Source organism: Brassica rapa, chromosome A01 (genome assembly GCF_000309985.2).
Source record: "Brassica rapa cultivar Chiifu-401-42 chromosome A01, CAAS_Brap_v3.01, whole genome shotgun sequence".
In the NCBI taxonomy this organism is placed as follows: domain Eukaryota; kingdom Viridiplantae; phylum Streptophyta; class Magnoliopsida; order Brassicales; family Brassicaceae; genus Brassica; species Brassica rapa.
In genome coordinates this window covers 24,297,629-24,544,109 of record NC_024795.2, presented here as the reverse complement: position 1 = coordinate 24,544,109, position 246,481 = coordinate 24,297,629, and the positions used below count along the sequence as shown (strand labels likewise).

The 246,481-nt window shown below is 34.0% G+C and overlaps 37 protein-coding genes, 2 long non-coding RNA genes, 2 other non-coding genes and 1 pseudogene across 55 annotated transcripts; 21 read left to right on the top strand and 21 right to left on the bottom strand.

Annotated features, from left to right (window-relative positions):
• Positions 1-6,123: 6,123 nt before the first annotated feature.
• Positions 6,124-8,784, bottom strand: LOC103839967 (auxin-responsive protein IAA26). Its single transcript, XM_009116446.3, has 5 exons — positions 7,537-8,784; positions 7,016-7,296; positions 6,789-6,921; positions 6,552-6,619; positions 6,124-6,463 (listed from the first exon to the last, which is right to left on the bottom strand). Exons 1-5 carry the CDS (start codon positions 7,827-7,829, stop codon positions 6,429-6,431), a joined length of 810 nt encoding a protein of 269 aa, XP_009114694.1. The 5' UTR covers positions 7,830-8,784; the 3' UTR covers positions 6,124-6,428.
• Positions 8,785-19,079: 10,295 nt separating this feature from the next.
• LOC103839947 (pentatricopeptide repeat-containing protein At3g16010) lies at positions 19,080-25,106 on the bottom strand. Of its 3 annotated transcripts, none has more exons than XM_009116437.3 (4): positions 24,942-25,106; positions 23,481-24,841; positions 23,357-23,390; positions 19,080-23,216 (listed from the first exon to the last, which is right to left on the bottom strand). In XM_009116437.3, the coding sequence occupies exons 1-4, from the start codon at positions 25,033-25,035 to the stop codon at positions 23,203-23,205; spliced, it is 1,503 nt and encodes a 500-aa protein (XP_009114685.1). In that variant the 5' UTR covers positions 25,036-25,106; the 3' UTR covers positions 19,080-23,202. The 3 variants fall into 3 exon arrangements, with proteins under 3 accessions (XP_009114685.1, XP_033144939.1, XP_033144934.1); XM_033289048.1 differs by having other exon boundaries at positions 19,080-23,213; XM_033289043.1 differs by having other exon boundaries at positions 19,080-23,224; positions 23,359-23,390.
• A 288-nt stretch (positions 25,107-25,394) lies between these two features.
• Positions 25,395-31,094, bottom strand: LOC103839938 (pentatricopeptide repeat-containing protein At3g16610). The gene has a single exon (XM_009116426.3). It carries the CDS (start codon positions 27,415-27,417, stop codon positions 25,450-25,452), a length of 1,968 nt encoding a protein of 655 aa, XP_009114674.1. The 5' UTR covers positions 27,418-31,094; the 3' UTR covers positions 25,395-25,449.
• A 258-nt stretch (positions 31,095-31,352) lies between these two features.
• On the bottom strand, positions 31,353-36,615 carry LOC103839923 (kinesin-like protein KIN-13A). 2 transcript variants are annotated; one of them, XM_009116412.3, is made up of 14 exons: positions 36,417-36,615; positions 36,277-36,329; positions 35,952-36,199; positions 35,049-35,270; positions 34,481-34,660; positions 34,266-34,367; positions 34,083-34,160; positions 33,840-33,921; positions 33,581-33,743; positions 32,988-33,317; positions 32,648-32,866; positions 32,024-32,570; positions 31,881-31,946; positions 31,353-31,786 (listed from the first exon to the last, which is right to left on the bottom strand). In XM_009116412.3, exons 3-14 carry the CDS (start codon positions 36,141-36,143, stop codon positions 31,601-31,603), a joined length of 2,367 nt encoding a protein of 788 aa, XP_009114660.1. In that variant the 5' UTR covers positions 36,144-36,199; positions 36,277-36,329; positions 36,417-36,615; the 3' UTR covers positions 31,353-31,600. The 2 variants fall into 2 exon arrangements, with proteins under 2 accessions (XP_009114660.1, XP_009114666.1); XM_009116418.3 differs by having other exon boundaries at positions 31,370-31,786; positions 35,952-36,183; positions 36,417-36,608.
• A 2,617-nt stretch (positions 36,616-39,232) lies between these two features.
• On the bottom strand, positions 39,233-40,695 carry LOC103839914 (translationally-controlled tumor protein homolog). Its single transcript, XM_009116405.3, has 4 exons — positions 40,440-40,695; positions 40,018-40,091; positions 39,647-39,933; positions 39,233-39,564 (listed from the first exon to the last, which is right to left on the bottom strand). Exons 1-4 carry the CDS (start codon positions 40,465-40,467, stop codon positions 39,447-39,449), a joined length of 507 nt encoding a protein of 168 aa, XP_009114653.1. The 5' UTR covers positions 40,468-40,695; the 3' UTR covers positions 39,233-39,446.
• Positions 40,696-50,748: 10,053 nt separating this feature from the next.
• On the top strand, positions 50,749-55,842 carry LOC103839906 (protein pleiotropic regulatory locus 1). The gene is given in 18 exon segments (XM_009116394.3): positions 50,749-52,382; positions 52,467-52,491; positions 52,580-52,679; positions 52,756-52,782; positions 52,785-52,824; positions 52,940-53,008; positions 53,185-53,269; positions 53,412-53,507; positions 53,751-53,814; positions 53,925-54,010; positions 54,112-54,213; positions 54,301-54,384; positions 54,501-54,561; positions 54,661-54,727; positions 54,808-54,885; positions 55,019-55,083; positions 55,195-55,272; positions 55,397-55,842. Coding segments are annotated over 18 exon segments (1,416 nt in total). The 5' UTR covers positions 50,749-52,266; the 3' UTR covers positions 55,570-55,842.
• Positions 55,843-57,838: 1,996 nt separating this feature from the next.
• LOC103839896 (phylloplanin) lies at positions 57,839-59,457 on the top strand. Its single transcript, XM_009116383.3, has 2 exons — positions 57,839-58,592; positions 58,953-59,457. Exons 1-2 carry the CDS (start codon positions 58,145-58,147, stop codon positions 59,231-59,233), a joined length of 729 nt encoding a protein of 242 aa, XP_009114631.2. The 5' UTR covers positions 57,839-58,144; the 3' UTR covers positions 59,234-59,457.
• Positions 59,458-59,814: 357 nt separating this feature from the next.
• Positions 59,815-62,959, bottom strand: LOC103839885 (bidirectional sugar transporter SWEET16). Its single transcript, XM_009116372.3, has 6 exons — positions 61,588-62,959; positions 61,429-61,465; positions 61,111-61,321; positions 60,613-60,777; positions 60,186-60,305; positions 59,815-60,095 (listed from the first exon to the last, which is right to left on the bottom strand). Exons 1-6 carry the CDS (start codon positions 61,619-61,621, stop codon positions 59,967-59,969), a joined length of 696 nt encoding a protein of 231 aa, XP_009114620.1. The 5' UTR covers positions 61,622-62,959; the 3' UTR covers positions 59,815-59,966.
• A 430-nt stretch (positions 62,960-63,389) lies between these two features.
• On the top strand, positions 63,390-65,781 carry LOC103839873 (probable acylpyruvase FAHD2, mitochondrial). The gene is made up of 7 exons (XM_009116364.3): positions 63,390-64,428; positions 64,511-64,676; positions 64,820-64,872; positions 64,970-65,032; positions 65,161-65,211; positions 65,289-65,406; positions 65,524-65,781. The coding sequence occupies exons 1-7, from the start codon at positions 64,321-64,323 to the stop codon at positions 65,640-65,642; spliced, it is 678 nt and encodes a 225-aa protein (XP_009114612.1). The 5' UTR covers positions 63,390-64,320; the 3' UTR covers positions 65,643-65,781.
• A 236-nt stretch (positions 65,782-66,017) lies between these two features.
• LOC103839829 (putative pentatricopeptide repeat-containing protein At3g16710, mitochondrial) lies at positions 66,018-73,306 on the top strand. 4 transcript variants are annotated; one of them, XM_009116339.3, is made up of 3 exons: positions 66,018-67,826; positions 67,931-68,127; positions 68,206-68,537. In XM_009116339.3, the coding sequence occupies exons 1-2, from the start codon at positions 66,498-66,500 to the stop codon at positions 67,946-67,948; spliced, it is 1,347 nt and encodes a 448-aa protein (XP_009114587.1). In that variant the 5' UTR covers positions 66,018-66,497; the 3' UTR covers positions 67,949-68,127; positions 68,206-68,537. The 4 variants fall into 4 exon arrangements, with proteins under 4 accessions (XP_009114587.1, XP_009114595.1, XP_033136471.1 ...); XM_009116347.3 differs by lacking the exons at positions 67,931-68,127; positions 68,206-68,537 and adding an exon at positions 72,509-73,306; XM_033280580.1 differs by having other exon boundaries at positions 67,931-68,537.
• On the top strand, positions 71,090-72,543 carry LOC117128432 (RING-H2 finger protein ATL2-like). The gene has a single exon (XM_033280798.1). It carries the CDS (start codon positions 71,152-71,154, stop codon positions 71,602-71,604), a length of 453 nt encoding a protein of 150 aa, XP_033136689.1. The 5' UTR covers positions 71,090-71,151; the 3' UTR covers positions 71,605-72,543.
• An 83-nt stretch (positions 73,307-73,389) lies between the features above and the next one.
• LOC103839819 (RING-H2 finger protein ATL2-like) lies at positions 73,390-74,779 on the top strand. Its single transcript, XM_009116308.3, has one exon. It carries the CDS (start codon positions 73,438-73,440, stop codon positions 74,254-74,256), a length of 819 nt encoding a protein of 272 aa, XP_009114556.2. The 5' UTR covers positions 73,390-73,437; the 3' UTR covers positions 74,257-74,779.
• Positions 74,780-77,663: 2,884 nt separating this feature from the next.
• Positions 77,664-80,875, top strand: LOC103839810 (RING-H2 finger protein ATL2-like). The gene has a single exon (XM_033280653.1). The coding sequence runs from the start codon at positions 78,815-78,817 to the stop codon at positions 79,688-79,690; it is 876 nt and encodes a 291-aa protein (XP_033136544.1). The 5' UTR covers positions 77,664-78,814; the 3' UTR covers positions 79,691-80,875.
• A 560-nt stretch (positions 80,876-81,435) lies between these two features.
• LOC103839800 (condensin-2 complex subunit H2) lies at positions 81,436-84,969 on the bottom strand. 2 transcript variants are annotated; one of them, XM_009116287.3, is made up of 11 exons: positions 84,462-84,964; positions 84,278-84,377; positions 83,861-83,967; positions 83,645-83,787; positions 83,134-83,554; positions 82,875-83,047; positions 82,654-82,803; positions 82,491-82,595; positions 82,328-82,429; positions 82,092-82,247; positions 81,436-82,015 (listed from the first exon to the last, which is right to left on the bottom strand). In XM_009116287.3, exons 1-11 carry the CDS (start codon positions 84,628-84,630, stop codon positions 81,644-81,646), a joined length of 1,998 nt encoding a protein of 665 aa, XP_009114535.1. In that variant the 5' UTR covers positions 84,631-84,964; the 3' UTR covers positions 81,436-81,643. The 2 variants fall into 2 exon arrangements, with proteins under 2 accessions (XP_009114535.1, XP_033136361.1); XM_033280470.1 differs by having other exon boundaries at positions 84,278-84,969.
• A 3,036-nt stretch (positions 84,970-88,005) lies between these two features.
• LOC103839790 (beta-galactosidase 15-like) lies at positions 88,006-95,906 on the top strand. The gene is made up of 23 exons (XM_033276418.1): positions 88,006-88,155; positions 88,332-88,508; positions 88,724-88,761; positions 88,852-88,976; positions 89,053-89,134; positions 89,233-89,350; positions 89,430-89,485; positions 92,006-92,111; positions 92,201-92,409; positions 92,729-92,795; positions 92,887-92,979; positions 93,075-93,218; positions 93,302-93,390; positions 93,479-93,584; positions 93,680-93,767; positions 93,843-93,961; positions 94,041-94,202; positions 94,313-94,497; positions 94,549-94,613; positions 94,690-94,799; positions 94,900-95,121; positions 95,208-95,419; positions 95,519-95,906. Exons 1-23 carry the CDS (start codon positions 88,006-88,008, stop codon positions 95,904-95,906), a joined length of 3,111 nt encoding a protein of 1,036 aa, XP_033132309.1.
• Positions 95,907-98,028: 2,122 nt separating this feature from the next.
• LOC103839778 (uncharacterized transmembrane protein DDB_G0289901) lies at positions 98,029-100,432 on the top strand. The gene is made up of 2 exons (XM_009116269.3): positions 98,029-99,507; positions 99,952-100,432. Exons 1-2 carry the CDS (start codon positions 98,287-98,289, stop codon positions 100,123-100,125), a joined length of 1,395 nt encoding a protein of 464 aa, XP_009114517.2. The 5' UTR covers positions 98,029-98,286; the 3' UTR covers positions 100,126-100,432.
• A 563-nt stretch (positions 100,433-100,995) lies between these two features.
• Positions 100,996-102,327, top strand: LOC103839768 (ethylene-responsive transcription factor RAP2-3). Its single transcript, XM_009116259.3, has 2 exons — positions 100,996-101,276; positions 101,511-102,327. Exons 1-2 carry the CDS (start codon positions 101,114-101,116, stop codon positions 102,077-102,079), a joined length of 732 nt encoding a protein of 243 aa, XP_009114507.1. The 5' UTR covers positions 100,996-101,113; the 3' UTR covers positions 102,080-102,327.
• Positions 102,328-107,650: 5,323 nt separating this feature from the next.
• Positions 107,651-114,392, top strand: LOC103839759. Its single transcript, XR_004451704.1, has 2 exons — positions 107,651-109,248; positions 109,369-114,392. It is a non-coding gene; the product is annotated as an uncharacterized LOC103839759 (long non-coding RNA).
• A 1,257-nt stretch (positions 114,393-115,649) lies between these two features.
• Positions 115,650-126,846, top strand: LOC103839411 (probable protein phosphatase 2C 41). Of its 2 annotated transcripts, XM_009115916.3 has the most exons (6): positions 124,473-124,719; positions 124,849-125,126; positions 125,322-125,609; positions 125,893-126,013; positions 126,121-126,344; positions 126,439-126,846. In XM_009115916.3, the coding sequence occupies exons 2-6, from the start codon at positions 124,878-124,880 to the stop codon at positions 126,610-126,612; spliced, it is 1,056 nt and encodes a 351-aa protein (XP_009114164.1). In that variant the 5' UTR covers positions 124,473-124,719; positions 124,849-124,877; the 3' UTR covers positions 126,613-126,846. The 2 variants fall into 2 exon arrangements, with proteins under 2 accessions (XP_033145473.1, XP_009114164.1); XM_033289582.1 differs by lacking the exons at positions 125,893-126,013; positions 126,121-126,344; positions 126,439-126,846 and having other exon boundaries at positions 115,650-124,719; positions 124,858-125,126; positions 125,322-125,404.
• A 2,899-nt stretch (positions 126,847-129,745) lies between these two features.
• Positions 129,746-135,139, top strand: LOC103839420 (topless-related protein 2). Its single transcript, XM_009115927.3, has 22 exons — positions 129,746-129,825; positions 129,904-130,197; positions 130,287-130,626; positions 130,722-130,857; positions 131,006-131,257; positions 131,346-131,455; positions 131,529-131,598; positions 131,679-131,749; positions 131,826-131,921; positions 131,988-132,080; positions 132,167-132,294; positions 132,375-132,609; positions 132,692-132,850; positions 132,927-133,025; positions 133,115-133,261; positions 133,342-133,452; positions 133,534-133,710; positions 133,805-133,933; positions 134,020-134,115; positions 134,196-134,378; positions 134,463-134,638; positions 134,712-135,139. The coding sequence occupies exons 1-22, from the start codon at positions 129,746-129,748 to the stop codon at positions 134,935-134,937; spliced, it is 3,408 nt and encodes a 1,135-aa protein (XP_009114175.2). The 3' UTR covers positions 134,938-135,139.
• Positions 135,140-137,249: 2,110 nt separating this feature from the next.
• LOC103839429 lies at positions 137,250-138,962 on the top strand. 6 transcript variants are annotated; one of them, XR_001957367.2, is made up of 7 exons: positions 137,250-137,264; positions 137,454-137,509; positions 137,612-137,834; positions 137,920-138,014; positions 138,095-138,240; positions 138,436-138,610; positions 138,685-138,962. It is a non-coding gene; the product is annotated as an uncharacterized LOC103839429 (long non-coding RNA). The 6 variants fall into 6 exon arrangements; XR_004458472.1 differs by having other exon boundaries at positions 137,592-137,834; XR_004458471.1 differs by having other exon boundaries at positions 137,454-137,834.
• A 9,375-nt stretch (positions 138,963-148,337) lies between these two features.
• Positions 148,338-153,067, bottom strand: LOC103839437 (DEAD-box ATP-dependent RNA helicase 13). Its single transcript, XM_009115945.3, has 15 exons — positions 152,758-153,067; positions 152,381-152,680; positions 151,787-151,977; positions 151,513-151,707; positions 151,212-151,388; positions 150,653-151,032; positions 150,387-150,567; positions 150,170-150,292; positions 149,966-150,082; positions 149,766-149,870; positions 149,388-149,528; positions 149,233-149,298; positions 148,949-149,110; positions 148,696-148,777; positions 148,338-148,584 (listed from the first exon to the last, which is right to left on the bottom strand). The coding sequence occupies exons 1-15, from the start codon at positions 152,978-152,980 to the stop codon at positions 148,529-148,531; spliced, it is 2,499 nt and encodes an 832-aa protein (XP_009114193.1). The 5' UTR covers positions 152,981-153,067; the 3' UTR covers positions 148,338-148,528.
• A 3,981-nt stretch (positions 153,068-157,048) lies between these two features.
• Positions 157,049-160,116, bottom strand: LOC103839446 (COBRA-like protein 8). Its single transcript, XM_009115957.2, has 2 exons — positions 159,078-160,116; positions 157,049-158,672 (listed from the first exon to the last, which is right to left on the bottom strand). Exons 1-2 carry the CDS (start codon positions 159,661-159,663, stop codon positions 157,255-157,257), a joined length of 2,004 nt encoding a protein of 667 aa, XP_009114205.1. The 5' UTR covers positions 159,664-160,116; the 3' UTR covers positions 157,049-157,254.
• Positions 160,117-162,271: 2,155 nt separating this feature from the next.
• LOC103839456 (GATA transcription factor 17) lies at positions 162,272-163,421 on the bottom strand. Its single transcript, XM_009115967.3, has 2 exons — positions 162,933-163,421; positions 162,272-162,842 (listed from the first exon to the last, which is right to left on the bottom strand). Exons 1-2 carry the CDS (start codon positions 163,107-163,109, stop codon positions 162,504-162,506), a joined length of 516 nt encoding a protein of 171 aa, XP_009114215.1. The 5' UTR covers positions 163,110-163,421; the 3' UTR covers positions 162,272-162,503.
• A 575-nt stretch (positions 163,422-163,996) lies between these two features.
• LOC103839464 (putative pentatricopeptide repeat-containing protein At3g16890, mitochondrial) lies at positions 163,997-166,649 on the bottom strand. The gene has a single exon (XM_009115975.3). It carries the CDS (start codon positions 166,383-166,385, stop codon positions 164,427-164,429), a length of 1,959 nt encoding a protein of 652 aa, XP_009114223.1. The 5' UTR covers positions 166,386-166,649; the 3' UTR covers positions 163,997-164,426.
• A 232-nt stretch (positions 166,650-166,881) lies between these two features.
• On the top strand, positions 166,882-168,047 carry LOC103839475 (protein LURP-one-related 13). The gene is made up of 3 exons (XM_009115981.3): positions 166,882-167,355; positions 167,456-167,680; positions 167,769-168,047. The coding sequence occupies exons 1-3, from the start codon at positions 167,137-167,139 to the stop codon at positions 167,883-167,885; spliced, it is 561 nt and encodes a 186-aa protein (XP_009114229.1). The 5' UTR covers positions 166,882-167,136; the 3' UTR covers positions 167,886-168,047.
• A 2,018-nt stretch (positions 168,048-170,065) lies between these two features.
• On the bottom strand, positions 170,066-171,058 carry LOC103839487 (S-protein homolog 2). The gene has a single exon (XM_009115990.2). The coding sequence runs from the start codon at positions 170,621-170,623 to the stop codon at positions 170,183-170,185; it is 441 nt and encodes a 146-aa protein (XP_009114238.1). The 5' UTR covers positions 170,624-171,058; the 3' UTR covers positions 170,066-170,182.
• A 233-nt stretch (positions 171,059-171,291) lies between these two features.
• LOC103839497 lies at positions 171,292-181,051 on the bottom strand (annotated as a pseudogene).
• LOC117127113 lies at positions 172,210-172,853 on the bottom strand. The gene is made up of 2 exons (XM_033276415.1): positions 172,770-172,853; positions 172,210-172,569 (listed from the first exon to the last, which is right to left on the bottom strand). Exons 1-2 carry the CDS (start codon positions 172,851-172,853, stop codon positions 172,210-172,212), a joined length of 444 nt encoding a protein of 147 aa, XP_033132306.1.
• LOC108871382 (glutathione S-transferase T3-like) lies at positions 173,704-174,483 on the bottom strand. Its single transcript, XM_018658004.2, has one exon. The coding sequence runs from the start codon at positions 174,481-174,483 to the stop codon at positions 173,704-173,706; it is 780 nt and encodes a 259-aa protein (XP_018513520.1).
• A 287-nt stretch (positions 181,052-181,338) lies between the features above and the next one.
• Positions 181,339-183,459, top strand: LOC103839514 (ubiquitin-conjugating enzyme E2 32). Its single transcript, XM_009116016.3, has 5 exons — positions 181,339-181,610; positions 181,810-181,941; positions 182,018-182,102; positions 182,178-182,341; positions 182,745-183,459. Exons 1-5 carry the CDS (start codon positions 181,500-181,502, stop codon positions 183,177-183,179), a joined length of 927 nt encoding a protein of 308 aa, XP_009114264.1. The 5' UTR covers positions 181,339-181,499; the 3' UTR covers positions 183,180-183,459.
• A 451-nt stretch (positions 183,460-183,910) lies between these two features.
• On the bottom strand, positions 183,911-184,899 carry LOC103839523 (universal stress protein A-like protein). Its single transcript, NM_001301917.1, is given in 4 exon segments — positions 183,911-183,989; positions 184,086-184,204; positions 184,329-184,438; positions 184,716-184,899. Coding segments are annotated over 4 exon segments (492 nt in total).
• Positions 184,900-185,421: 522 nt separating this feature from the next.
• Positions 185,422-190,175, bottom strand: LOC103839532. Of its 2 annotated transcripts, XM_009116037.3 has the most exons (13): positions 188,777-190,175; positions 188,491-188,677; positions 188,334-188,406; positions 187,954-188,101; positions 187,753-187,862; positions 187,320-187,460; positions 187,105-187,246; positions 186,883-187,008; positions 186,595-186,755; positions 186,430-186,504; positions 186,206-186,347; positions 185,836-186,132; positions 185,422-185,738 (listed from the first exon to the last, which is right to left on the bottom strand). In XM_009116037.3, exons 1-13 carry the CDS (start codon positions 189,053-189,055, stop codon positions 185,604-185,606), a joined length of 2,016 nt encoding a protein of 671 aa, XP_009114285.1. In that variant the 5' UTR covers positions 189,056-190,175; the 3' UTR covers positions 185,422-185,603. The 2 variants fall into 2 exon arrangements, with proteins under 2 accessions (XP_009114285.1, XP_033134172.1); XM_033278281.1 differs by having other exon boundaries at positions 188,334-188,677.
• A 1,736-nt stretch (positions 190,176-191,911) lies between these two features.
• On the top strand, positions 191,912-192,940 carry LOC103839542 (glycine-rich cell wall structural protein). The gene has a single exon (XM_033276412.1). It carries the CDS (start codon positions 191,912-191,914, stop codon positions 192,938-192,940), a length of 1,029 nt encoding a protein of 342 aa, XP_033132303.1.
• Positions 192,941-202,764: 9,824 nt separating this feature from the next.
• On the top strand, positions 202,765-207,694 carry LOC103839551 (S-protein homolog 2-like). The gene has a single exon (XM_033278888.1). It carries the CDS (start codon positions 204,168-204,170, stop codon positions 204,573-204,575), a length of 408 nt encoding a protein of 135 aa, XP_033134779.1. The 5' UTR covers positions 202,765-204,167; the 3' UTR covers positions 204,576-207,694.
• Positions 207,695-208,100: 406 nt separating this feature from the next.
• Positions 208,101-212,147, top strand: LOC103839562 (S-protein homolog 2-like). The gene has a single exon (XM_009116066.2). The coding sequence runs from the start codon at positions 211,655-211,657 to the stop codon at positions 212,063-212,065; it is 411 nt and encodes a 136-aa protein (XP_009114314.1). The 5' UTR covers positions 208,101-211,654; the 3' UTR covers positions 212,066-212,147.
• A 2,182-nt stretch (positions 212,148-214,329) lies between these two features.
• LOC103839570 (probable protein phosphatase 2C 42) lies at positions 214,330-216,563 on the top strand. Its single transcript, XM_009116074.3, has 4 exons — positions 214,330-214,825; positions 214,985-215,352; positions 215,421-215,657; positions 216,096-216,563. The coding sequence occupies exons 1-4, from the start codon at positions 214,516-214,518 to the stop codon at positions 216,315-216,317; spliced, it is 1,137 nt and encodes a 378-aa protein (XP_009114322.1). The 5' UTR covers positions 214,330-214,515; the 3' UTR covers positions 216,318-216,563.
• Positions 216,564-216,937: 374 nt separating this feature from the next.
• LOC103839579 (transcription factor bHLH147-like) lies at positions 216,938-220,012 on the top strand. The gene has a single exon (XM_009116083.3). The coding sequence runs from the start codon at positions 219,120-219,122 to the stop codon at positions 219,762-219,764; it is 645 nt and encodes a 214-aa protein (XP_009114331.1). The 5' UTR covers positions 216,938-219,119; the 3' UTR covers positions 219,765-220,012.
• On the bottom strand, positions 217,411-217,504 carry LOC117129189. The gene has a single exon (XR_004452814.1). It is a non-coding gene; the product is annotated as a small nucleolar RNA snoR118 (small nucleolar RNA).
• LOC117129131 lies at positions 217,572-217,645 on the bottom strand. The gene has a single exon (XR_004452726.1). It is a non-coding gene; the product is annotated as a small nucleolar RNA R66 (small nucleolar RNA).
• A 4,766-nt stretch (positions 220,013-224,778) lies between the features above and the next one.
• On the bottom strand, positions 224,779-226,128 carry LOC103839588 (phylloplanin-like). The gene is made up of 2 exons (XM_009116094.3): positions 225,792-226,128; positions 224,779-225,317 (listed from the first exon to the last, which is right to left on the bottom strand). Exons 1-2 carry the CDS (start codon positions 226,018-226,020, stop codon positions 225,037-225,039), a joined length of 510 nt encoding a protein of 169 aa, XP_009114342.1. The 5' UTR covers positions 226,021-226,128; the 3' UTR covers positions 224,779-225,036.
• Positions 226,129-244,416: 18,288 nt separating this feature from the next.
• LOC103839597 (phylloplanin) lies at positions 244,417-245,767 on the bottom strand. Its single transcript, XM_009116104.3, has 2 exons — positions 245,431-245,767; positions 244,417-244,957 (listed from the first exon to the last, which is right to left on the bottom strand). Exons 1-2 carry the CDS (start codon positions 245,657-245,659, stop codon positions 244,677-244,679), a joined length of 510 nt encoding a protein of 169 aa, XP_009114352.1. The 5' UTR covers positions 245,660-245,767; the 3' UTR covers positions 244,417-244,676.
• Positions 245,768-246,481: the final 714 nt, after the last annotated feature.

Here is a 246,481-nt window from a genome sequence, read left to right as displayed (position 1 = left end):
AAAATAAAATTGTTAACATATGTTAAATTTTAATATTTAGAACTATATATCATCTATTTAGTTATTTTTAAAATGACACCAATATATTATCATAAATTATTATATACAAAATAATATAAAATTTTATATTTATAAATGAAATGTTACCCGCACACCCGTGTGGATTAAAATCTAGTCTATATTATTAAAAGAGAAGTACTCATTAAAAAATACCCTTAAGTTTTCTAACTTATTTACACTTCTATGCCACTGAAAATTAAATTAAATTACCTATTTTAATACTTGTTTTTTTAAGTTAAATTAATGAGTTTTCCTTAATCAAATTTAAACTTAATGTCATTAAATGAACTTACATATTTTAATGCTTGTCTTTTTCAGTTAAATTAATGAGTTTTACTTAATCAAATTTAAACTTAATGTCATTAAATGAACTTAAAAATACATCATATTTAACGTAGCTTATTACGGACGAGTACAACCCAATAATGAACTTGAATTTTATTTTTACAAAAACGTGAATCACTTGACGTATGTAATATTTAAACTGTATTAACTACAATATAACAAATGCATATAACATTCCTATACTTTAGTTTGAAATGATCATGCTCAAGTTTTATATAGTCAACTTACATCATGCATCGACCGATGTACAATATTCAAACCACCTATAGTTTTCGTTTTTCTTATAGGATGTATCAACTAACCAATCATCGTATTGATTTTCTAAGTTTTATAAAAAAAACAAATCAATAAATACAAACTCAAAATGTAATATCTTCTATTAATCAAAACATAATATCTTCAATGTCGTATCTTTAATATACCTATTAAATATAGAAACTGTAACCATAATTACACTAATTATAAGAATAGATTTGATTACAACCAATTGATCTATTACTTCGGTAATTGATTTGCTTGCAGAAGAGGAAACAATAAATTTAAGATTTGTAAGAATATAAAGATATAGAGATTCCAACCAATTGCCTATATATATTTGCGTATGATTTTCGTATAATAAGCTTCAAATTGAACATTGAAAAATATACAGAGATTTTTTTAATCTTTTACCGACACAGAACTTAAACAAAATGAAGAGTTAAATGTAATTTTTTTGTTACACTTCCCCGAAAAAAACGGTTACAATATAGGCTTTCATAATATGACCTTTTAACATATTAATGTTATGGATATTTAATAATTATCTTGACGAAAAACAAAGACTATAAATAATTTATTATTAGTAAAATTATGAAATTATTTACAATTTGATGACTAATTCATGGCCCTTTTTTATATGTTAAATTTTTCATAGAAGTTTAAAAATTTATTTTCTTTAAACATGTATAACTAATTTATAATCTTTTATGCCATACTAAGTCATAATATAATATTTCTTCATATTTTACATTAATAACCATTGTTTTTTTATATCGTCTACAATTCTCTAGTTACGTATGTTTGTTCTATTTTTATATGATATCGAATATTCATCATAAATAGATGGTTTAAGATGCCAAAAAATTATTTACTAGGTAAATATAATACATCAAATATTACAAATACATCATTTAGTTAAATAAATAACAAAAAAACAAAAATTCATATCCGCGAGTCTAGTTCTATGTTATTTCAACTAACTAGCAAATATAATTGGGGAAGAATTTCAAAACACGCATGATGATTGGTGAAGATTATAAATGTATACGGATAAACGACGAACCCTATATTTAACAATTAATCGTAATCAATGATGTGTAGTAAAAAGATTGTTGCGCCTACAATTTGAGTGCTGGTACAGGAATATCTAACCTCCTTATCACTACAATATACATATATACATAATGTACATGTTTATATTTATTTCCTTCATATTGTAGATAAGGTGATAATGACTCTAGTGTATGTGAAACATATCGAATAATCTTTCCTGCTTTTCTTGAGGTGGGCCAAAAAAAATCTACTGTTTTTCAAGATATATTCGATAGAAAACACCAAAGTTATGTCGGAGAAATAATTTTCATTTGTTTTAGTTTAAAATAATAATTTCCAACCAATATATAGTGGCACTAATATTTTGTAAACAATTTAAAATAATAAATTTCTAAATGCGACCAAATTATAGTGGTTCAAGTCTCCCCTTATAGATTTAAATGTAGAGTGAGAATTATTGGCAAAGTACTATTCGTTGCATAATGGGTTCAGATAATTTAGTTTTAATTTTATAAAATTTGGTTTGAAAACTTAAAATGCATGTGGTTGGTTTTTAAGACTTTAGAGAGTGCGTCGACACAGCATGGACCGAAATGTTTATAAACTTGTAACTGTCCAATTAAGAATAAAACGGCACCCAGTCTAACGAAGACGCTCTAAAAAGGTACTCAATGTATTCGGCCTCCCCCCCCACTGCCCGTCCGGATTCGTCAGGTGTCTAAAGCGAATAAAAAATATGATGCATCTTAACTAGAATTAAAATTTACTAGATTTTAAGCATATAATCAAAATAATATAATATTTTATATACTATTAAAATTTAAGTTTTTTAAAAAGTACAAAATATCAAAGCTCATCTTATATGTTGTTTTCTTTTATATTTGAACTTCTTGATTAATTTTGAATACTATTATAATAATATTTTCTACGAATACAAAGAAACAAAAAAAATTGTATAATCTATTGATAGAGCAAAACATATAATAAAATACGCTAACATCAACTTTACAAATTTTATCTTTTTCATAGATTTTTAAAAATATTAAAACCCTATGATATTTTTTGAATTTCATAAGTCTTTAACAAAATTACAAAAACTTACAAAAAAGAAATAAAGAAAAAGCAAATGTACATGAAACTTCCATGGAGCTATTTTGGCAAAACACCAATTACGATACAGTGGAACATGAGCCTAACAACTGATAATTCTAATTAATTGTTATGATATTTTTAATTCAAACTGCTATTGTGGCAAAAAAGAAATAAATGAAAAGAAAGATGGAGAAGATAAATCATTATTTTAATAAAACAAAAGAAATAAAAAAAATAGGAAAGTTGGAACAAGTAACCGATTCTTCCGTGATGACTAAAAAATCAGGAGAAGAAAAGTGCTCTTGGGAACTCGAGCCTAAGCATCAGGGTATACATCCACGATAAGGTTAAAATCAACCACTAGGCTAAAGACAGTTTTATTTAACCTGGTGCCTCTCAAGTCCAAGCTTTATGGGCTTTAACCCATGGTCGGCACTGGCCTCTCCACACGATGGATTAAACCAGTGGAAAGCTAAACCGGTACTACTGATTATCATTTATTTAGTTTATTAAACCTCTTGTATAAAATTTCTTGGGAAATTTTTTTTAAAGCAAAAAAATGATAACTATGTCTTTTTAGACTAATATCTATTTTGTGCTATTTTTGTCTATAATACCCCTTAATATTTTTGAAAATAATATTAATAAATAGTTTTACAAACAAAAAAAATTTGGAAAAATAGTAATTTTCAGATTTTGTTCTAAAAATGTTTAAATCGTAATTTTCAGATTCTATTCTAAAAATGTTTAAATAGTTTTACAAACAATAAAATACTTATATGAATTTAATGGTATTTTTTCAGTTCTAAAAATGTTTAAATCATAATTTTCAGATTCTGTTCTAAATAAAGTAGAAATGACATTCTACGAAGTAGAAAACGAAATCCACTTTTTTCATTGAATCTACAATGTTTAGAATACATAATCTACGTAAATAAGAGTATTCTATTTTTAGAATACACATTCCGCGCTTAACCTACTAATCTAAAATCTTTAGAAATCAAAATCTACACATTAATATAAATCTAAAACACGTAGAAATCGACTTTTACATATTTACTGTAAATCTAAAACATGTAGAAATCAAAATCTACACATTAGTATAATTCTAAAAACCTGTAGAAACCAATTTCTACATATTAGTTGTATTCTACGGATAAGAAATCAGTTCCTAAAAATATGGAAACAAAATAGTTGGGAATATTTACTTTCATATTTTGAAAAAATCGTTTTAAAAAAATAACAAAAAAAAACAAAAAAAAGTGATAACCTTCTTCTCACGCCGTCTTATATATTTTATTGATTGTTCACAAAATTTTCACAAAAATTTCACATTATTTCTATCATGATTCATATCTATGCTTCCATGGATCGATCGGTCTATAATTCGAGATTGGTCGATCTGTATGAAATCGACCTTTGCCGATCGAGTGAAATGGACCAGGTCGATCAGTATATGCTTCGAATTTTATTTGTTCTGCATAATGATCAGGATCGATCGATCCGTTCGACCTTGTAATTTCGGATCGATTGATCCCGCTTGATCGAACCCATTATTTATTATATTTAAAAATTATAATTTTAAGGGTATTATTGCCATTTGAAAAATAATTAATCTAATGAAACATAAAATATATGAGATTAGTTTAAATGGACATAGTTATCAAGTTTTGCTCTAAAAAAACAATTTTCCCTTTCTTGCTGTTTGTTCGGCACATATTGTCTTATATCTTTTTGTTTAAGTAATTGTGTGTTTGTTAAGGACTAGGGGTGGTGGTCCTTTGTGAATGAAATGGAAATAGAAATATTTTCTTATTTGTATAATTTATTATCTATATCGAAAACTTAGGTAAATATGTCAATATTATCGTTCGTTTCTATTTTGTTTAACGTTCTAAAAATTCATTCCGTTTTCTTATATTTTCTTAACGTTCTAAACATTTTACTGCTTATAAGTCAAAAAAATGTTTTTTTTGGTGAAAGTAAAAAAATTTTTTATGCTATATAAGTTTTCCTATAAGCTATAACGTTGGTTCAAAGTTCAGTTTCTTCGCTTATAGAATAGAGCACTCCATCACAATCACGGACAATATTACTACATGACCAATCCCTTTATATATGAAAAAGAGTAATAAGTCCAAATTTGCTTTGAGTTAGGCATGTCTCAACGAAAATGACTATTCTAATTCAATGTTTCTATCGTATTTATTTTTCATGTCTCATTCAGTATTTCCCCCAAAATCCCCCAGCCACAAATCTAACTAATCCAATCATATATACTGCTTTATGAGAAGAAAACCATCAATTGACATGTTGCTCTTCAGTTTTTGTTCATTTTAAATCAGAAAATGAAATTATATATAGGCTCCAAACAATGAAAATATAGTATATTGTGCGAAATTAAATTAATTAAAGAGAAATTCTCTAGAATAACCATTTTTAAGATTTTGTCACAAAATAGCATTTAATGAAAAAAATGATCAAAATTTTTTTTATTAAAGAGTAAAAAAATATTTATATCCTAGGGTTAACTAATCTAGATTTAGAGTTTAGAGTTAATGAATGATGTTTCGAGGATATGATTTTAAAATTTTAAAATAAAAAAGTTATTTTAGTCATTTTCCTTATTGAATATTATTTTTGTGATAAAAAAATTAAAATGGCTATTTGAGATAATTACCCTTCATTAAACTACATACACTACATCTACATGTAATAACGTTATTTAACTGATAGGAATATTTGAAAACTATCCAAATATCTAGTGATCAGGTTTGCATAAAACGGTAACATCCACATCTAACCAGAAAACCCCGTGGAATTACGCTTTTAGTGGTTTTCAAGGGTTGCATGCAGCTGTATATATGGTTAAACACCATAGCCACGAGATACTTTTGGATAGCTTTAGTAATTCAGTTCTGCTCAAAGTTTTACCTCCTAGTCGAAGTTCTACTTAGTTTGAGATGATTCTAAGTCGGCCAATTGTTTGCTTAAACATGAAAACAATGTGCTAAATTAAATTTCTTTGTGATGATGTTTCAGTCGGTGACGGTCGACCAAGAGAGACGGTCCAATAGGTGATAGATAATGCAAGATGTGTTACATGCTGTGAATATATAGCGAGAACAAACAAAGCTGCTAAATTCTGTACCATGACAAAATAGATGATAGCCCACCAAACTATCGATATGGACTGATCATTCTGAAAGAACTTTTTGTATTTTCAACTTTTAATCTTAATTTACAGGCTCAGATTTGTTTTTAAAAAATCAATTGCGGCTTTTCATTCTCAACTTTTTACATGATTAAACCATCTTTACATAGAATACAATTTTCATTTATTTTTCTGAAAGTTTTATAGACATGAGATGATTATTATCATGTTCTAAGTATCTTCCTTAAAGCATTTTGCGAATAAAATGTTTTTAGATACCGATCGCTTCTGTAGTCTCATTCTCATAGTTGAGTGTCTTAGCTAGAGACATGGAAGATATATATCAGATCATATGAAATGTCTTTGTGGACTCATCCAATGATTGTCTCTTATATAACAAACGCCAGATTTACAAACTAAAATCTGCGAGACCTTCTGACTCGTATAGAAGTTGCTAACCCACTCTTTAGTTCCTCATCTTCTCCTGCTTACTGCATCCAACTGCAAACACAGATGACACCTTTTCTAGTTATGACTCTATAAATCATCTTAACATAAAACTAAACACAAACGAAACATAAAAGCTTACATCTCAAAGCAGATGAAATCTCAGAGCTTTTAATCACACGCAGCCTCTTGACAGATGAAACGAACATTCTGTTTTTAAAACACATATCAAGATTACTTAGTAACCATTCTTTACTTAAAAGGACAATCAATTTGAAAAAGCATTAACAAAAGGCGATACTTTATGCTTTTTGTAGTTATATGATTCTGCAAAACACTGAATCAGATTCAGAAGAGAAAAGGTAGAAAAGATTCTTACTGCCAAGGAACATCCCCAACAAGCATCTTGTCCCCTTCATTGTCTTCATAAGTTAAAGTAAATTCTCCTTTACCATCCAGTAAACCAATGATGGGTTTCTCTTCTCCTTCACCACCAGAGGTATCTCTTTGAGCTAAAACAAACAACATAAACAAAACACACCTCAGTATACAACAAGAATCTTTCTATAATAACAAAAAAAAATATTTGAAAAATCAAGATTTAACCTGCGAGTAGACCTCTGAAGAGTTTGTCTACACCAAAAGAGAGCTGTTCGTAGCTATTGTAAGCATTGAGATCGATTTTTCTACCAATTGGAACACTGTCCATGTTGATCTTTACAAACATGCCTTCCCTCTTAGGTTCGACTTGCTTCACACCATCACCATTCTTGTTGATTTGACCTACGTGGGAGGATTCGTTTACCAGCTTTGAAGAGCTTGTAGTCGCTAGATTTTTTCTGAATGAACGAACCGGAGGCCAACCCACCACTGGACCAGGAGCAGTTCTTTAAACAAGACAGTAAAAAAAAAGAAATATGTTAACACCAAACGCAAAAAACAGAGCAAAACAGAGAAAAACAGAGCAAAACAGAGAAAAACAGAGCAAAACAGAGCAAAACAGAGCAGAACAGAGCAAAACAGAGCAGAACAGAGGTGAAAATAAGGCTAGTAAAGATTGAAAATTTAATAGGATGTGTCAGATGGGTCCCTAATGTCTAGAGAATACGCTCTGTGAAAGGAGATACCTTTTATGAGAGATGTGAGGAAGATTAGTTCTGTTGGATGGAGAGAAATGGTTTTTGCTGGGACTGAAGATAGATTTGTCTTCTGCTTCTTTCTTGATGTTGTTGTTTCTTGTCTCTGTGTTCTTCTTCGTTGCTGGACGATCTTCGTCATAACCACCGGGTGGTCCAAGCCTTAGCTCAAGTTTCTTTTCTTGATCTGTGTTGTTGTTTTCTTCATGGTACCATTGTCTTGCTTGAGGAATCAAATCAAGGAGTTTAGGACAGAGTTCTCTGTTTCTTGGACAACCTTCCATTGATTTTTTTTTTTTTTTTGGTTACAAAGAGATTAAAATTCGACAAACCCTAAACTTGAAAAACTGATGACTTGCTTCAAAAAGTTCAAAGATTATTTGTCATCAAAACGTAGTAAAGCTTCCTTACAAGGGGAGACGTACGACAGAGATTCACCTAACCCTAAGAGAGCTTTAAAGGGGAGAAAGCCTAAAAAGGAAATAATCTCACAAAATTGAGAGGGCGGGGGGGGAGAGAGAGAGATGTGATGAAGGTATGGTAAGACAAGTGGTGGGATTTTATAAAAACCAAAGCTTTGCTTTGGCTCCTTTTACTTTTCTCGTGCACGCTTTGGTGCGTTCTCTCTCACGCACAGGCTTCCCCTTTTTCAGTTTGTTCTCTCTCTCTCTTAAGATTCTGAAAGAGACGACAAGAAAAAAAAAGGGGTACGTAAGAATCCAGAGAATAGAGAAGTTGGATTTTGTATGAACAGGAGAGTAATTCTTACCCCAAAAGAGGAAGTAACAAACCATGAAACCTTTTTACATATTCCACGTAGAGAAAACAGTAACTTTTCTTGACATGTAAAAACAGAAAAATGATCTTAGGAGTTTTGTGGAGTGAAACACAAGCAACATTATCTTATTTTCTGCCTCACATATCGCTAATTAAGGGTTTTTCTAAGCAAAGGCTGCTTTTCAGCTGCTAACAAGCTGTAGTATATTACAAACTAAAGAATAGTTGACAAAAATACAAATTAAAATATAATTAAATGTATAAATCCAATAAACAACTTGAGCATAATATAAGAACATTTTAAAATATGATTAAAGGAACTAGGGAAGATCCCATAAATTAAGGTCTGTTAAGGACCACTCTCTTATCCACTGTCCGTAAGACACATATCTCTATGCCTTAGACACATTTTAAATGGGTCCACATGGTGTATGAAACTTTAATATCAATACTATTAAAACAGAATCAATTTTTATCTACTTACAAATAGTCTAGGTTAGACCATTATATTTAATTATATTTTCTATTATTTCTATTCATATTTAATTTAATTGTTAAATATACATCATACCTAAAATTAAGAAACTAACTAACTAATCTATTATTTTTTTAACTAATGAATTTAATTTATATTAATTCGAAATTCAACTAACTAATCAATTATATTTTAGTTATTAATGTAATAAATAATTATATATATATATATATATATATATATCTATTCATTCATATATATACAACTATATATTAATCCAAATGCAAAAAAAAAAAAACAAATTGTTCAAAACCCTCACCAAATACATAAAAATATAATTCTTATAGTTAGAGTATTAAAATATATATAAATATATATTATAAAATAAATATTAATAGTAATTATATGATGAAACATGTTACTATTGATAGTTTAATGAATATATTTTTACGGGTTACTCAAACAGACATGTAATATATATATCAAATATAAACCAATTGAACAAATATATTAACACAAATATATCATAAAACATTACAATTAACATAAATCGAAGCTAGAGAGTAAGAGTCAATATTTTAATTGCTTAAAAATATAATTATATATATAAATTATAAAAATTAAGAACTAAATATAATAAAAATATATATCAAAATTAAAATAATAAATATTTACATTTCTAATGCGAATAATGAAATTAACTTTTAAATTTAAAATAAGCCATAGACAAAACATCAAAAGTATCTAATAATATGTGAATAACAAAAGTAAACTAACTAAATAAACAATTATATTTTTTTTTGCAAACTTAAATCATTAATTTGTAATAGACGTATACATATTATTGATGCTCAAATCTATTTTATTTTTAGTATGCATCCACTCAAATATTAATCCATTAACAAGATGGAATTTTAGTTGGACTAAAATTGTATTAAAATTGGAATATCAATTTCATAATATTTACTATTCATCTGAACGTTCATAAATATATATTACAATACTCTAAATATAATAATAAATCAAACCGGATTACATATTGGGTCATCTATCAGTTCAACCGATAACCAGATCTCGGGTTTTAACAGTTGTTACGGGTTTTATAGAATTTTTAAATAACAGTTTTTTTTTGAAAACAAAAATAGATTACAATTTGGCAATTTAACTGCGGGTCAGGTCGGATTTCAAAACATTGAATATAATTTTTCATTTGTAATATCTAAGTGTAGATACAATTAAAATACAAATTTATATCAAATAAATTTGGAATGTTTCGAAAATAATAGCGCGGATCAAAATCTGTTAGTATTAAACTATCTACAAATATACATAATTCACCAAAATAAATAAATGAACTGCATGGGAAGATTAACTGAGAGAATTCACGAAATGGGAGTACATACGAATTGCATGACGTCTCAGTGATATATAGATGATGGTTTATTTAAACACACAAGAAGGCAAATAAAATGTCAGCTAGTTAGGTAGCTATTCAACGATTTTATCAAAAGTTACAACCAATGCGTACGTGTGGATTGCGATGGCATGTTTAATCTGTTTCCCCAAAGAAGCAAATGGTCAACTGTTTGTTTCCTAGTCTTTAGTTATTTTCTCACGACATATAAATAACATCACAACTCACAATAGGCATGTACGTACATATATACAATCGAGTTTGGTTCGGGTTCAATGGGGTTTGGTTCTTCAGAATCATGACATTTATCCACATTAAAATATTTTTAAAGTTTGATTCGGTTCAACCTTTTTCTGGGTTCGGTTTAAATATAGTAACACATAAAAACATGATTGCATCCGTTTTAAATTCGGATTCAGTTCTAATCCATTTTTGGTTTATTCAAATGTTTTCGACTCTAAATTACACAATTTAGTTCATAAACTTGGAAAGTTTAAACAATTTGCACTAACAAAAGCTTGACATGACATGATTAACAAGTGGTTGTTAAAAGTAGAGAAACATAAATAAGTTAAATTAACAATTAACAACTCTATAAACGTACGAAATATTATCTATACTTCAAAAATAAAATAATTGTTGAAACGTCATAAAAAACTTGTTTATAATAAAACTTTAAATACAATTTCCAAAACATAAAAATCCTAATAAATAAGATAACAAAAATATACATTACATTGAGTATTTAAGTTAATTATTTATATTATAGATATTTATTGTAATCTTTAAATGTTTTGAGTATTTATTCAGGATTGGGTTTGGATTTGATATGAATTTTTTTTCTGGGTTTCTGATTTTTTGGGTTTCCTAGGATATTCACTTGATTCTGAGTTCAGTTCGGATAAAACACAAAATCTAAAAGACCGTAAAATGAGATTTATTCGGATATTATGTCGGATTCAATTTGGATTTATTTTTTTGGGTTAAATCGGTTAAAATTTTTGGATTTTTTCCCACCTCTCTCACAAATTGGCATATATATTTTATTTATAACAAGATAACATAAAGAAGACTTAAAAATAATATTGGTGCATAAGCATACTTGATACTTCAAGGCTAAATATTATAATTTATTTGGTGAGGGAAAACGGATCGTTCATGTCTCCCCCCACGTGTGACAGCAATATTACAGAGAAGCCAAACGAAGAAAAGTTGAGACTGAAAGAGTTCCAGTCAAGCAAGGTTGGGCAAGTTTGGTAAACACAGTGAAGGAATGTGTGTGTGTGTATGTCGCTAGTCACGGTGCATGGTAAACTTAGTGAAGGAGTACATACCAATCTCCATGACGTCTCAGTAATATATATGTGAAATATGTTTATTTAACATGACACACAATAAGGTAAACAAATTTTCAATTTGTTAGGTAGCTAATCAATAATTCTGTCAAAAGTTAAAAACCAATGCGTACGTGTGGATTGCGATGGTGTGTTTAATATGTTTCCCAAACAAGTAAATAGTCAATTGTTTGTTTCCTAATCCTTAGTTAATTTCTCAAAAAATATAAATAACATCATAACTCACAAAATTGACATATCCTTTAAAAAAGTAACACAAAGACTTTAAAAGAATATTGGTGAGTAAATTATGAGCATTCTTCAACGCTTAAAGCGTATTATTTGGTGAGGGAAAACGGAAAGTACATGTCTCTCCCACATGTAACAAAGATATTACGAAGAAGCCAAACGAAGAAAAATCAAGAGTGAAGAGTTCCGGTCAAGTAAGAAAATGTAAATTAGTGAAGGAGTGTGTGTGTCTGTCGCTAGTCATGGTCCATGGTTAACCCCTCCGTCAGGAATGCCCTCCGGTTTAACTTCACCGCACTTCTTTTACTCACCGTCAATGGTTCAAAGTGAAAATCCAGCAAATCCCTTATATATTAATTGAGGAACATTTGAAAAGATGTAACCTCAATTTTGTATTAATTAAAAGAGGCCCCAATGCATAGGTGGCACTCAATTAGGTAGTCAATTACATTCAATTGAAAAATAAGTAGGTCCACATTCGATTTTTATATGTTGTTAGATACATAAGTTGGTCAAACTATATGATATAATGATATGATATGCTATTTTCTTTCCTTAAATAAAACCTACGGAATTACCATAAATGACTAATAAATATATGACAATTAATGATTTTAATAATAAAGATTTGATAACAATTTATATCTCCTCCATCATTTTTTGTTTAATTTTATATTATTAAAATAAATTAAACAATCAAATTAGCTATAAAATTAAAATTTAGATTTTTTCGTATATGTTATATTTTGAATTTTTAAAAACGACAATAAATGACTAAAACTATTAAAATTATTATGTTAAAAATTAATGATCAATGGTTTAACATTTTTATTATAAGAAGATACACATGATTTTAAAACCATATGAGTAAAAAATATCATTTAATAATAAAAAATATATATATATATAGATTAAACACTATATACCATAAGATTACATAAATATTTTAATATTAAAACTTTCAATGAATTTTCAAGAACATTTATAAATTATAAACTTATTAAAGATTTCAGATTGAAAATTTTGTTATCGATGATTTAAATATTTTGTTATAAAACGATATGAATGATCATAGAACCGTATGATTATAAATTCTTATATAATAAATAACTATACAAAATATACTATTCTTAGAAAAATAGGTTGTTTCATCTTAATTTATATTATATTTTTTATTAAACTAACTATCGAATTGATAAATAACGTACCAAAAAATGTTTTGCTCTTTCCTTAAATAAAAGCTACGCAAAAAATTCAAAAAATTTATATGAACCCCCCTACGAAAATAGTGAGTTTTCATTATATGTGAAAATTAATTATTATAAATAATAAATATTTGATAACAATTTTTGTATCTTAGTTCTTTTTTTTAATTTTATATTATTAAAAGATATTAAAAAATCACATTAAATATATAATAAAACCATTTATATTTTTCCTTATATGTTATATTTTGAATTTTTCAAAACGTCTATAAATTATTAGAAATTTGAAGATCCCACTCTGAAAATTTTGTGATCAATAGATTTTTTTTTGTCATAATAAGTTACAAATGGTCATAAAATTGTATTAATATGAACTTTTATTTAATATTATAAGAAGATACACATGATTTTAAAACCATATGAGTAAAAAATATCATTTAATAATAAAACATATATATATATATTAAAATATATACCATAAGATTACATAAATATTTTAATATTAAAACTTTCAATGAATTTTCAAAAACATTTATAAATTATAAACTTATTAAAGATTTCACATTGAAAATTTTGTTATAGATGATTTAAATATTCAGTTATAAAATGATATGAATGATCATAGAACTGTATGATTATAAATTCTCATTTAATAAATTACTATATAAAATATACTATTTTTAAAAAAATAGGTTGGTCCATCTTAACTTACATTATATTTCTTATAAACTAACTATTGAATTGATAAATAATCTACCAAATTTTTTTTTTGCATTTTTCTTAATTAGAAGCTACGAAATTACCTAATATGATTAACGTATATATAAAAATTAATTATTATGAATAAGAAATATTTGATTACAATTTTGGTATCTTAGTTCTTTTTTTTTTAATTTTATATTATTGAAAGATATTAAAAAATCATATTAAATATATAATAAAAACATTTATATTTTTTCTTATATGTTATATTTTGAATTTTTCAAGACGTCTATATATTATTAGAAATTTGAAGATTCTCACTCTGAAAATTTTGTGATCAATAGATTATTTTTTGTTATAATAAGTTACAAATGATCATAAAATATAACGCATATGAATTTTTATTTAATAAATATTCAAACTAAACAATATATATATATATAAATACTAATGATTTAAAGCAACAAGATTGGCTGATCAATTTAGTCGTCCAGTTGAAATCTTTGAAAAGTATGTGAAAGACTAAAGTCAAAGTAAATATGGATTTAGAATAGTAGTTATATTTTACTAACCGAAATACCGAAATACCGAAAAAACCGAACCGAACCGAAACCAATCCGATATCCGGATTGAACACCCCTAATCCAAATGATGCCAAACTATTGTTTCATTCTCCAAAATATAATAAAAATAATAACTTAATCCCGCGCAAGGCGCGGGTCTTATCCTAGTAATATAATAATTCAGAAGAGGAAACTAGATCCGCGCAGACACATGTTGCACTTGCACAAATTGTAAGTTCGTACTATAAGGTTTGAGTTTTGGCCTTTTGTCACAACCATATAAGTGAATAAAGACGAGATAAAGTGACGGCTGGGATCTAAGATTACAAAGCAACCGACTCAGGAGTAAAGGAACAAAAACAACTCGTGAAATGAATGTCATATCAGGAAAGGAGAAAGTGAAAAAAGAGAAGAAAATAGTGGTATAAATGATGCTCTTCTCTTCGACCAAATGTTTTTTTGAAAATGATGCTCTTCTCATAATTTCACCAAGAAAAATAATTTAAATTTAAAAACAATACATATAATTGTCTAAATCATCGAATTATTTTATGCAATAACTATTATTCTATTAATTTGCAGGTTTTTAAGCCTTTTAAAGTATTATTATTAATTGTACACTAAATTTTCATTGTCTGTATTATATAAGAAAATAAAAAGATTAAAAACATATCCACTAAATTATGATTTCGAAAACCAAACACAAACTTTAACAAAGCTCCCATTTCAAGACTGTGTGTTTACTTTAAGAAAAAAAAAATCATTTAGTAAATGTACTTTATAATAAATTTCTTAAACCTTTGTTAGTCTCAAGTTTTTGAACTTAACAACTAAATACGATCACAATATACTAATATCAAATAGGATTGGTAAAATATATGTATCAGCTGAGAACGATCATTGTATTTTTAAAATATATTATTAGTTAGTAATATTTTTTTTTAAAATCAAAATTAAACGAAAATTTCAGATATCAATAAGATATACATTAGGCCTAATCTAAATGGTCTATGAAACCACGAAGAAAATGGACTCAATGGTTTATTTCATGGATGAAATGCTTGAAGTTTCTCTATTAAGTTGGTGAGTTTAGCTGAACTCTATAGCACCACGTCAGCTTTGCTTTTCAAACTTTAATAAAAGAAGGTCAGGAATTAGAGTCTGTGGTGTAGGTTGCCTAGGCAATTCAATATCTTTGGGAAGAACTTTGTGCTGCATTACCTTTCTTTAAATTTCAACCACTCTTGTTGGTATTCCATCTGGTGCTTCACTTTTGATAGAAAGAGATTTGATACATTATGTCTCTTACCGTGTAAACATTATCAATGAATATTAGTCCTTGCAGTTTTCAAGAGAGATCGACTTTCATTATTAGAGCAATGTCAGACAACTTACTAACCAAATCATGGCGGATACACATTGGCATGATGCGATTTTCATTACTACGTCACTGTTGAAATGTCTGCGACAAATTGAGAAGCTCAGAACTGGGACTTGGACATCTCCAAGATCTTTCCCGCCGAAGATCCCATCACAGACCAATTTCACGACGAGGGTTAAACGGCCTTCACGGGATAACCTTTGTTTGAGGGAAAATTTGACGGCGTGATTCCATGTAGGCTCAGATCCTCCGGTTCTATGGACGGCGTGATTCCGCGTAGTATTATATAAATATAACTTACACGTAAAATGTTAATTATGTAGCGGAAGATATATAATCGAAATAATTATATCACAATAAATGTGTATCTAATGGATAGGAAAACACCAATATAAGCCTTTGATTTTCATTTCACATAAGCAAAGAAATCACAAGCAGATTCTTGATATATACGAAACACAACATTTATTGCGAAAGCGAAAGGAATTTTTCATACGAATCACTAACCAAGATAGTTGTAATTGAATTGACAATATTTGCTTGGTTGGATTCAGTGAAAAACGAAACCAAGATAAACCAAATGAAATAAGATGTTACTCCCTAGCCTCTCTTTGTTTTCTTCTAGATGACGTTTTATCATTTTCACACAAATTAAGGCATCAAATACAATATATTCCTATCTTTTTTCATCAATTGACTATTGTCGTAAGACACATGGAATATAATTATTCTACTTTGAAACTTGAGTTTGTTGACTAGAAAGAATAATATAAGGGTACAAAGAGTATATGTCATTATATTTTGCATAGTTTTCTAAAAACATCAAGTATATGGAAACATAAAAAAGATGCTAAAATGTCATTTAAGAGAAAATGAAGAGGATATCTAGCAAAACAGATAATTTAAGTCAATAAAAAATACACTAAACTTCCCTTTTATGTTATTTTAAAATCATACTCATAACTTTAGAAACTTACAAATCTAGAATAGAAACCAAAACTAGTCACTGTCTTTCTGAGATTCTTAGACTTGGAGAAGAAAATGTTATAACATTCCAAGATTTCAACTGTTGTTTTATAGCGGATTCATAGTCGAGGACCGCTTGTAAATTGAACCTCAAATATTCAATACAACATCTCTCTACGAGCTCAATGAGATGATTAAGACTGTTCATTTCCAATTCATTTACCTTATGTACATGTTTCTCAAATAACTAAATGTTTTGGTTAAGAACTAAGAAAACATATTAGATAGGATAGTTACCAGTAAATCTTCCAAGCGTGTAAAATTTTAATTGATGTCATGATTGTTATCTCTCAACATCTATATCAAAAAAAAAATTATCTCACATGATGAACTTTTGGAATATCAAAATTTGAATCAATAGAGGATAACATAACAAGTCTTAAATAAATAAAAATCATTTAGAGCTCTAACAAACAGAATAACATACCAAAGAAAGCATGACCAACTATTCTCCAATCTCTAATTCTTTTGTTATTGATTTTGTTTTATATAGGACATAATCGCAACCGACAAAAATCACATCATCTTTAATGTATGCATGGGTGAAAGATGCATATACAAACCCTCCAAATATGTTGTATCTTGGAGAGTTTAGTGTTTTACACATTGATATGTGGTTTACGTGCATACAATTAATAACAATTAAAAAAATGAGATGACAAAATAAATGAACAACGTTAAAAAAAATAACAAGCAATGATATACATGTTTCAAGGTGAAATTTCACTCATGCACTTTTCATAATAATTTAAACAAAAGTTTTTTCTTAATAGAGGTGGAATGTCTGCAAAACACAATGAAAATAACAAAGTAAATCAACAATTTTAAAGATAACAAGTGATGACAAACCAGTTTTAAGGTGATGTTGCACTCATGCACTTCTCCGTCTCTAAATAATGTAAAAGAGTTTCATATGCTCTCTATTAAGAAACCAAGTATCTGAAATCGATTCGCTTTTTGTTGCATTAAAAACTGCACAAAAAGATCGGTTTCACAAGTTAACATATAAGAAGAATGATTAAACAAGGTGTTCTAGTACATGTGTCGTCATTTCCTATCGGAATGTTGTTTATTGCAAGAGAGATGTCAGAAGTTTCCATAATCTTGTGAGCTCGAGATAACAATTTGATGCTCTCAACAAGGATTCTCGAATGACTTACACTACATTATAACATGTACCTACATGTTAATCTCAACCAGCCAAATCTAGAGTGTCGATCACTCTCTTCAACGCTAGACGACAGAACATGCATGATAACATAGATTGGAATGACCGAACTGCATTGTGAAGACCAGAAAGTAAAAGTCAAGAGAAATGCAATAGTAAGGTAAAACGTAAGAACAAAATAATTATATAAGATATTCAGTTTTGACTCACCTAATATGAACTCCACACTTTTTTTAAAATCAACACTTTGGAATGTCACACCAACCACTTTGCATTGCATGATTATTAGACTTCCACTATGCCCACTAATAATTTCTGCATCTACAACTATTGTCAATCGCTCGATGTCACTCACACAGTACTATTGGAATTTAAAGCTAATGACAAGGCCTCTTGTAACTTGAATATTATAACCTACATTTTAGTAACCAAAGCATTAAACACACATTTATCTCTAATTAGTCTCACACATATATAAGTATGTATAACAGCCTATCATATGGAAACCAATAATTGACACAACTTCTTCTAGAGGTGAAATGTCTCCAAGAGATAATGGGGACATATCTTTCTAGAACTTGTCTCTATCAACTTATAATATGGCCAAATCGCACTCGTATAAATTTTTTTAAACTCTAGTATTGTATTTAATAGTTGAATTGTGCATCACCACATTGATAATTCAAACATTTAACAACATGTGTATTCGTGAGAGTCATTTTCTAGATATGACAAACCCTGCTAAGTAACAAATAAACATGACAAACAAGATAGGTTTTATACTTTCATCCATTATGTGAAAATAATCTTTCGTGATGATATATATAATTATCAACCACAAAATTTACCACGCCAAATATGTAAATATCAAGATTCTTTTTTGTGTATGTTATCAAAGATGCGTCTAATGTATAATGTAGCTAAATATATATTAAAGTTCATACCAAAATCATTGTATTTTTTCCTCAATATACTATCAAGGTTGATATGAGTATGTCTTGTAGTGGTAGAGAAAATCATCAACACCTATTCAAACAACTTTTCATCAAAAGAGATGAGATGTGCTTCTATTTTCCCCTGCCATTCTTCCATCTTCTTAACTCTAGTCTTGTATTTAATTATGTTTTCTTCTTTATTGAGGTAAGGGAATAATATTATTTTGCCCAATTTTTGTTTTTTTAGATCTAAACTATTATCTTGATGCATTTAGATTGGTTTTAAATATTTTATTCTACTCTAGTGATTGTGTCTTCATCATCTCTCTCTCTTTTTATTTATTTATTTATGTATCTATTTTTATTATGTTTATGACTATTTCTCCGCAAGTCATGGTGTTTAGGATCTAATATTTAGTTTGATCATGATTAGGTTATAGTAGGATGATTTGATGTTTGATGATAATCCTTTATGTTACATTTTCTTAGATCTTTCATTTATACTATTTTATGCTAGTTTTTAATTTGATCATTCAAATTCTAGATCATAGATACTTTAAGATCTCAACTGTGTTTGAGGAAACGCTATTGAATTAAATTTTTATGAGTTTTTTAACCAATAAAATGATATAACAGTGAATAGTGAACTTAATGAAATTATTTATTAATGCATATTGATTATGTAACTAGCATATGAAAAAATTTAAGTGCGGATTTCTTGTTCTTCGTATTAAAATGATATAAAGGTAAATAGTGAATCTAATGAAATTATTTATTAATGCATATTGATTATGTTCTTTCATAGTGTCGTAAAACCCTTACTAATATAACAGGTTGGTGTTTATATCATATAGCTCAAGATCTTCATACCAAACTGGTAAAACCTAAGAAACCAACATTTCAATTTATCAGAGACATTGATACATTAGTAATCCTTTTACGTTGTTCATTAGCATTGTCTATACTATTACGTTGTTCATGTCGTCAATTAAGTGTATCGGCTCACTTTCCCAATCGAAATGAAGGGCTCACTTTCGCAATCGAAATGAAGGGCTGGCAATCACTCATTGAGAGCTTCTTAGAAGTCAAGGGGGATCCCCAAATACTGGACTGTGTAGATCAGTTGGTAGAGCACAAGGCTCGTAACATTGTGGTCTTGGTTCAAGAGCCCCTCAGGTGGAGACATTCTTTTTCTCAGATATTGAAGTTTAAATACTCCCACCTTACATTATGTAATATGAATATTCATAAACACGCGAGAAGTAAAGCTCTAAGTTCAAAATTTATTCCAATAGTACTTAAATCAATTAACAGAAACCAATTATGTCTAGTTACGAACCAAGTAATAAGCCAAGGCTAAAAAAAAACAACCAGAGGCTTAGACAAACTAAAAAGCAGCAGTTTTATCGAACAAACCATGAAGGTATCTAGAAATGAAGCTAGCTAGGAGGGTAGATAGAAATGAAGCCATGCCCATGCACAAGCTCGATCCCTTCCTTGTTGCTGAAGAAATCGAACAAACCATCGCTTGCAACTTTAACAAAGTGATCTGACTTCGTTATCTTGCGTGAACTCTCATTGATGGTTTCACTGAAACGTTAAGTGGGCTCAAAAGGTTACGAACCCGGAGAATTCCAACATCCTTCAGTTTCTCCTTCAACGTATTAGCCCTTTGAAAAATCAATCATGAGACAAAAGCTATGATGATGATACTCTCAAATCACCATGATAATGATACGTATGAGGCTTACTATCCACCGATGCTCTATCAATACAAGAGGAGGAAGGCCCAAGCTGAATAGGAAGCCTCGCACCGCTCGTTTTGGCCAAGGGAAGGTTGGTTCTTCAAAGGGCAGTCTCTAGAAGAATAAGGGATCATGCTGACTCAGCGACAATTGCACATGGGGTGTTGGCTCATGAAGAATGTGTGTGTGTGATGTGGGAGGTGCACATGGGGTGCTCTGCTTGCAGCTCACATAGTATGTGCGTGGAAAGAACGAGTAGCTTGAGAGTATAAATACTGTGTAGGGTTGTAAGGCTTTAGTATCAAGTTGTTTGATCATCATGTTCATGGAGAGATTGAGAGATTCCGGTTAAACCTCTCTAAACTTGTATTTTCTTTATCATTTCAGTAATCAAAACATAATCAGTTTATCATCCTTGTTATCTATTTCTCTGTTTTACCGGATCTAATACGTAAACTGTATCAGATAACAATACATTCTTTTTCAAGTAATTAACCAACTCCTAGAGTACAAGTAACTTTTAAGTTTTCCTTACCAATAACGATCTTGGGATCATCAAGATGTTCACTCAAGAGCCTAGCTTCTTCGATTTCGTTATGAACAGTGTGATTCCCTGTGAGCTGAACAGCTTGCAGCTTCCTATTACCGTTGTAGGTCACTTAGCACAGCTCTGCTATTACCTAGATTCATGATGTAAGGATCCTTCCCGAGAAGAAGACTGGCCAGAACACAAGATCCCACGGATACTAAAACCCGGTCACCATCACATGTTATCGTTTGCATATACAATCCGAGGTTTCCAGCTTTAAGTGATATCAGCATCACCTGCACCTGCTACGATATAAGAACCTTGCATTAGTTAGTTCACTTAGAGCGGATAAAACATGCAACATCGAATTCACCACTTATGTCTGGATCATTGTTGAATTCTTTTACAGCTGTGTCTCTTGTTACTACAGACACTGAACCATCTAATCTTCTGTCTAATAATATTTCAGAATCATGGCCAGAGATGATTACTGTTAATTAAAGCATATGCAAATCCAATACCTGAAACAATGTCTCCTTCAACAATGCCTGACTTCCAAGATTACTCTGTCAATTAAACATCAACCCAGCTACAGCCCGGGATCTTGTGAAGCTGAATTGGTGTTCGACAGAAGGGCAAATATTAAATTAGGTCCATATCACCAAACACAAATGTTTCAGCTTTTTATGCAGAACCAGCAAGCTTTAAAACGCACACATCAAATCGGATGATCAAATAAATGTGTAACTTAATACGAGGAACCCAAAACCATCGTATGTGAATGTTCCAAAATCGATGTTGAATAAAAAAGAGCTTCGAAATGGATAGCTTCTGACATCTTTTTTACCAAAAAAATAAATATAATATATTCAACATTTTTGCATTTGAAGCAATTCAGCATCTAATGGTGTACAATTATGTTGTTCGACTTAGACCAAAAAATTATGTTATTCAACAAGCTAACTTTTATTGATTTGTATACAAGAGAAACCAGAGACAGAACAAAGAGCACAATTTTTAGTCATAAAACAAGAAACAAAGAGCACAATTTCTTAATTTTAAATATTAACACAAAACAAGATTCTAACATTTTAAGGGTGAGCGTTCGGGTACCCATTCAGGTTCGGTTTAGATCTATTGGCATTTTGAATTTTCGGGGTTAAAGATTTTAGGCACATTCAGGTATTTCTAAATTTCGATTTGGATTCAGTTCGGATCTTTGAGGGTTCGGTTCGGGATCGGATAACCCATTTAAATTATTTTTAAAATTTTAAAATTTATTATATACTCTAAATTTTTCAAAATCTATAAACAAAATAATATATTACATATAAATTTGAATAACATATATCAAAATACATAAACTTAACATATAAATTGAGTTGGTTTGAATATTTGGATAAAAGATCAATAGATATTTAAAATATTTTTGGTGTTTTGAGTATACTTTAGCTATTTTAGATATTTACTTTTGACTATTTGTATATATTTTCAAATAGTTTGGACAACTTAAAAGTATCTTATATATTTTGGATAATTTTAATATACATTAAATCTAAAAATAGTTAATATATTTAGTTATATAAATCTATTTCGGATACATTCGGGTACCCAAAATATTTCGGTTCGGATCGGGTTCGGTTTTGATTTTCTAAGTGCCAAAATTTTGAATCCGTTCAGATATTTAGTCAATTTCAGTTCAAGTTTGATACTACTTTTCTGGATCGGATCCGGATCGGTTCTTCGGATTCGGATTTTTTTTTGCCCAGCCCTAATCTCTATGCTACTTACTTTCAGGATGTTGTGTGTTTGGTCATCTGAACAAATCATTATTTTACGAGTGAACGTACTGATGTCAGATCATCTATTATAACCGAACAATGAGCATCAAAAAGGCTAGTTTTTTACAAAATAAAATTTTCTTTTTAAGCATGATTAAAACTAAAACTAAAACTTAAACAAAATAGACTTTATTACACAGAAAAATCATCATCATAACTAAAACTAAAAAATATTATACAGCATAATTTGCCAAGTTTGATGATAACTTGAGCATGAACCACCATTTTAGGGGGAACCAGCGGGTGTCTCAGGTTCATCGTCTGTGCCTTGTACACCAATCTCAGCATTTAGCTCATGCTCATCGATCCTGCTTCACATGTCATCTAGTGAAGCCATTACCAAAGTCAAGGACATTACAGGTTATGTAAATGAACAGCAAAAAAGCTATTCACTTTCTCAGATATGATCAAAATTTCAAAAAGGTATAATCTTAATAAGAACTCTAAGACCAATAGAGAGAGGATATTGTTTGTGATGATGGAGTCCTGAAACCTGGATTGCTGTAAACACACACGTTAGCACCCATTCAGTATATACTTTTCACTATAAAAGCTAGCTAACTCAAGAAGATGAAAAATCAACAAACCCACCAGCAGATTTTGATCCACATTGCCATCAGCTTCAAGTATTGATGAGTCAGTGATGGCAAAACCTTCATCTTTCATCTCTCTCGTCACTCTTGCAGCCTCCTTAAACATTCCAGAATGTAGGAAACATCCAAGAAGAGTATTATAATTGATACCATCAGGCTTAATCCCAGATTGCTTCATAGCTTCAAACATATCAATAGCCAGCTTTGGCACACCTTCTCTAGCAAAGCCGTTGAGGATGATATTATGTGAATTTACATCCAGGATGAAGCCATTTTCTTCCATCTTTCTAAGCAACAAATTAGCTTCACTTATCATACCAGCCTTCACCATTCCTGACACAAGCGCATTGACATCAAAACCACTTCCTTGGTCCTTGAGAAGATCCACAACAACAGCTTCCCTGAGCTTTCCATGTTTTCCGAAATGTTTGATCATCACATTTCTGAGATTCTCTTTATCTTCCTTAGATAGCTCACTTGCCTTTCCAAGAGTGTTTATGAAGCTGCAATACACTGGAGGAAAAGGTGGGAGACCTCCCTCGTCCATCTCCTCGAGAAGCAACAGAGCCTTGTCCACTCTATTTCTTTGACAATAGCCATCTATAAGGACTGAGTAAGTGTATTTAGTAGGGGAAACACCGTCCGCCTTCATCCGATCAAACAAATACATCACCTCTGAATCAGGTGCATTGGACTCAAATAGAGTCTTAATCAGAGCATCGTACGCATCAATGTACTGCCACACTCGGAAGACCTTTGATAACACCTCAACTCTACCTATTTTGCTCAAAATGTTAATCAACTTGTGTAAGAAGACGAGATGAGGACACCTCAACCAATCTCTACGAATGTTCTCATACAAACCATATGCTTCTTCTACGTTCCCCACTTTGAGAAATTCATGTATCAGTTCCGCAAAAGTAGAAAAAGTACCGGTCTGTTTCATCTTAATCTCCTCGAGAAGATCAAAAGTTTTCTCAACCGTACAAAACTTAAAGTGTAATCCCAAGAGAGCGATGTATACACTCTCTGTCGCATCAGAATCATGATCAAGCTTCCTAGCCTCTTCTTCAAGGCAATGTAGAAAGACCATGTAGGTGGAGCGGTTAGGTTGAAAGTTTCCACATCTACCAGCCCACTTGAAAAACGTAATCTTGGCAATTATGTCAGCGTCCATGTCAAGAACCGAACAAACAAAGCGATCGTTCACTCTATGTTCAAAATCATGCAAGCCTTTCAAGTTTCTCCTCCTATGGAAGTTTTCCATTATCCTAACAACGGGCTCACCCAGAATCCGCGCTGACCTCTCCCTTCTAGCCTGTCTCGAAATACCAAACCTCTCAACACCAGCCTCATACTCTGGAAAACATAAATGTTACAGTGTCAAAACCCGTTAAAAAGGTTAAACCTTCTTTTAAAGTCCTTTAAAATGAGGAACAAAGTGTGCAGATTTTTTTACCTGTCGGAGAAAGGTAACATCTTGGTGGTATAGTAGTTGAAAATCTTGAGACGAATCTCTTCGCTAAAGTGTATGGAACCGACATGTACATCATCGAAATTATACTCCTCCGGTGACCACAAGTCCCCAGCAGCTTCCAGTTCCAGCGCTATATATCCACTCCCTCTCGCTGAATCAGACAGAACGGCGGCTGATAACGCTAGACTTAACTACGTTTGGTCGGGATGTTCAAATGGGCCGTTTTGGGCCTGGTCTGTTAAACACGTAACAATACCTTCTTCTTCAAGTAATCAACTCGTAGAGACCAGAACGCAAGATCCCACGGATACTAAATCCGGACTTTCTTGCTCAACCATCCTTAAGACTTGTTTATATCAAAGCCTTGGATTCAGAAAACAATCCTAGTATGTTTCACTGTGTCTGTGTTTGTTAACATCACTTGAAACAATGTCTCCAGCTAAATTGCGACAGTGCCTGACTTCCACGAATTCTCAAACCAATCTATCAGTTAAACATCAACCCAGCTATAACCCGGGGTCTTGTGCAGCCCTGTTTTCTTCTGAGTCGTTCTAATAATCTCTGCCTCTTCCCATCTTTCAACAGCTGAATAGGTGTTGGATAAAAGAACAAAGCTTCCTGTTGTTCCTCCAAGACTGTGCATCTTTTTCGACACTTTATCCCCAAGCTCCACACTCTTGTACGTCATACAAGCAGAGAGAAGTGTACCCAACACATTAACGTCTGGCTCAAACGGCATCTTGTTGACAAGATCATACGCTTCATCCAAGTATCCGGCACGAGCTAGGAGATCAGCCATGCAATTATAATGGTCTATCCTTGGGGTGAAGCTAAAATCTCCGCGAGTCAGAGAGTTGAACACTTGTCTCCCTTCATCCACAAGTCCTGAATGGCTACAAGCAGACAGAAGAGCAAGAAAAGTCACATCGTCTGGGCTCACACCTGCGTCCCGCATACTATCGAACAGAGAAAGAGCTTCTTTGCCAAGGCCGTGGTTTCCAAATCCAAACATCATAGTATTCCACGAAACTGTATCCCGCTTATGCATCGTGTCGAAAACTCTCTTGGCGACATCGAGTTTCCCGCACTTTGTGTACATATCAATCAACGCGTTACAAATGGTTGTATTAACAGCATAGCCGTGAACACCACAGTACCCGTGGCAACTGAAACCGTGTCTCAAAGCAGCCAAGTGAGAGCAAGCGGTCAAAACACCAAGCAACGTTGTTATATCTGGACGAACTCCAGAACATTTCATATCACGAAACAGACACAGACTCTCTTCGGCGCGACAGTTCTCCACACAGCCAGAGATAAGAGAGTTATAAGAAACTATATCTTTCAAGCCAATCTCACTAAACTGCCTAAAAGCATCACACAAGCTTCCATACTTGGCGTAAAAAGAAATCACAGTGTTTCCAACGGTTAAGTCTGAGATAAAGCCTGCTTTAACCGCGTAGCAATGCACACATCTCCCTCCATTCACATCTCCAAACCTCGCACAACCCATCAGAATAAGCCCAATGGCAACCGGCGTCACAACTGCCATATCTCTATCACCCAACATCTGTAAAAACAATCCCCCAGCTTCCATCATCATCTCATTTTCTATGTAGCCTCCAATCATAGCACTCCACGTCACCTCATTCTTTAAACAGCCCGAATCAAAAACTCTCCTCGCGTAGACAATGCACTTGCTTTTCGAATATACATCCAAGATTCCCGTCTTAAAAAAAACATCATCACTAAACCCCATTCTTATGCAGTACCCATGAAGTGACTTTCCTTCTTTCAAAGCACAATTAGACCTTCCTAACGCAGGAAACATCCCAACGATGGTGGATAAATTAGGGCTCAGCCCATCTCTTCTACGCATATCCTTAAACAATGCAATAACATCAGCTAAACCGGAACACAAAGAAAACCCAGAAATCAAAGCGTTCCAAGCAACAACATCTCTCTCTGGCATTTCGTCGAGCACCTGGATTGCTATATCTAGTGCTCCACATTTAGCATAGAAATCGACCAGGGCAGTACACACATACAAATCATCACTAAATCCACTACCTTTCGCATGGGTATGTATCAGCTTACCATCTTCAATCGCTCGCAGAGCAGCACACGCCTTCAGGGCAAAAGGGTACGTGTACTTCGTGGGTCTAACGCCAGAGCTCAGCATATTGTAATACAAATCCAAAGCCTTTTCCGGGTAATCGTTCGATGCGTAGGATCTGATCATCACGTCCCAGGGGATGGGATTGGTTCTTGGGTGAGGAATTTCGTCGAACGCGTGGCGTGCAAGTTTCACTTCGTTGCATGATGCGTAGAGGCGGGTTAGTTTGACGAGCACGGTGGAGGAAGTCAGTGTGAGGGAGCGTTTGAGAAGGTGCTGGTGAATGATTTGGCCTAGGATTAGGTTCTGTGATCGGATACATGAGTCGAGAAGGCTTAGAAACATCGGAGGATTGGATTTTAAGTTTCAGTTCAGGTGCATCGGCGACTTGCCATTGAACCGTTGCGAAATCAACTACCAATTGTTTGGTTTCCTCCGGTTATATCCGGTTTGTAGAATTTAATCACATTTCACTACTTTTGGGTTTACACTTGGGCTTTACGTATGTGCTCACTAATGTTTCATCCCAAGAATCTAAAGTTATCAAATAAAAACAATACACTACTATTGTTGTGCCACTTTTTGAAAGGATAGTTAGAGAAAAATAAGAAATACAAAAGGTATAATTTTATAATAGATTTTAAAAAATAAAAAATAAATAAATTCACAATACATGATTCAAGAAGAGATCACCATTTTGTTTGCTGAAACTGAAACTAAAATTTCACTCTCTTCTTCATTCATTGCGTCCCTAGCAACTTTCACACTTGACAACACCACATAAAAGTCATTCTTTAGCTTATTTTCTTCAACCAACTACTGGGGGGGGAACTCTCTTACGGCTCAGCATCTCTTGTTCCTTGAGACGGTGTTGGAACCGAGCAAGTCTCGCTTCCCCGCTGCTTTCCGGGACAAGACAAAGCTCAGTTGCGTTACGTAGTTTTCTATCATGCTTCCTGGTTGGTCCACCTCCGCTAGAAGCTTCAATATTTCCTAATCAAGATATGTAAAAGAAATTAACAAAGCCATGATAATCTAGAATCTAATAGTCACTTAGTTATGTTTATTACCTCGCGAACAATCTCCATTGTATCCTCGATTTCTTTTCGGTGTGCTGCTATTAAAACTTCTTCTTCCTGAACCGGAATTATCATAACTATCAGTATTAAGTTTTCTACCATTGTTTGTTAAGTAAGTATAATTTCACAGTTAAAAGATGCCGAATTGAGAAGCTTAAGAACTGGGACTTGGACTTCTCCAAATTTCACGATGAGAATTAAACGTCCTTCATGGGCTAACGTTTGATCGAGGGAAAACTTGACGGAGTGATTCCATGTAGGCTCAGATCCTCCGGTTCGATTGACAGTGGTTTTCTCCTTATGAGTTTTCCTGAAAGTATCCCCGTTGATCCAAACGACATCGCATATGTGTATCTTGGTGATAAGGTTGACATTTTCAATATCCTTTGCAGAGGATGTGTTGAGTTCTAAGGCAGATTCTCCATGGTAGAGAAGGAGATAAAATTGTTGTTTCCATCGTAAATGAAATTTAATGTTGTATAAATATAACTTACACGTAAAATATTAATTATGCAACGGATGTTATATATTAATGTACATACCGAGTCTGTATATTGAGGAGTCCTTGTATTCTGGTATTGTGTAAACCAAATGTAAATAGAGTCATAGATTTCAGTTTATAGGATTGGTTTAGTCTTGAGTCAAGTATATATGTATATAAACACACACTTGTACATTTTTACTAATTAATGAGAATGATATTATTTACTCATATGGTATCAGAGCTATACATTCGCTAACAAACTTTTCACACATTGCCATCTTCATCGATTCTCACCAGAATCTCGCTGGAATTCATTCATCAATCCTCATCAAAGCTTCGATTCAAACTCCTCCTCACTTTCCAATGTTGTTGTAATCGAATTGACATCATTTCTTTGTTGGATTCAGTGAAAAACAAAACTGAGATGCACCAAATGAAATAAAATGTTACTACCTTCGTTTTTTTAAGATGAGGTTTATAACTTTCACACAAAATAAGGCATCTAGTACAATATTTTTTTCTATTTTTTTCATCAATCGACTATCATCTTTCGCAAAACACCTTAGAGTAGAGTAGAGTTGTTCCATTTTGAAACTTAAGTTTGTTGACTAAGAGAATAATACAAAGGCACATAGAGAATATGTCATTATATTTTTCATAGTTTTCTGAAAACGTCAAGTATTTTGAAACATAAAAAAGATTATGAAGTGTCATTTACAAAGAAGCAGAGGGATTTTTGGTTGGGTTTTCAGAGACATAAATTGGAATTAGCAAAACAAATAATTTTAAGTCAACAAAAATACACCAAACATTCATTTTATGTTATTTTAAAATCATACTCATAACTTTAGAAACTTACAAATCTAGAATAAAACCCAAAATTAGTCACTGCCTTTTTGAGATTCTTAGAGTTGGAGAAGAAAATGCTTTAACATTCCAAAATCTCAATTGTTGTTTTTTGGTGGATTCATAGTGGAGGATCACACTTCTCCCTCTTGTAAATCATTCTTAAATATTCAATACAACATCTCTCTACGAGCTCAATGAGATTAAGACTTTTCACTTTCAATCCATTCCTTATGTATATGTTTCCAGTATATAGTTTTTCAAAGAACTAAATGGTTCAGTTAAAAACTAAGAAAAAGTATCAGATATGGTAGTTACCAGAAAATCTTTTAAGCATATAAAATCTTGACTAATGTCATGATTATCATCTCTCAACACTTATATAAAAAAACAAATTATTTCACATGATTGAACTTTTGGAACTTCAAAATTTGAATCAATAGAAGATAACATAATAAGTGTTAAATAAAGAATCATTTAGAGTTCTAACAAACAGAATAACGCACATGATAAAACATGACCAGTACTATTCTCTAGTTTCAAATTATTTTGCCTTTGATTATGTTTCATATAGGAGAGAATCGCAACCGACATAAATCACATCATCTTCAATGTATGCATGAGTGAAAGACACAAATACCAACCCTCCAAATATGTAGTATTTTGGAAGGTTTAGCGTTTTATACCTTGATATGTGGTTTACCTGCATACAACTGGTAACGATTTACAAAAATTATGATGAAAAATAATCAATATCGTTAAAAATAACAAGTGATAACACTTCTCATAATAATTTAATTAAGATAGTTTCATATGATTTCTTCATAGATGTGGAATGTCTGAAAAAAAACAACGGAGACCTATCTTTACAGAATTCGTCGCTATCAACCTCTAATAAAACCAAGTTACATCCGTAGTTAATCTTCTTAACTCTAGCTTGTATTTGATAGATGAATTTTAGCTCACCACATTGATAAATGTGACTTTCTATTTTCTTATTTACTAAAGTACTGGAAACATATTATGTTTGCCCAAATTTTGTCTTTCAACATCAAAATATTTATGTGTTTGGATTGATTTTAATCTTCATACACTACTCTAGTCATTGTTTATTCATCATATATCTCTTATATTTTTATCAATTTTTATTATGTTTATGTCTATTTATTTGTAATTCATGATTTTTATGATCTAATATTTAGTTTGATCATGATTAGATTATAGTAAGATGATTTGAATGTTTGAAGATAATGATTTATGTCACATTATGTTAGATCTTTTGTTTGTATTTAAGGTCTCAATTGTGTTTGAGGAAATGCTCTTGATCAAATTTTTATGAATTTTTCCTTTTTAACCAATAAAAAGGATATAAGTGTGAATACTGAACTTAATGAAATTATTTTATTATTGAATATTGGTTATGTAACTAGCATATGGAATTTTCAAGTGGAGATTTATTGTTGTGTTTCAAAGCGGAGTTTTGTATTAAAGTTCCACTAATATCTGATTTTAAATGAATACAGTAGATATTTTACACTTGGTAAAACTGATATCTAAGTTTCAGGTGCATCCGCGACTTCCCATTTGAAGCGTTGCGAAATCAATTACTCCAACCAATTTTTTGGTTTTCTCCGGTTATATTCGGTTTGTGGAATTTCATGGTTCAATCACATTTCACTACTTTTTGGCTTATATTTGGTATTTAATGTGTCACAAGAGCATTCACAGCAAGGTTTCTTTTCTTTCATGAGTCTCTCAATAGAGAAACACGAAGAGTGAGGAGAGAGCTTCCATTCCCAAAAAATTTAAATTTGTTAATATTTTATATTTTTAATTTACTGATAAATAAAATAAAAACAATACACTACTACTGTTGTGCTCACTTTTAGAAAGGATAGTTAGAGAAAAATAAGAAACACAAAAGGTATAATTTTATAATAGATTTAAAAAAATAAAGTGAAATAAATTCACAAACATGATTCAAGAAGAGATCACCATATTTTTTTGCAGAAACTGAAACTAAAATTTCAATTTCTTTCTTCATTGTGTCCCAAGCAAACTTTCACACTTGACAACACCACACACAAAAGTCGTTCTGTAGTTTCCTTTCTTCTACCAACTACCGAGGAGGAACTCTCTTACGGCTCAGTATCTCTTGTTCCTTGAGACGGTGTTGGAACCGAGCTAGCCTCGCTTGGAGACTGACAAGCCCCGCTGCTTTCCGTGACAAGACAAAGCTCAGTTGCGTTACGTAGTTTTCTATCATGCTTCCTGGTTGGTCTACCTCCGCTAGAAGCTTCATTTCCTGATCAAGATATGTAAAAACAAAACAAAACAAAAATTGAACAAAGCGATGATAATCTCTAAAATCGAATAGTCATTTAGTTACGTTTACTTACCTCGCGAACAATCTCCATTGTATCCTCTATTTCTTTTCTGTGTGCTGCAATCAGAGCTTCTTCTTCCTGAACCGATGGTTATCATAACTGTTAGGATTAGGAAGATAGTCTCTTGTCGTAGATGTTAAGTGAGTATTTATTACCTTCAGCAGTGCGTCAATGTTTTCATCAAGCGAAGTATCAGTTTCATACTGCCTTGAAGCAGCTTCGCTTGTGTTCTGTCTAAAGCTTGTCAAGGTAGGTATATCCGATGACCTGGCATCTCTTTTAGACAAGTTTTGTGTTCTGTCTGGCTTTTCTTCCCGCAACCCTTTCCCACGAGGTGGTGACACTTTCTTCACTTTCTCTTCACGGTCTGAAGTCTCTTGGGGATACGAAGACAAGTGGTTCCTCTGACTAGCGGAGCCACCAAAAGAATTGTTGTTCGTCTCTGATCTCCCTTTGTCCATTGAGATTGATGGGATTCCACTTTCCTCTCGAAAACTTGTAGGTTGTCTGAAGTCAGTACTCGAAGTAGCGTAGCTTTCTTTCTCGATCCTCCTCCCTGTTTCTTGTACATTCACTTCCTGTGGAGGCTCAAAGATATCTTCCACATCGTTTGAGGCTAGCAAAGCTTCCTTGTTAACCGGAGGCATTGAATTGGCAGTTTGATCTTTCTTGCTGTTCCCACTTTTCGATAGACTTTTGACCCTGTTTGTTCCATATATAACAAACAGGTTAAGAAGGGCTGGAACTCAGAATTAGTCTAACGTTTGTACAAAACATACCGATCAGCATATCTTAGTGTATTGAGGGTATGTTCACACGATCCTACACTCGGAGAGATGCATGATATCATCACCGTTCTTGAGTTTCCAACGAACGAGTCACGGAGCACTTCGGTTAGTTTGCTTCCACGGAATGGTATATGTAGTTGGTCATTGTCCAGTGCACGTATACATTCCTTAAGAGCCAAGAGACTCTTATTGATTTCCGCTCCTTCAATCCTAAGCAAAATCAACCGTGTTTAAACTAAAGATCAAGAGAGTAGTGGTCCTAAAGTAAAACATAGTGCCACGCCATCAAACCCACAAGTCCAAAAAGAGGCATAGAAAAGAGCATCCTTACCTTGTTTGGCGGTCATTGTCTGTGGTGTCTGCACCTCTTTCACTGCCAGCAAGGTCAATGAAAGAAATCTTCCCAACAACTTTCCCAGGCAATTCCTTGGCATCATTGTTTTTGCGTCTAGTTTCTTTTACCTCAACATGCTTCTTTACAACAAGCTGTAAGATAGCATGTGATCTAGAAGATTCCTCATTTGCTCCAGTAGACCCAGTGCTCCTTTCAGCATTTCCTTTCTCGATGAAGTCCTTTACAATTTGAACATCTGAAACTTCATACTCTTGCAGGCCAACAATGCAAACTTGTTGTCTACCATCTTCTCGCATGCAAAGTTTCCTGCTCGACAATAACTGAATGATTTAGACAACTCAAAACTTGCATTTGCAATTGTGGACATCAGTGAAAGCATGGAGACTGGTGATGAAAAGTGACAATGTTTACAATTTCATAACATCTTTTAAGGGGGGCAATTAATTTAAAGATACCAAAATAACAATTCAAAGCATAAAGAAAAATGTATATGCCAAAAGAAAAGAAAAAACATAAAACATCTAAAATTATGACTTAAAGAAGAAATGAGAAAGAGAAAGAACACTAACTTTCTCTCACTGAGAAGATCAAACAGCTTTCCACCATATATCTCAAAATAGCTGAGCCACAATTTAAACCTCTGATTGCTATATACTGGTTGACGCAACAACCTCATTAGATCTTCAACAGCTCGTATGGGTAGTGGTTTCATTGTGTATGTCTTACCACTACCTGAATAAAGCAAAACATCATCAGGGCCATGAAATGACATCAAGAAGATATATCATCATCTAATATTTTCGAATTAACATTACTGCCATTGTATACCTGTTTGACCATATGCAAAACATGTAGCCTTTGTTCTTTGGAAAATAATGGGAATTATCGGCTCAATCGTGGCCCGGTACACCTGTTCAAGGAAACAGCAAGCAACATCAAAGCAGAGTAAAGCTTTAAAAATCTACAAAGCTTTAATGTATCCATTCATAAATCTGTCACAGCCCAAGGTTGCATCATGTACTCCTGCTAGAATTTGCTATGGACTCCAATACGTTTGAATTATTAAATTACCTCATCATTTGAAACATCCTCATCTAGAACAGCATCAAAGCAGAACTCATGATTTTCCACATAAGCTGTCAAATCCACCTGCACCAACAAGATTATGATTCTCTCAATATCAGATGCCATCGTTCAGTTGTTTAACTGAATCATGGATGCCATTATTATCTTAAATGAAGACTACACACAAACCTTCAGCTTGGGCTCATGGACAGTCAAAGAATTATCAGACACGGTCACGACATCCTCCTCCTTTCTAGCTATTTCTTTCTTATTTAGGGGTCTTTTCCTTACCTAGAGAGTGAAGACAACAAACAACGGTTCCCAATGAGCCCTAGTCATAGTGAACGTTGCTTAAAAACAATCACGTAGTTAAGAAACAGTTACTGCTCAAATGAATGCCTTACCACTACTTTAATCTTGGCTACACTGGTATTTTCTTTTTCACTCTTAGGCAATGAGCCCAAAGGTTCAGCATCTGTTTGTTGCCGTTGTTGACGATTAGCTGGCAAATTAAAATCTTCTTCAAATTCTTTATTCACACTAGGCATGAAAGGTGACGGCTCAAAGGGTTCGGTGATCACATGCTGCAAAATGAAAGGAAAATGATATATTACAAAAGTTGACAACTTTGACATGGATAATCCCTTTCTTTACGAATTAGCAAATGCAATCGGCATTTTCATACGTAGGCTTTTCTAATGAAATCAAGCCTATAACTGCCATCTCTCGTTAATTCCTTTTGAGTGTCCAGATCGAAATTTGTCTAACAAAAGTCTCCCAGATAGATCGCATGCACACCAAGCCAATGGATTAAGTGGGGCTCACGACGACAATGTAAAATTGGCAGTTCCACTATTAACAACCGAGTTGCAAGTTTGCAAGTCAAGAATAGACAATGAATAAAATGTGCTGTTTTTCTATTCTATGTATAACTATGAATAAACTCTGTACTAGTTCTTCTTCCAAACGTACCTCAGATAGCAGCTCTGTATCATCCATTGCATGAAGATCCATTAATCCAGCTCCAAAATCACCTCTGAACTCGGGTGAAAAAAATCCTTCCGAGGAAGGCATAGCTGCTGATGCCTGATAAGTCGGTGTATACGATTCGGAAGTCGACTCCCCGTTAAAATTAAGATTTCTCATTAAATTGAACAGTCTCTGCTTCTCTTCAGCAGTCTGCGCTCCATAACCCTACCAGATACCGCAAAACACCACAAAGGAGGCTTCAAATTCCCCTTCATACAAACAAAAACAAGAGCCAGCCACAGAAGTTTCTATAGCAAAGAAATTCACCTATAGAAAGAGACATTACTAACATCCCTGAAAACAAACATGATGCGTATTCACATTCCCATGGATGGTAAAAAAATTTCAACTTTCCAAGCTCAACTAATATACATAAAAGAGAAACAATCCTACATTCGTCTCTCAGTTTTTTTTTTTTTTTTTGTAGTCCTACACAATTATGCTTAGGATGCAGCGAAGCAAAGCTCTATCAAAACTTGGCTATCTGAGTCTAATACAAAATTGTCAGACTTTTACCAACTAGAGTAATTCTATTGCTCCCTGAAACATATATTCCAAGCGCAAGCAAAATAAAAATTGACCAATCAAAAGAGAAATTACCAACATCCTGAAACAAACAATCTAACATAATAACTGTTCTCATTCACATGGATGGTCAAAAACATCCCAAGCTCTCTCCTTTAATATACATAAAAGGGACACAATCCTACATTCGTCTACCAAGACTTGGCTATGCGGGTCTAATACAAAAAGTGTCATACTTTTACCAGCTAGAGTAGGCCACAACAGGAGAACTAAAGGCATGCAAGTTATTGAAACATTACAGAGACAAAGAATCAAGATTACCTGCATGAGAAGGTTAGGAAGATGACGCTGATCATTATTGCCTGTGGAAGCAACGGGAGACCCGAGATGCTGCAATCCAGCGGATTGTAGCCACCGTGCCATCACAGCATCTCCAGCGTCATTCGCGGGTCCCGCCGCATCGTAAAGCGCCGTCGCGGCCGCAGCGTTGCTCTGCTGCATATGGCCGCCCATGTGGCGCTGCGATCTTCTTTGAGGAGCCAACTTGAGAGATCTGATAGAAACCAACTCTTTCATCCCAAACCAAAAACAAAAATCAGATATCAAAATTCAATCTACAGAATCTCCAATCGCAGGGAAAACTCACAATGTGGAGATTCAAACATGAAAGCAGCAAACTCGTTTTCACTTTCTTCGAATCTGAAAATTCCACCGATGGATTGTATCAGAGACGCCGAGACGAAGATCGAATTAACAACAAAAAGAAAAGATGTAAGCGATGATTACCAGAGGAAAACGATTAGATTAGAGATCTGCGATTTGAAAATACAATCAGATCCGATTGGGAAGAAAATAACCCTAAGCGATGCAGAGAGAGAGAGAGAGAGAAAGCTCTGTTCAAATTTTTCTTTCTTCTATGGGCGGAGAGAGAGAAAGAGAGGCGTTGAAGAAGATTTGACAAAGTGTTATAAGACCAAGTTAAAAATATATATATTAAATTTAAATTTTTTTAAAAAAAAGTCGAACCGTTTAAACTTTTTTTTAAAAAAATTGACAGTTAGATTAGAACATCCTAAGATGAGTTTTCAACCGACTCTCTCTCTTATCTCTCAAAAATCTTTTAGAGAGAGAGTCGGTTCCTGTTGATCTCCGTCGATGTTCTGTAGTTGACGGGATCTTTTCCGACATCTATCAGCTTCTTTAGTGATGGTTGGTCGGCTTATGACTCTGGGGTTTATCCTTCCCACAAGGTAAAGCCGCCGGCTTCTGTTTCCAGGAAGCGATGTCTCCCTTAGAATCGCTATCGCCGGCTTTCGTCTCCGGGAGGCGACGTCTTGCTTAGAATCGCTTACGCCGGCTTCAGTCCGGGTTTATTCCGGCACCGTCCGATCTACGTCTCTGTTTTCTTTAGTCCGACTGCCTCTCGATTGGATCCTCCGATGATTCTTCTTCCCAATCGTTTGGGTTTTCTCATCTTCAAGCTTAGTTATATCATTAAAGATGTCTGCTTGTTCATGCAAGATAATCGGAGGTGAAGATGGATTGAAGGCGGTTGATGGATCTTTCCGATTCGTAGACCCGCCAGTTTACGACTCTACGGTTCGAGCTTCTGTGAAGACTGTTCTTCCTGAACGGTTTCTTCCGTCGTCCGTTTTCGCCGTCGGTGAAGCTCCGTCGCGTCTTCGTTCTGGTTCCGGTGGAAGGATCTAATTCGTGCTCTGACACGTGTTCATTGAGCGCCGGGCGTTCGGACACATGGTGAGCAGCGTGCCTTTTTCCTTCCTCAACGGGTTTCTATTGTTTAGTTTTTATGTTGTGGGCATGTTTGTTGGGCTTTTACTTCGGCCATTTTGGCCTTTTGTTTGTATAGTCTTTGGACTTTGCCTCTTTTGGGCTCTGATCCGCTCAATAAATTCCAGATGACAAAAAAAAAAAGATTAGAACATCCTTTAACTTCAGAAACATTTACTGATTTATCCTACTTTTGTAAATTGTGATATCTAGTCCACACGATCTTCTGTGAAACGGCATGGGTATTTGCAGTATGCTGTCTTATATGTTTTTTGTTTCTACGATAGTGTTGAAATCGATCTTTGTCATCTATCAGTTTATTTACATTGAGCTCAGTCATCAATGATATATAACTAAACTAAACAAAAGGAAAATTTATATAGTTTGAATCATCCTTATTTGACCAAATTCCATAAACTGATAGGATATTTTGATTTGGACCATAGATAGTAGTAATACTATGGTACTCTCTCTAGATGACAAATGACATGAGTTTTCAGTAGAGATGTGAAATTTGAATATGACTATGGTACTACACTACTACTATCATATTTGATTTGGACAATAGTAGTAATTGAGAGATGAAATTTTGAATATGTCTGAGGAAAATGACATGAGTTTTCCTCGACATGAATGCCACAACTTTGGGAATTTTCGTACATGGTATGATTTAATATTCTTATTATAACCATTGTTCCTATATTCCTTTCATATTTATTTTATCTTGTTGACCACTATGATATTTTGTATTATTGAAGTCTTGAGTTTTTTTTTTTTTTTGTGATGTGTAGAGGTATCATCATGCATATGTGTGTGTTAAGAACTATGATACTTGTTTGTGTGGTGTATTATATTACGAGAACAAGAATATTCAAAAGTAGAGAAGTGGGACAACAAAGCTTGTGGGTTACTTTCGTTTGAATCAAAAAGGTTTGCTTTATCCTAAAGCATTTTGATCTAAAGGATTTCTGATTTTAACTAACAAATTCTTTGTTTTTCTCTCCATTTTAATAGTTCTGGTCTCTAGTGTTGTGCAGCTTTTACGTATTCTACCTCATCTTTTAAGATTTACAAGTGTCAAGTGACCACGTGAAAATATACCTTAAGAAGTTGATACAAGGTAATAGTGTGGACTTATTAATTTGTCTAAAAGCGAAAGGTAACAAGGAAACTCTGAAGAAGAATAGAAGATAATGACTTCAAATACAATTAGAGGCAAAAGAGTTGGAGTACGTCTACCCGACCAAATCACGTTTCCTTTTACTTGAGACACGATACGTAACAACGCATTTTGGTTGTCATCTCCTCTACACATAGGCAAAAACACATACATCAAATCATGTTGAGAAACCAACGCAGCTTCAAGAAAACATAATCTTTTACACTATTAAATGTACATAGCCAACGTTTTCTCAACTTATGGCGTGGTCATCGTATTTCTTTCTATTTTCGATCAATCAATGTTAGTTTTTGAAGGGTAAATTGGAATACTAAGGAGAAAAAAACAAAACCAAGCATGGTTGGAGTACTCGTAGATTGTAAAGTTCAGACAACAATCGAAGTTTACTATCACCTCCACATTAGTGATTGTGCATAACAACTTAGAACCAAGAAGATATAGAATTATAACACAGGTTGCACATGAGATGTGATTGCCATACGAAGCAGACATACGGAGTTGACAACACACTTATGTTCGAAGAAGACAAAAATGTTTCAGTTATGGGATGAGTTTACAACGCTTAAATTAGACAAGCAAGGTTCATCTGATAGTAACTGACAGATCAGACCAAAGAGAGAGAGAGATAAAATCAAAGAAAACAAAAGTAAATGACGAACCAAAATTCAACTAACAAACCATTGTTTTCGGATTAATAACTTAAGAATCTTGCAACAGAGACGAGAAGTAGAAAGAAAAGAAAACTGCTGATGGTAATTTTAGTAAGAGAAGACGAAACACACAACAATATAAAGGAACATAGAGTCGCTGCGACCGACCACAGTAACCCCGAAGAGCTTCTTCACTCAGCACTTGACCTCCTTCAAACCATGTCCGAAGTACAAAAATGTTGGGTTCGTAGCACCTTCCTTGTAGTAAGCAAAGACGATAGTGCTGTCATCGTGCATCCCCTCCCCAACAAAGCTATCAAAACAAAACACAAATGAGTTTTCCATACGAACCAGAGCATCAAAATACAATTTGATCGAGAGGGGGAAAAACTTACAATTGGAAGTCCTTGAGCTTTGGGAGCAAGTACTTGGTAGCTCCCTCAATACCCTTCTTGAACTCTTCTTGCTGTTCCGGGGTGAGCTTGGGAGTCAAAAGCTTGATGTACTTCTTGATATAGGCGATGAAACCCTTCTTGTCGTAAGTGGGCTGCTCCTGAAGCCTGAAGGTGTCGACAATGTCAACAACCTTTTCAACAGAGTCGTCAACACCCTCGTCCTCACCGCCTTCCTCAGCAGATGGGTTGGCACCAATGTTAACCTCTACACATCCCTTAGTAGTCCACTAAAATATAAAGCCAAAAAAAAAAATCAACATAAAAAAATCAGAACAAAGGTGATGAATACTGAGTAAAGGGTTGGCACAGACCTTTCCTTCAACTTCCCAAAGAATACCATTCTCAATCTCCTTGTACGGGAAAGAGTCAGAGAGAAGCTCATCACCTGAATCAATAACCAATTAAACCAATCCAGTGATTCATATTATATATAATTTCTACCAAATCCAATCTAAACTATTCAAAAATTAAAAAAAACTAACCAATCACAGATCTAATCATAAGATTCAATAACTATGCCCATCACTAACAAAATTACAAATTAACGAGAAACCTAATCTAAATCGCTAACAGGATTGATTACAGCTGCAAATCGCGACGAAAAACTTAAGATGCGATTACAGATCTAATCTCAAACCCAAATTCGAGGCAGAACAAGTCGAAATCAATGAATAGCTCAATCGACAATATAGAAGCGATGATGGTGAATCAAATAAACAATGATTGAGCTTACCGGTGAGAAGATCAGTGTACACCAACATGGTCGCTTATTGAATTATTCTCTCTCTCTCCGATCGATGGGAATCAAAACGAATCTGTAAGGTTGCGGGAGAGAGACGCAGCGACGAGGGGGTTACCACGAGGACGTAACAACGGTATTTATACTCGAGCCTAACGAGGGTTTCCGATTGAGAGAGAAAAAGGAGATAATAGTTAATTACTACTTTACCCTTTTCCTTTTTTAAAAATAATGGAAAGAGGATTATAATATATTAAACCGCCCCCGAACACTTCACGGGTGGGTGGGTGGATCCGAGAGTTGGTTAACGTATAAATAAAGATCTGATTCCATCTTTATTTAGCAGGTGTTATTGGTTTATATATTTTGATTGATTTAAAAATGAAAATATTACATTTAAAGGCAGTTTTACGACAGTTGTTGCTACTAGAGTAGTTTTGTTTAACCAAACTCATCTTCTTGTTACAAACTAACTAAATAAATCTCGATTTGAGTGTCCATTGCCTTAACTAAATATAATATATGTTTTTATTTTATTTAACTTAACTCAATTATTATCTTTATTATTATGTCTATCTTTTGAAATATGTCAAGTTATATTTCTGAAGGTAGCACTCAGCCGTAGGATTTGGAACAAAATGTTCAACAAATCAGAAAAAAACAGTTATGTTTGAACTTTTGAATGTAAAACCATAAATTAGAATTGAAATCTATTAGATCTGGACAAATACATTAAAAACAAATGAAGAATGTAAAGAAACGTAAAAATAGGTGAGAGAGGCGGAAATTAAGGTTTATGGTCGACAGTGACCAAGAAAGAAGACAAGGGCATTTTCGTAAATTTAAATTATTAATGAAAAAATTAAAATAAAAATTCATGTGTACATTACTTTTAAATTGTACATGTGTACATCTAATTTTGTATTATACATCAAACTGATTGGGTACACATTTTTTCTTTTAACCATTCTCCTTGTAAACTCTTTTGTTGCAAACAATTATCATGTTGAACTACAGCTTTAACGTAATGAAATATCGAATAGGTAACTATAGTTTAATGTTAATCTATTAAAATATCTTTTTATTTTATCAAGATATGAATATATGATTGTAACTGAGAGCATATTACTTCACTGAAAATTTGGAATTGCATTGTGTTTTAAAGATTAAGATTTGGAGTTGGACATATATAAGTCATTTTGTTAGTTTTTTAAAATACAGACTATTTCAAAATTCTGCAAGATAATATAGGCTAGCTTTGTAACACTTTTGTTCTATGTTCCTATACAATGTGTCTAACTTTTGAAAGAAAACATAACAAATATAGTGATATAGTATTTTGAATTTCCTACAATAACATATCCATATCTCAATAATTTTGTTTCTTGTAAAAATTCAAATTATTGTGTCAGAAATTAATTTTTTTAAGGATAAAATAACAAGATTAAATCAATGCTTTGAAAAGATTAGCCAAAACAATATACGAGAAACATATATATTATTTCTATAAAAATAAATAAACAAGACATTTTGACACATCATATGATTATATTATCTATATGGATTCTTTGGCACATCTTGAAAATTCGAAATTAAATTTTAAAAAAGAAATATGTTGATTCTCGTGAGATTCTTCGTATCGCATAAATAGAATGGGAGAATTGGGATGAAGCTCAGAAACAGGAGATAATAGAAAAACCAAAAGATCTTTTGGATCTCCCTCATTCGCATTAGAACGTCACATGGATGGTGCCTCGAAGATCTCAGATTCATCTACATGTTCATGATGGTTTTGCAAGAAAACAGAAACAAAAAATGTAATGATGGGCGAAATGAATATATATATATTAATGTCTCTCCCCCCTTATGCTGAATTCAAGGCCCTTATCTGGACCTCGGAGTGTATGAAAACCATGCAGATATTAGATGTGGAGCTTGCAACACATTGCTTTGAATTGGTGAAAGATAGTGCTACATCGGTAGAGTGGTCTGCCTTCTCTTTCCATTAGATGAATTTAACAGATCTAAGGAATATTTTTCTTTATTCAATCTGGAACATGTTCTCCGTGCAATGAACATTCATGCATGATAACTTAGCATGAATTGGTAGAAGTTAATTTACATGAAATCGATAAATCCAAATTTTACCAAAAAACAATTTTTATGAAATCCTTAGGTAGTAATCATATAGGATTGTTGATTAGGCGAATGCATTGACCAATTTTTTGAATGTATAGACCACATTGTTTTTTAAACAGTGTTAGAAAAACATTTGTAGACCCGATTTTTCATATAGGTGGACGCCTAGGCACCGCCTAGACCAAGATTTAGGACATATATCTACAAGAAAGATTCACGTTGACTTTGTACCACCGATATACATCACCAAACCGTTTACTTTTTATTTTTATTTTAATCATGCTGGTAACAAAAAAAAAGATGGTGAAGGTTATTTCCATTTGTACTATTCACCAAATAGTCATTCCTTCTATACGTGACATTTTTATTTTGTGAAAAAATTAATCATCATACTAGTTTATTTAGGCATTTTCTATTAGAAAAATCCAACAGATCTTTAATTCATATAAAACTAAAATTACAAAGGCAATATAGAAAAGTTTTGAATAACAAATTATTACATATATATATATATATATATATATGGAGAAAATTGACAAAGTAAATTGACAAACTTACTAAAATAAATCAGAACAAACTTCAATTCACAAATGCATCATTTAAATCTCATATTGTCTTCTAAACACAAATAAATATCAAATTCCCGTTGACCAATCCATTTTAGCTAAATGAATAGTCAATGTTATGACATTGTCAACCTACGTTAACATCGTAAGAGTATTATCCCAAAATCTCTAACTTTCAAACTGAAGCTTAAAAAACTTCAACTCTTCAATAAGCCATTTTAACCTTTGAATATTATTTAGCCACAAGTAAATCACTCGATTTTATTGGTCAAAACAATCCAGACACATGTTTAATTGAACACTAAAACCTTAATAACAAATGTTGAACATTAAAACAACGTCTTAGCAAAAATAATCACCTCTTATATAACTGACCTAATCCCTTCTTAAAAGAAAAAATTCCTATATTCTTTTCTAAATCATCTATTCAAAATAATTTCTTCATATACATTTTCTAAATGGAGGTGAATAAAGCTAAACTTAAAACATTGTGGCATAATACCAATGATGAGTTATATCAAGTGTTGAAATGGATGTTAAAACATGTGGTTGTATCAAATGGTAGTTGAATGTCTAATAAATTTTAGATGGATGACTTGGGGAAAATGAATTTATATATGTTCACAAGAGGATATATCAATTATATTAGGGGTGTAAAATAGAGATATTTAAACGTGTGTTAGCGAGATTTTAACAGATTAAAAAAACGAATCACAAAATCTTGCCAATGAAAATAAGTGATTTTTTGTGTCTAAATGATAGTTGAAGATTAAAATGACTTACTAAGGAGTACTTTTTTAGTTTGAAAGTTGGAGATTTTTTGGCAAATCAATACAACTAAAACAACATACTTTTTGACATCCCCTTTACTTTGTTGAATATAGTATTTACCAAACATTTAATATAAATTTAGTTTTTTTTTGGTGAAATGTTAAATTTATATTAAGAGGATAAAGGTTTATGTACAAAAAGAATCAAAGGAATAAATTTAGTAATAATATAAACTTAGTTTATTATTATGGTTTTAGTAATAATAGTATTTTTTTTCACCTGATATCTATAAGATTTGATTTTTGTTTACGAGATATTCTTTATTATAACAGTATTTTTGTATAATAATTCTAAGTAAATTGTAACAAAATTAAAATTTTGACTTATTTCAGTTACCAAAAAATTATTTTATAATTTATAAAATATTTGCATATTGTGTGAGGAGAATAGCTGGTGCTTTTATTTTTAATAATTTTGGGCTTTAAAATTTGAAAAAAAAATATATAACTTCCTTAATTTCAATATATTTAGATAATAATCCTACAAGATTTTAATCTTTATTTTGTAAAAGGTGTGCATATTGTGCTTTCATTTTGAAAGTATTTTCTGCTTCAAAAATCAGAAAATAGAAATACGTTGGAATACAGAACTTCCTTAAATTTAAAATATAAAAATTCCATAATTTTGAAAATGCTTAATGAGAGATTTTGCATATATCAAAATATATAAAAAAATTATAATATGTAAGAAGATATTCCTATGAATAACTTGCGAAACACTAAAATTACTAGGTGATTTTCCCGTGCTTATGCACGAGTATAAATACTTATAAAGTTAATATACTATAATAATTGATTGATATTAACTTTTAATTTTAAATAAATTTATAATTTGTATGCATCATTTATATTTATAATATTATATTACTATAATAGTAAATATGATTTTATATATATCTAATTGGTTTTGTTGTTTTTACAATCAATTTAGTTATCATTTGGATAATTTGGATTGCATCTCTGAATTCAACTATAATATTTATTATTCTAAATAAATTAAAATTTTGATTAGTTTTTGGATAATTTGGATTTGCATTTAAGTGGTTGTTGTGTTAGATATGTTAATATATTTTATGAAGATTATGTATAATTAAAGAAATATTGTGCTTAGAATAAAATAAAAAAAATAAACTAAAGTGTCTGATTCCAAATTACATAAATTGATATAACGATAATATTATGAAGTCTCATGCACATATATAAGTTTTAGAAAAGAACTAAGTTGTAACAGTTGGTGAATATTTTATTTTCATTTTCATATGTTTTGAGTTGTCTTATGATTTATATTTATAAAATAAACTACTATTCTTATAAAATTATATATTCTTATCGTAGTTAAAACTATGATTTTAGATATATGTTGGACTAGTCGATTCACCCATGATGTGAGTATATTGAGTTTCATATATTCTTTAAATTCAAAAGGAAGTATAATTATTTTTATTATAATTAAGTCAAATAAAATAAATTTTATTTATCGTTTAAATGTGAATGTATTTTCATAATATTTATCAAATTATATTTTGATGTCTTAAAAAGAATTTTATAAAATAAAGCGATGCTCAACAGGAAGTTACATACATAATTAGGTGATACATTTTTGGAAGCTCATGACATATATTAATATTTACAGTAATTAAAATATTTGATAAATTCTAAATAAATTTATGTCTTTGATTTATTGAATGGAAATTGAACTTTATTTTAGATAATTTTAAAAATGAGATTTCAGATTTGCTTTGGTATTTTGATTATGGTTAATGTGAGAATGACATATAGGAAACTGACTTCTCAGAAAATATGATAGAGATCAACTCCACTATTTTTGTTATAGATTATAATTTACAAAATATAGAAAATCTGACTATGTTATCTATTTAATATTTTATAATAAAAATATATTCGATACACAATATATATATATATCGACTTTCATAGTATCTATACGAATATCCTTGGAATATCGTTTGACCTTCAAAAATTCTGGCTGTATACTATTGTCATAAATAAGAAAATTACCTAGCAATAAATATGTGAATTATTAATATTGGAAGAACTGAATCACCCGAATATTTTAATACAAATAGTTAATTTTATCGGATATTTTATGTAAAACTAAAAAGTGATATTTACTTGTATTATTTGAGATTATCCCAAAATCGGGACCCAATCAAGAACCAAACTAAACTCAAGATTTTAATGGGTTTCTAACATTGTTATTCGGAATAAACCGATAACCAAAATAACTAAACCAAGAAACACTCAAATTTCTAAATAACCAAATATTTCCTATATCTCTTGAACCAGAAAAACAAAAATCAAAAACTGAATTAGAACCGAACTGAAAGCCAAAAAGATGTAACCAAAATCTGTCGGCGAAAGATAATCATCACTTTAAAAACATGGATCAAAATCTAGTTTCTTTTATGAAGCTAACCATGAGTATGTTAACGACATTATAATAGATGATTATTTACATAAATAAAATGGGTTGGTTAACGAAAATTTGATATTCGTTCATGTTTAAACAAAAGTATAGGATTAAATGACTCGTTTGTAAATTGGTATTTTTAGATTATTTTCTAAATTGGGATTTTGTTTATCAAAGTTACATTATATATTAGATCTAACGTTTCAGTTTGTAATATTATGTAGAACTCAACTCAGATTATGATTATTAAACAGTGATGACTAGGACGGTATTGTTAACTAAAATAAATGTGTATCATTTATTTCATATTTGGATTTGGTATTAGTTGTAGATTTTATTTGAAAAAGGTTTCAACTTTTTATGTATCTTTATTTATTTTTATTAGATTGGGGTTTAAATATATAAACGTCTTTTTGTCAACTGAAGATAGAAAAATTAAATACTAATAAGATAAAAAAAAATACAGAAGAAATACATGCCTTTCTATTCAAATATTTTATTTGTTAGAATCAGTTTTATTTTAAATATATAACTTTAAAAGTGTATTTTTCTTTAGTCTTGGTATATATCTTCATCTACAGGAACTATAAATATCTAGATTCAAGAAGCTAACTAATCACATATTTTCTTCATCTATCGATTAACAAAGATAAACCAAAAACAAAAACATGAACAAAAAAATTGGAGTTGCATTGCTTCAGTTCTTATTTCTTACGCTAGCTTTAGCCACTCGCCAAAGTTTTTTCTTTAACTCTTATTATGATGTATCAAAAACAGTTTCAAATGATGAAATAATGAGAAAAGTTCCAAGAGGTCCAAGCAATATCACATCTCCTCCTACCCCAGTGTTTCCCGTGGCGGATGTTGGTTTTAAGAGAGAGATTCCAAGAAAAGGTCCAAGCAATGTCAAATCTCCACCTTTTTCATTATTTTCCATAGCGGATATCGGAGTAAACAGAAAGGTTCCAAGTGGTCCAAACCATGACACATCTCCACCTAGTTCACAAATTTTAGTAACAGATATTGGAGTGAAGAGAGAAATTCCAAAAAACGATCCAAACAAAATTACATCTCACTCTATCCCTACAGTTTCTATTGCAGATAATAACTTTTAATTCAATAGATGAATAATCGTTGTATGATTAAAAATTATAATTATAATCTTATATTAATCATTTCCATACCAATAACTATTAAAATGTTGAAGATAACTTACATTTTATATTTTTGAAAGCAATTCATTATAGCATTTGATTAAATCTGTATTAGTTCAAATACCAATGGTCTCCTATGAACCTAGAATCCAATTGTACCATAATTTGGTACGTGAACTTGAAAACATAAAAGTGTTTGTCTGCCATCTTTTCCTAGTTTTGTTTTTATTATTTGTATATGATTTCCATATGGTTCGTTGATATCACAAGGTATAGACAAACATCAGAATTTTTTTTGACATCCCCTTTACTTTGCTAATTATTTACAGGAGTACCCCTACCATTTAATTTTAAATAAATAACATGTAAATTACCATCGAATAACAAATTGAAATATAATAATAGGAAAAATATGTGTCAAAATATATCATATTAAATTATTTAATACCATTTCCAAATATGTTAAGTCAGACATTAATTTAAAAGTTTGCATATATCATACATCATATAATATTATGTCATCTTACACTATATAGTTCCAAATATTTACAAAATCAAATTCAATACAAACACTTTAATAAACCATATGTAAAAAAGCAAAATTTTAAATTTTACGTCAAATTATTTTTTTTATAAAAGTGTTTAAAATATTTTTTTAATATAAGCTTAAAAACTATTAAAACACTTTACAAATCTATACTATTAAATAAGCCAAAATCTACCAAGTAAATTTTAAATCTCACGAGCCCAACAAATGTAATTCTTATAAAATGCACAAAATATAATGTGAGAGAATAGGTCTGGTAATCAGGTCTTCTCATCGGGTACGGATCGGTTCCTTTCAGGTCTAGATTTTTTGGATCCTAAACATTTGGACATAACTAGGTATTTAAAATTTTTGGATTCGGGTCGATTCATTTTGGGTTCGGTCCATAATTCAAATACCTACAAAAGACCTACAATTTTTGGGTACGTAACATGTCGAATTGGTTTGGGATTTTTAGGACTCGAAAAAGACTCGAAGTACCCAAAAAAACCAAAAATATTGAAACACAAAAAGATACCCGGAAAACAAACAAATACCTGGAAAATATTTAAATTCACAAAAAAACCCAAAATTTTACCATAAAGCTGACCTGAATAACAGAAAAATACCTAAAAACATTTCCTAATGATACTTAAAACACATTTGAAATACTGAATACATATCTTAAACTCAAAACTATAATCGAAAATCTGGATCCAAAACTTAAAAAAGTATTCTGTTTTTTTTTGTAATTATTCATGATACTGAAAACACATTCGAAATACCGAATACATATGAAATACCCAAATATAACAAATATACACAAAATATTTCAGCTACTTTGGATATCCTATTAGGTCTCCGGTAGGGCCCGGAATCCAACAGAGACCGCAGGTCGAAGAAAAAATCAAATATGTATTTTGCCCTAGACCCGGACCCAAACCACAGCTATATTTCCGAGTCAATTTTGGTTTGTTTTGATTTTTCGGATCAGGTAAAATGTCATTGTCTAATAAAGAGTTATACAAGAGTGTACATACAAAAACTTATATAAACTAATTCATAAATTATATAATCTTAAACAAGTGCCAGTCTTTGTAACATAATAATCTACACCAGTTCCAAAATATTATTTCACAAACTTTGTTTACAATCCAAAGAAAACCCTGCGCTTTGACCATGTGCTTTCAAAGCGCAGATCAAAATCTAGTTCTTTATTATAACAGTGATTTTTTATAATCATTTTAAGTAAACTGTAACAAAATTAAATGTCACATCTCCACCTATCTCATTATTTTTCATAGCAGATTTCGCAGTGAAGAGAAAGGTTTCAACCGGTCCAACCAATGACACATCTCCACCTAGTTCATTTTTTTAGTAACAGATATTGGAGTGAAGAGAGAAGTTACAAGAAACGGTCCAAAAAAAGTTACTTCTCTACATATCCCACCAGCTTCTATAGCCGATATAAATTTTTAATTAACTGATGAATTAGTGTTTTTGATTAAAAATAATAGTTATACTAGATGACTTCCCGCGATATCGCGGGATAATATCGTTTAAATACACCTATGGTAAATATCGTTTGTATATATATTTGAATTTATAATAATTTTGATAAATAAAATTTGTTGATTAAAAATCGTTAGAGAAATTTTGAATAGTTAATAACGGAGAAATAACATTAAAATTTATTTCACTATATTAATCAACTTAATACATGTATCTCATAATTATGAAAAAAATAAAAACTATAGAGAGAAAATACCATATAATTTTTTTGTTTTTTAAATGGACTACCGTTCATGAATTGTAATATAAATCTAATATTTAAGTTTGAAAAGTATCTATTATAATACTTGGAAATACTAATGACTAAGTATAGTTCAGTTTTGTATATAATTAATCAATAATATTAGATTAATTTCAAGACATTCTGAAATATATAGAAAATCCCACTAAACATTCTCAAGATATTTTATGTTTATTTTATTTTATATTAAATAAAATATATTAGTTAATAAAATTAGGATTCTAATCAAATATATCAATAAATTCAGATAATTTGAAAAAATAGGGATATATATGATTTTTTTTTTGTCTTATAACTACATATTCATATTCCGATGAAGATGAAAATCATGTAAACTGCAATCAAATACAATCTTATTTTATTATAAAAATTTTAAATTAGTAATTTAAAATAAGCTAATATATACATATTAAAAAATTAAGCCATGTATTTTGGAAGATATATTCTAAAATTATATTCTAACTCTTATTTACACTTATTTAATTATTTATATTATATGTGTTATGCGTGTTATACTTATGAAGACTTTAAAATTTTGATCATTACAGTGACGTCCAACTCATTATGTATATTTTTTTTTTTGAGAAAGACTAAACAACAATAATAAAATTATGAACACATAATATATAGTATTTACTTATGATAGAGTTTTCACTAATTAAAATTTCTTACAAATTAATTAGTGTATATTACAGACATATGATATAACCTATATGTGTACAATGTTTACAGGTGTACGTTGTATATTACTAAGCTAATGTATCCTAGAATCATATATTCTCATTTTGTTTAAATTTCCATATGAACAATGTTTTAATGTTATATATGTGTACATCGCTTTACATATCGACATGTACAAAAGGGTGTGTGCCAACTGTCTGTACAACGGTTTACATATCCACATGTACAAAAGTGCTGCGCGAATTGGCTGTACATCGATTTATATATCCACATGTACAAAAGAGCATTCAATTTTTCTTCCTTACATACCATTTAAAACGTTGTAATCCAATGCGTGTACATGGGAAGAAGGAAAAAAATTCACATGTACATTGTGTTAATATTATCGTGAGTTCATAAAATCGCAGATGCTTAGTTATTTTGATGTGTACATTTGTTGACGAGTACACATGTACATCGAAAATGATCCAATATATGTGAAGAGGTTGTACACATATAGGTGGATTGGTGGTTCCTTACTAAAACAATACCAAAATACATAATAAATAGCTCAAGTCAAACTAAAAATGGTGTACATGACAATAACACACATGATTTTGTGTTTTATTCGTATCTAATGTACACATGTACGCAAGTTGTCTTTGTAATATACAATGTACACATTACCTTAGTAATATACAGTATACACATTTTATCTTTGTACACATGTTATAATGTACACATGTACATATATTACATGGTGTACATTTATTGAGTGGCATTTTCGTAACTATATCTTCGTATTCCCCAGATTTTTTTAGGGTTTCCTGCATCAAACATTGCGGCCGCCATTAATTTCTTTCATGTATTTTTCATTCTTTTTCAATATCGTGTATATTATACTTCAAAATTGTTTATTTATCACTTCTAAACTGGTTTCTAACTTTAGATTTTGAAATTTTTTGTGAGATTTGACCATTGTTACTCAAGCTTCATTGTGCAACTGTTGGAGTGTAACAGAGATTAAGAAGAAATAAACAAAATATGGTTTGGTCTAACTAGAAAGCCTAACTAGTTGTGAAAAAAGAAACTAGACACAAAAAAAAAAATGAAACAAGTCACATCCCATCAACCCCCAAGTTAACAGAAACTGTCCTAGTAGCAGAAACTGACTTAATTTGTAATAAAAAACTTGGAAACTGCCTTGTAGTGTAAACTACTCTTTAAAAATCCATATAGTATTTTTCTTTAGATTTGAATTTTTATATTTTTAACTAAAAAAATCCAAACAAATCAATTCAAATCAATTATAAAATCAAATATATTAGTAAATCTGTACGATTGAACAACACTTAATTTGATATAGAATTTATGAATCATTAAACCAATAACACATGATTTTAATACAAATTTAAAAATCACATAACTAATAACAGTAGATTTACTTCGGATTTTCAAATCCAACAACCAATAACCTCTACTTATATGTTAATAGTTAATTACTACTTTACCCTTTTACTTTTTTGAAAAAAATAATGGAAAAAGGATTATAAATATTAAACCGCCCCACGGGTGGGTGGATCCGAGAGTTTGGGTTAACGTATAAATAAGGATCCGATTCGATCTTCCGCAGATAGTTTCTCTCACGCTCTCTTTTTTCGTGTAAAACCTCTAATCGATTGAAGTAAACGACGAATCGAGGATGACGACGGAGATCGAGCCACAGTCACTGCAAAAGCTGAGTCACAAATCAGTGAAGCGAGCTCTTGATCTTTTCTCCCCCGCTCGTGATCAACTCGCTCCGCCTGATCCAGAAAGGTTAGTTTCGATTGCGATCTCCTTGTTTCTTGAAATCTTTCTGAATTTGTTAAACGTATTAACGATTCTTCTCTTCTCTTACAGCAAAAAAGTTCGGCTCTCTCATAAGGTAACGAAGATCTCTTTTTTGTATGTTGTCTTCTTGTTTTCTAGCCTAAGACTTAGGGCTGAACATAACAGTGAGGTTTCTTGTATAGATTCAAGTTGCGTTTGGAGGTGTAGAGCCAGTGAGTAAGCAGCATATACGTAAGGCTGAGCATAACAATGAGCAGATAGCTCCATCCAATGCCCTTCCAGGTGAGAAAGTTTCCACCTTTCTAGTTGTTTATTGTTCTAAAGTTTCTAACTTTTATTGCTTGATGAATTCTAGCAGGTCAAGAAGGAGCCAAGGAAGTTCAAAAGGTTTAGCTGTTGTTGGTCCTACTTTACCGCCAAGAAGCTTGTGAGTTTACCTTTTTTTACCTATTTTACTAATGGATAAAAAAATTTACTACATTCTCAAGAATCTTTTTGCTCTGCTTATATCGTGATGATGCTGATAATGGATCGAATTACAGGAACGACAACACTGTTCACGCAGGCAAAAGCACCACTGTTCTTCCTGCATTTGGATCCTCATCTGAAAGGTTCTCTGTCCTTTCCTTTTCTTCTTCTTATTTATATAAGCTCTCTGTAATGACACTACATGTTAGATGAGTTTGTTCATAGTCATGGCACTTAAAATTTGGCTATATATTTTTATTTAACTACCTCTAGCTAGTTTCTCATTATATGTCCATCTTTGCCGCTCTCTGTGTTGCAGAAACCTGTCAACTTCTGCTTTAATGGAGAGAATACCTAGTCGATGGCCCCGTCCAGAGTGGCATGCACCATGGAAGTATTACAGGGTAAGATTTGTGGTACAGTAGCATTCCTGCATCTCATTAAAATAGCATATAAGCTAAGCATTTAGCTCTTAGCCCATGTGTTGGCTTCTAGAGAGTACTTAATGTTCATATGAAGTGATGTATCTTTTGTTTCTTTTTACAGGTGATCCAGGGGGGGCACTTGGGCTGGGTTAGATCTGTTGCATTTGACTCAAGTAATGATTGGTTTTGCACTGGTTCTGCTGATCGTACCATTAAGGTAACCGATGAGCTCTACATGTTGAAAACTTCAATGCCTTTTTTCTTCTTCTTTTAACCTCCTTTTATAATATGAATTTTGCTAGATTCTGTTACCTAGCTCTTAATGCATCGTTTACCCATATCTCATGCATTTACCATACTTTCATCATGTGGGTACTTTCATCGAGTGCAACTTTACCACTTGTAGCAATCCTGGTTTTATTACTCTTGTTGAGATTTTTATATGGCTCATGTTCTCTAGGTATGGGATGTAGCGAGTGGAGTTCTGAAGCACACACTTACTGGACATATTGGGCAAGTACGAGGTTAGCCTTTTCAATCTTAATCCCATCCACTTGTTAGTTCATCAATAATTCTTGCAAAGCAAAGTTCCATGCTTCGACTTTCTAATATTTGCTTAATCATTGTTTCACAGGCCTCGCTGTAAGCAACCAACATAGCTATATTTTCTCTGCTGGTGATGACAAGCAAGTCAAATGCTGGGACCTTGAGCAGAATAAGGTTAAACTCGATGATGGACTTCATTTCATCTGTAGATGAATTATATGTCTTCTTGATCTTAACTTCTCATGTTCTGTGTTTTTTGGAATTGGCTTGGATAGGTTATCCGATCTTATCATGGTCACTTGAGTGGAGTCTATTGCTTAGCTCTTCAGCCAACTCTGGACGTTGTACTAACCGGAGGGCGAGACTCTGTCTGCAGGGTATGAAATTTAGTGAAAAGATGTATCCTGTTTTCAATTTCTGAGTTTCGCTGAGATTGTTGTTTAAAATCCTGTTTCTGCATATAGGTGTGGGATATCCGTACGAAGGTGCAGACGTTTGCACTCTCGGGACACGACAAAGACGTTTGTTCCGTTTTCACCCGTCCAACCGTAAGCCACTTTTCATAAGCGAGCACTTCTGTTTTATGCTATATGGTCCATCTGTTTTACTTTCGAAATCATTTGAACTTGGGATATGAGAGCTGATGGTGTGTGTAATGTTGCAGGACCCACAAGTTGTTACCGGTTCTCATGATTCGACCATTAAATTTTGGGACCTTCGATATGGTACACTTAACGTTTAACCATCTTCTGATTTTTTTTTTTGCTTTTCAGTTGTGTGCAGAGTTGACGAACAAATATATATTGTTTTGTTATTATAATCAGGTAGAACAATGGCAACTCTAACGAATCATAAGAAAGCTGTCCGAGCAATGGTGCTTCATCCGAAAGAGTAATTGTCCTTCTCTTTCAACCTTTGGCTGTGCAAGATTATGCACTCTGATTTAATTTGTTCCCTTGATTTTTTTTCAGGAATGCTTTTGTTTCTGCATCCGTTGATAACATCAAGAAGTTTAGCCTTCCTAAGGGAGAGTTTCGCCACAACATGCTGTAAGTATCTGGATTCTTGTTAATTAGCTCTTGTATCTAGTTTCATTGAGTTTTTTTAGTCAGTGATGTAGTTAAAGAAATTGTAGTATTTTTTTTCTGATGTGTTTTGGTGTTGTCATACTCCATGGAGCAGTTCTCAGCAAAGAGCCACAATCAACGCAGTGGCTGTGAATGAGGATGGTGTAATGGTCACTGGAGGTATTAACTCATTTCCAAACCTTTTTATTTGATAGTATCTGGATGACACACTTATACGTACTACACTGGATGTATGTTTCTTAAAATGTTTACGTTGTTGTATCGTGGAAGGTGATAATGGAAGCTTATGGTTCTGGGATTGGAAGAGTGGTCACAGTTTCCAACAGGCAAAAACCATTGTACAGCCTGGTATGACCTCATACTGTTTCTTTAAATTTTTGTTCTTGTTGATTATAGTTTCTAAGGAGCTAAGGAAGCTCTCGAGTGTGAACAAGTAGTAAATCTGAGTCGTTTTATCATTTCACGTTGTTAGGTTCGCTGGAGAGTGAAGCTGGTATATATGCAGCGTGTTACGATCAGACGGGTTCAAGGCTGGTAACGTGTGAGGCAGACAAGACCATAAAGATGTGGAAGGAAGACGAGAACGCAACTCCTGAAACCCATCCTCTTAACTTCAGACCTCCCAAAGAGATCAGACGCTTCTGAGGTCTCTCTCTCTCTCGCACACCTCTCTAGTTATCGTCTCAAACTCAAGTCAGAGGAATCACTAATCTTACAAATATAAGATTCTTTTACCAGTTTCTCCCCAAGATAAATTCATGTTAATTGTAGTTTTGCAAGTGTGTTGAAGCCATTATTGTGGACAAGGGCATCTCAGTATGAAGATTTTCTCCAATAAATATGATAAACATACCCCCATGTTTATGAATTATTATGGGCATCATATGAAATTAATGGTCATAGATGAGTCTAAAATCATCATGAGGATTTTTTTTTTTTTTGGTTTATGGGCACTAAATACTAATTCTTTAATTTATAAGTTGGTGGAAGATAAAAGAGAACTTTAATCTTCTGAGGTTCATGAAACAAGATTCTAACTGTTTATGTTTCATAAATTTTCAGCAAGGTAAGTTTATATCAATTCTTTCATTATCGAATTGGTTTGGTAATTTAACCCCAAATACCAAATCGTATATACATACAAGAGCATGATGTCACGAAAGAAAGAATATAAGATGAATAATTGATTAACTAAAGTTACAAGGGAGCTATGACGAGCGTAAGAATGTGAAGGAAACGCTCTGAAATAACCTAGCCATACATAATGCACTTAACCAGCAGTGGCAACAAGTTCAAAAATATACTTGCAGTGTTTCCAAGACTCTTGTCTCATTGTTACTATTACTTGAGTTTCTTGGTTACAATCAGTATACTCTAGAATGACTTTCTTACGGTTTTGTGGTGTCCATATCAAACGATTATACGAAACAATTACCGTGACCAAGAGGGCAAGCAACTTGATATACGACTAATCCCTTGGATGGATCTATCCTGGTCCCCTGGAGTTACGTTGAATTCATTATTAACACACATTTACATTTACCTCTTAAGAGATAACTCTTTTGTTATGGCTATAAAACGGCGATCCAACGTAAAGTCGAAGATTAATAATAGGTTCAGTGGACCAATCTAATATAACACAAGTGATGGGTGGTGGATTTTCCCTTATCTCATTATATCAAGAGTCTACTTGTGTAAGTTTGATTTGTTTTTATATATAAGAATATTTAAGCAGGAAAAAAAGAGCCAAATCTATAGGAGAGCCCTCCTATGATTTGGAGTTTAGGAGTTAAGACCACTCAATGATGCAAATGGTTAGATACTTTGACAAAGCTGAACTCACCATATCTTTCTTGACCCAATACTTTAGGATACACTTAAAGACAAAACTGTATTCCAATATTCTGTCTTTCTTTCTTGATCTGTCTCTTTACCTTGTGGGTTCCGATATCTTGACTAATTATTAAAAGGAATAAAACAACTGACATGTTAAATATTTTTTTGCATGAGAATTATGAGTTTTCTTTTAGTTTCTTTATTTTCACTCAGTCAAGTATTTAAACCCTTTTGTTTTCATAATAGGAAACATTCTTTTTTTTTTTTTTGGTAGGAGGCAGGAGACATGAGTCTCCTACTTTTTATTCAAAAATTAGAAACCAAATTACAAGCAAATTTGCCGAGGTCTCGACACCCCATGACAATCCTCCAACAAAACAGAAACAACATTTTCTGGAACAACCTCAAATAAATGAAAACCAAAAGGTAAAGAAAACGCATAGTTAGCTAATAGGAAACTTCATTCCATTAAATATTTATAGTTGTGTTGATCTATTTACTAGTGAATAAACTTCATTCCATTAAATATTTATAGTTGTGAAGAAACTCCATTAAGTCAAGTCAGCCGAATCACTCACAAAAATAAACTCTTGTCATACAATAGGAAACTTCATTCCATTAAATATATTTCTTTCGGATTGTGATATGTATAATTTTGGTACGTGTGCAAAAGTTTGAACACCAGATTTATTTTGTGAAATATATTTTGTGCAAGCAACAAGTTTTACGATATTGAATTCTTTATGATGCTAGTTTGTGTCTTGATGCTGATTAGTAAATAGGGATGTATAGTTCATAATCATAATTGATTATACCAAGTTATACCTTTCGTCCGATTACTTATTTATATAATGAATTTCGTAATACAAATTCTACAACCAGGGTCGAATTTTGAAACTAATATATACCTCACGCATGCATGGTTTGAAGGCAAGCAAATACGACCTGTGTATTTTGATATTCTATTAAAGATATTATAGAGGGACATTAAGTAATATATAAAAAATTATGGTCAATCCAATAATCACCAATTAGTTTTAAGTTGAAAGTTAATGAGAAACCCGAATCTAACATATTCCAACTTACCGAGAGTAGCATGATCGAACTCATGCGATGATTTAGTGTAGTACTATTATCACATCAGTTTTTTTTTAATTAAACCTCCTAATCTCTTATTCCCTGAAAATACGAAAAATTGCATGGATTCTTGGATAAACTAATAGGATGTATAGGAAAAGATAGTAATAATTGGTTGCTTGTACATAAATTGTAACTAAAATTTAGGATTCTGGTTTATGAAACCTATGGACGTATTTCACTTAAATATGATAAAATTACATAATAAAAACACCATTGACATCATCACCGACTCGTTCTATAAATAATGCTGCATGGGAAGACACTTTATCACATCCAAAACCAAAAGCAACACAGAAGAGAAGCATTTATTTACTGTCTACTCTGTAATTGCATATACAATTGTTCCAAGAACATGACAATGCTTAAGAACAAACGCATAACCTTCTCACTGATCTTCGTTTGTCTCGTGATGGTGTCTCCAATGGCTAAGGCTCAGCTTGGTGGTCTGGGTGGCCTTCTTGGTGGTGGTGGTGGTGGTGGTGGTGGCCTAGGGGGCCTTCTTGGTGGTGGTGGCCTAGGGGGCCTTCTTGGTGGTGGTGGCCTAGGGGGCCTTCTTGGTAATGGTGGCCTTGGGGGGCTTCTTGGTGGTGGTGGTGGTGGTGGTGTCCTTGGAGGCATTTTAGGTCTCATCAATATTCAAGGCGTACTTCGTTGCTCTGCCAATGGCAATGTCTCCGCTCCTGCTTTCGTTAGTAAGCTTTCCAAACTTATCCTTTTACCTATGAATCAATCATTTGAAATTAATAACCAGGCCAACAACATTTGTATCGGTTCTCTAGAACAACAAAAATTGGCGAGGCTGGTTTTGTTAAAGCGATATGTTATAGATTTTATGTAACATAAATATGGTATAATTAAACACGTTTGTAAGTTCAACAGTATTATGAAAATGCGATATGAAATATATATTTCGATTGATTCCTAGAAGTATTTGTATATGTTACATATTCATTCGTGTACGAATCTATAAATCCACCACTTATTCACGTTTGACAAATGTAATTTCATTAATTTTACAGTTCATAACAATCACAAGTTTTAAAATTGAACAGATGCCGGCGTTCAGCTCCAATGCGGAGGACAAAACAACGTCGTCTCAACGTCGACTACAAACGCCGCCGGATTATTCTCGATGCTTGTAAACCCAATCCAGCTTGTGCTTTCTACACTCCTATCCGATTGTCAGGTCGCCGTCACAACCCCTCTCTCCACCTGCAACGCCGCACTTCCTACGGGCCAACTCCTCTCATCATCATTGGCCCTGGTCGGAGAAACCGTCTCTGGTCTCCTCCGCGTCGCCAACCTCCGCCCCACTGGCTTTACCCTTGCTTAGTGAGTCCAGATTATACTTATATAAGTTCGGTGAATGTACGTGTTGTTCCATTTTGTGTCGTGACCAGTTTATGTTTGCTTGTGTATGGGTTAACCATATGCATGAATAAGGTCTAGGGTTTGTGTCTTAAGCTTCAAAGTCGTGTACCTGTTGTCGTTTATGTCTCCAATGTTTGATATGTATAATGCTGTTATAAAATGTAAGAAATTACTTTCAGTCTTTAATTATGTGTCTCTGTATACAAAATACATGTACGTGTATTAGATATTTTCTTTCTTGGTCTTTAAAAAAACCCTAAAAATCTAGAAAAGCACTTTGAAATTAATCATTAAAAACCCAATGTCTCAAACATTTCTAATAACGATGAACTTGAATCTATGTTTAAAAATCACTAGTTCAATATCATTAGATTTAAGAGACATTTGTAAAAATCAAGTAATAACACTGATCTTAGAAAACTTATGTAAATTCATCACTAAATCAAATGAGATTTGTTATTTAACACAATCTTTCAAATGTTAGATTGATTAGTGATATTTTGGACAATTTTAACAACAAATACAGTTTCTCTAGATTCGTTATAATCTTCCAAAAAAACATATTTATAATCAAATCCTTCAATGTCACACATGTACTCACGCTCGGATATGTAAAAACAAATTAGATACTATCAATGAATACTCGCCAAAAGAAAAAAATACATAGATTTTTTATTCATTCATACAAATTATGTTTAAGAAAGGAGAGGTTGACTTGGAGCGAGGGCTTCCTCTTCATCTTTTACGTTTGGTTTGGCATTTCTGTAAAACGCATAAATTAGGAGTTGCATTGTCCCAAGGAAGAAGCCCATTCCGTTTGGCACCTATACACACCAAAATATAAATCAGTTTACTATCAAATAACTATTTTTTATGTTTCCTATAAAAAGCTGTATCAAAACAATGATACTTACTAGTAGAAAAACATCGTGTACGAGTAAAGCGTAAACACCCCAAATCGCGCCGTTTAGGAAGAGGAAAAACGATAGCCAAAACGGCATGTACTTCACGCTCTTCGTTGTCACAACTGTTTTCTGATCAGATCAATAATTTAAGTGATTTGGATTAGAACGACACTACGTGTATATCAAAAGGGCCATCTAATGATTTGTTGTTTCTTTGTGGTGGTTGATTTGGTAGTTTATTGTTTAATGGGGACATAATATTTGTATAAAATTGTCACAAAATTTTAAACATGAAAGAACAAAAAATAAAGTTATTGGTGACTTATGTTTTTTTCTTTGAAACATATAGGTGTCTTATGCTATTATCATTTGTTTGTAGCAAACGTGTATAATTAATTAATATATAGTTTGATGAAAAGAATATAGAGAGACTTACAATAGCGGAAAGAGGAGAACCATACATGATAATGTTGAGAGTAGCACAAATGAAACCCATTGAGTTAGAACGCGTTTTTGCATCTCCAAACGCAGTTCTTGTTCCCACAATTGCTATAACTGGGAAAAGAATGTTCAGAGCTAGAACCAAAGTAATTGTTTTCAACTGCAAAAACATAATAGAAGATGAGAGAAATCAATAAATGCGTACAAGTGGACAATATATATTATAGTTTATATGACATATCAACTTTCTGATCGAATGTCACAATAAAATGTTTCTATATATATTTGCTAATCAGATCTGAATCTGAGTCAGACCAATGCAGTCCCTTATCTGTCCATTTTTTTTTTCGAAACACATCTGTCCATAAATTAAAAATGCAGATTTCAACCAATAACCAAAAGAAAACACATAAGATCTCACCACAAAATACAAATTTACAATGCAAACAAAAATATGTTATTGAAATATGTGAATGAAAAATTAAAAACTTACGAATCTAGGTTTTGGGACAAAGAAGAGGAAAATGAGAACATAGATGGATTCAGCAAGAACTCCAAATCCATTGACCGTCGAAACCAAGTATTCTCCAGGTGTCACTATTCCATAATATGTCCATAACGACGAACCCAACAACGTGCAAATGTACGGCAAACACTCATACTCCTCCGTCGATCTCCGTTTCACTATCTTCCAAAACGCCTCACTATTAATAATTCATATGTAATTCAATTAGTTCATGACCCATTTCTTATAGCTCAAATAATCTATTATTAGATCAAACAAAATCATCTGAAAATCAAGGTAACTCACACAGGAGAGAGGAAGACAAGCACTGATATTACATTTCCTGCATTGATCATATATAAAAATTACTCAGCTATAACAATTTAGATATACATATGGTTATGAATGTATAGTATGATTCTTTGTTGTAATTTAAATCACGTGCAAAGAAGATGATAAGGTTACCTATGACTCCGACATAAAAACTTAGTTCTGCCATATCTCTGGGGATGAGTTTTTGAGGAAGACAGAGAAAGAAATAGTGGTCAAAGAGGATTAGAAGAGGCAACTTTGTGTTTACTATCCACAAAATGGATATTTATACACATATATGTGAATTTATGGTCAAGTATTAATAAATATATAAATTCTCTTTCAGACAGCAAAACGAGTACATGACAGGACGCTAATGTTAAAATAAAAGGGCTCATGTATCTCGTGAATATTTGATTAGTATCGTGCATACCATATTCTACACTAATCTCCTTTTCAGGTTGAATAGTTCCTTTCCTCCTATTATAATCTTTTTATACCCTTGTTGTTATTGAAATAACTGATTTACTAAAGATTTGAATGGATGTGTAAATCTAATTTAGTGTAAAACTAATACAAATCCCTTATATATTAAAGGAGAAGCATTGTAATAAATGCATTCACACTATAATATACACGTGGCAGCCTCACAATGATTTGATAATAAATATGTTAACGCGTTCACACTATATTCATAAATGTGTTCACACTATATACTTTTTTATTTTTTTTAATATAAAACTTATGTGCATGGTTCAAATAAAACTTTGGATTTTTCGGTTCGAATCAAAACAAATAACGAATCAAAAACTAAACTATATATATATATATATATATTATTTTTATTGTTTACGGATAAAGTTGGGCAAAATATTTATAAGTTTTGATTCAATTCGTTATCCGTTTTGATTTGAACAAAAAAATATGGACATCGTAACTATACGAAGCAAATCAACTACTAAAATACAATTAAAAAAAAAACAAATCACAAATACCAATATTTTTAGAAACGGATATCAAATTTGATCTGTTATATGTATATATATACATATATGTACAGAATTATATATATATATATATGTTATATATATTATAGTTTATATAAGTTTTACAATATTTTTATGGATTAAATTTATTATATTAGGTATTAAAATTTAAAAAGTTAAATAATATTTTATTTTTGTAATAAAATGTTATTATTAAAATTTTCAATTATTTTTTAAATTTTATTTTATTTACGGATCAAATCAGATATTCTTTAAAATTCTAAATTATTTCGGATATCAGAGTCAAAGCCTTTTTAATTTTTAATTAATTTTAATTTTATCTTTCATGTATTATTTAGAACAAAAATGTTATTTAATACTAATTAACAATATATTTATATATTTATCATTTATTTTTATATACTTTTACATACATATACATGTGCACCTTGATGTGAACACTGTATAAGTATTTACCACCAGTGAAGTATCAATTTTTTTTTGGAAGTTGAAACATTTTTTTTCTTAATGTTTCTTTCACTACCGACCAAATTATAGTAAAATGATTTGTCTTAATAATTTTTTTTTCTTGAACTATTATCCATTTACAAACTATGAAACCATTGGTTCAACATGACGATTATCTAAAATTTATAACATGAAAATAAATAAATAATAATAATTTTTGGATTTTACCGAAAAAAACTAAAAAACAAACGTTCTAACAGAATAAACCAAAATAAATATTAATTTAAAATAATGGTTATATTTTAGGTGATTAAAAACAAAAAAATAACTTAAAACCGAACCGATATCCAGATTAAATAGATTTGTTTTTTTTTTATTAAAAGTAACAAAACTAATAATCACATCCCGCGCAAGGCGCGGATTATTACCTAGTGCACTAGTATTTCTTAAGAAAACATTAAACAATAGCATTATTGAGCACGTAATTGATGTTTAGTTCAAGTCCAGACCAAAACAGCTCAACATCGGCTTTTAGACCCAACTCAGGGCTACACTCATTAAAAGAAACAAAAGGAAATAACTTCAACAAAAAGTAGCACATATTTCTGATTTTATGATTTGAGGGACATGTAAAAAATACTATGCTGCATGATTTTGTTATCCTTCAACTTTTCTAAACATCGTTATCAGACCATAAAATATATGTATGTATGTACATCTACCTTTTAATTACTTCAAATGTTTTTTGGTAAAATACTTAAAAATGTTTGCTCTTAAAAAAGTTTGTATGATCAAATTAAAACCTTCCTATAAACTAAATATTTGACTAAGACATTTAAATCATATATCTTATGTATACATTTTTCATTTTAGAAACATTGTTTTTACATATTTATCGTGTTTTTTTTTCGAAAAAGGGCTTTATTTTTATTTTTTTTATCAAAGAAAAAGGGCTTTATTTATTTATCGTGTTTTGGTAAGTAATTATGTTTGTTCTAAAAACTCTGTGCCAAAATTTACTTCAAATGAGATTTTGACCCGATCATTAAGTTCGAGATTTTGATTAATCTTGGTGACACGTTTTCGAAAAAAAAAGCTCGTTATTTGATAATTGATCATGTGAGTTGCGAGATCAAGTTAATTAATCTTTTAATTTTTCTTAAAGAAAAGAAAAATGTCTACACGTCCCGCTTAGCTATATGTCATTGAGTCTTGACTTAGAAAGTCCACGTCGTGATGTGATGTCTTAATTTGCGAATCATAGCTATTTGCAGTAATAGGTCCTTACATTATACATTTGTTCCACATTTCGCCACTCACTTTCAAAGCTTTACACTTTGACCCTTAGCCTCACCGAGTGGACTCGGTAACTCGGTCAACAACGAATCTTTCCCAGACGAAAAGAAGAGTGCGAAGCTGTGTTAACCTAAAAATGGCGACTTCGATGATCCAGAGGATGTTCAAGCAAGGCACGAAGATCGTCGGCGTTGGTCTCAATTACGCTTCACACGCCAAAGAGCTTGGCAACGCACTCCCAAAGGTACACACTTTGTTGCATCTTCTTCCACTTCACTTCCTCTTCTTTGGTCTTGACTTTGTAACTGTTTGTGATCTCGAAGTAGGACCCGATTGTGTTCTTAAAGCCAACATCTTCCTACTTGGAAAACGGTGGAACGATTGAGATCCCACATCCTCTGGATTCACTTCACCATGAGGTGGAACTCGCTGTAGTGATTGGGGACAAGGCGAGAGATGTCCCTGAACGTTTAGCCATGGATTACATCGGAGGTACTTAATAACACACACATTTGTCTGAATTAAGATTCTTGATGGTTATAAAGTATGTGATGGTTCTTGTGTTTGTGACATTGTTCTTCATCTTAGTATTTATTTATATACGTTCTAATGTGTATAATGTTATTATTTTGTAGGATATGCGATTGCTCTTGATATGACTGCTAAGGAACACCACGTTTCTGCCATGGTACACACCACTTATGACTTTGTTCATACGAGTCTTTACTTAGCATATACATCGTTGAATGATCATGGGTGGGTGTTTAATTTCTCTCCTTCTCTAGGCATCTGGTCTGCCATGTACACTTGCTAAAGCACAGGATACCTTCACTCCCATCAGCTCTGTTGTAAGTTAATGATCTGGAACTTGTTACCATATGTACGGAACATACTTAACGTACTACTATTAGCTAACTAATAGCAAACAGTTTGGCCTCTAATCTTGAGTTTTGTTTTCTTTTGTGGGGGGTTTAAGCTACCAAAGGCAATGGTGGTTGATCCCAATAACCTGGAACTCTGGCTTAAGGTTTGGTTCATCCTGCTCTGTTGTCACTATGAAGCTTTGTTTATTCCCTTTTCTTAGAATTTTCATCTCTATGATAGGTTGATGATGAGATAAGACAAAAGGGTTGGACAAAGGATATGATCTACAAGGTCCCATACCTCATCAGCTACATAAGTTCTGTAATGACCCTTTTCAAAGGAGATGTCATCTTGACAGGTAATAAAAAGATGGAACCAATGCTGGTAACATTGGAGCTAGTGGTTTGATTTCACTATATCTGAGAACATTCAGGATAGTATTGTGAAGAAAGTTGGTGAATGTATGTATGTATAGGTACACCAGAAGGTATAGGACCTGTAAAGATTGGTCAGAAGATAACAGCTGGAATCACCGGTCTTTCTGAAGTTCAGTTTAGTGTCGGTAGGCGTGTAAGGCCATTGCTGAGCTCCTAGTGTTTGTTTATTAATCTTTCTTTAACAGTGATTTGTTATTGTATAAACTTTTATAAGAGCATTCAAGTAATTTTCTCTGGCTATTTATCATTTCCGGTTAACTTATTGGTCGGTACCAATGATGAATATTAATATTCCATCGGTTTCTAAATAATCATTGTTTTAGAAAAATATTTTGTTTCTAAAAAATCGATATATAAACATCGCACCAAGAAATGGGCTGTGACGGATTTCATCAACTAATGGTCAGGTCATCTTACAACGACTTGGAAGAAAATTTGTTGGTCAATATTATAAAGCAGGTCTCTAATATACTTGTCACAAAGAAACATTTTTAATCAAATAATAACTAATTTCGTCCATAACTAAAAATTTGTTAATATTTCTGTAACAACAAGAATGGTTTAACTCAGAAATTATTACTCATTCTATTTCCAAATGATCCATGTTTTAAAAAAAAAATTCAGACAAAATATATATTTGTACATTTTAATGCATTTTATTAGATAATAATGGTAAATTTCAAATTTTGAAAAATTAATTGTTATTAAAATTTGCTTTACATAATTTTTTTTGAAAAATATGTAATCACAAAACAATGCATAGTAGAAACTTATGATATTTTTTAAAATGTATGTGAAAATTGTAAAACATATTTTTAAACAAAATGAGTAATATTATTTTTTGAAAAAGTTTGGAAAATAAAGAAAAACCGGTCGCCTCTCTTTCAGAACCAGGGAGTTAGGTTTATCGTCACCTTCCTTCCATCTCTCTCCCTCTCTCAGACCACGATTCCGTTGCAAGGGTTTAGGGTTTTACAGTGAAATGACTTTCTTTCTAATTCATAGCTTGTGAATGCGTAGATCCATTTCGTCTGGGTCCGCTTCGATAACTAAAAGGTTCCTTCTTTCTAAACATCCCCTGCATATAGCTCCTCCCTCCTCTAGACTCTGTGGTTCACGAGCTTTCTCTAATCACCGAGACACTCCGAGAAGCGATCTCCACAATCTCCACCTCGACGAAGCTCTTGAGCTATTCACTCGCATGTCTCACTCCCGTCCCCTCCCTTCCTTGGGCGATTTCACCAGACTACTCACCGCAATCGCCGCAATGGAGGAGGACGAGGAGGAGAGATACGACGTCGTGGTCTCTCTCTTCGACCAGATGCGAAGAATCGGAGTCTCGCCTCTTCTCTACACTTGCAACATCGTAATCAACTCTTTATCCCAATCCTCTCGGCCTTATTACACAGCTTTCGCCTTTCTTGGGAAGATGACGAAGCTTGGGTTCGAGCCTGACGTGTTCACGTTCACTTCTCTGATCAATGGTCTCTGTTATAGGAATAGAGTTGATGACGCTGTAGCTTTGTTTGTTAAGATGGTGGAGATCGGGTGTAGTAGGCCTAATGTTGTCACCTACACGACTCTGATTCACTGTCTTTGCAAGAACAGACACGTGGATCACGCGGTGGAACTATTCAACCAGATGGAAAGGGACGGGGTTCGAGCCAATGTTGTTACTTACAACTCTTTAGTAAAATGTCTTTGCGATTGTGGTAGATGGGGTCACGCAGCTCTGCTTCTGAGAGATATGATGGAGAGGAGAATCCGCCCGAATGTGATCACTTTCTCCGCGTTGATCGACGCGTTTGCGAAAGCTGGGAAGGTTCTGGACGCTGTGGAACTGTTCGACGTGATGAGGGAGATGTCTATAGAGCCTAACGTTTTCACTTACAACTCTTTGATCAATGGGTTTTGCAAGCACGGTCGTTTAGAAGAAGCTATGAGTATGTTTAACTTGATGGAGAGAAAGGGCTGCGTGCCGGATATAGTGACTTATACTACTCTCATACATGGATTCTGCAGGTCCAAGAGGGTAGAGGACGGTGTGAGACTCTTTAACGAGATGTCCTTGAAAGGACTAGCTGCCAACACAGTCACTTACACGGTCTTTATCCAAGGTTATTGTCTAGTTGGCAAACCTATCGTTGCGCAAGAAGTGTTCAACCAGATGGGTTCTTCTTACAATGCGCCTCCCGATATCAGGACCTACAACGTTCTGCTAGATGGGCTGTGCTGTAACGGGAAAGTAGAGAAAGCGTTGATGATATTTGAGTACATGCGGAAGAGAGAAATGGATGTTAGTATTGTTACGTATACTATTGTGATTCAAGGGATGTGCAAGGTTGGTAAGGTGGAAGATGCTTTTGATTTGTTTTGTAGCCTTTTCTCCAAGGGAGTGAAGCCTAATGTTGTAACGTACACTACAATGATAACGGGATTTTGTAGGCGAGGACTAATCCATGAAGCTGATGCGTTGTTTAAGAAAATGAAACAAGATGGGTTCTTACCAAATGAGCGTGTGTCTTAAGTAGGTGAACTAATGAGGAGTTAGAGAAACCATGATGCTTTTGAATCTCAAGCATATGATGGCTCAGTTGCAGTTTTGGGGGAGAGGACACACAGGTTATATAGTATATTTACAGGTTAGAAACTCATTGCTTCAGGATAATGTATTTTGTATTGGATATAATTAATATTTGTTGTGGATTGTAACTTTGCAGGTGCAATTAAGATGTTGCCATACCTTGTCAGCTACATGAGTTCTATAATGATTCATGTACAAGGAGATGGCATCTTGACAGTTTTTTTTCGTTGATAACTTGTTTCTATCGTCAAGATCCTGCATTATTGAAGTGGAATAGTATTCTCCAGAAATAAATCAATGTATAGATAGATAGTCGAGAAGGTATATGTGTGTAGGACATGTAAAGATTGGTCAAGAAGCTTGTTGAGCTTTGTGTCTTGTGAATCTCTACTTGTGTAAGAGGATTTAGATTTTGTGAAGAAATCCTTTTGGACTTTAATGAATGTAAACTACGACATTATTATCCGATATAAACCAAACAAAACCGTGGTTTGATCCCAGTTTCCTTGTAATGTGGCCTTAAAAAATGCTAAGAAATCTATAATTTAGTAGGGAACTATTTATTTATCCTACTATATAAAAGGGACTAAATTTAAGGCTTTTGAGACTATCCACCTCAGCCAAAATATTCTCATCCAAAAAGAATTAGAAATAAATATCATTTAGAAAATAATTAACTAACATATGACTTTTGATATTTCTAGAAATTTCAAATTCGTAACTGCTAATTTATTAATAGAATCATATATCTATATTGAATTATGTTCTATTTTTAATCGTTAGACATCAAGGGTAAATAAATTATTAATTTATAATATATGTAGTTTATAACTTTATATTGTAGTTATAAATAAAGAGAAAATAACCGGAGAGGGTGAAGAAACTCATGTAAAATTATGTAATTAAAATGGTAAAATGGTGAGTATGATGAGGTGAATCTAAGAAAATTTGTTGTACAAATTATGGTGCTTTCTTCGTCCACTATAATAATTTAAAATAAAATATATATTCACATAAATAAGTCAATATTTGTTGTTTTTTTTTGGTAAGATGTTAAGATTATCATTTTCTGAAAGGTTACACTGTTGTTTTTAAACAACTTATTACAATAAGGAAACAAAAATAACCAACAACAACTCAAGGTAAAAAAAGCCTTAAGGAGGTCTTATACAAGAAAGATAAAAAGAAGTAGAGAAAAGGAGAAAGAAGAACTTGCCGGGTAAGAGAGGAGACGGTCACGCATCATACGGTCGAGAGAGGCAAGGATGACTGATGAAGGTGAGGAGACAGCTGTGAACACACGAGCATTACGCTCTTTCCACATCAGGTAGATGGCTGACTGAAAGTAGAGCTTGATGACTGGAGTAGCATGCGTATCTGCGTTGACGCGAGGTTGATTGATCCAAGCTGCAACAGAGTGTATATCAGCCGGAGGAGAAATCTAAACTTCAGCAGCAAAATGCTTCCATATCAAGCGAGAGAAAAAGCACTCAAAGAATAGATGATGGTGAGTCTCTATTTCCAGATTACAAAGGACGCATGTTCCTAAGACATTTAACCCCCAACGCCTCAAGCGATCCTTGGTTGGCAGTCTTCTCTGCAAAGCCAGCCATGATATAAACGCATTACGTGGAATATGTTCCTTGAACCAAATAGTCTTGTGCCAATATTTATTGTTGATAGTGTTTATATTTTTTTTCTGACGTTAGTATCCATATTTTTTAGTAAAGTGATCCAAAAAGATAAGTTTGTGGAGCTAACCAAACGAGGATTATAGTGTTTACTTTAGAAAAAGTAATAGGTTGAATGATAGATGGTGTGCGTGCTTTTTCACATGGAAATCTGCACATATATTAAAATTGTAAGATTTGAATCATAGAGAAAATATAGTGTATATGACTGAAGTTGGTCCATTCCGAAACTAAAAATGGCTAAAATTCTTCTTTGTCAAAATGCATAGATGTGAATCTTATATGAATAGAGTTCTCCATTGCTTATAGCAGTGTAATAAACTCCGTGTGTAAAGAAGAAGAAATGTTATATAAGTGAAAACAAAAAAATATGATTTTTTTTCTTGTGCCTATAGGCTCTTTGCAATTTGAAGAAGAAAGAACATATTGTGTGAAAATTTTTGGCTCAGTCAAATTTTATCCAGTTGTTTATAAAACTGTTTTTATCTGATTCATGTAATTTTTCAATGTTGATTTAAAAGCCCAAAAAACCCATCTATACTGACTTTTTGATATTTTTTTTTCTGTGATTTGAATTTAAAAAAAGATAAAACTTTCGATAAGTTATGTAAACTCATAACAAGTATTTAGCTTTAGAAAGCCTTTACATGTTTCAAACTTATAATATATACATATATAATATTTAAAATTATGCATATAAAATATGTGTAAAATGTGCCTAAATATGTTTTTCTTCTTTAATGTGTTAATCGTACTATACATAACATTATTTTAAAATTTCAAAAAGTTTATGTCACATACAAAAAACCATCAATAAAAAATATAATTCTCCATCTACAACAAGAAAAATGAAAAATTATAAACATATAAATTTAAATTAAGAAAAACTAACATCGGAAAAACAAGAAATTAATGTAAAATAAAACAAACCGACAAATAATATTATAAATAAAATAAATTTATAAGACACAATCCGCGCGAAGCGCGGAAAAAATCTCTAGTGTTTTTAATAAAAAATGAATATTTTTGGTGAAGATAAGAATACAATTATTTACGTTTTACAAATTAGATATTGATGAAACAAATTGGCAAAAATCAAGAAAAAAGGAAGGGCAAAGTGGTCAACGTCAACTTTGGCGTCTTGTGATTTGTGAACCTATCTTTCGCTCACGACAGTATAAAACTCTCTCTCTCTCTCTCTCTCTCTCTCTCTCTCTCTCTCTTGCGGAAGCTTTCAGTACCAATGGCCCGGGGAAAACATCTCCGATTCTCCAAATTACGACACGAATGGCAAAACCAAGCTAGTCACCATTGTAACCCTCTCCACAATAGCCATAATAGTGGCCCTCTCCTATCTCTACGATCGCTGGCATCGCCGCCGCAGTCGTAACATGGTTTCCTTGGCCAACAATCCTTCTCATACCGGTCTAGATCCCGCCGTCGTGAAAACTCTCCCTGTTTTCACTTTCTCCGACGCGACGCACAAGGATCCGACTGAATGCGCCGTTTGTCTTTCTGAGTTCGAAGAGGGAGAGTCGGGTCGGGTTTTGCCCGGGTGTAAACACGCGTTTCATGTTGAGTGTATTGATATGTGGTTTCATTCTCATTCAACTTGTCCTCTCTGCCGCTCTCTCGTCGAGCCTCCTGCAACCACGACAGTGGAGGAGCAAGTCACGATCATCACGATTGATAATTTAGGGAGAGAACCAGCTGCTATTGAGACCCCTAGGAGGAGTTTCAGCGAGTTCGAAGACGATTTGACACGGGACTTATCGTTTACTCGGATGTCAAGCTGTCAAATAGTGATGACCGAATCGGATATCGAGCTGGGAGAGAAGAGATAAAGTGATTTCCATCCACGTGGATGTTCTTAGTGGTGTTGATCATTGATATTAACATCAAGTATAACCATGATTTAGAGCTTTTTGTTTTTGTTTTGGATAACACGAGATGCACTGATGTATAGCACTTTTATTGCTAAGAAATCTAATTAAATATATTAACAGTTCACTGATCAACGGGTTTTGCATTCACGGTCGCTTAGATGAAGCTATGAGAATGTTTTATTTGATGGAGACTTACCAAATATAGTGACTTATACTACTTTAATACATGGATTTTGCAAGTCCAAGAGGGTAGATGACGGTGTGAGACTCTTTAACGAGATGTCCCAGAAAGGATTGGCTGCCAACACAGTCACTTACACCGTTTTATCCAGGGTTATTTTCTAGTGGGCAAACCAAATGTTGCACAAGAAGTGTTCAACCAGATGGGTTTTTCTCACAATGCGCCTCCTGATATTAGGACCTACAACGTTCTGGTAGATGGTCTGTGTTATAACGGGAAAGTAGAGAAAGCTCTGATGATATTTGAGTACATGCAGAAGAGAGAAATGGATGTCAGTATTGTTACTGTTGCCAATAGAGAGCATTACAACCAAGAGACGAAGCTAAAGACGGTGATGACGTGTTCTCATCACCTTGCACGTGACTCACATGAGATGTAATTCACAATCCCTTGTTTTAAGACTTCTCCTTCAGCTAGCATGTTTACTATACTTAGCTTAAGTCTCGTGACTTCTTTCTTCATGTTGAATCAATCTCCAACAGTTACGTATACTATTGTGATTCAGGGGATGTGTAAGGTTGGTAAGGTGGAAGATGATTTTGATTTGTTTTGTAGCCTTTTCTCCAAGGGAATGAAGCCTAATGTTGTAACGTACACTACAATGATAACGGGATTTTGTAGGCGGGGACTAATCCATGAAGCTGATGCGTTGTTTAGAAAAATGAAAGAAGATGGGTTCTTACCAAATGAGCGTGTGTCTTAAGTAGGTGAACTCATGCGGAGTTAGAGATACCATGATGCTTTTGATCTCAAGCAGTTTCGGGAGAGGACACACAGGTTATAGTATATTACAGGTTAGAAACTCATTGCTTCAGGATAATGTATGTTGTATTGGATATAATTAATAATTGTTGTGGATTGTAACTTTGTAGGTGCAGTTTAGATTTGCCATACCTCGACAGACATGAATTCTGTAATGATTCATGGTACAAGGAGATGGCATCTTGACAGTTTTTTTTCCGTTGAAGACTTGTTTCTACCTTCAAGGTTCTGCATTATTGAAGTGGAATAGTATTTCTCTAGAAATATAATCAATGTATAGATAAATAGATAGACGAGAAGGTATGTGTGTAGGACATGTAAAGATTGGTCAAGAAGCTTGTTGAGCTTTGTGTCTTGTGAATCTCTACTTGTGTAAGAGGATTTGGATTTTGTGAAAGAAATCCTTTTTGGACTTTACTAAATGTAAACTACTACATCAAGAGGGGATACAATAAACGGAATTATCCGATTTAAACCAAACAAAACCCGGTTCAATCCCAGTTTCCTTATAATTTGGACTTGAAAATGCTAAGAAATCCATAATTTAGTTATATATATTTTTTTAAAGGTATATTTTTGGTGAAGATAAGAATACAGTAATTTGGTCAAGCAGAAGGTGATATTTATTTGAATTTTGACAAATGAGAGTATTTTTGTAGCATTTTTCCCTTGAATTTGAGTATATCTTAAATTAAATATTGAGGGAACAAAAGGAAAAAGAAATTTAAAAACCACCGATAGTACTCTAAAAACCACCTTCACCTGTTCTCTCATTGGCCGTCAGAATCATGAACTCCAACGAGCATAACCCGATGGAGCACTGGCCCGGGGAAACCATCTCTGATGCTCCAACCTACGCCACCAACGGCAAAATCACGCTACTCACCATTGAAATCCTCTTCTCCGTACTCATCTTTATGACCTTCTCCTACCTCTACGATCAATGGTACGCCACCCGCTCTAGGAGCCACCGCCCTACAATGTTTTTCTTCGCCGCCACCGATCCTTCTCATACCGTTTCACGCGGTCTAGATCCCGACGTCTTGAAATCTCTCCCCGTTTTCACTTTCTCCGACGCCGCGACTCACGAGGATCCGATTGAATGCGCCGTTTGTCTCTCCGAGTTCGAGGAGGGCGAGTCAGGTCGGGTTTTGCCCGGGTGTAAACACGCGTTTCATGTTGAGTGTATTGATATGTGGTTTCACTCTCATTCAACTTGTCCTCTCTGCCGCTCTCTCGTCGTCGAGGAGCCTCACGCAACAACGATGACGGTGGAGGAGCAAGTCACGATCATGATCGCGATTTCTCCTGAACCGCGATCTGGATCTTCTGCGATGCCGCCTTTGGATGATTTAGGGAGAGAACCAGCGGCGGTTGAGACCACTAGGAGGAGTTTCAGCGAGTTCGAAGACGGTTTGACAAGGAATCACTCGCCGATGAATCGGATGTTATCGTTTACTCAGATGTTGAGCAGAAAAGGAAGAAGCGCCCCGTCTTCTTTTGCTGGAGCTCCTTCGTCAAGCTGCCAGGTAGTGATGAACGAGTCGGATATTGAGCGGGGAGGAGAAGATTTTAAACGTGATTTCCGCCACGTGGATGTTCCTTAGTGGTCTTGATTATTGAATTATTAACAGCAAAGTGTGTAAGTTTATAACTATATGATTTAAATCATTTTTTATTGCTAAGAAATCTAAATAGAATATATTTTAAAAATTAATTGGATAAAGGCACAACTGAATAAGAATTTAAAAATTTATATTTTTCTCAACAAATATTATTAAAAACATAAGACTTAAACTAATATAAAAATTATTTCGAGTTCATTTGAACAAAATAACAGCTCGGCACTATATCCAAATCTGAATCATCACTCCTTCTCAGATGAAAATAAAAACATTTTAAAATGAGTTGCTATCGATGATTTCTCGTTATCAGTTATATACATAACTTGTTAAAGTTTCTTCACATACATGGGTACATTTGACACACTCAGAATGAGATTCATAGTGCTCAACATGCAACGTCGACTTTCAAGTATTGAATCCAACTTTTTACTTCCTTATACTTAGCATGATTATTCCTAAAGTGAGTTTTAAAGTTTCTTAAATTTTTTTTTATCCGAAAAAAAAAATAAAAAAAGAACCAATCACGGACTGCCACGTATTAATGGGGCTCGTGAACAGTACGTAAAACCAACAAAAAATGATCCTTAGTTGGCTACTTTTGTTACCGATTTTTATGAGAATTGTGGTCACAACTATCGTTTTTTGTAAAATCCCTTTAGAAACTTGGGATAAAGATGGTCTAATATATTTGGTGTTGTCCATTCACAGGGGTCTCGTTTTTATAGAAATATGACTCTTTTGGGTTCCAGTTTATCTGTGTAACTTTGTGTGAGTGGACAAAGTCTTATGAACCACAACGTGATCGATTATTAACGTAAGTTCTGTATAATTAGTCTTTTCTAAGAATCAGAAACGTTCTCGACTCTCAGTACAGAAATATTAATAAATTTTTAGTTAAACTAGTGGAACAAGAGAACTTCCGCATCCCAGTTTCTTTATAATGTGGCTTTAAAAATGCTAAGAAATCTATAATTTAGTCATACAAACTACAAAGGAAACTATATATTTATTTATTTTTAAAGAAAAGGTATATTTTTGGTGAAGATAAGAATACAGTTATTTGGTCAAACAAAAGGTGATTTTTTTTATTTGGAATTTTGGCAAATGAGAGTATTTTTGTAGCATTTTCCCTTGAATTTGAGGAAAGAAAAAAATTTAGGGAGTATTTTTGTAGTCATTTCAACCTGTCCTCTCTGCCGCTCTCTCGTCGTCATCGAGGAGCCTCACGCAACGACGACGGTGGAGGAGCAAGTCACGATCGTCGAGATTTCTCCTGAACCGGGATCTGGATCTTAGTGATGGACCTAACTCACACCCAAAAGCTAGCTCAAGAGTGGAAGATTGCCCATACATATATATATGCCCAAGGACCAAACATCTTTAACGATGTGGGACTCTAATAGCCCCTCTCGAGATGTGGATGGGAAACGGTCCAATCGGAAACAGCCCAAGTCCAACATCTCGGAAATACCACAGCAAGATGGACCATTTTATAGGCTACATAGGTAGACAACTATTTATATGGAGAATCATCTGCTGGGCTTAACCATGGGCTCTGATACCATATTAGTGATGGACCTAACTCACACGCAAAAGTTAGCTCAAAAGTGGAGGATTGCCCATACATATATATATGCCCAAGGACCACACATCTTTAACGATGTGGGACTCTAATAGTTGGATGATGTAAGGAGAGAACCAGCGGCGATTGAGACCAATAAGAGGAGTTTCAGCGAGTTCGAAGATGATTTAACACGGAATCACTCGCAGATGAATCGGATGTTATCGTTTACTAGGATGTTGAGCAGAAAAGGAAGAAGCGCCCCGTCTTCTTTTGCTGGAGCTCCTTCGTCAAGCTGCCAGGTAGTGATGAACGAGTCGGGTATTGAGCGGGGAGGAAAAGAGATTAAAAGCGATTTCCGCCACGTGGATGTTCCTTAGTGGTCTTGATTATTGATATTATTAACAGCAAGTGTGTAAGTGTATAACCATATGATTTAGATCATTTTTTATTGCTAAGAAATCTAAATAGAATATATTTTTATAAAAATTTGGATAAAGGCACAATTAAACAAGAATTAAAAAAAATATTTCTCTACAAATATTCTTAAAAACATAAGACTATCACCAATGTTTTTAAACCCGACCCGGACACTGAACCGGACGACATACCGGGTTGCTGGGTCACTGGATCGATATGGGGTGAACCGCAAATTAATAAATGAATTAATTTTATTATATAATAATATATCAGCTATGTAAATAATAATATAGAAACTAAAGTTTAATATTTTCTAAATATTTTTTAAAACATAAAATAATAGTCTAGATATGTATATATTTTATGTTTAAAACATTTAAAAAATACTTAACTTTAGTTTTTATATTTTTATTTTTATTTGGCATATAAAATATCAAAAAAATAGTTTAGACTATTTAAAATTTTCTCTAACAAAGGTAAGGGTTATGGCATCTTAAAGAAATAAAGACATGAATTTTTTAAATATTTAAATGTCTAATGTGAATAATAAATTAAACTTTAAATACAAAATAAACCAAAAATAACAGATCATTGTAATAAAGTGTCGATAACGGAAATAAAATAAACACCAAATCACATCAACTAATTTTGATTCTCTCTACCGTCGTCGTTCACTTCATTTTTTTTAGGTGACATAGTGAAATCTTCATCAAAATCTAAAAATCACAAATATAAACTGAAAAAGAAAACCTAACTTTTTTTGTCAGCACATAACTTCTTAATTAGAAACTTATAATATAAAACATAATCTAAAAACATGATTAAAAACTAAAAAAAAAGAAGTAAAAGTTATTTATTGGTTCAACCGGTATCGGATTCCAGGTTTTACTGGGTTTTTGCGGGTTTATTTTTGTTTTAAACTCAACTTCAACTTTTATTATCCACCACCAAATTTGTTACTAACTAATTAGACCTCAAGAGATTGAACCGCAAAACAATGGAAGCGATCTAGTATCACCTAAGAACACGTCTATGGATTCTACGCTACCTAATCAAATTCCATCGTACTCTTGTAACCACAATGAGAACAAATTTACTCCACGACTCAGAGCAAAGCGTCTCTTGAACCACTATAAAAGCAAGATTATAAAACTATGTCTAAACCACCAAGACAAACATCTAAAGTGAGATACAAGTGAAGGTCGAAGCACAGTTGATGCCTTAAGTTTAGAAAGTTGTTCATGACCAACCGCCACAACACCTATTGGTGCAAATCTTACTTAGTCGATTCCTAATAGCCAGAGACCAAGGCTTCTGGATTCCGCTTAAACAGCCACCCGATCCCATGAAAACTCGGGTTGAGAGAGAGGCTCCAACCACGATCCAAAGAACCATATATATCAATCACATTGGTACTGCGAATGATGAACTTCAAAACGTGCTCACCACCAAGACCCGAACTTTCTCGTTGACCAAGCGAAAAAACTTGAGCCTTCACATGTTCTTCTTCGAGAACCAGATTGCAAACTTCAACTTTATACGAAACGTTTTGTCAGCGTTTTGTTCTTCTCTTTATAAAAAACATTTTATGTTACTTTTGTCTTGGCTCTTGTATAGTTTATAAAATAGATCTATGTTTTTCAAAGCATGATCAATTTTACAGATATTCGATAGTATCAATTTAGTTTAGTATCAATTTTACAGATATTCGATAGTATGATCAATCTATTATTGATGAAAACATGTAATAATGTACATAATTAACTGTTTTATAAATTTGTATTATATTTATTAATATCAGTTATATACATAACTTGTTAAAGTTTCTACACATACATGGTATTGGGTACATTTGACACACACGGAATGAGATTCATAGTGCTCAAGAATGAGATTCATAGTGCTCAACATGCAACGACTTTCAAGTATTGACTCCAACTTTTTACTTCCTTAATATCAAGTATAATATATTTGGTTTTGTCCATTCACAGCAGGGGCGAAGCCAGGTATAAAATTCAATGGGTCATATGATAATTATTAAAACGTAATGGGTGCACGGATACCCACAACCACCAATGTGGCTTCGCCCCTGATTCACAGGGGTCTCGTTTGTATAGAAATATGACTCTTTTGGTTTCCAGTTTATCTGTGTACCTTTGTGTGAGTGGACAAAGTCTTATGAACCACAACGTGGTGATCGATTATTAACGTAAGTTCTGTATAATTAGTCTTTTTTAAGAATCAGAACGTTCTCGACTCTTAGTATAGAAGCATTAATAAATTTTTAGTCAAACTAGTGGAACAAGAGAACTTACACATTCCAGTTTCTTTATAATGTGGTTTTAAAAATGCTAGGAAATCTATAATTTAATCATACAAAGGAAACTATATATTTATTTATTTTTAAAGAAAAGATATATTTTTGGTGAAGATAAGGATACAGTTATTTGGTCAAACAAAAGGCAATTTTTTATTTGGAATTTTGGCAAATGAGAGTATTTTTGTAACATTTTCCCTTGAATTTGAGGAAAGAAAAAAATTTAAAAAAGGAAAGGGCAAATGGTCAAAGAGAAAATTCTCATGAGTCATGGAACCTCTCTTTTTCTCACGATAGTCTCTAAAAACCATTTCACCAGTTCACTCTCTCTTTCTCTGAATCTCTCATTCGCCATCAGAATCATGTACAGCAACGAGAATGACCAGTTGGTGACAGTCTTCCTTACATTCATCTTCTTGTTCTTCATGTGTTTCAACATCTACTATCTCTACGTTCACTGGTGTCTCCACCGCCCTTCAATGCTTTTCTTCGCCCCCACCAATCCTTCTCATACCGGTCTAGATCCCGCCATCGTGAAATCTCTCCCTGTTTTCACTTTCTCAGACGTGTCTCACAAGGATCCGATTGAATGCCCCGTTTGTCTTTCCGAGTTCGAGGAGGGCGAGTCGGGTCGGGTTTTGCCCGGTTGTAAACACGCTTTTCATGTTGAATGTATTGATATGTGGTTTCATTCTCACTCAACTTGTCCTCTATGCCGTTCTCTCGTTCACGCAGTGGAGGAGCAAGTCACGGTCATCGCGATTTCTCCTGAACATGTTTCTGCTACTGAACCGGTATCGAGCTCGGGATCTGGATCTTCTGCGATGCCGTTGGATGATTTAAGGAGAGAACCAGCGGCGATTGAGACCCCTAGGAGGATTTTCAGCGAGTTCGAAGACGGTTTGACACAGAATTCGCCGGTGAATCACTCGCCGATGAGTCGGATGTTATCTTTTACTCGGATGGTGAGTAGAAATCGAAGAAGTGCACCGTCTTCTTTTGCCGGAGCTCTGTCTCAATCGCCGTCGTCAAGCTGCCAGGTAGTGATGAACGAGTCGGATATTGAGCGGGGAGGAGAAGAGATTAAAATTGATTTCCGCCACGTGGGTGTTCCTTAGTGGTCTTGTGTTATTGATATTAACATCAAGTATAAGTGTATAACCATGATTTAGAGATTTTTTATTGCTAAGAAATCTAATTAAATATATTTACAGTTCAATATTTAACTTTCGGGGTATCCATTCTGAGTTTAAGAATAAGTAGAGATGTTAAAATGAGTTAGCTCGTTCAACTCAGTTCAGCTCATAGCGAATTCAGATCTTTCATAAATTAACTCAGCCCAGTTCAATTATTATATGAGCTTCGGGAAAACGATCAATTCATACATCAACAGCGGGACGCGGTCCCAATCAATACATGAACTCTGGACCTGTGCAAAAACATACATCAACAACATTTTTTATTCAAAATTCATACATCAACTAACACTCTTAGGTCAAAACATACATGAATCGTGTTTCCGTTAACTTTATTCGGTGTATTTGTGGAGTTAACGTGATTATGTGGATTAAACGAATTTATTACGTGGATTATTGGACTGAGAGTAATAGAAAACGACATCATTGTGGTCTTTTGAAAACGGCTTCATTTTGTGTTTTCTGAAACAAAATCCTCACTTTCTTCGTCGAACCCGCGATAAAAGAAAAAGGAATCAGAGTTCGAGAGAGAGAGAGAGGAGAGTAAAACGTGATTGAGAGAGAAGAATCAGAGTTTCCTTACCACCTAATTTTGTAATTTTTCTCTCTCAATCACATTCCCATATACTCAGCATACTCATTTTTACACCCCTGAATCGGGTTTAGTTATAATATTTTGTATTTCAGGTAGATTTTATAATTTTATAATACTTATTTGTAACAAGTGGTAATAATCTTTTGGGGTTCAGCAAGTTGTTGGTTCAAAGTTTGATTACCGTTGGAAACTAAATTATTAATATTAGCCTAATGTGAATTTGGATTTCGGTTTAAGTAGTTAATATGGTGGACAATAACAGACGATGGTCTATCTCCTTATATTAGTCGAAAGGTATTCCAAATTTTGATCAAGTAGTTTGGTTAGTTTCCGGATAAATCCCGTTTAACACTAAATACATTTCTCTTAAAATCGACCGGATCAGCCGACATAATATATTAAAAAATATTTATTTGGAACCGAACTCATTTTAGACTCTGGTTAATAACATATGAAGTGGTCAAGTATTTGAAATATATAACTAAGTTTGACCCAAAAAAACATACACGAAAGATAATCAAATTTTTTTATTAAAAAGTACAAAAAATTATATCTTTACTTTATAGATTATAAATATAAAAAAGTACAAAAAAAATAAAAAAATAAAAAATATTTTCGAAAAATACGTTTTTTAAATTGATCTTTTTGTGAAATTTGTTTTTTTTAAAAAATTGTAAACTACACCCCTAAAACCTTTATCCTCAACTCTAAATATAAATTAATTAATCCCATGGGTATATGAGTTATTTTACCTCTTTTATAAAATATTTTTGGTCATTTTAATCTTTGTGTGCTATATTTATAATAAAAAAAATTTGTGTTATCTTAAAGAATTTCTCTTTAAATTTTGAAACTCATTTCTAAAACTAATTCAGATCAGGTATGTATTTATTTATGACAAGTGGACGAATAAGTTGAAACTGGTAATTGAGTCACAAGTTGAAATGGATCGAACATGGCATCTAAATATATACAAGGGATCGAACAAGGCATCTAAATATATACGAACCTAATTATACTTGGTGTGACATTATATGAACTTTTTAACAGTCGAATTCCCTGGGGAAAAAAAAGTTCCAAAAGCAGCCTCTCTAATATGTTAAAAGATCGTGAAAAAGTGGAATTTCATTGTTATTACAACATACTACTACTACTACTTCAGACAATGACTTCATCATAAATTACATAACCGACAGTTACAAGAGTTTCGTAACTGTCTGATAGAAATCCCACACACCTAACAACATTCTAATCTGTTCACTCACTATCATTAGCCTTTCTCAGCTTCCCACAGTGCTTTTAACTGAAGAAACTTCACTTCCCTCGCCTACTACTACCAACTCATCAGATCGACCTTTTCCTCTCTTCTTTCCCTTCGGGGCGCATCTTGCCCCCACACTGTTGATCTTCAACGGAACTTTCCTCCTCTGGCTTGACACAGAAGACGTTGTGTTTGCCTTCTTCGGTGGTGGTGACTCGTGAGTTTTCCCTTTGCCTATTGGGGACTTAGCTCGTTTCCGGGGTAACTCCATTCCTCTTTTCTCAGTCTTTCTTTCAAGCAACCGAACGCTGAAAGGATTAGCCGCTGTGTAACACACTGGCTCCCCTATGGAGTTGCCAGGTTTCTCGAGATCAACCTCTCCATTGTTCACCTGAATAAAACATTTAAATATCAAATGATGGTTTCTTGCTTTTTCGGTGAACATACAGAAAAGTGTGTTAACTTACCAACTGGAGAAGCGCAGAGAAAGCTCGAGCTACATCGTGCTTTTCTTGGTCTTTCATTAGATCAGTAAAGGCCTCGACGTGTTCACTATCTTCAACCGTCAGCTTGTTGAGAATCCTTTCACCGTATTCTCGAATGTCAAAAGGAGGGTGTAGCTCCTGATCATTAGAATAACAGTGAAGCATCAGAATCTCTCTCTGACTTGAACACATAAACTATAGGAGAAAGATATTATTACTTGTTCTTCTAGATTTTTCTCGATTTTCTGTTTCCACGATGAAACACGAGCAGCTAGATCCGTTTGCTTCTCATTTTTAGCTATGTTTGCAAGAAGAGCATCCTACAAGAACATTTTCAGTTTTTTTGTTTTCTCAGTCTAGTACAAAAACCAAAGTAGTTACCAGGTGTGAGCGGCAAAGATCTTCCAAGCTTTCTTGACAATGTGAGTCCTCTTCGTTTCCAAATCCATCGTAATTGGGGAAATCTGGAGGTCCACCATCATCATTCTGCATGAATCCAAATTAGAGAACTACTAGAATGTCATCAAACTAGTGAACTACTCACCATAACTGGACCATCTTCATCCATGAACGCAGGTTCATGATCATCACCAAAATCATGGAAGTCGCCATCATTAGCTTCATCATGGCTATCCTTGTGATTGCCGTTAGCATCAGTAGGTAGGTTTCCTCCATTAACTAGCAATGCACGAAGCTGAAACCAAAACTATCAGTTTCTTTATCTGCATTACATATTATATAATAATGTATAGAGAAAACACAGACCTTCTCGTAAGAGGGAATGTCTTGTGGTTGTCTGTGATCTTTACTAGCAGGACGGCGCTTCTCCCAAACTCCGGTGAGCTCTGTACTGATGGGACCGTTGGGTTTAGCAAGAGGAAACATGGAAGTGACATGGTCCTTGGTAAGGCTCCCTCCGAACTTCCTCAAACTTTTCACTGCTCAAGAAATATAAAAGTAAAACATGAGATGGAATGATATAAGCTTCGGACATCAATCAAGAAAACAATAGCCATGTCCCAACCTTTTTTGAAAGGCTTCACTTTCAACTTCCCTTGTTCATAAGGATTCAACGGCTTCCACGGATCATCTTCATCATCAGCATCTGTATCACACAAATCCATGGTTCCTCCATGGTCATCGTTATCCATGTCAAAACCATGATCATCATCTCCAAAGACAGGAGGAAGAGGATGAGAGCCTTGGTCACAGTTCTGAGCATCAGGACCTTTGGTGCTCTGACTCTTTCCCAAAGATGATCTACGGGCACTTCCTCCAGAACGTCCTAGTGGTGAGTGAAAACTTTTCCTACCTGAGCTGCCTCTGTGAGAACTGGTCTTTCCTTTACTGGCACTGGCATAGCTACCACCTAAAAATTCATTCACCGCTACAGCATCACATGGGTCTAATAGAATAAAGTCTCGGTAGAGATGTGTAGTTGCTAACTGCAAGACAAGGAAAGTTAAAAAAAAAACGGAGTTCAAACTCTTTCTATTTTCCAATACTATTGAGGGATGGAAGAAGATGCTATATACCAGATAGGATTCCAATTCTCCTCCGTCACCACTAGTATCCAAGCAGTCACCTTCAAGAACAACTAGATTTGCTGGAGGCTTGACAAACTGACTCGAACATGAATCTACGCCAGCTGAGTTGTCCAAGCTATTCTTTGCGTCAACTATATTGTTAACACTCTCTAGAGTTAGGAATGTACTCTCTTGAGGTGTTAAAAATTACAGAAGTTTATATACCTGGGATGTCATCCACATTCCAGAAGAGATCATTTTCTTCTTCATCAGCCTGACGAGAGGAGCTTGCCTCAGCCTCGTGTGACGTACCTTTGGACTCTTCTTGCTCTCTGTTTAAAAAAAAAAATAGCAAGAAGAATTGATCAAACAGAGAACACTCGTCTAACACTTTTTTTATTATGTGTAGCCGTCCGTTACTATCATTGTAGCGTTTGTTTGACTTTAGATACTATCATTACTCAAAGAATTACAAACGAGGGCTGAGAGGCAAATAAAACCACTTTATAAGAAAAAAAAACAGCTTAAACAGAAAAGGAACTTTATAGATGAAGCCAGCCACTTTATAGATTCACTTCATTAATGAGCACAAAGAGAGTATCTAACAAAAGCACTAATCTAATAAAAAAAAAAAGGAGGAACCTTTGGTTGGATAGAAACTCCAAAGTACGTAAGACCAAGTTGTACAAGTACTCCACTTTCTTGCTGTACACCTGAACCGAGCCCTGAAGCAGCAAAGCAGCTAACAACAACAACAAAAACACATCAAAAATCCAATCTTTGACTGACCCAGCAAAATCAAATTGGTAAAAAATGGAGTAAGCACCTTCGGCGAAATTGACAGGCGAATCTTCTTCAGTTCCGGTGATTTCACCGGAGCAGATTTTGAGGAGGTACTCCTCTAGCTTCTCCGACAAATCAACTTCCCAATTCGCCACCAAATCTCTCTCCGGCTGTACTCTATGGATCCTCTCGACGCCGCCGTGGCTCGTCATTTTCGGTGGAGCCGATTTAAGAGGTTGGATAGTTCATAAACCCTAGAAACAGTGAATTGGGGAAATTTGAGGAATTTTAAAAGAGAAACTTCCACATGAGTCAGAGGCTTTCAGATGAAATTTTGATGGGAGGCGAAGGGACGTTAAGGAGGATTCAACAACAAGAGAGTACTTCAAACTGAAGATTCATAGAAAGGAACTGTGTGAGACACTGAAGAGATTGGGAGTTAACGAAATATTTTGACTTCTCTAGATTTTCCCGCTTTTCATTAAATTTTGTTGGGCCTTATTTATTTGGGCTTTATCCGTGTATGATAATATCTCTCTATCATAGGCTCGTTTTTATAAAAATATATGAGATATTTGGCTTCGAATGGCATGCAGATCAAGAAAACGCAGATCAAACCCAAAATGCAGATCAAACAGAACAAATGCAGATTAAGTAGATCATGCAGAACAAATGCAGATCATGCAGAGCAAATGTAGATCAAGCAGAACAAATGCAGATTAACTGGTTAAGCTACTTTATCGAATTAATGTATTTAACCAAATGTTAAAAATAATTTTGTAAATTAAATATCTAAAACAAAAATATAAATTCTTATTGATTATTTTTTATTAATTTAATAAATACAAAGAAAGTTTAAATATTATATAAAAGGTAAACACAATTACAACAACAAAAACTGTAAACAAAAAAATAATATCATTCTAATAAATATATTGAAACTTAAAAGCTATATAAAATTCATTAAAATGACAAAGAGTATTCCTTTTCCCTTTAATTATTTTTATTGTCCAAATTAAAATCCAATTAAGATCCAAAGACGTTAATTAGGTCTGGACATAAAATCCTTAACCTGAATTTCGACCGAACCCGAACGAATTTAAAAGGATTCAAAAATATTAAAATGTAACAATTTATAAACAAATATTGATTATTTAAATGATTACTTATTATCAAGAATTAAATCAAAATGAACTATAGTATATATGTTTTTATATTATTGTAAATATGATTTATTACTGAAGTTAAGGAAAATAGATGATACAAAGTACACTTTTTATTAAAATACTTACATGTGTTATAATATATATGTTGTAAACAAATTAAAAAAATTATTGAATACTATTAGTTATAAACTTTAACTTATGTGTAACATAATTTTTCATAATTTATTAAATTAACTAATACAAAACATATTTTGATTTTCTTTTCATTTAAATGGATTGAGTAAGAAAATTCATGCATGTGTTATAATACATTGTATTCAAATATTACAAATATAATTTATATTTAACTATTTTATGAATATTAAATAAAAACAGTAATCGAATAGTAAAAGATAAAAACGCATACATGTGTTATAATATATTTGTCGAGAATTAAGTAACTTTTTACTAAGTATTATTGAATATAAATTTTAACTTATTTTAAGCATATTAAAATTTTAATAATTCATTGAAAAACTAATTAAACGTGTACCTTATTTTTTTTTGAATTATTTTTAATAAATGTAGATATATGAATCAACTAAAAATATTTTTAAAAAACTAATTAAGCATAAGATAAAATACTGCTTTTATTAAAATATTAAATAACTAAATAAAACATGAAAGTGCATGTATATGTCATAATATATTTCAAAAGAATAGATAAATATACACTAAGTATTAATGAATATAAAGTCTAACTTATTTTTAATCAAAAATAATAAAATACTATATCATTTATAGATGACAGATTAAAGAAAAAAAAAACTATTGATCCCATTGGTCACCTGCACATCACGAACTCCCTCCTTCCCCTTCTTATCTGCAGTTCAAAAAATCAACATACTATTAATCTGCATGCAGGATTCTAATAGTTTATTAATTAATTTTTGATCTGCATTTTAATGGTGAATGGAGAGTAAATACAGTTTATCCTGCATTAATATTTCCACTGCATTTCTCCTGCTTCTATCCTGCTTGACATTCATAACCATTGTCTTTCTCTCTCTTTAATTGTTTTCAATTTATGATATACGTGTTTAAAAACCTGATGAGCATTCTTAAAAGGACGAATAACCAAATATCTATTAAAGTAAATTGAATTTGTATCTTGAAAAATAAAACGAAAAAGATTATAAAATCGTTTTTGTGTGTAAAATAGACACTCTAATCCCATTCTATAAAAATGGATTTGGATAATATAAAACTGAGTTTTTATATAATTTAAATGAGATTAGTGGTAGGAGAAAACAAAACTTGTTATTGTTGTATGCAACTTAATCAATTGTTTTTTACCAAAAAAAAACTTAATCAATTGTGTCAATTTTCAAGATACATTGGTTAAAAAAAACCAACCACACCATATATCTTGTTCGTTTGGGATTTTTTTAAAAAATGATAAGCCTGAGCAAAGAGTCACAATTATAAGTATCGTCCAAAGCCTTGAATATGTTAGAAGCATACTTTCGAAATGACAAATATAAGACTGAATTACCATGTTTAACAAAAGACAACACAATAGTAAGTAGTTTTATTTATTACATTCAACCAGTTAAAACATTTGAAAATCGCAACACCCTTCTTGCTTCTTCATCTTCAGATGTGTTCCTTCACTACTTTAGAATGAAACCCAAGTCAGTAAATACAAAATCATGCTATATGTACATTAGATGGAACTCAAAAAGGAAAAGAAATGTCAACTTGCCTTGGATTGACTGTTAGATCTGTAATAGTCTAATTTGTAAGAATAAATCAACATTGTTTCCTTATAATGGGTTTCTCGCATAGATTACACACCCTAAACTAATGAACAAAAACATTTATTGTTTTAAGGATTCATGTCAATGCCTTTTGATGACATACATCAAGCATCAAATTGATCAACAGAAGCTTTCGTTTTCATGATAAATTGCAGCTAGTATTTACTATTATATGCTAGTTAAGAAGATAATTGAAATTGAAAGAATCTAGTAGAAGGTGTTTTGATAATCAATAGATTTGAGAGAGAAACCTAATCCCGTTTTTATTTTTTTTGGTCAAAGAAAAACCTAATCCCTTACTTTCGTCAATTATCAAGGGAAGAAACAAAAATACTAATAAATGAATGGAACATCGTCGTTTTAGACAGTTTGCTGGTAATTTAAAAGCTTTATCCAATACTATATTCAATTTTCTTTGGTCCGACAATAACCAAATTTTATGTTCTAATTACCTAGTATTTTAAAGCTTTTGATTTTCTTATCGATTACATATTGACCGATCTATGTTATTTTATATACATAATCTTATTATATAATATATACTTTGTCTCTCACCTTCTGATGACACATCATCAATTCGAGTGCTGAGAAGCCACACATCAGTAAACTAATATTGTGAGCTATGACTAACGTCTCAGTCCTCCTCTTCGATTTGAAGACAGGCCGCTCCTCCTCCACCGTTCAAGTCCGGTTGCTCCGTTTCTTGAAGGCCATGAATGTCTGCCGGGGTGGAGAACTTATGGGAGTGGATATGCTCCTACTCGATTCTCAGGCAAATTATTTAACTCCGCCTTCTGTTAATAAATAGAGTTTTTTCACCGGTTAAATTCTTTAGACATTTCCGCCGTCCTGAATCCATATTACTAAAAAAAAAATTTTTTGCTAAACATTCTTCACTGAGACATTTTGCACATTGATGAGTGTTGTGTCTATTTCACATATGTTCAGGCGACCATGATGCCTGCTACCATGAATTTCAACCGGCTTGCAACTCACATGCCTAATCTGAAATCGAGTTCGGTTTATTCTCTAACCGTTTTTGATGTTACTCAATGTAACCAAAATTATCGGTTATCGGACTCTGTCCTGATAATCCATTTTAGCGACTCAAACTCTTTCAATGAGGTCAAACCGGCCGTTCTGATATCTCTTGAATTTTTTTGGCTCCGCCATAATCGCAGTGATATGCTTGGTCTTGCCAACACAAATACTTAGCTTCCAGGTAATGTTTCTCTTATCGGTTCTTCTGACTACCGGATTAGATATATAATTATCTTCTCTCCACAGACCTTATTTGTGAGATAACTGTTGTGATGAGTACTGTTACTGACCCTTTTCAGGATAAGAATCGTGTTATGGCAACGATTAACATGGAAAAGTAAGTTATTTGAACTATATTTTTTGGTCGATTGTTTAAATCTAATAACTACAGTTTTCTCACCAATATTCTATCTTTGCATGTTATCAGTGACATGTATGTGACCATGAGTTTTTTCGACTCTCAGGCTGTTAAGATGCACAATCAACAAGAAAAAATGCGAGGTGATCCAAGGGTTGTGGTTGCAACCAGTGTCAACCCCAAGATGGTGGGAGGTAAGCAACCAAACTGAAACTACATGGCCAGCCGTTAAATGATTGTTAGAGCATTTACTCCCTATTCATCCTACAGGTCATCTGTTTTTGAATGCCACCTCCGGCACACACATATACTTTGACAAGGAAACAGCTGTAGGGGAGAGTTTTTTCTACATGTAATTTCTTGAGAATTATTGGCTTTATACATTCCCTAATTCTGTGAGATTCCAAATGTATATCGATAAGTCTAACAACTTTATATTCAATTATGCAGGTTGGTTGCACAAGACACTGGGCTTACACCAGCATCTCCACGGCTAAGGGGATATGCTAAGGTGGAATCCCTGAGCATAGCTGAGCTCAATAATTTTGTCACAACTGCTCCCTCGCAGGTACGTCAACCAGATTTGTAATGCTTAAATGCTAAATATATAAGTTTCTGTGTGTCATTATGTTTTTCGAACAATGTAGGAAATTGATTTTGTCTGTACCGGAAGAGTGACTGGAATAAAGGTGGAGAAGGGATGGTACCATGTTTCCTGCTCAAACTGTGACAAGAAACTTTAGCACACTGTCTCATCTTTCACATGTCTGCCTTGCAACAATACTAATGCAGTTGGTGTTCTCCGGTATGTACTATTACCGGCAGCTTATTCAGTAACATTGAACTTCTGACCTAACACAAAATCACCTTTGGGATTTGATACATGTTCTCTGTCTTCTAGATACCGTGTGGAGATGCCCGTTGCAGATGAAACTGGTGAAGCTTTGTTTGTCTGTTTCGATGGGGTATTGACAAAACTACACAACATGAGAGCCTTATACCATTTAAACAAATGATACATGCTAATACGACTCCAATCTCATTATAATTCAAGTTTTCTTACTCAACTCGTTATAGTTATATTTAAAACTGTTTTGACTAACAAATCGTTAGTCAACCGTTAAATTGAGATGAGTCATCTTTTATACATAAAAATATTTGCTTTCCATTAATACTCACTATACCGCACTAGCTCAGTTGATAAATAACTAATTTTACTTTGTTACAATACTTTCTTTGCATTAAATAAAATCTTTAACCCTTCTTCTTCCCCATTATCTTTGACGTACACGAACATGAGCTTTTCACCGCACTCAACAAGTTTTGCCGACAAAGGTGATTTTGGCGAGACAATGAGTTTTGGAAGGACTGAAGCACTTTCTACTTCAGTCATTTGTTTGCCGCCACTACCTACGGTGAGGAGATTGACTGGAACCGCATTGTGATCCGGAGGATTAATCGATATATTAGGAGGTAAGGGAGATGGTGAGGAGTGAGGAGGAGTTAAATGTGATGCTGAACAAGAGAGGAGGCAATGGGCGATTCTCAGAAAATGTACGGAAGATGCTGGATGCGGAGATAGGTGAGAGAAGACGATGTTGGGAGAAGAGATGAGAGTGAGGGCTATGCTGAGAGGAGAGAGGAGAGAGAGAGAGGGTAATTTTAGGAGGAGAGAGGGCAATACTGAGAGGAGAAAAAGTGGACGATGTTGTATCACTCTTGGCTCTATCTCTTCTCTTCTCTTCTGTTCTCCTTTGATGGTTTCATATATTCTTACTCTGTTTCCCAAAGCTGTTTCGATTTGTTTAACAAAAAATATGCATAAATACATCAAGCTTGAAGCTTCCATTACAAGCTTAAAATAGTCAATTATCTTAATCAACAGATGGGTCAATCTGTCTCCATCAAGCTTATTGAAACCATTTTGATCCTAAATCTTATTGTTGGCAAAAATAATCTATTTCAATTCTTTTACTAATCTTTCACAAATTTTGTTGGCCTCCAATGGAAATTTTGAATATTATAGTAAGAATTAGGTTTCAAAAGAGAGAAGAAAAATAAAAACAATTTAGTAGCCTTGTTGAGCAAAATAACTTTCTTCTTGCAAGGATCATAAGATAACCTATTTTTTTAACTTTTGACATTTCGTTTGTTACACCGGGCTCCAACTTTAGCTGTTAAATTATAATTTTAATTCCTGAAACATCCTCAGTGTCCAATAAACTTATACTATTTGCCATAGCATCTTAAACCTTTACAGTTTACAAAGTACACAATAAATTTAATAGTTATATTACCTTAAATTTTGATTCGCATAGAAAGTTAGAGAGACTAAATGGTTTAGATGCTTGGAAATCATATATGCTATTTCTTTTCTACAAATTTTTTAAATTTTTATTTGTAAACAGAAGTGTGAAGTGCTATATTTTAATTTTAACTAAACAAAATTAACATAGCGCATTGTGTTTTTATAGCTAACATATAACAAATTAAATCAAACTCTTTACTAATGTGTTAGCTAAAATGTTAAAATCTCACTATTTTGAATCATAAGTGGAGATAATCCTAATCATTTTTTGTACATGTTAATGAGTCTTGTAAATCATATAATATATACCTCGTCATTAAGTTAGAATAACATTTATTCAATGCTCATACGCTAATTTGATTAACACAAACAAGATATTTATTATATAAAAAGAGAGATAGTGAATACAATTATTTTTATCTCCTTTGTAAAAAAATGGAAAGTATTAAGAAAATTATCCAGACTTAAACTGGTTTTAAAATTAGATGAAAATATATAAATAAATATGATGGTTTTAGATTTACACTATTTACAAAAAAAATCATATTCAGACATGTTTTAAGATATAATGAATTGAAAAAAAAATTCAACAACCAAGCAACATCGATTTAGATTTTTGGCATAAAATCTGTTATTATCCAAATCAAATTTAAATTAAAAATCAGGATAAATCATTTTTTATTAGTTACAAATTCACAAAATTAGTTAAAAGATAAACAAATTTATACTTAAATAATATGGCAGTTACAGTTTTGGTTTTTCGGAATATCTATAATTATCCATATTATCTTTAGGTAACGATTTTATATCCCTATAAAAGCTTTGTTTCCTTTCATATTTCTTCATTCAAGAACTATTATTCTAAATAAACATGGTTTCTCTAAGATTTCTTTTATGTTTTCTTTTCGTAAGTAGTGCCTATGCCACAATCGTTTCTCATGATGGCCGAGCCATTACCATTGATGGTCACCGCAGGGTTCTCCTTTCCGGTTCGATCCATTATCCTAGAAGCACTCCTGAGGTATTTAATCAACCTTACATCAAACAGTATATTTGGTCTTAGTCTTTTATGTTTGCGACTAACTATACTCATTTTTTTAATATGTTTAGATGTGGCCGGATCTTATCAAAAAAGGTAAAGAAGGAGGTCTTGATGCGATCGAAACATATGTCTTCTGGAATGCGCATGAGCCTACTCGCCGTCAATATGATTTTTCTGGAAAATTAGATCTTATTCGATTCCTGAAAACCATTCAAGATGAAGGATTGTATGGTGTTCTTCGCATAGGACCATATGCATGTGCTGAGTGGAATTACGGGTAATATACTAAAATGGATTTAGCTAATCTCTTTACGTGCCATATATACCAGTTTAATACATTTTCATAATAAGTTAGCTTCTTGTATGCTGATAGTACGGTTTTCCATATAATATTTTGGTCGATAAATGGTCCAATGGATTAATATTCGTAATCAGTATACCAAAACTTATGTATCATTAATGTCACTACTAGTCTTTTAATTATAGTATATATTTTTAATAAATTATCATAATCAGTACTTAGCTTCTTGTATAATGATATTACTGTTCTCATGTAATATTTTTGACCTGCAATTTTTTTTAATTATGTTAAACAGAGGATTCCCAGTGTGGCTGCACAACATGCCTGGAATGGTGTTCAGAACTACAAATAAATCATTTATGGTAGTCTTACCTGATGATCAATATTCTTTTTTTTTATCATATGTGTAGTGTTACTGTTTAATTAAATTTTATGTGAATGATTTATGTATAGGATGAGATGCAAAACTTCACAACTATGATAGTAGACATGGTCAAGAAAGAAAAATTATTTGCATCACAAGGAGGCCCAATTATTCTTGCTCAGGTAATCAATTTAATTTTTTAATACATAATGTGATGTTTCGTAATGTTATATACAATTCTGAACAATATTTATCTTTTTTTTTACTAATATTGCAGATAGAAAATGAGTATGGAAATGTAATGGGACCCTATGGAGACTCGGGGAAAGCATACATTAAGTGGTGTGCAAATATGGCTCAGTCTCTTGATGTTGGTGTTCCATGGATAATGTGTCAACAAAATGATGCTCCTCAGCCTATGGTAATAAGTTCAGTCTTGTATAATGAATATTTATTGAATATATTCAAAGGTTAACTATTTTTAAATCGTTTTTGTTTTTATAGTTGAATACATGTAATGGATTTTATTGTGACAATTTTGTACCAAACAATCCCAACACTCCTAAGATGTGGACTGAAAATTGGACCGGATGGTTAGTTTTGTTTTCAGTATGATTATATTTTCAATTATTTTGTAAATATTTTATCATAATATATTTATTTTGTTTTTTATTTGAATAGGTTTAAGCAATGGGGTGGTAAAAATCCCCATAGAACAACCGAAGATGTTGCATTCTCTGTTGCAAGATTCTTCCAAAGAGGAGGAACTTTTAATAATTATTATATGGTAAAATATAATAATAAAGAAATATTTATTAAAATAAGCTCACAGAAAATCAACATTAACTAGAAAGAGTAATTGAAATGTTTTTATTTTTGTAGTACCATGGAGGCACCAACTTTGACAGAACCGCAGGTGGTCCATACATCACAACTTCATATGATTATGATGCTCCCCTTGACGAATATGGTAAATTTAAAGTATATTCATATTTAAAAATATTTTAGAAGTTTCTAATTTTACTAACATGGAAAAACCTATTAGGTAATTTGAATCAACCAAAATACGGACATTTAAAACAACTTCATGATGTTCTTCACTCTATGGAGAGAACTCTCACATACGGAAACATCTCAACCATTGACTTTGGAAACTCTGCATCGGTAATATTCTTGTTATTTTTTTATCAGTATTATATATGTTATTCTTGAACTGATTACTTATCATAAAAATATTACATAGGCAACAATTTATAAAACCGAAGAAGGATCAAGCTGCTTTTTTGGAAATGGAAATGAAAATTCAGATGCAAAAATTAGTTTCCAAGGAGAATCTTATGTTATCCCGGCTTGGTCTGTTACCATTTTACCAGATTGCAAAAATGAGGCTTATAACACCGCCAAGGTTTTTTATTTTACATTTTATTTTGTGGATGTTAGATTTTCATACTAATAACCATTATTTATTCAAAATTGTAACCAAAAATCATTCTATTGTTGGTTTTCTATTTTCAGATTACCACTCAGACTTCAATGATGGTTAAGAAACCAAATGAAGCTGAGGATACCCCTTCAACTCTGAAATGGTCATGGAGACCAGAGAACGTGGACAACTTCATTTTGAAAGGAAAAGGAGAATCTACACAGACACAACTATTTGATCAGAAAGTAGTAACCAATGACCAAAGTGATTATCTATGGTACATGACTACCGTTAAATTTAAAAAACGAGATCTATTTTTGGGTAAAAGCATGTCTCTTCGCGTCAACAGTACTGCTCATGTCCTTCACGCTTTTGTCAATGGAAAACATATTGGTAAATAACTCATATATATGTTTTACAAATCTCAATAACACCAACTTACCAAAAAAGTCTTTGATTTATATTTTAGGTAATCAACACGCTGAGGATGGAAAATTTAACTATGTATTTGAGAAAGATGTGAAGTTTAAGTCTGGTCGTAATGTCATTGCTCTTCTTAGCATAACTGTGGGACTTGCCGTAAGTTCTTAGATGTTATTTTATCTTGCATTTTAAAAAAAGTTAAAACTCTTTTTTAATTTTAACTGAAAAGTAAAAAATTGTCTATTTGTTTTTATAGAACTATGGTATTTTCTTTGAAAGTAAGCCAGCTGGAATCACTGGACCCATTTTTATTACTGGAAGAAATGGTGATGAAACTATAGTTAAAGACTTGTCTGCTCATAAATGGAGCTATAAAACCGGTTTAAATGGGTTTGAGAACCAACTCTTTAGAACGGAATCAATGTCTAAATGGTCGGTTGAAAGTGTACCGTTTAACCGAACCATGACTTGGTATAAGGTAAAGAGATATTATTCTCTATAAGATAACAAACCAAAAACTTGTTAATTTAATATCAAATCACATCATTCCATTTTGTTTTTCAGGCAACATTCAAGGCTCCCTTGGGAAATGATCCAGTTGTTGTCGATCTTATGGGACTTGGAAAAGGTACAGCTTGGGTCAATGGAAACAACATTGGGCGTTATTGGCCGGCATTCATTTCAAGCGAAAATGGTTGTGATGCAAAATGTAATTATAGAGGGGCTTATCATGCTGAAAAATGTCTGACCAATTGTGGAGAACCCACACAAAGATGGTAGATTTTCCACATCTTATTAGGTTCTAGAATCAAATATTTTAATATTAAACTTGGGAAATCTTTACCAGGATTTTTGCTTTGTCTTTTTTTGAACAGGTACCATGTGCCTCGCTCTTTCTTGAATGCAGAAGGAGATAACACACTAGTTTTGTTTGAGGAGATGGGAGGAAACCCATCGCTTGTCAGTTTCCAAACTACTAGAGTGGGAAGTGTGTGTGCTAACGTCTATGAGAATAAAATTATTGAGCTTTCATGCGATAGAAAACCCATTTCTGCCATCAAATTTGCATCATTTGGTAACCCACATGGCAATTGTGGATCTTTTGAAAAAGGAACTTGTGAATCAAGTAACAACACGGTTGATATTCTCACACAAGAATGTGTTGGAAAAGAGAAGTGTTCCATTGATGTCTCTACAAAAAAGTTTGGAGCACCAGATTGCAGTGGTGCTGCTAGAAAGCTCGCTGTCGAAGTTATCTGCTAAATGTTTTTCTAGATTTATGGTGTTTTCTTTATCATATTTTTAAATTATGCTATATTTTTTTACAAAGATATAAGTATTTTTTATCTTTATTTGTGGTTGTTTTATTCAATAAAAAAAATACATTCTTATGTACATTTTACATAGTCATTTTCTTTTCCCAAAACAATCAACTTCATTTCTTCTTCACTATCCTCACTCTTTCTGAAAAACTGTTAATATTTATTGTTTTCTATTTAATATATAACACTGATTAAATTGCACTAGCTTAATTGGTAAATTATTAATTTTAGTGTTTTAAGATACATGAGTTCAAATTTTACTGTGACTTTTTTTATTAACTAAAATCTTGAGCTTACAACTAATCACATAAAATGATAGAGAAAAGAAATATCAAATTTGAAAGCATAACAGTGTGTTTTAATTTAAAGAAATAATATATAAATACATGAAGAATAGAGACTATATATCTTAAATAGTATATTACATTTTTATAATTTTTCATTATGCGTAAGATGTGAATCTTATATTAGTAGTCTAACTAAATTAATTAATTATATAAACCAAATAAGCTACATTGGAAATAGACAACTTTAACATATTTTAAATATATAAATATTTTATTTATGTATCAAAATTTTATATCAACTTCTAAATTTCTGTATATGTCTTTATTCTGAATAATCATAATACACAGTTTATTGTATTTTTTTATTTCGTGTTATTAATTTCAACATTTTTAGTATACACCATTTTATCTGCAAGTTTCAAAAGGTATCATGAAAATCAATTTGAACATTTTACATACAAGAAAAGGTTTGCTTACATCATTTATTTTGTATATTTGTATTAGTTATAAGCGATGTGAAATAATTTGTATCATTTAAATAAATGATTCTAATGATCGATGAAACATCCTGAATATTTGCATTAGTTAATAAGTGATGTCAATATATATTTGTGATAAAGTGATGTTAACTTTGCATCAATTTTGCTAATGATGTTATCATTAGTATCATTTATGATAATTGATTTAATATATTATTATCACTTGTTATGCTTGATGTTAAATTGATATCAATTTCACAAATGATTCTAATATATGTGTCATTTTTATAAATGATGATAATTTTATTATATTTATGATAATATTATTCTATTTACATAAATAAATATGACGACAAAAGAATTCTCATTATTTTTTTAATATTTCTTAGATTATAATTTTTTTATTTAAAATAAGTAAAATACAAAAAAAGATAAATAAGAAGAAATTATTTATTTATTATTTAAATTTAAATTGTATCATTCTTTGATACTGAAAAAAGAACCAAATAAGGAATTTAAGCAGAGAGAAATATATGAACATAATGTTTAACATTAGCTTCGTTAATTAGTATAGCATATAAATAATTTAAACTTAAATTATATCGGATAAATGACATATTTCCACACCAGAAATATTATATAGCAACAATTGCACACAATCTTCCAAATTCATCTTAATTCAACATATTAAAAGTATTAAAATATATTTCTTCCCAATCCAAAAGATCGAAACCCGCATCTCCATAATATATTAAGTATGAACTAAAATTCTCATAGTCCGAGTTAGATCGGTTTACTACTCAAAAATTTGAAACATAACCAATGGCTAACCTAATTGAATTGATACAATCTGATTTTTTAAAATTTACCAAAGTTTGATTCAGAAGTTGGGTCAGATTTGTATGTGGATCTCATGTTGGTTCGGATTTAAAACTTAGTGCTAAACATATTAATTTAGTATCGGTTTACGTTCAAACCAATAAAACCAAATCAAACTTTCATTTATGGGAATACGAATTTCAATTTTGGGATTGGAGAGAAATAGGTTGAAACGGGTATTTGTGGTCTGGAAATACGTCGTTGATCCAATTGTATCCATCACGACGTATCACGCTCTTATCACACCCGAACTATATGAACATAACTTAAAAAAAAAAAACTACATGAACATAACGTTTAAACTTCCGAGACATTAGTCATACTGTCATAGGTTTAGGAAAAAGGAAAAATAGCCGAGACCTCTTAAAAGAACAAAGGATATCACAAATCAAACTGTAATGGTAGTAAAATTAATGAGGTAAATTGAATAGAAACTCAAACAATAGGGGTCTTTCTGCAAAGTTTTATTTTTATTTTCCCCTTTCGTTGGCTCTGGAACAACAACAATCGCAAAAAGAGATCTCTCTACATCGCTGGTAAAATTAGAATCATCTCTCCACGACGGATCACGCTCTAATCTCACCTGAATCTACGCCGGTATCATCTCTCGCGCATTTCACCTCTTCTGATTCTCAACCATCTTCCGTTTTTTTTTGTAAATCTGAAAGTTTCGATCATGAATTCGAACTACGGGAAGAGATCATCGGGATCCTCGATCAACGCCTTCGATTTCGATCTCGGCCTCGGATCTAACCAAGGCAAGCCTCTGAATGGCCAGAAGAGCCAAGCACCTTCTTATTCGCAGCAGCCGAGACCTGCGTTTCAGCCTGGGAAGCCTTCGTGGACGCATCAGCCCGCGCCGAAGCAGACGACGATCAGATCTGAGATCGGAGGACCGACTTCGATGGTGGGAGATATTCACGGGAAGACGTGGAACAGCAGCTCCTCGTCTTCCGGATCGGGTTCGGGTATTGGGATTGTTAACAAGGATCCGAGCTTGTTCGGAGATCTGGTGGGATCGGTTATTGGGAAATCCAGCGGAAACGTGCCGTTGAAGAAAGCTCCTCCTAAGAGCTCTTATTCCATGGGGAATCTGGCTGATGCGTTGCCAAAAAGTGGTGGTAATTCGATGAACAGTGGTGGTGGTGGTGGTGGTTGGGGTTATAGCGGTAATCCAGGTGGCGTTTCTGGTGTTAATGCTAGTAACAGTATCAAGACTCCAAATCTTGGAGGTCCTTCGATGAAAAGTATGTCTGGGGGCAATCTGAGTGGCTCTGGGGTTCCTTCCAATAGTGATCCGTTTGGTAACTTGGTTGGTTTCGGATCGAAATCATCAGGAAGTATCAATTCCGAGAAGGCTAAGAATGATGCAAAGAGTGATGCTGCTTTTGGGACATTCCAATCTGGTGGGTTTGCGGGAACAGCCACTCATAACGATGACTTTGGGGGTTTCCAGGACGCCGCCAAGTCAAGCACATTCTCATCAGGAGGGTTTGATGCTTCCAACGTTGGTTTTGGTGTGCAGTCAAGTGTTAAAGATGATCCATTAGGAATGTTTTCTACTTCCACCAATACCTCAGCGGCTGCAGCGCCGCAGAGTGAAGACTGGGGGTTTGAAAGTTTCGACGGTGGGGCTGATTCTGGCGGCGGTTCAACCACTGAGCTTGATGGGTTGCCACCTCCTCCACCGGGTGTGTCTGCTGCGTCAGCTAAGAGCAAGGGGATTGATAACCAGAGGCAAGGTCAGTATGCTGATGCCATCAAGTGGCTCTCTTGGGCTGTGATTCTTTTGGAGAGAGCTGGCGATGATGCTGGGTCTGCGGAGGTGCTTTCGACTAGGGCTTCGTGTTACAAAGAAGTCGGAGAGTATAAGAAGGCTGTATCGGATTGCACAAAGGTATGTGTTTATTGGTTGATTATTGCACATAAAAATAAGACTTGTTTGGCTTTGGACGCTATATAGTTTTGATCCATAGACGAACTCTCTAGCTATGGGTTGTGTATGTATTCGCTTTAGCTATAGCCTATGGGGTTAGGAACCCTTGAATGTTGACTGAACCAGTACTGTTTAGAGTTTTGAGGTATCTGAAACTTGGCAATATGATAATACGGTACATGTGGAAACTAAGATAGATAATAGACTTGCATTGCTATGTTAATGTAGAAGTTTTAGAATCATCTTGTAGAAGAAAGATACCATTGCTGAACAGCTCTCTGATTGCAAGGATCGTTACATTGTGGTAGTTGATTGATTGTTTACAACTGAGAACAAAACCAGATATGAATATATATGAAAACATATGTGTACTTTTTGTTTGTTTGCTTCAAAATGTGATTGCAGGTACTTGATCACGACGAGAAGAATGTGACGATTCTGGTACAACGAGCACTCTTATACGAGAGCATGGAGAAATACAAACTAGGAGCTGAAGATCTAAGGATGGTTTTGAAGATCGATCCTGGTAATAGAATCGCTAGAAGCACCGTTCACCGCCTAACCAAAATGGCTGGGTGATTGATCGATTCATTGATCAAACCTTCATATACAGATATTTCCTTAATTGTCTCAAATATAAACAAAAGACCCTTCAAATCTTCTTCTGCTATCTTCCTTTCAATACCTTTTCGTCTCTCATCGGTGGACCTTGCGTGTGTAGTCTTTCTGAGTTTTTTTTGTTTTTTGATGGGTCAGCTTATGCAGTGTGTGGGTTATCAATGTACTGTCATAAATATGGATTATATCTATTTCTCTTATACATTACATTTTTTTGAATTTATTATGGAATATTTGACCATGAATGTTCTTATAAAGCAACTTTATAACTTTGACGGTTGTTATTTTCTTACAGAGCTACAGGCAAAAACTTTCCGACAACATTAGTGGGAATTTTTGGTGAATAAAATGCAAGATTACCTGTAATAAAAAAACCTTACTTTTTAGAAACGCGGCATGATGAACGTGAGGCGTTCAACCCATATTACACAGCTTAACCATTGAATATTATTCTTGTTAAAATAATAATTATACGTTTAGGATTATATTTTCATTGTCCAGTTAAAGATTATTTATTCAGAAACTGATAGAAAACCCCCGCCACGTGTAATAACCACTGATTAGCCGACGCTCGTGGACGCGACACTCCAATTTCCGATTAATAATAGATTAATGACATTGTCAATACGTTTTTTCATCAGAGCGCCTCCCCAAAAGAAGCTTATAGTTTTGTCGTTATTTGGTTTAATTTTGTCTTAATCGGCGTGTATCGAGGAACGTATAACTATTGAGTATAATTATAATATAAAGTATTATACATATTTTTAAAAAATTCACCCGACTTTATACTATACAAGCTTTTATTTTTTTCTTATCAACATAATATAAATCATTTATATCTCCTATAAATGCGTTACATCCCCCACCGCATTCATCTCCCTCTCGAAACCCAGCATCAGAAAGAAAAAAGAAAAAAGAAAAAAGAAAAAAAAAAGCGCAAACAGAGAAAATGTGTGGCGGTGCCATAATTTCCGATTTTGCCCCTAACGTCACCAAGGCTAAGGGTAGGAAACTCACGGCGGAGGAACTCTGGTCAGAGCTCGATGCTTCCGCCGCCGACGATTTCTGGGGTTTCCATTCCACATCCAAGACTCAATCCACCAACCAACAAGGTACTATTAAATTAATCATAATAATAAATGAAATTGGGGAAAAATCAATATTTGGAATATACTTAGTTTTAGTAAATTAGAAAAATTAAAATAATATTTGTAGAAGTTACATGAATATGATGATGATAAAAGATTCTTTAAAAAATATTATTTGAGGGTTGGTGGTGATATTTATTTGTAATTTATGGCTATATCCGGGGTCAAATCTGTAATTTTCACCTTAAACTTTTGAAGTGACGTTGAAAGAGGAGGCGGCGGAGAAGGAGAAGGAGAAGGAGCCGGTGACGGAGAAACGGAGGAAGAGGAAGAACGTTTACAGAGGGATACGTAAGCGACCGTGGGGAAAATGGGCGTCAGAGATTCGAGATCCAAGAAAAGGCGCCAGAGTCTGGCTCGGGACGTTCAACACGGCGGAGGAAGCCGCCATGGCTTATGACGTTGCGGCGAAGCGGATCCGCGGCGATAAAGCCAAACTCAACTTCCCAGATCTTCTCCACCATCCTCCTCGTAGTCCTGCGACTCCTCTAGCATCGTCTCCTGTGTCAGAAGTTCAGCCTCCGGCGAAGAAGCACTGCGTTGTCTCTCAGAGCGAGTTGACTCAGCCGAGTTTCCCGGTGGAGTGCAGTGGATTCGGGAGCGGGGACGAGTTTCAACTGGACTACGATCTGAAACAGCAGATATCGAGCTTGGAGTCTTTCCTTGAGCTGGATGGTGACACGGTGGAGCAGCCGAGTCGACTCGATGAGTCCGTCTCCGAGGTGGATATGTGGATGATTGATGATGTCATCGCGTCGTATCAGTAAAAAACGTAATATAAGTAGAAATATTAAATAAAGTTTGTAATATAACTGCCGTTACGTTTTAAGGTTTGTAATGTGATGACATGAGCGACTGATGTTATTATATGTTGTCGTTGTTAATGTGTGGCGCCTTCTTGTGACTCATTTGGAGCGTTACATTTACGGTTTGTGGTATTGTTATTTTGTTTTCTTTTATGGAAAATATATCATGCTGTAAATACAAAATATTGTAATCAAATTATAATCAAGTATAGGGTTTAGTTGTTCCTTATCAATTTTAACAAAGAATATTTTTATTCTTTAATTCTCTACAAAAAAAAGAAGAAAGGGAATGAAAGAGAATTATTATTCCTTATGAATGGTGATTTTTTTCAGTAACGTTAGAAAATGCATTATTTCTTGCCGTTTCCTGGTCACCATTCATACCCTAATGTTTGTTCATAGGGTTTGTTTCTTTAAGGTGGAATATTTCTAGGTTTTTATTTTTGACATAATATTTCTAAATTACTAAAACAAGAAGTTAATATTTTGAGGGTTTGTTATTTTCAGGTGGAATATTTCTACGGTTTGATTTTTGACATTATATTTCTAAATTACTAAAACAATAAGTTATTATTTTTACTGAAAAATGTTACTCCCACTAAGTGTCGTTTTATCTTTTATAATTTGTTTTGTTAAGTGTCATTTTACATTTTAAAAGTAATTATTAAATATTTTTTTTTCTAATTTTACTCTTATCTTCAGTTCGTTTATTAACAAAACTAAATTAAATAATAAATTAAATAGTGTCAAAACAGATATCTATTTTTTTTAATTTGTGTCACTTATAATAAAAACGGAGTGAGTAAGTATGATTTTAGACTTACTAGCAAAAGACGAACCAGCTGTCTTTTTGTTTGTTTTCCCGATTCTAATGCATGCGTACCTATATTATGTATGATGATTTTTAAATATATATTTATTTTCATTGCGAATAAGGTAATCTTAATGAAAAACGTCTGATCCGTTCCTACATGGAAAATTTGGGAATTTGAAATATATCTTACTTTTAACAATTTTAAAAGAAACGATCGATAGCAACAACTTATTTGTTTATTTAAAAAATAAAAAATAACTCGCATATGAGATTAACTTTCAAGCTTGAAGGGAATTTGCAATATTTTGGTGGATCTAATCACTAAGAAATCAATAAACTTCCGGGTCATATATGGCAATGGAGCAAAAAGTTTGAAGATATAAGAACATCTGTATCAATGAACTTTGAGAGGGTTTATAACTTTAATATTATATTATTTATTATTTATTTTTTTTTGTTTGATTTTTTTTTAATAAAAAATAAGCGGACTAATCGCGGGTCGTCACGTAGCGTGGAGCCTGCGTTACAGTGATGAACCGGGTTCATCCCAGTGAACCTGCAAAGACCGAGTTCATAAAAATAGAAATATTATAATATTTTTTTTCTTTGAGAAAGGTGTGAACCTCTGTATTGAACCTTCAATGCAGATGCTCTAAGGATCACATGGGCAATAAACCGGCGGATCTACTTTCAGCCCAAGTTAAACCAAACGATCTATCCTTTTCATTTCATTCACATGTTCTGCGTGTAATCAACGATGCATTTCATCGTGACTATATTGTTTCATCAATATAAATTAAGTTTGGAGAAAAGAAACCAGTATTTTGGGCGTAATTGTTATAATTGCTTAACTTTCTGAAGTTTATAAACTCTGTTTAGTGATATTATTATGTGATAAACTTGTCTAAAACGTGATATAGTTAAGATGCTAAACATTTGTTACCATGTAGAAATGTTTCACCCATAAACAAAGCTTAACGATGTTTCATCCGTGAACATAGTCAGTTGATCTTGGAATTCAGAACCACACAGACATTTTATAGTAAATTTCAATAACTGTTTTTATAATTTGAGAATTATATTACTTATGTATATTAATTTTAATTTTTTTGAAAATGATTAAGAACTTTTTTATTGTACTTTACCCAGGACCGACCATGTTCCCTGTCCTTGAACTAATCCTATCGTTTCTCGATTGTCTAACGTATAGTACAAAGCAATGTAGTTTGGTTTCTAGATGCATGAACCTCGAACCCTAGTTGATCTAATAAGAATTTAAGTGGGTCCCGACAATGTTTCATAGATTGAAAGAATCTATACTATTAATTTCGCGAGATTGTCTATTTGTTTCACGTTTAATTAGAATCATTAGTAATTTAATAGTACTACTCATCGCTTTTATTCGGTGTGATTGGTAATTTAGTACTCATATTTAATTAACCGAAATAATATCACCGAATGATCATGTTCAGACCGTATCGAGATAATAACCATTGTTCACATGACCTATCATGTAGTACTCAGACTCAAGTCAGTAAGATCCCGTCTCGATTGATTTTTTTTAGTTGCATTTTCTACATATATCACAATATCATAAATAGGATGACAAGAGTACAATAGCTTTTCTCTAGCAGTTTCAGTCGTTATCCTTTTCTCCCCACTTGTAAGATGTAAGATCCATACGTGTGTATTAATAATACGTAGGATATGGTTAACGTATAGAGTATGATACAATTATATTATATTGTCAAATACAATGCATATGTATGTATGTATTACCCACAACCATTTTCTATTTATTTTGTCTTTTTCGGTAGTCAGCCAATCAATGTAAACTTATTATCTTAAAATATCGTGGAGGCAATCATTTCAGTGCATTTTGTTTTATACTAACAAGAAATTTGAATCTTAAATTATATTTTATGATTTAAAAATAATAATTAATTGCCTCTTTCACCTTGTGCCAGTACTAACAACCATAATAGAAAACCGTTGTCCCTTTCTTGTAGTTGAAGAAAAAACTATTATAGTATTTTCAGTTTCACAAGTAAAAAGATTGTAAACCTATCTAGTATCTACATTCACCTTATGCAAAATCAATCATCTTAAACCTATCTAGTATCTATCTAGTCTCGGTTTATGTTAGTGACATTAGCTATGTTCTTTTGGTGAACGCCGTGACCAACGGCATCGATTGAAAATTACAGTGCGACAGAAGCAAATTTAACTGGCACGGAAAATTAAAATAGCTGCTAATAAACTGCTGAAACTACAAAATATGGGAAGCAGCTGACTCTGAAATATTTAGCGTTATTTTTACTCTTCACGATCAGCCGCAGCGTCAAAAAAAACAGGATAGCATTGTTTCATGAGTGTTGTGCTAGGCTGTGTTTTTCCATGGTAATAGTTTAAATTTTCGGTCGCTGCCGCTGATTGCGACATTCACCAAAAGAACATGGCTATATTATGAGGCTAAATGAGTCTCGTCACGATTTGTTCTTCTTCGTCTTATCGCAGAAGAAGCTAAAATGCGAACTGATAGCGGATAGCCTACCCTATCATGCAGTATAAAGCACTAAGCCATGTGTTTTTTTTTTTGTGCTAAACGTAAACGAATAGGACCTAAGAGCACCTCAGCTCCACCGGGGTAGTTTAATACAGGTTCTAACCAAAAGCAAAAATAAAAATAAATGAAAAATGCTAAATAAACAGAGAACCGGTGCCAAACGTGGACTTTTTAGAATCAGTAAGACACCCTAACGTGTCATCTTGTAATTAGAACACACATTAATGTCTCTCTCTCTCCTTCGTTTGTGTGAAATTAGTTTTCTTTCTCCTCCATTCTCGAAGATTCCGCTTCTCTCTCGAATCTCATTTCAATCTCTTTCTCGGATTGGTAAAATCATCCTTTCGATTTCGTGAATGGGAGGAGGAGGATCAAGATCTTCGACCCCATCGAGCTAACACCGAAGAAGGATGATGGTAAGCCTGGGGAGGAGGAAGAAGGTGAGGAAAGAAGCTGCTGCGACCGCGAGAGCCTCTGCGAAAGATGCTGCAGCGAGGGCAGGGGATCCGGATGAGGAGAAGTATAGGTTGGGGTACGGTGTTGCTGGTAAAGGAGTGAACCTTCATTGGTATGTTGAGAACAAAAGTGAGTATGAAGATAGAGCTGGTGGTGAAGGGGAGGAGGAGGAGGATGGTGGACGTATGACACTGCTAGTTTTTGTGGTGCTTGTTTCTGTAAGTCTGTACAGAAGCTGATGTTTGCCCAATTCCTTGTCTTCAACACTTTCCCATTGATGATAAAAGAAAACATAACCTCGTCTTTTTAACACACCAATATGATCACCATCATGAAGAAGAGTACAAAAATGAATGCTCGGAAATAAATTAGTTTGTGAAATGCATGCATGCGATGATTAAATCACAAGGATGACAAAAAAAAATGGAAATGAGACGTGTTGCAGAGAGAACCCCTATGAGGTTCTCCCATTGGAGAAGGAAAAAATTATTTCCACTAACCAAAGTTCTAAACTTGCCAAATCACTTTATTTATTCTTAATTTAATCATTAGAACTCATTAGAGGTCTTAATGGATGGAGATGGTCTAAGTGAACCTATGAATGAACGAATCATATATGTCACTCACAACAATATAATGGGCCAAAAACTACGATTCATTAAAAGACGAAAAGGCCAAATATAGCAACGAGTCGAGTTAGACATACTGACCCAAAAACACAATAGTTCAATTTTCCGAGAGCCCACCTTACCAATTAGGTTTCTATAAGCTAGATGATCGGATCCAGATTTATGTTTTCTCTTTCTAATTGGGTTTCATAAGACATGTTGATCAATGGCTGATATCCTTATTAATAATACTCGGTTAAGATCCGCGCCTTGCGCGGGATGAACATTATATATATAAATTATTTTATATATTATATGTTTATAACATATTATGAAATAATAAATATATATTGAATAATTAAAAAGTCATTATCTACTACTTATATAATTAAATTGGTGCGAACATATAAATAAATTTTATAAATCAAAAAAATATTTTTTCTATTTGATATGATATATAATTAAATTTAAATGATAGTAACATATATATGGTGTATTTTAATATTAATATTTATTAGATGATGTTTTTTGCTCATATTTGTTTTTTTATCATTTGTATATGTTATAGCAAAAAGTCTAAATTAGTGATAACAAAATTTTTACTGTGGGATTAATGGTTTAAGTAATTTATAATATTTTAAGAAATTAAGCTGTCAATATTTTTCCAAAATTTTTATAAAAAACAATTTTCAAAGTAATTTCAAAATTAAGATATTTATATATTTTTATATGGCATATAATTTAATTTAAAATGATACATATATTTATATATCTTTTATTTTTGATACTTATTAAATGAGACTTTCAACTTATATTATTTTTTAATTATTTGTATCATGCCATAACAAAAGTTTTAAATCATAGATCACAAAATTTGAATGTAAAACTTTTAACAGTTTTAGTAATTTATACTTGTTTTTAAAAATTCAAAATATATTATATAAATAATTTTTTAAAATTTTTATTATATGGTTACTATGATTGTTTAATTTATTTTAATAGCTTAAAATTAAACAAATATAATTATAATACACACTTATTTTTATCAAATATTTATTATTCAAAATCATTAATTGTCATATATACTTTAGCCACATTAGGCAATTCCGTAATCTTATTTAAGGAAATAATGAAGCACATTAATAATGTATTTATTGTGGTTTAATAAAAAGCTTATTATATATTTAGATGGACCAACCTATTTCTCTAAGGATTCTAAGACTCATTCTAGTGATGACACGTGACTACAAAAAATGTTACAATGCTTCTCAAATAATATATAGGGGATACTGTAATTAGCATTTGTATCAGGACAGAATATTATAAGGAACATGGAGGATGGTTTCACAATTAGGAAACCCTCCAGGATCCACTCACGTGCTTGTGCAAGGAGTTTAAACGAGGCAAAGAGAAAAGGTTGTCACTCTGGATATGGTAAAAAGTCTCACGAGATTTCCTACCTGAAAGATCTTTTTGTCGTGTATTGTCTTTTGAAAACCACTTCAACGTTTCTTGGTCTTTAGGCAAGAGACGGACCAAGGTCTTGTTGTGGATAAAGAGAATGAGGGTGTCGAGGCGTTTTCTTAGCAAGTTCCGTGAGACAAACAAGATCGACAAGCACATCTAGCGCGATATGTATACATAAAAGCCAAGTGTATAAAAAGAGAAGATTGTATAAAAAGAGTAACAGTAACTATTTTAGGTCACAGAATTCAATCATGTGTATCATAACTCAAAAATACAAATATAACAAATTAAAAAACAACAGTTCTGTGTGGTTGGAGAAGAAATAACGATCAATACAATTTCAACTAGAATTTGATTTGCGCACGGCGCACCGCAATGTTTTACATTATTTATAAATCAAAGTTAAGATTGATTATCCTTTTTTTGTCCTTGCATGGTTTGGTTGTTCATATGTTATATAAGTCATTTGTTATTTGATATAAGTCATTTGTTATTTGATAATCTTTTACAAAATGGACAATTTTTCTATCGTATCCCTTATATACTAAAGCACAAGTCACTTGGCTAATTAGATTTTGACACATGGATCCTATTTTATTAAAGATTACAAATTATGTATAAAATAATTAAAGCAAAAATAAAAAAATAAAAAAGGTGAAGAGAACGCACGATCTTTAACAATTGAATCCAATCCAGTAATCTCTTCCAACGGTTCTTCTTGCCCACACTCCACGATCACCATTCATATCAGTGTCTTATAACTACCTTCATTCCATCATTTATACTTCTCCAATGTCTTTCTATGCTCTCTCTTACTCAAATCCACCCAACATTTCTTCTCTGAGATAAATTAGTATTTGGTATATCATCTCATATTGTTTTTTCTTGCCCAGTTTTTCGGGATCTCACTTTTCTCTCTACTTTTTCCATGACAGCATTTGTACAGGGAGCTTTGCTAAGATGCAAAGTTTATCTTAGAAGAACTCAGGTTTGAATCTTTTTTCTTCCCAAATATGTAAATCTGAGACAGAGGAAATGCAATAAAACGTTTTTATGAAAGTGTATACCTCTGCTTCCAATAAAAACAAGAGAGAATAAGAACAAAGTATTGTTGGGTCAGTCTACAATCCAGCAAAAGAAAAGCCAAAACAAATGAAGGAGTTTTCTCTGCAACAAACGGAATACAAGAACAGAACCACCAATAATCTGAAAACAAGTGGTATTTTTAATTTTCTCTGATTCTCTTTCTTATGTTTTTCTTTGAAAATCTCTATTTTATTTTTGTAACCTTTACATACATGACGAAATTCCATCGGCTACTAATATTAATGTGATGCAGCTTTCAGAAGATGGAAATGCAACAAAAACCTAACACTACAGGGGAAAACAGTATCAACAACTTCGATGATGCAACAAGGTATTTACAAATTTTAAGTTCAAAAAAAAAAGAAAACAAGGTATTTACAAAAATGTGTGTTATGGTCTGAGTGCTTCACAAATCTTTTTTAAAAATTATAATACAGCAAATCGAATATATTATATACAAATTGAATATTCTAAATATATGGATTCTATTATGTTTAGTTTCGTTGTTTTTATTATTCATTATATCAAATCTAAGGAGGTCTATTTTAAAGAAGAATTATTTACAAAAGAAATAAGAGTTCAAAAAATAAACGAATAGATCAAACGTAATATTTTAACTACATTTCTTGATGTATGTACCTTAATTTTCAAACTCTTTGTTTGATTAATGCAGCCACTGCTAAATGGAGTACTGAGGTAATCTTTATATATATAATATAATAAGTATATAGGACTCCCATTATATAATCACTCTCTTACTCTTTTCCATTATACAAATCTATTTTTTCTTCTTCTTTTTTTGACAAATGTTTTTTTCTTCTTCCCAATAGCTTATCCTTAGGAAACAAATGAACAAAATATTTGGCTGAGTGCGTATATTTAAGACATCAGACCTTAATACGGGTTGGGAACGTAAATATTTTTAACACTTTTCTTTCGGTTAACCATGGAATCTTCCAATGTTTTTTTTTGAGTTTTTTCAGCAAGAAGTGTATTGGTTTATAACAGTCAAATGATAGGCTAGGTCATCTTACCACCGAGGAACCTGAAATTGGCATATTGGCGCTGACTAAAAGATCAAATGCTATTTATTCCATTCCTTTTATTTGAACTGATGAGTTGATTATAAATGTATTTGAAACCAGTTATTTGTTCTCTTATTTGATCAATATAATACCAAAAAGTAATACTTAACTAAAATTGTTTATTACATTTTACTCAAAACATATTAAATTATACGTAATTATTGATTTGTTTTTCTAATAAATAATATTTGATTTTGTTTTGTAATATGCCTAAAAGAATTAGTTAACCCGCGCTATTGCGCGGGCAAATATCTAGTTTGTTTATAAAGCATAGTCTATTTTTACAGATCAATACATCTATCTTTCAAAAATATACATGTTTCACATAGCAAATAATATGCTATAATTTTTACTTATACTAGTTAATTTTTCCGTGCACATGCACATGGTACAAAATATTTAGTATTTACAAAATACAAATAAAATTATTAATATTATAATTATAATTTTAATTATTTTCTCATTTATATGTATGATTTATTTTAAATAATATTATATTATTTTAATTAAACATAACATGTAATTAGATATATAATGATTCAGTTATTACTTGGATATATTGAATTGTATTTACTTCTCCAAGTTTAACCATTTTTTATGCTAAATATATTAAAATTTTAATTATTTTGTTTTTGCCTTTAGAATTTTGATTTAGGGCTTAAAATATTAGATTGCTTTAAATATTTTTTGGGTTATATTGAACTACACATATTTCATCAAATGGAAGCACAATTAGTTTTGATTATAATTAAACTAAATTTGATTAATTTTATTTATTGCATTAGTTAAGTTCTTCATCTTAAATATGTATATATATATATTTGTAAACTCTTTTGTATAATTTGATATTTTTGGATTTGTAAAAATAGTATCAAAATTGAAATGATAATAAGTATGAAATTTTATTAACAATTTTTACCATTAAAGTTTTGAAAATTCATGACCATATAACAATATTTACAAAAATAATATGTTTTTTGTAAATTCTAAGTAACTTTATACTTTAGATGTATGTAATCTAAATTAAATAATATTCTAAATAATTTTAAAATTAAAAATCCATATTGGTTTATGTATTCTTATTATATGTATATTGAGTTGTATAAATATATAAAATTTTAAAAATAAACATAATAATATTAAGCTTTAAAGAATTTTTTTAGTTAGGTTTGATTAAAGTTTGTAGATTTTTTATTTATGTAGTTTGATAAAATCATACATAAAATGTAAATGAAAACTAAAAAAAACTTATGAAAAATGAATAAACATCTGAATAGTATCAATTATGAAATATGTTTAATTCATCAATGATATTATAGTACATGTTATTAAATTACTTTTGTAAGAATCTAAGAAAATAGTCTGATATAAATAAAATATTTTATTAATTTTTTGTAACTGAAAATATTTTTATTAAATTTAAAGTATATATTTTTCTGTGTATTAAATTTAAAGTATATTAAATTTAAAGTATTAATTTTATGTTTTAAAGAGATGATTATTTTTTAAACATCAAAACTGTTTTTCGTATACTTTTCTTTTGTAAATCACATTATATATAAATTATATTTTCCTAAAATATGTTTATTTCCTTATTTGTAAATATAGTTTTTATTATATGAAATATTTACTTTTATCATAAATGGTATTTGTAAATATATAAAAAAGAAAATACATTAAAATTTTAATTGGAAAAAATTAGAAAATAGTTTTTATAATGATAATTATATATAATATTTAAATTCATTAAAGATACCTTTGTAATTAACCATTGTGAGAATTAACATGAACGCGACACTTAGGAAACTAACTTCTCAATAATATTATAGAGTTATCTATATGGATCACAATCTTATTTATATGCCAAATAATTTCAACCCCTGTAACACTTAAAAACATAATTAATTTAAAATATTAAGAATGAAATATTAAAGTTGAGAATTGTTTTTCATAAACTGTAGAATTTGATTTGTATATAATACTTTATAAATTTTATAAATTATAAAATAAATTACTAACTTTAATTTTGGATTTTTATAATTTAATATATTTTATAATTATTAGATTTATATGAAATTAGCTAACATATAAAGTTTTCAAAATAAATTCAACTTTAACTTAATATGTATATATTCCCCTTTAAGCATTATTTTGTTTCCATTAATCCAATACTTATTTTTGTAAAAGAAAATGAATATATTTGTACATCTAGTGTTAGTAATTTTAATTACAAAAGAAAAGATGAAAGCTCAAAAAAAAAACAAAAACAAAAACTTAGCAAAGTGAGGTATAAGCCATATAAAAACAAAAACCAATGTGAGTGTATAAAAGTTGAATCGAACCAAACCAACCGAAAATTTAAGGTCCAAATCCAAACCACTAAACTCAACAATCACTTTTAGCCCATGCTTCTCTCTCAACGTCGTCCTCTAGCTTCTTCTAGCATTTTTGCATGTTCTGTTGTTCTTCTCGCTTCATCCTCCGCCCAATACCTGAGAGAAAGAAGAATCAAAATCGTAAATGACCTCTAGAGCAGATCCATCTACATTTAATTTCCATGCTGGTCTGAATCAAGACGAAACGGCTGCCATCGAGGAGTACGGCTTCTCAGTTGGAGCTCTTCCTATCAGGTATCTCGGGCTACCTCTAACGAGCAGGAAACTGAAAGTCTCAGAATACTCGCCTCTGCTTGATAAGATAACATCGAGGTTTCATTCTTGGACAACAAAATCTATATCTTATGCGGTGCGTCATCTCTTAATATCGACGGTGATTAATGGAACAGTAAACTTGGGCTTGCGTAGCTATGTTGTTTGGAACAAGACTCTCCTGCTGCGGTTGATTTGCTTACTCTGCTCAACCAGCGGCTCTCTATAGGTGGCTTGGCATAGATTCCATCATTGCACATACAGTTATTCATTCTGGAGCCAAGCAGAAACACAATCGCAGTCATGATATGCAAAATTGGAAACAGTGAAACTGCAAGCTTCTGGTTCGATGTGTGGACTCCTAAGGAGCCGCTAATTAAAGCTATTGGCTCTGATGGTCCTCGCAGACTCCGTATCTCGATAACTGCTTCTGTCAAAGATGCATGCAACAACAACATATGGAACTTGCCATCCCCAAGATCAGATCAGGAAATAACCCTCCATGCTTTCTTGACAACAATTGATACACCAACAGAGGGAATGGTAACGGATGAATATTTTTGGTCAACAGAAGCAACCAGCGCTGGCTCTTTTTCTTCATCTAAAACATGGGAAATTCTCAGACTGTGAAGTGACTCTAAAGCTTGGGCCTCGACTGTCGGTTTAAGGGGCAGTACCTAAACACGCCTTCAACATGTGGATCGCAACCCTTGACTGATTGCCAACGAGAAAACTATTAGCGTACTGGGGGATGAACATCCAGTCACATTGCTGCCTATGTTCCGCTGAGCCTGAGACCAGAGATCATCTTCTGCTCTCTTGTCAATTTGAAGTAGAGATATGGAACAAAGTATTCTTCCGGATAGGAAGGCCCACGTCTCATTTTGGATCGTGGCCAGACTTACTCCGCTGGATCCAGGAGCCTCACACGAAATGAATCAAGCTACTAAGGCTGCTCTCCTCTCAGGCGGCAGTCTACAGCATATGGAGACAGAGAAATAACGTGTTTCATTACCAAACAACAGTTCTTCCTCTGGTCATCTTCAGGGAAATCGACAGAACCGTAAGAAACATCATCCATGCCAGGAAGTGTAGACGACGGTTCCGCAAACTTATGGAATGTTGGCTAATCTAATTTCGGGGTTAGCCTCCAACAAGCTGCTTAACTTTATTGATTTCTTGTTTCTACTTTATTTGCCAAGAAATCTTTTGTATAGGATGCAACAATGCAACCTTAACCACTTCATTTATGATATTAACATTCATAGCAAAAAAAAAAAAGAAAAAAAAAACTAATCAAAATGGCCTATATTGTCAAAAGTCATGCAATCCTCATAATTCTTTGATTTTGCTTGACAAAGAAAGAAGAAAAAACAACTAGTTTTCTTTGGTCAAAAAAGAAAGAAAAAACTTTAAGATGATATTTTCTATACCTAGTAATGGATAAAGAGTTTCTTTCAACTTCAATGGTAATAAACAAGTTTTATAACCCTAACTATTATCTAACCCTAACATATAGAGATATGTCAAAAAAAAAAACCTAACAAATAGAGACGGACTATCCTCAGCCAGTATTCTAATAAGATGAAGCAAAGCACATATAAATAACCCTAGAAAATAGAGAGCTCTCAATCCGCCGCAGCCACAGATTAGGTTGTTTCTATCTTTTCCTTCATAGAAGTTTCTGTCAGCCCTCAGCCAGAAACCATGTCCTATTTGCCTCCTGTGTGGACTCTCGCTAACTATGCCAATACTTTCCCAGGTAAGATCTATTCGATTAGATCTGATTATATCCCATGACCTGATATGTTTTTTTCCCCCAGTCTCTAATTGTTTGTTTATAATTGATCTGATATGTTTTGTTTTCCCAGCTGCACACACAGGTGTCTTCTGGGACATCAATGATTTCCCACTTCCATGTCTCGATCCCCATGTGGTTTATGAGAATATCAATTCAACCCTTCTCAATAAGGGTTACACGGGACCCGTGTCTATATGATACGCAAATGATGAAACCCAGATAAAGGAGGATTATGAGACTTTACATTCAGAATCTGTTTCGAACCTCAAGGTGGGTTAAACCTTACTTTTTTTCTCTCTCTCTCTCTCTCTCTCTCTTTTTTTCTACTTATTGTGTGTGTAATCTATCGATCTATTTTGCAGAAACCAGAGATTATAGAATGACAGTGGAGATGCTAATATGTGCGCTGGATCATCCAATATCAAATCTGATGGCACTCGCAGAGGACTTCAAAGAGGAAGATGCAGTTGATAATATTTACCTTTTGCACCATAGACAACAAAATATCTTCTTAGCATACAAGCAGCAAGCAGGATCAATACTCGTACCGAAAACCCACGGTGGCTTTATGAAAGTCTCTTGCAAGCTGTAGATCAACATGTTGACAAAAAGCTGACGACCACCATCATAATTTTCAACTCCCCAACCTTAGGGAGCTTCCCCAGATCATCGGGTAAGCTTGAAATTCTTTTTTAAAAATTTATATATTGATTCATCTGATCATTATTTGTTAAACTATATAATCTAATCTCTCCTTGATACATTTACATAAGTTAGTTATTTATGTTATTACACAAAGAGTTGTAACTCTTCAAGTTGTGTCCTTTAGTATAAAGAGTTGTGTTTCTTATACTTGTATTGATTCGATCTCTATATAAAGATCAATCATCTGTTGTAAACATAATCACCGAATCTCAATAATACAAAAGTATTTTCAGAAAAGTTTATAAGCCTGAAACGTCTATCTTATTCTTTCTCTCGAACTCGTGTGTAACATACTGTGATCGTTGTGTAACACAAGCGGTTGGTAAAAGATTAACATGGTATCAGAGCTTTACGTTTGAGAGGACAAAGAACAAAGCACTAGTAAGAAAAACACTTGGCGTGGAGAAAAGGAGGCTAGAGGATTTTGTCATACGATTTTGGAATCACTCGAAACAATGAAGAATCAAGTAATCCCCATATTTGATGGATAGAAGTACGAATTCTGGAGCATTAAGATGATAACCATTCTCAAGACCAGGAAGTTATGGTCTGTGGTTGAAGAAGGCGTAGCAGCCCCACCAGCACAAGTGGATGAAACCCCTGAAACAGCAAGGGCAAGATCGCTTAGAGAAGAAGCGATGATGAACGATACATTGGCTTTGCAAATCTTGCAAACTGCTGTATCGGATCAAATCTTCTCACGAATTGCAGCAGCATCAACATCCAAAGAGGCGTGGGATGCATTGAAGGAGGAGTATAAAAGCTCTCCTCAAGTTCGTTTGATTAAACTTCAAACATTGCGAAGGGAGTATGAGAATCTGAAGATGTATGAGAATGAAGACATTAAGGTCTTCACAGATAAGATAGTTGAATTGGCAAATCAATTAACTTATCATGGTGAACAGAAGTCGGATGTTCAACTCATACAGAAGATACTCATCTCTCTCCCAGCCAAGTTCGATAGCATAGTCAGTGTGTTGGAGCAAACAAGCGATTTGACTTCAACAAAGATGACAGTGTTGATCGGGATCTTGAAGGCTCATGAAGCAAGGCTGGCTGCAAGAGAAGAAAGCACCAGTGAAGGAGCATTCGATGCTCGTGTTAAATACAAAAATTCTGGTGTTACACAAGATAACTCAAAGCGCCAAGGAGGCAAGAAGTGGTGCGGTTTCTGCAAGAGAAACAACCACAATGAGAGCGAGTGTTGGAGAAAACAGAAGAAGGATGATCCAAAGAAGGATCACAGAAGTAACAAGGAGTGTTACAATTGTTGCAAGTTAGGCCACTTTGCAAATCAGTGCTACTCAAAGAAGAAAGAGATGGCACATGTGAGTCTCGAAGAAGACTCAAATGAAGATCACATGTTGTTCAGTGCGAGCGAAGCAGCAACAACAGTGATGGAAGATGTCTGGTTAGTAGACAGTGGAACAACTAATCATATGACAAAGGAGGAGAGTTACTTCTCAAAGCTTGATAGAAGTATCAAGGTTCCAATAAAGATTGGAAATGGAAGCACAGTCATGACAGCCGGTAAAGGAGACATTACCGTCATGACTAAAGGTGGCAAGAAGACCATCAGAAATGTGTTTTTGGTTCCGGGTTTGGCGAAAAATTTGTTGAGTGTTCCACAAATTGTTTCAAGCGGATACCGGGTGAGTTTCCAAGAGAAGAGATGTATCATAGATGATGCAAAAGGAAGGAGGATAATGGATATCCCAATGACTCACAAAAGCTATCGGATCAGGATGAGTTCGGCTCAGGTAGAAGAAGCCATGAGCGCTAGTGAGCAAGGAAAGATGGAGACATGGCACAAGAGACTTGGTCATGTAGGCGACAAAAGGTTGCAACAAATGCAAGACAAAGACTTGGTAAAGGGATTACCAAAGTTTAAAGTCAAGAAGGAAGCATGTGAGGCGTGTAGACTTGGAAAGCAATCACGCAAAAGCTTCCCAAAGGAATCTCAAACTAAGACAAGAGAGAAGCTTGAGATTGTACATACGGATGTATGTGGGCCGATGCAGCATCAGTCTGTTGATGGAAGCCGATACTTTTTGCTATTCTTGGATGATCATACTCACATGTGTTGGGTATACTTCATGAAGCAAAAGTCAGAGACTTTCTCACTGTTCAAGAAGTTCAAAGCAATGGTGGAGAAGCAATCGGATTGTACTATCAAGACGCTGAGATCAGATGGAGGTGGTGAGTTCACTTCACGAGAATTCAACCGGTTCTGTGAAGAAGAAGGAATCAATAAGCAAGTCACCTTGCCTTATTCACCACAACAAAATGGTGCAGCGGAGCGCATGAATAGGACCTTGGTGGAGATGGCTAGATCGATGTTGGCAGAGCAAGACTTACCGCTCAAGTTATGGGCAGAAGCGGTATACACTGCCTCATACCTTCAAAACCGTCTACCATCAAAGGCGATAGAGGAAGATGTCACTCCTATAGAGAAGTGGTGTGGACACAAGCCAGATGTGTCACACATGAGAATGTTTGGTAGCATATGCTACATACATGTCCTGGATCAAAAGAGGAGGAAGCTAGACGTCAAGGCAAAGCGTGGAGTCTTTGTTGGATATAGCAACCAATCCAAAGGCTATAGAGTTCTCATCTTGGAGAATGAGAAAATTGAAGTATCAAGAGATGTCGAGTTTGAAGAAAGCAATAAGTGGGATTGGAAGAGGCAAGAAGAAGTGAGGAAGACATTGGAGTTGTCTATGGAAGACTCTCAATCGCCTGAAGAACAAACCGAAGGTGCATTAAGCCCTGAGGAACAAACCGAAGGTGCATCCAGCCCTGAGGAACAATTCGGAGGTACTTTCAGTCCTGTTCTCTTTCAAAATGATGATCATGATACTAGTAGTGGAGATGAAGAAACTTCTAAGGCACCAAAGAAGTTCAAGTCTATGGTTGATATCATGGAAATGGCACCGAGAGTAGAGCTTGATGAAGCGGCTCAAGCTATAGAAACTTGTCTTCATGCAAATGAAGAACCATACACTTATGATGAAGCGTGTGGTACCAAGGAATGGAGAGAAGAAATGAATGAGGAGATAGCCATGATTGAGAAGAACAAGACGTGGAAACTAGTGGACAAGCCAAAGAAGAAGAATGTAATAAGTGTGAAGTGGATCTACAAGATCAAGACCGATGCAAATGGCAATCACATCAAGCACAAGACGCGGCTAGTTGCAAGAGGGTTCTCTCAAGAGTATGGTGTTGACTATCTTGAGACGTTTGCTCCTGTCTCAAGACATGATACAATACGAGCCATACTTGCCTATGCGGCTCAGATGAAGTGGCAATTGTATCAGATGGATGTGAAGTCAGCCTTTCTCAATGGCGACCTCAAGGAAGAAGTGTATGTCACACAACCGCCTGGGTATGTGACACACGGGAAGGAACACAAGGTGTTAAGGCTACACAAAGATTTATATGGTTTAAAGCAAGCCCCAAGGGCATGGTATGGAAGGATAGATTCATACTTTCTTCAAAACGGTTTTGAGAGGAGTATGAATGATGTGGCCTTATACATCATGAAGCAAGGAGGAGATGTGTTGATCGTGAGCCTATATGTGGATGATAAAATCATCACAGGAAGCAACATTCAGAGCATCAGTACATTCAAGGAGAACATGAAGAAAGAATTCGAGATGGTGGATCTTGGATTGTTGAACTACTTTCTTGGAATGGAAGTAATTCAAGACAATGGAGGCATATTTCTTTCACAAGAAAAGTATGCAAACAAACTTGTAGACAAGTTTGGGATGCGAGACAACAAGAGTGTAAGCAACCCACTTACACCACAAGGAAAAGAAGTTGAGGATGACAAGGAGTATGGAGATCCGACAAAGTATAGAAGCATCATTGGAGGGCTTTTGTACTTGTGTGCATCAAGACCTGATGTGATGTATGCAAGCGCTTATCTCTCAAGATACATGTCATCACCTCGCATGAAGCACTACCAAGAAGCCAAGAGGGTGTTAAGATATGTCAAAGGAATATCAAACTTTGGAGTGTACTTCACAAGCGTGAAAGAACCAAGACTTCTAGGCTACACGGACAGCGATTGGGGTGGTTCTAAGGAAGACAAGAAAAGCACTTCAGGTTATGTGTTTACTCTTGGATCAGCCATGTTTTGTTGGCAGTCAAGCAAGCAACAAACAGTGGCGCAATCAACGGCTGAGGCGGAGTACATAGCCGTGTGTGCAGCAGCAAATCAAGCAGTGTGGTTACAAAGACTATTTGAAGACTTTGGTCAGAAGTTTGAAGGAGGCATTCCGATCTTATGTGACAACAAATCAGCAATAGCAATTGGGAAGAATCCAGTGTAACACAGAAGGACGAAGCACATAGAGATCAAGTACCATTTTGTGAGGGAAGCTGAGCAAAAGGGAATCATTAAACTGAAGTATTGCAAAGGGGATGATCAACTCGCAGACATTCTCACAAAGGCATTGGGTGGTTCAAGATTTGAAGATCTAAGGAAGCAGCTTGGAGTCAAGTCGAGATATGATTAAGGAGGAGTGTTAGACTATATAATCTAATCTCTCCTTGATACATTTACATAAGTTAGTTATTTATGTTATTAAATAAAGAGTTGTAACTCTTCAAGTTGTGTCCTTTAGTATAAAGAGTTGTGTCTCTTATACTTGTATTGATTCGATCTCTATATAAAGATCAATCATCTGTTGTAAACATAATCACCGAATCTCAATAATACAGAAGTATTTTCAGAAAAGTTTATAAGCTTGAAACGTTTATTTTATTCTTTCTCTCGAACTCGTGTGTAACACACTGTGATCGTTGTGTAACACAAGCGGTTGGTAAAAGATTAACATTATTAAGTCTTAATGGATTTGATCGATCACCATCTGTTTTTTTTGTTTTTTTATTCTTCTTTTGTTATTTAAATGAAATTGTCTTACTTGCAGTTCATTGATACACATGCCATCTGGGACTTAGTGGATTCCGCAGCACTTCAAGATTTGAAACCTGACATCATTGCTGCCAATATCGATGCATTTTTATGCGTAAAGATCTTCCCCCTCCAATCTCCATGTCGATATCGTCCCCAAAGGTGATGATTCTAGAATATGTGTATATATATATTTTGTTAATAAAAAAAATTGTGTTATTTATGTAAACTATTTCTTTTCAGGAAATAGGCGTTCCAGAATCCCAAAAATTGCAAAATTCATTCTATTCCATGCATTGACTCATCGTAGATTACCAACAACCTTGCTGGTACTCGCAGAAGACATTCTTAGAGACCACCCTCTCTTCATGACCATTTGTCAAGCTGTGACATCGAGAGGTCTGAATCTCATTTTTCAGACGCCCAAGTCCATATTAACGTCTGAGTTATATTTGGATCCCCAATTAAGAAGTTGGTTCTGATTGGACTCTTCATGTTCATTGCTCTTCGAAATAAGCTTTTCGTGGTCACTGCCCTTGTGTGTGTTTTTCTTTTATTTATTTCAATGCAGTTTGAATACGTGGGTTTTGTAAAATATAACTTATTGTGCTCTTCCTTTATGGTTTAGGATAACAATTATCTAATAATGTTGGGTTCTTCTTCTGATCATTTTTGTAATATGGGTATAAAATCTTCAACCTTTGAAATTGAAAGGTTTCACTCTCGTTGTTCTGCCGCCTAAACCCATATTAATGTCTATGTTTCTTTTGGCGTCCAAATTAACATAATTTTGTATTTAAAATTTTGTACATGGTTTATATTTAAATTTAGTTACATAATTTGTTTTATTATTATTTTAGTTGGATTTTGAGAAGAATTTGATCTTTGTTATACAGCGTTTATCCAGTATCTATATACAGTATTAGAAAGGAAGAAAAAAACATTTTCCAATGTCAGTTGAAACAGTCCATGCAAATAAGTGCAATGCATACATGGAACTTCATGCAAAGAACACAGACCAATAAGCTTTGAAATTGAAAGGTTTGTTATCATCGTTCAAACCCTACTAAATTTAAAGCCCATCGAGCATTACGGAAGTGATCCTAATTGATGTCGTACGTAGACTCAATGATGAAAGATAATCTAAACCTCCTTAACCTGAACTTCCAAATAGTGGTTGTCATTGAAGGGTCTTAAGACTCTTACTGCATGCTTTGCGTGCTAATATTTACACAAATGTGACCTTTGGCTATTTGTTTCTAGATTGATCATGTCTTAGATTCAACTTACAAGGAGATGTCTGAGCTCAGTAACAAGGGCTTGTGACCTATGTCGTGACATTGAGATGGCCTGTACAACATGACAACATCAAAGAACCAAACACATCAAAATTGATATTCAAAAGTAGGGAATGGAGAGGTTCACGTCTTACACATTCCTTCCACGCTACAATATGCTGACATTTTTACAAAAAGACTACCTTCATCCCTCTTCAGCTTCCCATCCAGTCTTGGCGTGAGAGACTCCACGCTGCAACTGCGGGAGGGTATTAGATAAGATAACTATCTTTGTATAGTTTAGATATTGCTTTGTATATTTTCCTAGATTCCTGTTAGTCTAGAGGAGACCCCCCATATCTCTCAACTAATGTGTACTATATCTTGTGAAGTCAATACACATACATTCTAAGGGAAGCATACTTACTTTCAGAAACTGGGACACACAACCATCGACTTAGGAATATCACCAGAAAAGCGATCCTATGGACAGAGACTTAAGTCGGTAGAGGGACATCTCGTCTGCTTCCCTTTAGATTTCAAGTGCAAAGAAGATCTAATTAAGACCTTTCTTCAATGGGAGTAAATACTACGTCTCCTCTCAAGTCTTCCGTTCAGATCATATACCTTGCATCTTGTTTGTGGATATATTCAGTGACCGGTCCATACGAAAATAACTTCATTGTTATATTTAATCAATTCAACTCACATATTGTTTATGGGAAAGAAGTAAAGATGTCTGTATAGAGAGGGATATGTGGGAACTCAGAAGAGAAGCCATTTTACTATTATTGGTTGCTCTCTTCTGATGTGAAGAAAGAAAGAAAGAAAGAAAGAAAGAAAGAAAGAAAGAAAGAAAGAAAGAAAGAACAAAGTCATTTTCTAAAAGTTAAAAATATTTACTATCTTATGCCTAAATTTTAAATTTATCAGCCACCCACATATGATTTGTAAGTATGCGAAAGAAGACTAGTGAATAAACTAAAGTCGGTGTCGAGATCCACGAGGAGCCATGTGACAATGACTTTGTGTCTCTTGTTGTTTGCCTCTGAATCAAACAACTCCATCTTTGCCACTTGCATCTCTTCGTTGTGTCATTTGTTTGTTTCGACTGTTTGGATCTATTTGTGTGTTATGTCCCAACTTACAAAAGAAAATTCAAAATGAAAAGTTAAGTATGTGGAGGATTTGGTGGTCAGTTGTATACGTAAACACACACATTTACAAGATACTACGGAAAGGGGTTACCAGAGCTAAATTAAATTAAATTGTAGCTTTACAGTATGTCGCTAATTCATTGTATATTTTTATTTCATCCTTTCTAAAATAGGATTTAGATATGGATCGTTAGTTTGCTCCATTGTGACCATGCATTTAGCATATTCCATCTACTGCATAATAATTTATATTATCTCTTTCCGTTGTAGCTTTATTTCACTACAATATTATCATGAAGTACCGCCCACATCATTAAGTCCGCACTCTCTTAATTAACAATTATTCAAACTTAATTTTAATATGAAAGTCGTAAGCACTGATATCTATGGATACCTAATAAATCTAGCAAAGTAGCCATGTATAAAATCTAACGTATATGAAATATAAATGAATAAATTTGATTTATAATTGCAAAAAAAAGTAAAGCTTAGAAGAAACTTTCGATTGAGTTTCCCGTAAAATTTAGAATCCCACAATTATATACGCATATATAATATATACATACGTAAATGTGTATTTTAAGAACTTACGAGTAAAAAACCCTTAATAAAGTTGCTCTTAGTAAAAAAAAAAACTATAAATTGAAAGGAAAAGTAAAGCTTAGTAAAAAAAAAAAAGCAAACCAAAAGGTAATAAAGACCCCACTCAAATGTGATTATATATACACACAACACACATATTTTTGTATGTAAGAACATGTGAATGATAGGAACATATCATCTGACTAAGGTGTGATTGAATAACATTTTTAAAGATAAAGAGTTGTTTTGGATCAAAGGCATTTACCATTAGCTTTTAGATTCGAGAAACTCTCACAGCCACAACTTTTTACGACAAGTGCTTATTGTTTAACAAACCCCACATGATATCATTTTATATAATTCCACCACATTCATTAATATATTGATTTGCTTCCACAACCACATTTAATCTTGACGTTTTACTATTTAAAAGTATATACATCTCTATCATAATGACTTAAGGATGTATTAAGCAGCTATAATTGATTCATTTGTCGGTGTTAAAACTTTATTTTATATCGTGACGAAAGTTTTTGATTGGTTATTCACTGTGGTTGTTGTAACGGGTTCGAGTCATTTGACCTCAAACTTAGCATATGTCCATTTGATGATTGCGTTGAAATGACATTTTCGCCTAACACATCCTCAATACAGGTTGTATAGATGCATATACCATTTTGAAGTACGAAATACACTATTGGACAGAAAATACATGTTATAGATACATACGCATATAATACACCAAATTGACATACATATAGTTTTTCTTAAGTAAAATTTTACTTGCCTATCCTATATGTATTTTGGGCTCTAGTATAGAAACTCGTGCATCTATAATTCGTTTACGAGTCTAAATACATATATACAACAAGTAAACAGAAAAGCTTGTGGTTTTATAATAAAATTTATTTTAGCCATGTATATTTTAAATTTATGTTGAATTAGTCTATTCTTAGACTATTTTGTCTAGATATGTTCATGATTTTATGCTATTGTGATTGGTTTATATATATATATATTTGAGTTTAAACATATATTTTCTTAGTTTTGTATCTCCTTTGAAGTAAATAGGATGTGATGCAATTTTACCATTTAATCTTCTTTTATCAATAAAAATATACATACTTTTTTAACCAATAAAATACATATACGTTTCCTTAAACTGACCAAATATAACCACTTGTTATAGCCTTCAACGATGTATATAAAAAAATTGTCGTCAACTTTATGCTTATCATATACGTGTCCTTATCGACATGCAAAAATAATGTATTGTACACAATAAAAGGCTTAGAATAGTCGAAGAAGAGAAATATAAAGATGATGATGAGTCATAGAGACCATTCACCAGCTTATAAGTAGTAAATCCAGCAACAGGAAAAATAATCAACCGAGAAACTCCGATCAAGAATCTTCACCGGAGAAAGGGTGATTAATTTGCTAACTAAACCTTCGACTCTCTTTTTATTTCCTTAATTATGTTTATATATACCTAAGTCGTATCTCTTGGTATTACTCGGAACAACTGTAACTTATTCAGACAGTTATTATCTATAGTTATTGTAGGATCGTAAGAGCACTTGAGAATGGTGCTTCTGCCTGCTTTCTTGGATGGGTTGGCGAGAAGTGTGTCGATGAAGAAAGGAAAATATATACCAGAAGATGAAGATGGAGGGGGAGAGATCGCAAAATTGTTGATGAAAGATGCCAAGAAGAACTCGACTTTGCTTGGCTCATCAGGCTTTGTTAAGTCAGAAACTTCTAAGAGATTCACCTCTATTTGTTCTAATAGAGGTGAGAAAGGAATCAACCAAGATCGTGCCATTGTTTGGGAGGTAAAGTTTATATAAATACTATATGTTATGTAATTTTCATTTTATATGTATTATTAGTGGCAAAAGTATATGTTTAAATGGAATCATGATCAAATACAATAGCCGTTCTATGAAAAAAATGGAATCATGATCTAGTTAATAAGGTTTATGTATATATGATAATTGAGAAACTACAACTTGTCTTATAATATATAGGAGTTTGGGTGCCAAGAAGACATAACATTTTGTGGGATGTTCGATGGACATGGACCATGGGGACATGTGATAACCAAAAGAGTCAAAAAGTTATTTCCATCTTCACTGCTTTGCCAATGGCAACAAACTATTGCATCATTATCATTGTCGCCGGAATGTTTCTCCCCGTTTGATATTTGGAAGCAATCTTGCCTGAAGACATTCTCCCTCATCGATCTTGATCTCAAAATCCATCCTTCCATTGATTCTTACTGCAGCGGCTGCACCGCTCTAACTGCCGTCTTGCAGGTACATATCTTGTAACCAGACACACAAAACTCTTCACTAGATATTATGACCCGTTCTAAGATTAGTAAACCAATTTTTTTTTATATATTAACTCAAAAAATTTTGAGACCCTAAATTGATGTTTCACTTGGCTATGGTCAGGGCCGGTTTTTACTTATGGCCATAGCCAAACTAACAAACCGTATCATTGTCATTTAAGACGTCTACAGTAACCTATTATGAACCATCTTGAAGTTCACGTAGAAAAGTTGCTAAATGTTGAAGTTTGATGTTGCTTTTGAAGGGTGATCATCTTGTTGTAGCAAATGCTGGTGACTCACGAGCAGTAATAGCAACGACTTCGGACGACGGAAGCGGTTTAGTACCGGTTCAGCTATCAGTAGACTTTAAACCGAACATTCCTGGTATATCTCCAAAAGCCTTTCCATATTTAACAGTTAAAGTATTCAGATGGAAAGATTCTATACAACTGGAATTAACAAATGGTATGTTTTAATTCCCGGTTAAACAGAGGAAGCAGAACGGATAAAACAATCAGATGGACGATTGTTTTGCCTAGATGATGAACCGGGAGTCTACCGGGTAGGCATGCCAAATGGAAGATCACTCGGTTTAGCTGTCTCAAGAGCGTTTGGAGACTACTGTCTTAAAGACTTTGGTTTAGTCTCTGTACCGGAAGTGACATACCGAAAGATAACCGATAAGGACCAGTTCCTCATCTTAGCCACTGATGGGGTAAAATATCAAATATTTATTTCAACTTTTGAATCAAATCAAAATATAGACACACATATATAACTTACATTATCATGTATGTGTGTGTACGAAGATGTGGGATGTGATGACAAATGATGAGGCAGTGGAGATAGTAAGAGGAGTCAAAGAAAGAAGAAAGAGTGCAAAGAGACTGGTGGAGAGAGCTATGATGCTTTGGCGTAGGAAGAGAAGAAGCATCGCCATGGATGATATATCTGCTCTTTGTCTCTTCTTTCATCCGTCTTAGGTTCACTCTTCTTTAACCTCTAATTACATATATCAATGTATTTTGAGCTTCGACAACAAAAATGTGATATATATACACACATTTACATAGAATAATATATGTTGTGAAGACGGTTGTTAAGATTAGAAACGAGTACGAGTGATTAAGAGTTTCATCATGTTTTTGTAAATTGGTGTGTAATGTACATTGTGCTTCTTGAGTAACGTTGAAATGGCAAGCTGAATCAGTGGAGGACATGCTTGGCTCTTAACTAGGATTAGAAACATGACATCAACTTAAAACATTAAAGATGCACATTTCAAGGACTTGCTTGCTTGCAGATAAAATGTATATACCAGTGATTAGACTAACCAGTGTCTTTCTCTCTGTTTACACTCATCAGTGAGATACTGCGTATGCCTCTTTTCCAAATTTGTATTCATATGTTTGTGTCTCTAACAAGTCTTCTTATCAACCTTGATTTATTTAAGGAACATATATGGTATGAAACTGATTTCTTGTTTTTCGACGTGCAAGAGAGAAACTTACTTCATGTATAATACTAACTACTCTTCTCTTTTTGGCTAATTATGCAATGACAAAGAAGGGAAAACGTCCAACAAGATGTATCTGACTGTTTTAAGAAATGTTTTGGAAGAGCCAAACAAAATCTCACATTTGGAAATATAACGAGTACAGATTAAATAAACCAGAGCTCATAATGAGAAACCAGTTTGACTGAGACCAACGGTAGCCCTTAATGATCAAAAAGGAAATCAGTGAATACACAGATTAGGCCTTGTTAATGGATGTTTGTTCAACTGTAGCCCTTAATGATCAAAAAGGTGTCATTTGGATATAATTCAAAATTTCACTAAAACTCTGGAATCTGTTGATTCAGAGTTGATTTGAATTCATTCAGTTTCAATCATTCAATAATTTTCCTTCAGAAAATTCAAAATAAGTTTACACCTTACCTTTTCGACTATTTTTTAATTATATATGACTTTTTAAAAATCATATTTGCTACAATTTACATAATTTTAATAGCTTAAAGAAGAAGAAGCTCAAGGCCTTGGCTTCAGGCTAAAGGACGGTAAGGACCCCCTGATGCTGCTGCATCACTCACTCGTGCATTTTAGTTGATTTGCACTGAACTTAGAATATATGAGCACACAAAGTTGGCCCTAATAATTTTTGCTGGTTCTCCAACACCCACTTGATTACAGTAACCACCACTTCCAATGATATAAGCCAGTATGTGGCCAATGGGGCTAACCTCACTGTTACCAAAAGCAACAACAAGCTTTTCCTTTTTTTGTTGATAAGTATAACAACCTTATTCTTTTCGTCAATGAAGAAACTACTAGCGCCAATCTTAACTTGAAAACAAATGATTGGTCTCATATCAACAGCTAAGAACAACTGTTACACAACACCTCTTTAGGTTCAATTTTCGTAGTAACCCCCGAACCTACATCCTCAATGTTTCCTTGCGCTGAAATAACACAGCAAGCTGCTCCTCTCTAACATTAGAGAAAGTCGCAACACCTTCCTTAGGGTAAGAGTAAAAAGTCAGAGGCAGACCAAATCTCTCTGTTGTAAAATCAAAACATACTAGACGTGTCACATGACTTGTAAAGAACTTCTTGGTTTGAGCCATCTTGTTTGCCCGCAATAAGGTTCCAAACCGTAAGTTTAGGCTTGTTTATTTTTTCTTCTCCATTGACGATGCATAACAATAAACCATCGCAACGAAAGATGTGATGTATATTAAGTCGATCAAAATCGTTTAGGCTAATGAGTTTACCTTTACGCTTTATATAAGAGTCAACTATGTCATCATCTTTGTGTAGAGATTGACACTCATTAAATAAACTTTAAAATTCATCATCAAGACCACTAGAAACACCCTTTCCTTTGCTGATATTGCTTTCATGCTTTGCCAATAAGCTTTCTCTTTCTAAAGTTTTCTTTGGATAAAGCATTCTAGTTTTTGCAAGTAGATCTCACTGTCTTTAGAGATGTCAAATGGACCCTAGAGAGCACAATCCTCCAAAAAATATCTTGGAAGATTGGAGATCATTGAAGGATCGATGCATGTTGGAGCGTCAAAATCTATTTTCGTTTCTAGTGGCATAACCTAAGATGTGCATGAAGTTAATTCCCTTTATAATCTCTTAATCAAGATGGAGGTTTTGGGAAATAAATTAATAAAGATCTCATTAAACTCATTTAATAAATAAATCTGAAAAATATAATTTGTGTTTATAAAAAACTCTGTTGATCATATGATCATTTGCCTCGAGTTTAGGCTAATGAGTTTACCTTTTCACTTTATATATGATTCAACATTGGCTATGGAGACTGATCCTTCATTAGATAAATACTAAAATACATTCAGCTCTGTATTGTTTTGTTTAACTAATAAAACTTATTCAGTTAAAAAAAACTAATAAACTTAAACAGAAAAATCATTTGAAAATACATTTTCAAACTATTGCTTACAACTAATTTTAAAATAATTCGTCGAATCAGACTCGATTTGGGTAGAGCAGCCATTAGCTGTAGCTTTCAACTAAGCGGAGGCCACGTCATTCCTCCTGACAAGCCAACAACATGTGGCGGACGCCAGTGAGCTCTGCTCAATCCACTTCAATTCCATTTATCGAATCCGCAAGTAAAAGGGTAATAATCCCCTACGTTACATCCCACACCTTACTCATGGCATTTTAACCGGACACGTGTCGTAACAAGCGAGAGACAGAGAGCGCATGGATCCCACTTCTGCTTCCCCCCCTGGGCTGAACCGCATCAGATCAGAACCCAAACAAAAGGAATCAGACACAAACGAGGTTATCAACAACAAGATCGCTTATCAATGATAAGTAAGACAACTTATCAAAACTATACAGTCTGTAAGACAAAACCACATCGAAGAAAGTGGAGAACAAGTCGTACTTTCTTCTTTTTTTCTTTAAAAAAAAAGGAAATAAAAAAAAATATAAAATTGAATTTTCAATCTCTGTTTCCGGGTCAGCCTTTATCTTCTTTCTCGTTGTTGCGACGCGAGGAGGAGGTCGAAACCCTAGAAAACCACATTCCCTAAATAGATTCGATTAACCTTTGACCAGATCTTGTAAGGGGGAAACAAATGTCGTCTCTGAGCAGAGAGTTAGTGTTCTTGATCCTTCAGTTCTTAGACGAAGAGAAGTTCAAAGAATCTGTTCACAAGTAAGTTCTCTTATCTGAGGCTAGATTTGTGTCTGAATAGTTTTGTAATTTTGGTTTTATATGTTTGTATTGTTTAAGGCTAGAGCAGGAATCTGGGTTCTACTTTAATATAAAGTACTTTGAAGAGAAAGCTCTCGCCGGTGAATGGGACGAAGTTGAGAAGTATCTCTCAGGGTTCACTAAGGTTGATGATAATCGTTACTCTATGAAGATTTTCTTTGAGATCAGGAAGCAGAAGTATCTCGAAGCTCTAGATCGGAATGATAGAGCCAAAGCTGTTGAGATATTAGCTAAAGACTTAAAAGTCTTTGCGACCTTTAACGAGGAGCTTTACAAGGAGATTACTCAGCTTCTGACTCTTGAGAATTTTAGGTAATTTTTTTTCTTGATTGTATTGGACTAAAGGTAGAGAGACTTTAGTGTTGAAGAGTGTGTGTGTGTGTTTTTTTTTTAAATTACAGGGAGAACGAGCAGTTGTCTAAATATGGTGATACAAGATCAGCAAGGAGTATAATGTATACTGAGTTGAAGAAGCTTATTGAGGCGAATCCTCTGTTTAGAGAGAAGCTAGCCTTCCCTAGCTTCAAGGCTTCTCGCCTGAGGACTTTGATTAACCAAAGCTTGAATTGGCAGCACCAGCTATGTAAGAATCCGAGGCCTAATCCTGACATCAAAACATTGTTCTTGGATCACTCTTGCAATGCGGCAAACGGTGGTGCTCGTGCAATCACTCCTGTGAATCTCCCTGTTGCTGCTGTTGCTAGACCTTCTAACTTTGTTCCTCTTGGAGTACATGGTGGAGTATGATCTCTTTCTTACTTTCTTCTTTCCATCTCTTTTGTTATTTTAACTTTATGTTTAGATTTTAAATGAAACTGTTAATTACGTTTGTGCAGCCGTTTCAACCTAGTGCTGCTCCGGCTCCTAACCCCAATGCTTTAGCTGGATGGATGGCTAACCCACACCCTTCTTCTTCGGTCCCATCTGGTGTTGTGTCTGCTTCCCCGTTTCAGCTTCAGCAGCCAAATCAAGGTTGGTTTCATGTGACAAACTGTTTTGGTATTGAAACACTTGTGTGTGTGTTTAGTGGACTCTTATCTTTGGTCTTTCATGAGTTGTTAATGTCTTTGATCTTAAGATCTGTAATTATTTAACCTGTTGCTGTGTTTTGTCATAACAGTTAATGTGCTTAAGCATCCCCGGGCACCGTCAAACTCACTAGGACTGATGGATTATCAGAACGCTGACCACGAGCAACTCATGAAACGCTTACGGTCTGCACAAACCAGCAACGAGGTCACATACCCTGCTCATCCTCCTCATCCCTCTGCCTCACTTGATGACCTTCCTAGAAACGTTGTGAGTACAATGCGCCAAGGGTCGGTGGTGATGAGCATGGATTTTCACCCTGCGCATCACACTTTACTCGCTGGTTAGTCTTCTACTTGCTACTACCATGAGGAAGCTTAGTAGAGTTTGAGAGCTTTTTTTATTTGACTCTTGTCTGTTTACCTTTTTAGTTGGTTGTTCAAGCGGCGAAGTCAGCTTGTGGGAAGTTGGATCCAAAGAGAAGATTGTCACACAGCCTTTTAAGATATGGAATATGGCCGCCTGCACTGGGATCTTCCAGGTTTGGTCTTGCTTCCTATGTTATCTTGTGTCCTATTAGATGAAATTTTTACTATTTTAGTGTTTCTTCACAGGGTACTATTGTCAAAGAACCATCGATATCTGTCACTCGTGTAGCTTGGAGCCCTGATGGAAATTTGATGGGTATGGTACATGGACATTGTTCTCATTACAACTTGGTCCAAGAACAAAGTTTTTAACTGTGTGTCATTTTCTGTGTACAGGAGTTTCTTTTACTAAACATTTGATCCATGTATATGCCTACCAAGGCTCGGAACTACGCCAACACCTTGAGGTATGTTTAATCTACTTTTATTGTACTTATCGGTACATGCACCAAACTTAATCAGCTGTTTACCTCTGTGCATTAGATTGATGCTCATGTAGGCTGTGTAAATGACTTGGCGTTCGCCCACCCAAACAAGCAAATGTGTGTTGTGACTTGTGGAGATGACAAATTGATTAAGGTATGTTAGTAAAGAAAAACACTTAATGAAATTTGTATTAATTTATGTTTGTATGATTTTGTTTAGGTGTGGGATCTGAGTGGGAAGAAGCTTTACACCTTTGAAGGCCATGATGCTCAGGTTTACTCCATCTGCCCTCACCAGAAGGAGAACATTCAGGTAGATAAGCAAGCATCTCTTGTCTATAAAGATCCTAAACTTTCATTTTTCATGCAATTTATATTCTTCTCTTTTTTACTATGCAGTTTATATTCTCAACTGCTCTTGACGGTAAGATCAAGGCTTGGCTCTATGATAACGTTGGTTCTCGAGTTGATTACGACGCGCCAGGACAGTGGTGTACAACGATGCTATACAGTGCTGATGGTAGCAGGTACACACATACTTCTTATTTGACTGTAATAGTTTGAGATAAGCTCAAATTAAGTAAACATTTTGTTGTGGAATTTTCAGGTTATTTTCTTGTGGAACGAGCAAAGAGGGAGACTCTTTCCTTGTCGAGTGGAATGAGAGCGAAGGTGCCCTGAAGAGAACATATCAAGGCTTCAGGAAGAAATCTAATGGAGTTGTTCAGTTTGATACAACTCGTAACCGTTACTTAGCTGTTGGTGAAGACAATCAAGTCAAATTCTGGGACATGGACAATACAAATCTCTTGACAACCGTTGACGCTGAAGGAGGACTTCCTGTATGAAAACTCTTGCTTCAAACTCTTTTGTCTTTCTTGAACCATGTTGTGTTACTGATGGTGTGTACCATGTTGATACCAGAATCTTCCTCGTTTGAGGTTCAACAAGGAAGGGAACCTTCTTGCGGTGACTACAGCGGATAATGGATTCAAGATCCTTGCAAATGCTGATGGTCTTAGAACGTTGAGAGCTTATGAAGCTCGGTCTTATGAAGCATCTAAAGCATCCATTGATATGAAGGTTTGTTATAACGCCCTTGTAATGAGCCTTTTTGTACAGTCTTTTTAACTGGAGTGTTAATGCTGGTGCTTTTCAGGTATCAACTTCCGCAATGGTTTCAAGCATGAGTCCAGCAGCTGTTGGTAAAGTTGAACACATGGACACAGACTCTCCTGCTAGGCCAACTCCAATCCATGTATGATTTAAGAGGATCTTTGTTTGTTTTTTTTTTCTATGTAGTTCAGAGTTTGTTGTCTTCTAACTGTGGTGTTATGACATATGTAGAATGGAATTGAGGCAATGTCAAGAACTATGGAGAAGCCAAGACACTTGGAATCTGTTGATAAGAAACCCTTGGAGTTAACAGAGATTGTTGATCCTACTCAGTGCCGACAAGTGACCATGCCAGATAGCAAGGATTCTGTCAGCAAGGTTTGCTGTTGTCTAAAGTTTCATGTTCATTTAAGACATATCTTGGAACTAATCTTTTACTGATATGTCAACTCTAAAAGGTTGCTCGGCTTCTTTATACAAACTCTGGTGTTGGCGTCCTTGCTCTGGGAGCAAATGGTGTCCAAAGACTATGGAAGTGGAGCCGCAATGAGCAGAATCCAACAGGGAAGGTGAGACAGTTAAACCTTTCAACTTTTACATCCTTTGTATGAGTAGTTATGTTGCTTAAGTTGTGTTTTCTATGTTTGAAGGCAACGGCAAGTGTAACTCCACAGCATTGGCAGCCAAACAGTGGTCTCCTAATGGCAAACGATGTTCCTGAGAATCCTGAAACAGCTGTGCCATGTATAGCGCTTTCTAAGAATGACTCATATGTCATGTCAGCGTGTGGTGGAAAGGTTTCTTTATTCAATATGATGACTTTCAAAGTAAGCAGCTCTAATCCAACTTACTTTAGAGGGACATGTTTGTATCTATGTATGTATGTGAGATAAATGACATCATTTTCACTTTTGTTTACAGGTGATGACAACTTTCATGCCACCACCACCAGCTTCAACATTCCTGGCGTTTCATCCTCAAGATAATAACATTATTGCAATTGGAATGGAAGACTCTAGTATCCATATTTACAATGTCAGGGTAGATGAGGTAATAATACTAAACTCTTGGTGTGTTTAAAATGTTTCACCTCTTTTATGAAATATGTAATGTAATATCTCTTTTTATTCTTATAGGTGAAAACAAAGTTGAAAGGTCACCAGAAGCATATAACTGGTCTTGCTTTCTCCACTGCACTCAATACACTTGTCTCTTCTGGTGCTGATGCTCAGGTAACGCAAGATTTATTGGCTATTGAAGCTTACACACACACACATGTTCGGTTTTAAACTTTGTTTTTTTTTTATTACAGCTATTCTTCTGGACCGCTGACTCATGGGAGAAGAAGAAATCTTCAGTGATTCAACTACCACCTGGTAAAGCACCAGTGGGAGACACAAGAGTCCAGTTCCATAACGACCAAATCCATTTATTGGTTTCACATGAGACGCAGCTTGCTATTTATGATGCTTCAAAGATGGAATGTATACATAAGGTAAAACCAATAAGCCTTTCATTTAAATGATTTAACAAAAGAAACCTTAGTTTCTCATACATCTTTGTTTACATTCTTGTGCAGTGGGTGCCACAAGAAGCTCTCTCTTCCCCCATTACCTCTGCATCTTACTCATGCAACAGCCAGCTGGTTTACGCATCATTCACTGATGGAAACATTGCAGTCTTTGATGCTGAATCCTTGAGACTCAGATGTCGCATTGCTCCATCTGCTTACATGCCTCAACCGACACCCAACAGGTACCTATCCTTTGTTATAATTTTTAAATTTACATTTCTTATACCAATTGTGTTTTGTTTTTGTCTGTGATAGTGCACCAATCATTCCACAAGTGATCACAGCTCATCCACAAGAACCGAACCAACTAGCCGTTGGACTCTCTGATGGTTCAGTTAAAGTGATTGAGCCATCAGAAGCATCTAGAAGATGGGGCGTAGGGGTCGCAGTTACTGCAGATAAATCAGGAGCCGAGAATGGACGGCCATCGAGTTCCTCTGCAGCTAATAACTCAAGTTCAGATCATCAGATTCAAAGGTGAAAAATAGTTGCTGTCAGTTAAAGTTAGTTGACGGTGAAAAATAGTTGCTTTGGGTTGTAAAGTTGTGATAGCTTGTCCTGTTTTTTGTAAATGGGATTCTTAAATCATATCAAGTAGGATTATTAATAACCGTTTATTTTGTATTTGTCGACGTTATAACATTAAAAAAAGTTCTACTCTTGAATGTAGTTTTTTTTATATATGCCTATGAATTATCATATAATTTTTATTTGAATATGAATTATACTATGAAACTATAGTTGTAGACCAGACAGCCACTACAGGACTCATGTGTTTGGACAGTACAATACCACCGTTGCAGCTTGGATCAAAAAGCTTTGTTTGGTTGTTTAGGGAAGCTAAATTGACCCACGATGTGGTCTTGGCAATTTTCCCAAATAATAATCTTTTAGTGTTGTGTATTAATATATGTTGTAATGCATTTTCATTCGACTCGTTTGCAATTAGGCAGCATTCATCCACCATAAATATAAGAATCATTCTTGGGTTCAGTCCCTAGGGTGAACTTCTAGGTTCACCAACCAATAGGATTTCATTATTTCAAATTCGATATCTTTTAAAAAAGGAAACAAAATATTCTTAAATTATATTATGTTTTTAAAATAAAAAAGTAAAAAAAGATAATAGTTACAGAAAAAAAAATTAAAAAAAAAATATTTTTAATGTTGTCAACAAAACACTAAACCCTAAATCCTAATCCCTAAACCCTAAATCCTAAACCCTAAACCCCTGGATAAACTCTAAACCCTTGGGTAAATCCTAAACCCTTGGGTAAACCCTAAACCCTTGGATAAATCCTAAACTCTAAATAAAAAACGACTAAAACCCTAAACCTTAAACGCTTGAATGTTTTAGTGTATAGTGATTTTGATTTAGAGTTAATGATTTATCTTAGAGTTTAGGATTTATCCTAGAGTTTAGGGTTTATCCAAGGGTTTAGGGTTTAGGATTAAGGGTTTAGGGATTATAATTTAGGGTTTAGGGTTTAATGTTATGCTGACGACGTAAAATATTTTTTTTTTGTAATTGTTATTATTTTTTTATCTTTTAATTTAAAAAACATAATATAATTTGACAATATTTTGTTTCTTTTTTTTAAAGATATCGAATATAAAATAAGACAATCTTATTGGTTGGTGAACCTAGAGGTTTACCCTAGGGGCTGGACCTAAGAATAAGTCTAAATATAATCATTCGATCTCCGATCTCCTTGACGTATCTAATTTCAGTTACATATAAATATAGGTCTTTATGATGTAAGCAGATTCATAATCGTAAAGAAATCATGAAGAGGCGGAAAGATTTATTTATTTTGTTCATTTAACCGTTTTGCAACACATATTTTTATTTTATTATATAAAGTAGTTTGAATTAATAATAAAGTAGTTGTCGTACATGTTAAGTTTATCGACCAGAGACTTTGATCCATGTAAGAAATGTCTTCAACCAAATCTTAAATTCTTAACACTTGCAAGTTTATGCCAACTCAGATTTATACCTTAGGAAAAGTTTGTATGCCCGTATGCGTATGGTATGTCAAATAGTATGTAACCAGTGCCCAGTGCCGTGTCTCAATAGGAAAAAAAGAAACATATGCTAAATAGTATGTAACCAGTGCCCAGTGCCGTGCCTCAATAGGAAAAAAAAGAAACATATGCTTCGGGCAGCAATTTTTTTTTTAAGATCAAGGGCATCATTTTCTTCATTTATTATTAACAAAGGGCATAATATAATTATAAAAAACAGAGAATGACAATTAGAATTTTAAAAACATGAAACTATAGTGAAAAAAAAAATGGTTTCTTAAGTAACAAAAATATAGTCAATTTGTTAACTATTAAACAATTAGAGTAATTAGATTGATTGGCGGTTATAGTTTTGAATGCACTTTTAAAATATTTTCAAAAATGTAAAGTTGATAAAAAAAAAATTTGTTAGATCAAGGCATAAAAATTGAGTAATCTAATTCCTTTATCTAAAATCAATACAATACTATAAGTAGAATAAGGGCTCCTCTCATGCTGTCCACGTCGGACAAAAAAAATCACCCAATCATGTTGCAAGTTTTGCCATGTCAACTTTGTGTTGCCTATGTTGTGTTGTCCATGGCAGTATGTTATTGGGTTTGGCTTTATAATTTATAGCATAGGCTCTGTTAGATTATTATTTACATAAAGCTTTGTAGTTTATTAGTTAAGATATTGAGCCGTTTAGATTTAGTCCAAATATGATTGTCTTTCTCAGTGCCCTTCATCTTCTTTCTTCTCAGTCGACGTTACTACCTGCGTAAATGTTAATCAATCAAGGTATCCCACTATTCCCACTCCTTGATATTCAATGCTTCTTTAATTCGACGTTTACCAGATTCGTTGGATATAAATACGAATCGTATGAGCAAAAAATCGAACTCCTTTTGCTTTTCCAATCCAGAGCTTCTGTTCATTATTATACAAACCGATCTGACCATGTTGACTTCTCAAATTTATTTCTCAAAGCTGAAGGTTAGCCGCTGTAGACAGACAAAACTACTTTGTTTTGGGAGGCCCTAAAGGTGATGTTTATTGATTCGATGGTTAAATCCTTATTTCAATATTTGATTTCAGATTTAGAGTTTTAATATTTTTTAAATCCAGGTTATTGTTGTTCCTTTCAGGCGACGCTCATCTAAGCCTTTATCATCATCTTAACACCTTCAAAGATCTCCAGAGACAAGGCTCGCTGTATGAGTTTGGTGACGCTTCTGTCGCGATAAGATTTACGGATCAGACCGTCTTGGTTGATCTCGCATCACCCAGCCAACCGATCTTGACAGAACGTTTTAGGTTCAGCAATTATGACCAACTCATGACACTCACTAACACCAACTGATTTGTTAGGTCCTGTTTCAGTACATTCCCCTCATAATCACTCCATTTTTATTATTTCACCTTATTATTGCCTTATTTTTATGCTTTCATGTAGATATTTATCTTACGGGAAGGTTAGGGGTATCAAAACGTTTTCCAATGATGAGACCAAAGTACTCAATGCATCATGGGAACCATGAAATTTGAAAGGTATTTGACAACCATAGAAGTTTTAATATGTTGAACCGGTCATCTTATCTCTGTTTCCTTGGTTTGGAAATTCATTATAGTATTAGGTTTGATCTATCCAGGGAGTCAAGCGTGTACCTCAGTGTATTTGACTGCCTTGCTAAGTTCCTCAATGAGAAGTTTGCTGCCTCTGGTGTGGAACCAAAGGTGGTAGTGCCAGCAAACATAAACCCAAAGTAAGTTGGAGGTAAACACCATCGCTCTCTTCAACTCTCCCTACAATAGTTTCCAGAAAACGTTCCGAATGTTTCTCACACTTACCATCAGCTTGCTCCTGTAAGAGAGTGTTAGTTAATCACATCTACTGATTGTTCTGCTCATTGAATGGTACATTTCTTTGTAAGCGGTATTAACATCACATATGTGGTTGGCTTGCACACAGGTCGGCTCATTCTGAAATGCCGCTATCACATTGTCTAGAAGACATTGTTGGCAGCATTCTGACCTTTGAATTGAAACTCTCTCCATTCAACTTCTCTACCAACTATCAAAGTTTCACCATCTCTCGCTTTTTTAAAAGCCACCAGCGACCACCACTACCTTTGTTTGAGAATCATGTAAGTTAAAATGCTGCTATAAAGTATCCAACGGTTCCCGTTCTTGACTGTTCTTTGAAATTACTCATGGGCAGGGTGGTGATGACATGCCTGGTGGTAGTGCTTTGAAAAGGAGTCCTCTAGGTTTGAACAGTCGTGACCTGAACTAAAGTGGCTGCAGTGGTGATTCGATTGTTGAGGGCGAGAGAGCAACCACTGGTTTAAACAGTCGTGCCTGAAAAAACTATGTTGTTTTTTTTAATGAGTTTCCTGGGATTTATGCTCTGAATTTTATGCTAAAATAGTAACTCTTCGTACTCAGATTCTATGTTTTTAGTATGAGAATAACCTCTCATCGAAATTACTTTGATAATTAGGTTGATTCTGTTAAACTTATTTGGTCAAACACTATATATAACCAATCTCAATAGAATCTTAACTACAATGCCACATGAACCAGGATCAAAGCAAAAGTTCCATAAATTAGCAACAAAATAATATGACTGAACTTACTTCAACGCAATTTAGATAGTAAACAGAACATAAAAAAACCCTTAACGCAATAGGTTTGAACACATTAAAAAATGTACCCCACAAAACAGACTTATCATTTTCCTTTGACAACAGGCCGGTCATTAATTTTATAAACCGTTACGGCTGCGACAAGAAAGTAATCCCAGAAGTCAGAAGAAGTTTATACATTTCTTTCTACCAGCTCCTAACATAAACATTTTCCATTACCTGCATAGCCACCCTCCGATATCATATGTCTTGACTACTTCAGCATAAAAGCTCTGAAGTTTCTTAATCAATGGCGAAGACAAAAACTGTACCTTATGGGGAACTTGGCAAAGACCAGCCTGCAACAGTTAAAGTTAAATAAGTGAGGCGTTCTTCAGGCACCAGAACCGCTTTATCTCGCGCCATAGAAACAGAACAAGGTTCTTGACAATTCAAAAACACATTTTATCGAACTTCAGGTGTATTAGGCTTACAAAAGTAACTTCGTGTAGTTTATAATCAAAGTTATATTTTTCTAAACAAAATAAAATATACATCAACCAAACCAACATAATAAATATATATGAATATCAATTATTTATATAATTATTGTATAGTCAAGTCAAAATGATTTTTGCTCTTGATTATGAGACATCACTTTTTGATGACATTAGTCTATTTTAAATAATTCATATATGTTTGCCACTGCCAAAATATGCAAAGTATACTTCATATTTTTTGCTCTCGATTATGAGACTTCAGTTTTGATGATATTGATCTATATTTTAAATAATATATGTGAATATATATATATATGTGTGTGTGTGTGTGTTTGTTTCAGAAACTATATTCTGTCAAAATATGCAAAGTATGCTTTATATTCTTTGGTTTAGATTATAAATCATCCATTGTACTAATATTAAAGTATATTAGACCACTTATATATCTTATTATATTTTTAAATAATATCAAAGTAACAAAACAAAGTCACCTTTTTAGTTTTGTAAAGATAATCATGAGCTAAATGAGATATTACTATCCAAAATTCATGTATCTCTTTCTACAATGTAAAAAATAATATCAAATTATTACAAAGTATTTTAAACCACTAAAAATTAATAAAAAATATAAAAGGCTAATATATTTTCATAAAATTATTAATACACATTCATATTTATTATATTTAAATTTTCTAAAGTGCTACAGAAAAATAGTATGTCATTGATTAATTTTCATAAGAACATATTAACAGTTAGTCATTATAACTAAAATTATTTTATAAAAATTAAACAATTAATAATTAAAAAACCGGCGCGTAGCACCGGAAAACCACTAGTAATTATAAAATTTAATGGTAACAACTTAATTAATATTTGTTTTCAAATAAAAATAAGTCTTGTTATATTATTAGTATTTATTAGTTTAACCTTTTATATATTTCTTTTCTCTAGTGATTTGTATTAAAAATTTATTGAAAAACTATGATTGGCTTCGGACAACCATAAATGTTTGCACGTCTCTGCCAGTGCCGCCTCTAACTATTTGAAGACTTAAAGCATGGAAAAATTGTGGCATTTACATATTTTCAAAAATATTAAATATGTTTTATCATAATATATATTATGTTTGACATAGGAGAAACGGGGTTGATATTATTTAAAGTATCTGTTTGAAAACAAAACTAATAATTTAGTTTTGATGTTGTTGATGTAAATTTCTTTATCTATTATTTACGACACTTTATCAATTATAATAAACTAGTTAACAATAATTGATAATTAGATAATGAAATAATTATGATTATAAAGTTAATATACTAGTATTTTCTTAGAAAAGACACTAAAGGTGTATAAAAGACTATTAAAATCTAAAGATGGACATATATGAAAAAAAAACAATCAAAATGAGCTGCAAATTATGTTTTGATGTTTTTGTATTTTTTCTTAAATTAAATCCATTTTCCCTGTTACCAAACTGTTACCTGACCGTTGGGGAGCTATTCTTAGGACTGGGCCTGAGGACATTTTTTTGAAATATTTGAATGGAGTCTTCACTTTTGTGGATCCCCTATATAATTTTTTTTATATACACATACATTAATATAGTTAGTATTAAATCTAAATAAATTATAAAAACAAAAAATTAGTTCATTAAGATTATTATAAAATTTTAAATAAAATTTTGTTATTATGATTAAATATGAAATTGTTTTGGTTATAAATCTAAAATTATATATTATTATATCATTAAAATTAATAACTTTGATTTTCCATTTAAGAAAATAAATAATTTAAACTAAAGTTTAGTTGGTAAAAATTAAAATAAATTTTATTTTTTTTAAAAATGAAATTATTTTTATTTTGATTAGGGTACCAAAATCATAGGACATGCTATGGCTATCCTCCTTTGAAATTACGAAGGTCAGCGATGTGACAAGGCTCGAATCATATGTTTCCACATGTGAGTCCAGTTTCAGCTGCACACGAAAATAAGAAGTGTGCTAAAGGTAAGAAATGGAAAAAAAAAAACAAGAAATGAGCTTAACTATACCTGTGTGATTTATAAATCTTTCTCCCTTAGCATATTGAATCTCCATGTAATTCAAGTCATCAACACAGAACTAACCAAAACTCTTTTGATACCATCGTAAACGCCATCATACCACACCCTTCTTTTACTCCCACCGCAAAGCTCAAGTAACTTCGGAGGAGCCGACCACTGAGGCTTGAGAGGTAGTAAGCGACTTTCAGAGCAAAACCCTAGGAAAAAAAAAAACCAGATCCACTTCGTCTCCGGCGGCCGTCTCCTTCTCTTGCCGTCGGAGGGCCTCTCTCTCCCTTTGCTCCCTTTTTCTTGTTGCTCCAAGCCCCCCCTTTCATCCGCCTCCGATATGTGGTCGTCCCTGGAGCTCGGTCGTCTGCTGGCGGAGGAGCCTAGGCCGAATCCGGCGGTTGATTAGTTCCTCTGGTGACGCTGCGAGGTGGTTGTGGTGATGGCTGGAGGTTGGAGTCGGCTCTTTGGGTGGGGACTCGCCGGTTTCTGGTTTTCCTTTTTCAGATCTCTGGCTAATCCTTCTGAGTGGGTGCGCGTGGTTTGTGTACCGGTGTTTATTTTCTTTTGTATCCTCGCGGAGTTGCTCGAGGGCGCGTGTTACTCCGGCGTCTGAGGCGTCTCGATGTTTGGGTCTCTTGTTGCCCAAAAAGCAGTAGGTTCGGTGAGGTCTCTCCTCTTCGACGCGTCTGGGACCTCTCTGGTTTCGTCGTGTGTCGTCTCCGGTGGCATCTCGTTTGGCGTGTGCATTGGCGGTTAGGTTTCGATTCGGAGTCGTCTATGGCTTTGGCTCCTCCTAGGCCGTGTTGCTCCCTGCTTATCCTCTTCAGACCTCGGCTCTCCCTCCGCTTCTCACTTGGTCCGTCTCGGCTGTGCTTCCTTGCTTTGGTTATGTTCCGATTTGCAAGCCGGTCAGTTTCCTGGTTCTTAGGGACTGTCCTTGTCCGAGCTGCTCCTTCTCTCCGAGGGGTCTTCGGTGTAGGTGGAGGTTCGGGTTTTCCTTGGTTGAATTCATCTTCCCAGCACTGGAGTCGGTCCCCTGCGTTCTGCCTCTAGTGGATGGGTTCTTCCGGTTTGTGTAGACGGCTAGTGTTCGGTTGTGGAGTTGCTGCTTCCCTCGGCCCATGTTTGTATAGTTTTTTTTGGCCTGTAACTGCTTGTTGGTTGCAGCCGGAATAAGGCGAGGTCTTGATGTTGTGGGTGTGTTTGGCCCTCTTGCTTGACTGGTTTTGATGTGGGTGGATGTTCATGAAGCCTTTTTCGAGCTGTTCTCGGTTGAGTCAGATCATTAAGAGCAGATCATCGGGGAGGCCAAAATTACCGGGTTCTGTCTCTCGGAATAACTGTGGCTTGGCTCTTTGCGGCAAGGGATAAGTGTGGATTGGTTGAGGCCTCATGGGTTCGGTTTGGTTGGTTGCGCTGGCCCCTACTTTGTCTTGTTCTTGTTGTTGTTTAGTGTTTTATTTTCTTTTTATTTTCTGTTTCTTGTTGCCATTGTACTTCTGTCAAAAATCTTAAAATTGGTAATAATATCTTTACATTTTTACCAAAAAAAAATAAAACTTCGGAGGAGCCCGGAAGAACTGGCCATTTATAAATGGGATTCTTAAATTATATCAAGTATGCTTATTAATAACCATTTATTGTTTATTGTCGACGTTATAATATTAAAAATGTATACTCTTGAATGTAGCTTTCGATATATGCCTATGAATTATCACGTAAATTTTCTTTGATTATGAATATATTATGAAACTATATTAGTAGACCACAGCCACTTGTGTCTAGACAGTCCAACTCAAACGAATTAATAATAATTATCTATACTTATATTAATCAAGTAATAATACAAATTTATTTATTTGGTTTAATCTATTTTGCATGATATATGAAAATATTATACGTTTTCAACTTATTTATCATCGTAATTTTATTATATTTTGATGATTTTTTGCTTTTCTTTTGCTTTCTCCATATTCTTCTGCTATGTTAACAGTATTACTGTATAATCATACTAACTTTATCTTCATTTTGCAAAATAGTTTGATACAACTAAACGAATTATAAGAGAGTGATGAATACGTTTAGTGGTTATGGGTGGTGGTGGACCAAAATTTGCTTTGAGTTCAGTGAGTTCATGCTGGTTAGATCGTCCACGGAGGCCAACTATTGTTGAGGCTTCATCTCCGTTTGACTTTATCGGGACTGGGTATTCCGGCGACACCACTTGATCATGGGAAACGATAGCTCGTGAGGCTCTCCCCTTTCATGTATGGAAGATCAGCTTCCTCAGTGTCAAGTTAACCCCACATGTCCACTCCAAGGACGTGATATATTCTTCAGGATAAGAAATTTCACACTGTAGATTTTGAAAGAATATGAATAACCAACTCTATGAACAAATTAAACTAAAATTAAAACAAACTACAGTAAAAACTCCATAAGTTAATAAGGTTGGAACTAGTAAAAACTCCATAAGTTAATAAGGTTGGAACTATGATATTTTATTAATTTATAGAGTTATTAATTTATTAAAAAATTAACTTTTAGATTTTTTTTCTATTTCTAAATATTTTATTTATAAATAAAAAATATTTGATTTTACCATATATATTAAATTTTAAAAATTTGACTTTCATATCTTTATTATATATTTTTATATATTTTTATGTTTAAGAGAATTTATATGTGGTTTTGGATATAATTTTACTAAATATTATCAAAATATATTGACATTTAAAAAAATAAGTATTTTCATAGCAAATATATGTCATATTTTGAGCCGGTCCAATTCGGAACTAAATTTTTGGATAAATTTATAGTGTTTATTAATTATAGAATATTAATTTATGGAGTTTCTACCGTAAATGAATACCTCTTCTGCGTTACCGAAGTCGACTCCATGTGTAACTTCTACGAGTTCTCCATTTGTGTAATCATAAACCATCTTCAGGAAGGAGACGTTGATGCCGTCGTCTCCTACAAGAACTCGCCTTAAGACCTCCGAAGAAGCCATCATTAAAACTGTTTCCGGCGGACTTTCCCGGTAAGAGCTCCATTATCTCTGATTTTTGTTGTTGTTTTTTTCTGAAAGATTAGATATGAGTAATGAACGTGAACGAATGAGTGTTCGTTTCGGTGGTGTTTATAATAACTATAGGTTTGGATTCAGAAATGACATTAATATTGAAATGTGCTATAGTTTTAATATATTTGTTTTTTCTTGTCTTTTAAAGATTATATTTTTTTATGAATGTATATATGTAAGATAATCTAAAAATGTAAAAAAAAAAATTAAATAAAAGAGAAAAATACATTCATGTGTTAATATATGTAAGAACAAACAAAAAAAATATATTTGGTATTTAAGTGTATAAAATATTAAGTGATTATAGAATACATGTTTAAATTTATAAATACATGCAACTAAAGTATAATTTATCAAATAACATGTAAGGATTCATATATCTCATACAAAAATATTATAATATAAAATTATTTATATAAACAAGTATTAATTAGTTTATTTATGTTAAATTATATTAACAATAAATATAAGATAAACTATAACATATATGTTTTTCTATCTGACTATCTATATGTTATATATATAATTATTTAATAACTGCACATTTAGATGATATATATAGAAGTAAAATGCTTAACTACTTATTGCAATGAAATTTTATTAAAATTATTAGTATGTAAACTATATATATATATATATATATAATTTATATAAATGTATTTACCGAAGATGGTATATAGATAGATATATAAGAGAATATATTTAATATGTCGTTTTATATATTTTTTCCTAAATTAAATTATTGCTTGAAACAAAAAAATGCATCAGACTATGTTTCGATATAATTATGTTTAGCTTAAGGTGACTAAAATGAATCAAGTAAAACTAATTATATGCAATTAATAGGAAAATGAAACGGAAATTGCCACAAATACCACATTCATAGTATCTTCACCAATACTACATTCATACTAATCAGTTTTACGCTTACTTTTTAATGAAGGGTAGAAGACACTTATACTATTAGGATTAACTAATCTAGATTTAGGGTTTAGAGTTCAGAGATGATGTAAGGTTTTTTGAATATGAAATTTATGATTCTAATAAATATATAAATAAATACTTAAAAAATATATTAAAAATTAAAAAATAGTTTCAAACATAATTTTCGATTTTTAAAAAGAAAATTTGAAAAAAAATTAGAAAAAATTATAAAAAAATTCGAAAAAAATTAGAAAAAAATTCGAAAAACAATTTATAAAAAAAGTTTGAATTTGAAAAAGTATAATTTGAAAATATAAAAACAGTTTTATTTTTTTACTTTTATTTATTTAAATAATGATTTATTATATATATATATAAAGAACAATAGTATAAGAGTCTTTTGCTACGTAATGAAGAATGTATTTTTGAAAATGTCTTTTTAGTGGTGGTAAATATGAAAAGTGGTATCATGAAAGTGGTAAACATGAAATTTCTCCAAAATGAAATTAAGTCTACATTCATTGGTCATCTGCAATTCTGCATGCACCTACCATCTTTCTTTTCTTTTTCCTTTTCATGCAGATCACTAAATTAATACATTGAATTAATTTTCATGCAGATTATGTTATACTCCCTCTGTTCTGTTAAAATGTAAGTTTTTAAAAAAAAAACTGTGAAATAGATCTTTCACATTTTTTATGGAGAAATTGTAAATTTCAAAAATATTAATTGGTTGAAGATTATTGGAAATGAGCATTTACAACAAAAAAAGAGTTATTTAATGTATTTTCTAATATACGTGAAAATACCCATGTTCGAAAACGTGCCGGCTAGACCCGAGTACTCGCCGGAAAAACGGTCGGCAGGGTGGTGCCGCCGCGATTATGGTAAAATCGGTTGAAAACTCAGAACTTAAAAAAACTCAGATTTGTGTTCATTCAGATTGAAATCAAAGATTGAATGATAGATTAGAGTAATATAGCTTGAATCGTTCAAAAGAAACGTAGAAAAAGAACATAAAACTTGTTTAAAATGGCTGACGGCCGAATTAGGGTTATAGAACCCGCAAGTGGAGAAGATGAAGGAAGGAATTGTCCATTTTATCCTTTATTTAAGTTAAATAAGAAAATAAATAATTTCCGCAAGGTGGGGTTTCAAACCACTGACTCGTTTTGTTATTATAAAGATATTTAACCACTGAGCCGCGTGATATGTTTGTACATTAAATGAAAGTAAAACTATATATCCTTACATGTAAGTATAATAGTTCTAAAATTACTCTCCGATTAATTTCCGTGTAAGCTCCGAATAACTGATTAGGCGCTAGGTTCAAGTCAACCGAACGCGTTACGCTTAGCGCATTTTCAAACATGGGAAAATACTAAAAAAAAATAAATCTTTAAAAAACGGAGGTAGCAAATTTAATTTTGTTATGCAACTAATTAGCTGAATGGAGACAAATGCAGTACATTCTGCATTTATTAATGGATTTGTTTTTTTTTTTTTTGTCAACTGATTTTTCATTGATATTTTGTTAACATACATGGGTGAAATACTAGAGCCGGAGGAACATATGAACTTCCCCGGAAACCAAGCCCAAACGAGGGAGACGATAGCCCAAGAAACAGGCAACTAAAGACCAACTGGAACAACAAGATACAAACTAAATTCCTTCAACTAAACCATAACCTATCAAAAGTTGATAGAAACTAAACTTAATTGTCTTACGATAAGCCGGAAATTTTACCACAAACACAGCAAAAAAGCATGAACCATAGAAGAACTTTGTGAAGAGCAGGAACCCTCTTCTGAACCACCCGTTCACGATGACCACACACCAACACTATGGCGAAACCAAGACCAAAACACTAACAAAACAACACCCAAGAGAACTCACAACTCAACCGCACCTTCATCCGGAGCCTCAAAACCACCACCTCTTTCTATTGCTTCAACACGAAGAAGCCACTGAGGAAATCCAGAGGCCGAGGACAACCTAGAAATAGCATTTATTCAAAGGGCAGGAGATGAATTCTCTCGAACCTGGAAAATTGAGACGTAACCTGAACCAACTCTTCTTCTCGACAATAACCTTCAGCTGCTCTCCACACACCACTATTGTTCAGCTACACCGTTGTTGTATCGCAGACAGAAAAAGCCAGCTTCTAAACTCCATGACAGATCAATCAAGATTAATCTCAGAAGACTAGCAGAAAAGCCACAAACTAAACGAAACCTTAACAACGAACAACTTCAAAGATGAGCGAGAACAGACCCACTATAGGATAGATACCGCAGAGACCATAGGGAGAAGAGGCTCCAAACTCTTTAAGCACAAGTCCCGTGCCAAGACAAGTAGATCTAGAGATTAAAAGGAGAAACAAACTCTGATGCCGGTGAGAAAACAAACCGTACACGTCTTCATTATCTAGAAAAGACCCGCCTTTAGCCGTAAGACTCTGTAAACGAACTTCACGCGCCACCACACTCCTCCACGCCGGAATCTTCACACTCATCCAACAAGTCGGATCCTCACCACACCTTCAGAGGATAACCAGAGAACACAACAACAAAGCAAAGAAATTCGACTCCGGTGCTGTGAGAGCCACCGGAGTCGACCGCCGTTAAACCCTAGATCTGGTTTTCTCCCTTTTCTCTCTTCTCGTATTTTTTAGCAATAATGGATTTGTTCTCCATACCCATTATGAATTATTAATTTATCCTTTAAATGATCCAACACTTGTCGATTATAATGACACACACGAGATATCTTGTTTAAGAAAATGGGAGTTGAACCGTTCTTTAGCGAAACAAAAAAGTTATTATGTAAAAAAAACATCTGAATGGATAAAACAAAAGTTTTTTTAAAAGACCACTTAAGAAGCCATTAGTTTTCTCTTCTTCTTCTGATCCCTTCGCTGATCACGCCGACCTGAAAATTTGCAGACAACTAAACAGTTAACATATGTTTTAAGTTTCAACTTGGTCCATTAATGGGCACAAAGACACCAAAATAAAAAAAATCAAGTTATATTTTATATACCTATCTTCTCTTCCTTTTTCTTCTTCCTCAATGTAGCTATATCGCGTCTCCTATCTGCACTCTGACCTTTCATGCTCATCACCTGATCATTGCAAAACCAACATCAGTAAACGAGATATGATCATGCAACACTGGTAGAAACATTTATCCAACCACAAGTATATTACAGTAATTAAGGATCTGGATTCTGGAGCCAAGTCATCAAGGTCAAGCTGAAAAAAGGTGATTTGGGAATGGGAGAGAACAAGAGTACCTCTTTACTACCGTCACGAAGGGCTTGAAGAGGTTCGATGCAATTCTGGGAAACCACCACAAGCTTTCTTCTCTTTTTATCTCCACCACTTGCCACTTGTTGCTGCTGCTTCTGATTTGTTAACTCTGCTAGCTGATTCTGTAATAGTGGCGACATACCACGCTGGGGACAAACAAAGAAATAAAAATGCCATTAAGTCTCATATGCAAGCACAACTGTTTTAGAGAGAGCTAAAAATGGCTAAAGTTTTAATTTTTCAGCTGAACCGAGACCACAAAACTTACCCCAGCAAAGTAACGGTCTGAAAATTTCTTAGGCTGCATCGGACGTGATAATAGCGAGCTAAGTTCCTGCAGATTGAATGGAACTATAAGTGAATAATAGTGACCCAAACTCCCTTCAGGAGAACTTTCATTCCGAGCAGTAGTGAGTGACCAACCTCCTTCAGCTTTTTAAGTTGTGCTGAGGTCGCTTTCCTCTGCCTAACATTGTCTACTTTTTCCTCTTCGCTTTCATCTTCGTCCAACTCCAGTTCCATCAACTCAGCATGTTTCTCGAGCCAGGTCCTGTCTACTCTCTCCTGATATCAAATACCAATGACAAATTAATGACAAGATTAAAGTTAAACTAAGCGATGGGAAGAGCTACAGAGAAGCAATCAGACTAAGGCAGTGAGAGTGTGTGAAGCTACTACGAACACAACCAACTAAAATATTCACATAGGCCAGGATCTAAAATATTTCTAGATGCATCTAGAATCAAACATGGTTATAGAAACTTGTATTTTCACATTCAGAATATTGATCAAAATAATTACCCGCGACCCTTTTCGCTCAATCTGGTCTATTTGACGTGCTAGAGACAACCGCTTCTTCACATCTGGCATTAGGGAGCTATCCAAAGGGAATATCTTTACGCTTTCCTGTAAGCACACACAAAGGGACCTCAGGCATGAAAGTTGGCAAAACTGAAGTGAAAAAAAAAACTAAGTTTTGAAGATATCTAAAGTTTTGGTACCTTAGAGAATGACTTGCATAGCGTGTAAAACTTTGATGTATCATTCGGAGCAATTAAAGCTATGCTGCATCCATCTGCGAATGCTCTAGCCGTCCTTCCACTTCTATGAACATAAACCTATATGGATTTTAAAAAAAGGTTAAGAGCTTGTACAAATGCTATCAAAGAAAAAACTAGAAAGCTTAAGAGTCAGTATCAGCTTACTTCTGCTGAATGTGGAAGCTGGTAGTGAATAATAGTTCGGACATTCTTAATATCAATTCCCCTTGCTACAACATCTGTTGCCACGAGTACTCCATTTTCGCTTGAACGGAAACGGTCCATTGCCTGTGACAAATACAGAAGGTGGAAAGGCAAAGATGCTAAGTAACAATATCAAGCAACAAATTTATATTTGAGTGTTTTGGGGAATGGTTTTAACCTTCAACCGAGCTTGCTGCTTCATATCTGCATTGAGTTTGCAAACATCGACTCCAAGAATCTTTAAAAGCGCACAGATATGCCGCAAAGCTGCCACTGATGTACAGAAAACAATTGTCCGTCCTTGTCCATGGACGCTCAGAAGATAATACAAGTAAGCATCCTTATCCTCTTCTTCGCACCTGTAATTTGTTATAAGATGCCAATACTAAGAACACAGAGATAGACCAAGCAACTAAGGAGTAGAAGCATGGACTCCTCACTTACCTAATAAAAGATTCTTCAATCTTTGGTGCCAAAATAGCCGCAGTTGTCAGATCAACGATGGCAACACTATCTCTCATTCCAGCTCTTTCAGATAAAACCTCAATAGAATTCACTTCACCAGACGATGACTGCTTTGACTTGGAGGAGCCGCGCTTTAGCTTTTTGCGGAAGTCAGAGGAGAGTGCTATGGTAGCTGAGAAAACAAATGTTTGTCTTTTCTTCTTTGGGCCGTCTGAAACTGTATCAGAACTCTGCGTTTTCCCTTCGTTTGGTTTATCCGTCACTGGAAGCATGTCAATTATCGACTGCAGCTCCCGGAAATGCCCACCTTCCACCATTCTATCAGCCTCATCCAGCACAAAGAAAGATAAGCATTGCAGCTGCCAAAGAGGATCATGAAAAGAACATATCCAATTAGATAGTGTCTTAGAGTAGCTCAATATCTATAACAAATCTACACACTCAATAACTAGACCAGAACTGGTTAATGTAGGAGTAGGATACCGCAAAACAAGCACATGCTTCTTTTAAATTTGATTAAGAGCTATACATTACATACCTCAACAAGATGCTTTTCTCCGGCCGACATGAGTTCCCATAACCTTCCTGGAGTTCCAACAACTATTTCTGGTTTTCCTTTCAGAAGCCTTTCCTGCTTTGCTGATGACATCCCACCAACAATAGGAACGACCCTGACGCCGAGATTTTTGGCAGCATTCTTAAGATGTTCCGTCACCTGGAGAAAAGAAAAGTTGGATTTGTATTTCAGTACTAATGAGCATGCGCCCACAAGTGAACAAAGAGGCACGACGGAAACATAAGAAGAAAAAAAGCAATGTGATGATATATTAAAAAGATACCTGTAGAGCAAGCTCCCTAGTTGGAGTGATGATGAGAGCTCGTAAGTAGCCATCTGCAGAATATTTCTGCGCTTCCTCTCCCTTCAATGCAAACAACTTACCAACCTTTTCACGCTCATCTAAGAGACGTTGGAGTATGGGCAACCCAAAAGCAAGCGTCTTTCCAGACCCTGTCTCCGCAGCACCAATAACATCCTGTAGTCCAAACATGAACCATATATCAATAAAATGTACGTTACTGATAGAAAAATAAAGCGGGTCATCTTAAACTAACCTTTCCTTGAAATGCTGCAACGGTAAAACAAGCCTTCTGGATTTTTGTCGGCTCCTTGAATCCGAGATGGTATATAGACTTCATGAGTAGTGGATGGAGTCTCATCAAACTCCATGCACTAAACTCTGGGGGAATCTCTTCTTCTTCACCATCTAGCTCCTCTGCTTTGTTCTCCTCATCACAGCTAACGGCTACAAATGATGACATATCAGTACAATAAGACAAGACTAAGAAAAAGTAACAGGATATTCAACAAAAGAGTACTGTTTGAAAACTGAGCCAACAAATACAAAATCAGTTGTCAAGCTTAAAAAATAAAAAGCAGGCAAAATTGTCTTTCAACTGGGTCTAAAATAGAGATAGTTCCACACACACAGTTTTTGGTATGATACAAGTGAAAGACCATCAACATTACTAAGCTATTCCTTTCACATCTTAGTATCCCTAAGAAAAATTTGTCACATAGCTAGGTAGCAACTACAGAGTATTGGTTTCCTCATTTGCAGTTAATTACTCGTATAGCAATTACCAAGTATTGAGAAACCTCTTTTGCACCAAAAGCTTAAAACAAGAGAGAGCATGCGAAACACTAACCATCAGGAGATTCCTGAACCTCTACAGCCTCCTTAACCCTCTTCTTCCTCTCCTTCTTCTTCTTATTTTTATATTTCTTCTCTTTTTTCTTACGACTCTCCACAACACCCTCTCCTTTACCTTCTTCTTCTCCTACTTTATCTTCAGAGATCTCATCCACAGCCTCTTCTTCGTCACCGTCATTATTATCATGAGCTTGCTTCTTCGACTTCAACCCTTTCTTTCCTTTCACACTTTCATCCACAGGAAAGTCCGCAAGATTGTAATCAGCTTCATCAATTTCTTCAAGCGAAAGAAAACCTAAGCAGACAAAAGTATAAAAGTTTCAGACTTTATGTTCCCGGCCATGAATCAATGTACAAAGGAAAACACTTTACCTCCGTCAAGCTCGTCTGAACCCGCGAAGAGGGTGGAGAACGTTTCGCCTTCGTCGTCTTCTCCGATAGGTATAGTAGAGCTCCACGGAAGTGAATCCAAGCGTTCGAGCTCTTCTTCTCGCTTCCTCTTGTGGCTTCTTTTGTTCTTCTTCTTCGCCGCCATCGAGGATGATTCTCCACCGCCGGGAGACATGCTAGCCGTTGATTTGAGAAGCTTTGACATCGAGTGGTGGCGTCTCTCGTTGACAGAGAGATTAAGAGTTGTGGAGAAAGAGTTTAAAACTTTGATAAACCCTAAATCGGAAAGATGGTGTTGTAGCTGTGGTTTAAATTAAACCGAAGTTCGGTTTACTCAAATTAATTTAAACCGAATAGTATATACGGCGGGAGGATATAACCTGGGCCATTTTGTTAAATAATAAATACTAACATCGGCCTTTTGCCCTTTAGCTATTCTGTATTTTACAATTTCGTTTTTTAGTTTGACAAAATAATATACGTATTTATTTGAATGACATTGATACATTTGTTTTTAAAACGAAAAAATGAATTAAAATGTAAAAATATGAGTGGTGCGATTTCATTGGTGAAATTAAAAATGTATATTTCATTTTTTTATCATGTGTAAAAATTTTAAATATCAATATTTCATATTTATACATAGGGTATATGCTTTTTTTTTTTGATCGAAAATACAGAGGGTATATGCTTAAAATATAAATTATTACAAGAAAATGTAAACTTCTCTTCTTTTGCAACAATATAAATCGTTGGTCGAATATGTGATATGTCGGCAGTGCTAAACACATGTTTAACCCGGCCCATTTTTTATACTATATCATCTATATTATTAAAGTTGAAGTACACATTGAGATTGTTTGGCAATATAGATAGTAGTTAAAAAAATAGTACTGTTTGGAAACATGGATAGTAGTAAGTTAGGAAAAATAATAATGGGTTTATGCTACTAAAAATTGGAAGCCCATTACATTATATTAAAAAGTAATGGGTCTATGTTATTTGATATATAATATATTCAAATCAAAATAATAATTTAAAATTGATTTATATTAAAAATTCATTCAAAAAAAAAATATATATATATATAGATATATTCAAAATTTGATTTTTACTAACATATTTTCTAACAACTATTATAAAAATATTTTCAATATATATAAGAAAAATACAATACAAAACCCAATTTCAAACACCAACTTAAATTATAGCTTTTATATTTCACATTAAATTTTAAAATATAATATATGTGATTATTTATATGATTGTACGTATAAAATATTATTAATTATAAGAAACTTATTTGATGGTACGTATAAAATACGTTTAATTATATGATAACACATATTTTGTAACCTATGATGACACATATAGGATATATATGTAATAGTGATTAGGGGTGGGCGTTCGGGTTCATTTTCGAGTTTTTTTGGGATTTCGTGTTCAGTTTAGATCTTTGAGGATTTGGTTCGGATTTGGATAACCAATTTAAATAGGTTTGGTTTAAATATTTAGATAAAGAATTAATAATAATTTAAGTATTTTTGGAGTTTTGAGTATATCTTAACTATTTAAGATATTTATGTTTGATTATCTGTAAATATTTTCAAGCATTTAAGCGAACTTAAAAGTTTACATCATATATATAAGTAATTTAAGCGAACTTAGAAGTTTACATCATATTTTCAAGCATTTAAGCGAACTTAAAAGTTTACATCATATATTTAAGTATTTACGTTTGATTATTTGTATATATTTACATCATATATATTCTGGATGTTTTTATATATATTAAATCTAAAAATAATTAATATATATAAGTATATAAATCTATTTTGGATACCCAAAATACTTCGGTTCGGATCGGATTAGATTTCAGTTCTTCAAATACCAAAATTTTGAATAATTCAGATATTTAATCAATTCCGGTTCAGATTTAGTTCTACTTATTCGGATTGGAATCGGTTCAATTCTTCGAATTCGAGTTTTTTGACCAACCTTAAATAGTGACATAAAAATCAAATAGCATCATATTTTTTTTTTAAATACACTCGCACGGGCGTGCGGGTCAAAATCTAGTTTATATATTAAATCATAAGTCATTTGCTCAATTAAAATCTGACAGATATATTTTTTACAAATTAATGGAAAAAAATGTAAAAACCTTTAAATAAAAAAATAGTTTTGCGTATTACCTAAACCATGATCTCACGAGCTTTTCTTCCACTAAACCCATGTTCTCAGGAGCTTTAAAACTAGTAATTTTTATAAGTGTTGTCTATTTAAGGATTGCAATACATTGCATATATGAATGTTCTTAATGGTGTTAGTGTGGACTTGCAGAAATACAGGATATATCTAAGACGGCTTGGCGGAGTAGTATCACAACACCAAGGCAGCTTAAACAACTCGTTTATGACGGGTCAAGACGCAAGCTATGGTCCTCTTTCGTCACTGAATGGGTTTGATCTTCCTGCTCAGAGCCTTGCACAGCTTCAAGCCGCTGGTTTAGCCCGGCCTGTGATGGTCTCTAAGTCAGGATTGCCGGCTGACTGACGAGAGAAGCATCTTCAGCTTCGACAACTCCAAAACAAGATTACAACAAACACAACCGCAGATGAACTTGCTTCATGGTGTACCAACAGGTATGGGTAATGGAATGAGCATTCAACAACAGATTGCTGCCGGACTAGTGCAGCCATTCCCTCGAGGACTACTCTCTTCACAATCATCCACCAGCCAGACAACCGTGTTGTTACCTACAAGTTACACCAACCACTCTCATCAAGCTCCTTGGCGTTCAACAACTTCCAACAAGAACTCCCTGTGAACAGCTTCCCCTTAGCAAGTGCACCAGGCTTATCTGCTCGGAAACCACATTTTTCTTCTTCTTACCAAGAAGAGGTCAACAGCTCGGAACCAGCCTGGTCTCACTCCCCCTAGCTACGATTGGGATCTGCAGAGCATCGGAATCTGTAGCGTTCTCGAGTTCGGAAGCTTACTCTACTACTTCGTCCATATTAAGAACCGATGATCATGGCCGTAACCAGACACAGCCGAACATGGTGCCACGTCGTCAGGCTTATGGAAACGGAGGTGGGCAGTTCAGTGAGGGTGAAGTCGGAGAGAGTGGCCTTCCACGAGCAGTATAGTAATCAAGAACATCTTATGAGCGCAGGTTCGATTCTTTTCTCTTCTCTTATATAGAAGCATAATCTGCCAACGAACATTTTAGCATTAGAGTTTGAGTTTGAAAATGAAATACATAACAGTTTCAAGCGCTTTCTTTCATGATTACGCAAACTACCACCAATAACCTGAATAAAATAATTATTGAGTACAAGGATACGTTAAGAGAAAAAAACAACAATAGCACAAAACCAAGTTTTTGTTCCCAAAGTAGCACTCAAGGCTCAAAGTCACAAAAATAGGTTTCATTAAAGAGGTAAATATACACTTATACCATTTGGATTAATTAATACAAACCTTAGGGTTTAGAGTTAAGGGGTGGAGTTTTGGAATTAGAGTTTAAAATTTTATAAAAAATAAATACAAAAATAAAAAATAAAAATTTTAAAAACAGTTTCAAAAAGTATTTTTAAATTATAAAAAGAAAATTTGAAAAAAAAATAAGAAAAAATTCAAAAAAATAATTCAAAAAAAAATTTATAAAAATTTCGAATCTAAAAACATATAATCTGAATCTATAAAAAAAAATTTCGTTTTTTTAATTTTTATTTTATTTATTTTTATTTATTTTTGTTTGTTTATTTAATTTTAAACCAAGGGTATTAGGATATTTTACCCTTTAATGAATGTCATTTTTGTGACTTTCTCCTTTTAGTTCTATTTTTGAGACATAAACTTCAAAAGATGCTATTATTGACAATTGCCCATACGTTAATCAATAAGTCAACTTTTGGATACAATTTTATAACAAGTTGTAATTGAAACGTCGACTTAAACAACAGAAACACACAAATCTTGTGTTGACACAGGAAGGAATTGCACCGGTTGATACCGAGTTTGACTTTAATGCATATTCAATCAATCATATCCCGGTTTGATTGGATTGGATAATAGATGCTAAACCGAAGAGAGTATAGGAGATTTGTTATTGTACTACCATGATCTGCTAATAACAGTATAACCATTTTGGTGAAATTTGTTTTATGTTATATAATCTGCATGGAATTTTAAATCCAGATTATAACAGAAATTATTTGTATACTTTTTTTTTTTGTAATGTTAGGAGTTAAATATTTTACTCTCCTAAGAGATTATTTTGGTTCTTGATATTAGACTAATTTATCAAGAGAGAGAGGGAAGTAAACCGGACTGCAAACCACAGATTCGTCTGTTCAATAAATGTGTGTATACCAAAACCTAACCATAATAAAAGAAGTAAAAAAGAATCTCACGCTGCACAAAGCACCACCACTACTAGTAGTATATGGTTAGAAAAAGAACCACCAACTCTTAAACCCAAAGACTCAAGAGAGCAAAAACTGGTAACACCATTAGAAGAAATGTGGAGACACGTCCTTTGTGACCATTGCTAGGTATTATAGAAGGAAGCGAACATTCCTGACCGTTGAAGAACACTTTGGTCGGAAACCCTTCTCCAGCCCCGACCTTAATCCCAGGATTCAGTTTCTTGGTAAAAGAGATAACCGACTGCTGCTTACCGGGCACCCGATAGTCCTTACTCGGGTTCTTCGCATCCACCTCCGCAACGAGATAGTTCAGACCAGGAAGCCCTTCCATCAAAACAGTGGTGTTCTTCCCATCAACAGCAACGGTCGTTGCATTAAACGAGTAAGCCTTCTCAAAATCCGGGGCAGCGTTCTTCAGCTCGACCGCGGCAGACCAGTCCGCGAAGTTGGTTCCTCCCCAGTTAAAAATCGTGATTCTAGCACTCCATCCACGATGGTAGTCAGTGGCTAAGTGCCAGTTTATGCTGACTCCACAGTAGTCTCCGCATGGCAACAGAGTTGGAACTTTTCTGTGTTTCAAATTCGCCCACGATGCAGCGAACTTGGTTCGATTCTCAAAGGGGATGAGAAGAGCTTGAGGAGGTAAGAGAAGAGCCGGGGAAGTAGTGCTGCACGTTTTATCAACTCTCTTGCTAGAACAGTCGCTGCAAGCGCAGGTATTACAAGGGATGATGGAGTCGTTGAGGTAAGAGGAGAAAGACACGCAGCAGCTGGGGGTAACTGGTTGAGTGATGTTGCACGCCACTTGCCAGCTGGCGAACGCGGTCCGGTTCGAAGGCAAACCGGACGGATCAGGGAACTCGCTTAAGCTGACTCTAGCCGGAGGGCCGCATTTGTAATCAGGGTTAAAGTTACCTTTGATCTTCCAGCTCAAAGGTGGAGCGATGGCGGAGATGTTGAGATTAGGAGGCATTTTGTAAACCTCCATTTGAAAAACAGACTTCGACTTGGTTGGATCCATAGAAGGCGACAGGATGGTTCCGTTTCTGCAGCAGTATGGTTTGAGTCCGAGGTTGGAGTCGTTGTACTTAGTCAGAGGGAGGTCTATGATGTGCGGTTTCCTCGCACAGCTCAGGACGGTGGAGAAGTCAACTGCATCGTAGTGTTTTCCTTGCGGGCCATCGATGCAGGCCGATGCATCCACAACGCTTGGATAAGCTCCTTTGGTTTGGGAGATGAACTCGTCTTTCGTCCATTCGAAACTTAGGTCCCAGTTGTCGAGACGACCGAGGGGGTTGTGGTTCTCTATGGTGACCTGCGCCCAGTAGCTTGTTGCGTATGGTCTGATTATGTCGTACATTATGGTTAAGTCTCCTTTTTGCCTTGGTTTCAACTTTTCACCAATGGGGTCTGTTTCGTTTTTAGGGTCTGGCATGCAACACACTTCCAGAATGTTTCCATCTGACATAAAATCAGAGAGAATGATATTATAAAATGTCAGTAAACACACACAAAAGAATATTTATGTTCAAATGTGTGACAAGATTCAAAGATTCAAAGACAGAACCATTCTACTAAGCAACTTAAAAGTCTAATTTGATATGCTACTGAATACTAATTCAAACATGTGACAAGAAATCAACAAAAGCAATAGACTTTTTCAACGTATGATTAAATATAAAATAGAACTAATCAATGTGTTACACTTTCTTAGTGAGATTAGCAAACACAAGATCACACATCATCAAAAGCAATAATTCTTACCAAACATATTGAATTATCAAATTTAAAAATGTAAAACAAAATCAAATTTCATTTTACATAACCAATTTCAAGATTTGATTAATGTTTATTTGTTATATGTACCTCGTTTGGTGGCTTTGGGACATGACCAGCCATCATTAACAAGAGTGATGTTGTTAGGAAGCGGAATACCAGGCGGGGCAACACCAAACTGAGTACCCACGAGCTCCACACGTGCCTCCATCTGCTTGATGTCACCCGCCGTCATGATCGCCGACTTCAAATCCGCCGCGGGATACCCTGCAAACGTCGTACCGTTCTCTACGCTAACGGGAAGGCTAGACCCGTCTTCGAGAATAGCGTTGCTGGCGGAGACGAGAATCTCTTTGTGAGCGAATCCGACGAAGACGAGCCACGACTTAAGCTCGTCTCTGCCGTTGTTTAGGACGGTGATCACGGACTCGAACCGGTACGGCTGGCTCTTAGTGTCGTTTGGTTTGATTTGGGTCCCGGTTGAGTAAGTGTACGAGACGAAGATGCCGTTGCAGAGGACAGCGTCGGGAGAGATTGGTGGAGGAGAAGGAGGAGTAGGAGGAGGAGGAGGAGTTGAATCGTTGGATCGTTGCCGAGGCTGAGACGACGTTAGTTGAATCGTTGTGAAGAGAGACAGCAGTAGGATCAACTTCGGAGCTAACCCCATGAGAATCATTAGTTCTCTCTCTCCTCAGAAAGATCTTGTCTTTTTGGATTTTATGAAATTGAAAAGAAGAATAAAAATGAGAGATTTTATTTCTTATTTGAAGAGATGAAGAGACCGCGTTGAACAAAAAAAAACAGCTTAGTCAGACGCTGTAATGAAATTTATGTGCGCGTTAACATTGGTGTTTGATTGCTTTCCTAGTGGGGTTGCGTTTTAGAATTATTCAAAAGTTTGGTGCTCTTTCTTGTTGTAGTAAACAAAAGGTTTTACAAAACAATTCTGAAAGAGGCTGATATACTTTAAAAAGTTTCAAAATGAGCCATTTGTTACCGCGTCAACAAATCGATATAGAAATTTATTCATTGAGGGTTATAGTATTTGTTTGGTAGTGATTTATTATGAAAATATTTCTTACTATTTATTTCATCAGTGCCCATGATTTTTAAGTGTTGTTCATGGAACATTTGCAATGGAATTAGACTGATATTAGTATATGAGATATCCTGTGAAGATTTTATACCCATTTTGCATTAATTTCGCGAAAAATATAAAGGAAAACGTGTTTTTCTAGCTTTGGAGATTTATATATACGGAAATACGAGTTTGGAAACATTGGATTTAATGTGAATTTACTGATTCGATATTCCATAGTGGATGGCCTAGTTTTTGTATAAAGACAAAGAGCTTGAACACATGGTGTGGAATTCAACAAGGATTAAACGATGTCTTCTTAATCTAAAAAAAATCGCTAGCTTCGCCAATTATATTTTGCTTAAACATATAATTTCAGAAAAAACCATTTATTAAACAATTATGCAGATTAAGAAAGAGAAGCTTATAATAGATCTTCAACATGGTGCAAACTCGGTCAAATGTGGATTTTCATAAGATGGTTCGGATGATGTAGTTAGGCGTAGATCTTAATAAAACAGATAATATTGTTGTTTGTCGACTACGCAATCTTTTCATAATATATCATCATTAAAAAACATATATTTCTTTATTTAGTGTTTTAATAGTCTAACTTTATGAAATTTTAATTGAAATCTATTTATGTTGAATTTTAGGTTATAACTATTAATTAGCTCCTAATTGCTCAATCATTTTCAAAGAAAAACACATAACGTCTTGCTCCTTACTTCAGGAACAAATCTATAAACTTTTTTAACATCTAGTCTATAGTTTAAAAGAAAAAACTTCCTTAGTTTATATATGTTTAATGTATCTTTCATACAAAGCATGTTTATGAATGTAATGTTTACATCATGTAGTAATGGTCTTAATTTGAATTGATTGTAAACGCAAACACTCTCGATAAGTCTGTCTAGTTAGGATTAGAATAAGTATAATTAGTTTGCATATATTTTGAGTCATTTCTATTTATGTGGGGTTGTTGGATCAACTAAAAGCCCATTGACTTTTAGTAAATTGTGAACAAAAATAACACGGATCACATCCCAAATAATTGTCAAATAAATGAGAAAATGATGTTTGTCCCACATTGGACAACATCAACAAGTCTGAGTGATATATATATGCTCATGTATTATCATTACTCAAACGGCTTAGAGAGAGAGGAAGGCACTCCACGCGCCGCCGCTGCCGTCCGGCAGGTTCAGCGTGGGCGTGGACTTGGGCTTAGGTCTTGGTGGAGGGTCTCCGGCCCAATAAGATTCTTTTTGAACCAAGTTAAGCTCAACGTTTTGTCATTTAATTCCCGAAAAAGGGCATGCATTTTATTTAAACAACACATAATTCGTTTAAAAACAACACGATGTCTTTCTTTTTGACGATAAGTTTAAACGAGAAAAAATCTTGCGGAGGAAGTTTCGTAACATCTTGCCTCCGAGATCCTCGTGAGATTTGTGCCATCGTGCGCACGTGCTGCAACGGTTACGGAAAGTGGCTCGTCTTCTCTTCTTTATAAACTCGTCTCTTCCATCGTTTTTCATTACGTTTTTCACAACCAAAACCAGCAAATCCTATAGCGTATATAAGTCTAGGGAGTGTTTCGTAGAAATATTGGTTCGTTAGAGGTTCTTCACGAGTGTCGCGTGATAGTCTATCATAGTTTTATCCTGGAACTCATATTCGTACAGATCTGTCGCACTAGCGGAGCGAATATTAAAAATTAAGGAAAGAGATTCGTCTCAACTCCATGGTTTCTTTTTCATTACAGTTTTGAATCATCTATATATTTTCCTTAACATCGTTTATATTATATTGTTTCTTTTGATCCGGTTTTCCGGTTTCTACAATGTTTACATCAGGTAGTAATGGTCTTAATTTTAATTGACTGTAAACCAGAAAAAGGGGGTTTCGTGAAAGAACGCCCGTTGAGACAACTTAATTGAATCGTTCTATAGGTTGCGAGGTTCACGGCTTTAGGTTAGCCACGTCATCATTTTATAAATTCAAATCAAATGAGAGGTGACGCCAATGGACCAGCACACAAAAATAAAAGTGGTGCGGTTGATGGAGACTAGACAACCAACACCACGCGCTTCTTGATTACGGCGAAAAGCCCATTTATATGGGCCTATTAGCTATAAAAAATTGAGCCCACGCGCACTAGTAAGCGAGTGAGAACTACGAGCGTAGGACCAAATCTCAATGATTAAAAATTTAAAAACACCTTGAATTAATTGTTATTCTTCTCAACACAAAATTTAAAACGTGATTAGCAAAAGAACACATAACATTAGTGGGAACCAGCCAAAAAAAACCCGACATCACTAGCTATTACACAGTTATCTCTATTGTCTTAAGTTAATTAAATAATTAATCAAAACCCCTCACTTTAATTATTCCCTAACGACACCAAACAGAGAAGTTTTGATCTCCATCGTTTACGCATAAACAGAGCCGCAAGAGAGCGCCATGAGAAGCACGGCGGCTCTTTCTTCCTCGCCGAGTTTCTTCCACAGCCTCTTCTTCTCAACCGATGATCTCTTCATCACCGGCACTTCCAATCCCAGATCCAGAAACTTACTCACTCTTTTGCTGCAGCTGCTACTAGTACTAGTATGATCATCAGCTTTCTTGATCTTGTTATTGACGTTACGATCATCTTCGAGGCTTAGATCACTCTCACAGCTGTTGCTTTTTCTGATCTTCTTCTCTGGTTTGATCCCGAGAGCCGCTTGCCTCTTCTTCCTGCTCTTGATCCCACAAGCATTGCACAGTGACTGCATAAATCAAACGCATATCCATGAGATCAAGATCATAGGTTAAAGAAACGATCAACGAGATCAGCAAAAGCAAAAACAATCTCTCACCTTAGGTCCGGCAAGGCCACCGCGCCAGAGAGGAGTTTTGAATGTTCCGCAATCAACGCAAGTCTTCTTCGTCTCGCCGCCGCCACTTCCACTGCTACTGCAGTTCTCGTTATCGACGTCCGATAACTCTCCGGCGGAATCGATCTTTGTCTTCGTTTCTTCTGATCCCTCCGACATTTTCAAAGGCGCCAATCAGATCAAGTTTGATGATAAGGAAGAGAGAGAAACGGTGAATGGTGTATGAGCGGACAAAACAAACGGAGGTGGGCTTTGTAATCGGGGAGAAAGACGGGGGCGGAAACCCTAGTTTTTCGGCGATGAGGCATTTACTAAAATACCCTCGAGCGGGGACTTTTTGTAATTTACTTTTGAACCACCCGCCAGAACTCAACTCAACAACTGTAGGAAAAAAAAACGAGGGAAAATCATATTTTAATTTTTTTTCTTTTCAAATGATAAGATGAAAATGAGACTGTGAATGAAAAGATCTCTTTCCTCATTAAACAAAGTCTGTATATAACAAGAATACATACATACTATTATGCTAACTAAGAATACGTGTAAAAGAAAAACCATTAGGCCTAACTCAGTAGTCCAAGCCCATGAACATGAGGCAGCAGTTTTATACTTTTATACTATTGTACTAGAAAACTAATGACATTACAATGATGAAGATGTACAATCTTGCACAAAATGGAACTACTTAAGTCATGTTCTTTTGATAGATGCTGAATCTAGAGTCAACGGCTCCGATTACTTCATCCTCAAGAATCTAGCGTCAACTGCAATAGACGCTGAATCTAGCCGTAACCGTAAAAATTGTTGCCGCCGTGAGTCGTAATTGCCGCTAGAATTTTTAGTGATCAATTAACATCCGAAATCTAACGCTGCGTCTCTTATAATTAACATCGGCTCAATGGTTTCTCTGCAATCTTGTTTTTAAAGCAACGGAAATACAGAGCTAAAAAGAGACAAATGCGGCGTTTGATAAACGAACAGGGTATTAATCAAAATATCATAGCTTGTTACAAAGAAGCAAATGTTAGTCAAGCAAGAGCAGCGGCAGCTTAACACACAAGAGCATGTAATACATGAATGGTCAGGAGTCAGGCACTTGAACATTGCTTTCTATAATTTTACACTGTAATGGTACATTTGGGGGTGAATACATTATCCATCCAAGTGTAAGAAATACAAACATCTTTTGCATTGAGCTAGCTGTCATGTACTAACCGCCACTCCCATTGATCAATCTAACATACTGTTATGCTTTCTCCTCCACTCATGCTCTGTTTCTCTCGTGTCTGCGCCAAAGAAGCAGGATTGTGGCTGAGATTCAGTTCCTTCCAAGACCTTTCAACCTGAAACGAAGCCAGACGAACCCCCTCTAATAATAGAGAGATTAAACAGACCAGTTCTCCGGATCAGCTAACCATTGTGGTCCCTTGGCCTTTCATTGTAATACTTGAAATCATTCACCGAGGACAGATTTTTCTACGAGGCTGACACTGTTTCTCTCTCCAGTCCACTCATTCTCAGGCCAAGTTCTTCAACAACACGCTTAGTATACGAATCCGGTACACACCCATGCCTCTCCATCAAACTAAACACCTCTCTTGCTTCACTCTCTCTACCACATTCACTTAGCGCTTTAATAAGACAACTATACGTATAGTTATCTGGTTTCAAACCAACCCTCAACATCGTTTCAAACAACTCCTCACCTTTCTTCACCTTCCTCATCCTACAAAAACTCTGAATAACCGCATTGTACGCATAAACATCTGGACTCAACCCCTTCTCCTTCATCTCCGCAAACAGCTTCACTGATCTACCAATATCCCCCACGGAGCAAGACGCACGAATTAAGATATTGTACGTGATCTCGTTCGGCTCAATCCCCCATTCCAACATCTCCTTGAAACACTCAAACGCATCTTTTATCTCCTTGGCACGACAAAGACAGTTTATAACCGAACTGAAAGTGATCACGTCTGGTCTGCAACCATGGTCCAGAAGCTTCTCCACCACTTCCCGAACCTTCTTCACATCTCCCCTTGAGCTATACCCGCTGAGAAGAGTGTTGAAAGTTACGAGACTCGGAGAAATACCTCTACCCTGCATCTCTGTTAAGTACATAGCCGCACGCTCTGTACGTCTAGCCTTGCAGAGAGAGTCTATCACCGCGTTATAATCATATACACTTGATATAAGCCCGTGAACACCCATCTGTTTCAGATAGAGTTCACCTTCAGAGAACCTATGAGCGTTCAACAGAGCCTGAACCACCGCAAGATAACCGTTGAACCCTGGCTTAACCCCTCTCTTTACAAAACAGTCGAAAATCCCACACGTGTCAACAAGATCAAACCCTTTCAAAAGACAACTCATTGCAGCATTAAACGTTAAGCTATCCGGCACATAACCTGTCTTCCTCAAGAACATAGCAGTCTCTTTAGCCATTGAGTTACTCGAAAGACAACACAACACAGTATCATACCCTACTCTCTGCAAGATCGTCTCTTTCTCCATAAACCCAAGCAGAACCTCAAAGGCCTCACACTTGGGCAAGCAACGGAACACCCCATGAACTAAAGTCCTCACAGTAGCTTCGTTAGGACTCATCTTCCTCGCTTGCATCGTCTCAAACTGCTTCAACGCCTCATCAACCCTCCCCACCCTCAAAAACCCATCGATCAAAATCGTGTACGTAAACACATTCGCTCTATAGTTCCCTTCCTTCTCCATCTGTTTAACCAACCTCACCGCCTCATCAACCACACCTTTCTTGCAAACACCGTGCACAAGTATATTATAAGTAAACCGGTCCGGTTCACAACCGTCCCCACGCATCTGGTGAAACTTCAAGTAAGCCAAGTCAAGAGAGTTGGACTTCACCAAAGCATCGATCACAGCATTGTAAAGCCTCGTGCTTGGCTTCATCCCAAGGAGAGATATCTCCGCAAAGACATCGTTACAGTACTTAGCTAAACCCAACTTCCCCCAGCTCCCGATCAAAACACACATCAGCTCGTCACTAATCCTAAACCCTGAGTCTCTAACCTCCTTGAGAAGCTCCTTGGAGAGCAAGAGAGGGCCTTTGCGGAACAGAGCATTCCCTAGAACGGTTTTCAAAGACTGGTCCTTGGAGTAAACCGGGTTTGTGTTGGAGACCCAGAGGTAGACGCGGAGGGAGTGTAAAGGGTTGTCTTGGTTCTGCAAGAGGCTGATGATGAATCGAGGGTTTAGATTGATTCGATGGGAAGTGAGGGATTGGTTCAGGATCAAGAACCAGTCTTTTCGTCGGATGATTTGGGAGATGTGACGCTGGTCGATTGGGTTTGTGGGTTTACCTGAGGGGAATAAAGGTTTAGGGTTTAGGGTTTCGGATGGTTTTGCTGCTGCCGCCGCCGCCGCTGCTCTGGAAGATGAAGAAGCAAAGCCTCCTCTCATGTCACGCTTTGTGTCCGGAAGAGAGTGACCGCAACGACGACAATCGCTTTTGGTCTAAACCTCCAGGAGAATGTCTGTTAAACGATGTCGTTTTTGGGTTTAACTCAGCTAACATTTGTTTTTTTTTTGTTTAACCTAAAACAAACAAATATTTTAAGATGGTATGACTTGGAATTGAGATCATGGATGAACAAAAAAAAATATTTTAACATGTTCAGCATAATCTTGGATTTTTTATTATGATTAACAGAATATATAGGAAAAATATTAGCAATACACCATAAGTTATAGTCTATATTCGATTAACACTACTATATGATTGTCACACTTTCAACATAACTATAAAGTTGTAACATATTTTTTTTCCTTAGCAAGTGATCGCATCTGTTGTTGTTCTTTACTCTTTTAACTTTTTATCAATCCTGTAAAGTGACGGTAATATGGAAGCCTTCTTCCTTCTCGATAGCTAGCTCTAATTTAATCTTGAATTGGTAATACCCATTTGATCGCAAATAAACAAATGAAATTGTTGATTTTTAATAATAGAAACGCTTACAAATTAAATCTTATCTACACAGATATACATCATGTTTAAATCATTTAGGTATTGTATAGCTGTATACACCACTGAAACAAATTGAATGAGTATTTTAGTTTTGAAAGGAAAAAGTCATAACCAAACACACTCAATAAATTCAAACTTGATCAAACTTCTCTTTTATTATCATCTCTCTGGAGCAACACAACTGTAATGGCAGAACAAGATCTCAACAACAGGAGCAACACGATACCAATCATAGGATCTGAGTTTGTTCGTCCTCAGCCTTCAGATCTTACCATCGTCGGAGACACGGTGAAGGATGCCAACGGAAACAAAGTATTCAAAGTCAAAACGCCTCTCTTCGGTCTCCACAACAAGAGGATTTTGCTTGATCCTAACGACTCTCCCATCGTCACCATGAAAATGAAGGTTTTGTTTAGTTTATTTCACCCTTAGTTATAATTTCATTTGTTTACCGGTGGATTTTATGAGTTTTCTTATGCTCTGGGGTTTAAATTTTATGTAAAAGGTGACTAGTAAGCACGATCGATGGCAAGTGTATAGAGGAGGTGATTTAGATGATAAGATATTCACGGTTAAAAGATCCTCATCGGTCCAACTAAAAACAAGAGTTGAAGTATTCTTGAAACATAACCAGACCAAAGAAGCGTCTTGTGATTTCACTATTAAAGGTCGGTTTATGAAGCGTGCATGCACAATCTATGTTGGAGATTCAACGAAAGTAATCGCTCAGGTAAACTAATTAAAACTAGACGCGACGAAAACGTTCCTAATAGATCTTTAAGTTGTTTTTCTTACAAGTATATGTATGTAATATACAGGTACATGAAGGAGAAGAGAGACTAGTGGCTACAGTTTACCCTAATGTCGACTGCGCTTTTATTGTTACACTTATCTTTATATTTGACCTCATTAATATGGCTGGAACTGGGGTCTGATTGTTATTTTGAGAGCAAGTGTGGTCTTCGTATGTCTAAGAGAGTGTAATATTGTCATACATTTGTGTGTGTTTTACATGTGTAAATGTCAATCACCACTAGTACGAGAAAAATCAAAGAAGTAGTACAAAATGAAATTCATGTGTTACCATTTGGATGACCTATTTTTTTTTAAACATTTGGATGACCTATATATATATACGCGTAAATTAAAGGCAAAAGAGACCCAGCTAAATGGTTTTGTGCCGCTTGTAGTATCATTCACTATCATATGGATTAAACATGTGTTGCTGTGAAAAGCTTGAGAATTTACGAATTATCTTAAGTCGTCATATTTTGAACTCAACTCAGAAAGAGATTATTATTTTATTGTATTTATTAATTTCTGGAGTATTAATTTATATGTTTTGTACTATATATGGATTAACAATGCGTAAAACATTTAATGAAAGATACATTTTTATTTAATAATGAACACATGTTTTAAAATCAAGCATTGATATACATTTCATCTCATTGGTCGCCTCCATTGTAAACTCATGGATATGATCTCTATAATAGGTCTGGTCTATTCCATAAACATATTTGTATTATTTCTATTAATTTGCTATTTAGAACAAAGAGGTAAACATAGAGAGATGTTCTTAATTGCCTTAAAAACAATGGTTAATTCCAAGGAAGACAAACATCAAACATTCCATTGTCTTTGTTAAGTTTACAAGCCCCGTTCTTGTGTATCTTCCACTCACATCTTCTACACCCAAACTCTGCAAACAATCTGTCTCTATCCTGTTTGTAAATATCCAAATAATGCAACTCGTTTTCCCAGCTGAAACTGCAATAGAATTTAGTATTACCGAAAAAACTAGGTTTAAATTCAAAGAACCACGATCCTCTTGGTGCCATAGTTCGGTCTCCAAGCTCATCATTTTTTGATTTACAATGATATCACAATGGCAGAGAACCTCCAAGATCATTGATAATCACCACAGTTGTTTCTGGGTTATCGAAACCAGTTAAAGAGAAATCATCTTGAGCGTGAGACAGCGCTACACATATACATACTCATGATAAAGAGACCGATAAGCACTACTAAAGAACCCATTCCTATTCTTACTATTTTTCTCTCTTACGGTATTGTATATGAGAATGACCCGACCCTTTCGCTCAATATTGAGTTGTGTATATATAATCTCTTAAATAGTTTCCATACCAAGATCTTTTTGTTTTTGTGACCTCAGTTACGTATCCAACGCATTTATCTCAATAATCATTTTCAGTGCACTAACTTGGTAACATTTTTTAATGCACTTTGAAAAATATGCTGTCAAGATAAAACGTATATATACAAAGGAAATGTCATCATGTTGACCCTAAAGATATTTGTATATATCTGTTGATAAGTTAAAAGAGTCAATGCGAGATCACATAACAAGTCTTACAAGGCATGATATCAACAGAGAGATATAGCCTTAAATGACATTGTAAAAAACGTGTGCTCATCGCTCAAAGCTGTTAAGTGAGGTCTCCATTGCACACTAAAGATGTTTCCTAAGTTACAAAGACAAATCAGATCATTCAAACTTAAATAAGAGTTTAAAGAAGAGTCTCAAGAGCAGTTGCACTCCTTTCTTTTTCAATGCTAAAGAAAGCTTCCAAGGAACAAATTCTAGATGCCAGCAGTTTTAGAAGCAAAGACAATCTAAGATGCATTTGACTGTTTCAGAGAAATGCTGTAAGAGATTAAAAAAATTAATAATTGGTCTGATTTTCCGATAGGTCTCATCCCCCACTCTGCTGCTATGATGAAACCATCTTTTCAATGGTGAACGTTTATTCTCACGTAACCAACCGATTTTCCTTTCTCTCCCTCTATGGCAAGCTCCCCAGAGTTGTCACCTCCTTTTGAAAATGGGATGTTGTCTCCATTAAGACATTACCTTGGTTTCTCTCATAGGTAAGGGCTGGTTTTCAATGTCACATCTTAAAGTGACTAAATTTCAGCTGTCCAATTTAATCGTGAAGGCTCCATCGACCCATTCAAGCTTTGTCTTAAATTTGTTGTCTATCTTTTTCTCTTTAGAAATTATCATTAACTTTGTTTGCTGTTATAGTTTGTGTTTAGTATCAAAGAGGATGGGCTAAATTTCTTTTATTGTAAATGTCATAAATCATGGAAATAACGTTACGTGCAAGCTAATGCAATGTATATGTATATTATTACTTCTATTAATTTTGCCGTTAGCAAAGCATATGTGGAAATAGAGATATTCTAGCTAATTGCTTTTAAACAATGGCTAATTCCAAGGTAAACAAACATCAAACATTCCATTGTCTTTGTTCAGTTTACAAGGCCCGGTCTTGCGTATCTTCCACTCACATCTTCTACACCCAAACTCTGCGAACAGTCTGTCTCTATTCTGTCTGTAGATATCGAAATAATGCAACTCATTGCCCCAGCTGAAACTGCAATAGAATTTTGTATTTCCAAAAACACTAGGTTTAAATTCAAAGAACCACGATCCTCTTGGTGCCATAGTTCGGTCTCCAAGATCATCGTCTTTTGATTTACAATGATATCGCAATGGAAGATAACCTGCAATATCATTGATAATCACCACAGTTGTTCTTGGGTTATCGAAACCGGTTAAAGAGAAATCATCTTGAGCGTGAGACAGCGCTACACATATACACATACTCATGATCAAGAGACAAATAAGCACTACTAAAGAACCCATTCCTATTTTTACTATTTTTTCTCTTAAAGTATTGTATATGAATGAATGATTCTTTCACTCAATATTGAGTTGTGTATATATAATCTAGAAAATAGTTTCCATATCAAGCTCTTTTTTGCTTTTGTGACCTCAGTAACGTATTCAACGCATTTACCTCAGTAAACATTTTCATTGCACTAACTTAGTAACACTTTTTCATGCACTTTAAAAAATATGCGGTCAAGATAAAACGTATATATACAAGGAAAGTTCATCATGTTGACCAATAAAGATATTTGTCTGTTTCTAGAGTTGGGGGTTTCTCTGGGACTTGCACATTTGCAGAATTCAAGTTCTGTCATGTTTGAATTATTTCTGGAGAACATAAAGTGACATAGTTATAGTAACCATAATAAAATCTTTCAAAATACTTTTTTTTTTGTTCCACTTGAAATGAAGTATTCAAAATGCGTTCCAAAAAAAAAAAAAGTATTCAAAATAAATAGTAACTTCCACACAAACAAACAAACAAGAATCAAAAGCACAATCCACAGAACTCACTGCATCACAAAACACAATACCGAAATGATAATCAATAGAAAAAAGACACTTACTGTAGATGATGCTCGAGCATGATTAACCCCGGTCTCTATTTGGAGTTCTTAATTTATTATTTGATACTTTTTTTATACTTTTTGGTTAAGAAATGTCTCTTAGGGCATCCGCATTGGTGAACCCCTCTTGGGGTTCATAAGGTTTTTTTATTATTTTTTGGGTGGGACCTTAAATAGTTGTGAACCTCTATCGATTGTGTTCCTGCATTGGTGAACCTGCAGAAGGGGTTCATAGAAATAAAATAATATTTTTTTTTTAAAATATAATAAGTTTTAAAATATTGAATACATTAAGAATTGATTGCAATAACCAATATATTAATAAAAAAAATTTATTCAATACATTGAGAATTCATGAACATACAACGATCAATCATCTACATTACCAAACATTTGCCAGATATTTTCGATGAGATCAGCTTTCAAACGATTATGTTTATTGGAATTTCGAACTTCAGTGCGAATGCCAAGGAAATTATGGACATTCAAACTTTCTCTTCTTCGCACCTGGGAACTTCTGCTTGACTCTCCCGACTCGAACTCTGATGTATCAATTTGGTTGTATCCGTCTCTTTCGTTCTCGACTATCATATTGTGCAATATAACACAACATCTCATAATCCTTCCTATTTTTTCCTTGTCCCATTGTAAAGCTGGGTTTTTAACTATTGCAAATCTCGATTGCAATACTCCAAAAGCACGTTCGACATCTTTTCTAGTGGCTTCTTGGCGTTCAGCAAACCGCACTGCTTTAGGACCTTGAGGAAGTGGGATGGATTGGATAAATGTAGCCCAATGCGGATAAATTCCGTCAGTAAGGTAGTATGCCATATGATAGGTGTGGTTGTTGACCTTGAAATTAACTTTAGGTGCTCGACCTTGTAAAATGTCATCAAAAACTGGAGACCGATCAAGAACATTGATATCGTTGAGAGTACCTGGTAAACCGAAAAATGCGTTCCATATCCAAAGATCCTGTGATGCCACAGCTTCTCAGACAATTGTCGGCTTTCCTGAACCACGTGTAAACTGCCCTCTCCAAGCCGTTGGGCAGTTTTTCCACTCCCAATGCATACAATCGATGCTGCCTACCATCCCTGGAAACCCCCGTGCCTCTCCAACATCGAGTAATCGTTGAAGATCCGCCGGTGTAGGTCTTCTTAAATACTCAGCTCCAAACAATTGTATAATCCCATTAGTGAAATTATCCAAACATAAACGTGAAGTACTTTCACCTAGTCGGAGATATTCGTCATACATATCTCCCGATTGTCCGTATGCCAGCATACGTATTGCTGCCGTACACTTTTGAAGTGCAGATAGCCCCAACCTCCCATGAGCATTTCTTCTTTGCTGAAAGTATGGCAGTTCAGTACTTAGGCTTTGGACTATGCGAAGGAACAAAGTTTTGTTCATTCGAAAACGGTGCCTAAACATTTCCGGCTGGTATGTTGGATTATCCGCGAAATAATCCTTCCATAGTTGTTTGTGTCCTAGTTCCCGCTCTCTTTCGAATAACTTCGTCGCTTCGGCTTGTTGGTTTGAGCATTAACCATTGAGTCGATGTAATTATCGACTACTTCGTCCACAATTTCATCTAAAGCTTCATCTACTTCATCACTTGATGAGGAAGACATCCTTTGTACATATTAAAAAAAAAATTATTATCATATTAATTAAACAAAATGTTGTTTGTTTCATTTATTTCTTTAAATTGTATTTTATATACATATAAAAAAAAGCAACGGTTCATATATGTTTCAAACAAAATCGGTGTTTCATATAAAAATAAAGCAACGGTTCATTAGAATATACACAATACTTGTAAGAAAAGCAACGGTTCGTTTAAAAAGCAACGGTTCATTTTTTAAAAAAAGCAACGGTTCATATATGTGATTATATCTTTTGTTTCATACAAACCTTAATTAAAATGTTGCTTACATACCTAAATACAAGGAGAGAGAGAGTTGGTGTAGAGGAGGATGAGGAAAGCAGTGGGTCGATACACAAATACTTTGTGTTTCACAAAGACAAGTGAGAAAGAAAGAGAAGTTGCATTGAAGATTTTATAAATGATAGCCAAAGAGAAGTGACAAACATAATATATATAGGGAGACAATGTTTACACCCGTGAATGAAGTTATCAGGGGTACATACACCCGTGATTACATAACATAGAAGTGTAGAAATATCCAACATTCTACACTTTCCCGTGATTGAAACCGACATACATAGAGCTAAAATAGAGGTACATAAAGCTAAAAGACAGGTACATAAAAGAAACAGAGAAAGCGTGAACCCGCGACTGGAACACAAGTACAAGCATCCACTTCCTGCAACCCGTGACCTGCAACACAAAAGTTAAACAACACTCAAGAAATCACATATCACTCAAGACAATAGTCTACACAACACATTGTAGGAAGAAATAGACAACACAAAACAGAGGCGAATCACATATCACAAAAAAATTACCCACTGACCAACTCAAAGCATTTCAGATATCAGTTTATTCTTGAGTGTCCTTTCTTGATCAGAAAGTGTATCTGCATTTTTTCCTAAGAGACGATCAAGGATTTTCCGGTTTGATATGATAGTTTTCTTTGCTAGTATGCTCTCTATCTGATCAAGAGCTGCTTCATTCCCGTGCTTCTTTCGTTTCGCAGCTTTGGAAGCCTTAATACCAGGAGGCCTAACCTCTTCCAACTCAGGTTCTGTTTCCGCAGCTTCCTTCCTTTTCTCTTTTGGACCATCTCTGGAAACAGAGTTTGATCTCCATTTTTGATCAAACCTCAGTTCCCTCCACGCATGCTCGAGTGTGAACTTGAGCTGGTAGTCGTTAAAGAAGATGTCATGGGCAGACTTCATGACATCGTTCTCATTTTGACCACTAGCTTGTTCCTTCAATGCCGTCTCATAACTACCCACAAACTTACAGACCTGCTCATTAACTCTTCCCCACCTCTGCTTACACTGACTCCACTCTCTAGGAGCGTAGCCACTCAGCTGAGGGCTTGAATTGAAGTACTCTGCTATTCTATTCCAAAACGACCCTAACTTCTGCTGGTTACTAACTATCGGATCCTTGCTGGTGTTCAGCCAAGCACTGATCAGAACAATATCTTCTTGTGTTGTCCACTTTTTCCTCTCCACCGGTTTTGGAACAGTAGAAGACCCTACGCCTATGGACCCTACGTCTATGGGTTGACTGGTCTGGGAAGATAAAAGGTTCATAAACCCGGGAGAATCTAGAGAAAACGGTTCCATTTTGGTTTGGGGTGGTGTTTTAAACGTGGTTTTGGTTTTCAGATTTTTTACTTCTAACTATGTTTTTAAACTACCATTGTGCTTTGATAAGAGAGAGCAATTAAAGTAAGTCTAACCACCAAAATTCATTAAAGTTAATTACACAACAAGTTGTTCTCTAACGGCATTCATTACACATCAAATCTGTTTTAAAAAACTAGTACAAGAAGTAGACAGAGAGTATTCAAAACAGCATTCATCAGAGCAACCAACCAACTGATAATTAATGTTTTTCAGTTCCTAGTCTACCTAGTTCACTTCATTTCTAGTTCAGTTACCTACTCTATCTAGTTCAGTTCACCTCTAGTTCAACATTCATCAGAGCATTCAGCAGAGCAAGCTAAATACTTCAGTTCAGTTAAGCTTAGTTAAGCTTGAGTGTTTACCTTAAGGTTTTTATTCGAAGCAGACCTTCTCCAGATTTGCGACCTGCACAGTGAGAGAATAAATCTCAGCAGTGAGGTTATCAACCGCCAAACTGAGGCGGTTAACCTCTGCCTGCAGATGGAAACAAACACACCGTGTTACGGACTTAAAAATAACCAAACTTTACAAATCTTTACACTACCTATTCGATACTCTTAAAAAGTTCACTAACCTCAACTGTGTCGATATGTTTATTGAGATTGGGCACCAACTTGATCACCTGCTCAGCCTTCTCCACCCGCCTACGCAGACTTTCGATCTCCTCCTGCACACCTATAACCCAAGGCTGACGGTAATGAAACCCATCAGCCTTGTTGACAACATAAACACATTAGACTCGCGTCACTAAAACATAATCTATACTTCTTCAAACCCATCTGCATTGTATCTCTTACCTCGTAGTTGATGCACGTGAAGAAGCGTTTCCCAGGCAGAGTGTCGTACTTCTCCTTCACGCGAACCTCGTCTCGGATTCTCCCACCACAGGGACACCTCCTGGGAATCCCATATTCTGAATCGGCCACGTTTCCCATACTGTTGTAGTACTCCTCTTGCCTCTTTGTATTTCTTCTATCTTCCACGGGATCCATCTAAACAACAAAGATAAAACAGATTACGAAATAATCACGGAAAATTATGATGAAACGACCCATAAATCGAACCCACATGCAGATTTAAAACCATAACTCGAAACCCCCAAATCGATTTCAAATCCCAGATAAACAAACCCTAAATTTCGATAAATCGAACCCCGCATGAGGTTTTAAAACCATATAGCGAAAACCCCTTTTCCGATTTCGAACCCAAACTCGAAACCACAAAATCTATTTCGAGTCCCCCACATCGGTTTCGACACGAAAAATGCTTGATTAAACCGTGAATCAACTCCATACTTACCTCGGCTCGTAGAGGAGACACTCCGTCGTCGAGTAGATAGAGGAAAGTGAAGAACGGTCACCGTCGCACCAAAATCGCCTTTCGGAGAGAAACCCTAGCTTTTTTGAGAAATGAGAGAAAATGCTTTCTCTCCGCTTTCCTCCTCGTGAACTCGCGAACGCGTTTCCAATAGGTGGGTGACACCTGGCATGAACCGGGCTCATACGGAGTCAGTAATAAGAGGCGGGTCGCGGAAATAAACCCAATTTTTGATTTATTTTTGGCTTCCGGGCCTATGAACCCGAGCCTATGAACCCCATTAGAACTCTCAATGCTGATGGCCTAATATCTCTTATTTAAGAGACGGTTCTTAGCTTTTCATAGTTAAAAGCTAAAAACCGTCTCTTAACCAAAACTAAGAATCTCAGTTAAGAGACCTGGGTTAATCATGGCCTAACAATTGTTAAAAATGATGCGTCTCTTTGACATATGCAGCTCTATTGAGACTAAAAAAAAAGAGTTGTACACCGCATCATCGTTTCATCTTTTATCATCCGTGTGAACAACTTTCCATTATTTTTGGTAGATTCTATGAGGATCATCCTCGATGTCGAACATCTCTCCCAGCTCCTTGAACATGTCTTCATAACATTCAGACCTAGTTAAATCAATTCATAATAATGATATGTGTTAAGAGGATACGGAAAAATGTTCACATCCAAAAATGTTTACCAGTTTAAGAGTATGTCACCAGGTAACTATGCGAGATCACATAATAAGTCTTACAAGGCATGCTATCAAGAGAGCGATATAGCCTTCAATGACATTGTAAATAACGCGTGCTCATCCATCAAAAACTGTTAAGTGAGGTCTCCATTGCACACTAAAGGTGCTTCACAAGTTACAACAAACAAAATATATATAAAGTACTTGACCAGCTTGCTTGTATCATTATAATCCAACAAGCTATCAAGAAGAGTCTAGAAAGAAGAGATACTCCTTTCTTTTTCAGGTAATATACAATGCTAAAGAAAGCTTCCAAGGAACAAACTCTAGACGTCATCACTTTTAGAGGAAAAGACAATCTAAGATGTATTTGACTGTTTTAGAGAAATGTTGTAAGAAATACAAACTAGTAAACGAAAAAAGAAAACAGTAACTAAACACGACAATAACAAGTTAGTAGATTAGGGTGATGTGTTTCTCTGGTTGCCTGGTGGCGCAGATTGCTAGAATTTCACCAAGCTTGGAACATAAGAGCACACAAGTGGCCAGCACTTCATGGGTGCAAAATCACCAAGATCGACTGATTTGAAGTATCCATTTTCACCAAGAACATAAGCCATATTACGAATAGTGAAAGGAAGACCTCTAGTCTTATCAATAACCACAACGGCATTGTTCTTCTCATCAACAAAGAAACTTCCAGCGAAACAATGAAACTGAAAACCGATTAGTGGTCTCATATCAACCGATAAGAACACCTTGTTCCACGACACTGCACTGGGACCAACCTTGCTACTAATCCAAACCTTCAAGATGTATACAGGTGCACATTCTTGAAACAAGACAGCAAGCTGCTCTTCTCTAACGCTAGATAGAGTCAATGTATCTCCATAGCGACCGCGAAAAGGCAGACGCAGACGCGGTCCAAAACTCTCTGTTGTAAAGTTGAAACAGAGTAAAAAAACTCTTCCTATTTTGCCTGGTGCAACCTTGTTTTCGGCAAACCAGTAAGTATTGCCCTTCAGAGACAAGCCGGGGTAAATATACGGTATAATCCAGTCTGGATTGAAATCAACAACCTTCCATGAACTAGAGTTTAAATTAAAGATTTCAAACTTATATACTCGGCGGTTTAAGTTGCGGTAGTAGTCATCCACAAATCTCAAGACTTTTAGCGGGTAGTTGTTCTTCTTCTCATATCCGAGAGCATACCTGTCACATCTGTGGTAAGAATCTCTGGGTTTGATCCACCTTGTTTGTCCACTAAAAGGGTTCCAAACAATAAGCCTAGTTCCGTCTTTGGTAACGCATAACAACAAACCTTGGCAGTGAAAGACATTAATTATGTCGACTCCAGCGTCGTCGAGTTTACCTATAGGCTCGATAGATGGAGATGGATTGTGGAGGTTGAGGCTCATCAACTAAACCTTTATTCGAGTATCATCACCACCTGGGACTCCTTCCTCTTTGCTGCTTCACCATTGTACTTTCTTGTAAAGCTCCAATCTTTTGATAAAGTGTTGTTCCATCTTTTGCAGGTGAATCGAGCTCTTCTCAGAGATGTCATCGGAAGCTTAGAGAGCACCTCCTCTTCCATGTCCCTGGGAAGATCCGATATCATCCTCGCTATTGTTTCAGTAACCTTGATCGAAGCCAGCCTCTTCTTTTCCGGATAAAAATTATGGTCGTATACGATTAGGGTTTTAGGGCTTAACGTAGGGTACAAGGTGTTTGGAAATTTAGGGCTAGGGCTTAGAGTAGAGTACAAAAATGTGAATGGGACTATGGTTGCAAAAAGAGACTTCAGCTATATTTTTGGTTATTAATGGTCCTAGCCCATTAAGATTCCTTGGTTGCACCAGCATGTCTAGTTATCTTATTATACTTCTATTAAGGCTTATCCAGCGAGTTATGTGGGGGTTTCCCTATGTTTTGTCTTCATATTCACGTATCAACTTATGGAATTGTTCGTACTGATTTACATCTAGTTGATAAGTTGCACAAAATGCACCTGTTCAACCATCACCGTTAAGTAAGGTCTCCATTGCACATTAAAGATGCTTCACAAATTCCAACAAACAAAATATTTTTTAGGTATTTGAACTGATTGCTTGTAGTTCTGTCTCTAACAAGTTATCAAGTGTGGAGTAAGTACGTGGCCGTAAGTAAAAGACAGGGTGTTAGATTGTGACCAAGACACCAACCAAGAAGAGCAAAACCAAGTGAATGGAGGGGAAGCTGGTGCAATGAGAACTGATCCAACCAAAATTTTGTGAGAATATATATATATTAATAACCGTAGTATGATCACTCCATCAGCTGTATTGTCGTCTGGGTCGACGAGTTTACCTATACGCTCGATTGATGGATTGAGGAGATTGATGTTCATCAATCTTGTAGTCGAGAAACATCACCCCCTGAAACTCCTTCCTATCCTTCTGCTTTTGCAGCACTGGTGTACTTTTTTTGTAAAGCTCCGATCGTTTGATATAATAGTGTTCCAGTTTTTGCAGGTGAATCTCACTCCTCGCAGAGCTGTAATAGGAAGCTTAGAGAGTACCTCCTCTGCCATGTCCCTTGGAAGATCCGATATCATCGTCGCTATTGTTTCAATAAGCGTGACTCTAGTTGTAAGCAGCTTGCACACCACATAAATTTATGGTCATATTGCACGACAAGTACGTAGGGTAGGTAATAGAGTTTAGAGTTTCTATCTAACCATTGTTTTTGATTCATTGTTTTAGACAGTTTCGAGTTTAATAAAATAGAAAGTTTCTTATTTGGTTTTTTTTTTTTTTGACATCGTCGTCATTGAGTTAATTAAATTCATCAAATAAAAATTTTGTTTCAAGGATTCTTCGAATTCTTGATTAAGTAAAACATGTCCCAAGCAAGGATTCTATAAAACTTCTTGGTTAAGGTGACTATCAAGTTCATACGCTGCGCCAGGTTTTAGGGCTTAACATAGTGTACGAAGAGATACAACTTGGAGAAGAATATGACGTGGCCAGCTTCACCATGATCAAATCAATAGTTTCAATAGTTTATCTTTATTTATTTTATGTTTAGTGGAAAGGTGTAGTGGATGTGTTAGTTGCCCATGTCCATGTTCACGTAGTAATTAGTTTGTTTCCTTACTTTTGTATTTAAACATGAGTTGGGAAAGAGAACAAGAAAAAAAAAAAGAAAATTGTAGTAACTTGTGTTTTGTTTTATTAGTTTGTTTCACAAACTCTCTTAGCTTTGAGGAGGGGCCTTAATTGGCATCAAAGCAACTTGTGTTCTAAGGTATCAAAGGGGTGATTAGGTTCACTCCTAACAGAAGTGTTTGGAAAATTAGGGTTTAGGGCACAAAATAGTGTACAAAATGTGAATGGGACTATAGCTGCAATCAAGATACTTTTACCCATGCTTTTTTATTGATTGAGGGCTTTTTAGCTTTGTTAATGCTCCTAATCCATTTTTCGATTCCTTAATTGCACCAACAATTTCTAGTTATCTTACTACCTCCACGAAGGCTTATCCAGCAACTTATGTGGGTTTTCTTGATGTTTGTGATCTTCACGTATCAACATATGTTATGGGACTTTCATTGACGTACTAATTTACATCTAGATCATGATCTAGTGGGTTTCTTTGTCAACATCATTTTTATCACCCTATAATTGAAGTAGTATTGAACGTACGAACTCAGATACATCTAGTCAAAAAGAGACATATAAGCATAATATCTTGAAATCACAACCTCAGTTCGTCTTTCACACAGATTGGAGAAACAAAACGTAGCTCATCTCCAAAACAGAGTTTAGGCTTCGGTGTATATCGAACGGCGGTTATCAAGACACGTGTCAGTAACCCCTCGTTTCTCCATTGAAGTTGCTTGGTCTTCCTACTTTCAAGATTCTCCATCGATCATCCCGTCCCCGTCAACGCTAGGGGTGGGCACTTTACCCGATATCCGAAATGGCACCCGAACCCGATCCGAAAAACCCGAACCAAAATCCGAACCGAAGTAGCAAAATACCCGAACGGGTATTGAATTAAGAGAGATTGGATACCCGAACCCGAATGGATAATATCCGAACCCGAATGGATATCCGAAGATAACCGAACATATGTATAATTAACCTTATATTTCTAGTTTACATCTCTTATTTTATATAAAATATTTATATTAATACTACACATACTTTAAGTTCATATGATATACATGCAATTACGGAAAAAATAATTTCGTACTCACTTAAAAAGCATGTCAAGTTTTTTTTATTTCAAAAATTAACAAAAAGTTAGATCCAAAATTTTAAAACAATAACTAAATTAATGCATTTTTAGTTTTAAAATGTTATGTCCAAATCTATTAACCATTTAATCTATTAAAAATAAAAAAAAAGTTAAGTAAAATTTATATTCTTAAATACAAGAAATTTAAAAAATGAAAAATTTAATTTTTTTTCAAAATCTAAATATCCGAACCCGATCCGAAATAACCGAAACCGAACTAAAAATACACGAACCCGATCCGAAGTATAGAAATACCCGAACGGGTCCTACACCTCTATACCGAAATACCCGAAAACCCGAAATACCCGATCCGAACCCGAACGCCCACCCCTAGTCAACGCTTTTGACTTCCTATACTCTTTGTAGCGTGCACGTTTTACTGGGCTTTAAATAATCACCCAAAGGCCCGTTAAAGTCCAACCACATCAACGGCAGTAAAGACACAACGATTACGTGGCATATTCAAAACCGTTAAGATGGTTAGAAACTGTCACCTTCACGTATCCGTAGTTAAAAGAGTGATGACGTGGAAACTAATTCTTTTGGAATTATTTTGAGTTGTCTCTCTCACCGCAACGCAATCTACTCCTCTCCTTTGCGTGTTTAAGTTTAAATACGGATCCGGACTCCGACGGCGGATTACATTTTCCGGTGAGATCTAGAAGATGGCCGATGAGAAGTATAACCGAAAGAATCCAGCCGTGAAGAGGATTCTGCAGGAGGTTAAGGAGATGCAAGCTAATCCATCTGATGATTTCATGTCTCTCCCCCTTGAGGTAACCTAATGTTAACCTCCTCAAGCTTTAGAGATCAGAGGAGATGATATTGGAGATTAGGTTCACCGAAGATCCAATTCGAATTCTGATTCTATAGATCTAGAAATGGTGCCTTGTGATTTATGTGATCGCGATCAATCATCGTTCATGATAAATAACTTTTGTTATAGTTTGTTTCGCTGTGTATTCAAACTTGTAGGAGAACATCTTTGAGTGGCAATTCGCCATCAGAGGACCTGCTGATACTGAATTTGAAGGTGGGATTTATCATGGGAGGATTCAGCTGCCTGCAGATTACCCTTTCAAACCTCCTTCCTTCATGTTATTGACTGTAAGGATTATTCATTAGCAAGGGAAAAAAATTGGAGAGTATGTATATAATAATGAATCTCTTTGCTTTTTTTCAGCCTAACGGTCGTTTTGAAACCAATACCAAGATTTGCTTGAGCATTTCTAATTACCATCCTGAGCACTGGCAACCTTCATGGAGTGGTAAATGTGATGGCACTAATGGTTGAAGTATAAGTTAGCTCTTTGCGCTTATGATTGAGGTTTGTTTCTTTGCAGTTCGCACTGCGTTGGTGGCTCTCATTGCCTTCATGCCTACTAGCCCCAACGGAGCACTGGGATCAGTAGAGTATCCAAAAGAAGAGAGGCGTACACTAGCCATTAAATCACGTGAGGCACCTCCCAAGTATGGCTCTCCTGAACGTCAGAAAGTTATTGATGAGGTATTTAACACTAAGCCTCTAAAGATCCTTTTTATTTTTTTTACCACTAAGCATAACTTTCTGGTTAAAATTTGAATATTTGTTCTATCGTGATTTTGGCATTTGTCTTTATAAACCATATGAATAGCTGCTGTTAAAAACTGGCGTTACGATATACTATTAAGGTCGCATATCTCTAGGGATGAAGAGTTAATGTTTGCTCTAACAAGCATCAACATTATTCACAAATATTTTAAGAAACTCTGCTTTATTTTAACTGCAAATCACAGCTACTATTATCTCCTTTTACCTTTAACTCTTGAGCTTTTCTTTGTGTTGTTATATGATTTGTTTTCTCTTAATGACATGGCTTATCTGTTATTGATCTTCAACTTTAGTATTCATGTCCTCTTAATAAGTGCAGATTCATCACTACATCCTTAGCAAAGCGACTGTGGTTTCAAAACCTCTTCCTCTGGAATGTAACCAAACTGCTTCCACTGAATCAGTAGCTCATTCCCAAACTGAGCCACAGGAAGCTATAACAGTAGTGGAAGAACCATCCATCGTCACAGTAGACACCATAGCTGATGATCGAATAATCGAAGAAGCAGCTGAAGCAGTCAATAGAGAGGCTAATGCGAGTCCTACAGCAGGAGCGTTAGCAACGGTTGAGGTTGCGGCAAAAGCTTCTGGAAGTGGTGAGCAGACAATGGTAAGAAGAGCGGCTCAGAAGCCAGTCGATGACAGACTGTTCACGTTGGCGGCGGTTGGTCTCGCAATAGCAATCGTGGTTCTTCTCCTAAAGAAGTTCATAAGGTCAAGTGGTTATGGTACTGGCTTTATGGACCAGTCTTGAACATCGTCCATGTAAACCAAACCAAACCAGACGGTAAGAAAAAGTCAAGGCTGATCGATGAATGAAATGTGTGAAAAGTCGATGATGCTTATGGCGTTTGTTGGTCGTTTGGTTTATGAATATGATTAAAGTGCATATAAAATAGGGTAAATAATTATGTGTGACATTGTCTTGCAACTTATTTGGTACATTCAATTATAGCTTGTGACCAAGTTAGCAACAATATTGTATTTTGGATTTTAATATATTCTATTTCTTAATATATTGTCTTAGCAACTTATTTGGATTTTAATATATTGTAAACTATTTCTCATATAATATTTTCCAAAGTTAAGTTAACAAGTTTTATCATTGTAAGAAGCGTTGATCATGTGTGCATGTTATATCAGTCTTTTGCCTCAAATGATAAAACTAGCACTTCCTTTTGTAGCAGAGACAATAAAAGGCATGCTTGTCCAAAACAAAGTTTGTTTTAAACTTCTAATTAATATAAATATCAAGATTAAAAAAACCAATAACAAGCTTGAAAAAGCAAATCACTTGGTCCAAAACTCAAAGCGAGTATTTATTTTATTAGAAGGTAGAAGTATTTTTGACCCATGAAATCAGATAAAGATGCACAAGATAAACAAACATACAAGTCACACAAGAGTTATAAATACAGATTACGATACACAAATCTTAGGATATACACCGGTTATCGGGTTATCCGACCAATATCAACACAAAGCTCAGTGGTGAGCCTTCACGACGGTGACAGGGCATGCCACGTTGTTCACAACATGGTTGCTTACACTTCCCATTATCATCCTGCCAAAAAAAAAAAAAAAAAAAGCTTTCCTTACATACTTATCAATATGTGTAAGAGGAGATGTTGAAAAAAAGGAAAGAGGAGGAATGTTTAACCTCTTAAGGCCACCAAGGCCACGGTTACCGATGACAAGGCTTGAGAGAGGGATATGTTCAGCAGCTTCACATATCTTCTCACGAGGATCTCCCCAGTATATCTTCATCACTACTGTAATCTGCTCATGTTTCACAACAACAACAACAACAACAACAACAGTTCATCTTCATTTAACAGCAGAAACCATGGACTGTTCTTACAACTACTAAGTTACGTTGAAGAGAGAAAAAAAGAAAGCTTACAGATTTCTGCCTAGCGGCAGTGTTGGCAATGTCAAGGGTTTCAGCATCAGGCTTCACTCCATACTTCTTCATCACAGCAGCTTCCGAGAACTCACTCAACGGAATCAGAGCTGAAACGTGACAACACAAAACCAAGAGTCAAAACAAGAAGAAAGATCATTGTAGGAAAACACTTGAACTCAAAACCCATAACTCGAACTTAACTAATAAGACAAAACGATGCATGAGTAAAAGTCAAAACAGATATTTTTGGTAGATCAGATAAAAAAAGGCTAAACCAAGTAGACTTGACAAAACTCCTAAACCGAGATCGATCGTACGATGAAGGCGTTTTTTTTTTAAAATTCAGAGTAAAACAAACAAGAAAGGAGTTTTGAGAAACCGTACGAGATCCAACGGTCTCCCAGAGCTGCATCTCGCCATCCTCGTAATGCATATCGTGAGCGACGGTGATGAGGATTAGATAATCTCCGTCGCGAACCACGTTCTCGATCGCCCAGTTCAGTGCCTTCTTGCTGCACTCCGAGAAATCCACCGCCACTCCGATCCTCCGACCATTACTCTCCGCCATATTCTCTCAACGAAAGCTTGATTCTTTTTCTTTTCTCTGTTCTCTCGAAAGACAAATGGGATTAGACTAGGAGGAAGACTCAATCAACGAATCACAACACTGTCCTAATGTCTTATGATCTGTTTACATCCTGGCCGTTGGACTGAGTCGAAGACGATCACAGCCCTTGAATTACAACAGCTGAAAACAGTGGTAAGCGAAATAGTAACGGACAAGAGAAGGTGGGAGTGTGGGCCCCCACCGTACTCGTCCGAATGCAATCAAAAGTAAACAGAGACGATATCAAAGGCACGTTCTTAAAGTCAAACAACCTCTTTCTTTTTCTTTTTAGCCATGACACAAAATTAAAATATTAACGAAAATCATTTTAATCTAGTAGTTTAATAATTTACTAATGTTTTATGTAGGTTTACAAGTTTAAATAGTTACTACTGTATATAAATTAATTTTTAAAAACTTACATTACATTTTAATACGGATAGGTTTAGAAGTTTCATTAGTTACTAAATAAATGAATTTTTAAAAAAATTACATTAAATTTTTAATACGGTGCAAATTTTTACATCATATAGAATTGACTCTTGTTGATATAATATTTTTCATAATTTATAATAAAAGAAGAAATCAGGGTTTAAAAGAAAAATAAATTATTAAAACAAACATTTTATAAATACAGATCCCTCTGAAATCTTGACTGGTAGAGCTTAAATCTTGAGAGCGCGGGTGATTTCCCAGCAAGTCGCCTCCATTTTATGAGACAAACTCCGGCCACCGCTGTTAGCTAAGGTCACTAGGAACCACTCGTTCTCCAATGAAGATGGATACATTAGCTGATCATCCTGCAACATTAATTTTACCCTTTTCATTTATTTTTCCTGCCATCAATAAAACAACTTTTATTACCAAACATACAAAAAGAGATTTGTTTTGTTTTACCTCAGGGAGATCACAGAATTCGTCAGGAGATATCTGAAGTATAGCTGATGCTGACTGACCCGTACACCATGCGTACAGTTTGGTGGTTTCCTCGTCTGCGAGTGTTATCATTATGTGGAACGTTCTGACTACCTCTGATCCTCCGTTACTATTAAAGGTTACCCGGCAGAAGCTACAATGCAGATTCCCTCCGTGTGGTGGCGATTCTTCGTCTATGAAATGGCCGCAAACGCTGTGTGATAATCTCGTGTTTATGCTATGGCATTGGTCAATCTCATCCAGCTTCACCCGACAAATCTGCCAAAAGAAACATGCAGTGAGAGAGAGAGATGATGCACAAAGGAAAATTTATTTAGAAGCTGACACGAACGTTGATTGCAGGTTTTCTCTGTTTTGAAATTTGGGAGAGGGTAGAGACTTTGTGAAGACAAGAAGAGGTTAGAAATGCAGGTAAGCAGCTTAGGTTGATGAATGTAGCTTTCTCGTTCCCCTCATGCCATAACACCTCAAGGCTGCTTAACCAAAACAATCTTTAAGCTAAAGCAATAAAGTGATTAAACCAATATCTACTCATTACTTATTGATAACGCTTACAAATTCTCTTTTGTGGTTTTGCAGGATAACCCTGAAACGTATACGACATGACCAAGTCCTAACCTTCCCAACGACCTGCCAAATCATATCACAGAAGAAAAAAATAACTCATCCAAAAATTGACATTTTAGATTTTGTTTCGGAATTTATGAAGCGATTTGATACCAGTAAGTATTAAAGTGGAGCCTAGTCCATATTGCTCCAGTTGTGTCCTCAATTTTCAAAGAAAACACCACTCCTGTGGCATTTGGATCACAGAATATATCTGTTACAACGCCATAGAGACTGATGCCAGTGGTTTTGTCGCGACAGTCCGTTATATTCGTCTGCAGAATTTCAACCAATGAGAGGTATATTAACAGATGCAGCAAAGCAATATATTCTCAAATAATTTTCAGACCCGACCATCAGTAATATTATGCTTAATCAAATGGGATGTTAACTTCCACTCACCCGAAAAGGATAATTGCTGAAGTCTATAGACCCCTCAGCGTCACGAGGCAATGTCACCTGCGAAACTCCTACTGAACCAAGCAGTTTAGATCCTTGACACTGATTCTGGGATAATGATACACAAACCTGAAAGAACAAACAACTCACTCCACATTAGTGATATCAGAAACCGATGAAAAAAATTGGCACAAGAAAAAAGAGAAACAAAAGAAATGCATCTACCGTTTCCTCTTGTAAGGTTGACGGCACTATATAGAGATGTGTTGCGCTACCATATTCGAGGCAGAACTCATCTTTTCCTTCCATTGCACTCTCTTCGAGACTAGAAATATAAGGCCTCTCAAGCCCAAGCATACTTCCCACACTGAAAAATGGTTTTTTTTTTAGAAACGGACTGGTTAATAAGTTCAGATAGAAGCACCAAAACAGGAGCTTACCTCATGAGGTTTGCCACGATGACTTGCTCTCCCCATAAGATAAAATTTAACCGAACGCCGTCAGCATCTACAAGTGCAATTTGCCTTCTATGCGCAGTACTAAACTTGAGTTCAGATTCCAGAGGACCTATAGATTCAATCCTACACTCAAACCAAGAGGAGAAAACCAATAGACGTTAAGCCACGGTAACCACTCAATCTCTCAAAAAATTTATTTTGTGCATCTATTTCTGACGAGGTACTTTACACATCTTTCTATAATTTTCCTATGAAACTGCAAGACTTGGAATGATATTACTAGCCATTACTTCCACAAGGTTTTGATCCGATAGCTTAATCACTGTAATAGTGTTTGCAACTACGTGTGTTAACTGAAGTTACTTCTACCAATACCAGCATTGAGTGACATCAGACGCAAGTATAAATCTCTTACCTAGCATACAAAGAGTATGAAGTTCCATTGTTGAAATCATCAAGAGAAACAGATGAGAAAGTATCGGAACAAAGCTGAGCTACTATAAAGATTGCATCTTCTTCTTCGTCCTGCAGTATTCGAGAGTCAGGTAATAAGAATCGGAAACTAACAACAGGAAAATCCAAGACTGCATTTCTAAGATTGGCAAAAAACAATAACCTCATCTAGCAAAATGACAAGATATTCTGTTGGAAGTAACCGTGGAACGCCACATCCTTCTCTAGCGGTACGAAGGTAGCATCCAGTGATCAGAACCTCTCTGCCTTTCCTAAGTATCCCATTTGGTGTTTCCACCAACTCATAATACCTACGCAGTAAAGTATCATAAGCTTATAAGAATCTCTATAAAAGACATCATATAAACAAGCACTCAAACTCATCTCAATACAATATTATGATTCATCTCTACTGAATAAGCACAAAGACATAGCAATAAAGCATTACAATACAAACTTATAAGAATCTCTATACAGACATAAACAAGCACTCAAATCCATCTCAGTATAACACTATGATTCATCTCTACTGAATAAGCATACCTGCGATGTAGATAGAGATCAATAGTGTTGGAGCTCCAAAAATCCCCTAGCGTAAGCATGAATATGTTTGTACCTGAAAAAAAAAACATCTCCAAATGAATAAACCACATCAGCGAGCGCACTGGAAACGAGAATATATTCAGGAGTAGTAAGATACCAGGAAGGAGATCAGCCTTGATAACAACAGCTTCCAAAACACTATTCATGGACAGAAAATTCTTCTCGTAAATAGAGTCTATAGTAACAGTATTAGCGAGTCTTCTTCTTCTATGACTCTTATTCAACTGATCAATGAGCTCAGGCTTCTTCTTAGACATCCCCGGTTTGTTTTGCTCATGCCACCCCTAACCATCAAAAACAACAACATTTCATCAAAATCGAAGCTTTCCACCTCCCCATGCTTAGAAAAGATCCAAAACCGAAGTAGGAGAGAGCAGCGGCACCTGAGAGAGATCGGAGAGGAGAATGGCGGCAGTGACACCGCTCGAATAAGCAGTGCATGTTTTCAATACACGCGAGGCAATCCATCCCCAGCCTGGACCGCTCACCTCAGTCACGGCTTCGCTTGGATTCTTCTTCCTCACATCCTCCTCCTCCTCCTCGATTTCGTCTTGTTCCGGTGAAATCACCGCTCTGGCGTAGTCGATGAAGGCTAGAAACGGGTCTTCAACTTCTTCCTTGTCGTCGATTTCAATTAGCGAGTCTCCGATTGAATCCCCCATCGGAAGCTCTCAGTTGCCGATTTCAAAACCCTAGATTCGCCGTTACTGTGATCGCCGCCGGGACATTCGACTACTTCTGCTTTCCCGGGTGATTCATTTTAAAATTGAAATTGAAAATGGCGTCTAGTTTGGTTATTAAGCCCAATGGGCTTGACAATAATCAATAATAATCTTTAGCTCAAAAAGCCCGATCCGCGATGTCATAAAACTACGATACTACCCTTACATTTTTTTTTTTTATTGGTAAAAATGTTAATAACTTACATACACTCAGGGGCGGATGCACGTTAATGACTACGGGGTCACGTGCCCCCGATTAATTCTAGATAATATTTGTTTCCAGCCTAAACATTATCACTTAATTTGCTCAGTTGCTTATAGTGTCTCCATTAAATTTTAGAGTGACAGTTTGATTCTTCCGTTGTACGTCTATTTTTTTTACCTTTTCCTTCTTTTTTCTTTCAATTTTATTTTCTCATTCCATCGAGTATTAGACGTAATGTATGGAGATGTCATCTCTTCGTGTATTACTTTGTTAACACGTTTATATAGATTTTTTGTTTGCTTTTTTCAACCAACTATTTCCTTTCTATTTTGTTTCAACAACTAATCTAACTCATTTTATATATTTACACTAATTTACACTACTAGTAAATTTAATTAACACCCTTGGATAAAACATTTAAACAATACAAAACAACTAAAATAATTTTAAAAATAAATATTAAAATCCAAAATCTTTTAAAATTTGTGTTTAGTTATAGTTTATGTATGCTATAGGATACCAATTTAAATGTACTATATACTTTGAACTTACTTTTGATAGTTTATTTTAATCATACATATTATTTAATCTTTATAAAAATATGTTATTAAATTATATATATTATTTTAAATATTTGTGCCCCCGATCCAAAAAGTTTCTACATCCGCCACTGCATACACTTATATATATATATATGTATTTTATGTGCACTTACATACACTTTTATTGGTAAAAATGTTAAGAACATGGAGGGTTCTATGTGCACTTACATAAACTTATATATATATGTATTTTTTTTTTACATACACCTATATAATATATATATATACACATATAAATGTTTAGAACCCTTCATTGGAGGTGCTCTTACATTTACATTTATTTTTGTACTTTTCATGTTTTGGTTTCCCTGGTCATGTTATGTCTTGATTTTGGTGTTTCGAAGTGGCGTGCCCAGCCCCAGGTCAAGGTCTGCCTCCAGGGCTCGTCCGAGACATGTTCCATAGCAGCAGGTGGAGGAGCCATGAAGGGTTAGGTCTAACCGTCTAAGCGCATGTCGTAAGATTTTTAAGCTCATGGACGGATTTGGACAAAGCTTAATGAATATTGACTTTTCGGCCTTCAAAACTTTTGTAGATTTTTTATACTATAAGAATAGTCCTCAAATAATGAAAGAAAAGATTTTATAAAATTCTTAATAAATGTTTATGGTTCTCAAGTTCTTAGATATGGTCCTGCTTATGCTCATGAACGATGAGGATCAATACATACGAGAGTCATAACGCTCGTATTTCCTCATCATTCTCGAACTCCCCGTTTACGTTCTTTGTCAACCGCTAGTGGTAGCGGCGGCATGACATGATGTTGATTATGATATAGTAGTCACACGTATAAGTCGACATGATACTAGATATATAGTTTGTATCATTGTATGTGTAGGATAGAGAGTTTTATTTTGTTTCTGGTGGACTAGTAGAGAAGTGGAGATTGTTTGCGTTTATCTCGCCGGAAAAGTACGCGTAACAATATTTATAGTCTGCAAGACTTGTTTTCTCTTTGGTTTCCACTGTGTATCGATAACTCCAAGAGAAGCAAAAGACTGCGAAAACAAAAGAGATTAATTTACTAATCTTTATCAACTGTCACAAGGTAAGTTATTTCAAGTAAATCTCCCCGCGGTGGCCGGAGCTGATCTCGGCAGCGAGCTGATTTCTATTTTCAAAGAAAACATTTGTCGGTCAAAGATGTTATGATATGTGGATAACTTGACTTTCTTCTTTTTGAACTACGAATATATCGATACTATTTTACAGGTCCACAAAGCTAACTACTTATTCTTGTTAAAATTAAATTTCAATCGAAAAAGAACAATACATTTGAATATTTAAGTAGGATATTGACATGTAAATTACCATTAAATCTCTAAAGCAAAATATATCACATTTGTTATGTAAGGGCTGCATAAGTGACATATTCCAGTTACGGATTACGACTTACTAGTTAGTACTGGTTAGTAGAGTGATTAATAATGAAAATGATAGTGGGGGATTCTGCATTTAATGTGGCTACCAAATCCAAAGTAGTTGAGAAGCTCTATAATGTAAAAGAGACGTATGATGTTCTTGAAATTTAATTGCATCATCACCTTCGATCCCCCACTGTCTATAGTTTTATTTCGAACTAGCTGTAATATGTTTTGAATTTTCTCTGCGCGTTAGATACACAAGCTGTAATGATGTATACAATATGAAATAGTAGTAAATTAGTAAACATGGAATTAAATAAAGGATGACATGTTATGATAGGAATAGGAGATTAATATAAAAAAGACACTTGGGTGTCACTCATTTATTGCTTCGTAGAAGAAGAAAATGAACATGAGAGACTGGGACATGAGAACATGCGGAGAAACGGTGTGCAGGAAAGGAGATGTTAGGAAATAAGATGTTGAAGGCCTCTCTCAACCATATCTCATAAATGCTCCATCTACTTAGTATATAGTATATATAGAGTTAGTAGCTAGTTCAAGTGAGCTATCACAATTGTATACTAGTCATTAAACAAGATACTAAACCAAATATATCAAAGATATGGGGAAGGTATCTTTTGGGTTTTTGAGTTTGATGCTTGTAGTCGTGGTGATTGGGGTTGTGGAGTGTAGGAGATTTGAGAAGGAGACGTTGGGAGGCGGTGGACTTGGCTTTGGTTTTGGTGGCGGCAAAGGTTTTGGAGGAGGAATTGGTGGCGGTGGAGGTGCCGGTGGAGGTTTTGGTGGTGGTGTAGGAGGAGGCCATGGTGGCGGTTTAGGAGGTGGCATTGGTGGAGGCCACGGTGGAGGTATTGGTGGTGGGGCTGGAGGTGGTGCCGGTGGAGGATTAGGTGGTGGTGGCGGACTTGGAGGAGGCCACGGTGGAGGTATTGGTGGAGGTGCCGGTGGTGGTCTAGGAGGTGGTGCAGGAGGCGGTGTCGGTGGAGGACTAGGAGGAGGTCACGGTGGAGGTATTGGCGGTGGTGCTGGAGGAGGTGCTGGTGGAGGACTAGGAGGAGGCCACGGTGGAGGTATAGGTGGTGGTGCTGGTGGTGGTTTAGGAGGTGGTGCAGGAGGCGGTGCTGGTGGAGGACTAGGAGGAGGTGCTGGTGGTGGTCTAGGAGGTGGTGCGGGAGGAGGTGCTGGTGGAGGACTTGGAGGAGGCCACGGTGGAGGTATTGGCGGTGGTGCAGGAGGAGGTGCTGGAGGTGGTGGAGGTATTGGCGGTGGCGCTGGTGGAGGACTAGGAGGAGGCCACGGTGGAGGCATTGGCGGTGGTGCTGGAGGAGGTGCTGGTGGTGGTCTAGGAGGAGGACATGGTGGAGGTATCGGAGGTGGCGCAGGTGGTGGTAGTGGTGGAGGATTAGGCGGCGGTGCTGGAGGAGGATTTGGTGGTGGTGCTGGGGGAGGATTCGGAGGAGGCGCTGGTGGAGGAGCTGGCGGAGGATTCGGTGGTGGCGCAGGCGGGGGTCACGGTGGAGGTTTCGGCGGGGGATTTGGTGGAGGATCAGGCGGAGGATTTGGGGGTGGTGCAGGTGGGGGAGCTGGAGGAGGATTTGGCGGTGGTGGTGGTGCAGGTGGTGGATTTTAAAAATTTGAAGTAATTAAATATTCATACAAAATCTCTTCTTAGCTTGAACTAAGCTAGGGCTACTTACTTATGTGCTACGTGACATGAAAAGCAAGTACATTATATTTTCTTTGTGATTCATTATTTACATGTATGAATAACCATATAAATAAACCCTATTCACAAATCACACTACTTTTCGTTGGGATCGTTCATGTTAATTCAATCAATTATCCGGGAAAATATTTTAAATTGGAAAAAAATGATTTATAACTTAGCTAAGTTATTAGTTTAGGATCATTAAAAAAATTATAACCTTAAATTTGTACTAATTAAAAAAATCATGCTTAGATATCACTTAATTAAGATAACAATTTAGCTTACGTGATAGCTTAATAATCAATTAAAAAAATATTAGTCCAAAATCCAATTACTAGAGAATATTATATTAACCTAAAATATAAAAAACATGTATTATTTTCTTAAATAAAAGCTGCGTAATTACCTAATATGATTAACATATATATAATAGTTAATGATTGTGAATAATAAATATTTGATAACAATTTTGCATCTTTCCTCATTTTTGTTTGATTTTGTATTATTAAAAGAAATTAAACAATCACATTAACCATAAAATAAAAAAAATCAGATTTTTTCTTATATGTTATATTTTGAAAATTTTAAAACAACTTTAAATTAAAAAAAATGTTAAAAATCCCTTTCAAAATTTTGTGATCAATGACTTAAATTTTTTGTTATAACAAGATACAAATGATCATACAATTGCATTAATTTGAATTATTATTTAATATATATATATATATATATCGTTTAAATAACTATGTACCATTTAAAAATACATAAATATGTTAATTTTAAAATTTGCATTGAAAGAGTATCGAGACCTTAATATTTTAATTTTGAAATTTGCCTAGAACCAATATGAACCATATTAATTTTCTTAAATGGGCATAGAACAGTTTTTAATGATTTACGAAATGGGCCACATACATGGTAAAATGTGTTTTGGTTTAAAAATTGTTGCATACCCAAAATCAATATCAACCACCATCATCTTCTTTTACAATTTTTTCACAGTAAAATATAGGGTTGGGAAAAAAAAATCTGAATCCATAAAAACCGGACCAATGCCAATCCAAAGAATAGTACTGAACTTTAACCAAAATTTGTTAGACATCCGAATGGATTCAAAATTTTGGTATCTAGAGAACCAGAACCGAACCCGATCCAAACCATAATATTTTAGGTATCCGAATATACCGAATATATCCGAATATATCCGAATATATCCGAACAAGATTTATATACTTAAATATATTAATTATTTTCAAAAATTTAATATCTAAAAGAATATACAAGATATATAAGGCGTTTTTAAGTTGTCCAAAATACTTGGAAATATATATAAATAGTTATAAGTACATGTTTAAAATAGCTAAATGATACTTATAATACCTAAAATACTTGATATATCTATTGATTTCCTATCCAAATATTTAAGTTAAACTAATTTTATGTTAGTTTTAAGTATTTTGGCATACATTATTCAAATTTATATGTTATATATTATTTTTATTTTTAGATTTTGAAAAGTTTAAAGTATATATGAACTTTAATTTTTGAAAAAAAATTAAATAGGTTATCCGAACCCAAACCCGAACCAAACCCGCAAAGATCTGAACCGAACCAAATCCTCAAGGATCCGAACCGAGCCAAGTGGTATTCGAATGTCCACCTCTAATCAAATATAAAAAGGTTATTGATGACAAAATTTATATTATTTATAATATTTAAGTATAATATATATTTTTTTAAATTCACTCTGCTCAGGCGCAGATTATCATCAAGTATAATATTAAAATGGAATATCTTATGAAACGTGTGCGAACAACATAAGAATTTCTAATCACTCTACAAAAAATCCTGTATATACTAAAACACAAGTCACTTGGCCAATCAAAATTTTACACATAATTAACATTTTACAAAAAATAAGAGCATCTATATTATTAAAACTCAAGTACAAAATTAGAGTATTTGGAGACTTGAATAGGACTATTAAAAAAATTGGAGTGTTTAGAAACATGGATTGTAGTCTTTTAAAAAACAAATTAATTTTGTTTGGAAACAAGGATAGTAGTATTAAGAAAAAAAAATAATGAGCTTATGTTATTAAGAAAAAATTGAAAGTCCATCATATTATAAAAAACTATATATCCGGACCAGTTTTAAAATATAAGAACATGGGTCAACTAATTGCCTAAAACTTTTTTTTTGTCTAATCTAACCATAAAACAAAATTTAAACTTTATATACATATTTCAAATCAAAATAATAATTCAAAGTTGATTTATATCAAAAATTGATTCAAGAATATACATATATTCAAAAATAGATTTTTACTAAACTATTTTTCAATAACCATTATAAGAAAAACGTTGTCAGTATATATAAGAAAAATACAATACAAAGCCCAATTTAAAATACCAACTCAAATTATGGTTTTTATATTTCATATTAAATTTTAAAAATATAATATATGTAACTATTTATATGATGGTACATATAAAATACTATTAATTATATGATTACTTATATGATGGTACGTATAAAATTTGATTAATTTATGATGACAATATACGACATATAATAATGACTAGGGATGAGCTTTCGGATACCCATACGGGTTTGTTTGTGATCGGTTTGAGTTTCAGGTTTTTGGGATCAAAGATTTCAGTCCTATTAGGATGTTTCTAAATTTTGGTTTGAGTTTGATTCGGATCTTTGCGGGTTTGATCCAGGTTTGGATAACCCATTTAAATTATTTTTAAAGTTTTAAAACATTTTATATTTTAAATTTCTCAAAATCTATAAATAAAATAATATATTACCTATAAATTTGAATAAAATATGTGAGAATACCTAAGCTTAACATATCAATTGGCTTGATTTAAAATTTTGGATACGAAATCAATAATTATTTTAAGTATTTTTGGTGATTTGAGTATACTTTAACTATTTCAGATATTTAATTTTGACTATTTATATATATTTTCAAGTATTTAAACCAATTTAAAAGTATCATTCTTGATGTTTTATATACGTTAAATCTAAAAATAATTAATATATATATAAGTATATAAATCTATTTTAGATAAATTCGGGTACCCGAATACTTCTGTTCAGATCAGATTCGGTTCTCTAAATAACAAAATTTTGAATAATTCGAATATTTAATCAATTTATGTTCGAGTTTGGTACTATATTTTCGGATCGGTATCGGTTATGTTCCTCAGATTCATTTTGCTAAACCCTAATAATTACATGAAAACAAATATCAACATACTTTTCAACATACTTTGAAGGTCAAAGTCTAGTATTAATTAAAACAAGATAAATGCTATGGTAAATCGTAACAGTTACACCCCCACGATCCTTCCTTCCTCATCCACGGCCTTTCTTCCCATACTCCTATATATCTCTAAAATCTGACAAGCAAATCAGAGGTTTAAATTCCTTCGGTTCTAAGGCCCTATGGAAAAATCTAGCATAAAACTCATGAACTCCATCCTTCCCTGCTCTCCATGTCTCTCTTGCATCATTTTTCTTCTATTTCACCTAAGTTATATGTGATCATTTTTGCAGGAAACAAATTGAAGATGTCATTGGACTATACTCATGCTTTTCAAGTGAAGCATTCTGTAAACATTGGAAGAAAAGCAAGAAAGTTGTTGGATAATTTCCAGGTGAGTTAATTACGAATGTAACTTTAGTTTTAAAGTTGTGTTATAATATTTAACGCTTGGCATAATGGTATCATAACTTCACTTTAAGTAGAAAATGTTTTACACGGGTTGATAATTCAACTTTCTTTACTCATCGCCCTCATGAAAACTAGCGATTTAATCGTGTCTGGTTTGTAACATAAAGCCAAGTTATACTTAATATGAATTCATTATCAAATCCATTTTTACGTTGATTGCATTGCTCTTAGCTACCAAAAAGAAATTTCTTTGACTTTTGTTTTTTGGTTGACTCTATTAAGTTATTAAGAAATTAATTATTATATATCAAAACGATAGCAATTAAAACACACACATATCTGTTACTAAGTTCTTTGTTCCAACTTTATATCTGGGAAGTAAGTAATTTTATGCAAGCAGTTTACAAAAAAAAGAATGTAATTTTATGTGTTATATATAGGTGTGGTTTCTGATATAGCTGGGATGATTCAGTCCGGAAGAAGCTTTGAGGGGAAATACCGGAAAAAAGATAAGCAAAACAAGAGACTGAAACAAAAAATTACAAAGGAAGCACCCACAAGGGGATTCAGTTAATATGGCACTTTAGACTCCCTTCACCAAAGTAAGTAAAGGCATCTATAAACCATTTTAAAACCATTATTGGATCTTGCTATACTTTTTGGAATGTGCCTAATCCTCTTAAGTCTTACCGTGACGTTTATGTTGTGGTGGATATATATGTGTCTATGTCTGCAAGTATATTTGTTGCTAGGATTCATCTTCAGTACATTAATGTACCATAAAAAGTTAATGTCTAATTTCAAAAAGGTAATGTCTAGAAACCGATGAACGGTATGGGAATCTCTATAATCTCTTTTTTTTTTTTGTAGTTAGAACATTTCTAACATATTATCAAGCATTAGAACACCTGATGAGCTCTTGAAAATTCATAGGTTTCTGCTAAACACAGAGCTGCAAACCCATATGTGATTGGCATTGCTAATTCATATGATTAGATTTCTTCACTTTTATGTAAGTATCAATTAAGAATATTATTTTGTGATTATGTAAATAACGATAATTTTGAGAAGCTTTACTTGATTCAAATGACAATTAGGATCATACTTTCACAATTTCATTTTGATTAGAATATCTAATCAATGTTGTAGTCATTTATGTCATTTTAGATTTAAAACTATATATATCAGTATAAGTAAATAGTAAGATCGCTTATTCTCAAACTAAAGTGTAAGTAAATTTGATTATTTAAACTATTTTCCGGTGTTATGCACAGATTTAGAATGATGTTTATGTGTTACATGCTCAATTGTCTTTTACTGTTTTTATTGTTTGATTGAATTTGTAAAATTATGATATTGAATGAATTATTGGATGTAAAAAGCCAAAGACGTAGATTGCTCATAGAGAGCATGTTAATTATTAGATAGAGGTACCGGAAAGAAGATCAGGACAGAAGTAAATCAAGAAAACTTCAAACTAATATTTTTTTAAAAGAAAACTTCAAACCAATATTTGTATGCAATAAACTAATTTACAACAATGTAAAAAACTAAACAGAGATAAATTTGTTTTACATGTTTGTGGTTAATAAGTGGTAAATGTGTTAATGTTTTCAAAGATAAATATGTAATATTTTTATGTCTATTTTTATTTTCTTCCGCTAAATTTTATACATTAATATTTAGTTATGGATATATATTATATATATATATATATATACATATATATCAAAAAATTTAGGTTTTGAAAACAAATATTGTTTCCGTGGAGTGAAGAGTAAAACAAAAAAAAAGAAAACTATTTCGTATAGAAACTTGTTGAAGAAAAAAGGACATTCTTCTTATGTTTTTTGCCCAAGCCACACCAAAACGCGAGACACCAAAAGCCAAACGCGAGAACTAAGACGCTTGCTGAAGCAAAACAGGGAGCCAATAAGTTCCATCAACAAAATCAATGGACAAGAAAGACTCATCTTCTTGTTTGGTAAGTTCTTTAGCCCAATCTGATCTACGTACGTTGTCTATCAGCACCTGGTCCAGGACACTTATACTCCGCATGGTATAAATCCCTGATCAAAAGTCTCAAGAATATTAGTATAAACATGAATAATAATTACATTGCCAATTACGTGAAATATAACAATTAAAGACTAACTTGGTCGAGCCGTCGTAGCTCCAGTTAGTCCAACCGTTAGGGACAACGGTCTTGGACAAGTAAGTCTTGGCAAAGATGACTCGAGAATAAGGTCCTTTGGCTCGGCCTAAGTAAACGTCGTCGATTCCATACACTTTTCCTCTTATGAACACATAACCCGTGTTTTCGTCTGCGTTTTCTCTGTGGTGTGCTGTGATTGATCCGTATGGTTTCACCCTCTTGTCCGATACCACAAAGATCTCACAGTTCTGTAAGAAGTTGAAAAAATGTTAAAATGTGGTATGTTATTGGCGGTCTATGTTATATAGAATGTGTTAGTGGGAAAACGTACATTGAAAATGGAAGTTGCACGACCGAAGATGAAGTCGATGGAACCTTGGATGTAACACTCATGGTAGTAATGTCTACCTTTGTTACTAAAAACGCACAATGGTGAACCGCTACTTTATTATCGGCAGCCACAAACGCTGCCACCTATTGCTCACTTGTTGGTTCCAGCCGATTTAAAGGCCAAGTTCCACAAGAATTACCAAATTGCCTGTGATGAGTTTTAACCTAATATTTATGTTCTTTTCATACTTTCTTACACATCAAAATACTTAGAGTTTTAGGTTTGGAGAAAAGATCCAAGACTCTTTCAGAGATTTGTGATTGAAACTCTAAGTTTTTCTATTCTTATCTATTTTATGCAGTTTTACTATTGTGTTGTTATGAATTGCTTAGCAATGTCTGAATAGTTCTCTTTGTTAGATTTAGAGTTCATATATTTATGAGAGATTAGTCCAAAATATAGAATTGCTAAGTGTTATGATATCAATCAATTGAATTGTTCTTTAATGCTTGTGTTCTAGAGTAGCTAACTAGAACCTTGTCTATAGATATTAGGGCGCAAGCGAAAGCATGGTCATTTTTCTGATCTAGTTTACATTGTGCTATGATTGCTAGAAACAAGAGACAGCTGATTTAGTTTAACCTAGTGAACAAGCCAAACCCGTACGGTAAAGCTTGCTAGAAGGAATGTGATCGACAACTCAGTAGTTGCATCGATCGACGGGATGAAAGGTGTATTGATCAACAATCTATAATTGGTATCGATCGACACTTTATCAAGACCAACAAGTGACATCTGAAGTCTTATATCTGGCAATAGATCGTCTAAAAATACGAAAGTTGATCGACTATATATTCTTTAGTTGAGTTCTAGAATATCCAACATACACTTAGTCTCTATATCTATATAATCATGATTGTCTGAATAGAAACCCTACGCTTTTCATATTTGTTTCAAAACCCAATCGATCAACCGAGCAATTACCTTGCTCACACCACTGCTATTTACATTTAAACATGGTTGCCTAGCTTAACCACATAACTACTAAATCTTTTGTGTGCCTTAGCTCCATGTGAATTCGATCCCAAAGTGCTATAACTCGACCTCTTATTTGAGAGAGTACAAATCACTCCTTACGGTAATTTGAGTGATATCACTTATCTTATTCTCCATGATTTTAGAACAAGTCATTAGTTTAATTAATATTATTATTTAATTTTTTTAAATATAAATTTACTGATATATTTTATTATCATTATATGTAAGATACTTAATAAACATTAACCTATTCTACTGATATATATATACTATTAGTTTTAAAACAATATCTTAATATGTAATTATCATGATATTTAGAAACTTTTATTAATAAAGAGATATTAACAATTGAAATGAACAATATATACCGATAATATCAAACTTATTTTTATCTTATATTTAGCTTATGATTTTATATTATAGCCAGCTTCTCTGTATTAAAATTCATTTTAGTTTATGTATATTTTTAAAATTAAAAATATAACTGATTTCTATAAATTTTATTTTAATGAAATTTATCTAAAATATTATTTTCTGTTTTTACTATTTATGTGTAGCCTTTGATATTATTAATTCTTAGTTATTTCTCTGTTTGCAATTATATACGTATATATTATGTTTTTAACATATTTATATTGTTCGTAAATCATATTTTTTTAATTTCAAATTTTTTTATATATGTCATGATTTATATAAACTCTTAATACTCTGATGTAACTATTTTTATTATTTATTTTACCTATCTTTTTTATTTGAATGTATCCAATCAAAGTTTTTATTCTCAATGTAACCAATTAAATTATATGCATAATATTTAAGTTTAATTTGTATTTAGAAAGTTTTACAATTAATAAATGTGTGATTTTGTGATAGTTTATTATTTGGATTTAAAATTTAATAGCAGTAAATATTTTAATGACTTTTAGTTTATTTTAAATAATATTTATTAGATAATATACAAATTAAAAAATAATGAGTTTTAACTAATATAAATAACAATTTATTTATTGAGATAACACGCAATGAGTTATATGATTATAAAAGTTTCTCTATTTTAAAATATAGTAATTATATCAAATATTTGATCAATCTAATACTCTAGATTCTCTATAATTGATTAGATTTTACTTTTTGTATGGAAAATATTAATTTGTGGTAAAATAAATAATTTTTATTTTACAGTTTTACATGAAAATGTTTAAGATCTTTTGACAATTTTTATATATTTTGATAATTGTTTTCTTAGTTGCTAGTTTCTACAAAATTTAGCAGATCTCTTAGATAATATATTCATTGTAATCTTGAGATTTTATTTCCTAAATGTTAGAAGCTTTGTAAAATTTTATTTTTATGTTTTTTCTACTAATTTGTTATTATAAATTTATTAGAAATTTCAATTAATTTGTCTGGTGCGTTTCACTAAACTCTTTATTTTTTCATCTATTTTATAAATATTTCTTTCTAAATGTATTTTTGATAGACATAACCATATATCTTATTTTGTTTTATATGTTATATGAAATAAATAATTTTATAGGTTCTATAAAGCTTTTGACTGTAATTAACTAAATTAATTGGTGTCAAAGACATAAAATAATAACTAAAGTTTAAGTTTTTTAATTAGACAGATTGCTTAAAAATATAGACAACTCATATATATATATACTGTTTTTAACAATTCATGTTTACACAAGTGACTAGTTTTCAACATTTTAAATATTTTTTTTGTAAACTTTTTGAAAGCCAAAGAACGAAGTCATACTATAGAAAGAAACAAACTGAAGTAACCAATACTTTAGATATTTTTATAACTTCGGTAACCTATTATAGTTTAGATGATTATTATTGTCTATACCATTATTTTTGGAAAAAAAAGTCTAGACTAAATTTTATGATAATTTTCTTTTTACCTTAGAGACATTAATTTTATATTTTATTTTGATATATATGATTTTCTATTTTTTAACATATTTTAGGACATAATTTTCTTTAGGAATTTTTTGACGTTAATATCTCAAAGAGTTATCGTATGTATCAATTTAATACATTTTAATGAGCTACATGATACTAAAATATTATTTTGAAGAAAATACTTACTTTGGAAACCTTATATTTTGGTAGTATTAAATTATATAAATACTATTATATTAAAATACAATTAAATTATATAAATACTATTATATCTTATATTGTGGAACCCTTATTTAAAATATAATGTTAAAATATTTGTAAACCGTATCTTAGAAAATACTTTAAATATTTCAAAATATAAATATTTGGAAACCTTATTTTAATTTTCATTTAAATATTAAATATTAATATTTACTTTTTTACAAATATTTTAATTTAATATTAAATTTTAGTATTTATATATTTCAAATTTTAATTTAATATTTAATATTTAATTTAACTACTGTTAGATATTAAATATTAGTATATTTTAGTATTATAATAAATTTAATAGTTCAATATTAATACTAATATAGTATAATATTTTATATTTTAGTACTATATATACTAATATAATATTTTATATTAAAAAATACTAATATATAATATATATTTTTAGTGTAATATATTTTTTGATATTTTATTTCATAGATGATTATCATAATATATTTTAATATTATCATAATCATATATATAATATTATTAGATATATAGTATTGATGATATTATCATTATATTATAATATAATGATGTAAAATATTTCTTTTTACAATTATTTTTTGTTAGTAACGTGTTAGATCCTTTAGTTTACGATCTTTTTGATTGATATTTGAATAAATAAAAATTTACATTAATCACTCTTTTACAATTTTTTTTGGATTAAGATTTTTTAAAAGGATAATTACTATCAAATATTTGTTTACAAATATATTTTCTTTGTGATTTTTGGAAAGAACAATTAGGACTACATAAAGTATTGTACAAATACTTTAGAAAAGAAAATAAGTAATTTTACTTTTTTGGTATAGGATTTGTAAATATGAAGAATTCTTTAAAATAAAATAAAATTACTCTTACTTTTTAAAATATTTTTTATAAACTTATCTTCGTTTTTATTAACTTATCTTATATATTTGATTATTATGAGATATTTTAACACATGTCACAATTTTAAATATGGTTGATTGTGCTAGTCAAGTCAGTGTATTTGATTTAAAATTTGAACTTTAATCCCATAAAGTTGATCTAGGAATATAATATTTATTGACAAAAAGAAGGAATATCATAATTCTCATTGCTTGAATTTTTAACTGACGTTTGTAGACTTTGAGTTTTGACCATACCCTTAGAGAAGCTCCAATGCAAGTTTTTTAGACAATATCTAAAACTTAAAAATGATAAAAATAAATAAATAATAATTTTTTACATGAAATAGATTAGAATCATGAAATAGATTAGAATCGATCCTCTGCACAACCATTGCTAGAACCGTATGAAAACGGAGAACCTTTGGAAAATGACACTTGTCTTATTTTAGTTGGTTAAATAAAATAATTGTTTTAAAATCAAATACATCCAAGTTTAAAAGTTGAAATAATCATTTATATGTTATTAATATTAATTTTACTTTTTCTTGTAAATCATAAAATAAAATTACCTATCCAACAAGATCCATTATGTATGGATTAAAATCAAATATTAATATTACAAATTGATACAATTGAATGAAATTAAGTAACACTAAAAATGAAATACAAGAGATGAGATAGTTAAGGAGTATATCACCATTGGAGTTGAAAAAATCAGATTAGTTTCTTAATGTATTTTCTACTTGAATTAACACTATTATATTAGTAAGATACTTAGTGAATATCTCACCATTGAGGCTGTTCTTACCAAAACGGCTAAATGCTCATAAATCGATATATACGAACATTTAAACTATAGAATATTATAAGAAATCTAACAAAGAGAAACAAAAGCAAAAATGGATTCTCTAACACAACTCATAGTTATCTTCATGATGACTATGTTCATAAGTGCAACTATATCTCAAGCGACGACGACCGTGGTGATACATAATAATCTTGAAGGTGGTTTATCGCTAGGATACCATTGTAAATCGGGGGATGATGATCTTGGATACAAGAGTTTGGCACCAGGTGGATCAGGATCCTTTGACTTTAACCCTGATATATTTGGTCGTACCTTATTTTTTTGTAGCTTCAGTTGGAATAGTGAGTCGCATTCTTTTGATATCTATAGCCAAAAGAGAGACAAAGAATTTGAAAAGTTTGGATGCACACAATGCGAATGGAGGATAAGCAAAAAGGGACCATGCAAACTTAACAAATACAGTAAAATGTTTGATATTTGTTATCCCTGGGATGCTTAACAAACCCATATAATATCAATATGTATAACTCTTACTACTGAAAACAGAATAATAATAATAATAAAATATATCTTTTAATTAATTTAATAAATATTATTTTAGCTAAATAACTGAAGAAAAAATGATCTTTGCTGAACACTGTTTGCCGAACTTCATTGTCTTGCATTTTAGTTTTTTTTTTTTATCATATGTATATCCGGCAAGTCAAGTCCCAACCGACTAATATCTTGGGACCTGTCTACTGGCACCAAACAGATCCGATCTTGCATTTTTAGTTGGGAGAAAGAGTCACATTATTTTGATTACAGAGTTTGGATGCACAAAATGAGAGTGGAGAAATACAGAAAATTGATCTTGCAAGATTTAGCATGTTTGATCTTTGCTCTTCATGGAGTTATTGATGTTAGAAACATTTAAATTCCATCTCTATCTCTATATCTATCTCTATCTCTATCTCTCACTTTTCTTTTCTTTTTCCCTCTAAGATAATAAAATGACTAAACCAAAGTTGAATACATATATACGAAATTCAGATGATACAATGCATAGGCCAAGACATCAAAAGCGAAAAAATAGAGGAGAAAAAATAGTAAAATATCAGTAACCTTTTCTTGTCAAAGAGAGCATAAATCGGTCCACCATCCACCATCCTTCTCGGAATCTTGTATACAAACTACAAAGACAGAAGAAAGGAAAGATGACAAGCGATTGCAAACCACCCCTTTGGCTGATTTTAACCTTTGATGGTGTCTTCCTAAGTCGCGTTTAGATCCTTTTACTTAATAACAAATTAATTAAAATTAATTAAACAAATGTTTCTACAGAGAAATAACAAAAGACTAAGTTATGATTGCGTGGAATAAACATTGTGTATACAATTATTTTTATATATGTTATTAATTTTGTGTTTATTTATATATCATGAAATAATAAATATATTCAATAATTGAAAATCGAGTAACTATATATGTATATAACTAAACTGGAGTAAGCACATAAATCAAAATAATCACTTTTCTTTATTTACAATAATTTTTACAGTTAAATATACCAAAACAATCATTTTATTTATTTTATATGGTATATAATTTAATTTAAATGATCTTGACATGTATATATAGTTTATTTAGTATAAATATTTATTAATTGAGACTTCCTACTCATATGATTTTATTAAAATTTGTATATTTGATGTAAGAAAAATTAAACCACTAATTACATAATTTTAAATGTGAGAGAGTTTGATAGTTTTAGTAATGCAAAATCTTTTTTAAAAATTTAATGTAAATTTTGAAATTAAAATATTAAGGTCTCAATGGTTTTTCAATGTTAATTTCTAAATTAACACAATTATGTTTTTTATAGGGGAAATTGCCAAATATGACCTACAACTTGATTTTAAACACAAATGTATACTCCAACTTGAATCAAATGCAAAACTAACTCAAAAGGCTAGTGCAATTACAAGTAGTTTTTTATGACCAAACAAAAAAAAATAGAATGTATTTTTACGAATATAACCCCTGGAATTCTTCTGGAGGGTTTGTAAGTTTTCTAATATTGTAGATCTTAAAAGTAATTTATACATTTTTAAAAAATATTTTGATGAGGAAAAAATTGAAATCATGTAACTATATACATTTGTAAATGATATAAATTAAGATATAGTAAAATTGAAAAGTTTTCAACACAAATGGGTGAATGTAGTGAGTCATAGTATTCTTTGGTTTAGGATTTGGTAACATATGTTGTAGTATTGTTTGTATTTTTAGGGTTACATTTTGGAAGCTTAACACTTTTTTGGAAAATTAAAATTTGACCTACAAGTGTTTATTTTCGTGTATATTAAACACTTTCAAAGTTTATTTTAAGTTTAGTGAAGTGTTTTTTCGATTTTCTTATTATTTATGTTTAGGGTATAAATTTAATGTCCAAAAAGTCTTCTGAGTGAGTAGTATATTTAGAGACATAATACTTACAGAAAGTATTTAACCTAAATAGAAATTTTTGTCTCCATATATAAAAAAAATGTACATATTCTCTTTCTTCCTCTTTCTTCCTCTCAGATAACTGCAACAGAAACAACAAAAATATAATGATTCTCACTAAAAATCTCCAGCCTCTCTCTAATCTCTTTGAACTTGAAAACATCAAACTTTATATGAATTATTCATTTTTCTCTCTCATATCACTAATTATCTTATTTTTGCAAAAACGTTTATCACATGGTCTCATCTTCCACTCCCTTAAAGGTAAATCTACAAATTTTGGATATCTATTTTTTTTTGTTCTATAAAGGTAGATATATCTAAACTTCCACTCATTTTCTATTTTTGAAGCCATTTGAATGTTTTTGGATATGCATGTTTTTCAGATCTGGGTTTGGATATGCTTGTTTTTCAGATATGAGTCAGACTCTGAAGGACTTCTGAGAAGTCTTAGTCTTCTAAAATATATTGTGCCAAAAGACTTCCTGGAAGTTTATTTATGGCATGTTTTGTGATTTATGTGTGTATTTTTTAGTTGTGAATTCTTTTGTAAATTTGAAGAGATATTAATGAAATTTTTAGTAAATAGGCTCATGTTTACAATATTATCTTGCCAAAAATACTTGAATTTATTGATACAACTTCAATAGCAAAACGAAATAACACAAAAAATTAATCAAATTTACTAAAACTAAGGGAGAATACTTCTAAGCAAACTTAGTCAAATTCACAAAATATCAAACATTACATAAGTTCAAACATATAGCATTTTCACTAGAAGTCTTTTGGAAAGTCTTCTGGGAAATCTTCGGAAGTCTTCCGGGAAATCTTCAGAAGTCTTCTAGGAATTCTTCGGAAGTCTTCCAAGAAGTCTTCGGAAGTCTTCGAGGAAGCCTTCAAAGAAGTCTTCGGAAATCTTGGAGGAAGCTTCAAAGAAGTCTTCTCGGAAGACTTAAATTATAAGGGAGAAAATAAAATATAAGTGGGAAATTTAAGTTGGAAATTAAAATTTAGGTGGAAAACTTAAATTTTAAGTGAAAATTGAAATTTTAAATCTTATGAAAATTAAAAAGTATATCTTATGATCTAAGAAGACATATTAAACCATATAACTTGATAATATTGAATTTACATAACATATTTGAAAGTTAAAAAAAATATTTTAAAGTTACTTAACAATACAAAAACTAGCATAGAAGACTTCTATTGAACTCTTCTCGAATTAGCTAGAAACATTAATACAAAAAAAACTGTTACATTATAAGTGAGAATAAGTGTAGATCGAAAGAATCACTCTAATCACTAATTAATATTCCAACAAAGAAAGATGTAAAAAACATTTCAATAGATATCTGCATTGTACTATATATATAATTTTTTTTTCATTGACATGGATTGTGCTATATGCATTGAGATGAGTTTCTAATACAGTAGATAGACTAAAATCTTTTTACAAGGATAGTGCACAACCATCTCATTCACAATCTAGTAGTAGACTTGGACATAGCTCAACATCGTGAGTTAACACACACCGATGGTTGGGGAAAGCTAGGCCCCGCGTGGAAAAGCACTTATCCAGTAATGGAAGTGAAAGATCTCGTAATGTATGGATGTATCGCTTGAAGGAACATATTTATGGAGAAAAGACTAATCTTATAGCTAGCGCCTAGCTACTAAAACACATTGCATATAGATTTTTTTTCCAACTATTTCAACTATTATGGTAAAGATTAGTAGCAATAAGAAAGCAGCTGCATAATAAGCCGAAATGAAATTTATTGTTTAAAATTAGATAAATTTTTAATTATTGATGAAAAATTTATTAATTTTTTTATATTATATGATCGTTTATATTATGCAATGTATTTTATTACTGGTCGAATTATATTTAGATGAATAATTAATGATGTTTTGTTTAGTAAACGTAAAAAAAATTAGAAAAGGTAAAAAAAAAATTAATCTATGTTTAATCCAAAATATATATTTTTCCTCAACAAATCAAGAAAGCTGACTCAATAGACAGAAGAAGACCCCTACAACTGTCAAGTCTTTAACGTTGTTAATTGTAAAAAAGTGTTGTTAATAGTAAAAATTACTACTATATATATTTAGTTGACAATAAATTAGGTCTCAAGTTATTTCCTGTTGATGGTCAAGCCATATATGTTGTTCATCTTCGATACCATATACCATTTACTCTATGCGTGTTTGAATAAGTTCATAACTTCAACATACATCAATTGTACAGACTTCTAACTAGAAATCCGGTTAATCATATCATTTTGATTCTTCTTAGGGGAATCAGAATTTGTAGATTACTTTTTTGTTTAAATCTCTGATTGTCTTTCTTTAGTGATGTTCAAGAGAGAAAAATTTGAAACAACATACCTCGTGTTTAAATTTCATTGGTGAAAGCAAAATATGAAAATTGAAGAAAGAAGATACTGAAAATGCAATTTTTATTTCTTGCTTCTTAAGGTTTTACGATGTCTTGTTACTTTATTAAATATATTAAGTGCTAAGATCCTAGCTACACTTCCATATGTCATCAACCTTTTTCTTCTAATGATCCAAGGGTTTCGTACTTGAAGTCTCTATTTGCTTTCCTCTTCTTTTCTCTTTTCTTTCTCTGTTTTTGTCGTTGAGCATTGTATCCGTTGGAAAAGATTTGATTTGGCTTAGACTGAACGAGAGTGGGCTTGAATTGACTTGGACTGAGTCACTTTCCTTTCTGAAAGTCGTTGTGAGTCTTTGTCTGAACCGTGTTGCTTGAGTTGATACTCCTCTCAAACTATGTGTAGGAGGAATGTCCACGCCTAGTTTGATACGAAGATTTCAGAAGAGAGCCGTTGGGAGTGATTTTGTAAAAATATCAGCTAACTGAATCTGAGCCGAAATGTGTTTCACCACCAATGAACTTAAGGCCACTCTTTCACGGACATAGTGATAATCCATTTCAAAGTGTTTGATTCTTTTATGGAATGCATGGTTTGCCGTCAAGTATATAGAAGAGAGATTGTCTCAAAAGAGCTCGGGTGTAACATGAAGAGAGATTCCGAGATTTCTTGAGAAGCAAACTTATCCAAGCCAATTCTAATGTTGTTTCAGACTATGGCATATACTCTGCCTCGGAGGAATTTTGTTGATACAGTTGGTTTCTTTTTCGACAACCACGAGATCAGGTTTTGGCAAGGAATGTGCAAAACCCTAATGTATAATGTATTGTGGTTGTACAGACTGTCCATTTGCTGTCACTGTAGGCTCGAATAGTACAGCCTGTATCATCAAGAGTTGAAATCCCCATTGACACAATACCTTTTACGTATCAAAGTATTCGTTTGAGGTTGGTGAAATCAGAAATTGATGGAGAGTGCATTTATTTGGCACATGTAGTTTTTGGAACTTTTTTTGACGAAATGGTTTTAGACAATTTTCGGTAAGATTCCGGGAGAAGATGTTCGTCGGAATAACTGTGGACACTATGAAGTAGTGTAACTACTGGTCAAAATCAGAGTTGTTGTGAATGAGAAATGGAGATCCAATGTGAGTGTTTTATAATTTATAAAACTTTAGATTTAGCTATGTATAAAGCTTAGCAAATGTCTCACAATGAATATTTGGGTTTGAATGTGGATTTATACTTAAATCTTATTCATGAAAATTTTAAATGTTTTTTTTTCATATAAAATATAACCCATTAAAATCGACAAAAAAATATAACCCATTAAAGAAAATGTTATTGGTGTTTGATTTAGTCAAATTTACAATATATTTTCTTGAATGTTAACGTTATGAAAATGGTCAAAAGGAATCAATATTCTTTATGACATTTGAAGTGATTCAATGCTCCATTTATGACTTAATTAGTGTTGGACCCTTTTTGTTGATTATAAAAGGGAAGCATGTCATATTCTCTAGAACACACATTGATACAATCAAGAAACAATTCTTCCACTCAGAATAGTTATGTTAGTATTTTTTTTTTTTTTAGTTTGAGAGTATAACGCAAAATTAGATTCGATAGATTCTGTTTTTCAGTGATGGTAAGTAAACATAAACAATACTGCAGTTGTATCATGGAAATCTGAGTGCTATGAAACCGTCACATTACGGGGTGTTTAAAGATTTATAGAAAGAGATTAATCATCTCGACTCTGCAATTCTTTTTTATTCGTTTGTTTCGGTATTGTAATTTTAATTTGTGTTTTTATTATTTTTTACAAATATCAGTTGTTCTGTGATAGTGAAATAAGGTTCCAACATAGATCACTGCGAACTGAATGTTTGGTTACTTAGTGTGAGGTACTGTAACTTTCCAACCAAAATTCTGAAGTAATGAGGATTGGAGAAAGAGATATTTGATCCGGAACATTGTTCAGTTGCAATGGTAGCGGAGTTGAGACCGGTGCACAATTTTTCATGCATGCAACTGTGAGAAGATCAACAGAATATTGCTCTTGAGAGAGAAACATACCGTGATCATAAAAATGTTTGCTTGAATCCCGAAAAAATAATACAGTTTCCCAAAGTTTTTTATTCTTAATTTGAAGTTCAGCTCTTTGAGAGGCTTGATAAGAGTAACGGAGCTGTTTCCAGTGATGGCTATATCGTCTACGTATAGACGAACTATGATGATGTTATTATCATGCAAATAAATGAATATAAAGGAGTCCTTAACACTGCTAACAAACCCAAACTCGATGAAGAAGTTATTTAATTTATTGATTCAGGCTCGAGGGGACTGTTTAGTCTTATCTACAAAACCAGCTGGTTTTTCATTATGATAAAAATTACTCTAGTTTGTTCTACCAAATCAAACCTCTTGAATAAACTTTAAATATGGTTGACCGTGCTAGTCAAGTCAGAGTGTTTGATTTAATCCCACAAAGTTGATCTAGGAATAGAATAGTTATTGGCAAAAAAGGAATATCATAATTTTTCATTGCTTGAATTTTTAACTGACCTTTTTAGGCATTTTGACTTTTGACCATACCCTTATCAAAATGGCTAAATGCTCATAAATCGAGATATAAGAACATATAAACTGTAGAAATATTATAAGAAATCAAACAAAGAGAAACAAAAGAAAAAATGGATTCTCTAATACAACTCATAGTTATCTTCATGGTGACTATGTTCATAAGTGCATCTATATCTCAAGCCCAGAGAACGACGACCGTGGTGATACATAATGATCTTGAAGGTGGTTTATCTCTAGGATACCATTGTAAATCGGGGGATGATCTTGGATACAAGAGTTTGGCACCAGGTGGATCAGGATCCTTTAGCTTTAAACCTGATATATTTGGTCGAACGTTATTTTTGTGTAGCTTTAGTTGGAATTATGAGTTGCATTTTTTTGATATCTATAACCAAAAGAGAGACAGAGAATTTGAAAAGTTTGGATGCACACAATGCGAATGGAGGATAAGCAAAAAGGGACCATGCAAACTTAACAAATACAGTAAAATGTTTGATATTTGTTATCCCTGGAATTTTTAACAAACCCATGTAATATCACTATGTATAACTCTTACTATCGAAAACAGAATAATAATAATAATAAAATATATTTTTCAACTAATTTAATAAATATCATTTAAGCTAAATAACAGAAGAAAAATTGATCTTTGCTGGACACTGTTTGACGAATTTCATTGTTTTGCATTTTAGTTTTTTTTTATAACCCGGGATATCTGACGAGCCGATATCCAATCGGCTAGTCTCTTGTGGGCCTGCCCACTGGCACTAGACAGACCCGATCTTGCACTTTAGCTGTGAGAAAGAGTTGCATTATTTTGATAACTAACTACAGAGTTTGGATGCACAAAATGAGAGTGGAGAAATACAAAAAAAAATGGAACTTGCAAAATTAAGCATGATTTATCTTTGCTATTTTCTGTAGGTCTTGATGTTAGAACTTAGAAACGTTTAAATTATATCTCTATCTCTCACTTTTCTTTTCTTTTTCCCTCTAGGATAATAGAATGACTAAACCAAAGTTCAATACAAATACATCCGATACAATGCATAGAACAAAACAGTCAAACAGATCATAGGCCAAGACGTCAAAAGGAAAAAATAGAGGAGAGAAAATAGTAAAATATCGGTAACGGACTTTTTCTTGTCAAAGAGATCAGAAGTCGGTCCACCATTCACCATCCTTCTCGGAATCTTTTATGCGCCTTTGTTGCATTCAAAGTCAGAAGAAAGGAAATATGACATGCGATTGCTAACCACCCCTTTGGCTGATTTTAGGCTTTGATGGTGTCTTCCTAAGTCGCGCATTGCTCTTTTTACTTAATAACAAAACAATTAAGCAAACGTTTCTACAAAGAAATAACAAAAGATTGCGTTTAGAAAAAAAAAAGATAAGTTGTTAAAAAAACAAAAGATTATATAGGTGGCTAACTATACGTATGTGTGAACTACAGTGAGTTTTTATACTATGTTCATTTTTTTCTTACAAAAACCTTACTATAATGGTCTAAAGAAATAAAATAACTGTTACAAAAAAAAAAAGAATTGTTACATTATAAGTGGAGAATAAGTATGGATCGTAAGAATCACCTACACGGTCCTTTTTTCTTTGACCATCTAATCACTAATTACTATTGCTACAGAGAAAGATGTAAAAACATTTTAATAGATATCTACTTTGTACTATATATAATTTTTTTCATTAACATGGATTGTGCTATATGCATTGAGATGAGTTTGCAATACAGTATATACGCTAAAAAAAAATTACAAGGATAGTGCACAACCATCTCATTCACAGTCTAGTAGTAGACTTGGACATAGCCCAACATCTTGAGTTAACACACACCGATGGCTGGGGAAAGCTAGGCCCCGCGTGGGAAAGCACTTATCCAGTAGTGGAAGTGAGAGATCTCGGAATGTATGGATGTATCGTTTGAAGGATCATATTTATGGAGAAAAGACTAATCTTATAGCTAGCTACTAAAACACATTGCATATAATGTTTTCCAACTATTTCAACTATTAAGGTAAAGATTAGACCATCTCCAACCTATCTCTATTTTTATCTCTATATTTTTCCCTAAAATAGAGAAACTCTATTATAGAGGTGGATTTGCTCCAATGTATGCCTCTATAATAGAGTTCCTCTATTAATAGGGGAAAATATAGAGATTTACTATTTTCATCTCTAAATATAGAGGTAAAAAGTATGATTCCTCTATATTTTCCTCTAAAATAGATAAACTCTATTATAAAGGCATACATTGGAGCAAATCCAACTCTATAATAGAGATCTCTATTTTAGAGGAAAATATAGAGATATACATTGGAGATGCTCTTAGCAGTAATTAGCAAAGCAGCTGCATAATAACCCGAAATGAAGATAATGCTAAAAAAATGTCAAAAACACAACTGATATTTTTTATAAAAAAAAAACATATGAATAGTGTTACTAGTAATAAAATTGGTATGACAATAACATATTTGCCAATTTTATAATAAATACTTATTTAAATGAAAACATGATACCGAACTTATTCAAATTCACTATTCAAACTTTATGATATTGATTTGGCTAACAGTGATTTCATTTTTGAGCCAACAATTGTAATAGTGTAAGATTAAATAAAACGTTGAGACAGCTAAGGGAAGATCGCTCTCTTCATCAGACAAAAAATTACAAGGGAGAATTTCTTTGTTCCTCTGCAACCGGACAAGACACGTCCGTCCACTAATCTACGCCTTTTAAAGTCCTTATCCTACGCCTAACATCTTATCCTACGCATCTTCCCTTCCATTAAGATACCTAGGGTTCTCTCTCCCCCGATCTATACCCATTTTCGTCGTCGTTCATCCCCAAAGCCCGCTCCTTTCCCTTCTAATCTCTTCCTAATCGAAAACCCTAAAGGATCAGTGACCGAGAGAGAGAGAGATTCGCGCGTGGGGGGTGTGTTTCCGAGAGATGTTGAATGTCAGGTTCATTGATGAATCTGTTGTCTCTCTGTTTCAAGCCGTTCGGGCAAACCTTCGATAGCTCAGAGTCCGGATCGGGCGGCGGCGGCGGCAGCGAAGGGAAAGACGGGCTGCTCTGGTTCCGCGATCTCGGCAAGTACCGCGGCGGAGAATTCTCCATGGCCGTGATTCAGGCCAATCAGGTCCTCGAGGATCAGAGCCAGATCGAGTCTGGTAACTTCGGGACTTTCGTCGGTGTCTACGACGGCCACGGCGGCCCCGAAGCTGCCCGCTACGTCTGTGACAATCTCTTCAACCGTTTTCGAGGTTCGTAGGTCAACAAAGTTAGGTTCTTTGAACTTTTTTTTACTCTGTTTCAGGGTTTGAGCAAAGTTAGGTTCTTTGACTTTGAATCTAGGCAAAGTTAGTTTCTTTCACTTTGAATCTCTCTTATGTTTGAATTGCTTAGGCTTTATGGTTATGCAGAGATATCAGCGGAGACGCAAGGGGTTGTGACGAGGGAGACTATTGAGAGAGCCTTTCACGCGACTGAAGAAGGTTTTGCTTCTATTGTCTCTGAGCTTTGGAGTACGATGCCTAATTTGGCTACCGTTGGGACTTGTTGTTTGGTTGGAGTGATTTATCAGAGTACTCTCTTCGTGGCGAGTCTCGGAGACTCGCGTGTTGTTCTTGGGAAGAAGAGTAACTGTGGCGGGCTCTCTGCGATCCAGCTGTCGAGTGAGCACAATGCTAACAATGAGGATATCCGTTGGGAGCTTAAGGACTTGCATCCTGATGATCCGCAGATCGTTGTGTTTCGGCATGGTGTTTGGAGAGTTAAGGGCATCATCCAGGTCAGTGCTTAAGCTTTCCATCTAATTCTTGGGCGATGGATTTATATTTGCTAGTGGTTCATTGTTAGGTTTCGAGATCTATAGGGGATATGTACATGAAACGGCCGGAGTTTAACAGGGAACCGATCGCTCAGAAGTTCAGGATTGCAGAGCCAATGAAGAGACCTTTGATGTCTGCAACCCCCACCATACTCTCTCATCCTCTGCACCCTAATGACTCGTTCCTCATCTTTGCATCTGATGGTCTTTGGGAGCATTTGAGTAATGAAAAAGCAGTTGAGATTGTTCATAGCCACCCTCGTGCTGTAAGTTTCTATTGTAACTTCTCTCCCTCAAACAAAATGTAGTTTGCTCATAGGTTTATATTGTTGAGGAGCCGAACTTTAATGTTTCTTGATTGGATCTGGTTTGAGGTTCTGGGCTGGATAGGTTTCAGATAGGAGTAGAGTCCTTAGTCTCCCAATAATTACAAGTCTCTGGATATAGAATTGATTTGTTGGACTGTGTCTCTTTGTGTTCTGATATTAAAATTGATTTGTTAGACTGTGTCTCCTTGTGTTCTGGATATACAATTGATATCTTAGACTGTGTCTACTTGTGTTCTGGATATATTATGATTTGTTAGACTGTGTCTACTTGTGTTCTGGATATAATATGATTTGTTGGACTGTGACTCCTTGTGTTCAGGATATAAGTTGATTTGTTGGACTGTGTCTTGTTGTGTTGTCTCTCTTTGTCTTCAGGGAAGCGCTAAGAGACTGATAAAAGCGGCTCTTCAAGAAGCAGCGAGAAAAAGAGAGATGAGATATTCAGATCTAAGGAAAATTGACAAGAAAGTGAGACGCCATTTTCATGATGACATCACGGTTATAGTAGTGTTCTTGAACCATGACCTCATCGCCAGAGGGCACATGAACACGACTCAAGACTCGGCACTCTCGGTCCGGAGTGCTCTTGAACACTGAAAAACATAATTTACGAAAAACATTTTACAAATGTTTTATTTTCATCTTCTTACTTGGTTTATATGACCACTTCTGCCTAGAAGGTAATAAAAAACACTGGGCAACAATCAAAATATGGAAACGGCATGGTACGTAATGAGTTGTGTTGTATTAAGCGGTTATGTTTGACTCTGGTTTACTTTCAAGTCTGCATAGTTCTCTTCTGATGTCTACTACTAGACTACTACTTTTCTTGTTTTCAGTTCATTCCGTCTTGCTGTTCCTCGAAAAACTGCGTGTCGTTTTACTTATATTGTTTGTTTATCTCACCTGACGAGCATGTGGCAGTAGTCTGTAAAATTGATATATTATTTTTTTAACCAGATGTAACTTCTTATTCAGTCAAAGAGAAAGATGATACTAATGTAGCACGCCGGTGAATGTAGATTATAATGGAGCTGTACAATTTACTAATTTAGCAGGCCTCTTTATATGTGGCATGGGCATATCTGCGTATCGTTCTTAATGGAGATGATTTTACTATGAAAACTGCGAGGGGTGTTACATGCTATTAACGCAAGCATACTCATTAATGTAACCTTTCAAAATGTCGTACAAAAGAATTATTCATGAAATGGTTTGTTTGATTAATGTGCAAGTTAATTCGGCTATCCATTGAATACGTCTTCAAAATAGAAATGTTATATCAACACCATTTTCTCAAAAATGGCGGGAAATTTATTGTTCTTATTCGATTATATATGTTCTTTTCAAAAATTTAAAAAATTAATATTTAAGGAGAAATTTCCCAGCTGAAAAATAGACATAATTTTGAATAAGGCAATAACTAAGACTCTTTCTTTTGGAATAATTTGTTTCTTCGCATTTCATACAAGGACTCATAATGGCAATGGTCAACAAAGCAAGTCGGTTCTGAAGTCTGAACTGAAAGTTTACGCATACGGCATGAGAGAGTTACAATGCGTAACAGAGTCACAGCAATTACAAGTAAAGGTACAGCTGATAAGTATCTACAACAACACAAGTAAAGATTTCAGACAAGATACAACAACAGGATAAAGATTTTAAGAGAACTACGAAAACAAAGATAGAAGAATCAGATTAAGCTTTCTAGGCTGCATTATCCATCAAAAAGAGGTCGACTGTCAAATCAACAACTCAGAGCCCAGTGCATATTCATCATCTTTTTCTATCTTTAGATTCAAATCGCCAATTTAATTCAAAAAACACAATACCAATACAAAAATAAATAAGATCCTCAGAGTATAAATGCTTATAGCGTTTCATCAATATAAATCAGGTCTCAAAGATTTCATGCCATCATAGGATCCTCAAAGAAACAAGGAAAAAAAAACAATTAGATATAGCACGAGCTTATTCGCTATGCCTGTTTTTTACATAGGCGAAGCGACTCAACGCCCCTGCTTAAATTTATCGCCTCTCGATTCATCCGGTAGAAATTTAAAATTCTACAGGAAAATCCAGTAGAGAGGCGAATCTAAGCACGTAACCAAAACATTTTTTAAGATGAAAACTAACAGCAAATATACACAAACAAGAGATCGTATGAATGTTTACATCTCTCGCCGGCAGTGTTTAGTATATATACATGGGGATGTTAGAAATTAGGGTTTTCTAGGCTGTAAACTTCAGAAACGATGGGTCAGATTAATTGGCCTTTTAATTCGTTACAGGCCTGCCTTGAAGAAAGCCCATTAGTTTTCATTTCGGGGAGGTCTTATTTCACAGTGGACGTGCTTACTCCAAACCGGATTATTAAGTACCACAAACAATCTAATGATACTCGACTTGATTCCACCGCTTCAAACACCTCTTGAAAATAATGTATTCAACTCAGAGTTTTAGGTAATTTGTATTAAAATGACAAATCTATTGTTATTCAGACATAAATTTTAAAATTTATTTAAATCCTAATGTTATTGAATTTAACATTTCGTAGAGTGCTCTAAAATCTATTGTTATTGAAAATATTTTAAATTGTGAAGTTTTAAAGTTTTCAAGTGATTTAGTGTGTTTCTTAGTTAAAAAAAATTAAAACTCAAATCTTATATTTTTAAGTTATATTCTACAGTGGTTTAACACATAAATCTCTACAATTTATTGAAATCATCTAAAACTCTAAAGTCAAATCACTTCAAATGTTATATTAATACATAACCCCCTAAGTATGTTAAATAGTTGTTTCAACATTTACGATATTGAATCAAGAGAAGAAAAAAAAATGCAAAGAGTTAAAACAAAAACTCCAAAAGCATGAAAATTAAACAAACAGAACACACAAAAGAGGAAACTGTGTGGTAACCAAACCTCTAGATGCCTAAAACTAAAAATCACTTTTTAAATATGGTTTAGGTTTGAGAGGCTCACGTTCAACCATATTCTAGGTTTTGAGATAATAATGACACTTTTATAAATCTCCATTGGTTGAAAGGAAAGTTTTAATTGAGATACGAGGAGATAATTGTAAATAAGAAAAGAGTTAGAATAACAATAATTTATTTAACAAGATAATTTAATATCATGTATAAAAATGCGATTCATTGATTCGTGTTCCTCTCTCCACACCATTTCTGACACCTAATCTCTCCCACCTCCTTCTCCGTTCCGTTCCGTTCCGTTCAACAGTCTCCCCCGTTAAAGGTAAAATTAAACAATAACCACCACTCGGTTATCGTCTTTCCGGTTTACTCATCGCCTGATTTACGATTCTCTGATTTGATCCGATCGGTCAAAGATTAGATCAAACCGAACCAATAGTCGCTGAGACCTGACCGGCGATTAATGAACTCCACGTCGAATCAGTTACTTCAGCCGACGACGAGCCCTACCTCCGACCTCTCTCGCCGGAAACGGAAGACAAAATCGCCGCCGCTGGTACCTCCCTCTCCATCGACGAAATGGAGATCGGAGAAGCAGCAACAGATCTACACCACGAAGCTTGCACGTGCCCTAACAAAGCTTCGAATCGCTCAACCATCCTCCTCACACTCTTCGCCTCCTCACGGCGGCAGAGCCGTCCGCGAAGTCGCCGACAGAGCCTTGGCGGTTACGGCAAGAGGCAAAACACGGTGGAGCCGAGCGATACTATCCAAAGCCGTTAAACTCAAATTCAGGAAACACAAACGTCAGAGAATCTCTAATTCGGTTTCGTCTCCGGCGATCACCACCGGGAGTCTCCGGCCAAAGACACAGACAGCGACGGTTACGAGGGTTAAAGCTAAAGGTATGCCGTCTGTACAGAGGAAGGTGAGAGTGCTGAGCCGGTTAGTTCCGGGTTGCCGTAAACAGACGTTACCGGTGGTTTTGGAAGAAACGACGGATTATATAGCTGCCATGGAGATGCAGATTCGCGCCATGACGGCTATTCTCTCCGCCGTCAGCTCTCCGACAGGTCATGAAGGGGGACAAACACATGTGCTTGGTTAGTTGGGCCAAACTGTCTTTCTTTTTTCTTATATAATTTTTTTAAAAAAAAAACTGTTTCTCGTTATTCTTCACTGTATTGCTTTCTGTTTGAATATTTTACAAATCTATGTCGTCATGTATATCCTTTTTCTTGACTTCTATTGCAAAGACTAGTGCCACACGAAAGGAGGAAAGTGATTGAGCTCTGTAATAAATTTCAGTTTCTTGATAATCGTGTGGTATTTCTTAATCAAGATTGCTTCACATGATGACAAAATAGAGTTGATGTTTCAGTATTTGGTGAGTTAATGATATGATGATGAATGAAGGCAAAATGCAACAATGGAAGATATAATTAAGCTTTTTTTTAGGTTTTGTTAAGTTTGAAGTTAGAGGTTGATGATTGGAATTAAAATAAGTCAATAACTTTGTTTTGATCTGTTATGACACTCGTATGATTGTTTCTTCTTTTGTAAATGGTAGTATGTGATTTCTTTTGTAAAAGGAAAAAAATCTATAGAAGTTAACACAATCTACCGATCACATGGTTGAGAAAGACATAAAGACATGAACATGATGACGAGTCACATGCTCCCTTCTGAAAAGAGAAGTATATTATCGACCACTGTATATATATTCTGGCAAACTTAATCTTCTTCTTTGTTTCTGGTCGGCCAAAAGGCACTGGATTTGGTGATAACTGTTAATATTTTGGATGAATAGCGATAGCAAAAGAAATGAAAAAAGCAATTTAAATGAAACATAATTTTGGATGAATAGCGATATCAAATTTCAATTCTGACACATGTCATGTGGTTTTTCATTATCTCCAACTTTCAATACTTGTATACAAAACCCCTAAACCCCACCAACATCTTATATTTTTGCTGCACATGTGACGCTTTAAATTGGATAGACAATGAAAATCTTTGAATAGAATTACTCCAGAAGAGAGGTAGTAGAAAGATCATTTTTGTTACTTAACAATAAAGTCTGACTACAGAACAAATCATTGAAGAAATTAGTATAGAGGCATTACAAAACTGTAGTAAGACACTAAAACATTTACATTTTATTTACACCGAAAGAAAGAGTAATAATTCACACAGATTTATTTACAAATATTCAACTAAACTGAATATATAGCTTTATTTTAAGGAATATTTGGAATGTTTGTGTATTAGCCTTAACTATTGCGTAGCTCGAGATACTCGTGCAAATAGTAACTATGTTTGGGTTGAACCCTTAGATTGATGGTTTTTTTTTTTGAACTACGTACTAGATTGATGGTTATCTTATCTCTATTGATGATCGTATTTTTTTTCTTTTAAATACCATATATTCCCTTTTGTTCTTCCTCCTGTTGTAATGATGTCCTGTTAAAGGAGGATGATCGTAAAATTAGTGGTAATCCGAGGGTATGGATGGCCATATGTTTGTATATTTGATGTCCACCAAAAATATATAAAAATACTAAGAAAGACTATTTATTACTTTTAAGTTGCTTTTGGTTAGCCTCTTTACTTTGATTGTCAATAAAGACTATTTATTGGTCTTTTTTTCACTGCTATTTTATTAAGAGAACCAAGCCCAATAGGGATGGCCTAAACACAAAAATAAAAAATAAAAGAGCAAAAGCCCAGACTAAACGAAAACAACTTTCGGCCCATAAGCCCTAAGAAAACCCGTTGGAAAAGAAACCGCGATCCCACCACATGTACGGTTGCGTCAGCAAGCCATAAAACATGTGTCCAAGCGAGAAATCGACATCTTCCTCCGGAGTCAGAAAAGAGCCACGACCAAGCTCCGCCAACGGCAAAGTCGAACCCGATAATAAACCGATCAAAAGATCGATCCACCAAAGTTCATGTCGAAGGATCTTGACCGATGAATCTACGCTTCAAAAAGATATCTTAATCGTCTACAATCGATCTAGAGATCCAACTTCCTTATGCAAGCGAACCACCATCTTTATTGATTCAAATAAGCTTGAAGACGAGTCGACCCTAACCAAGAGGAAGAAAGAGAACATGAGGCCTCAGACTAAGAGTCGATTGGACAGATGAATAGAAGAAGCGTAGATCAGAAAACCAAACCGGGAACTCCTGGGGAAAAGCCGACGAAGACGGTGCTATCAGAGCCACCGCTTTTCGGAGACAAAGCCGGCGTATGGGTGCTATAGAAGCCACCACTACCCAGAGACCTAAGCCCGACGATCGGGAAGCCAAGCCGGAGAAAAAAGGGCGGTCAATTTATAAAATTTAAAATTCAAAATATAATATATCTGAATTTGTTAATTATATTGTTAATGTGATTGTTTAATTCATTTTAATAATATAAAATGATAGATGATACACAAATTGTTACCAAATTTTAACTATTCAAAATCATTAATTGTCATATATATTTTAATCATATTAGATAATTTTGTAGTTTTTATTTAACAAAAGAAGTAATTGCTATACATTACTAATTAACTATATGATTAGTTTAATGAAAAATATAGTATGTGTTTTTGTTAACTCTAAAGATTCTAAAAGTCATTATATTGATGACACATGGCATCATTCAAATGTTATAATGTTTCTATTTTAATATATACAGGATTACAGTTTTTTTACTTATACTAGAGTTTATCACCGCGCTACGCGCGGTTTATCTATTCTAAATTATAAAAATATTTAATAAATTTCTAATGTAAGATTTTATTTTAAAAAAACCTTTTTATTTAAATTTATTAAAACTACACTTTTACATTTACGTAAATTGATTAAATTTAGCGCGGTTTATCTATTCTAAATTGTATTTTTTTTTAATTAATTTCTAATGTCAGATTTTATTTAAAAACAACCTTTTAATTTAAATTTATTGAAACTACACTTTTACATTTACGTAAATTGAATATTTAAAGCTATAATAATATATTGTCATATAATTGTTTTAATATTAAAAAAAAACTAAATAAAACTTATGTTCTTTATTTTCTTTTCATAACAAATAGATGTACTTTTAAAAATAAAACATGAAGCATTTCTATTTCGTCCCATCTTTCACTGTTCTCTACTTTTTTATATTTACTCTTTTCTCTAATTTCTTTTTTCTGATTATTTTTGTTTTAACTAAATAAAATGGTGGTTTTAGATTTCATTGCTTCCAAAACATTAAATTTACCGAATAAAAATAATCATAATATGAAAGGCTAGCAAAGAAAAACAACAAAAATCGCATTGTTGAAAAAAATTCAAATTCGAGGCTCTTCATAATTGTAATTAATTCAAAAACTCAAAAACTTTAATTTTATTAAAATTAAAATATAATAAAATTAAATTAGAGTCCCGCTGGGACCAAAATTGGATATGTTTTACATAAATTTATGACTTAAGATAGAAGGCTAGATAGATCATATGCATGAGGTAATGCTTGCAAGGTGTGCAAGTTCTCTGTTTATATAGATTTCGTAAATTTGTACAAAAATGGACTTTAAAATGTTTTAAAGTTTATTTATTTGTCATTTGAAATTATTAACATGTACCTATATTAGAATAATTATAATTTAAATAAAATGGCTCTAGAAAAGATTTGAATTTGTTTGAAATTACTAATCCATAAATAAATGTTTAAATTGTTGAATGAAATAGAAAATACATTAAAGTACAACTAATATCTACAAAAGTTGACACAAATTAAACCCCCTTAACCTTTTCTATACAGATACAATGTTGAGGATTTGCAAATTTATATGCGGTTATTTTAGAAATAAATTTTGGAAGCAGATACAATATTTTATTTTAAATTTTAAAGCTGATACTTAATTAATGTATCATTTTTAGATCTTTGTACAGTAAATAATTCATGTATGTATATTTTAATACATTGTTATGAAAAATATAATTTGGAACACATGATACCAATAAGTACAGATGCATGATAGCAAAGTTGTCCAAAAATTTATTACTTCGGTAACCGGTCTTTCACCACAATGAATAAAATTTACACAGAAAATCACTTTCCAAAGAAAATCTATTTTCTGTTCATTTACTCGGTGAGAAATATGTTAGTTTGTTTATTATTCTGTCATGCTATAAGAAAAATTAGCCACCAAATACAACTGCTAAAACCTATAATTAACTTTCATATATAAGAATAAGATTGATTTTAAAGATGATTTAAATGGAACAAAAACCAACTTTAGTTATTCAATTTTAATATGTTCCCTCAAACATCTTCCTATTTTTTCTACCCAAATTGAAAATATAAAGTGTTTACATATCCAAAAGGGACATGAATCTCTTCTCGTGACTGTTTTGGTTCCATCCGTCTTTGTCACTTTACAGCAAAGAAAAAAGTACTGATAACAAATTGGCACAAAGACTAAACAAAAAGCACAGAAGCTTTTTTTTTTTTTTTTGAATACCCAAAAAGCACATAAGCTCAATGTGAAAATTATAGGTCTCTGATAAACTTCTCTTGAAAAGTCACTCCATAATATTCTCATGTCTATAAATGTAGATATATATATATATATATATATATATATATATGTCAAGTCTCCAAGCTATAAACAATTCCTGCAACAATACAATTGCATTAGTAACAGTGTAACACATCACGTTATTTCAATCATCAGTCTTAGTTCTTACCTCTGTGTTGCTCATGTATCCAAAACCTCACATCCCTCTCCTCCACTGGACATTTTACAACCCGAGCAGCCCATATGCAAAACTCCTCCTCTTGTAGACTTAAACCCATTCTATTGCTTCACCAACTGCTCTCCCCTTCTCTTCTATGCTTGCTACTCCATAAAAAATCGTGACATATAAGCAGTTATTTTATTACTCAATTTCTTGTTATTATTACCCCCTTTTTTTGCTGGAACAGTTATATTTATATTTTGTTTGTCAGCAGTTATTTTCAGATTTAATTTAATAAAATTCAATCAAGTTAGTCTCTCTTTGTGATTATTTAAAAAAAAAACAATACTTGGGTAGTGTAAAACATGCGGTCTAATATATGTTGATAGTACTTCTGTAGTATATATATAAAAGGGAAGTTACTTTATTTCATATCATTTCATTACATTTCGTTACAGCAATTATACATGCAAATTAAGAACTGGATAAAAAGAAGTTACAACAACAATACTTTGAAGATAAACACATACGCCTTATTATGTAGACCTTATTCATGCATACGCAAGCAAACGTTATTGGTCATGCCACAAAACATAAAACAAACAGAAATTGGGAAACACACCGTGATCAAACATAAAGCATACTCGGTTGATTGGAATCAGTTAACCGACGAGGCCAAAGGCACCTGGGACGAGGCTGAAGATGTTGAGGCCGTCGCCGGCAGCGGTTCCGACTAGAGATAAAGGTGCCATGAGGAGTCCGGCCGCAGGGAGGCTGACGTTACAGGCGGTGAGAGGGGTCGTGACGACGAGCCTACAACCGGAGGAGAGGAGTGTTGAAGGCGAAAAGGGAAGTCCAATAGTAGGAATCGAGAATACTCCATTAGCGTTCGTAGTCGTACTTGAAACATTTTGCCCAGTGCACTGGAACACTATTCCCGCATCTGTTTGTTTATTTGCAGCATTATATTATTAGCAAATGTGTAGAACAAAATTTACATTTAAATATTATCTCAGTAACATGTATCCTTGCCGTACACCCGTACATATAGGTTAATTTATGTTTTTGAATCTATACTATACATTTGAGTGTACAAAGATGTTGCATGGAAGATATATAACTGGTTACTAGAGTCAATAGAATTCTACGTATACTCCTAACATTCCTTCACAATATATTGATGGTTTTACATAGGTGATAGGTCTAGTTTTACAAACATGTTATACCACATTTTCTAATATATGTTTAATTGATGGAAACTTGATTATTTAACACCTAACTTATGAATAAATGAAAAAAGTTCGAGTGTGTGTAGTATATATATATCATTCTAACTATTACATAGTTTACAACAAATCCGTTGTTTTTATTTTGGCATAGTTGATCGAAAGAAAAAGTGTGAGAATAGAAAATTTACTAGGGAAAGGAGGAACGGCAGTCGCGTTATTGGTAGAGACGGTGCCAGTGACAGAGCACATGAGAAGGCCTTGAATATTAAAGATATTAGTAAGCCCGCCAAGAAGCATACCAAGACCACCAAGCCCACCACCTAGACCACCAAGCTGAGCATTAGCAATTGGAGACACCACAATGAGACACATCAAGATCAATAAAAAGGTTATTTTTTTGTTCCTGAGTATTGCCATGTTTTTAGGGTTACAAAAGAAAAATGTATATGAACCTATAGAGCAGAGATTAGTAAAGGTTTTCTTTGTGTTGTAATTGGTTTTGGATGTGATGAAATGTCTTTCCCTTGCAGCTCTATTTATATATCAAGTTTCATAGATCTCGCCCTTACTTTGCTTTCATGTATTTAAAGTTGAATAAAGGTTCATTGTGAAGAGAATCCCAATGTGTAATTTCAACGGTGTCGTAGGACAATATCTTTGATATACTATTTTCTAATTACAATTTATCCAGGAATATATATACTTAATTTTCTTTTTGAAGGAATATTTTAGAATAGTCAGGGTATAATAAAGTATTGAACCCTCAAATGTCCATAAAATGCATTCTAATTCCTCTACCAGCCGGGTGATTCGTATCGCCAGATGCATCTCTACTAAGAAGCAATGCGTTACCATAAATATCTCGTAGGATTCATGCTCCAATCAAATATTGGTACTAGCACTTAACCACACCACACCATATCTAGGGTTAGTCCACTTAGATTCAGAAACAATCTATTGTTGCAAGGTTCTTGCTCCATAGTAGCATCCATGTTCAAAGAAATATTGACTTCGTATTCCAATATAATTGTACGACAACTTAGACATCGGGTAAAATTATTTTTTTTTCTGAGTTTTTGGTTTTGTTTAGTTTTGAGAGAGGAAAAAAACATAAATTTTAAGTCTAGAACTACTAATTTGATAAGTAATATAATCATAGCAGAAAAAGGTTTCTGTTATATAATAAAAATTAAACTGATAAAAGAAAAACCATTCACTTGCAAAAATATTTCAAATGTCAATTTCTAGAAGGATTGTACAGTTGACAGAAAAAGAGAAAAAGAGAGTATTATATAAAAAGGAAATTGCACTGTATAGCTCACAAGAATTTAATTCACTATCTATCTCTTTTACCTAAATAGCTAGAGTACGAACTTTATTATATGTATATAAATGTTAGGAAAATTTGCACACATATACATGACAAACAACAAAATTAATTTTCTACACACAACAACTCTTAAACTATGATATTTGTATAATAATTACCATATTACCCTTACCACATTTACTTGAACATTTTTTTTCATTTTTTTTTTGATTTTTTTTCTTCTTTCAAATATGTTTCCTCCTTCTATTTTTAATTTATTTCAACTTCTGCTACAACACTTATTAAACTTTGTATTTTTCATATTAAAAACATAGATTTTTTTCTTCATATAAAATATTTTGAAACTTTCAAAAAAAATTTATATTTTATATATTTTGTAATATATATCATTAACGCAGTTTTAAATCTATACTATCATAAACATATAGTATAGATTTATCTATTTCTCTATCCCTCTCTCTGTCTCCCTCTCCCTCTCCCTCTCTCTCTCTCTCTCTCTCTCTCTGACTCTCTCTCTCTCTCTCACCCTTCCTCTCTCCCTCTCCCACTCCCACTCTCTCCTTCCCTCTCTCCCTCTTTCCACTACACTTTGTGTGGACATTGTTTATCTATTCCATATAAACATCAGAAATAGAATAGTCTTTCTTATCCGATATATTGTGTTCATGTTTACGTGCTGGAAAAGAATATCCACTTATATAATCAATTAATACAATTACTAAGAGATGGTTATATTCTTATTTTTTTTTTCTATTATGGTTATCTTACAAATTCACCCTAAATGTTATTCTATCCTTAAAAGTTACTGATGCAATCAACTGATAAATACATATTAAATAACTATTAAGTAAATATAATAATACATGGTGAGTTAATGTGATTCACATATTCGCATTTACTAAATTTATTTGTTTTTTTTGTCCCTATGTCTTCTCCTTTACCACCAACCAGGTCCGTACGTCTTAAAAGCATTATGGAACCTGTGCTCAGATTCTATTTTCTCAAAATTGTAGTTATAGGTTTTAAAATTTATAAATTAGTACCTTAAACTAGAGATCTTTTACAAACTAAGACCATCATTATCCCAGATCCTTAGAGCATCCCCATTAGTGAACCCCATGAAAGAAGTTCACAAAGCATTTTTTTATTATTATTTTTTTGGTTGATTTTTGTTTTAAAAAAAAATATATATATATATTTTTTCGGACCAGTCGCGGGCCGCCACGTGCCATGGGGCCCGCGCTACAGTGATGAACCAGGTTCACTGGGAAGGGGTGGAGAGAGACAGGTTCATCACTATTCCTTATTTTAATATTTTTTTTTTTTAGAATGTGTGTGAACCCCCATAAGTTCACTAATGGGAGTGCTCTTAAGTGAGGTTTTTAAAAAAATCAAGAATTTAATTAAATCAAAAGTAATTAAAATGGGAGTAGTCGATCCTTAATATGAGACTTTGGTAACCAATTTAGAATGGATTTTTTCGAACACGTGTCAATCTTCCCTAAGTTTTAATTTTTTATCTTTTTTTCTTCTGTTTCTCTCGTGTTCTCCATCTTCTGTCGTCTCCATCTCCTCTGGTTTCTCCGCTGGACGATACAATCTTCCCAAAGTTAACAACAAAAGCATTCTTCTCCATATTCCCTTCCTTTCACCATCTCCAGACCCGCCTCCGCTTCCCTCCTACCTCCTTTCATCTCCTTCAATCTCCACTCGATCTATGCTTCCATCTCCATCTCCGCCGCCGCGTCTCGCTTCGTCCGTAATGTCGCGGTTACTGACGACTTCTCAGTCGAAGAAGACAGCATCTTCGCTGATGTCTGATGACGACGACGCTCCCCCCGACCCCGTGGCGGGATCAATCCTTCTCTTCTGAACTCAAGCTCTTCGTCGGTAACCTTCCCTTCAACGTTGACAGTGCTCAGGTTGCTCAGCTCTTCGAGAGCGCCGGAAACGTCGAGGTGGTTGAGGTATGACTTAAATTGAGTTGTGGATTTTCGAGAAATGAGATAAAGATTGAATCTTTTGTGTTGTTGGGTTATTCAGCAACCTGGATGCTTGGAAATAACTCACCACGGGCAGGTACATCATTTCTTACTTTCGTCGATTATGTCAGAAAACTGAAGTCTACAAAATCAAACAGTGAAACGCTAACAGAAACCATTAGATGATGATGTAAGGGTTGGGTCTGTGTTAAGGTGTTTATGCTAAGAAGAGCACCAGATGAACCAAGAGGCCATGCAGCGGCCATAATGAACGAGGGTTTGCTCGATGCAGAATGCAAAGGAGTCATAAATGCATGTCAAAAGAAAGAACTTCTTCAACAAATGGCTCTCCATCTCTCTTAGAAGAAGAAAAAAAAAACCATTTGAGCTCATCAAGTTTTGCTAACAAGAAGAGTAACTTACAATCTTGTCTTACCCAACTAGAAAGCCCGGGTACGGAATTTTTGCTTTGTACCCTGATTTTACTAATAGTACTTAACATTGGAAGCTATTATTTTCCAGTGAGATATAGCCTCCAAGGCGCCAGTTTTGAGCACCAATCTATGGCTTCCTATTCTCTGGAGATGTATGACTCAGTTGGCAGATATTGAACAATACTATTAGATCCAGAGAACTTGAGCTCAAGCGAGAGAGATGAAGATCAAAATATCTTTTATTATTATCATCATTCTGTTACAATGCAACCAATACTTCAAATATATATAGAAAGTTCCTAACAGGTATTAACCATATCAAACCAACGTACAATCTATAATCCAATACCCCTCCCTCAAGATGGAAGATACAAGCTATGTAAACCCATCTTGGACAGTAAATTCTTGAAAAGGCCAGGTTGAACTGCCTTAGTAAAAATATCAGCAAGTTGATTATCAGATCGAACATGTAACGTCTTCAAGAAGCCACTCTGCAAACGTTCCCGCACTACATGACAGTCATTCTCTATGTGCTTCGTGCACTCGTGAAACACAGGGTTAGAAGCAATGTGTAGAGCAGATTGGTTATCGCAGAAGAGAGTAGCCGGAGAAGACGGAGGACAGTGAAGATCATGCAGAAGAGAAGTCAACCAAATCAGTTCACAAGTAGTATCAGCCATAGCACGGTACTCAGCCTCAGAACTACTACGTGACACAGTTGGTTGTTTCCTGCAACACCAAGAGATTAAAGCATCACCAAGAAACACACAATAGCCAGTAACAGAGCGACGGGAGTCAGGACAGGCAGCCCAATCAGCATCAGAGAAAGCAGTGAGGTTGAGTGCTGCTGAAGCAGAAAAGAAAAGGCCCTGTCCTGGATCATTCTTCAAGTAACGTAAGATCCGATTAGCGGCTTGAAGATGAACGGAATGAGGAGCAGACATATATTGACTGAGCTTGTGTACAGCATAAGTAATATCAGGACGGGTGTGGGTGAGATAGAGAAGACGACCAACAATGCGTCTGTAAACCGAAGGATCCTCAAGAAGAACGCCATCAGTACCAGACATTTTTAGATTAGGTTCCATGGGAACATAGAGAGGTTTGCAGCCAAGCAAACCAGCATCTTCAAGAAGCTCCAGTGTATACTTCCTCTGATTAATAGCAATACCAGTTGCACTGCGAGCAATCTCAAAGCCAAGAAAATACTTTGCGGGACCAAGATCTCGCAACTTGAAAGCAGCCTTAAGAATATCCTTGAAAGCATCAACAGCAGACTCATCACTACCAACAAACAATATATCATCCACATAAACCAAAATTGCTAAGAACACCTCAGACGTGTTTCTAACAAAAAGAGAGTGATCAGAAGGAGCCTGTTGGAAACCTGCACCAAGAATAACACTTGATAGCTTCTGATTCCACTGACGAGAAGCCTGTTTCAACCCATATAAAGATTTATGAAGTTTGCAAACAGAGTTCTTAGGATAAGTCTTGCCAGAGAGTTGGGAATAACCCGGAGGCATAATCATGTATATCTCTTCATCGAGATCTCCATTAAGAAAAACATTACTGATGTCCATTTGTGTAATAGACCAGTTCTTGCTTGCAGCTAACCGAAGAAGAAGACGGACAGTACCCATCTTAGCCACTGGAGAAAACGTGTCAATATAGTCAAGCCCTTCAATCTGTGTATAACCCTTAGCAACTAAACGAGCCTTGAAACGTTCAATGGTGCCATCAGGATTAAACTTAATCGTATATACCCACTTGCAACCGACGGGATGTTTACCAGGAGGAAGCTCACAAACAGACCAAGTACCAGTAGCTTCCAAAGAGGTCATCTCAGATTTCATGGCAGCAGTGAATTCCACAGATTTAATAGCCTCAAGAAAGGTCTTAGGTGGTGTAGAAGTAGTAATGGAAAGAACGAAATTTTTGTAAGAGGGTTGAAGATTGTCATAAGTAAGAAAAGAAGAAATAGGATAAGATGTAGTGTTAAGAGAATGAGAAGGAAAAGCAGGAACCTTATTGAGAAGGTAACAATGATACTCATCAAGGTAAGAAGGGACTTTTGTTTGGCGTTTTGGTCGTGAAATGGGATCGTTATCTCCCGATGGAACAGATTCAGTATTGGAACAAGAAGGAACATTAGGATCAGAAAGATGGTGAGAAGAAGAAATATCAGGAATAGAATTATCATGATCAGGCTCAACAGTGTGAGAAGAAGAAGAATCAGGAAAAATAGGAGTTGGATCAATGTCAAAAGAAGCTGGGAACAACGACTCAGGAACAGGCAAAGGAAGAATATCTTGAGGAAATATATTAGAAACCAATGGAGAGTTAGAAAAAGAAAAAATAGATCCATGAAAAATGACATTTCGGGAAATGAGAATAGTATTGGTTTCAAGATCAAGAACTTTATATCCTTTGTATCCTTGCGGATAACCAAGGAATACACAAGGAGAAGCTCGAGGAGAGAATTTGTGTATGTCCTTTAGAAGAGTGGAGGCATAACAGAGACAACCGAAAACGCGGAGATGATCATACGAGGGAGGTTTGGAGTTTAAAAGTTCAAAAGGAGATTTGTTTTGAAGTAACGGAGAAGGAGTTCTGTTAATGAGATATATGGAAGTGAGAATGCAATCGCCCCAATGCTCTATGGGAATATTAGATTGAAAAAGGAGAGATCTAGCCACATTTAGAATGTGCTGATGTTTGCGTTCTACAACCGAATTTTGTTGAGGAGTGTAGACGCAAGAAAAATAATGAATGATCCCTTTAGTTTTGAGCAAAGAAGTAAAAGAGAGTTCAGGAGCATTATCAGATCTTATGGCTTTGATTTTCTTCTGATATTGTGTTTCAATAAATTGAATGAACTCAGGAAAGATAGTTGTAACAGAACTCTTATTAGTAAGTAAATAAACCCAAGTAGCCCTCGTACAATCATCTACTATAGTGAGAAAATATCTATATCCTTCTGATGTGGAAACATGAAATGGACCCCAAACATCAAGATGAATAAGATCAAAAGGTTGAGAAGATAAATTGTTTGAAGAACGAAAGGACATACGCTTTTGTTTAGCTAAATGACAGAGTTTACAGAAAGTATCATGAGTATCTTTAGGAATAGAAAGATGAATATCTTTGGATAATGTCTGAATCTTGTCAAAGGAGGGATGCCCGAGTCGTTGTTGCCAAACTTCAGATGAAATTAGAAAAGCGGAATGATTGTGAGAAGGAGCACTGGAAGAAGATAGAGTGGACTCCAAAATGTAAAGGTTGTCACGAAGATTACCCTTCCCAATCATGGAGTCCAGAATATGCTCCTGAGAAAGAAAAGGATTATAAGGAAGAATGTAGCACGAAGTGGAAGAGAAAAGCACTGTAATAGGACTGTTCTGAGTTAAAGCACTGATGCTTAAGAGGTTAAATTTGAAATGAGGCACAAACAGAACAGAGGAAATGGTAAGGGAATCTGAAAGTTTAATTGTTCCAGAAAGAGTCACTGAGATTCGAGTTCCATCAGGAAGAATAACGAAAGTATCAGTAATGGGAATGAGATCACTGAAAAGATGATAATCAGAACAAACGTGACAGCTAGCTCCTGTATCAACTACCCAAGCAGTCTTATGAAAAGGAAGGTTATTGTTGGTTCCCGCAGAAAATAAATGAAAAGAGTTAATAGGTTTACCCGATGGGGCATGAATTTGAGTGGAAAGATGGGGCTGCGGTTTAGAAGTGGAGACTGTGCCATCTGCGAGATTCAACTGACTGCCAGAGACCTGAGAGATAATATTCTGAATCTTTGGAGTTGAGTTCAGAACGTTGAGAAGCTGCTGAAACTGGTCAGGTGTAAGATTCTCCAGATTAACACCACGTTGATTGAGAGTATATATATGCGGATCAAGAGTAATCAATCCAGCCACATTGCCAGTCTTCGGAGGCCAAGATTCATTCATCTTGTTTTGTGGAGATTGTTGAGGTTGCTGAGATTGTTGAGGTGGTGGCTTGAGATTGGAACCTTGAGTCTTGTACCCTGGAGGAAAACCATGAAGTTTGTAGCAACGATTAACTGTGTGACCAGCTATGCCACAATGAGAGCAAATAGGACGACCCTTAGACTTGTTATAACCACCAGAATACGCTGTGACCAACTGATCAGGTTGTGTGTTGAGCTGAGAAGCTTGAAAGGCCACTGAACTCGTGACAGAACTGTTCTTCATGGACCTTTGACGTTCTTCCTGTGATACGAAATTCAAAACCTTAATGAGAGAAGGCTTTGGTTCCATCATCAATATCTGACCTCTCGTAGCAGTGAAGGTGTCATTCAGCCCCATAAGAAACTTCAGCACACGATCTTGTTCATCACGATCCATCAGGGTCTTGAAGCTCTCACAACTCTCACGAGCACAACAACACTTATAAGGACTCTCATGATTCTTGAGTTCCTCCCAGAGTTGTTTGAGCTTGGTGTAATACTCATTAATACTCTGAGAACCTTGAACTTCAGAGAAGATCAACTGTTTAATCTCAGCAGTACGGGGACCATTGCTCTGACGGAATTGATCGTGAATATCCAACCACATCTGCCTTGCTGTATCAAGAAACATGATGCTTTTCGCGATCGATTTATCCACAGCGTTAACAATCCAGGTACACACAATACTATTGCATCGAAACCACGACGAGTAATCAGGATGAGATTTCTCAAGTTCAGGAAATGATCCATCTACAAAAACGACTTTGTTCCGAGCTCCTAAAGCCATCATCATAGATCGACGCCATGTATTGAAATTCCCTATGCCAATAAGCTTATCAGAAACGAGAGTAATACCAGCATGATCAGCATTGTGGATGAACAACGGATTCGAGTTCGGATCTTGAAGGGAAGGAGTAAGCGGTGATCGGTTTGGCGCCGTCGCCGATGACGGAGTAGAGGTAACAGCATTCGCATAAGACATCGGAGAAATGGAAATGAATCGGAGAGAGATCGGAACAGAAACGAAAGTTCAGTGATCAAAAGAAGAGAAAAGAGAAAAGGGAAAAAGGACGAATCGCGGATCGAAAATTCGAAGAGATCGAGTCGTCGATAATGAAATGAAAACTCGAATCAAGCTCTGAATCGAAGAGAAAATGCGGAGAAGAAGAGCAATTGCTCTGATACCATATTAGATCCGGAGAACTTGAGCTCAAGCGAGAGAGATGAAGATCAAAATATCTTTTATTATTATCATCATTCTGTTACAATGTAACCAATACTTCAAATATATATAGAAAGTTCCTAACCGGTATTAACCATATCAAACCAACGTACAATCTATAATCCAATAAATACATAGCTCAAACGTTTAAGAAGCTTTGTTTAAGTTTCTTGTGTGATGTTGGTCTGTTATGGAGTTAATGTATTTGTCTTGTTCTTGTGTGATGTTGTTCTGTTATGTTTAGCTTGTATGTTTCTTGTTCTGTTGTGTGAAGCTCTGTTTAAGTTTCTTGTGTGATGTCTTCTTTTCTAAGCAGGTAACATGACACAAAAGGAGGCACACGAGTCACGGATGGAAGAAACTGTCTTGTGCTGCTGACAGAGGTGAGAACACGTTTGTGTAATGTCTTGTACTTGTATGTTTCTGTGTCACGGAATGATAATCATGCTTGTGTAATCCGTGTGTAGTTGGTTGTAACATGTAGAGGTGAGAACACACTTGTTTAAAATTTTTTTTTTTTAAGAATCCTTAGTTAAGAAACTAGCATTGGAGTACAAAATTTATGGATTTTTTAATTAAAGTTCTTAACTACTTTTAATTACTTAAATAATCACTAAGATGGTTAATCATGCTCTTAAGCTCCTAATTTTAGGAAGAAAATTTCTAAAAAAAATAAAAGACTTTGTGCATTCCGCAAGAGCCGGCACTGCCACCAACGCCACCCCATCTATCATCACCTTTTCCCACCGTTTTGTCTTCTTCTACACTTCGTAGTAATTTCCTTTTTTCCTCCATCAACACAATCATCGTGGCTTAACGTGATCTAGTGGTGAAAATAACGACAGCAGGCAAATATATGTGTTGTCGTGTCAGTAAGATGAGTAGATATGAAGAAGATGGCTCGCCGATTCCATATGGTGATGAAGAATTGTGACAGTGGACCAGTATGTAACTCTATGTCAGAAAAAAAGAGAAGGCGAAGAAAATGGATTCGCTGACTATGCTATACTCAGCGTAAGCATTAATAGTATAGTATATGTTTTTAGTATAGCTATTTATATAATATTATTATACTATATAATCTTCTATTCTCTACATATTTTTATACTATTTTCTCAAAATGAAACAAATTGCCGTGCTTTCATGTTTGGTATTTTTTTTCTCAGTCATTTTATGTGATTATTTATAATATAAAATTCATTTTTAGATAATATTTAATGGGAGTTTTTAAAGTGGGTTATTATATTCCGCTAAAAACCTTATTCTAAAAACTTCCATTAAACATGCTATTTACTAATGTTGGACGAAGGATATGTATATCTAGTTCATAGTTCATGATGTCTTTCGCATCAACAAATTAAAGACTTATTTCTTCCTATATTATTATACATCTGATACTTCTATTTATACTATTTGTAGAGTTTTATACTATTGTGGTTTCGAATGTTACGAACCGTCTCGTCCCGCACTGTAGTTAACAATAACAAAAATCTCTACATATATCATATATCTATACGTTTTTATAACTGTTAAAACTGCACTGCAGTTAAACCGCTTGTCCCGTACCGCCTGTATTCCACAATGAAAACCACGTCATCGAAATGTATCCGTCTTTGTTCCTCCCAATTTATAAATAATCTGATTTTTGTCGGATCGGTCATAATTGATTGGACGTCATGGTTATGTTATTGATTTGATTACCATCTACAGCTTCGATTTTCTCTTGTACACATGTGGTCACCGTTACTTTTCTCTTCTTTCACCAGTAACTTGCTAAAACAAAGAGTAAAACCTGATAAAACTTGAGATAAATGTTATTGGTTTAATTATGTCAAAATCATAGCAATATTATTTATTTTCCTTCTAAAATTGGTTACTTAGCCAATTAACTCTATGTGAAAGAGATCAAGAAAAACAAATATTGGACTATATTTTTGAGTCCATAAAAAGATATAGTGGATCCAATAGAATTTCCAAAAGTCCATATTCAACAATTTGAGGATTCGCACCGTTGAGTGGTAGTTAATCTCAAAACCCCTAATCATAGTGTAGAGTAGGTGGACTCTCCTATAGATTTTATTCTGGCTGCTTAAATATTTTGTAGTATATAAATAAATCAACCTTACGTAAAGCAGCCTTTATATTGATATAAGGAGATAGTAGCAAATCCACTAGCCAACTTGTGTTATAGATTTGTCCATGAACTTATTCATCTTCAACTATGAGTTGGATCGCTCGGTTTTCAGCATAACAAGCATATGTAAATGTGAGTGAAGCTCCACGGGACCAGACGACCAGTCGTTTATAGGTTATCGCAGGACATACATATTTAGTTATTTTCTGTTTTTAAATGAAACTCCAGGGGCTACAAAAAAAGATTCATTCACCAATCTAGTTGTCCACTCATGGTAACGGTGAATGCTCACATATTAAGTGTTTGATAGATTAACAAAACCCTAAGAAAGCCACTCGGAGTTTACCTAAAGTCTAAAGAACCAATAAACTCATGTAAACCGTAATTACAATACAAGATTTTGATTTTTTTTCTTTTATCTTCGCATATAGAGGCTGTAGTATTTTTTTGAACTTGTCTTTGTTTCTGGTTACGAGGCCAAACTACAGTTAGTTATGTGTGAAATGTAAGTAGATGTGTTGGCATGTTGAATTTATGTCATTCTTAGTCATTCCTCTCTATTATCTTTTTTTTTTCTTCTTTTTGTTGAATTTTGCATTTTGAAGAGAAATCTAGGCGTTTGCTTCATTTTTTTCTGGTGGACATGGGAGAAGACTCATTTCGATATCTAGGGTCTTGTGTAATCATATATATAAAGTAAGACTTTTTCTTCTTTTTGGATTAGTCCCAAAATTTCTAATAGTAATTCCTAATGCACACAAATGATTATTAAATACAACTCAAAGCACTAAAATGATCTAAAATATGAGGTGTCACATGCAACATCCCATCTTTCTATATCTCTAGATTAGAAGTTACGATCATTCCATAGATCTAAATAATCACCGATTTTATTCAAGAGAAAAAAATCTAGAAATTATCTAAATAGATGTGTTTCTATTTTTCTATCTGAATAATGTCTTCACTATGAATTTGTCATCATCGAATCCATGTAAAAACCCACAACTCTCTTAGTTAGAGAGAAAATATACGAGAAAGAGACTATTTTTTTATGAAGAAAAATGTTATTTTTCCGTTACAAATAGCAACCAAAAACCGAAGTGTCAGCAATTGGTCAAGTTATAGCGTCCAAATGACAACATGCAGAACAATTGTGGTTCAAATGTAATAGTAACAAAAACATATAGATATATAGGTATTTAGAGATTTTTGTTACATTATTTATGGTCTTGCTTGTAGATATTCAGAGCTATAATCAATTTTTTGTTGGCTTAGGTATCTGAGACTTAAAAACCAATAAAATGGTGTATCAAAAGGAGAAGTAGTTAAAAGATCATTTATTTTTGTTAATGTCTATTTTTATCTTTTAATTTCAACCACTGAATTAAACATGATCTAATTTGATAGGTAAGATTGATCTGAGAATTTTAGTTATCTAATCCTTCTTGCACTAACAATCATGATACGATGTTTGATAATATATTTTATTGGTCACTAAAATTCAAGATGAATAAATAAATAAGTAAAATAACATAACTATATTTAAATATTTAATATATTAACAACTAAAAAAATAACTTTCACTATTTTATCATTTTTACTATTTTCTATTTTTTATTATTTTATTTACAAATACTATATTTATATTACTATTAAAAATTACAACACACATAAACTTAAAATCTCCTCAATCTGAGAGATAAGCAAAATGTCATAGTAACATTAACTCAATAAAGGTCCGGATTTAAAAAGAGATCAAGAATGAAGATTAACTTACATCATCTTACCATAGAGTGTCTTGGCCGGAAAAAAAAACAGAGGTTAGAAAAGGGTAGAAAAAAAAAATCTAAAACAAAGAAATCCCTTTTGTTAAAAAAAAAAAGACAAAGCAATCCCACAAATACAAAGGAGCGCGATCAAGCACCAAACACAAAGAACCAATAAAGCGGGTCAGAGGAAAAATAATCACAGGAATGCCAAAATCACCACAAAACAAGAAGATACATGCCTACAGCAGCAGAAGCACAACCACCAGCTAAGAAGTAAGAAACAACACATCACAAACTAAACAAACAGTACACCCATGCCAGAAAAGAACCACAAAGCTCTGGATAGAAGAGACCAAAGTTCAAGAGATTAGCTTCGCACACCTTTACCAAGAGAAGCATGGAAAGAAGAGAAATAACCTGAGGAAGGGAGAATAGAAGCCAACCACTGAAAAATTAGAGCTTAAGCTTGAGACCAGAAACAACCTTCCAAGCCCACAAAGCATACATGGAAGAAAACATTATCCAAACCTGGAGTGGCAAACATGGCAAAAAGAAGAACCACCAGAGATGTGAGCAGCGATGAAATTTGTAACGAGATGAGAGGATACAGAAGGAGAAACAACAACCGTGGAAACATCCTCTAGCTATGAAAAATAGCAGAGAAATATGATCACCAAAAACCAGATCTTGAAAACAAGATGAGGAGGGACTATCGACAGTAAGCCAACAACGAGGAAGACAACATCAAAGACGACTAAACTATGACCCAACACAAGGAAATGTAGCTTCTAACATCGGCCGGAATCTAAGAAAGAAGAGGAGCAGCCAATATTGATCGGAACAACCTACAACACTGTGAGAAACAAACACACAACTGGGAACTCATAAACTCGATCTACAACAAATACCAGATAATCTCACAGGAGAAGAAGGCGAGGAAAAACAAAAGCACATAGGCGAATACTTTTCTGGTAATGATGAGAAGCATCACACACTGGAAAGATAAACAAAACACCTAGATGGTGACGGGTCAAAGTCAATATATGGAGAGAGGGCAAAACACATCTCAGAAGAATAATGTTCAAACATTTCAAAAATAAAATACAATTTTATCGTTGAAATCATTAATCTTATAATCAACAAATGCCTCAATGCAAAGTTATTGAAATTCAATATGCTTTATATCTGAGGCTCACTTCACTACTAACAAGTACTACTATACACACAACAACACATTATTAAAAAAATAAACACAAAACATATTAACCTATCACATACTACTATGTAACACAATAAAAACCTAAATAACACTCTTAACAAATAAAGATGACTACATAATTACATCATCCAAAAAATAATATTTAACTATAATAAAACAATATTTCGCGTGAAGTGCGGCACGCTCCTAGGTTTAAGTAAACCTGGACATCATTGCTTATTTAGCAGTATACCAATGAACACTTTACAGTCAGTGATATCTTATTGTGTCTCTTATATCATTGTAAATAAGTTGTAAGATCATGTAAAAAACGTATAAGATCATGTCCGTGTATGTACTGAACTACCAAAATATAGTCTCAACTAGGTATTTTTTTGCACCATGTGCAACAATAAAAAATTTTAAATTTAATATAATTTAAAAATAAAATATTATTTTAGATTTTATTATTCTTTTACTAAAATTTTAACTTAAATTTTGATTTAATTGAACATAAAATTAAGATAAAATAAACAATTTTATTTATTTGAAATTATATTTGAGAATAGATATGTATATTTTTAAAATTACAATAGTAGAATATATTTTTATATATTTATTTTGGTTAAAATATATTAAATAAACTTATATAAATTGATATAAAAATTGTATAATTATCAAAAAGTAAAGCTAAAGAGCATTTCAAAAATTGTAGATATAAGAGAAACTAATGATATTACATTTTTTTTCGTAAACATTGTAAAAGAAAATTGAAAATTGTTTTTAGTAATAAAAATTGTATAATTATAATTATTTTTTAAAAAATTGTAAATATGATTATATTTCTATGATTATATTATTTAATATCACATTTGAATATATTTATATTAATGATGATGTATAATTTACAATCATAATCTATAAAGTTGACCAGAAATATAAATCAGTATTAACTGTAATTGTTTATGTTACATTTAATTATAAGGTATGTCTTTAATTTCAGTATGCCATGTCACATTTATTTGGTAAAATTGATTGTAGAGAAGAAATGTGTGAAATCATTTTGCAAATAATGTCTAGGAGATTTTTAAAAACAATTTCAATTTTGTGATCCTAGAACTAGATGCAACGGATATCTTCTCAAGTAACTTGCAACATGTTCCTGCAAAACTCTCTTATGAATGCTAAGATTTATTGGTGTTCTCAGCTGATGCTTAAGCATATGCATTTTCTGATTTAAAAAAAGATGTAGATATACTTAAAAACACAATTCATCATCTTAAAAACTAAGAAAATCTCAAATCCACTTCTGTTTATTATTCAAAAATAAAATAATTCTTGAAATATATGTAGATTTTATTTTATTATATTCTTCTAAAATAGAAGAATATATATTTTTATTTTAAATTTAGAAAATTTATATCTTTGTCCACGTTCATTTTAAAGAAAATATTAGATGTAAATTTGAAAATCTCCTAAATTGAAAAGCAGGAGAATTAATCATTCAGATGGAGAGTCATTATTTACTCCAAAAATCTTCTTATAATGCATTAGTTAGAGTCTGTCCCCATTCTGCATATTTATAATGTCAAATTTAAGCATGTTTTTTTTGTGAACGCCACCGCCAGCGAATGCGACTAAAAATTTAAAGTATCACCACGGCGAACCACAGCCCGCACATCAATCATGAAACCTTGCCGTCTATTTTTCTTGACGTTGCGGCTGATTGCAAGGAGTAAAAGAAACGCTGAATATTTCAGCGACAATTGCTTCTCAAATTTTTGTACTTTTGGCAGTTCACTAAAGACCATTTTAATTTTCTGTGGCGTTCAACTGGCTTCCATCACACTGTATTTTCTTTGTCGCAGCCGCAGCTCGCGCATTAATGAAAATAACAGAGCTAATATATTTATTAGTAGAATCAGAATTTGTTGAGAAAAAGACTGAGGAAAGGAAAGAAAGTCCGTAATATGGTTAATTTTGAAGTATACCATATCGGAGATCTAACCATTTACTAGCTGTCATGAGAATATGAGATCACAGTACAGCTTGTGTGTGACTGTGTCCTGCAACATCATGGACACAATGTGTTTCAGATCCCAGGTTCTATTTTATACCGGTGGGGCCGTTATAGATATTTATAACGGCCCCACCGGTATCTATCCTCTCGTGCATCGCTTTGCTGGACCAAGGCCCGCTGGCTTCCTCCTCTGCTGCACAATCGGTTTTCAAGCTTCTGTTGCAGGTCATCTCCTATGTTCTTTGGCGGGAAAGAAATTTCAGAATCTTCAGGGACAACGCATCTCCAGTTCAGGCTTCTGTGTCCCGGGTTGACAGGATGATTCGCGATCGACTTCTCTCCATCATTCCACCGTCTTCACGCCCTCCACCAGCCCCTTCCCTGCTGCAAATCTTCTTTTCTTTCTCACTCTCTCCTGTCTAATGTTGCTGTTTCTTTCTTTTCTTGTAATAAGTGGTTTCCACAACTCTGTAAAATTGAAAACTGGTTATAAATCTTAACATTTTGACCAAAAAAAAAAAAAAAAAAAAAAAAAGTTACAAAAAAAAAATCATATGACTGTATAATATGAGTATAATACATAGCAGTGAATGCTTCTCTGCCACAAGTACAACAAGGAAATCATGCAATATATTAAAGGACCCGTGAAAACTAAATGGAAAACAAATATTTTAGTTATACAGGCGTGAATTTCATAAACAAGCTGATCTCCTTCATGCATCGTTCAACAAAAGCCAAAATATAGAACAATATTCCTAAAAATTCTCTAAGTTTGTGCAGTAATCATAAAAAGTGTTTCAATCAAAAAATGCTACTCACTCTATCTCGTAATAAAAGACTAGACTTTAATCTGCACACCTACCCACGTGTTTACTTATATTTTATTATAAATAAATATTCATTTGTATAAGTAATACTTCTTATGTTCCTAAAAGTATGATGTTTTACAAAATTTTGATGTTCCAATATATAAGATATTCCAATATATAAGATGTTTTCATTTTTTTAGGTAACTTTTACTTTATTAAAAACTGTGTACCCAATCATATTTTAATAGTCTATTTTGTAATTGGTTGAATACTATTAATTTATAGTTTTAATGATACTTTTTGGACAAAAAAATAGTTTTCTTAATATATGTGTTGTTTCTACCTAGACATCTTATATTTATGAACATATAGAGTAATATATAGTTTTATAATTTACCCGTGTTAAATATTGATTTGATATGAAATTTCAAAATACAAAAATTTATAGTTTATATTGAGTAATTTTATTTTGTTTTGTAAATCGTCCATTGTATTATCCACATTTTTAGAATATGGTAAACTTAGAGTTGCTTTTGGGAATATGGTAAACTTTTGGGAAACTTGTAGCAACTCTAATACCTAATACGAAGTGATGGTAAACTTAGAGTTGCTTTTTAGAATATGGTAAAATATTCATTTACCATACGTATTAGGTATTAGAGTTGCTACAAGTTTACCATATTCACATTTTTAGAATATGGTAAACTTTTGGGAAACTTGTAGCAACTCTAATACCTAATACGAAGTTCTCTAAAAACAAATCTCAAAATATTTTCAAATAAATATATATTTATAAAATGCTAATTTGAGTATCTCAAAACGAATTCTATATCATAAAATCTCATCTTGAGAACCTCTCAATGTGTTACTCTTATGAAATCTAACAAAAGCAAAAACTAAAACGTTCCAGAACCCAGAAAATTCAAAAATTCTCATTTAGGTTATGTGCTATGAGAGTTTTTTAAATAAAATCCTTCACAATCTATATGAATAATTAACTTGAGAGTCTTTTAACAAAATTGAGAGATTCATTTATGATTTTTTTCAAATGAGAGATTCCCACATGAATTCTTAACTTTATTGAGAGAATCCTCTAATTAATTATTCACCTAAATTGTGAAAAAAATCCGTGAGAAACATCTATTGCATATAGCCTTATCCTTGTAGCTAGATGAAATAACTAGAGCCATGTACTTGAAAGTACACACTTACGCAATTATCTATGTGTATTATCGACTACTTATGCAATTACCTATGTTTTATTATCGACTGTGACTTTTTTTTCAAATATGTTAAACACTTAAAAGTTTCTTTACTGGAAATGTTATTGTGCTATTCGAAAACGTTTGCAAGTGTCTGTTAAGTGTTACGCATATTATTTCTGTTCAGAGTTTAGAGAGATGAGCCATTAGGAAAACGACATTTGTATCATGTGAAAATTATAACAGAGGAATTCACATTTATATACGAGTGGTAATTGAATTAAAATCACCAAGAAGAGCACTAAGCAGTTGCAGGCAGTGGCGGAACTAGCTTAAGCTGAGGGTGGTCATATGACTCATATGGATTTTTATTAAAAGAAAATTTTCCTTTGTATTTTGAAACAAACTGAAAAAATGTTAAGAGATTTAGACTATTGACCCAAGTAACATAATAAAATTATGCAAATGACCCTACTGAAACTTTCACTGTGAAAGGTTGAGCTGGTTCCGCCACTGGTTGCAGGCCACTTAGTTCAGTACTTAATTCGGCATTGTACACACATACTGATCAAAGGAAGCTACTAGAACTTAAGTGAATCATATATACGACTCCAATATTATATCGTTCTTTATAAATTCAGACACGGAAGAATAAGGTTCTGGGAGTGGGTATATGTATGGTTTAGGGTTCCAATACGGGTCAGGTTATGGAAAGAGACTTTCTCTCAATATATCTATAAAAGGGAAGTTACTTTATTTCATATCATTTCATTACATTTCGTTACAGCAATTATACATGCAAATTAAGAACTGGATAAAAAGAAGTTACAACAACAATACTTTGAAGATAAACACATACGCCTTATTATGTAGACCTTATTCATGCATACGCAAGCAAACGTTATTGGTCATGCCACAAAACATAAAACAAACAGAAACTGGGAAACACACCGTGATCAAACATAAAGCATACTCGGTTGATTGGAATCAGTTAACCGACGAGGCCAAAGGCACCTGGGACGAGGCTGAAGATGTTGAGGCCGTCGCCGGCAGCGGTTCCGACTAGAGATAAAGGTGCCATGAGGAGTCCGGCCGCAGGGAGGCTGACGTTACAGGCGGTGAGAGGGGTCGTGACGACGAGCCTACAACCGGAGGAGAGGAGTGTTGAAGGCGAAAAGGGAAGTCCAATAGTAGGAATCGAGAATACTCCATTAGCGTTCGTAGTCGTACTTGAAACATTTTGCCCAGTGCACTGGAACACTATTCCCGCATCTGTTTGTTTATTTGCAGCATTATATTATTACAAATGTGTAGAACAAAATTTACATTTAAATATTATCTCAGTAACATGTATCCTTGCCGTACACCCGTACATATAGGTTAATTTATGTTTTTGAATCTATACTATACATTTGAGTGTACAAAGATGTTGCATGGAAGATATATAACTGGTTACTAGAGTCAATAGAATTCTACGTATACTCCTAACATTCCTTCACAATATATTGATGGTTTTACATAGGTGATAGGTCTAGTTTTACAAACATGTTATACCACATTTTCTAATATATGTTTAATTGATGGTAACTTGATTATTTAACACCTAACTTATGAATAAATGAAAAAAGTTCGAGTGTGTGTAGTGTATATATATCATTCTAACTATTACATAGTTTACAACAAATCCGTTGTTTTTATTTTGGCATAGTTGATCGAAAGAGAAAGTGTGAGAATAGAAAATTTACTAGGAAAAGGAGGAACGGCAGTCGCGTTATTGGTAGAGACGGTGCCAGTGACAGAGCACATGAGAAGGCCTTGAATATTAAAGATATTAGTAAGCCCACCAAGAAGCATACCAAGACCACCAAGCCCACCACCCAGACCACCAAGCTGAGCATTAGCAATTGGAGACACCACAATGAGACACATCAAGATCAATGAAAAGGTTATGTTTTTGTTCCTGAGTATTGCCATGTTTTTAGGGTTACAAAAGAAAAATGTATATGAACCTATAGAGCAGAGATCAGTATACGTTTTCTTTGTGTTGTTATTGGTTTTGGATGTGATGAAATGTCTTTCCCTTGCAGCTCTATTTATAGATCAAGTTTCATAGATCTCGCCCTTCCTACTTACTTTGCTTTCATGTATTTAAAGTTGAATAAAGGTTTCATTGTGAACCGAATCCCAATGTGTAATTTCAACGGTGTCGTAGGATAATATATTTTTGTATCATTTTTCTATTTACAATTTATCCAAGAATATCTATATGTAAATTTCTTTTAGAAAGAATATCCGGCTTTCCCTTTTTGAACAGCGAAGGAATGTTATAAAATTAGTCGGGGTATTGTAAAAAAAATATTAGTCTGGGTATAACGAGGTTTCGAAGCCATGCATATTGCATGCATGATAATGTGACTTGGAGAACTCTACGCGTATATTTACAAATCACAATGCATGTATAAGTGTAATTGTTAGAACTATTTTTTATAAGTCTAATGGGTTGAGTAAAAAATTGAACAAATGTGAATAGAATTTTTATAAGTTTAGTGAGCTGTGTAAAAATATGTTTATTATTAAGTAATATGGATATTTGAACTATGAAAAAAAGGTAAAAAAAAAAAAGAAGGTAAATCTTACAAAATTACTCTCAAATAATTATGGTAGGTTTACAATATTATTTAAAATAAATGTAAAAATTGTGTTCAGATAGTTGTAGAATATTTCATATAATATGTTTGGATAAATGTAAAGTTGCGTCCAAATAGTAATGGAATACTTCTCAATTAATTATGTTAT

What these genes read in the sequence shown, in the direction of transcription:
- LOC103839967 (XM_009116446.3), bottom strand. Translation starts at nt 7,829, where the DNA reads ATGGAAGGTTGTCCAAGAAACAGAGAACTCTGTCCTAAACTCCTTGAT. An exon ending in CCTCACATCTCTCATAAAAG is followed by an intron (nt 7,297 to 7,536) that starts GTATCTCCTTTC and finishes TCTTGTTTAAAG; the next exon opens with AACTGCTCCTGGTCCAGTGG. An exon ending in CTTCAGAGGTCTACTCGCAG is followed by an intron (nt 6,922 to 7,015) that starts GTTAAATCTTGA and finishes TGTTTGTTTTAG; the next exon opens with CTCAAAGAGATACCTCTGGT.
- LOC103839947 (XM_033289043.1), bottom strand. Translation starts at nt 25,035, where the DNA reads ATGATGTACATGTCGGTTCCATACACTTTAGCGAAGAGATTCGTCTCA. An exon ending in ATGTTACCTTTCTCCGACAG is followed by an intron (nt 24,842 to 24,941) that starts GTAAAAAAATCT and finishes TATGTTTTCCAG; the next exon opens with AGTATGAGGCTGGTGTTGAG. An exon ending in ATGTGGATCAAAATCTGCTG is followed by an intron (nt 23,391 to 23,480) that starts GTGGGTTTGTTG and finishes GTGTGTTTACAG; the next exon opens with CAATCCAGGTTTCAGGACTC.
- LOC103839938 (XM_009116426.3), bottom strand. Translation starts at nt 27,417, where the DNA reads ATGTTTCTAAGCCTTCTCGACTCATGTATCCGATCACAGAACCTAATC.
- LOC103839923 (XM_009116412.3), bottom strand. Translation starts at nt 36,143, where the DNA reads ATGGGCGGCCATATGCAGCAGAGCAACGCTGCGGCCGCGACGGCGCTT. An exon ending in ATACAGAGCTGCTATCTGAG is followed by an intron (nt 34,661 to 35,048) that starts GTACGTTTGGAA and finishes TTCATTTTGCAG; the next exon opens with CATGTGATCACCGAACCCTT. An exon ending in ACATTGACGCACTGCTGAAG is followed by an intron (nt 31,947 to 32,023) that starts GTAATAAATACT and finishes CCATCGGTTCAG; the next exon opens with GAAGAAGAAGCTCTGATTGC.
- LOC103839914 (XM_009116405.3), bottom strand. Translation starts at nt 40,467, where the DNA reads ATGTTGGTGTACACTGATCTTCTCACCG. An exon ending in GTACACTGATCTTCTCACCG is followed by an intron (nt 40,092 to 40,439) that starts GTAAGCTCAATC and finishes TTATTGATTCAG; the next exon opens with GTGATGAGCTTCTCTCTGAC. An exon ending in AAGCTCAAGGACTTCCAATT is followed by an intron (nt 39,565 to 39,646) that starts GTAAGTTTTTCC and finishes TTGTTTTGATAG; the next exon opens with CTTTGTTGGGGAGGGGATGC.
- LOC103839896 (XM_009116383.3), top strand. Translation starts at nt 58,145, where the DNA reads ATGCTGCATGGGAAGACACTTTATCACATCCAAAACCAAAAGCAACAC. An exon ending in CTCCGCTCCTGCTTTCGTTA is followed by an intron (nt 58,593 to 58,952) that starts GTAAGCTTTCCA and finishes AAAATTGAACAG; the next exon opens with ATGCCGGCGTTCAGCTCCAA.
- LOC103839885 (XM_009116372.3), bottom strand. Translation starts at nt 61,621, where the DNA reads ATGGCAGAACTAAGTTTTTATGTCGGAGTCATAG. An exon ending in TTGTCCCAAAACCTAGATTC is followed by an intron (nt 60,778 to 61,110) that starts GTAAGTTTTTAA and finishes ATGTTTTTGCAG; the next exon opens with TTGAAAACAATTACTTTGGT. An exon ending in TACACGATGTTTTTCTACTA is followed by an intron (nt 60,096 to 60,185) that starts GTAAGTATCATT and finishes TGGTGTGTATAG; the next exon opens with GTGCCAAACGGAATGGGCTT.
- LOC103839873 (XM_009116364.3), top strand. Translation starts at nt 64,321, where the DNA reads ATGGCGACTTCGATGATCCAGAGGATGTTCAAGCAAGGCACGAAGATC. An exon ending in TTGGCAACGCACTCCCAAAG is followed by an intron (nt 64,429 to 64,510) that starts GTACACACTTTG and finishes ATCTCGAAGTAG; the next exon opens with GACCCGATTGTGTTCTTAAA. An exon ending in AACACCACGTTTCTGCCATG is followed by an intron (nt 64,873 to 64,969) that starts GTACACACCACT and finishes CTCCTTCTCTAG; the next exon opens with GCATCTGGTCTGCCATGTAC.
- LOC103839829 (XM_009116319.3), top strand. Translation starts at nt 66,498, where the DNA reads ATGCGTAGATCCATTTCGTCTGGGTCCGCTTCGATAACTAAAAGGTTC.
- LOC117128432 (XM_033280798.1), top strand. Translation starts at nt 71,152, where the DNA reads ATGGTTTCCTTGGCCAACAATCCTTCTCATACCGGTCTAGATCCCGCC.
- LOC103839819 (XM_009116308.3), top strand. Translation starts at nt 73,438, where the DNA reads ATGAACTCCAACGAGCATAACCCGATGGAGCACTGGCCCGGGGAAACC.
- LOC103839810 (XM_033280653.1), top strand. Translation starts at nt 78,815, where the DNA reads ATGGTCAAAGAGAAAATTCTCATGAGTCATGGAACCTCTCTTTTTCTC.
- LOC103839800 (XM_033280470.1), bottom strand. Translation starts at nt 84,630, where the DNA reads ATGACGAGCCACGGCGGCGTCGAGAGGATCCATAGAGTACAGCCGGAG. An exon ending in ATGAAGATGGTCCAGTTATG is followed by an intron (nt 82,596 to 82,653) that starts GTGAGTAGTTCA and finishes GGATTCATGCAG; the next exon opens with AATGATGATGGTGGACCTCC. An exon ending in ATCTTTGCCGCTCACACCTG is followed by an intron (nt 82,430 to 82,490) that starts GTAACTACTTTG and finishes ATGTTCTTGTAG; the next exon opens with GATGCTCTTCTTGCAAACAT.
- LOC103839790 (XM_033276418.1), top strand. Translation starts at nt 88,006, where the DNA reads ATGACTAACGTCTCAGTCCTCCTCTTCGATTTGAAGACAGGCCGCTCC. An exon ending in TGCTCCCCTTGACGAATATG is followed by an intron (nt 93,768 to 93,842) that starts GTAAATTTAAAG and finishes AAAACCTATTAG; the next exon opens with GTAATTTGAATCAACCAAAA. An exon ending in AGGCTTATAACACCGCCAAG is followed by an intron (nt 94,203 to 94,312) that starts GTTTTTTATTTT and finishes TTCTATTTTCAG; the next exon opens with ATTACCACTCAGACTTCAAT.
- LOC103839778 (XM_009116269.3), top strand. Translation starts at nt 98,287, where the DNA reads ATGAATTCGAACTACGGGAAGAGATCATCGGGATCCTCGATCAACGCC. An exon ending in CTGTATCGGATTGCACAAAG is followed by an intron (nt 99,508 to 99,951) that starts GTATGTGTTTAT and finishes ATGTGATTGCAG; the next exon opens with GTACTTGATCACGACGAGAA.
- LOC103839768 (XM_009116259.3), top strand. Translation starts at nt 101,114, where the DNA reads ATGTGTGGCGGTGCCATAATTTCCGATTTTGCCCCTAACGTCACCAAG. An exon ending in TCAATCCACCAACCAACAAG is followed by an intron (nt 101,277 to 101,510) that starts GTACTATTAAAT and finishes AAACTTTTGAAG; the next exon opens with TGACGTTGAAAGAGGAGGCG.
- LOC103839411 (XM_033289582.1), top strand. Translation starts at nt 115,870, where the DNA reads ATGATAACCATTCTCAAGACCAGGAAGTTATGGTCTGTGGTTGAAGAA.
- LOC103839420 (XM_009115927.3), top strand. Translation starts at nt 129,746, where the DNA reads ATGTCGTCTCTGAGCAGAGAGTTAGTGTTCTTGATCCTTCAGTTCTTA. An exon ending in ACGCTGAAGGAGGACTTCCT is followed by an intron (nt 132,610 to 132,691) that starts GTATGAAAACTC and finishes TGTTGATACCAG; the next exon opens with AATCTTCCTCGTTTGAGGTT. An exon ending in CTTCTGGTGCTGATGCTCAG is followed by an intron (nt 134,116 to 134,195) that starts GTAACGCAAGAT and finishes TTTTTATTACAG; the next exon opens with CTATTCTTCTGGACCGCTGA.
- LOC103839437 (XM_009115945.3), bottom strand. Translation starts at nt 152,980, where the DNA reads ATGTCAAAGCTTCTCAAATCAACGGCTAGCATGTCTCCCGGCGGTGGA. An exon ending in TTCAGACGAGCTTGACGGAG is followed by an intron (nt 152,681 to 152,757) that starts GTAAAGTGTTTT and finishes TTGTCTGCTTAG; the next exon opens with GTTTTCTTTCGCTTGAAGAA. An exon ending in AGCAGCAAGCTCGGTTGAAG is followed by an intron (nt 150,293 to 150,386) that starts GTTAAAACCATT and finishes TATTTGTCACAG; the next exon opens with GCAATGGACCGTTTCCGTTC.
- LOC103839446 (XM_009115957.2), bottom strand. Translation starts at nt 159,663, where the DNA reads ATGATTCTCATGGGGTTAGCTCCGAAGTTGATCCTACTGCTGTCTCTC. An exon ending in TCCCAAAGCCACCAAACGAG is followed by an intron (nt 158,673 to 159,077) that starts GTACATATAACA and finishes ATTTTATGTCAG; the next exon opens with ATGGAAACATTCTGGAAGTG.
- LOC103839456 (XM_009115967.3), bottom strand. Translation starts at nt 163,109, where the DNA reads ATGTCGGAGGGATCAGAAGAAACGAAGACAAAGATCGATTCCGCCGGA. An exon ending in GTGGCCTTGCCGGACCTAAG is followed by an intron (nt 162,843 to 162,932) that starts GTGAGAGATTGT and finishes TGATTTATGCAG; the next exon opens with TCACTGTGCAATGCTTGTGG.
- LOC103839464 (XM_009115975.3), bottom strand. Translation starts at nt 166,385, where the DNA reads ATGAGAGGAGGCTTTGCTTCTTCATCTTCCAGAGCAGCGGCGGCGGCG.
- LOC103839475 (XM_009115981.3), top strand. Translation starts at nt 167,137, where the DNA reads ATGGCAGAACAAGATCTCAACAACAGGAGCAACACGATACCAATCATA. An exon ending in TCGTCACCATGAAAATGAAG is followed by an intron (nt 167,356 to 167,455) that starts GTTTTGTTTAGT and finishes TTTATGTAAAAG; the next exon opens with GTGACTAGTAAGCACGATCG. An exon ending in CAACGAAAGTAATCGCTCAG is followed by an intron (nt 167,681 to 167,768) that starts GTAAACTAATTA and finishes TGTAATATACAG; the next exon opens with GTACATGAAGGAGAAGAGAG.
- LOC103839487 (XM_009115990.2), bottom strand. Translation starts at nt 170,623, where the DNA reads ATGGGTTCTTTAGTAGTGCTTATTTGTCTCTTGATCATGAGTATGTGT.
- LOC117127113 (XM_033276415.1), bottom strand. Translation starts at nt 172,853, where the DNA reads ATGTCTTCCTCATCAAGTGATGAAGTAGATGAAGCTTTAGATGAAATT. An exon ending in ATAATTACATCGACTCAATG is followed by an intron (nt 172,570 to 172,769) that starts GTTAATGCTCAA and finishes CCATACTTTCAG; the next exon opens with CAAAGAAGAAATGCTCATGG.
- LOC108871382 (XM_018658004.2), bottom strand. Translation starts at nt 174,483, where the DNA reads ATGGAACCGTTTTCTCTAGATTCTCCCGGGTTTATGAACCTTTTATCT.
- LOC103839514 (XM_009116016.3), top strand. Translation starts at nt 181,500, where the DNA reads ATGGCCGATGAGAAGTATAACCGAAAGAATCCAGCCGTGAAGAGGATT. An exon ending in CTTCCTTCATGTTATTGACT is followed by an intron (nt 181,942 to 182,017) that starts GTAAGGATTATT and finishes GCTTTTTTTCAG; the next exon opens with CCTAACGGTCGTTTTGAAAC. An exon ending in GTCAGAAAGTTATTGATGAG is followed by an intron (nt 182,342 to 182,744) that starts GTATTTAACACT and finishes TAATAAGTGCAG; the next exon opens with ATTCATCACTACATCCTTAG.
- LOC103839532 (XM_033278281.1), bottom strand. Translation starts at nt 189,055, where the DNA reads ATGGGGGATTCAATCGGAGACTCGCTAATTGAAATCGACGACAAGGAA. An exon ending in CAACCTTACAAGAGGAAACG is followed by an intron (nt 187,009 to 187,104) that starts GTAGATGCATTT and finishes TTGTTCTTTCAG; the next exon opens with GTTTGTGTATCATTATCCCA. An exon ending in CTCCACTTTAATACTTACTG is followed by an intron (nt 186,505 to 186,594) that starts GTATCAAATCGC and finishes ATGATTTGGCAG; the next exon opens with GTCGTTGGGAAGGTTAGGAC.
- LOC103839542 (XM_033276412.1), top strand. Translation starts at nt 191,912, where the DNA reads ATGGGGAAGGTATCTTTTGGGTTTTTGAGTTTGATGCTTGTAGTCGTG.
- LOC103839551 (XM_033278888.1), top strand. Translation starts at nt 204,168, where the DNA reads ATGGATTCTCTAACACAACTCATAGTTATCTTCATGATGACTATGTTC.
- LOC103839562 (XM_009116066.2), top strand. Translation starts at nt 211,655, where the DNA reads ATGGATTCTCTAATACAACTCATAGTTATCTTCATGGTGACTATGTTC.
- LOC103839570 (XM_009116074.3), top strand. Translation starts at nt 214,516, where the DNA reads ATGTCAGGTTCATTGATGAATCTGTTGTCTCTCTGTTTCAAGCCGTTC. An exon ending in TCTCTTCAACCGTTTTCGAG is followed by an intron (nt 214,826 to 214,984) that starts GTTCGTAGGTCA and finishes ATGGTTATGCAG; the next exon opens with AGATATCAGCGGAGACGCAA. An exon ending in TTCATAGCCACCCTCGTGCT is followed by an intron (nt 215,658 to 216,095) that starts GTAAGTTTCTAT and finishes CTTTGTCTTCAG; the next exon opens with GGAAGCGCTAAGAGACTGAT.
- LOC103839579 (XM_009116083.3), top strand. Translation starts at nt 219,120, where the DNA reads ATGAACTCCACGTCGAATCAGTTACTTCAGCCGACGACGAGCCCTACC.
- LOC103839588 (XM_009116094.3), bottom strand. Translation starts at nt 226,020, where the DNA reads ATGGCAATACTCAGGAACAAAAAAATAACCTTTTTATTGATCTTGATG. An exon ending in TGCCGTTCCTCCTTTCCCTA is followed by an intron (nt 225,318 to 225,791) that starts GTAAATTTTCTA and finishes ATAAACAAACAG; the next exon opens with ATGCGGGAATAGTGTTCCAG.
- LOC103839597 (XM_009116104.3), bottom strand. Translation starts at nt 245,659, where the DNA reads ATGGCAATACTCAGGAACAAAAACATAACCTTTTCATTGATCTTGATG. An exon ending in TGCCGTTCCTCCTTTTCCTA is followed by an intron (nt 244,958 to 245,430) that starts GTAAATTTTCTA and finishes ATAAACAAACAG; the next exon opens with ATGCGGGAATAGTGTTCCAG.